The 288,358-nt window shown below is 40.9% G+C and overlaps 3 protein-coding genes and 7 pseudogenes across 21 annotated transcripts; 3 read left to right on the top strand and 7 right to left on the bottom strand.

The window, feature by feature from the left end:
- Positions 1–18,050: 18,050 nt before the first annotated feature.
- LOC109688268 (uncharacterized) lies at positions 18,051–39,446 on the bottom strand. The gene is given in 6 exon segments (XM_020166583.2): positions 18,051–18,219; positions 18,222–20,109; positions 21,753–21,819; positions 22,023–22,149; positions 37,494–37,592; positions 39,317–39,446. Coding segments are annotated over 5 exon segments (2,145 nt in total). The 5' UTR covers positions 37,527–37,592; positions 39,317–39,446; the 3' UTR covers positions 18,051–18,189.
- LOC109688280 (lactosylceramide 1,3-N-acetyl-beta-D-glucosaminyltransferase-like) lies at positions 28,806–35,039 on the top strand (annotated as a pseudogene).
- A 56,227-nt stretch (positions 39,447–95,673) lies between the features above and the next one.
- On the top strand, positions 95,674–219,130 carry LOC109688271 (uncharacterized). Of its 19 annotated transcripts, XR_012441052.1 has the most exons (7): positions 172,257–172,417; positions 175,444–175,529; positions 190,992–191,118; positions 191,331–191,382; positions 202,544–202,639; positions 207,816–207,994; positions 213,841–219,130. XR_012441052.1 is itself a non-coding variant. In XM_074053370.1 (6 exons), the coding sequence occupies exons 4-6, from the start codon at positions 191,085–191,087 to the stop codon at positions 193,131–193,133; spliced, it is 1,617 nt and encodes a 538-aa protein (XP_073909471.1). In that variant the 5' UTR covers positions 172,259–172,417; positions 175,444–175,529; positions 182,342–182,564; positions 190,992–191,084; the 3' UTR covers positions 193,134–199,407. The 19 variants fall into 19 exon arrangements, 8 of the variants coding, with proteins under 8 accessions (XP_020022174.2, XP_073909469.1, XP_073909470.1 ...); XR_012441054.1 differs by lacking the exon at positions 207,816–207,994 and having other exon boundaries at positions 172,259–172,417; XR_012441053.1 differs by lacking the exons at positions 207,816–207,994; positions 213,841–219,130 and adding an exon at positions 202,880–204,551 and having other exon boundaries at positions 172,259–172,417.
- LOC141416485 (small ribosomal subunit protein eS27-like) lies at positions 113,561–113,816 on the bottom strand (annotated as a pseudogene).
- Positions 159,378–159,987, bottom strand: LOC141416484 (MARCKS-related protein-like; annotated as a pseudogene).
- Positions 160,816–162,223, bottom strand: LOC141416483 (small ribosomal subunit protein eS27-like pseudogene; annotated as a pseudogene).
- Positions 178,000–178,771, bottom strand: LOC109688272 (lactosylceramide 1,3-N-acetyl-beta-D-glucosaminyltransferase-like; annotated as a pseudogene).
- On the bottom strand, positions 184,072–184,316 carry LOC141416482 (small ribosomal subunit protein eS27-like; annotated as a pseudogene).
- LOC109688274 (lactosylceramide 1,3-N-acetyl-beta-D-glucosaminyltransferase-like) lies at positions 205,412–206,214 on the bottom strand (annotated as a pseudogene).
- A 4,119-nt stretch (positions 219,131–223,249) lies between the features above and the next one.
- LOC109688276 (uncharacterized) lies at positions 223,250–232,128 on the top strand. The gene is made up of 4 exons (XM_020166595.2): positions 223,250–223,409; positions 227,808–227,934; positions 228,143–228,203; positions 230,070–232,128. The coding sequence occupies exons 1-4, from the start codon at positions 223,407–223,409 to the stop codon at positions 231,991–231,993; spliced, it is 2,115 nt and encodes a 704-aa protein (XP_020022184.2). The 5' UTR covers positions 223,250–223,406; the 3' UTR covers positions 231,994–232,128.
- Positions 232,129–288,358: the final 56,230 nt, after the last annotated feature.

Here is a 288,358-nt window from a genome sequence, read left to right as displayed (position 1 = left end):
AAGCAGAAAAAAATGTGGCCATAATGCAAACAACGCCCTCTTGCTACAGAAAGAATTAGGTGAATTCTATTTCTAGGGACATTGTATAATTTTGCAATTATAAAATATTGACTTCAGCAAAAACAATTGAACTGATTATACAATCACTGCCTCCACAGGCACCAGTTAAAGAAAACTCAGATGTCTCATTTAAAAGATGATATACCAAACATGCAGAACAAAACTAACAAAGATTTCTCAGTGTATATCCCTGTATTAAGACATCTGCAATTTTACTAGGTAGATTTTCTTTTTTTTTTTTAATTGGCAGCAGAACTCATGGCTTCATGCCTCCTAGGCAGGCACTGTTACCACTTCAGCCACTCCACAAGTGCTTTTTGAAAATTTTTTTAAAATATGGTCTCCAAAATATTTGCCAAGGGCTGCCTTCAAACTGCCATCCTCGTGAACCTTGCCTCTTGATTAGCTAGGAGTACAGGCATCAGTTACCAGCACCTGGCTACAGGTAGGTTGTTAATGTTTACAGAAATCTTTTGCTGTTTTTTTCTATTTTGAAATTTGAGGCTTGTTTACATTGTTATTTAGTATATTTAACTATAGAGACTACAGTGTCAAACATTTAAAATGTAGTTACTTTCAGAATAGATTCAGTGTTTTAGATGATTACAGTTTAAATTTTCTGATCACATTTAAAAACTGTAGAGCACAATGGAGTTTTGAAAAAGTGGGTTTAAAATTTATCTTTATTAGTTGATTCTTTAATTCCTCTTTGCCTTTGGGCTATCTATACCTTGTGTATCTGTAGTTGGAACTGTTAAAATTTGCCACTGGTTGAAAACAGCAGTAATACTCTGGGCATCAAAATAATCTTGTTTACAGTTATATTTTTGTGAAAGGTATTTCTTAACAGGGCTCTCTGCAACTGTGTTCATCTTCTCTACTTTTGCTTAGGATAGAATGGAATAGGTTTGAATTTAAAGGGAATATGATGGCACTTCCTGTTTTTTAAGAAGGGAGTTGCCAGATGATTCCTTCATCAGAGTTAAAGAACTGAGAAGAACATTTGTAATTAGAAGAGCCCTAGTCTTTTTTAAAGTAAGGAAAAGCCTTTTGGTGCTATATTTTTTTAAAAAAATGTAAACAAAGGGAAGATAAACAATTAGTCTGGAGGGGCTCTTCAGTAACAGATGGCTGTACACAGTGTTAATGTCAAAAACATTTTCCTTATGGTTGGTTAATTTTATAGGTAAATGTTAAGAATTTTTATTATCTGACTTTGCTCTTACATGAAAAAGTAATTAGTGAACTGTTTTCTAATCTAAGATTTCCAACACAGAGAACTTAAAAATTCACAAAGAAATAAAAAAAGAAAATTCCCAATACAAAATAGTGGTGGTGGAGTGCCTCAAGTGGTAGAGTGCTTGTCTAGAATGTGTAAGGCCCTGAGTTCAAGCCTCAGTACTTAAAAAAAAAACAGAACAAAAGAAAAAGTAACAACTGTCTCCTTGAGGAACTGAACCAATCCTCTGTGAATAAACTGTGGGACAGAAATTGAGTATTTGTACTTGTCTTATTATAAACTTCTAATGAAAAACTAGACAGGACTCATGAATTATAATTCACTATACCCACTGATAAGTACAGCTCTTATTTGGGAATGTCAACAGTTAAACAGAAAGGATTTTGTGTTATATAAATGGTATACCATTACATAACAGTAATGGTATGTGAATTGCAATATTAATCAATACAAATATCAAGAAACCAAGTAATACTGTTCTGAGTGATTAAAACTATAGTGTCCTAATATTCCAGTCTGCAATTTGTTGGTAATAAATCAGGGAACCCAACAGGAGATGTACATCAGAAGCCTGAGTGACAGAAGATGGAACTAAGCTACCTGACTCTGCAGAACCCAAATGGCACATTCCCTTCTCTGCTCCCCCTAGTCCAGGATTCCTCCCTTTGGTTGATCCTGGGCAACCTGGGGTCTAATTGCATTGAGCTTAACTGGCCCACAGTTTCCAGACCAGGCACCTGCTTCTTGCCATGTCTCATGAACAACTCATGCTGTCATTTGAAAGTGGTGCTTTTGTTAAGTTTGTGGTGCTGGAGGACTTATCAAGAGGTAGATTGCCTGCCTAGCAAGCATGAGGTCCTGAGTTCAAACCCCAGTACCAGAAAAACAAAGCTTCTGCTGTTACAAATGAGGTGGGTATTAATGTGGCAATAGGGGAGTGAATATGTTTTTTCCTCCTGCTTGCTAGGGGTGTTTGTGTTATGTTCCTTGGCATATGTATCCAGGAAAAGAAGAACACAATTGCATAGTAGTTCTATTTTTAGTTGTTTTTAAAGAATCACATCATGATTTCCATAGTTGCTGCAATAATTTATATCCCACCCACAGTGTGAAAGGATTCCAATTCCCCACATCCTCGCCAGCATTTGTTGTTTTCTTGATCATCATCATTCTGACTGGAGTGAGATGGAATCTCAATGTCCTTTTGATTTGCATTTCCTTTAGGGGTACGTTTGTTGATCATTTCTTCATGCCTTCATTGGCCATTTATGTCTCTTTATTTGAGGACTCTTTTCAGTTCATTTGCACATTTTTAAATTGGATTATTTGTCCTTTGCTCTTTTGTTTTTTGACAATCATATATACTCTGATATTAATTCCTTTTCAGATGAATACTTGTAAAGAAAGTTGTCCCATTCCTTAGGTTGTTTCTTTCCTCAGAAAAAGCTTTTTAACCAGATGCAATCCCATTTGTCAATTCCTGCTCTTATTACCTGAGCTATTGGAGTCCCATTCAGAAAGTTGTTGCCAGTGCCCATAATTTCAAGGATTTTTTTCTGTGTTTTCCTGTGGTAGTTTCAAAGTTTCCAGTCTCCCATTAAGACCTTGTGGCATTTGTTTTACCATTAAGTAGATTTTACTAAAGACTCTAGTTAACAAGGGAACACACAATGTTATACAAAACAACATGACTAACTCTTGGGTGCTATGCCGCCCTTGTGTGTTTTAAGACAAAAGAGACAGCTTTCTCAGATTTAATTGCATCTGCTTAATCCCACACCTCCTTTTTCCTCCATACCTCTAGGAGAGAGAATCATTTCTCTATGCAACACTTTCCTCACTGTGTTTTGTTTTGAAATTATCTCAGGTGTGGTTCGGTTCTTCTTATGTTGGTGGTGCTGGCATTTGAACTAAAGTCAGGTTTTGTGATACCTACAGCTTTGCTCTCCTTCTTTTTGTGGTCTGATGTTGGAATTTAGGACCTCATGCTTGCTAGGCAGGCACTCGTACTACTTTAGCCAATCCACCAACTTTTTTTTTTTTTCAGAACTGGGGCTTGAATTCCGGTCCGTCCCCTTGAGCTTCTCCACTAGCCCAATTTTTTGTGATAGGGTTTTTCAAGATAGGGTCTCATGAACTATTTGCCTGGGCTGGCTTCAAACTGCGATCCTCCCAATCTCTGCCTACTGAGTAGCTAAGATGATAGGCATGAGCCACCAGTGCCCAGCTCCATCAACCCTATTTTCTGATGGTTTTTTTCAAGATAGGGTCTCACAAAGTGTATGGCGGGCCTGACTTCAAACTACAATGATCCTTATTTGTGTCCTAACTATCTCAGATTACAGGTATGAGCTACCAGTGCCAGCTATGGTACACTTTTAGGGTAGGCTCCCATATACATTTACATATGCAAACTGGGTTAACAGGACCCATTCCTTTCTGACTTGTATCCCATCATTGTTTTCTCTCATCTTTATGCTCTGGCTAGGAATTCAAGCAATGTATTTTTAAATGTTTGATATAGGGAAAAATTTTTCTTTGGAAGAATTCATGACTCATTTTTCCCTATTTTATCTTTTATTATTATTTTTCTGTCACATTATTTTTACTTTCATCAATTTCTTTAGTTTTTAGCCATTCTTAATAGTTTTTCTCTTTGTTTTATGGCTGGGCCTAGTGTTTGAACTTGGGGCTTCACACTTGCAAATGAGGAATTCTACTTCTTGAGCCAAACCTCCAATCCATTTTGCTCTGGCTTCTTTGGAGATGGACTCTCTCAAACTACTGTCAGAGTTGTCATCATCAAACCTCAATCCTACCAAACTCAGCTTCCCAAATGGAATTACAGTGTGAGCCCCAGATAGGTTTCATATGCTTATATAAAACCCCACTTGGTTCTGGTGTATAATTCTTGTTATATGCTGTTAGATGTAAGCTACTATTTAATGGGGATTTTTGTATCTATGTTCATGGGGGCTCTTGGTCTGTGGCATTTGTGATGTGTAAAGCATCTCTTCAGTTTGTTCCTGTGGCAGAGGAGATTCATGGTGTGATATTTTACATGCCCACTATGTTTGTATTTCCTACAAGATACTGTGGAGAATTTGAGTCATTTCTTTTTTAAATCTTAGGCAGATTTTAGCATTGGGACAACCCAGGCTGACTCTCTCTGCCTTGGGCAGCTATCCCTCATTAAGCCAATATATTTAATACCTTCCCTAACTGTATTCTCCCTCCTGGTATAAGTTTTAGTAGATTGCTTCTTCCCATAAATAGATTCCTTTCTCCAGGTCATTAAATTTATGGGTATGGAATTGTTCATGATGTCCTTTCCTGGTCATTTTCAATGCCATGCTATTATTATCAGTGCCTCTCTTTCATGAGCACAATTAATAGTTTGTGTCTTCTGTTTTTTTAAAACTTATCTTGCCTAATCAGATGGTCTTTTCAGTGAAGAATTTTTTGGTTCCATTGACTTTCTGTCTGTGATGATTTTGACATTTTTTACTAATCATTATTTCCATCTACTTGATGTAGCACTGTCTGCTTCTTCTCTCAGTTTCCCCAAAGTACAACATTTTAGGTCTTCATTCTCTGCTAGTATATTGGTTTCTTTCTTTATGTATGTCCCTAACTCTGTGTTCCCCGAATGCTGTGACTTTTGAGAAGATCTGTGCTCATTTTTATGTAGTCTCAGTATGTTGTTCCTCTGGCAAGAGTTGTTTTGCCCTCAGGGCCAGATGCTTCCCAGGCAGGCGAGCTACCACTTCCACCAGCATATAATAAATTACTCAGGGGTTATCTCTTTGACATATGCATTATGTAGAATTTTCCGCTTTAATCTCCAGTTGTTGGGAGGTTTTCTAACTATTCAATTGCAGTTAAATTTTAGTGTTGTCTGAGAGAATATTTTATGTGACTTCTATTCTTTTAGATTTTTCAAGGTCTGTTTTATAGCTGAGAGCGTGTGTGTGTGGGATGTGCCACACGATCTTGAGAGCAACATGTATTCTTTAGTTGTTGAGTATGGTATTCTGCAATACCAAATGACTCCATTTGATGTATCATGCTCTTCCTTTCCACTATATCATTGCTGACTTTCTGTCTTCATCTGTCAATGACTGACATTGTGCATCAAGATCTTCAATACTGTTGTGCAACTGTAACGTTCAGTTCTGGGTGTTTTTGAGTCATGTAATTTGTTTTCTATTTACATGAATACATGTTAGGGATTGTTGTGTTTTCTTGGAGAACTGCCTGCTTTATCATTATTCCCTCCCTGTATTCCTGCTACTTTTCATGAGCTACTTCTTCCTGATTGGGCTGGAATTATACCTTCTCCAAGTTTGAGTCGTTAGAATTCTATCTCTCTGCATAACTTCGTATGTCATCTATACTTGCCATTATTTTTATTTTAAAAATATTTACATGCCTATGAGCACATGATAAAAGCGAGAGCACACAAGGAAGGGGTGAGGATAGGTAAGACACCTAAAAAACTAGCTAGCATTTGTTGCCCTTAATGCAGAGAAACTAAAGCAGATACCTTAAAAGCAACTGAGGCCAACAGGAAAAGGGGAACAGGTACTAGAGAAAAGGTTAGATCAAAAAGAATTAACCTAGAAGGTAACACACACACACAGGAAATCAATGTAAGTCAATGCCCTGTATAGCTATCCTTATCTCAACCAGCAAAAACCCTTGTCCCTTCCTGTTATTGCTTATACTCTCTCCACAACAAAATTAGAAATAAGGGCAAAATAGTTTCTGCTGGGTATTGAGGGGGGGAGAGGGAGGGGGCGGAGTGGGTGGTAAGGGAGGGGGTGGTGGCAGGGGGGAGAAATGACCCAAGCCTTGTATGCACATATGAATAATAAAAGAAAAAGGGAAAAAAAATTTACATGCCAATGAAAATGTAATGAAGCCATAATTTGAGACATGATTTTCATTGCAGTGATGAAATTAGGCTCTTCACCATATAAACTACTTCTCATACCTATAATTTCATTGTGATTAGAAAAGCTACACTATAGCAGGACTTCTGTGGCTCACATATACAATCCTAGCTTCTCACAATGCAGAGATCAGCAGACTTGCAGTTCAACAGCAGCCCAGGCAAATGATTCATGAGATATTATCTCATAAAAAAACCTATCACTAAAAAAGGGCTTGTGGAGGGGCCCAAGGTGTGGGCCCTGAGTTCAAACCCCAGTACCTCAAAAAATGAATATGTACATACAAATCCTTTGGTTATGTTTTGACATATCGGTAGTACATTGTTATTAATTGCAGCCTCTAAACTGTGTAATAGATCTGTTGAACTTGTAATTCTTATGCAAATGAAACAACTTATGTATGTAATCAATGTGTGAAAGTCTTTCCTTTGAGTAATACTCAATAACCGGAATCATTTCACAGTGGAGAGGAGCTTTTGTGTGTAAGCAATGTGGAAAACCTTCCAATTCTTCCAGTTACATGAAAATTCACAAAAGAATTCACAATGGATAGAAACCCTACACGTGTCAGCAATGTGACAAAGCCTTCTTTACTTTAAGCAATGCTTGAGGACATCCACAAACTCACATTGAAAAGAAACCCTACATGAGCCTTGTGGAAATCTCTACTTTCATTGAGTGACTTGAACATTGACTGACAAGAAACCCTATATTTTGGTTTCAGTATGAAATGTCTCCCATAGATTTATGTGTTGAATGCTTGGTCTCCATTTGATGGTGCTAATTTGGGAATTTGTCGAAACTGTATCTATAAAACTGTGATCCAAAATGAAAAATTCTTCTATTTAGGCTAGGCTTAAGGATTACATGTTCAAGGTTTCAAAGTCAGAGGACCACCCAGGATACCAATGTAAACCTTGTACAAAAACAAAACAAAATATTAGATAAATAAATCTTCCATTTAAATTGTGTGTGTCACTCTTGGGGATATACCCAAAAGAATGTGACTCAGGTTACTCCAGAGGCACCTGCACACCCATGTTTATTGCAGCACTATTCACAATAGCCAAGTTATAGAAACAGCCAAGATGCCCCACTACTGACGAATGGATTAAGAATATGTGGTATTTATACACAATGGAATTTTATGCAGCCATGAAGAAGGACAAAATGTTATCATTCACAGGTAAATGGATGGAATTGGAGAACATCATTCTGAGTGAGGTTAGCCTGGCCCAAAAGACCAAAAATCGTATGTTCTCCCTCATATGTGGACATTAGATCAAGGGCAAACACAACAATGGGATTGGACTTTGAGCACAAGATAAAAGCGAGAGCACACAAGGGAGGGGTGAGGATAGGTAAGACACCTAAAAAATTAGCTAGCATTTGTTGCCCTTAACACAGAGAAACTAAAGCAGATACCTTAAAGCAACTGAGGCCAATAGGAAAAGGGGACCAGGAACTAGAGAAAAGGTTAGATCAAAAAGAATTAACATAGAGGTAACACACATGCACAGGAAATCAATGTGAGTCAATGCCCTGTATAGCTATCCTTATCTCAACCAGCAAAACCCCTTGTTCCTTCCTATTATTGCTTATACTCTCTCTACAACAAAATTAGAGATAAGGGCAAAATAGTTTCTGCTGGGTATTGAGGGGGTGGGGGAGAGAGGGAGGGGGCAGAGTGGGTGGTAAGGGAGGGGGTGGGGGCGGGGGGGGGGAGAAATGACCCAAGCCTTGTATGCACATATGAATAATAAAAGAAAACAAAAACAAAAACAAACAAACAAAAAAGAATATGTGGTATTTATACACAATGGAATTTTATGCAGCCATGAAGAAGAACAAAATGTTATCATTCACAGGTAAATGGATGGAATTGGAGAACATCATTCTGAGTGAGCCCTGTGGCTCTACCAGGGCAAAAGGAAATGAATTAGATCTTTTCCAGAGCTGTCAAAACACACAATAAAAACATCTAAATGACAGGCAGAATGACTCAGGATGTAAGAGTGCATACATATCTGCTATTTCCACATAAGACTAGAATTATAGCTCTCTAGGTTTGAGATAGTGTTAGAATTAAAAATATTTATATGCTAATCACAAATGTAAATAATCATAATTTAGAACATGATGCTTGGAAAAATGTATACACTATAGAAGGATGAAATTAGGCTATTAACTGGATACACTGCTTTTCATACTATAATTATTTCATTGTAATTAGAATACCTACATTGTAGTTGGGTAACAGTGGCCGACACCTGCCATACTAGCTTCTCAGGAGGGAGAAATTAGGAGGATCATGGTTCAAAGCCAGCTCAGGCACATATTCTGTATTGCTCATTAATAGCTATAAACACTGTTGGGAGATAGGGATTTTTTTTTTTCAGCACTCGGTTTGAACTCAGGGCCTCAGGATTGCTACACAGGTACTCTTACCACTTGAATTATTCCAGCAGCCCTTGTATTGGGTGTTATTGAGAAAATGTGTTAACCATTTACCTGGACTGGCTTCAGACAGTGATTCCCTGATCTCTGCCTCCTGAGTAGCTAGGATTTACAGGTGAGAGGCACTGGCACCAATCTTGCAAGTGATATTTTCAATACTTTGACTAGTATTTCCACAACTATTCACACCTTTAACTGTAAAATGATTTCTCATGAAACGAAGAGTTGGTTCTTTTTTTCTAATCAAATGCACCACTTTTGTTTAATTGGTGTATTTAAATAATTCACATATTGATATAATTGATAGATTAATAAATAGCACATTGTAGCTGTTTATTTTATTTCAGGTACTGACTTTTGAGCTGAGGCCTTCATGCTTGCTAAGCAGGTGTATACCATTTGAACCATGCTTCCAACCGTTCTAATGTTTTTTATTGAAATAACTGGTGCCTGAAATTTACTGTGAGAAACTGGTAGGGCTTTTGGAGGTGAAACTCTCAAATGTATGATGTCGTCTAAACCTGAATCTCTTCTAGAATTTACCTCTCAAACTACTGGACACTTAACCTTCAGCAGTTCATCAGCTGCAGTTCAAGTTTTCCTTTCCTTTTCTTGTTTACAAATTTGTGTTCCAGGAAGCTATGATTCCCTGGGTTGATCTCTTTATCTTGCCAGTCTGGGGACAGTTGCTTGCCTGATGAACTTAGTTGTTCAGAGCTTTTGTTTAAGTACCCCATGTATTTCTGCATTGTCATTTTATATAATTCAGCATTTTATAGGATTCCCTTGTCTCAACTCCTACATGGTTGAAACTATTCCCAAGTGGTAGCACTGTTCATTTACAACTACTCAAAGTTAAAGTTAAGATGCCACTGTGCTGTATCTGCAGCAGGGCAGACCATAGAATGTTCTGAAGTCTTCTTCTAATCCCCTGCCCTCATTCAAAATCAGTACTGCTTTTGTGCATGGTGTTGTATCCTGAGGAAGTTGTGTTTTGGCCATTTCTCAATGTAGTTCCATTCATATAGCTTACTCTGTAAGATTATACTTTTTGTGTGTGCAGTTTAGATTTAGGGCTTCCAGATTGCATGACATGGTAGAGCCACATCTCCAGTGCATTTTGCTCTGGTTATATTGGAGATGGGGTCTGGCAAACAATTTGCTGGGGCTTGCTTCAAACCTCTGCTCTCTAGAGCTCAGCCTCCCAAGTAGTTAGTAGTACAGGGATGAGCCGCTGGTGCCTGGCTAACTAATACTTTTACATTGCATGTATTGCAGGTATTTTCATTCTCCCTTGTTGATTGCCTTATAGCTCCAGTAATTTTAATACATTTCATTTCTCCATCCACTTCTTATCCTTAATTTTTTCCTACAGAAGAAATTTTTCTTACATCCAAAATTGATTTGAGAGTGTCTTCGCAAAATGTTTTAAATTTTATCTTTCCCATCCCAACTTATAATTTTCTAAGGATCAGGAAACAGATGACAATACAATGCATGTGCCCTTGTAAGAACTACTTCATCCCTGCCTTGTCTGTTTTTGAAATTCATGGGGCTGGTGGCTCATGCATGTAATCTCTAGCAGTAGGTGTGTCTACCTACCAAGCTTGAGGAAGTGAATTCAAACCCAGTGCCATCAGAAAAAATTCCCCACCTCCCAACACATTCTACAAGCTAATAATGAACAATACAGAATATGTGGCTGAGAAGGCAAATCTGCTCATACTAGGGAAGGATGCATCACTGAAAATAGCTTTAAGAATGGAAATTTGTGTTGGCCTGGCTTTCAGGACATCTCAGAAGTTGCACATCAACTTTCCAAAGGCTCCACCTCTCTTTCCAGTGACAGAGAGTTGAGTATGGTGGTGTGAAAGAGAACAAGAGAAAGGACATGATAAACTTGAATCATTAAGCAAGCCTGGACAGTCATGAGTAATTAAGCTAAAATTTTACCTGTGAGAACTTTTTTGGATGGAACTAGGATTTAAACTGAGGACCTCAGGCTTTTTAGGCAGGCACTCTACTCTCTACCACTTGAGCAATTCTGCCAGCCATTTTTGTAATGGAATTTTTGAGATTATGTCACTTGAATTATTTGCCTGGGCTGGCTTGGAACTGCTATTCTCATCACTGCCACTTGAGTAGCTAGGATCCTGGAGTGAGTCACCAGCGCCTGGCATCTGTGAGCATTCTGTGGTTGTCTTTTCCTGTTAAAACTGGGACAGCAAAGTATTTGTTTACATAAAAAAGGTTCTCATCTTGGGTGTGTTCTTACATGTAGACTTTGTAACATCCCTGCTAGTGAGGATTTCTCACTGCAGTATGCGATTTTATGTTCAATTCAACAGGGATAATTAGAGGCTTTCCTGAAATGTACATGGTAACTACTTCCCTTTCCTAACCATTGTCATATCTGCTACAAAGCTCATGTGATAATGGGGACTTCCCACATTCTGTACTTAGGAATCGTCTCCTGTATGGGTCCACCCATGCCATTCCCCTTAAGGGAACCAGAACAAGTTAAGGATCTTCCACATTGTTTGTATCTATATTTTCTCACCAGTCTGCATTCATTCATGTCTTCAAAGGTTATTGAACCAAATAAAGGTTTGCCATATTGCTTGCATACAAAGAGCCTCTCTCCACTGTGACATTGTTTCTGTATTCAAATGTCAATTAAAGAAATGAAGGTTTTCCCACATTGCTTACAGAGATAGGATTTATGAACCTATGTTCGCATTTCAAATTTAAGTGAAAGACAAGTCGGCTTTTCCCCAGTGCTTACATACATGTCTCTCCAGTGTTGATTCTTTCATGTATTTCAGTGTAACTAGAAGTACTAAAGGCTTTCCCACACTGTTTACATTTCTATTGTTTTTCTCTAGCAGTAGTCCTTTTGTGTATTTGATGGGAAGTGTGACACCCTAAGGCATCATCACTATTATCATAGAGTCTGTACAGTGAGAGTCATGGCATGATTTGAAGTCAATTGAGACCTGGAGGATTGCTCACGTTTCTTATGTTCATACAGGTTCTCTGCATATTCTGGACATTCATCTCACTTGTGTCCTGTAAGGTTTCTCTGAAGTACAGTCACTAATGAGTTTATAGGTAACATCCTGGACAGATTACACTCATTGCTCCCCTTACCCAGGCTTCCTCCTCTTGGGTAAAGTTAGCCCCACTTTGGGTATAATTGCATTTAGCTGAATCAGTCCATACTTTCCAGACCAGGCACCTGCTTCTTAGCATGGGTCTTATCATCTTCTGCTGTCCTTTGAAATCACTACTTTTTTGAAGTTTTTGGTTTTGGAGGAATGGTTCAGGTGGTAAAGTCTCTGCCTTGGGAAAAATGAGCTACCATAAATTAACTGGGTGATAATTTCATCGAAAGGAATGAATTACATATTCCTCCTGCTGCTAGCCATGCTTGTATTCCTTGAGTCACACCTCCAGGACCAAGTTGAATTACTCATCCCTTCTTTTTTGTTTATTGTTAACATATATCATCTATACATATTTCCTGGATTTCCACTTGAGTTTTAACATGTGTTTACTAGTGTACATTACTGTACAAGGAGGTTTCACTGTACCATTACCATACAATCCCATAATATACTTTCATCCCCGCCTATTACATTTTCTTCTCCTCCCACTCCTTCCTCCCTGCCTTTTAGATCAATGGGCTTCATTGTGTTGATTGCATGGATGCATATAATGTACCCCTTCATACGCATCCTCTGATGATAATGTCTTTTCTATCCCTTTCCCATGGATTCCACCTCAAAAAGTCCCCCTTGCACATTCTTGTAAAAGTTTTTGATTATGCATAGTATATAAAGCATGTCTTTCTGAGACTTGTTCATTTGCTTAACATGAAGATCTCTAACTCCATCCATTTTCCTGCAAATTACATAATTCCATTTTTCTCTAGGGACATATATAAACTCTGAGACTTAGTAGGGTTGAGCTTTTCCTGGGAAATAGTCACAACTGAGGTTAAGGGATGGGTAACAAAAAAATACAGTTCCAAAGGGAGAAGATGCCCAAGAGAACAGATACATCATCCACCATTCCACTGGATAGCCCTCTGAGTATAATTTAAATGTTTTTTTCTGTTGAGAGTGCACTCTAATTGTGTGTATGCAAATTTGTTTAAAGCACTGGGCAAAATTTAATTTGCTCCTGGAATTCCAGCTCATCTTATACATGCTTAAGTTAACATTTTTGCTTGACATACTTAATTTATAGAACTTTTGGGTATGTAAGCATCTTCAAACTGGTTATTAAACTGCTCTTATAAGGTTAATGTGATATTCAAGGTAACAAAAAACCGGGGTGTTTGAAGATCTCTGTTACAAACTACTTAAGCTTTTTACATTTAAATATGTAAACATCTTGGGGATGGTTCTTATTATAAAGTAAATGTAAAAAAATTAATTACTCTGTTCTACTGCTACTTTTAAGAAAGCAGGTTTTCAAACTTATTTCAATTAGGTCTCACTAGGATGGAGGCATTCAGGGGTTAACACTCTGGCTTAGACCAGGGGAAAAGAATAAAAAGAGGGAGGCTACAGTCTGCAACAGAAATCTTAAAAGTTGGGTAGTTAAAAATGACCTTAACATGTTACATTCTGCCATAAATAAAATCTGGGATTTCATTCTCTCTTATAATACATGGGTCTATTAACAAATGGGCTTTCTATAACTTGCTTTTCTGCAAAAAATAATTTTAAGGTTGTTTTGTTTATGGTTTTTTCCATGCAAATGTAAGGTTCTAATTTAAAAGGTTTTATGAGTTAATTTCAATAACATACATATATATAACATAAAGATATGGTTTTTAAGGATAAAGAATACTTTTAAATAAAAAGAAAAGATAAAGACAAACTCCCTCAGGGGATACAAAATAAGTTGTCATAAAGGTACCTAGTAAGTTGTCATAAAAGGATAGATTATAAATGCTTATGCAAGTGATTGACTTGACTAAAATCCAGTTACATTACAGGTTTTGTAAGGTCAAAACTTAATGTACTGATGTTAAACTAAAACTTAACTCTCTAAGCTCATACATAACAAGACTATCTTAAAAATATTATTCTTAATACCATTTACAAAAACTGTCTTACAAATGGTTTTTGTTTTGTCAAGAGAACTGTCAGGAATTTTTGGTGCTACAGGTTAATCCACAAATTTGTCAAGGGAAAGTTTATTAAAACACAGAGAGGCAAGAGGCAGCTGAGCACAGGGAGTACTGCTGCACTGATATGAAAGTTGAGACAGACTTACTTATGTAAAGCAAAGTAAAAACAAACAAAAAAAATCCAACGTGCACCCTCCAGATAGGATAAAAACTAAAAAGTCAAAAAGGAGCACTACACGAAAAGTCAAGACATCCAGTTTTTGTTGGAGTCAAAAGAGTAGAGATGTTAGTCCCACTCCTTCATCCTGTACTGATGTTTGAGCCGCCTCTCTGCCTCTTCCATACCTCTTATTTTCTAAGTTTATATAAAATTTTCTAGATGACCTCATGGCTAAACAACTGTTGTCTTGGGTGATTCTAATAGTTGGTACTAAATATGTGTCTGTGACTGGTATTTGGGTTTACTAAAACTGTTTTTCCCCCCTAAAACTGATAAAAAGAAAAAATCTATGGTTTTACTTCAAGAACAACTAAACTAATATGTATCTATAACCTCTATAGAACTATGATGCTCTTGCAGGTTCCTTATGCTAAGTACATTTATGTTTTTCAAGTATATCAAGTCTTCTAAAATACAAAATTTAGATAAACATGGTAACAAAAGGTTAGTGGCACTGATATACTATTCTGTTAGTTAGTTCTAAATAGTCCATTAAAATTTTAACCACGGCTCTTTTAAGTTTTTGTCATTACAGTTCTTATCTTTCTGGGCCATTTACAATCAAGTCCATAAAAAATGATTCTAGTAAGTGCTTATGTGTCAACCAGGTTAACTTTTTAGACATCTTTTGTTGGGTTTTGTTTTATATTGTCCTTGTCTAAGAGTCCATTGCCTAAGGGCCACTCATTCTAAGCCTCTTTGTTGCTTAAATTTGGCCAAAAGGATCTAGTTGGCATTGACTCCCACCTGATCTGCTCATTATATCTCCCCCTGCCCCCGCCATGTGGGACCAAAACCAACCAATCAACCAAAATCCAGGAAAGAACAAATCCTCACAATGAAAAAAGAAAATGACCAATCAATAAAGATCTTCAGTCTATGGCCATAGCACCCTGAACATGACCAATCTCATCTGGTCTCAGAAGCTAAGCAGGGTTGGGCCTGATTAGTACTTGGATGGGAGACAAATCTTCAAGAGACTGCTCAGAGACAAACAGTTTGGAGACAAGGGGGGAATGCCATCAAAGTTCAAATGGAGTCACTCATGCCAGATATCTAAAAATAACGAAGGCCAGGAGGATTGAGGAAGTGGTTCTTATACATGTGTGCCTATCTGGCATTAAAGCCAGATACAAACTCATATTTTTTAGACACAGTCTTCTACTTAAATAGAGACAAAATAACTATTTTTACTGGCTCTAACCATGTCCTTTAATACATAAAGATTGTGGTTTTAACTTTTTTTTTAAACAATGCATTTTCTTGTAATATACTGATAATATATTGTTGCCATGGTAATTCTATATAGTTAAAAAAAAAAGAGATACTGTCAGCATAAAAAAATAAAATGTCCAGCCATTAATACCCCATTAGAGGGGCCCTTCTGTTGTTGTCTTGTCTGTTCCCACTGCAGTTAAAGTGGCAGAGATTGCTCCTTGGATCCACCAGTCGAGTCGAGCCAGCTTCTCTCAAATGGAAATGCATCCCTGATCTGGCTTCATGGTGTAAGACCACCCTCCAGAACCTAAGCACCCTCCCTCGGCAGGTCTCCACTTCCTAGGAAACAGTAGGGGACTAAGAACAGTGGGACGATAGCCCTGCTCTAGTCACCCCTGGAAGCTGACTAGTCTACACACAGTTGAAGCTTAGGAGTCAACTCTCCAAAGGGACAAACGGACTGTTTTTACACCAGTTATTTCACTATAATGCATTGTGACTCCTTGTATATGTTGTTGTAGTTCTCACCCTAGTCTTTGCCATAGGTTTGGCAGAAACCGCCCCCGCTGATTGGATTTACTAACTCTCTTCTATCTCTTTTGGACAGGACACATACTGTTTATCGTTACTGATATGGTATCCCTTCATGGTCCCAGATCCCTCATCCTGTGACCTATGTATGCATACTACTTGGGCAGGAAGTGTTGTCACTAGGACTATGCTTTTCCATACTTACTATTCCTGTGCAGGCTCTGTGATCAGGTCATACAGTCACAACCATACCACCTATCTAGTGTGCCCCTAGTCTTTTAATGAAACTACTTTCCCAAAGCACAGGAAAGGCATCTGGCTCCTAAAGACTTCCATCATCAGAATTACACTGCCTAAGATACCCAATGATGGAGAGCTCCTAACCACACAGAACCCCAGCCCCACCCACTGGCCAGCTTCCCTAATTTCAGGAAAGCTTGAGACAATCTTACCACAAACATAGATTGGCAAGCACCCAGGGGGCTACAATGGATCTGTGAGAAGCAAGCTTATACACAGCTACCTAGTAGCTGGTTTGGATCTTGTGTGCTAGGCTCAATCAGACCATCTTTTTTCCTGCTTCCCCTCAGACAAGGTAAAAAACTGGGAGTCCCCATATATAAAGAAAAATTAAATAGGCAAAATGGGGTGCCTTATAAATTGGCAATTGGAAAGATGAATGGCCTCCTGAGCAAATCATCCAATACTATGGCCCTGCCACTTGGGCAAAAGACAGGTCCTGGGGCTATTGCACCTCTATATATACTCAACTACATCATCAGGCTACAGACTGTTGTTAAAATTATAACTAATAAAACTACAAGAGCCCTCAATTTGCTGGCAAAACAGCTACACATGTAATGATGCTATAAAAATACAAACCAGTAAATCAAGATGTTCTTTGACCCTAGTCGGGTCCAAGCATAAAAGGGGGAAATGATATAGCAGAGAAGAAGACCAGAAAAGAAACAGATACTCTGTATTCTGACAAGACAGGGGGAAGGATGACAAAGCAGAGAGATAAAGAATTGAAACATGAAGGTCACATAAAATTGGGGAAATAAAATAGTCAATGAAGTCACATGCAGCCACAAGTGGGTTGAGCTTTGTATTTTGCTTCTGTAACCTGTTTGCAAAGGTATGTAAGGTGAGACCTCTTTGTTCTCAGGCTCAGACTTTGGACACAAGTCTGCTGGGTCTGTGATGGCACAATAAAACGTTGCTTCCTGCTAAACTGGATCGATGTCCCGTATCTTAGCTTGTAATTTCCCACAACACTACCACTTTAGCCACTTCATGTTAGCCCTCAATGTTACTAAGTATTTTCAAGAAGCTTCTCACAGCTATTTAACCCCACTGGCTTCAACCTCTGATCTTGTAGGTCTTTGCTCCCAAACAGGTAGAATTACAGGTGAGCCCAATGGCACCCAGATATCAATTATAGATTTAATAGGTGATTTGCATACAGAACAAACAAGTATTTGCCATTTCTGTTATGATGTCATCTTTGAAATAAAAAATATTACTGGTTTTTTGGGGGGTGGGGCAGCACTCAGGCTTGAACTCAGGGCCTTCACCCTTGTCAGGCTGGTGCTGTTAACACATGATCCACTCTGCCAGCCTTTAGGAATTATATTATACAAGCTCAAAAAGTGAGTTCTAAGCCCAAAAACAGGATGATTAGATGTTCCAGCTCTGGCAAGAAACCAGTGCTAATTCAATCACATGCACAACAAACTTCTGCAACTAAGAGAATAAGCCCAGGGAAGGGATTGACTCTCCTTATTTTCTTTCTACATTACATGATTGTGACTTGGTTCATGTCTTTCAAGACAATCAACTGAAGTAGGCTTAAACACACTTAAACATACATAGGTTTTGCCCCAGACTGAGTTTTTGTATGTCTTCAAAGGTCGCTGGAAGAATAGAAGGGTTTCCTACATTGTGTACATTCGTAAGAATTCACTCCAGTGTGAATTCTTTCATGTGTTTTCAAGTACCTGGATGAAGGAAAGGTTTTTCCACATTGCGTACATGCAAAGGTCTTCTCTCCAGTGTGAGTACCTTCATGTGTTTTGAGGGAACTGGAGGAAATAAAGGCTTTTCCACATTGCTTACATCCATAGGATTCTCATCAGAATGTCTTTGTTCATGTTTCCTAAATGCGCTGGATGAATAGAAGGCTTTCCCACATTGCTTACATACAAAGGGATTCTCTCCAGTGTGACTTCTTTCATGTGTTTTGAGGTAACTGGAAGAACTAAAAGCTTTTCCACACTGCTCACATACATAGGGTTTTTCACCACTGTGAGTTTTTACATGTCTTTGAAGTTTATTGAACCAATAGAAGGCTTTTCCACATTGTTTACATGCATAAGGTTTTGCTCCAGTGTGAATCCTTTCATGTATTTTGAGGGAACCATATGTACAAAGGACTTTTCCACATTGCTTACATGCAAAGGGATTCTCTCCAGTGTGACTTCTTTCATGTGTTTTGAGGTAACTGGAAGAAGTAAAAGCTTTTCCACACTGCTCACATACATAGGGTTTTTCACCACTGTGAGATTTTACATGTCTTTGAAGTTTACTGGGCCAAAAGAAGGCTTTTCCACATTGTTTACATGCATAACGTTTTGCTCCAGTGTGAATTTGTTCATGTTTTTTGAGGCAAAAGGATGAATTAAAGGTTTTTTCACACTGCTTACATGCAAAGGTCTTCCCTTCACTGTGAATTCGCCCATGTTTTTTGAGGTAACTGGAACAAATAAAAGCTTTTCCACATTGCGTACATACAAAGGGTTTCTCACCATAGTGACTTTTTTCATGTATTCTAAAGTCACTGGACCGACAGAAGGCTTTCCCACATTGTTTACATGCATACGGCTTTGCTCCAGTATGAATCCGTTCATGTGTTTTGAGGGAACCAAATGTACTAAAGGCTTTTCCACATTGCTTACATGCAAAGGGCTTCTCTCCAGTGTGACTTCTTTCATGTGTTTTAAGGTAACTGGAACAACTAAAAGCTTTTCCACACTGCTCACATACATAGGGTTTTTCACCACTGTGAGATTTTACATGTCTTTGAAGTTTACTGGACCAACAGAAGGCTTTTCCACATTGTTTACATGCATAACGTTTTGCTCCAGTGTGAATTCGTTCATGTATTTTGAGGCAAATGGATGAATTAAAGGTTTTTCCACACTGCTTACATGCAAAGACCTTCTCTTCACTGTGAATTCGGCCATGTTTTTTGAGGTAACTGGAACAAATAAAAGCTTTTCCGCATTGTGGACATACATAGGGTTTCTCACCATAGTGACTTTTTTCATGTATTCTAAAGTCACTGGACCGACAGAAGGCTTTCCCACATTGTTTACATGCATACGGTTTTGCTCCAGTATGAATCCGTTCGTGTGTTTTGAGGTAACCAGATGTACTAAAGGCTTTTCCACATTGCTTACATGCAAAGGGCTTCTCTCCAGTGTGAGTTCTTTCATGCGTTTTCAGGTAACTGGAAGAACTAAAAGCTTTTCCACACTGCTTACATACATAGGGCTTCTCACCACTGTGAGATTTTACATGTCTTTGAAGTTTACTGGAACAATAGAAGTCTTTTCTACATTGTTTGCATGCATAAGGTTTTGAACCCGTGTGAATTCTTTCATGTATTATGAGAGAACTGGATGAAGTAAAGGTTTTTTGACATTGCTTACATGCAAACAGCTTCTCTCCAGTGTGAGTTCTTTCATGTGTTTTCAGGTAACTGGAAGAACTAAAGGCTTTTCCACATTGCTTGCATACATAGAGTTTCTCTGTAATGGAAGTTCTTTCATGGTTTTCAACAGCACACAAATGTGACATGGGTTTCCCAGATTGCTTACAAACATACGGTTTTTCTCCACCATGAATCAGTTCATGTTTGCAAAGGCCACTAAAATGAAAGGAGGCTTTTCCACACTGCTTACATACAAAGGGTGTCTCTCCAGTGTGACTTCTTTCATGCCATTTAAGAAATCTGGAATCAGGAAAGGTTTTCCCAGAATCCTTCCATTTAAGTGGCTTTTCTCCATATCCCTGATACTCGTGTGGCTCAGGTCCACTCTGAGTCCTGAAGGGCCAACTCAGGGATGGATGCCTGATGAAGACTTCTGTACACACACAGTTTTCATTTGTTCCCACTCTAGCAGGAGTGTTATTGCTCATAATATGATCTGGAGTTTGGATGAAGACTTCTCCACACTCAATATCTTCTTTGTGTTCACAGAATCTCCCTACAACTTGACTTCTAGAAATGAGAAACATATTACTAAGTTATATTTTCAAATACATACCAGGAGAAGTAATGGTTTTATGGCCTTAAAGAATTTTTGAACATGCAAGATGGGTCCAGGAAATATATTATCAAACCAGTGGTACTGTTACAGGTATCTAAAGATTCTGTCCCAGTATTTTGCAAATACTATCTGCTTTACATTTAAGTGCATTTGAGGATTGTACATGGAAAAGGTATGACCAAAATCATTTAGATTTTGAAGTACTTGCATAATCATAACAAGCTGTAATGAAGATTATAGGCACCAATCCAAACACAATATTCATTTTCTGCAAATGCTCCATACATTCATACCATGAAGGAAAGTTCATATAATATTTTTCACAATATATTAAATGAAAGGTTTTGTACATGAAAACTGCAGATTATCACTGGGGCATCATGTTGGTATTACACATTTCTGATATTGGAAAATTTTGGATTGGAATTTCCTAGGTTTATTTTTGTGTGTAGTGCTGGTGTTTGAACTGAAGGCCTCACAGTTGCTAGGCAGGCACTCTGCACCAGTCTGCCAGGTAGTGTTAGGCAGTTTTGAGTTAGTGTTTTAAGAACTCTTTGCTGGAGGATGGTTTCAAATTTTGATCGTCCTGATCTGTCTCCCAAGTACCTATGATTACAGATATGATACACTAGCATGTTGCCTCATGGTGGTGCAACAGCAACAACAACAACAACAACAACAAAAACCACTTGTTTTGGTTTTGGTTAAGGACAAGGTTTGAACCCAAGGCCTGCTGCTTGAAAAGCAGCCCTCACACTGGCTGGATTAGCAGTATACTGGTTCACTTGAGAAAGTCTACCAGCCCACAACATCATTTCCTTTTTGACAAATTTTACTCTAGATTGTCAGAATGGCTCAAGTGGTAGAGCACTTGTGTAGCAGGCTGGAGGCCCAGAGCTTAATCCTGAGCACAAAAGAAAAAAAAATGCAGTATCACCCTGACTCCTTTGACTCATCTTTTTTAATGGACTGGGGTTTGAACTTGGTACTTCACACCTGCTACACATGTACTCTATCAGTTGGGACACACCTATAGTCCTCTTTGATTCTTAAGTGACACTTCTTGTTCCCTCTCTTTTCTTTTTGATATTTGTATTACTATATGGACATGGGCTTTCATTGTGAATTTCCATATATACATATATTATATCCCAGTTTGTTTCATCCCCTCTTTCATTGTTCTTCCTGCCCAGGTTTCATTGTTTTATATAAATGCATGTGCAGAAAGTACATCAAATATGGTGGGGGAGTGGCTAGCTCCTGTAATCCTAGCTACTAGGGAGAATGAGACTTAGAGGATCCAGGTTCAAGGCCCACCAGGGCAAATATTTCTCAAGACCGATGTCCAACAAACTCAGAGCAAAACAAACTGGAGGGATGCTGCAAGTGTTAGAATGCCTGCCTTGCCAGTTCCAAGGACAGATTTCAAACCACAACTCCTTCCCCCAACCCTGCCAAAAAAAGGCAAATCAACCATACCCTCTTGACCCTCTTCATTTACCCTCTCCCCTCTCACTACTGACCTCTCCTTCACATGATCTGTTTCACATTCCTTTCCTTCACTATGTTGCTTTCTGTTGTGAGTGCAAATTACCTTAGATTTCTTCTGGAATTTCTGTAAACGTCTTCATTGGTCTGATCTTCCTCTGTTTTTTTGTTTGCTTTTTTTTATAAAATAGAGACAGAAAAAGAAAACATTTTGAATAACATTACTATAGATAAACAAATAGATTACAAATAGGCTTATGGTATAATATGATATATATTCACTAATTATGGTTTCCACTTTCCAAATTATTCCAAAGCATGGAAGAGCAACAAACACTGGTTCTCTCATTGACTAAGGGAATGAAGTCATCCTTACCAACAGAGGCCAGGTTCCTGAAGGTTTCTACCATCACATCCCAGTACAGCTTCTGTTGTGAAGGATCCAGCAAAGCCCACTCTTCCTGGGTGAACTTGACACACACATCATCAAAGGTCACAGGTGCCTAAAACATGACAAGTGTATTTCAAGGAGGAATGTCAGACTGACAGTACTGTAAGATATAGACTTCAAGTGTTCACATGATGCTGTGTTCTCAAAATATTCATTCCATGTCTTGGGCATTAAACACGTGTTCTTCATGCAACACCACACTCTTTCACATAGCACTTTTAATACTAGCCTGAAAATAATTGTGAAAACAGCAGCAGTAGCAGAATAAACTGAACCACCCCAATTTCTTATTAAAGAGTGGGTCTATAATTCCTGTCATAATGCTGAACTGCAATTCAGCTTGCACAAGACAATTAGCATCACTAGGGCTGGTAAGCATGCCCTGAGTTCAAGCCACACTCCCACAAGGAAAAAAAGAAAAAACAAAACAAACAAAAACCACTTGTCCTGAGACTATGTATTCTTAGGTATGTTTGAACACAACGTTCAACTGTGCTTCGAACTTTGGTGGCATTAACTCATCAGGTAAAATGAAAGAGGAACTTTCATTTTAGGAACTTTCAACATGGAATTTTTTTTTTTTTTTCCTGTACTGGAGTTTTAACATAGACCCTATACCTTGAGCCAATCCACCAGTCATTTTTTTTGTGAAGGGAATTCCATGATAGAGTCCCATGAACTATTTGACAAGCTGGCTTTGAATCATGATCCTCCTAATCTCTGTCTCCTGTTTCTGGTGGTACGGGGGTTTGGATACAGGACTTCTTCCTTGCAAAGTAGCCTCTCTACCACTTGAGCCATTCCTCCAGTCCATTTAGTTCTGCTACTATTGGAGATGGGATCTCTTAAATTATTTGGCCTGGCTGCTTGGAAACAGAAGCTCCCAATATCAAACTCTTATGTAGCCAGGATTAAAGGAATGGGCCATTATTCCCCAGCAGCCGATCATGTCAAGCATTGTAACTCTCCCTTTCTTCAATCCAACTGAGACTTTCTTATGCTGTTCAATTTAAATTATTCATTTGAAACTGTCTTCCAGGAATCACTCATGTTGTGGGTGGCAGATAACATTTTGATTCTCTTTTCCCTATCCTTTCACACACAACGTGTTCAATAACACACACAGAACACTCTAAACTGGTATTTGTAAATACCAGAAGTCTCAGCACAACACTTACAAATCCACACTTCAAAGAGGCTGTGTGGAAATTAAAGCTAATGTCACGGCAAGAGGGAACAACATTATTTAAGTAGTAACAATTCATAAAACTAAAGGTTTTATGAACTATTCAGAAGAATTTCTTTCTAATGACAGAAGTCTTCAAGAAAGCAATAAAGCTAATTGAAGTGAGAGTAAGGACACTTGCTGAGGTAGGGACATTTAAACTGAGTCCCAAAATAGTATATTTATTTACATAGGCAGGGGACAGGATACAGAAGACATGGCAGATTAAAGAATATGTTGAATTTATTCCCCCTAAGAAAAAATTTCACTGCCAACCCCTCTCCCATGGGGGTATTTCAAGACTCAGGAATCTACTGAAGGGTTGTCAATTTTCAGAAAAAGGATTGAATGGTAAATTGTACTAAGTTTTAGTCAGTTTCAACTCAGCATAGTACCAATGACAGAATGCTTCATTTCCTTCGCAAAAACCAATTGCATGACTTTGGAAAGCACTTGGATGCAGAGGGTAGATTTCAGGGTGAACCAAAAAGATTCTGTTTGGCAGATACTGTCCACCTCTCCTTCCATGCAACTCTTGGGGGGGGGGACATTTTTGTTGCATTTTTTCCATTGTATCCTGGTCCCTGTCCTCCATCTGATGTGATTTTCAAGGAACTGAAAATAAAAGACATGACTTTTACATTCATTTTTGTTTCCCCCCCTCTGCTAACCAGACAATGAATACTAGTTCATGTAACCTTAACCAAAGGAATGGGGAAAATGAGAAAGTCACTATACACACCGAGAGAAAGAGTCCCTAAATTTTATTTCCTGCTATTTCACTGCAAAAAAAGATTCCGCAACAATGAACAACAGAAAACACAAGTCTGCAGTTGGGTGTAGGTTGGCTAGTATCTGCAATCCTAGTAAAGCAGCTAATCCTATGGGGAAAGGAAGAAGACAGTGTGACAGGAAGGGGCCAGGGACAGGTATATGTTTTTCAAACCATGCCCCCAGTAGGCACTAATTCCACAGTTTAACCACCTCCCAGTAGACTATTTTAAAGTTGAAGGCTGGCCATCTTCAGAGAAAGGATTGGATGATAAATTGTATGTAAGTTTACTCAATGTCAACTCATAGCACAGACAGTTCTGTACCAATGACAAAATCCTGCACTTCCTTTGCAAAAAGCAATTGCAAAGTGTGCCCCCAAGGAGAAGCTACCTTTCACAGTTCAAACACCTCTCAGTAGACAAGTTTAAAGTTGAATCCATCACTGCATTTTGGCCAGCCAAAATATCTCACCTTCATTTTTTGTGTTTGTGTGTGGTGCTGGAGATTGGATCCAGGGTGTTGTGCTTGCTAAGCAAATACTCTACCATTAAGCCACACATTCCTAGCCTATCAAGTACTTTTGTTGTTGTTCTTTTTAAACATGTTACTGTTCCATTGACAATTTGGTATATCAGCATAAAATATGCAAAAAGTATGTGAATACACCCCATAAAAATCTTCATTCCAGCCACTGAGCTCAGCATATGGGAGGAAAAAGATGGATTGTGAGTTCACTATCATTCTGGGCTACTTAGGGAGACTGTATATTAAAAAAAGAAAAATACAGGAGTTTTTGTTTCATTTTCTGGGTGGGGACAGGAACTATTTCTCCATTTCTTTCACTAGCTAAAACCCTTGTCCATACTTCATCCTGTCATACTAAAATAAAAATAACAACATCAAAAATAAAAAGAAGCTATGCACAGCAGCTCATGCCTAGAATGTATTTAATCTATATGGATTACAGACCTAAATGTAAAACCTGAACTTCATAGTCTCAAAGGATATGAGAAATTATTTTACCTTGGCTACATAAAGGAATTCAGGTATGACAAAAATGCAGGCTCCATCAAAGATTTAGATACTGCAGGTTGCTGACTCTGGTGAACCATGCCTGCTTTCGTACCTCACGGGAACAGAGATCAGGAGGAAATATGTCCAGAGACCCTATCTCAAAAACACCCAACACAGGACTGGTGGAATAGCTCGAGTGGAAAGAGTGGCTGCCTAGCAAGCAGGAGGCCCTCAGCTCAAAACCCAGTGCTCCATCACTATGTCACATATCCCCAGACAGCCACAATGCAGAAGGCACAGCAGAACCTCTCAGCCAGGTATGCCTAGGAAGTGTACCTATTCTAAGGATGGGAGTACAGCATGTGAGAGTGGGACTAGGAGTTTAAGGGTCAGTGGCAATAGGCTGGGATGAAAAATCAGGGCAGGTAAAGTGACACTTGTATGGGGTTCACTCTGTTGCCATTCAATCAACCTAAGAGGTGGTATGATAAAGGATGTCATCAGGTGCTGGACACAGATATGTTCTTTACACATTATTTTCCATACAAAAAGTCTTAGCTCACATGCTGCTTGCTGGAGGTGGCTGTTACCTGGGTGATTGAGACGCATTAGGCTTGCCAAAGGACTAAACATGACTTTGGTTAGAGATTTCTACATCTTTCCTTGCAAAAGGAAAAGAAAAAACATTAAAAAAAAAATCATTAGTTCCAAGTCTAAATTTGTATTTTATGGATGTAAAATGTTCAGGTGGCGACAAGATTACCACAGTTTTCAGCCATGTGCAAACAGTGCTTCCCTGTGTGGGATGTTCAACAGTTCAGTGTCACCTACAGGAGGAGAAGCCAGGATCACAGAAGGTTGCTCTTTTAGAAGAAAGGGATACTACTGACCTATAAAAGTTCCTGAATTTATATTTTCTCACAGAAATCCTCATAATTTAGTGACTCTCCAAGATAATGCAACCATATTTGATTTTCTGAGGCATAAGAAAATGACCTTCTATTTTCTGTAAGTTTTTCAATAAATTTCTGATAATGGAAAACAATCTTGAATACAAAAGATGTGGGGGAAATGCAGACACAATGTTCAAAGGACTCAAAATTTCAATTGGCTCAAGCACACTGGTGTTCATGTGCATAATCCTAGTGACTCAGGAGTCACACATCCAGAGGGTAGCAGTTTCAAACCAGACCTGGACAAATAGTTCATGAGACCTTATCTCAAAAATCCCATCACAGAAAAGGGCTGGGACAGTGTCTCAAGAAGTGAGAGTAAGCATGAAGGACCTGAGTTCAAAACAACTACAAAAAATTCAAACAAAACCAAACAAGAAAACCAGACCAAAAAAAACCAGCCATTTGATTGTACAGGAAAGCAAACATCAGGAAGATCAAGGTTGGAAGGCAATCCAGGGAAACAGTTTGCCCAATAGTATCTCAAAAATCCCTGAAAAAACCACCTGATGTAGTGTCTGAAAGATTAGAATGCCAGCCTAGGAAGCACCAGGCCTTGACTTTCAGCCCCAGTCCCACAGGGAAAAAAAAAAAATTGCTTCTTAGTGAAGTGAGTGCATCCCATGTGACTAAATAGAGAGACAGACATCAGATATTTGTACCTATGTTCTTGTAGACTACTCTGAATGACAAACTAGACAGGAATCAGGAAGGATAATTCAGCATACACATAAATCAAAATTATATCTTTTATTTGGGAATGTCAACAGGTAGAAGAAGGAAAGGGATGTCACATATCCTTAGAAAGAGCTCATTCCACCAATATGTGTGGGCCAAAGAGATACATAAAATTCTACAATTTCAGTCTGGAGTCAGTGACTCATGCCTGTATTCCTAGCTACTCAGGAAGCAGAGATCAGGAGGCTTTTGGCTGGATGACAACCTGGGCAAAGCATTTGCAAACCCCTATCTGGAAAAAGCCATCATTAAAAAAAGGGCTGGCAAAGTGGATCAGGTAATAAGAGATCCTGCTTAGGAAACTTGAGGCCCTGAGTTCAAACTCTAGTACCACCAAAAAAAGCAATTCTATAATTTCCAAATCACAGCTTTAAACAGTCCAAAAAAATCTTAGATCTCCTAGTTATATTAAATTGCTAAAAACACTGAAGAGCTTTGAACTAAGAAAGCTATAGATTGTCTAATATTATGTAAGAGTATCTAAGTTTAGCAAGAAGGAACACAAAACAAATAAGGATTAAAAACATGTGAAAAGGAATGTACATATTTAAAGGGAACAAACAAACTTGTCAGTCGTCAAAAGTGACAACACTGCATAAGAAGACAAACAAACAAACATGGTTAGCTGAGTTGACTGTGAAAAAACAATTAACCCAACTCTTTTTAAGTCTCTCACTTCTACCAGACCTGAGATCTCTGACCCAGCCTTGGCCTGAGCCACCACACCATTTCTCCTGTAGGAGACTTTAAGGACAGACTGACTTCAGGGGACCATGTTCTATGATCCCAGAATTGATTTTGTTCCGTCATGCCCTCCCCCAACACACACTATCTTTGAATTCTGGTTGCTCCTCCCTAGACTGAACAGCCCATTCACCATCACCTCAGAGGAGCTAAGGGACCTACCACCCTGCCTTTCCACATGAGAGAGTCTTAGGCAATGTCAGCTCAGAATAGGCAGCTGCCACTAACTAAAGCTTGCTATGCAGGCTCAGGGGAAGCAGTTTTGACAGACAAAGCCACAACTGGCTGCAAAATCCACAAGAGACAGACAATAAACTGAGAGTGACCTCGAGTCTTTACATCCTTCCTTGCCCTGCTTTGAACCTCTTTGTCACACATTCTGTCACCCAGTTGTGTGAATCTTCTGCCCTGTTGCTTTCGACTCAGTTCTAAAGTCCGTACAAGGTGAGGCTCAGAGCTCATGAGGATGTAATTAAAGATGTGATTTTTGTGTAGGGCTTCCTCACAAATCATTGCGGTGCTTCCACACGGATCTTATAAGGCAGTGTCCTCCCAAGAGTTGGATTGCTTTTAATGATCCTTGCTGGGGACACCCCAGTGTCCCCCTAAGTTCTTTCTTCTTTCACACAAAAAGGTGCCACACCCCCATTAAAATACCGTCCCTTCTCCCCCCATCATTTTTTGCTTCTTAAAAGCTAGTCTAGAAACAGTGAGAATGGTAACTGTGATATCACAGAGAGTCACAGTTTCCCCCCTCCCCCTGCCATCAGACACCCTGTACAAAGACTGCCATTTCCAGGGTGTTGAGTAATGTGGGCAGAACTCAGAAGATGGAGTTCATGGCCAGTGCCTGGGGACAGGTCGTGGGGTTTACACGACCTTCCCAAGATCCTAAAGACTCAGGAAAATTGGCCCCACCATGAGACATGGTGACCCCATCCCACAGCACCCCTGCACAGGAGCCCAGCACGAGGCAGGAGCAGCCATGACCACTCTCACCATGGTGTTGGTGACATGAGGGGTTGAGCTGTCCACAGGCACCTGCTGGCCAAGGAAGCCACTCACATCTCAAAGGGAATGGATGCCCAACCCCACCTTTGGGCCCAGAGAAGGAAGCGCCAAGTGGAGCCTGGGCCTCACCTGCCACCGCTGCTACCAGCAGGTCCCCCACCACTGCTCTGGAACCCTGGCCAAAATCTCACCATTTTCCAGTTTTCTGGAGTCATCCCTAGGCTCCTGCAGTGAGAGGACACAGAACCTATGAGGCTGGAACACCTGGAGCTTCTTAGAACAAAAGTGGACTTTCGATTATGGCCATTACTAAGTGGAGTATCATGTTCTGGGCAGTGCTCTCCATATATCGTGCTCCTCATTGGACAGCTCCTGCCAAAGATCAACGTTCCTGATTTGGTAATATTCAAGGCCCCTCCCTATTCAAGCCTGACTGACAGAGGACACATCAGCAACCTGACTCTGCAAAATCCAAGCGAAAGATTCCAATCACCTTCCCCCAGTCTAGACTTCCTTCCCATGTGCAAACCTGACACAGCCTGGGGTCTAATTGCCTTTGACCAAACCACTCTGAACTTTCCAGACCAGGCACCTGTTTCTTACCACATCTCAGTAACATCTTATGCTGTCATTTGAAATCAGTACTTTTATTATTTGTGGGGCTGTAGGTGTGGATCAAGTAGTAAAGGGCCTGCCTAGAAAAAAATTGTGCTATCAAAAATCAAACAGGGATTAATTCAGCAATAGAGGACAGAATTACATGTCTTTCTACTGAATACACTGTCTTTTCAACTTTAATTAGGATGGAATTTTTATGGGAGGGGCAGTATTGAGGTTTGAACTCAGGGATTCACAATTGCTAGGCAGTCTCTCTACTGCTTGAGTAACACATCCAAGCTTCAACTTGGATTCTTTATGTTTCGGTCATTTTTCAATTCTATTTTGATTCATTCTTATTCTGTATGTATACTACCACTTTTATACAGGATATATTAGAGATACTTTGTTCTATTTCATTTGTCTTTTAGCTCCAGTAATTATTTTTTCTGTACTGGTGATTGAACCCTTTGCCCTAGCTGACTTCAAACTTTGGTTCTCCTGATCTCTACCTCCTGAGACACTAGGATTTACAGAGGTAACCCACCAGAAATCTGTGAATTGTTAACATGATCTCTACTTCTACCCATGCATGTAAATCTACCTACTCAGGAGGCAGATAAGTTGGATGGAGGTTTGAAGCCAGCCCACACAAATAGTTCTCAATAACCTGTCCTGAACAAAGCTATTACAAAAAAAGGATTGGTGGATAGGCTCAAGGTGAGTCCCTGAAGTATAAGCCCTCATACTACACACATACACACCAAAAAAAGACTGGACAAAGCAAACAAAAAGAAGCCAGGCATTTGACCACATTTCCCAAGGGATTCAACAATCAGGTTAAACAAACACTAAACTTATGATGAGACACTGTCTCTTGAACTTTGCATTTGCTGTCCCTTCTACCAGGAAACCATTCATTCTCCTGCCTGCATCACTTGAATAACAACTGCACAAGCCTCTGGTCTCATGTAAGATATCCCCGCTACCTACTCCTTCCTGAAGCCAAGGGCTAGTTCTGCAAGTCTTGGGCTCCTTTATCAAAACTCTGACCAATCCATCATCCTTGGATATGGAATAACTTCCAAAACTGGACCATAAAAGTCTGAGGGCAGCAGAGATTTTGTTCTTTCTCATTGTTGGTTCCCAGCATCTATAGTCATTCTATATCAAAGTAGCATGAAATACACTTTGTTGACTTAATAAGGAAAATGTCACGAATCAGTGTATGTTCATGCAACTGCAGTCATTTTACCCGGAGGACTGTGAAGGACAAAGAGCACAAGGAGGAGATTCCTGGGAAGTTGTGGAGGAAGAGAAGGGTGTACACATTTGGGATGTGGGGTAGGCAGAGATGAAAAGGTTACTGCTACTGGAAATGACGGAGAAGCTGAATCCCCTGATCCCTGAGAATGACAGGAGTGTAGAAGGAAATAGAGATACTGAAGTCAAATTTTTATTCTTTCTCACTTCCTCTCTCTCACTCTCTCTCTCTCTCTCTCTTTCTCTCTCTCTCTCTTGTGCTTATGTGTTGAGATGAAAATTTAATGAAAGAAAAAAATACTGGGTAGGAAACGGTCTGAAAATAACAGTCACAAGAAGGTGGTGGTCCATGTGCAAGAACAGAACCTCAAGAACAAAGGAGAATGTTGGTTTGAGAGCAGCACAGTGGACAGGACAACAGTTATGTTTTCTCCTCAGTCCTGAAGGGCAGAGTGTGCTAAGAGAGAAAAGAAAAATTCTTCTAAAAAAGCAGATTCTTAATACTGAGCTCTTCAGAGGACAACCAGGCCCCAGTTCAGGTGTGAAGTGGACATTTATTGGAAAATATGAGGCTCTAGCTTCTTAAAACTCTAAACATAGATCTGCCATATGATCCAGCAATCCCACTCCAGGGAATATACCCAAAGGAATGCAACTCAGGTTATTCCAGAGGCACCTGCACACCCATGTTTATTGCAGCACTATTCACAATAGCCAAGTTATGGAAACAGCCAAGATGTCCCACTACTGACGCATGGATTAAGAAAATGTGGTATTTACACACAATGGAATTCTACTCAGCCATGAAGAAGAATGAAATCTTATCATTGACAAGTAAATGGATGGAACTGGAGAACATCACCCTGAGCGAGGTTAGCCAGGCTCAGAAGACCAGTAATTGTATGTTTTCCCTCATATATGGACTTTAGATCAAGGGCAAATACAGGTGATTGGATTTTGGTCACATGATAAGGTGAGTGCACACAAGGGAGTTATGAGGATAGGTAAGAAACCAAAAAAACTAGATAGCATTTGACGTCCTCAATGCAAATGAATTACTGCAGAAACTTTAAAGTGACAGAGGCCAATAAGAGAAGGGGATCAGGAACTAGAGAAAAGGTCAGTTTGAGAAGAATCAACTTAAAATGTAACACATATGTACATGGAAGCAATGCGAGGTATCTCTATATAGTTATCCTTATCTCAACTAGCAAAACCCCTTTGCCCTTATTATTGTTTATACTCTCTCTTCAACAAAATTAGAGATAAGGGCAAAACAGTTTCTGCCTGGAAGCGGGGGTGGGGGTGGGGGGATGCGGGGAGAAATGACCCATTGTATGCACATATGAATAAAAGAAAAAAAAGCAGGAAGGAAGGAAAAAGAAAATATGAGGCTCTAATGTTTAGTGCACAATTCAGAACTCAAGATGTGGAAATGAGAGAATGGAAAGCTGAGATAGTGTGGTCAAGCGTGAACACTCATGGAATGGGGGATGAAAAGAAAATATAATAGAGACATCATGGACGTGTTCCCAGGTACAGCCTTTTCTGTAATGAATACTACTGTGCACTGAAAGTGGAGTTTACATGCATTATCTGTTTTTTGTGGATCTAGGATTTGAACTCAGGTCTTCATGCTTGCAAAGCAAGGACTCTACAACTAGAGCCATAAATTCAGCTCATATTTCTCTAGAAATTTGAAGATGGGGTCTCATGAACCATTAAACCATTTGGCATTGAACTGAGATCTTCCTAATATCAGCCATCAAACTATCTATTATTATAAGTGAAAGCCATTGCTGCCTGGCTATATTAGCAATATTCAGATCTAAGGTACATTCTTAGATGCTGGCTACATGAAAACTTTGCAACATGTCACCTACTCAGGATTTCTCACTAGAGTAAGCGTATAATTTATACCAAATTCACCAGGGCTGACTAGAGGCATTCCCACATAATTTACATTAATGCCACCTCCTTCCATATGTGTGTGCATGTGTGTACACAAAAACATATATGTATGTTTCTATGATTGTGTATATACATATATACATACATACAAGAACACATTTTTGATGGATGTGGGGTTTGAACTTGGAACTTAATGCTTGCAAAGTAGGTGCTCTTCCACTCCATTCAGTTTGCTCTGTTTATTTTGGAGATGGGGGTCTTGTGAACTATGCTCAGGCTACCCTGAGCATCATCATCTCCATCATAGACAGTAAATTAGAGAGGATTACAGGCATAAGCCAGTGGCACCTGACACACTATTTAAACTTTGTATGTTAATGTCTTAGCTAGTCATGGCTTAAGTAGCTTTGAAGATCAACACTTCACAATTTCATCCATTGCACAGATGTAAGAACATGTGATTTACTTCCATCAATGAAAATCACCTTAATAATATTTCTTGAACACAATACTTGGTATCCAGCACAGCTAGGCTGGGAGTTTTTCAGATCTTTATCTTCTACTTTCCCTTGGATATGAGAATTTGGCAGGGATGGAAAGGGTATTTCAATGTAGCCCAGGATGACCTCAAACTCTGGAGTCCTGAAATCACAGGTGTGCATCACTGCTCCCAGAAAAACATTAGTCTTTATGAGGTTTCTCTCTTTCTTCCTTTTCCTAGAAGCCAGAAACAGAAGCCATCACACAGACAACACTGCAGCTCAGATTTCTCCTGCCAAATATCCTCCTTCATCACTTGGAAGTTCTCCACTCCATAGTTCTGGGACACAAAAATCATTCAGAAAATTCTTTGTCTCATGGTAATAAGGATGGCAATTCCATCCCAATTTACAAAAGACCTCCTCACTTTTGAGGCCTCCTGGGAGCAGCCTATGCTGTCTGTGTCTCTACCAACATTCTATTCAAAGCCACTTATGTACGAGGACTCAGACTTTCCTGACAGCTGTTCTTCCCAGGCCCTCATCAGAATTGCCCTTCCTGTTTCATTCAGAGAAAAACGCTTCTCCCATAATCATATCAAAACTGCTCCCACATCTCTCCATAACCCAGTTCCAAAGCCACTGCCACGTCACAGTACTTGTTCTAGCAACACCCCACTTTTCTAAAACTCTGATTTTGTTAGTCCATATTGTGTGTATGTAATAGAATATCCAAGTTTGGTAATTTAGGGAAAAAAATTAGCTAGAAGTGAGGATCAAGTAGCAGAACACTTAACTGGCAACCCCAAGACCCAAGTTAAAGTCACAGTACTGAAAAAATAAAAACAAAACAAAATGAAGAAAGTCCTAGAAATTTCTTCTCTAATAGTTTCAGGTTGGGGAAGTCCAGGATCAGGGCATCATCACTTCAAGGGGTCTTCTTGCTCACTCCTCACCTCAGAATGAGGTTGTACATGAGAACTCAGGCTCACTACCACAAGCCCTGTGTACATAAGGGCCAGACCTCAGCACCTAAATACTTCTCAGAAGTTCCCAGCTCTCAACACCGTTTGTAAGCTATTAATGTACAATACAGAGTATGTGTCTGAGAAGCAAAGTCAGGCATTACTAAGGCAAAAATGCATCACTCAAAATGGGTTTCAGATTGGAAACTCATGTCACACTTTCAACCTTCTCACTCTGTGGGATTTATAATTAACTATTCCCTAGTTCTAGCATAATGTATGCTTGCCCATAAGGAGCCATGTAGACTCAGTGCTGAAAAAAGAGCAATGATTCATGGTAGGTTAAAGATGACTCATTCACAAAGAGCTATGAAAAAGGGATGCTTGTACCACATGCTCACGTTCTGACCCTGTGGTTTTTAGAATTACTAAGATTTGTTTCTTTCTCATTCTGTATACAGGCCCAAAAATGAGCAGTGGAGTGAACAATGCTATAGTTCAGCAAGACTTTGTTGATTCTTTCTATAATCTTACTTTTTCTTTTCTTTTTTTTTTTTTTTTTTTGTGGCACTGGGGTTTGAACTCAAGGACCCATGCTTGCTAAGCAGGTGCTCTTAACCACTTGAGCCACTCAACCAGCCCTAATATTACTCTTAAATTACTTCTGCAGTTCAATTGGGCAAATAGCTTTTGTCCACATGCCAAATTCTTGGTGATAGTTGATGATGGCATATTTATGCCCATAACAAATCTTATTGAATACCATCAAGAATGAGAACAAATGGGTGTTCAAGACTTTTGGATAGGTCATGTTCATTGTGGTGCCACTGGCATTATGAATAAAATCAGCAAATACAATCCTTCCTATGAAATGTACCATCCACCAACTTACCCAGACTATGGGGCCAGCACTACCTATGTCATCTCCAGTGACATAGTAGCCAAAGTATATGAGGTGTCACAGATGCAGAATTCTAGTCTTTACATAGATGATGGGTTCATGGGCCCCAATAAAATGGAGGTAGTACCACAGTACCATGTGTTTCTTTTTTCCTTGGGAATGTAAAGATCCTTACCATCCCTGTATCAATGAAAAAATGGTGACATCTTATGGATCTTCAGCACCTTTGGAAGGATGCTACAGATTCTAACGTAAAAAGTATTTCAAAGGAGTGTCTGTTCAAATAAACTGTAGGGTCATTAAGACAGTTCTCCTCTGCAAATTGACCTACAAGAACACATATCCTTACAGGGCTGCATTTGTCTAATGGGACTGGAACTCTGTGATGTTTGTATGACACTGAGCCAAATCTGCATGAAAAACCTCTAAATGTTTGTCTATACACTAAGTAAAAATGAATATGAAAGACAAAGACCTTCTGAAAGCCCAATCTATCAAAATATTTCATTGATCATGGAAGCTATGCAATGTAACATCTAATTCATGGCCGAAATTCATGTGAAGAAATTCATACTTTTAAATTTATGATATTATGAGGGAAATCACAAATAATGCAAAACTCTACCTCTCATTTAATGCCTCGGATATATTTGAGGTGCGGACAAATTATTAAGAAACCCTGGTGTTACAATAATAACTTTTGGAAAACGTAAAGGAAAGACATAGTACAGCATTTCAAAGAAAAAAATGTAACTTTAGTCCAGGTATTCCAGCTTGTTTTTTCTAAAGAGCATTTGGTGGAGGTACTGGGGACGGGAAAGCATTGCCAGAGGACCAAGTACATCAATATGGTAAAGTCTCTCGTCTTAGGAGGGAGAGCAAGAAACTATCTGCACTTTCATTATCAACAGCTGAATCATTAATGGTCACATCCATGTAACTGTTTACCTAGATAGTATTGGCATCACGTAAAATATACATGATTGTGTCTTTTTCTCAAAGTTGAATGTGAAATTTGAAAAAAAGTCATTAGCTCTGCTGTAACAGGAATGTAATATGTTTCTCCTAATAGAAAATGACAGAAAACATGGGCTGTTTGTTGTTCACAGGCTCCTTCTCTAGAGAGAAATTATTGTTCATTCCACTAACAAGCCAACTTTAATTTCATGAGTTTTAAATTGGATTTTAAATATGAAATACTGTTTTGTATTTAAGGTAGTTGCTTGAAAATAATTTGCAGAGAGGAATATGATAATGAAGGAGACATCAAAAGGAAAGATAGGGCTGGGATGTACCTCCGTCTCACAGCAATACAGCACTCACCTAGACAGGCCCAGACACACAGAAAACCAAGAAGTCTCTTTTCTCAGTAATTTATACAATATTATTATTTAAATAATTGTACTCATTACTAAAACTAACCCATCCCTTTCCAACATCATAAACCACAGTGTTTTGTTCCAAGTTTAGAGTTTTAAACTTAAGAGTATTAAATGAAAGTTGCAGTGTCTAAAACAATCTATTCTTGACTCAAATAGCTATCATGACTACAGTGTCAAACATTTAAAATGGAGCTATTTTTACAATAGATTCACGATTTTAGATCATTATAAAATTTGTATCACTTTTTAAAACTGTAGAGAACAAAGGACTTTTGATAAAGCAGGCTTATAAATAATCTTCATTAGTTGATTCTTGAATACCTATTTGCCTTCAGGCTGTCTATACACTGTGTTCTACTCTTGTTAAAATTTGCCACTGGTTGAAAACATCAGTAACTCTTGGGCATCAAAATGATCTTGTTTAAAATAATATTTTTGTGAAGTTATTTCTTAATAGAATTCTCTGGATCTGTGTTCATCTTTTCTATTTTTGCTTAGAATAGAATGAAATAGGTTTGAGTTGGAAGGAAATAAAATGGCACTTCCTGTTTTTGTAAGAAAGGAGTTGCCATATGATTTTTCAGCAGAATTAAAGTACTGAGAAGAGCATTTGTAATTAGAAGTGTCCCAGCCTTTTGAAAAGGAAGGAAAAGCCTTTTGTTGCTCTACTGTAGGGCTACCTTTAAAAAAAAAAAAAAAAAAAAGTCAACAAAGGAAGGAAAAACAGCCTGGAGAGTCACTTGAGTAAAAGATGGCTGTACATAGGGTTGATTAATTTAACAGCAAAATGTTAAGTATTTATATTATTTGACTTTTGCTCTAGTATGCAAAAGTAATTAGTGGGTTTAAATAAAAACTGTATTTCTAACAAACAATTTTAAAATTCATAAGGTAAAAAGAAATACCCACACAAAAAAGTGGTGGTGACTGGCTCAAATGTTCAAGCACCTGTCCAGCAAGTGTAAGGCCCAGACTTCAAGTCCCAGTATCAACAACAAAAAAAAAAAAAAAGAAAGAAAGAAAAAGAAAAAACTTGCTCCTTGTGTAACTGAGCCCATCCTTAGGGAATAACTGAAAGACAAAAATTGGATGTTTGAACTTGTCTTCTTATAAACAATTACTAATGAAAAACTAGAGCAGACTCAGGAATGATCATTCACTATGCCCACCAATAAATATTATAGCTTTACTTGGGAATGTCAACAGATAAAAGAGTAATGTTTTCCAGCATAATAATAATGGTATATGAGTTATAATATTAATCATGCAAATTTCATGAAACCAAGTAATATTGTTCTTAATGATTAAAACTATAGTGAACTAAAATTCCACTCTCTGATTTGTTGGTAATAGATCAGGGAACCCATCAGAAGACATACACAATGATTCCATGTATGTTTATATTCTCATTACTTCTTAGTATGAAACAAATGACTTACTGAAACAATTGACTTTGCTTCTTCAGATCTCATCACTGTACCCACTCAGGTTCCAAACAAGGAAACCACCGTCTTGCACTCAAATCCTGAAGGAAATTTCTAGAATATTTAAGTCAAGTTGTATTTTATATAAATGAGAGTCTACATAGGAAAAAGGAGGCAGCCGCCAAAGGTGGCTGCTTCACTTACTTTACACAGGAGAATCCACATTCACAAGGTTAAAAACATGCTAATTCTTACACACAAGTCTCTTCTGAAGAGGCTGAGACATTATCTCCAAAAGGCTTGTGACAACCAAAGTCACCCCATTCCCAAGATTTCCAGGGAAGTTAGCATTCCCCTGCCTGAAACTGGGACAAAGACCAAATAGTTTATGTACTACACATCCACACAAAGCCTTTTCTCCACATGGAAGAACCCAATAGTGTCCTGTCACACTGCCCTTGGCTTTCTCAATTAGCACAGATTACACTCTGAGGACACTAACCCAGTGTCTGAAAAATAAAGAACTATGTCCATTTCTACACCAATGTTGTTATGCTGGTAAACAGTGGGATTAAAGAAGAGTTCTCCCTCATATGCAGATTATAGTTAAAACAAATGCAGTAATATTACTGGATATGGATCACACACTAAGGAGAGAACACATACAGGACAAATAGGGAAAGGGAAGGAAACCTAAAACTTGAAAGTGTTAGATGTGCCCACTGCACAGGAGTGAACAAAGTAATCTGAAACTGGCAGAGGCCACTATGGGAAGGTGACCTGGAAGTAGTGAAGAGGTCTGGTAAAGATGAACCCAGGCAGGGTGTAATACACATGTGCATGGAAGCAATGCTAGGAATCTCTCTGTATAGCTATCTTTATCTCAAACTAGCAAAAATGCTGTAAGTTTCATATTATCTCTGCTTTCTCTTCAACAAAATTGGAGAATAGGACAGAACAGGTTCTGCCTGGAAGCAAGGGGTACAGGGAGGAGAGGAAAGGGGGGAAGAGGTGGCCCAAACAATGTATATACATATGAACAAATGTATAAACAAACAAAACAACTCTCACTGCAGTCAGGCAATTGTGGCTCATGCCTATAACCCTAGCTTCTTAGGAGGCAGAGATCAGAAGGCTCACAGCCAGCCTGGCCAAATCATTGACCATATGCTATCACCACACTGTTTCTAATGGACCCTGCAGGACAGTGTCCGCCCTAGTTCTGGCTTACATTTAATGATCCTAGATGGTCCCCAGTGTCCTTCTAAGTCTTTCTTCTGTGAGACAAGAACAACTGGCTCCCAGTGTCTGATCTGACCTTGGCTACCACATCCCTGCTGCTGCACCCTGTTCAAAGAGGTCCCTCATATCCAACCCATAGCCTTTCCTTTGTAAAACCCGGTCTAGAAACGGTGGAGCACAGTTAATGTGACGTCATAGAGGGTAGCGGTGTCCCCGCCCCTCCCCCTCTAGCCACTAGGCACAGTGACCGTCCTTCTCAGAGTTTTGGTGATGGGGTGCCCGGCCAGCGTCACAAACATGGCCTGGTGACAGGTCGTGGGGTTCACACGACCCTTCCCAACCTAAAGACTCAGGGAAGCGGGCGCCAGCGAGGAGACACGGGGACCCCAACCCCGCGGAACACCTCCTCCCATGCAGGCGCAGGAGTCGCCATGACCGCCGTCTCCAAACGCCAGTCCCGGCTCCGGCCCAGCCCCACCCTGCGGCCCAGAGGAGCGAGGACGAGCAGAGCCGGGGGAGGACGCACAGCACACAGGGGCCACCGCAGCATCTGGCCGGTCCCCGCCGCGGCTCTGCCATCCCGGCTGAAATCTCACCATTTCCCGAGACACCCGGCGTCGTCCTTAGGCTCCTGCAGTCAGGAGACACAGAGCGGCCAAGGCTGGGAAACCTGGGGCTTCTCCCGGCTTACACGCTGCGATCAAGTATGGCGGTTCCTGAAAGGAAGGCAGTGCTTTGGGCAGCAGGTACGTCCTAAGATCCGCGCTCCTCATTGGACAGTTCTTCCGCACTCCATTCTGATTGGATGATGATCCAGGCCCCGCCCCTTGACGACGGGGTGAGAGGAGGGCGTTTTCTGCCAGGTTCTAGAACACAGAGGACAAATTCCTCCCACCGCTCCCCGCGGTCTAGGCTTCCTCCCCTTGGGCGAACCTGGCCCAGCCTTGGCTCTAAGTGTGTTGAGCAGAACCAGTCCCGACTTTCCAGACCAGACACCTGCTTCTCCCCACGCCTCCTGAACATCTTACGCTGTGCTTGCAGATCGGTACTTTTATCAAGTTTCCTCTCGCTCCCGTGTAGCTGTGGTTTCCACTTGAGTGGAGACTTGTGTTAGTGTCCATTGCTTCTTCAAGGAGGTTTCACTGCGCTATGATCAGAGGAGCACAGAATGTGCTTTCACCTCTCTCACTCCCTCTACTCCTCCTCACCATCCCTCCCTTCTCCCCCATTTTAGAATGAATGTGCTTCATTTTGCTATTTTCATGAATACATATAATGACTTGTTCATATTCCCCTGTCATCAAATTCCCCTTTCTCTGCACCTTTCCCAATGTTTCCTGCCCCCAAACAGGGCCGCTTGTAAAAATTCTAGAAAATAAGCACGATATAAACCTGCACCCAGCCTTGGTGGCTCATGCCTGCACTCCTAGCTACTCAGGAGGCATGAAATTTTCCTCAGTGTTTTGTTTTGTTTTCAAATGATCTCAGGTGTGTTTTTTTTCCTTATGTTGTCATAATGGCATTTGAATTTAGAGCCTTGTGTTTCCTAGGCAAGTTCCCTCACTGCTTCAATGACATAGGCACAAAACAAGGACTTTTTTGTGTGTTTTGGTACTTGGACTTGAACTCAGGGCTGAAACCTTGAGCCACTGCAGCAGCCCTTTTTTTGTGATGGGTTTTTTTTGAGATATGCTCTCCTGAATTACTTGCCTGGGCTGGCTTCAAAACATAATCCTCCTAATGTCTGTCTCCTGACTAGGGAGAGTACAGCCATAAGCCACTTTTGCCAGCTAACAATGATTTTTTTCAAATTAAAATACATCATGATGTGTGACTTGAATCTGCAACATACCAATATTTGCCATGTTTGTTGAGATATGACCTAGAAAACACTCTATTATACAAGCTAAATAATTGAGTTGTAAGGCTGAAAACAAGATGCTAGGCACTCCATGGCTGGCAAGGAATCAGAACTGAATCAATCACATGCATGAAAAATTTATGAAACTAAGGGAAGGGACAGTGCTGACACAAGAGATGGCCTCACCTTGTTTTATTTCTGTATTACATGATTGATCATCTCAAGCTGGCCGATTCTCCTCTCTTTTCTTTTCATGTTTGTGCTTAAGTTTTTGAGCTAGCACATTAACAATATGAGAAGATTTCATTGGGATAATTTCCTACATGCCTACAATGGCTTGAGGTACTTTGAATCAATTTTGGTACTGGGTGATCTAGTTCCAAAATTCTACACATAATCAGTTTTCAAACACCATTTGTTGTAGAGACTGTCTTTGTGCCATCTTCTTTCACACTTTCCGTAAAGTAGATCATTTTAGGTCTTCCTTGTCTGCTAGTATATTGGTTTCTTCCTTTACATGTGTCCCTAGTACTGTGTTCTCTGAACTCTATAAATTTTGGTAAGATGTGTGTTCATTTTTTTGTGTGTTCTCATACCTTTTTTCTAGCAGCAGTAGGGTTAATCTCAGAGCCTCACGCTTCCAAGGTTACCCCTTGAGCTATTCCACCAGCATGTAATGAATTTCTCAGGGGGCATCTCTTTAGCATGAGCATTATGAATAATTTTCTGCTTTAATCTTCACTTGTTTGAAGGTTTTCCTACTGTTCAATTCCAGTTATATTTTAGTATTGTCTGAGATAATACTTCTTGTGATTTTTATTCTTTTAGATTTTTCAAGGTGTGTTTTGCAGCTCAGAGTATGGTCTGTGGGTGAAGTTTGCTCTCATTTATGAGATGGGGTCCCCATCTCCAAGTCTCATACTCAAGACCTGGAAGCATACCTGTAGTCAAATATAATAGTTCTAAGTGGTGGATATGGGTGTTAAAATGGGGAAGGGTCTGTCCTGGCCCATTCAAATCACAAGGACAATAGGTGTGCTTTAGAATTTCTCTTTGATTACTTTCTACCCATCCAAGGATCCTTACAGCTTCTTAACATCTCAAAGAGGACAGCAGAAGCAGGAAGCTCCTGTGTGCCTGTTCCTGTCATGTAGCATCTAAAATGAGATGGGAGGAGGCAAGCTTCTCTCACTCTCCAGCCTTTACTTCCTTGTTCCAGTGGCAGAATCTGGCCCATTAAATATTGATTAAAATACTACAATTTTCCAGTCTCCTCATCTGTCTGTCCTGCATCAATTTCATTTTTCATTTTTTAAGCAACTTCTACAGTGATTTCCATTGTATTCCAGTAATTTCCATTTCCAGCACCATCACCTAATTCAAAATTCAAAATATAGGTGGACACCAGTGGCTCTAACCTGTAATCCTAGCTACTCAGGATGCAGAGATCAGGAGGATCTCAGTTCCATGCCAGCATGGGCAATAGATTTCAAGACCCTATCTTGAAAACAAACCCAGTCAGGTGCTAGTGGCCCATACCTGCAATGATAGCTATTTAGGGGGCAGAGATCAGGGGTATCATGGTTCAAAGCCAGCCTGGTGAAATAGTTCTTTGAGACCCTACCTCAAATAGTTTTTCGATACTGTGTTTTGAAAAACCCTTCACAGAGATGCTAGAGCCATCTTGGCAGAGGTGAAGAACCAGGGAGAGTTGAAACTTTGGCACTGTGAACCCCTAGCCCTGTGGATGACTTCTCCACACCATGATACACTGAGAGAACAGGCGGGCTGCCACCTCCACACCGCCACCAGCTTGGGAGACCTTCAGTGACCAAATAGATGACTGCCTAGCATTATTCAGTATCCCTCAGCCACCCCTGGGATAAACCAGCACAACCCCCCTCAAAAAAAAAACCGAATAAACAATGGAACTGAAAACTATCATACAGTAGAGGGGGCAGGGGTTGCTGAAAGTGCACTGGAAAAGGGGAGAGGAGCAAGGAGATGAACTCACGCAGGAACCATCAGTAAACAAATAGCAGGAGGGCCAATAGCCACTGGTGGTAGGCCATTGACTGACGTAGGGAAGGAGCAAAGGCAGCAGACTACAGGGCCCAGTCCCTGGGCACCCACAGTCAGAAGGCTCTGCAGCATTGAGGAACAAACAGCAAACCATCACTACATGCTGACAGGGGCAGCCAGCTGATGGATCACTGACTTTGTCCTTGCCCCAGGGAAAAGGGGCAAGGCAAAGACACAAGCCACTAGTAAACAAGCACAGAGGTAAGCCAACTCCAAAGCAGGACAACTAGACTGCAGAGCTGCCACACTTCACTGGGGGAGAAGCTGACCAATCAGCAGCTTCTGAAAGACAGAAAAAAAAAACACTACCCATAGGCCAACTACCTGGGTACCAGGACTGGATACATAAACTAAGACTGAAATTCTATTGATCCTGAACCTGGAGTTTTTGTTTGTTTGTTTGTTTCTTGTCTGTTTGCTCATCTCTCCTCATTGATTTCTTTGTTTGTTTGATGTTTTTTGTTTTATCAGTTTGAATTAATTAATACTAAATTACACCCAAACCAGGGACAAAAACATCACACACACAATTAGCTAAAAACCCAATACAGCCACAAATAAAATTTAACTAAGGGAAAGAAAACAGGTGACTGAAACCACCAACTAGCCTATCAAGAACAGTTACACAATACCAACAGGAATGATGGGAAGAAGAAAAATGGATGGAAACCATTCCTCCAAAAACAATAATAATTTAATACAGGATTCAGAGGAAAATGAAGAAAATGGAAACCCAGTTCTGGACTCCAACAAAACAAAGATAAATGATGCCAAGAAACCCAACGATGTCCACAAGAACACCTTTAAAGAAGATATCCTGGAAGAAATCACTGAGAATTTCTTGGAGATAATACTAGACATGGTTAACCAAAGTGTACAAGAGGCACTCAAGAAATTTCAAGACACCAAAAATAAAGAATACAACAAGACACAGGAACAAATAAATGAAATCATAGGAGCCCTAAATAAACACCAAAGTGAAACAGAGAACACTATAAATAGGGAGATAGATGAATTAAGGATGAAAATAGACAATATTAATGAGGAAGTGACCCATGACATGGAAAACCTCAGAAAAAAGAATGACTCAGAAACACAAAACACAATGGAAGGCCACTCCAGCAGACTAGAACAAGTGAAAGACAGAATCTCAGAACTTGAAGATCAAATGGAAATTCAAGGAAAAACTGAAGAGCTATTAATCAAACAACTCAAGACCTGTGAAAGGAATATGCAAGAACTCACCAACTCCTTCAAAAGACCAAACCTGAGAATCATGGGCATTGAAGAAGAAGAAGAGGTGCAGCAAAAGAAATTCATACTATATTCAACAAAATAATAACAGAAAAATTTCCATATCTAGAGAAAACTACACACATTCAGGTACAGGAATCCTCCAGGACACAAAACAGACTTGACCAAATTAGAACTACCCCATGACATATTATCATTAAAATAACAAACACAGAGAATAGAGAAAGAATATTGAAGGCCATAAGAGAGAAAAAACAAATAACTTATAAAGGAAAACCCATCAAAATCACAGCAGATTTCTCAATGGAAACCTTAAAAGCAAGAAAAGCATGGAGTGAGGTATTCTGGGCACTGAATGAAAATAACTTCAACCCTAGGATACTCTACCCAGCAAAACTATCATTCAAAATAAATGAGCAATAAAAGTCTTCCATGATAAGCAGAAATAAACAATATATGACCACCAAGCCACCACACAAAAGATACTTCAAGGAATTCTACACACAGAAAATGAAAGCAAACAAAACCATGAAAGGACAGGCAGTACCAAACAACAGGAGAAGAAAAGGCAAGAAAGTAGAGAGTAACATTGATTCACCTACACACAATCAAACCCTTAAACAACAAAGACAGCTAAATGACAGGAATCACCACAAACCTATAAATACTAACACTGAATGTTAACAGACTTAATTCCCCCATCAAAAGACACTGTTTGGCAAACTGGATAAAAAGGAAGACCCAACAATCTGTTGCTTACAAGAGATCCATCTTATTGACAGAAACAAGCACTGGCTTAGGGTGAAAGGCTGGAAGAAGATTTACCAAGCCAATGGCCCCTGAAAACAGGCAGGAGTAGCAATACTTATCTTGGACAAAGATAAGATTTCAAACTTACATTGATCAAATGAGATAAAGAAGGACCCTCCATACTAACAAAAGGTGAAATACACCAAAAGGAAATAACAGTTATCAACCTATATGCACCTAACATCAATGCACCCAATTTCATCAAACATACTCTGAAGGACCTAAAAACATATATAGACTCCAACACAGTGGTAGTGGGAGACATTAATACCCCCCTATCACCAATACATAGGTCATCCAAACAAAAAATCAATAAAGAAATTCTAGAACTAAATCACACCATAGATCAAATGGACCTAGCTGATGTCTACAGACTATTTCATCAAACTTCTGCACAATATACATTCTTCCCAGCAGCTCATGGAACCTTCTCCAAAATTGATCATATCTTAGGGCACAAAGCAAGCCTCAGCAAATATAAGAAAATAGAAACAATCCCATGCATTCTATCTGATCACAATGCATTAAAACTAGAACTCAACAACAAAAACAACAGTAAAAAACATGCAAACAATTGGAAGCTGAACAACACATTGCTCAATCATCAATTGTCATTGATGAAATAAAAGAGGAAATTAAGAGGTTCCTGGAAGTTAATGAAAATGAAAACAATGTACCAGAACCTATGGGACACAGCAAAGGCAGTCCTAAGAAGAAAGTTTATAGTCATGAGTGCATATATTAAAAGGACAGAAAGATCTCAAATCAATGACTTAATGCTACATCTCAAACTCCTAGAAAACAAGAACAAGCAAATCCCAAAACAAGCAGAAGGAGAGAAATAACAAAAATTGAGGGCCAAAATCAATGAAATAGAATTTAAAAAATATAAAGAATCAATGAAACAAAAAGCTGGTTCTTTGAAAAACTAAATAAGATTGACAGACCCCTGGCAAACTTAATTAAAATGAGGAAAGAAAACACCCAAATCAGTAAAATTAGAAATGCAAAAGGGGAGATAACAACAAACACCATGGAAATCCAGGAAATCATCAGAGACTAATTTGAGAACCTATAATTCTAATAAATTTGAAAATCTTGAAGAAATGGATAGATGTCTAGATTCTTATGACAATCCAAAATTGAACCAAGAGGATATTAACCACCTGAATAGATTAATAACACAAAATGAAATTGAAGCAGCAATCAAGAGTCTCCCCAAAAGAAAAGTCCAGGACCTGATGGATTCTCTGCTGAAATCTATCAGACCTTTAAAAAAGAACTAATGCCAACCCTCCTAAAACTGTTCCATGAAATAGAAAGGGAAGGAAAACTACCTAACTCATTTTATGAAGCCAGTATCACACTTATCCCAAAACCAGACAAAGACACCTCCAAAAAGGAGAACTATAGGCCAATCTCCTTAATGAACATCGATGCAAAAATCCTCAATAAAATAATGGCAAACTGAATCCAACAACATATCAGAGCTATCATTCACCACAACCAATTTGGCTTCATCCCAGGGATGCAGGGGTGGTTCAACATATGCAAATCTATAAATGTAATATAGCACATAAATAGAAGCAAAGACAGAAACCACTTGATCATCTCAATAGATGCAGAAGGAATGTGACAGAAGTAACTCCAAAGGCACCTGCAAACCCATGTTTGTTGCAGCACTATTCACAATAGCCAAGTTATGGAAACAGCCAAGATTCCCCACCACTGACGAATGGATTAAGAAAATGTGGTACTCATACACAATGGAACTCTATTCAGCCATGAAGAAGAACAAAATCTTATCATTCGCAAGTAAATGGATGAAACTGGAGAACATCATTCTGAGCGAGGTTAGCCAGGCTCAGAAGACTAAAAATTATGTTCTCCCTCATATGCAGACTTTAGATCTAGGGCAAATACAGCAATGTTGTAAGACTTGGGTCACATGTCAAGGGGAGAGACCATACAGGAGGTATGGGGATAGGTAGGAAACCCAAAACATGAAAGTTTTTGTTGTCCCCACTGCAGAGGAACTAATATAGAAACCTTAAAGTGACAGAGATCAATATGGGAAGGGGATCAGGAACTAGTGAAAAGGTCAGGTAGAGATGAATCAACTTGGGTTGTGACACATTTGTACATGGAAGAAATGCTAGAAATCTATCTGTATAGCTACCCTTAACTCCACTAGCAAAATCACTGTCTTTCTTATTATTGCTTATGTCTTCTCTTCAACAAAATTAGAGGTAAGGGCAGAACAGGTTCTGCCTGGAAGCAAATGCGGGTGGGGGACAGAGGGAGGGGGCAGGTGGCAGAGGGGAGGAATGGCTCAAATAATGTATGCACATGTGAATAAATGAATAAAAAAATTCAAAAAAGAAAATGAAAGAGAAACCCTTCACTTCAGGTGGAGTGGCTCAAGGTGAATGCCCTGAGTTCAAGCTCCAATACTGCAAAAAAATAAAAAGGAAAAGGAAAGAAAACAAACCAATCACACAAAGAGGGTTAGCAGAATGACTCAAGGTATAGGCCCTGAGCTCATTCTCCAGTACTGAAAAAAAAATCAAAATGTAAAAACAACTAAAAAAAACTCTCCTTAGGGATAAACACAAGGTAAAATGAAAAGGGTTCAACTATTGCATCCTTTGGTCCCCCTAAGTGGAAATGTAGATGACATCAGACAGACACCCCAGAAATGACAAATGGTGTATTTATTCTCCTTTGTTGTGATTTGTTGATGTTTATGTTCTCACTTCATCTTCCTATAAAACAAATCATGTATTTCAATTATTCTCTTTGCTTCTTCAGACCTCAATATTCTATACACTCAGCTTCCAAACAAGAAAGTTACCTTCTTACAGTCAGTAATGAAAGAAATTTTGAAATGCTTAAGCAAACTGATATGTCATAGAAAAATGATTGGACAAAGAAAACAAAGATTAGAAACCAGGAATTCAGCCACATTTCCCAGCAGACTCCACATTCAGAAGGTTAAACTCCTGCTAAACTTAGGATGAGTCACCACCCTTGCTCATGAGGAAAGATTCAGATATTGCCTGATAGGGGTTTATAACAATAACTGCATATGCCCCCTTTACCAGGAAACTCCAGATGGCTAGCTCTCTATGTCTGAAAGTGGGACAAAGAACAAATACTTGATGATATTGCATGCCCATGTCAATGGGCAAATACACAAAGCCTTTTCTCCATTTGGCAAAACCTAAAATTATCTTCACCATCACTTTCTCAATTGGCACAAATCACACTCTGATGACACTAACTCAGTGTTTGCAAAAAAGAGCTGGAGATGTCCACTTTATCCACAGTCTGTAATCCTGGCAAACAGTAGAGCCAGGAATTTCTGCTGAGGAGCAGCAGACAAGTGCAGACAAATGCCCTTTCTACTTTGAATTCAGGGAGTCAAACTTTTTCTTTTTTGACAAAACTACCGTGGGTAGACATAATTTCCTGATTCCCAATTTTTGAATTCTGACAAGAATCAAGAATTAAGAATAAAACTTAGCTTAACTTTCTCCTCCTTTCAGACCTCCTTTAGCTTCAGGCAGTTCACAACCTATCCTTTATGGTGACCTCAGGGTTCAAAGTCCTCTGGTCCAGAATCTGGTGCTCACCACCATCCCCTCTCCTCCCACCTGCTTTCTAATCCTGTTTGCTCCTCTCTGGAAAACACAGCCTTCCTCTGCCTCACCCTAGAAATCTTGGGGACTTAGAAACTGTGCCTCTCCTGCAGCCACACCTCATTCAAATAGGAGCTCTGTCACTTCATCAGATTTTCCTTTCTAAAACCAGGTCTAGAAACAGTGTGGACCAGTGACCTTTACAACCCAGAGGGTCACAATATCCCTTCCTTTCCAACTCCAGTCACTGTGTACTTTCTAGGGCCTTGGGCTACATGGGAGGACCTGAGACTCTGTGTTCATGGCCAGTGTCAGAGTGGGCCCTTGAGATATGTCTTGGAGTTTACACAACCCTTCCATTACCCTGAAGACTCAGGAAAACCTGGTGCCACCAAGGAGGGGACACATGGGATCCACCACACAGAGCCCACTCCCCCAGCTGTACATGAGCAGGAGCCACATGTCATTGACAGCACAGTGCCAACTGCCATCACAGTGCCATTAGGGACACTTGGAGCCATGAAGCTAACTTGCCCACAGGGCTCCAGGAGGCCAAGGTGGTCACACACATCACCAATGGGACAGACGCAGGTCACGGTTTAGACCCAACCTTACACAGCAGCCTAGAGGAACGAGGGTCTACCAGAGTCAGCTGTGGAGGTGGATTGCACACCAAGGCTGTTCAGGAGATAAGTCCACCACTGCTTCTTTCAGTCCCCTGCAGTTGCTCCACAACCCCAGCTGAAATCTCATGATTTCCCAGCTTCCTGGGAGACCCAGCTTCAGTCCCAGGCTCCTGCAGGCAGGGGGACTCAGAGCTTCTTACCTGGTTATAGATACCAGCTGTTGACTGCAACCACACCTGAAATAGGCACAGCTCCAGGGCCCTGGCAGACAGATGGCCAGGTACCTCAGTGTGGTAAATGCCAAGAACAACCACTTCCCCTCCAATGACACTCACGTCACATCCCAGCAAATGACACTGATGTGTTTCCAAGCATACTTGATACAAGTGGAGAGAGGCTGGAGTTTTCCAGGAACTCCTCTCCAGCTTTAGGGTGTGGGGGCAGAATAGGGTGTCTCAGATACTCTTTTCTGTTTTTCAAGACTCCCCAAAAAAGCAATTCCAGGAGGAGGGGGGCTTTATTCCATAAATTCCCAGTTCCCTTACACACCTCCAATAGATAGTGGAAGGAGACATCCATACTTGAACAATCTAGACTTATATCCAAAATTCTCTTCCTTGATGTTTATGTTTTCCTGGAAATCTGTAAAACACTAGCAGAGCTTCCATCACTCTGGTTTAGGAGGTCTTCTTGGTCCAGACTTCAAAGTCCTCATTTTTAATGAGATAAGTCAAGAACTTGTAAACTATTTTTACCTAGGAGTTAGGGATGGGAAAAAGCAAAGGAAGACAGTACCAGTAAATGGAATAAACAGTTTGGTAATGTAAGTCACACAACATAGCTTCTTCTTTTTCTTCCTTCCTTCCTTCCTTTCATTCTTTTCTTCTTTCCTCCTCCTCCTTCTTCTTCTTTTCCTGGGGATAGAACCCAGGTTCTTCTTCTTTCCTGGGGATAGAACTCAGGTCCTTCACCTTGACCACCTCCACCAGCCCCTTTTTGTGATGGTTTTTCTGAGATCAGGTCTCATGTACTATTTGTCTAGGTTGACCTCTGCCTCACAAGTAGCTAGGATTACAAGTGGCAGCCACAGGTGCCTGGCCAGCACAGCTTTACAAAGCTGTGGGATGGAGCATTGGTTCCACATGACATAGTAAAACTCTGATGGAGTGATTATTGGTGCACGGTGCAACAACATGGAAAAGAAAAAACTGGAGAAAGATTTTCATGTGTAAAACATGTATAGTAAAATTTCTTTTTTTAGTCTCAGATTATGTCCTCACTCATATTATCATAAATATTCTTCTAGCAGGTTAATTGGTTTTTGTTATCCTGAATTGGCATAATACAAAAAGTTACTCAATCTGTTACATCCCCAATTTTTTTAACCCTTGAGGCCTTTTACTTCTATGCATGTTTTACATCCTCCCAAAAAAAGAATCCCAGAATTTTTCCTCTGGTGTGTTTTCATCTTCCTTCTGCATTGTGTGCCAACTGAGGTTGTCTGTACAATGCAACCAGACCAACAAAATGGAAGCAGATGATTCTGCCATTTTTCTAGATCTTTGAGCAGCACTTCAAATGTGTGGTGATCATCAGCCTAATCCTCATGTGGGGTTGACAAAATTTTTCCCAGCTCTGTGATCATCAATGATTTGAAATATTATATGTAACCATACTTCATCATCACAGACAACAGACAGTGATGTTAGGGTGTGGCCCAAATAGGACCAGGCTTTTGCCTCTCTTCTCAGAAGGATGATGCTCTTCAGACTGTCATCCAGGACAATCATGCTCACCACGTGATGGCATGAAAACATGGTAGAAAGAGCTACTCACATACTTCTTAAATCTTACTTGTTCTTGCAATCCACATCCTCACCTTTTCCTGTGAATCACCACAGCCTTCTACCCCATCTATCTCAGCATAAGCATGAGAGAGCATATCTTCCTCCATTGCTATGATGACAGTCACTCTGAGTATGACCATTTTTTTTTTGCTTGTGTTTGCAGTACTGGGATTTGAAGTCATGGCCTCATGCTTGCTAGGCAGGATCTCTACCACTTGAGCCACTCTACCAGCCTATTTTGTGTTCAGTATTTTCAAGATAAGGTCTTGCCAACTCTTTTCTCTGGCTGACTTTGGACAGTTATCCTCCTGATCTCTGCCTCCTGATAAGCTAGGACTATAGGCATGAAGACCAGTGCCAGGCTAATGCTCTGTTCTTAAACTACAAGTGGAGGACAAAAAGACCCCAAGTACAGGAGGTCCAGTATCAAGGATTCAATCTCTTTAAACTCAAAGAGTCTTTGCTGGTGGAGTGGCTCAAGAATAGAACACTTGCCTAACAAGCACTAGGCAATGAGTTCAAGGTCCAGTACCTCCTAAAGAAAGAAAGGACTGTCCTATTTATACCTAGCTTTGAGAATTAGTTTTTAAAGATGATGCTGAGGTGATATCTTGCCTATGAAGATAAAATGAGCCCAGTGGCCCTCCAGCGTTTCACATGTTATGCTCTTATGCAAGCCAAAGACCACATTCTCTTCCATGTACACCTGATAAAACTATTATATTTACTTGGGTGTTTGTTATCACATATGCAATGTTATAATACACTATACACTGTGACTGACATTTGTAGAACAAAGTTCTTGGAAGAATCTATTTAATCATTTTACTTTATGAATATCATGTTATGACTGATATTACACAAAACCAACTGAATATCTCAACTGAGTTGTCTTATCTATTATGTTATATCACTCTTAGACACACGTAAGAATGAAAGTTGGAGAAATGGCTCACTATTCACTCTTAAGAATTAAAGAAAGCACTTATGTTTTCATGTCATCATCTGCCTAAAGGAGATCCCTAATGGGCAAAGTGAGACCACAAATCATTCCTTAAGGATGAACTTTGGGAATTCTGAGCTACTGATGATTTATGTGTACACAAGAGAATATTGGCTTGCTGGAATGATTATGGGTTCATTTTCTTTAGTTATTCCTGAGCTTTTAGCCAAGATTGTTTACATCTATCCCCTACGCTGATAGATCATCAAGAGTCTTAAGTTTACATCTCAGTTGGGAGAAGTGAGGCACAAGTCCATGTTTGAATTAGTCCAGGAAAGTATAGGGGCCCTTGTGCTGGCCTGTGGTTACTGGGAGGTCTCTAACAGAAATGTGCATCTAGGGAACTGACAGAAAGTCTGCAGGTGCTAACGTGGTTCTCCCAGTTAGAGATTTTCTGCATTGGGCAACTGTAAAGAAATGGGTTCCTGATGTACTAAAGATGCCACAAGATGCTGTTAGGTGTTTAGTAAAATGCACAATATTAATGTTTGCTATTGGGAGCATGAAAGTGGTGGTCTAGACAAAAGGAATTTTGGTGAAGTGGCAAGAGTACAATTGATTTGAGAACAATGCATGAATTCGGTGACAATGTGGAGAAAGCATTTACAGGCCATCTTTGGCTCTGCACAGGGTTGGGGAAGGGAAAAGGAAGGGCTGCTGAGGCAAGGATGTGTAAAGGTGGGGGAAAAAAAGCTAATTTAGGGAAACACTGATATGGAGAAAGAGTAGAAGGAATCCAGCAAAGGCATTAGAAAATGAGAGGGGCTGACATCTTGATGGAAGGAAACAACAACATGCGAACAAGGAAGAAATATTTCCTTCACTTTAATAATAAGAAAGAATGGGATTGGTATTGTTGCAAATAAGTTGGATCTTTAATTTTGAGGGTGAAGGAAATTTGCTGTCCTTTGATTTCAATGTCCATGACATTGGGTAGTCCAGCTGATATGAGGAGGAAAGGAGAAATTTGAAAAATGTTGCAAAAACATATGGAATGATGGAGTTGTGTTGAGAAACATTTTGCAGTTGCATATTTTGATTCTGTCATCACATAGGTTGCCCTTCATGGAAATGGCAAGAAAAGTCACACCATCAATTAAATTTTACAAAACATATACAGCATGGAGAGAAACAGTGAAAGAACATTGAGTATTTTGAGAAGGAAGAAACTGTAATAATGCATAGGGAAATGTAAGCTAGAAAGGAAGGGAAGTGTTAGGATAAATGAGCTGATGTCTGATGAATAAGAATGAGATCTAAGGACCAGACATCCTGCAATGGGAAGTACCAAAACACTGGGAAGTTGTGGTGGAAGAGAAGGTTATATGCATTTGGGATTTGGAGTTGGTAGAGATGAAAATGTTACTGTGAAAGGAGGTAACTGAGAAACCAAAACCCCTTGACACCTGAGAATTACAAGAGTGCAGAAGGAAATGGAGATATTGAAACCAATTTTCTGTGTGGTGTGTGTGTGTGTGTGTGTGTGTGTGTGTGTGTGTGTGTGTGTGTGTGTGTGTTGAGGCCAAAATTAAATGGAAGAAAAAAAGCGATTAGGAAGTGGTCTGAAAATAATGGTCATGGGAAGTTAATGGTTGAGGTGAAATGACTAAATCTCAAACACACAAGGAAGGAGGAAGGAGGAGAATTTTGGGCTAAAGGAGCACAGGATAGATGACAACTGCTATGTTTTCTTCTCAGCCCTGAAGGGCAGTGTGTGCTAAGAAAACGCTTTCTCCATTGCATGATGTAAGAACCTGTGATTTCCTTCCATCCCTCAAAGTCACTTTAAGAATGTTTCTTGGGCACAATACTTGGTATGATACATAGCTAGGCTTAGAGTTTTCAGACCTTTACTTTCTTCTTCCCCTTGGATATCAGAATTTTGGGGGGTGGGCAGGGCATTTCAGTACAAACCAGGATGAATTTAAAGTGCTGAAGTCACAGGCATGCATTTCCACATATAGCATAACATGCCTTTATGTGGTTTCTCTCTTTCTAACTTTTTCTACAAGCCAGAAAGAGAAGCCATCACCCAACCAACACTGTAGCTTAAATTTCTTCTGCCAAATATCCTCCTTCATCACTCAGAAGTTCTCCACTCCATAAAGTTCTAGGACACAGAAATCATTCAGCCAAATGCTTTGCCACATGGTAACAAGGATGGCCATTTCCATTCCAGTCTCCAACAAGACCTCCTCACTTCTGTGGCCTCATGAAAGTGGCCTGTGCTGTCTGTATCTCTACCAACAATCTATTCAAAGCCACTTGTGTATGAGGACTCAGGCTTTCCTCACAGCTGTTCTGCCCAGGCTCTCATCAGAATTGTCCTTCAAGTTTGATTCAGAGCAACAAAGGCTTCTCCAGCAATCAAATAAATCTGTCCCAGCACCTGTCCATAACTCATTTCCAAAACCACTTCCAACTCAATGTACTTGCTGTAGCAACACCCCACTTCACTTTCAAGCACTGAGATTTTTTTCTTAGTTCATATTGTGTTTATGTAAAAAATATCCTATTTGGGGTAATTTAGAAAAAATAACTTTAGATGGGAGTGAGTCTCAAGTGACGGACTGCTTAACTAGCAGCGGTGAGGACCCAGTTGAAATCACAATACCACAAAACAAATAAACAGACAAAAAACACAAAGAAAATTCTAGAAATTTCTTTCCTAACTTATCTGTCATTGGGTGAGTCCAAGATCAAGGCATCATCACCTGGTAAGGAATTCTTGTTCAATCCTCACCGCAGAATGAGGTTGTGCAAGAGAATTTAAGTTCACTGCCACATGCCCTGTCTAGAGGGGCATTAATTCATGAGGCCCAGACCTCATCACCTGACTATTTCTCAAAAGTTCCCATCTCTCAACCCTGGTTAAGAGGTATTATTGAACAACACAGAATATGAACCTGAGAAGCAGAGTCTGCTGTTACTGAGGCCAACATCAATCATTCAAAACAATTTTAAGCTTGGAAATTTGTGTCTCACATTCAGCCCTCTAAATGTGGGTTTTATAATCACCATTACCTTGTTCTGACATACTGTGTGCTAACCCATAATGAGGTATGTAGGCTAAGTGCTGAATAAACAGAAATGATTCATCATAGGACAAAGAAGACTCATTCACAAAGTTCTGTGAAGAAGGGACACTTGTGCCACATGTTCAGGTTATGATAATGTGGGTTTTAGAATTACTATGACTTGATACTTTGCCATTCTGTACACAGGCATGTAAATGAGCAATGGAGATTAAGAGGTAGAAAAGCACAATCAGTTCTCCCAAGGTGAGAGATGCATCATTTACAAGGTGCTTTCCAAGAATGGATGCTGGAGGCACACTCACCCTTCTGAACAGGGGAATTTAGAATTGCTATCTCATTTCCAGTGATGTACTGGACATAAGGACAGAGCAATAGAGAAGTAGCAGGTGAAAAGAGGAACATGTTCACACTGAAGGAAAGACGCGTCACTCACACGGTGCTTATGCAGAGTAGACTGACACCAGTGAAACCCTGAAGACAAATTCTCCCTCTTTCAGTTGTTTCACTCAGATAACTGGTAACCATGAGAAGAAAAGTAAGTAATACAAAGATATGGTTTAATTAAATCCCACCATTTAACAAGAATTTCTTCTTCATTAACCCTTAAGCATTACTATCTCAAAAATACATAAAAGTTAGCTCTTCTAGCATACCAGAAAAACATCTAGGCTTGCACATGGACCAACATGGCTCAAAATGAAAGACGAAAAAACCTCCATAAAACTATTAACCTATTTTGAATAAAAGGACAGAATTATGTGAACTCAACATTAGAAAACTAATCCACAGATTTACTTTAAGAATGAGACACTAGTGACAGGTGCCAGGGGTTCACAAATGAAATCCTAGCTATGTGGGAGGCTAAGATCAGGGAGGATTGGGGTTCAAGGCCAGGCCAGGCCAATAGTTCCAGAGAACCCAGCTTCAAAATAAGCACACCAAAATGAACTGAAGGTGTGGCTTTAGTGCCTGCTTTTCAAGCTGGAAGCCCTGAATTCAAACCCCACACACAAAACACCAAAAAACGGAGCCACTACAGCTGTGAAAAGGGTAGAGGGCCTGCATAGGAAGTGCAAGGTCCTGAGAAAAACACTAATATTACCCCCAAAAAATCAGCTGGTAATAAAACAATACACAAAGAGCACTTATAACATTTACTTCAAATTGTAGAATTTCTTCAGCAGTCTATGAATTCAAGTTCTCATAAGACTTGTATCTATAGGATCCCACAGCCTAAGAAATTTTTCACTTTTACTAAATTTCTGGACCCTTAATTGAATTTCCATAACCAAGAGTAGGGTTCATCTAAAAGGAAATAAAGCTTTATTAATTTCCCAGACATACTCATTACTATAGCTATTTAGTGACCCAAGGAACTATAGGAGCCTATAGTCATACAGAAATGTCCTGTGGCTCTACCTGGGCAAAAGGAAATGAATTAGATCTTTACCAGAGCTGCCAAAACACTCAATAACATATCTGAAAATGTCAGGCAGTATGGCTCAGGCTGTTAGGTGCCTACTCCTACAGGAGGAAACTCTAGAAAGCTGTTCCCTCAATTTTCAGATTTGGAAAGTCCAGGGACATGGCACCAGGACTTGGTGAGGGTCTTCATGTCGAATCCTTCCATCAGAATGTGATTGGGTAACACAACTGAAGCTCATTACACCAGGCCCTAGAAAGAGGGGCATTCATACTTGAGGCCCAGACCTCATCACTTCACTACTGCTCCAAGGTTCCCCCCTGCCTGGCACTGGTGGCTCATGCATGTAATCCTAGATACTCAGGAGGCAGAGATCAGAAGGAAATTGATGAGAAGCCAGGCCCAGGCAAATAGTTCAAAGACTCTGTCTCAAAAAAAGAAAAGCAGGGCAGAGTGGCTCAAGCAGTAGGTGTGGCTAGCTACCAAGCCAGAGGACTAGAACTCAAACCTACTGCCATCAAAAAAAAGTCCCCACCTCCTAACACATCCTCCAAGCTATTAATGAACAATACAGTGTATGTGCCTGAGAAGCAGAATCTGCTCATACCAGGGAAAGATGCATCACTCAACACGCTTCATGAGTGGAAACTTGGGTTGGCCTTCTGGGTCTTTCCTGGCTTACTGAGATATCACAGAAGCTCTGTGTCTACTTTCCAAAGGCTCCATCTCTCCTTCCAGTGACAGAGATGAGGATCATGGTGGTGTGCAAGAGAACAAAACAGGGCAGGATAAATTTCAATCATTGAGCAAGACTGGGCAGTCATTAGGAATTAAGTTAAAATTGTGCCTCTGAGAATTTTTTTGGGTGGCAGTAGGTTTTAAACTGAGGGCCTCAGGCTTGTTAGGCAGGCACTGTAGCCTGTACCACTTGAGCAACTCTGCCAGCCTTTTTTGTAATGGAATTTTTGAGGTTATGTCACTTGAAATATTTGCCTTGGCTGGCTTGGAACTTCCATCCCCCTGATCTCTGCCTCCTCAGTAGCTAGGATTACAGGAGTAAGTCACAAGTGCTTGGCATCTGAAAGCATTTGGTGGTTGCCTTTTCCTGTTACAACTGGGAGATCAAAGTATTTGTTTTAAATGACAACTTTCTTGTCTTTTTAACATTAAAAAAGTTTTCATCTTGGGTGTGATCTTACATGAAGAATTTGTAACATCCCTTGTAGTGAGGATTTCTCACCACAGTATGCTACTTCATGTTCTTCAAGTCAACAGAGACTGGAGGCTTTCCCAGTTTACGGTAGCTGCTTCCCTTTCCTGACCAGTGCCATATCTGCTAGGAAGTTCATGCGATAATGGGGACTTCCCACATCCTCTATTTAGGAATTGTTTCCTGTGTAAGTCCACCCACACCTCTTAAGGGAACCAGAACAAATGAAAGATTTTTCACATTGTTTGCAATTATATTTTCTCACCAGCGTGTATCATTCATGTCTTCAAATATTATTGTACCAAATGAATGTTAGCCACATTGCTCGCATACAAAGAGCCTCTCTCCACTGTGACATTGTTTACATATTCAAATGTCAATTAAAGAAATGAAGGTTTTCCCACATTGCTATGCCCCTTGTGAGTTTTTTCATGTTTTGAACTTGAGTCAAGGCAAGAAGGATTTTCAACAGTGCTTCCATAAGTAAAGTGTCTCTCCAGTGTTGATCCTTTCATATATTTCAATGTAACTGCAAGAACTAAATGCTTCCCACATTGATTACATTCCTGTGGTTTCTCTCTAACACGAGTCCTTCTGTGTATCTGATGGGAACTGTGATTCCCAAAGACATCATCACTGTTTATTGTCATAGAGTCTGTCTACAGTGATAGCCATGTCATGCTTCTGAAGGCAACTGAGATTCCTGGAGGCTTGCCCACATGTGTTATGTTTTTACAGTTTCTCTGTATATTCTGGACACTCATCTTGTTTGTGTGTGTAAGAGTTCTCTGAGGGACAATCACTAATGAGTTTAGAGATTGCTTCTTGTACAGATTACACTCATTGCTCCTGCTAGCCCAGTGTTCCTTCCCTTGAGCAAAGATGGTCCAGCCTTGGGTATAATTGCATTTAGCTGAACCAGTCCAGATGTTGCAGACCAGGCACCTGCTTCTTTGTATATGTCTTATCATCTTCTGATTCCTTTCACTACTTTTATGAAGTTTGTGGTTTTGGAGGAATGGATCAAGAGGTAAAGTGTCTGATTGGGGAAAAATGTGCTGCCATAAATTAACTGGGTAATAATTTAGCCGAAAGAAATGAATTACATTTTCCTCCTGCTGTTAGCCATGCTTGTATTGCTTGAGTCAAACCTCCAGGACCAAGTTGGATTATCCATGCCTTCTTTTATTTTATTGTTAACATATATCATCTATACATATGTCCTGGATTTCTGCTTGAGTTTTAACATGTGTTTACTAGTATACATTACTGTACAAGGATGTTCACTGTGCTGCTACCATACAATCCCAAAATGTACTTTCATACCTTCAATGCTGCCTACTACTCATTCTTCTCATCCCTCTCCTTCCTCCCTTTTAGATCAATGGATTTCATTGTGCTATTTCCATGGATACATATAATGCACCCCTTCATACTCATCCAATCATGATATTGTTTTTTCTATCCCTTTCAAAGTGCTTTCCACCTTAAAGAGTCCCGCTTGCACATTCATGTAAAAGTTATAGATTATGCATATTATATAAAATATGTGGCATTTGTCTTTCTGAGAGTTGTTCATTTTGCTTAACATGAAGATCTCTACCTCCATCCATTTTCCTTCAAATTACCTAATTCCATTTTTCTTTATGGATGAATAATGTTATTATACTACATATAGTGTAAAATTATTATTACAGTGCAATATATATTATTACAATTGCAGATATATACATATTATATATATATATAATATGTATATATCTGCATATACACACACACAGTACTGCTATCAGTATAGGCATTACATTCCTTCCTGTGTATGCCCGGGAAAGGTAGAGCAGGAGCAAGCACAGAGCATTAGCAGTTCTATTGCTACAGGGATTTTTTGGCAGTACTGGAGTTTGAACTCAGGAGCCCTGGCTTGCTAGAAAGACCTTCTACCACTTGAGTCACTTCATAGGCCCTGAATGGTACTGAGTATTTTCAAGACAGTTTCTCACAGATAATTGCCTGCACTAGCTGATTCAATCTCTCATCTTCCAGATCTCTGCCCCAGCAGCTAGGATTACAAGTGAGCCCAATGGCACCAAGATATAAATCATAAAAATATTTTAATTAGTTATTTGAATATACAATAAACCAATATTTGCTATTTCTCTTATGATATGATATTTGAAATTAATAATATTACTGTACATTTGGGGGATGGGACAGCACTGGGGCTTGAACTCAGTGTCTTCACACTTGTTACTGTTTCCACATGATCCACTCCACCAGCTTTTAGAAATTATATTATAAAAGCTCAAAAAGTGAGTTTTAAGCCCAGAAGCAGAATGATTAGGTGTTTCATGTCTGGCAAGGAATCAGTGCTAAATCAATCACATGCGTGACCAACTCATGTAACTAAATGATGGTGCCCATGCAGGAGATTGACTCTCCTTATTTTCTAGACATTACATGACTAGCCCTCTCACAATGGCTTATTCTCCTCTACTGTGTGTGTCTGTGTGTGATAATTTTATTTTTGAACTTGCAGACACTCACAATACCAGAAGATTTCACTTTGATAATTCCATATATGCAGACAGTGGCTTGAGGTATTTTGAATTCATATTGGTACCAGGTGACAGGTATCTAATTCCAGAATTCTACATATGAACAGACAGTTTTCCAACACCATTTGTTGAAGAGACTGTCTTTCTCCAGTATTTTTGGCACCTTTGTCAAAGAAAAGAAGGGTCTAAGAGTTTGGGTTTATTTCTAAGTTTATTTTTGTCATTCTTACTTATTATATACATATAGGTTAAAAAAATTAATAATATTGAATAGTGTGAAATATGTATACACCACAGCATGGTGAAATTAGGATACCCACCAGATACAGTACTTCTGATCCCTATAATTTCATTGTGATTAGAACACCTAAATTCTAATCCTTTATTGAGCTTCTTGAGAATTGTTATTACATTGTTATTAAGTGTTGTCACCATATTTTATAAAGGCTCAATTCAACTTGTGACTCCTCCACACCTGATATTTTGTCTTTAACTCATATCTTTATATGTACAACGAATTTTCATAAATGGTACATAAAGTTGCTTATTTTCTAATTAACTCTATCACTGTCTTTTAATTGGTACATTTACATATTACACATCTAGAGATAGCTGATACAATTAGAGTAAATTGTACCATATTATAACTTTTTTCCCCTTTTTTCTTTGGCAGTACTGTCTTCACACATTTTAAGCACATGCAAGGAAAAGAAGGGTTTCCCACATGGCTTACATATAAAGGACTTCTTCTGACTGAGTTGGTTCATGTCTCTGAAGGACACTCAACTGAAGCAGGTTTTCCCACACTGCTAACACACATAGGTTTCACTCCAGGCTGAGTTTGTGCATGTCTTTGAAGGTTGCTGGAAGAACACAATGTTTCCTACATTGTTTATATTCATAACTTTTCACTCCAGTGTGAATTCATTCATGTGTTTTGAGGTAACTGGAAGAACCAAAGGCTTTTTCACATTCCTTGCATACACAGGGCTTCTCTGAACTGTAAGTTCTTTCACGTTTTTCAACAGCACAAAAAGGTGAGATTGGTTTCCCACACTGCCCACAAACATGGTTTTCCTCCAATGTGAGTCAGTTCATGATTGCAAAAGACACTCAAACAAAAGGAGGCTTTCCCACACTGCTTACATACAAAGAGTATCTCTCAAGTGTTACTTCTTTCATGACACTTAAGGAATCTGAAGTAGGAATGGCTTTTCCAGAATCCTTCCATTTAAATGGCTTTTCTCCATATTCCTGATACTCACATGTCTTGGGTCCACTCTCATTTCTGAAAGGCAGAGTCAGGGATGGATGCCTGATGGAGACTTCTTTACACACACAGTTTTTGATTGGTCCCACTCCAGTAAGAGAATTATTGTTCATTGTATGATCTGGAGTATGGCTGAAGACTTCTCCACACTGAATATCTTCTTTGTGTTCACAGAATCTCCCTATCACTTCTATAAATAATAAAAAAAAATACTAAGGTTTTTTTTCAAACACTTACCATTAGAAGGAATGGTTTAATGGCCTGAAAAATTTTTTGAACATGCAGAATGATCCCAGGAGAGATATTATCAAACCAGTGGCATTGCTATGGGTATATAAAGAATCCATCCCAGTATTTTTGCAAGCATTATCTACTTTACATTTAAATGCATTTGAGTATTGTACCTGGAAAAAGGTGTGACCAAAATCATTTAGATTTTGAAGTACTTGTGTAATCCTACACTGCTATATTGACAATTGTAGGCACCAATGAAAATACAGAAATCATTTTCTTCAAGTGCAAATTACCTTAGATTTCTTCTGGAATTTATGTAAACCTCTTTAATGATCTGATCTTCCTCTTTTTTGTTTTTTATAAAATAGAGACTGAATAAGAAGACATTTTGAATAGAATTGCTATAGAAAAACTACTAGATTCTAAGTAGGTTTATGGTACAATATGCCAACACCTGGTATATTCAGTGCATTTATGGTTTCCACATTCCAAATAATTCCAAAGCATTGAAGAGCAACAAACATGGGTTTTCTCATTGACTAAGGGAGTGAAGTCATCCTTACTAACAGAAGTCAGGTTCCTGAAGGTTTCTACCATCACATCCCTGTACAGCTTCTGTTGTGAAGGATTCAGCAAAGCTTCTTCCTGGGTGAACTTGACACACACGTCATCAAAGGTCACAGATACCTAAAATATGACAAGTGTATTTCAAGGAGGAAGATCAGACTGAGACTACTGAAGATCTTGACTTCAAGTGTTCACTTGATGCTGTGTTCTCAAAGTGTTCATTCCATATCTTGGTCATTAAACTGGTGATCTTCATGCAAACTCACACCCTCTCACACAGCACTTTTAATGCTAGTCTGAAAATAATTGTGAAAAAACAACAGTAGCATAGCACACTGAATGCTCCTGCATCACCCCAATTTCTTGTTAAAAAGTGGGTCTCTAATTTCTGTTATAATGATGAAGCACAGCTGAGCTTGCATAAGACATTAACATCACTACAGCTGGTGGAGTGATGCCCTGAGTTGAAACAACAGTCTCTCCTACAAGGAAAAGAAAAGAAACAAAAATAACTTGTTCTGATGTGGCAGGAAGGCAGGGAGGGGGAAGGAAGGTAATAAATGATAATGAGAGTTAATAAGTGCTACAGTGAAACAAAGAAAAACAGGAATTGGGGAATGTTACCTAGAAACCAGAGAGGGGGTCACCTTGCTTCAGAAGATAGGGCAGACAATGAAATGTCATGTGATTATGTATGGGACAAGCTGTACCCGCCCCCATTTCTGTAACCTGTTCTAAATGGTATATAAGGAAGTTCCCCTTTGTTCTTGGGGTCAGCCTTTGGATTCAAGTCAGCTGAGTCTCTGCCAGCTTGCTTAATATACTTGCTTCCTAAATTCAAATGGCCAAAAAACACATGAAAAAAATGCTCACCATCTCTAGCAATAAAGGAAATGCAAATTAAAACCACACTAAGATTCCACCTCACCCCTGTTAGAATAGCCATCATCAGCAACACCACCAACAGGTGTTGGCGAGGATGCAGGGAAAAAGGAACCCTCTTACACTGTTGGTGGGAATGTAAACTACTACAACCACTCTGGAAAAAAATTTGGAGGCTACTTAAAAAGCTAGACATTGATCTACCATTTGATCCAGCAATACCACTCTTGGGGATATACCCAAAAGACTGTGACACAGGTTACTCCAGAGGCACCTGCACACCCATGTTTATTGCAGTACCATTCACAATAGCCAAGTTATGGAAACAGCCAAGATGCCCCACCACTGACGAATGGATTAAGAAAATGTGGTATCTATACACAATGGAATTTTATGCAGCCATGAAGAAGAATGAAATGTTATCATTCGCTGGTAAATGGATGGAATTGGAGAACATCATTCTGAGTGAGGTTAGCCTGGCCCAAAAGACCAAAAATCGTATGTGCTCCCTCATATGTGGACATTAGATCAAGGGCAAACACAACAATGGGATTGGACTTTGAGCACATGATAAAAGCAAGAGCACACAAGGGAGGGGTGAGGATAGGTAAGACACCTAAAAAACTAACTAGCATTTGTTGCCCTTAACCCAGAGAAACTAAAGCAGATACCTTAAAGCAACTGAGGCCAATAGGAAAAGGGGACCAGGAACTAGAGAAAAGGTTAAATCAAAAATAATTAACCTAGAAGGTAACACACACGCACAGGAAATCAATGTGAGTCAATGCCCTGTATAGCTATCCTTATCTCAACCAGCAAAACCCTTGTTCCTTCCTATTATAGCTTATACTCTCTCTACAACAAAATTAGAAATAAGGGCAAAATAGTTTCTGCTGGGTATCAAGGGGGTGGGGGGGAGAGGGAGGGGGTAGAGGGGGTGGTAAGGGAGGGGGTGGGGACAGGGGGGAGAAATGACCCAAGCCTTGTATGCACATATGAATAATAAAAGAATATATATATATACATATATACTTGCTTCCTGAAAGCTTTGGTGCCTTCTCTGTCTCTGTCTGAGCCCTCCTGCAACATTTCTCTGGGGGCCCATATGGGATTTGGAGAATGGTGTTTTGACCTCCTGGTTACCAGTTCAGTGTCCCTGGCCCACTGGGAGGGCTGCCCATGTTGATTCAAGGGGATGGAGCCCCTTTCCCAGTGAGCTGAGTAGGCGAGCTCTAGTTGCACAAAGGAATGTGGAAAGGCTCAGGAACCAACCTGGGAGCCCTGCTTATCATACTGGTAAGAACCTGGGTTTGATTTCAAGCCTGCCTCAGGAGGCAGAAGGGGAATCTAACCAACTCTCAGATATACCCTAGTAACTGCCTTTTGGGATTAAACCATGTCTTCCAGGTTCAGGGAGATGGATGGAAGTACTGTGCTGTGTGAGAGTGTGTGAAAGTGCAAGACTGAGAGGTAGCCTGGTTGTGAAGCGAGTATGGATCTGTAGCTCCATGGCAAACTCTAGGTCTAGGTCTAGGATGATCTAGGATGAGCCCTAACAGGGCTTCTGGTCTGAGGCTTATAAGGATTTACTAAGGCCAAGAGATACCTAAATCCTCACAAGAGGAGCAGCCAGAGATGTACAAAGTGAGTGGTGTTATTTCTATTCCCCTGTGTGCTGGAGAAGAGGCCCCTTTACCTCCTCTCCACAGCTCTTATCCCTTACATCTTTGTCTCTATCTGAACATCTGACAAACAGGAGTGGGAGGAGGTCAGAGTAAGAACACCCCTACCTAGAGTGCATGCTCAGGAACTTTAAGAGGAGATTTAATGGAGATTATGGGGTCAAACTGACTCCTAGTAAGCTTAGGACCCTCTGTGAAATACTGTCCTGCTTTGGGTGTAGGATGGCACTTGGAGGGGTCATTAGATAAGGTCATAATCAATAGTTTTTAAAGTGGTTGTAGGGGAATTATTGCTGAGATGAGGCAGTCCTCATTCAGTCCACATAGCAAAAGCTCCACCTAGAGGAGGGTAGGTAACCAGGTAGGGTCACAGTAGCCAGGGTGATAGCAGCGTCCAAGTGCAGGTAAAAATGTAAAAACCGGAAAAACCTATATTAGTGGGGGACCTGAGTCTCTTCCTCTTTATATGCTACTGTACAGATTAGGGAATTTCTAGGAGTTACAGACTCCTTATTCAATGGGGCATTGCAAATTCTGGTCAGTTCCTTCTGGTCTTGAATGTCTGTTCAAATCATCCTGAACTTAGGGCCCAATGTCCACATTGTGCAGCTGTATTTTGTTGTTTTGCTGAGAGATTTGTTATTTCTGTGAAAAACCTGTTGTTCATTAATTTATCAGATCAATACCTCAATTTACCCATTTAACAATGTACCCATTCTCACACTAATCCAAAAATCTCCACAGAAGCTATTAATTTAAGACTAATCAAACTGTACATCAAAGAAAATAACAATGAATACAGCTATTACATAATGATAAATCAGTCAGTTCTTCAACACATAATCTTTAATATTTATTCCCCTAAACAATTTGTGGAGCCACCTGAGGTAAAACATGGAAATGATAAGAAAATCACAGATCCACAAAATGTGTCTGGAGATTTAGAAACACCTCTGTTGTTAACAGATAGACCCAGAATGCTAAAACTTAGTAATGTCACAATTCAAATCAATAGTGTCACACACTAACTGGACTCTCTTGATATCAAAGAATATTTACACAGTAGTACTTAAAAAGCAGACAATCTTTTTTCTCAAGATAATATGAAACTCACCAACACAGATCATGTTCCTAGTTAAAAAGCACACATTAACAAATCTAAAGAAATAAAAACCAGGTAAACCCTGCTCTCACACCATATTGGAATGAAACTGAAAATCAATAGCAGACACATGACTGGGAACCCTCCAAGGAATACAGATGGAACTACAAACTTTTTCACAGCACATGTTGTCAATGGGAAATCTCACAATATATTTGTTCAAAGTACATGAAAATGAATGTACACCTGAACATCATTTCTGCATACAGAAAAAAGTGTATAACAAAAAAAAGCATGAGTGCTTACAATAGAAAAGAAGAAGGATCTCAACTCAGTGGTGTAACATTACACATGAGAAAATCAGGGAAAATCTGGTAATGTATGTCAGAGGAAGAGCACTTGTCTAGTGTACTCAGTGTGAGTTAGATGCAGCATCACCAAAAAACAGGAGGAAGGGAGAGAGGGGGAAGAGAGAGAGAATATCAGGAAAAGAAGTGCCAGGTAATGTTCAAACAAGTAGATGAATATAAAAATTACAGAAGACAATGTATAAATGTATCATTGAAATTGCAACAATCAACATATGAAATGGAGAAATTGAGAAGCAGGCTCTTTGAAAAGATCATTACAAGTGAGAAAACTCAATCAGACAAGGTAACTAAAAGGAAAGACAACATACATATTACTAACACCAGTAACAAAAGTGACATCATTACTAATTACATGGACAGTAACATTAATAACTTGAATGAACCAATTCAAAGAAAAAAACAAGCTGTAAAAGCTCACATAAATTTCTGGAGATGTGGCTGAAGTGTTACAGCACCTGTTAGAAACCCTGAGGCCCTGAGTTCAAGCCCCAGTATAAAAGGAGGGAGGGAAGGAGAGAAAGAAGAGAGGAGAGAGAGAGAGAGAGAGGAGAGAGAGAGAGAAGGAGGAAGGGAGAGAGGAAGGAAGGAGAGAAGGAAGAAAGGAAGATAGGATAGCTTGGGGGGATGGGGGGGAGATTTAGCTTAGTGGGAAAGCGCTACCCTAACATATGCAAGGCACTATATTTAAGCAAATGAAGTACATTTTGAGAAGGAACAAATAAAACAAACGCTAGTTCACAAATATCTGTGTGAAAGATCCCAAAGGACCAAGGGACCAGTAATTTTAAAAGGATCAGAGAAACAGGTACCAGTAGCTCATACCTATAATCCTAGCTATTCAGAAAGCAGAGGTCAGGGGGATCGTAGTTCAAAGCCAGCCCTCCCAATAGTTCATGGGACCCTGTATGTTGAAAAAACCCCATCCCCTCAAAAAAGCGGGCTGATGGAGTGGCTCAAGGTGTAGTCTCTGAGTTCTGATTTTAACCCTATTACCACCAAAAAAAGGACCAAGGAAAGGTTGGAAAGCACCAAGTTAAATTACAAAAGTCATCATTTTGTCATATGTTTTCTATAAAATGCACATGAAAATAGGACCAGGATGTAGATCAGTGGTACAGTGCTTGCCTAGTAAGCATGAGGCCCTGGATTTGATCCACTGCACAAAAGCAGAAAAGACAAAAGAATCCACTCCAAAACAAAAGCAGAGCACTGGTAGACTGGCTCAAATGATAGAGCACCTGTCTGGAAAGTGTATGGCCCTAAGTTCAAACCCAGTTCATCAATAAAATAAAAACAGACCACAATTTATACAGCATAAAGAGACAGAGGGAGAAAGAGATGAAGACAAAGAGAAACAGTTGCCCATAAAATAAAAGACCATGTATGAGGTGGGTGCCAGTGGTTCAAGCCTGCAATCCTAGCTTCATAGCAGGCTGAAATCATGAGGATTGAGGTTTGAAACCAGGCAAGGCAAATAGTTCTGCAGACCCAGTCTCCAAAATAATCAGTGCAAAATTGACTGGAGGTCTGGCTCAAGCAGTTAAACACCTGCTTTGCCATCATGAACTCCTGAGTTCAAATTCCAGTCCCACATAAAAAAGGGCAATGTTTGAAAAATTCAACATAACAGGAAATTATGACAATGCAAGATACAATCACACAGAGAAAACACTTCACCCTAGACAGACAAAACACATTGGTTAATTCCAGGAGTTGTCAAATCACATAATAAAAATACACAAATTCTCCGTTCACAAATTCATATACCATGAAAACTTCCCACTAAACTTGAAGTTATCCATAATGAACAAACAAGGAATTACTTTTGTATTCTATTTTAAAAAATTCTGGCTCTGATAGAGTGGCTCAAGTGGTAGACACCTGCCTAATAAGTCTGAGGCCTTGAGTTCAATCCCCAGTACCACCAAACAAAAAAACACAGAAAATTTCCAGCACAACATTAATGATATATGAATGGAAACATGAATTAATTCAAAATTCAAAAGGAAAATACATGCGAAAATATCCTTAGTGATAAACACATGGTAAAGTGATAAGGAAAGTCCAAATAATCCATCATCCTTTGGTCTCCTCTTGATGCAAAGATAGATGACATCATGGAGATACCCAAGAAGTGACAAATGGTGTATTCATTCACCTGTGTGGCAATTCCTTCATGTTTATATTTTTATTTCATCTATGTATTAAACAAATGACTCATTTCAACAATTCTTTTTGCTTTTCAAACCTCGACATTCCTTCTGCTCAGGTTCCAAACAAGAAAATCACCATCTTATGCTGGCAGAGTGACTCAAGTAGTAAGAACACCTGCCTAGGAAGTGTGAAACCCTGAGTTCAAACTCCAGTATCACACAAACACAAAAAAAAGATTTCAAAAAAAGTAAACTCACAAAAACCTGGAGAAAATTACAGTAGAAAAAAATCCAAAAGAAGAATTTTTGTTTTGTTTTTTGTTTTGGTGAGACTGAGGTTTGAAGTCAAGTCTTCATGCTTGCAATGCAGGCAAGAATGATTATGTAATGATCAATGAATTCCAAGAGAATACAGATAAACAACAAAATGAATTCAGGAAAATAATGCTCTATCTCAATAAGAAGATAGAGATTTTGAGAAAGAACAAACAAATCTTGGAAATGAAAATCTCAGTAAGTCAGAAAAAAATTTAGCTGAATTTTAAACCAACAGAATAGGTCAACAAGAACAAAGAATATCAGAGCTTGAGAGAACTCTGATTTTCCATAACATTAAGACAGTAATAAAGAAAACAAATTTAAAATGAACATAACACATAGGATATCCAAGATATCATTAAAAGAACAAACACACATGGACAAGGAAAAAGAGTAAAGACTGATGTAACAGAACATATTCAATCAAATAACAGAAAAAAAAATCCCCAAATCCTGGGAAACATGCGTATCCAGACACTGGAGGCATTTAGGGTTTTTTTTTTTTTTTGGTAGTACTGGAGTTTGAACTCAGGACCTCATGCTTGCTAAGCAAGCACTCTACCACTTGAGCCACTCACTAGCTCCATATAAGGAACTTTTAAAACCTAACTACAAAAACAACAACCCACAAAGGGGAAAAGACATGAAAACACATTCAGTATCTTTAGTCATCCAGGAAATACAAATCAAAACTGTACTGAAAGTCCACCTCATTCCCAGATAGGATAGCTGTTAACTAAAAAAATAAATAAGTTATCAATTCTGGTTAGGATGTGGGTTCAAAAGGAAGTCTGACACTTCTTGTGGGGAAAGTAAATTAGTACAGCCACTGTGGAAAATAGTATGGAGGTTCATCAAAAAAACTAAAAACAGGCTTGGCAGTGTGGCTTAAGTGGTAGAACACCAGCTTAGCAAGCACAAAGTCCTGAGTTCAAACTTCAGTACCAATAACAAAAAAAAAAGAAAACACCTAAACTAAAAATAGGACTATGAAATGAACAGCTATACCACTCCTGAATACACATACAAAGAAAAGGAAGTCAGCATTCAAAAGAGACACTCTGTGCCCATGTGTATTTCAGTAATATTTACAATAACCAATGCATGGAATCAGAAGAGGTGCCAAACAACAGATGAGTGGACAAAGGAAATAAAATATATGTATATACTCATACATCCATGATACATACATGCATATATATATGTAATATATGCATACATAAATACACAACACACAATGGAGTATTATTTTAGCATATCAGCAAACATGACAGGAGGGGGGCTCGATGGGGATTTGACTAGTTAGCCATGTTTTACAGAAATGTGGATACTCTGGACACTCAATTCCCTTTTTTTCTGGCAGTACTGGAGCTGAAACTCAGAGCCTCACACTAGCTGGACAAACTCTACCACTTAAGCCACTCTATTAGCCCGTTTTGTACTATTTTTGAGCCCAGGTGTGGTTTTAAACCTCGATCTTCCTGATCTCTGCCTCCTGTCTAGCTAGGATTACAGATGTGAGCCCCTGGTGCCTGGCAGATGCTCAATTTTTTTCACTGGCATGCGACCTAATGCTTATCTGGGGGACTGAGCCCTTAAATCTGTGAAGTCAGACACTTCCTGCAGGTAGTGTCAGAGGTCAATGGAATTTTGGGGCATCCAGTGGGTGTCTGGAGAGGCAGAGACCTGGCTGTAGGTATGGAGAACCCACTAATTTACTGTCAGAAGCCTGGTGGATCAAATGACTTCATTTCCTCTCTTCCACTGTGCAATATGGAACACTGTGCGTTCCACCTCTAATATCAGTTCCTAATCCCACATTATCCCCATTCCAGGACCTGAGTGCCACTCAACATATTTCCTGAGTGTCCCCATGTCACATAAATGCTATACATACAGCTCTCCTCACAGTAGCCACAGAGCCACAGTGGCCAGCATCTGGCTATGACACTCATGCAGAAGACTAAATCACTAGTACAAACACTTGTGAAATCTTTGTAGAAGACTTCATGTGAAAGGACAGGAGACACACTTATTACCCAAGGGCAGACCCAAAAGAACTCATAAAATTGGCTGCTGCAGATGGTTTCTAGACTTTCATGGAAAGCCTGCATGGAAAACAATTCTAATATCCCTGAATATGTTCACACCATGGAATGTCACACAGCTTCTTTCTACATGCCTTCAAAACGAGGGTTTCCCACTGCCCTAGTGAACCACTGTTCAAGTGTCCCTTATGCATTTGTATGCTCTTGTCTGCCTTCAAATCATCTCATCAACCTCACTCACCTTCCAGAAAGAAAGACGGAGGCTGAGAAAGGGGCTATAATCAGGCATGGGTCTCAAAGTCAGTCTGCACGGTCCTATTGATCTCGATGGAACCATTCTGACCAACCAGCACATGGTGTCTCTCTTCCTGTCTTTATGATACAGTCAACTTAACTTTCTGCAATTGCCTGAGTCTGGAGACAGCTTGGTGAACTTGGACAACTGACAGTTTGTTGTCCCTCAGGTTGTGCTTTGGAAAACAGTAAGTATACAAGCAAACACTGTCCAGTGCATGCAGGACACATGGGGCCTGGTAGGGTCTTGTTCTGTCAGCTGACTCCCTCCCACTCTCCTCTACTATCCATTCCTCTGCTACTGTCTACAGCAGTCATTTATTAATTCCAAGCACACTCTCTGAGTCAGTCTGTAAGAACAGTTAAGGGGACGTGGATATGAGCCCATTCCTCTTCCTACTTCAAAACTCTCAAAGCAATGTGAAAACTGACATCAACAAAGGCAGCTCTTAACAGGTGCAATCAGACATGTGAACTGATTATGGATATGACTAAAATGAAGCATGAGTGACTCTCTTATCGCAAGGACTGCAAATGAAGCAGAACTGAACTCCGCAGACTCATGGGATATGGAGCTAAGAAAGACCAGGCAGGAGTAGAGGTCAGAGAATGACAGGAAGACTCTTTAGTGAGATTATGACTGTAATCCCAGCTGTTTAGGAGGCTGAGATTAGGAGGATTGAAGTTTGAGACAAGCCCATGCAAATAGTTCAAACACCATTACTACCAAAAAAAAATACTAACTGTTCATAAAACCAACAATCCTTGAGCTAAGTGACTAATAAACCTTAGTAATGTGCTTCCCACCTTAGACAGAGTGAGGTTATCAAGAGACTCAATGGCTCATGCCTATAATCCTAGCTACTCAGATCCAGAGAATGGCAGTTCGAAGCCAGTACAGGCAAATAGTTTGTAGGACCCTATCTCAAGAAACCCATCAAAAAAAAAAAGGGCTAGAGGAGTGACTGAAGAGGGAAGAGTGACTTGCCTAGCAAGTGAGAGATCCTGAGTTCAAATTTCAGTGCTGCCAAAAGAAAACAAACAAACCCACTGCTTCCAGAAAAAAAAAGCAAGCTATGGTAAGATATCCTGAATAGAAAAGATGAACAAAAATCTTTAATTGGCTTATACCTCTTACAAATGCACCAGGGGTAAAACTTTACAAAAGTAAAAAACACAACAAAGGTGTCAGTTAAAACAAGTATTTTCATCTTCCTTTGAAATTCTCTCATGTAGTGGAATCCTAGCAAGACATGTCTTAAGAAGATGCTGGTTCATAACCAGACGTGGGTGGCTCACTCCAGCCTGTAATCCTAGCTACTTGCAAGGCTGGGATCAGGAGGATAGTGGTTCAAGACCAGCCTGGGAAGACAGTTCTCCAAACCCCATTTCCCAAATAAAGACAGCAAAATGGACTGGAAATGTGGCCCAAGTAGTAGAGCACTACTTTGCAAGCATGAAGCCAAAAATTCAAACCCCAGTCCCACCAAAAAAATAAAGAGATTGATACAAATTATTTTGTATAGAAATTCACAGAAATTACACAACCTGAAGAAATTTTCTAAAAGTCATAGTAAGTATATATATTATTTATCATTGGTCATTCAGATGGTAGATTTCTGGACTATGTATTTCTAAATTTCACTCTTAGCTAGCCTTGGTGGCTCATACCTGTAATCCTAGCTACTCAGGAGATAGAGATCTCTAGGATCTCCTTTTGAGGACAGCCTGTGCAAAAAAATTTTTTAAACACTTAGAGAGACCCCATTTCAATCAATAATAATGGGCATGGTGGTATGGGTCTGTCATCCCAGCTATGTGAGATGTGTAAATAGAAGGATTGTGGTCCAAGTCTCCCAAGGCATAAACACAAAACCCCATTAGAAATACAGGGCTAGTGGAGTGGCTCAAGTGATAGAGTACCTGCTAGCAAGTGTGAGGCCCTGAGTCCAAAACCCCAATACTGCAAAAAAAAATTATATATAATATATAATATTTTATATTTTATTATTATAATATATAAGCCCTGAGTTCAGACCCAGGTATGGACCAAGAAAAATATCAGGAATTGTCACAGCAGTTAGCAAGCATATGAACTCAGTGATACAGATCTGGCCAGATGTGGCTTCTGTGTGTGGTTGATCAGAAGCAGAAATTACATAGTGGTGAAATCACTGGCTCTGACACATGCATAATAGCAATTTAAGAGTTTAATGCTAGGCTAGGTGTTACAGTATATGCCTGTAATCCACCTTTGTATAGGTGGATGGGCAAAAGTTAGTGACACCCTATTTCAATATGAAACCTGGAATGGCAATTCATAAATGTAGTCCAAAATATATGAAAGAAGATGAGGTAAGAGGTTTGCAATCCAAGGCTGACTCCAGGCAAAAGACCAGAGACTCTATCACAAAAATAACTGAAGCATTAATGACTGGGCTCCTGGCTCAAATGGTAGAATGCCTCCCTAGCATATACCAGGCCCTGAGTTCAAAACCCAGTACTGAAAAAAAAAGTTCTTTACTAATGAGAAAGTTATATAACCTTGCTGGATCTTGTTTTCTATATCAATAAAATGTGTCTCATCATTCAGCATTGTGTTAAATTTAAAACAGTGAAAAAGAAAGAAATGAAATCATAAGGACTTTTGGGGGGTGGAGGTGTGGTTCAAGCAGTAGAGCACATGCTTAGCATGTGTGAAGCCCTGAGGTCAAACCCCAGGTGCACCTGAACAAATGAACATAAAAGTACTTCTTAATTTATAATGATCAATTACTTCAGGTTAGAAACATCACGGATTCAAAGAATTACCAGAACAAAAATAAAAACTTGAGCCAAATACCTGGCCAGGCCTGGAGGCATGGCTCAAGTGGTAGAATGCCTGCCTAACAATACTGAGGTCCTGAGTTCAAACCCCACTACGAGTAAAAACAAAAATAAAATAAAATGGAAGATGAATACCTAGCCAGAGTTACTGAAATCTTTGGCTATGAGTCAAAAACCAAAGCAACTCAAGATTTAACTAGAAAGTTCTACAGAGTACCCTTCCAAGAGACTCCCTCATGAGAAAAGAAGTAGTTAAAAATACATAAAAATGAACACACATCTTTTTAAAATTCATGCAATTCAGACAGTGCAGGATTGGGAGAATTCTGTAGGGAGAATTAATATACTAGTGAGAAGGAAGATCTAAATGAAATACTCTAACCTTCTACTTTAGAAAAACTGTGATAGAAAAACAAGACAGTCATGCATTATATAGTGGAAAGTAATGATTAACAAAGACACCAATAACATCATGGACAGGAAATCAATAAAACCAAAGGTGGTTGCTTGATAGCAACAACTGATTAGGCAAGATATTAAAAAAGAATATGACAAAAAATAACTAATGTGCTCATGAAGGAAGGCTGACGGTAATAGTAAGAAGGAATGGAAAAGCACCATAAAGTGACATCATGGAGAATTCCATGCTCACAAACTTGATGCCTTGGATGGAATGAAACAATTCATAGAGAATTGATCTGCCACAACTTATGCAAGGAGGAAGAACACTGGTAACAGGGTAGCTATAGAATACATTGGTTCAGTGAGCAAAATGCCCAAGGCAGAGAGCAGTAGGCTTGGGTAATCAGTTGTTTAGTCTGCATAACATTTAAGGAAGAATGGACACAAATTCTTCACAGTGTCTTCTAGGAAATAGAAGCATAGCTGACACTTAAAATTCACACTGTGAATCACCACAGCCACAGGAGCAAAATGGAACAAAGGCCTTACTTGATACAAACACCACAGAACAAGTGCTCTCATAAACATAGAAACAAAAACTCTCATCAAATAGCAGCTTCCATGTAACAGCATATATCAAGACTGATACACCAGACGCAAGTGGGACTTAAAGTAGGAATGTGAGACTAGCCTGACACAGATGACTCACACCTGTAATCCTAGCTACTTGGGAGTCTGAGATTAGGAATATGAAGTTTTGAGGCCAGCCCTGGCCAACAGTTTGAGAGAAACCATGTCCAAAATAAGCACAGCAAAATGGATTAGAGGTGTGGCTCAAGCAGTAGACTGCCTGATTTGCAACTGTGAAGCCCTGAGTTCACACCTTTGTCCCATCCATAAAATGCACAAAGAAACAAACAAAAAAACCACTAAGAATGACTAAAATTTAAGAAATAGATAAAAGTAAAACATAATGCAATATAAAAAGAGTAACAAAAGATAGACTAGACAAAAAATAGTCAAAACTTCTTCTAAAGAAGACAGAAGTGTTCCCCCCTCCTCTCTTGTTCAATATATTTCTTGACTTCCTAGTCAAGAGTAATAAGTCAAGAGAAAACAACTAAAGTGATACAAATCAGAAAGGAACTAGTCATGTAATCCTATTTGCAGGTGTAAATGTAGACGTGATCTTATTCTTAAAGAACTCTAAAGTCTCTAACATAAAACCCTGAGATGTGATGAACATTTTCAGCAAAGTTGCAGGATATAAAATCACCATTCAATAATCAATACCTTCCCTATGTGCCAATAATAAACATGCTCAGAATGAAATCAGGAAAACAATGTCACTTGCAATAGCTGCAAAACATACCTAGGAGTAAACTTCCCTAAGGAGGAGAAAGATGTCTTCAATGAAAGTTATGAAACATTGAAGAAAGAAATTTATAAAGACAGTATAAAATCACAAGTCTCCCAATGATCTTGGATGGGTAAAGTAAATCCTGTGAAAATGGGAATTTTACTGAAAGGGATCTACATTTTCAATGGCACTCCATAGAAATCACAATGACATTCTTCACAGAAATAGGAAATATAATTCTAACGTTCATATGGAAACACATACAAAAAAAACCCAACAGATGAAGAAATCCTGACAAAAAACAACAATGTATGACTTTGAATCATACTACAGAGCTATAGTAATAGAAATAGCAGATATTGGTGAAAAATAAAAAGACATCTATGAAAGTGGAATAGGATAGAAGACCCAGATATAATCCCACAAGTTACAACCATTAAATCTTTGACAAAGATGCCAAAAGCAGACACTGGAGGAAAGACAGTCTGTTCATCAAATGGTGCTGGATATGTAGAATTCTGTAACTAGATCCCTATCATCCTGTACCAAAATAAATTCAAAATGCCTCAAGTCATGTGCTGAATTTTATTTTACAATGAAATCCCCTTGCATTGTGAGTTTACAGTAGTTCAGAATAAAAATTAAAACACTCAAGTACACACACACACACATACCCCAAAAGAAAACAGAGAGAATAGTCCATTATGAGATCATCAATCCTGTAATATATAAATAAAATAATGTGTGGCCATCCCTTGCAGCAGCACTGACCCTACACTTAGTTCCATGAGTTGATTGTGCCTGTGTTTCATTCAGCACTGATTCCTGCCCTGCTGTATGGGTGAACTAGCATTTTTTTTTTTGTGGAATGAGTTTGAACCTGTTATGTGCTAATGTCGAGGGTCCTTGCCTTCACAGGCCAGAGAACTGGCTCATGAGGCAGCTGAATGATGAACCAAAGCCAGTATATAAAGTAGGATTTATAAGAAAGAAAGGAAAGGCTACAGCTACAGCATACAGTGGTGCCCAGAAACTGGTAGCTTGCTGCTTAGGTGAAGGCTGGGGCTTTTATGGACATCTCAGCCCTGAGTTAGGTGGATTTTTCTATTGGCCATGTATTTGCATGTGGGCTGTCTTAGATGAGCTGGTCTGTTTGCCCCTTATTATGGGGGGGAACAACATTGAGAGCATTTTGTTTATCAGAACTGTGGCAGATTTGTGAGACCCTGTATCTCTTCCTCGGGGGCAGAAAGGCAGATTTATAACTCCTTTTCAGGGTGCAGAGCTCATGGTGCTCTCCATGGGGGATGGAATACTTACCCATCTGCCTTAGGTATCCAGACCTAACAAATCTAGGACCTTATACTTGCTATGCAGGTGCTGTAACCCTTGTGCCACCCTGCCAACCCCAGAAAGTAGGTTTAGTACATGACTCTGGACATGTCCTGGGAAGAGACAGAGTAAGAAGTCAGCTCATCTTCAGCCTTCTTTGGCATACAGACATAAGCAACAGGTTAAAGCAGACAAAAGAACTGGGGACAGGGGAAAAAAGGTACACAGAGCTAAGCAGTCAGTCACAGGTGTGTTCTGGTTGGTCATTATCTCACTCTTTCTTCTGGGACAGGGTCAGGAGTTGTTAGTAGGAGTCAGACAAGTGGTCCATCTCAGGAAGGTTTACTGTTGGGGGTAGTTTCAGTCCCCTGTCAGAAAGATGTCATCAGTTCTGTCATTTCTGGAATCCAAGGTGACTCCAAAGTGGCCAAAAAAAAAGTGTTTTACAGCAAAGACAAATAAAAAATGGAGGCAGGGATGCCAAGCTTCTTCTGTTTTTAGTAAATTCATATGCCCAAGTAACTTGAGCACCTCTTACAGGAACAGTGTCCTCTTTTGTCTTAAGACACACAAGATTGGCATGATGCCTGAGAACTATTATTCACATACTTCATATGGCCTTGGATGTTTCTTGTTTTCCCAGAGTCTTTAGTGAAATCTACTTAATATAAAAGAAATGCCTGAAAGATTTAATGTAGACCTGAAACTTTGAAACCACTACAGTAAAACATAGGAAAAACCCTTGAAGATATGGGCTGTTGGCAATAATGGTACCGACAGGTTTCAGTTCTTACTGCACCCTTAAGCTTCTGTTTTCCAGGGTCACAGTCCAGCCTCAAGTCTAGCTTGAACCCTCCTTCTGCCCCAACCTCCAATCAGCATGAACCATAAGATCCTAACCAACCAGATCATGCTGAGTCCCACTGAGGGATATTTAAGCCCCTGCCCCTCCTGCTTCTCTCTCTTGGCTCTCTCTGCTCTCTCCCTCTCCCATCCGGCAATAAAGAATCTCTTGGCCAGATCACTCCTCTCCACGTGGTCATTTTGGGGCCTATATTTCCTTACATTTGGTGCCATGACTCAGGCGGGTTTCCCCACTAATCCTGGTGGGACCCCGATTCCGACTCACCCCACGACCCACCCTGAGGACATGACTGGCCAGGACTCATCCTCCCGATCGCTCTCGCTCGCATCTAACACCGGACATTCTTTGGTGAGTCCACATGCCCTTATTGGGCTCCCTTTGTGGTCTCTCCCTTCAGTGTCTCTGGGTTTTAGAACACTTCCCATGCTTTGGGCTATCTCTGGGCGGCTCAGACGGTAGAGGGATCCCCTTCTCCACAGGGTTTGGATTTTACAGGGTCCAGGACCCTACAAAACCTAGGCCTAGGTAATCCAAGCTGCCGGCCTCTGGCCTGCAAACCACCGGAACTCAGCAATGGCTGGGTTATGTGTGCTTTGCGTTTTCTCGGATATTTGTGCTGTGCAAGGATGCTTCACAGTACATAATATCCTCCTCTCCCATTCTGGGACCTGGTCCCTCATAATGGGTGCCTCTATGTCTTCTCTGCCATCTGACTCCCCATTGAGATGCCTCCTCAATAATTTAGACACCTTGGGTTTGACCCCAGATATAAAACCAAAAATTTAATCCACTTTTACACTCAAATCTGGCCTACTTATCCTTTAGACAACCAAAGTCACTGGCCCCTTTTCGGGTCTTTAAATCCCAACCTTTTATGGGACATATAACTACTGTGAGTGATCAGGATGATGGGGAGAGATTCCATTATGTCCAAGCCTTTTCATACCTCCGTCTAAATCCAGCTCTCTGACTTCAAACCCTCCCTCTGTACTTTCTGTTCCCCTGTGCAGATTCTATCAGCCTGTAAACCAGTTTCTAAATCAGCCAATTCCTCTCCAAACCTCCTCCTTCCCCACGTAAACAGACTTCTTGCACTGCTTACCATAGCTATCTCCTCCTATCTTCCTGAAAATCTTTCCCCATCATGGAGTTAAGCAGGCCACTCCTTGCCAATTCTGACCTCAAGGCTGTTCCAGCTCTGAGAGAGCTCATGCTTTATTCAGTGACTGGAGAGTGGAGGTTTCATTTCCTGAAAGCCTGCCAGTACCAATCAATGGGAGCAACCTGGAGACACAGGTGATGGCTGATCCCCCAGGCGTGTGTCATGCCTCCAGGCTCTGCCTTCCCCTCCCTTACCTAAGATGTCAGGACACCTTTCTGCCTCCTCCATGGTCACACCATGTGTCCTCTGTCTCTGTCTGCCTTCCTCTCCCTGGGCTTACTGGGACCCTGCCTCCCATGAAAAACCTGTAGCATGGAACCTTATGACTTAAGTTATTCCAACTAGTTTACCAGGCCTCTCAGTCTAACGTAACTTTAAATCAGCTGCTTTACAAAAGCGCTTGCAAAAACCTGCAGCTTCCACTCTTACGCTCTAACTCTGCCCCCACAAGGGGAGGAGGGAAAGCAAACAGGTGCACTTGTGCACAGGATGCTGGCTCCTGGACACAGCAAAAACGCCTGCCATAGCTAAGAAAATCCATAGAGGACCCAGAAAATCCTGGCTGCCAGCCACACGTGGCGATGGCTGTGACCCGCCACCACTTCCCCTAGAATAAACACACGCAGAGTACACAGGAAGGGGGGAGGGGTGACAGGCCACAGGATCAGGCCTAGGCAGTCAGGGTCATTTGTCCCAGGTGTGTGTGGAGGGAGTGGCACCTTGCACAAGTCCTGCTCCTAGCCCCCCCTCACACCTCAGGGCATCAGACCCTTGTAAGTCAATGGTTAGCTCAAGGTTATAGTTCCAGAAATAACTAAATAGACATTACTGTGGTCTCTAAACTTCTCATTTAGAATTTTCTTTACCTTTGGCCTCAGCATAAAATTTTCCCTCCAAATATTAACACTAGTTCTCCCGTATGGCGCTGTTATTGGCCTGGGATGCCCTCTGAATGCCCTTCTCTAACTTTACAAATGATTTGTTAAAAAGATAGCATTTTAGTAAAGAGGCTGCCTGCTGTTAGCTAAAAGACAGGATCCTAACGTTTTGTTCTTTCTAGATGGGACCTGCATCTTCCAGTCTTCTGGCTGGTAGCTGTTGGAAGCTTTGTACTGAGGCCTGGCCTCAGTGTGACTTGGGTGACCAAGAGAAGTGGCCTTCACAGGGTTCCTTAAATTCAATACCATCCTCCAATTAGACCTTTTCTATAAAAGTAAAAGAAAAAAAAGGTAAACTGAAGTCCCCTGTACAAATTTCTCTCATTAGAGAAGCAATGGGTTCTGGCCCAGGCCACTCAGGTTGGAAATGATTATATGGCTCAAGCAGTAGAGTGCCGCTTTACAAGCAGAAAGTCCTGAGTTCAAGCCCAGTACAGCCAAAGTAAAAAAAAATAATAATAATATTTGGGGCTGAGGAAGTAGCTCAATGGGAGAATGTCTGCCCAGCATGTGCAAAGCCCTGGGTTTAATTCCCCAACATTACTAAAATAAAAAATGGTAAAGAAGATAAGTGGCATTAATGTCACTTCAGCCATCTCATAGTGGAAAAACATAGTTTAACCTAGACCAGATCCCTCATTCTTCAAGTGAGGAAACTGAGGCCCAGAACAGTTCAGAGACCTGCTCTCCAGAGTGTCAGGTGTCCATGTAAAATAACAACTTTACTTTACAGCAACAACCTATCAGAAAGCATACCACGGTGGACTCAGAGTCACAGGTGAGAGAGGTTCTCCTCAAAGGTAAATTTCTAACAGTCAGCCCCAAATATTTGTTAAAAAACTCAGACTGTGGCTGAATGGAAAAGTCATTGAAGCAAGTAATACAGCTAGCCATGTCTGTATTTATGGCTACGTCTGTATGTCCTGGACCTTACTAACAGGAGAGAAAAAGATAAGAGACACCATGGCCTCATTGCTGCTCTCAGAGAGGGTCCCACCCGACCGGGGCCTGTATCCTGAACTTGCTACCATGGTGGACAGGAGGGGCACTTCTGCAGAGAATACTTAAGGGGGGACAGCTTGGGAGACAGCCCTGCCCCCAACCGTGACCCTGCCCTCTGCAAGGGTAACCACTGGAGGTCTAAGTGCCCCCCATCACCAGATGGAAGACGAGGTGCCACCTTCTATGGATTGATGGGTCCAAGCCTCCTGTCCACACTCCACTTCTTGGCATCAATGTTGAGGAGCCATAATGGCAGAAAAACAAAAGGCCATTTTCCTCCTAGACAGTGGAGGCCATTTCTCTGTTTTACCTTTTTCTCCTGGTCCCTGGTCCAATGACAAAAGTTATCATTTGGGGCAAATCTGGCCAGCCCCTAGAGCGCTAGTTTACCTGGCCTCTGGCCTGCTCTTGGGGAGACCTCCTCTTCTGTTACTCTTTCCCCATAGTACCTGAAACTCTGGTGTCCCTGCTGGGACAGGATTTAGCATCTCAATTAAAGTTCAAATTCTCCTCCCCCCAGGCAGCTATCTCTGCTGCCCCCTCCTTCAGGAACAAATAGATCCCATAGTGTGGACTGATGAGATGAGTGTAGGGGGAGCCAGGACAGCCCTCCCTATTCAAATAAAATTCAAAAATCCCTCACAGTTTCCACACCTAAAACAATATCCCCTCAAGCCTGAGGGATGATGAGGCCTTATGCCAATTCCTTAAAACAACAAGGGCTACTAATTAGTTGCTCCAGCCCCTATAATAAATTTAAAATTCTTATAAAGTTAATTTTAAAATACAAGTTACAAAGTAAACAACTGGAAAGGATATACATAGGTAATAAATGTATTTTTTGAGAAGTTAAAGGAAAAAAAGAATGGGTTTTTGGATGAGAAGGGATTTTGTAAGAAAGGGTTTTTCCTAAAGATTGTTTCAAATAGGAAGGATAAGGACAAACCATCAAAGGGTTTAGTATGTTGTATGAAGGTTTGAGTAAGTTTAAAAGTGTATAATAAAAAACTTCGATGTGTGATAAAGTTGAATATAATCTATGAGTTGCCTAAAAGATTTTTAGGGTCATGTCAAACTAAAACCAAATTCTCTATGTCTATGAAATAACAAGGTTATCTTAATATTGTTCTGCTCTGAGTAACATCTACAAAAAACCATTACAGAGAAAGATTTTATCAAAGAAATTATTCATGTTTTCTGCTGCTCTTGTCAAGCTTTAAGTACTACTAAATCAGAGTTCATTTATGTGTCTTAAATGACCACCCTGTAATAGTGTTATCTAAATATGGTACAAACATTTAAAGGTTAAAAGTGTCAATTTATATAAAATAATGAGCTAAAGCTCTCTTTTATCCAAGAGTGTTACATTTAAATCCTGACAGTCCCTGCCCCCATAGGTCACCTACCTAGGTGTGGCCTTAAAGGGACAGACTCACTCCCTGAGTCACAAATGCATCATACCAATCTTCCGTTTCCCAACCCACATACCATAAAACAGCTTATAGCTTTCCTGGCAGTTAGAGGATTTTGCAGAATTTAGATCCCGAGGTAGGTAGTCCTTGAACAGACACCTTTTAATGTTCCTCTTAATATTCCTATTTGGGTCTTAGATAATGTATGGCCACCCATTTCTCTTAGAAAACTTGCCTCCAACAGACTCTCCTCCTCTGGCTGACTACCTGCCTTCTCAGGGAACTTCTCAGAGAGCATGCAAACCAGATCCTGCCCCACCCTATAACAATTTCTGTTAAACCAGGGCATCTTGTTCTCCAAAAAGAATATTCTACCCTCTCCATTGGGACTTCGATGGACCAGCCCTCATCTGGTCATTCCCATGACACCCACTACTGTCAAGCTCAGTGGGTTCCCCAATGGCAACACCTCTCAAGAAACAATTAGAAAATGGAGAAGGGAATTGGAGGACACTTGAAATTGTCTAGGGAACAACATTTCACAGTGGCTTTCCTGGCCAATGCCCATCCTAATCCCTATGTTCTTGCTCTCCTATTCTTGAGCTTCCTTCCTTGCATCATACTATCAAAAATTTAACCAGTTGTACCTCCAGGGATACCAACCTCTCAAATACGAGAATAGTTGGCTGACACCCACCATGTGGAGGTCGGAGGATTGGCTCGAGACTCTTTATGACCTGTGGCTACAAGGGACCTTCATCAACTTCACGGAAGAGGAAATCTTCATTTTTGGAGCCTGGGTGTACGCCATCATGAGGCTCACACCCCAACATTGTTTGCAAACTAACCCTCCCTTCCCCTATGCTGCCCCTTGCCAGCTCGAAGAAGCCAGAGCGAACACAATGCCCCCCTTCCTTAACAAACAAAAAAGGGAGAAATGTTGGCAATAATGGCGCCAATGGGTTTCAGTTCTTACTGCACCCTTAAGCTTCTGTTTTCCAGGGTCACGGTCCTGCCCCGCAGGGTCACAGTCCAGCCTAAAGTCTAGCTTGAACCCTCCTTCTGCCCCAACCTCCAATCAGCATGAACCATAAGATCGTAACCAACCAGATCATGCTGAGTCCCACTGAGGGGTATTTAAGCCCCTGCCCCTCCTGCTTCTCTCTCTTGGCTCTCTCTGCTCTCTCCCTCTCCCACCTGGCAATAAAGAATCTCTTGGCCAGATCACTCCTCTCCACATGGTCATTTTGGGGCCTATATTTCCTTACATGGGCAGTGGCAACAACTTTCTGAATGGGACTCTAATAGCTCAGAAATAAGAGACAGAATTGACAAAAGGGATTGAGGCAGGCTAGAGGTAGGCAAAGTTTCGGACTCAGAAAAATATTGCACTTCAGATTGACCATGCTCAGCTTTGAACCATGATCCTCCTGATTTCTCCATCCTGAGTAGCTAGGATTACAGGTGTGAGCCACTGGTGCCCACCTACATTTTGAATTTTGGATTAGGTGATGTTGCTGGGAATGGAAATTATTGGAGTACAATGGAAATCACTATAGAGCTTCCTCAAAAAATGAAAAATGCAACTGAGGCAGGATAGACAGATGAGGAGACAGGGAAATTGTAGTATTTTAATCAGTATCTAAAGTGGCAGATTCTGACACTGGAACAGGAAGTAAAGGCTGGAGAACCAGAGCAGCTTTCCCCCTCCCATTTCCTTTTAGATGCTAAGTTATAGGAACAGGGAGACAAACAGGAGCTTCCTGCTTCTGCTGTCATCTTTGAGATGTTAAGAAGCTGCAAGGATCCTTGTATGGGTGGAAAGTAATCAAAGGGAAATTCTAAAGCATACCTATTGTCCCTGTGATTTGGATGGGCCAGGACAGACCCGTCCCCATTTTAACACCCATATCCACCACCCAGACCTATTTATTGAGTATAAGATAAGGAGATAGGACCCACCATTTTGAAACTTTGCACTCATTTTCTGGGCACAGAAAATGGTTCTCTCTTTTTCGCTCCCCCTCCCCTTTTCGATACTTTATCTTGTTATACTAAATAAATCTTTGCTTAAACTTCCACCTTGCAAGACTTCTTGTTATGGGACACCTTGAAAAGCTTTTTAATATTTGTGGATCTCAAGTACCTGAGATAGTTCATTGAACTGGGAAGATGTGGGAGAACCTTGTCTGTCCTCTGGTGACAGAACTACTATATTACTGGGCAATCTTGCTCTACCTCTCCTGGGCATATATGGAAAGGAATGTAGCAAAACAACCATGATTATAGCAGCAGTATTGACAAGAGTCAAGTTATGGAATCAGCGAAGGGATGTAAAAATAAAATGCATTGTATATAAACAATGAAGAGATTGAAATTATATCATTTACAGCAACATGAATGGAAGTAGAGATTATATTAGCCAGGTATCAATTATCTAAAGATGTGAATTGCCTAAACATGCCAATGAAAGAACAGTGATATTGTTAGACAGAAAAAAAGAACCAACTCTGTTCTTTTCTTGAGAAATAATTTTACCCATAATGACATAAGGAGTTGAAGAGATACTAGTCAAAGGATTGAAAATATCACTTGCAAGCTGGGTGCCAGAGCCTCACACCTGTAAATCCTACCTACTTAGGAGGCAGAGATTAGGAGAATCACTGTTTGGAGCCAGTCCAGGTAAATAGTTAGAGACCTTGTCTCAAAAACACCCAACACAAGGGCTGGTAGAGTAACTCACATGGTAAGAGCACCTGCCTAGCAAGCCTGAGGCCCTGAGTTCAAACCCCCTGCTGCCAAAAAAAAGTCCCTATCTCCCAACACTGTTTATATAAGCTATTAATGAGCAATACTGAATATGTGCCCAGGCTGGCTTCTAACCATGGTTCTTCTCATATCTGCCTCCTGAGAAGCTAGTGCTACAGGTGTGAGCTACTCATCCCCAGATAGAATGTAAGTATTCTAATCACAAGGAAATTTTAGGATTGAGAAATAGTGTATCTGGTAAAGAGCCAAATTTCAGCACTCTGTATACATTTTTCAAAACATCATGTTTTAAATTATAGCTTCATTACATTTTGAGTAGCATATAACTACTTTTAAAATAAAAATCATGCCAAGAATGGATGATGTACAAAGATATGCAGAGAGCTAGAATGATAACACTAGCTCAAACCTGGAGAAACTATAATTTCAGTCCAATCAGAAAGTAGCAGTTAAAGATAAACAGAAGGAATACAGGAATGGAAAAATGATAACGCAGGCAGTTCTCCAAGATGACATAAGAATCCCTAGCTATTATCCACATAATTTTGGGTCAAAGTATTGTTAGGGTACCTTCGAGGCTTGCAGCCCACTCAACCAGCCATGACTAACATGACCCAAGCCGCCACTTACTGGCACAAAGGGAGGTGGGATGGTTTCTGGGAACAGGGACTGTTTCTGGTTAATCTTGCTAGAACAGTATGTGAGTCAATGAGTTAAGACACCTGGTGTTTATCAAGTTCCTGATACATAATCTTCAAGTAATCTTGCCCCACCACCAGGATGTGGATGATATCAGAAACATGTGACCCCAGGGGCCATAAAAATTGCTGTGTGACCATGACTAATATCTAAAAAAATATAAAAGCAGCCTGAACTTTGCATTCGGGGTCCTCGTTGAAACCCACTGTGTCGGGCGGATACCCGGACCCCAGCTAGCTGGAAATATAAACCTCGCTTTGTGGCTTACATTATCGTCAGTGTCTTTTGTTCCTCTGAGGGGTGGTCAACCTCGGATCCCAGCATCATATGTCTAAAAAATACCCAGAACTGAGCATTACAGGTGCACAACAGTATTTGCTGACCTCAATGCACATGTATCAGTCATTGACAGATTAAACAGAAAGTCAGTAACGGTGTACTGGAAGTGAACAGCATTACCCATCAAGTGGACTTGTTTTGTGTTGCAGAATACCGTATCCAACAACCAAAGAGTACACATCATTTTCCAGGTCAGGTGCACATTCACCCACACATACTGTTGGGTCTGGAGACCTAAGGGGCAGATGAGTGAGCATCCCATCCCCCCATGGAGAGCACTATAACTCCTGAATCCTGAGAAAGAGTTGTAAATCTGCATTCCTGCATCCTGAGAAGGAATTGTAAATATGCATTCCTGCATCCTGAAGAGGAGATACAGGATCTGATAGATCTGCCACAGGGCTGATGAGCAAAATGCTCTCAAGATTGTTCCTCCCCCCACAAAAAAAGGGGGCAAACAGACCAGCTCATCTAAGAGAGCCTGAGACTCTACAGCCAATGAAAAGAGCCAACCTAATCCTTACCCAAACCCAGAGTTAAAATGTCTATAGAAGCCCCAGCCTTCCCCTGAGCAAAGAGCCACCAGTTTCTGGGCTCCACTGCACTGCTCTAGCTGTAGCCTTTTCTTTCTCTCTAATAAATCTTACTTCATATACTGGCTTTGGCTACAAGTCAATCAGCTGCCTCACGAGCCAGTTCCCTGGCGTATGATGGCAAGGACCCTCAACAATGGGCCACGACACTTCAAACCTGCACATAAAAATAACATGCTCTGAGCTACAAAACATACCTTGAAAAAAATCTAAAGGAATAGAAATCACATAAAGTATTCTTTCAGACAATACTAAAATATAACTGGAATTGAACAGTTGGAAAACCTCCAAACAACTGGAGATTAAAGCAGAAAATTATTCGTAATGCACATGTTAAAGAGATGCCCCCTGAGAGATTCATTATATGCTGGTAGAATAGCTCAAGTAGTAGCCTGGGAAGCATGAGGCTCTGAGGTCAAACTGTAGTGCTCCTGGAAAAAAAAAAGCACTGAGAATACAAAAAAATAGACATGTATCTTGCCAAAATTCATGGAATTCAGAGAACACAGTGCTAAGGACATATGTAAAGGAAGAAACCAATATGCTAGAAGAGAAGGAAGAACTAAAATGATCTATTTTAGGGAAAGTGTGAAAGAAGATGGCAGAAAGACAGTCTCTTCAACAAGTGGTTGAAAACTGATTATAGGTAAAATTTTGGAACTAGATCACCCAGTACCAAAATGGACTCAAAGTACCTCAAGCTACTGTAAGCATGTATGAAATTATCCTAATGAAATCCTCTCACAGTTTTAATGTGCTAATTCAACAAATTAAGCACACATATAAAAAGAAAAGAGAGAATAGTTATATAGAAATAAAACAAGGTGAGGCCATCCTTTGTGTCAGCACTGTCCCTTCCCTTAGTTACAGGAATTGTTCATGCATGTGGTTGATTCAGCTCTGATTCCTTGCCAGCCATGGAATGCCTAATCATCTTGTTTTCTGCCTTACAACTCAAGTATTAAGTTGTATCATAGTGTATTTTCTAGGTCATATCACAACAACCATGGCAAATACTGGTATGTTGCAGATTCAACTCACATATCATGATTAAATTTTTTTTTTGGTGCCATACTGTGAATTGAACCCAGGGCCTTGTACATGCTAGGCAAGTATTCTATTACCTGAGCCACATCTTAGGCTCAAATTTTTTTAATAAAAAAAATCATTGTTAGCTGGCAAAAGTGGCTTATGCCTGTAATCCTAGCTACTCAGGAGGCAAACATTAGGAGGATTTCATTTCTAAGCCAGCTGAGGCAAATAATTCTAGAGAACCTATCTCAAAAACACCCATCATTGGGCTGGAGGCATGGTTCAAGTGCTAGAGTGCCTGCCTAGCAAGCACAAGGTCCTGAGTTCAAACCTCAGCACCACAAAAAAAAAATCATCACAAAAAAGGGCTGGTGCAGTGGCTCAAAGTGTAGGCCCTGAGTTCAAGCCCAAGTACCAAAACACAAAAAAAGTCATTGTTTTGTATCTATGTGGTCAAAGCAGTAAGGGAACTTGCCTAGAAAACACAAGGCTCTGAATTCAAATGAAAGCATGACAACATAAGAAAAAAACACACCTGAGATTATTTAAAAACAAAACACAGTGAGGAAAGTGTTGTTCCCCAGAGATGTGGAAGGAAAAGGTGGTTTGATAAAGCAGACAGAATTAAACATGGGGAAAGTGTGTGTCTCTTTTGTCTTAAAATACACAAGGAAGACATAGCACTCAAGAGCTACTATTCATGTTGTTTTATATGATATTGTGTGTCTCCTTGTTATCCTAGAGTCCTTAGTAAAATCTGCTGAATAGTAAAAGAAATGCCTCAAGGAATTAATGGAAACCTGGAAACTTTGAATGTACCACAGGAAAACATAGGAAAAACCCTTGAAATTATGGGCACAGGCAAAACTTTCTGAATAGGATTCCAATAGTTATGGTAATAAGAGCAAGAATTGACAAATGGGATTGAAAAGCTTCTTCAGAGGAAAGAAACAACATAAGGAATGGATCAAAATTGTTTCCAGGTATTCATTTGACAAGGAATTAATATCCAGAATATATATGGAAGTCAAAAATTAAACAGCAAAGGACAAATAATCCAATTTAAAAATGTGTAAATGAACTGAAAAGAGTCCTCAAATGAAGAGACATAAATGGCCAATGATGGCATGAAGAAATGATCAACAAACTTACCCCAAAAGGAAATGCAAATCAAAAGGACATTGAGATTCCATGTCACTCCAGTCAGAATGGCCGTGATCAAGGAAACAACAAATGCTGGCGAGGATGTGTGGAAATGGAATCCTTTCACACTGTGGGTGGGATACAAATTAGTGCAGCCACTGTGGAAATCATGATGAGGCTCTTCAGAAAACTAAAATTAGAACTTCTATGCTACTATGAGATCCTGCTCTAGTTTTCCTGGGCATATATGCCAAGCAATGTAACATGAATACCCCTAGCAAGCTGGAGGGAAATGCCTTATTGCCAAATTAGTACCCAGCTGGTTTATAGTCACAGAAGCTTTGGTTTTCCAGTACTGAGGTTTGAACCCTGGCTATGTACTTGTTAGGCAGGCGACCTACCACTTGACCATTCCACCAGCACCACAAACGTAACAAAAGTGCTAATTTGAAGTGACAGCATAAATTGTTCATAAGACATGGAAAGAAGGAGGTGACTGGTCTGGAATGTCTACAGTGGTTCCGCTCAATGCAATTAGACCCAAGGCTGGGCCAGATTCGCTCCAGGGGAGAAAACCTGGACAGCAGGGAGCAGTGAGTGGAATCTGTCCTTTGGTTACTGCAGAGCCAGGTAGCTTGGTTCCATCTTCTGTCACTCAGGCTTCACGAGGGGAGGGACTTGGAACAGTAGCCAATCAGGAGCGCTAGTTCATGGTGGAATGAGGACCCGGATGGAAGAGACTCCCGGGGCCACAACTGCAACTTCCTTTCAGGCTCCACTGTATTTTGTTCGGTTTCCATTGACCAAAGCAGCCCAAGAGGCCCAGCTTCTTTGGCTCTGTGCCTTGTGACTACAGAAGCCTGGGGATGACTCCGGGAAGCCAGGAAATGGTGAGATATTGGCTGGGGTCATGGAGCAGTGGGTAAATAGCCAGAAACAAGGGTGGCAGACGAAGTCTACCATGTGGGTCTGCTTCTGCCACAGGCTCCGTTTGGCCATTGGTGCTTTGGTCTCCACGGTGGGGCTGCACTAGAGCCGGACCACAATTGTCCCATTTATGATGTGAGTGGGCACCTCTGCAGCTTTGAGCCCTGTAGACAGCTCAGCCCCAGGTGTCCCCAATGGCCCAGTGATAACGGTCATGGGCACCTCCTGCACCTGTGTTGGTGGGGGGGCTTTTGGGGTCACAGTGTTGTAGTTTGCAATCAAAGTCCTCAGAGCCATGACCTCCTTTGATCTCTGAAGCCCTACTTCTTAACATTTCTAAACCTTCCAAATAGAGACACCAACTAGAGACTGAGCATTTGACTTGAGCCTGTGAGAGGCATTTCATAGTCAAATCAAAACATAGGGTTTCTGCTCAGTAATTGTTCCTATCTTTGCAAGTCACTCATAGAAGAGTTTTCTCTTCACTGTGAGTTCATGCATGTCGTGCAGCATTGATTTAAGCATAGAAGCCTTTGCTGCACCGCTGGCACATAAGGTTTTCCTCAAGTGTGAGTTCCTCTATGAATTCTGATGTAACTGGAACAATTGAAGGCTTTACCACATTGCTTATATGCAAAGGGTTTCTCTCCACTGTGAGTTCATAAATGTCTTTGAATGTCACCCAACAGAAGGAAGGCTTGTCCACGTTGCTTGTGTTTGTAAGGCTTCTCTCCTTAGTGAGTTATTTTGTGTTTATGAAGGGAATTGGAATCACTGAAGGCTCTCCCACATTTCTTACATCAAAGGGATTCTCTCCACTATGCATTCATTCACGTTTTTGAAGATAACTTAAAAATAAAGATTTTTCCACATTGCTTACATACAAAGGGTTTCTCCACAGTGTGAGTTTTTTGGGGGTTTGTTTGGTTGGTTGGTTGGGGGTTTTTTTTGGATATTCTATGGTTTGTACTCAGGGCTTCATGCTTCCTAGACAGGTGATCTACCACTTGAGCCACTTGGCCAGCCACACTGAGTTATTTTGTTTCTGCAGGGAACTAGAAAACAGGAAGGTTCTCTTGCATTCTCTAGATGGAAAGGGTTTATTTCCGCTGGGAATTCATCTATGTTTTCAAACATTACTCAAAGAAAAAAAGGCTTTCTGACATTGCTTACATGTCAGTCTTCTTCCAGTGTGAATCCTTTCATGTATTGTAAGGTAACCAGAAGAACTTAAAGACTTTCCCGCATTGCTTCCAAACAAAGGATTTCTCTTCAATGTGAGAGCTTTCACGGATTTGAGGGGAAAGGGAATAATTGAAGGCTATCCCACATTGCTTACATTCATGGCTTCTCTCTCTACTATTAGTCCTATCATTTTTCTGAAAACGTGGAAAACTGGAGGCTTTTCCACATTCCTTACATTTATATGGCTTTTCTCCCTATTCCTCACACTCACATGATTGTGGCCAGTGTGAGTTTTGAAGGGCACATTTAGGGATGAAGGGCTGATGACTTTCACATGGTTCTTCTCCAGTAGGAGTTTTGTCATTCATGGTGTGCTCTAAAGTATGGCTGAAGATGTCTTGACATTGAACATCTTCTTTATGTTCACAGAGTCTCCCTGTAGCTGTGTAGCTTGACTTCTGGAAATAAGGAAAAGGACATTACCAAGCCTTTGCTGATTAATGACTTACCAGGAGAAAGATTGGTTTATGCTCTGTTAGGACTTTACCACATAGACCAACTGTATGCTCTACAAGATGGCAAAAGCACTGATGTCATTAAAGCAGTGGTGGTGTTATGGGGAATCTTAAATTATGGTTCCCAGCATTTTATTAATACTAACTAGCTATTTCACATGCAAGTGTAGATGAGGTTCTCTATGAAGACAGGTGGGATCAAATGCATATGTATGTTGAAATACGTTCAGGTACATATGGGATATCTTGATAATAGATCCAAATCTGAACACAAAATTCATTTTTTACCTATTCCTTAATCACAAAGTCTGAACACAATTCAATACATTTTAAATAATCTGTGTATGGAATAAAGTTCCTTCTTTAAGCCATCAGCAATTGTTGCTTGTGGTGTGATGTTGGTGTTCCAGATGTTTCAAAATTGGAACATTTAGGATTTTTTGACTTTCTGATTATAGTCGATCTACCTGAATGCATTTTTGGAGAAAAGTTTCTGAGCTCAAATAGATAGGAACCTTGGCTTATTAGCAAGTTTTTCTTGTTTTTATTATTATTTTTTATTTTTTTGATCCTCATGAGACATTTGTCTTGTGAGTGCAAATTATCTTAGATTTCTTCTGGGGTTTTGTATTCATCTTTAGTTGTCTGGCCTTTGATTAACTTTTTCAAATGGAAACCCATAAACTCATAAAATGGAAATGGCTTTACAGAGAAATTCTTAGATTCTTTTTAGGTTCATAGTATAATACGAGCATACCTGGTATTTTCACTCAAATATTACCATTTCATATAATGGAGCAGCATAGAGGAGACTGACTGACTAGTAAGAAAATGAAGTCATGCTTACAAGCAGAAGCCAGGTTCCTGTAGATTTCTGTTTGGCTATTTTTTTTTTGGCAGTACTGGGGTTTGAACTCAGGGCCTCACCCTTGCAAGGCAGGTGCTCTACCACTTGTGCCACTCCCAGCTGATCCTGATGTTTTCTGCCATCACATCTCTGTACAACTTCTGTTGTAAGGAATCCAGCAAAGCCCACTCCTCCAGGGGAAATTAACACATCAGCATCAAAGATCACAGATGCCTAAAACATCACAAGTGTATTTCAAGGAGGAATTGCTACAGTATTGAAGATCTAGACTTATAAATTTTCACATGACACTATGCTTTCATAGTGTTCATTCCATATCTTGGTCATCACACTCTTACTCTCCATTCATACTTCTCACATGGCATTTTGATGCTAGTGTGAAAACAATAGTTAATACAATAACACAAGTAGAACAACATTATCCTTCAGGTCACACTCCAGCACAACAAATGTGAGGCCCTATGTTCAAACCCCAGAACTAAAAAAAGAAAAGAAAACAAATTCCCAATGCAAAATTTCCTTATATTAGAAATTGGAGTACCAACATAATGAGTCAAGTGATAATTTCTGATGTTTTAATGTACTCTTGAGCCACACCTCCAGTCCAACTACTTTAATAGGTAAAGTAGATAGTGTTTGCAAAATACTGGGAGGGATTATTAAGATATCCATAACTATATCACTGGTTTTATAATAGCTGTCCTGGAACCATCCTACAAGTTAAAAAATTCTTACTGCCCGTAAAACTGCTACTTCTTTGATAAGTCATTAAAAAAATAAAAACTTAGTAATGTGCTACTCATTATTTATAGAAGTCAAGTGGTAGGGAGATTCTTTGAATGTAAAGAAGATATTCAGTGTGGTAAGTCTTTAGCCATACCCCAGATCATATTACAAACCACAATATTCATACTGGAGTGGAACCAAGTGAAAGCTGTGTGTGTAAAGAAGCCCTCATCAGGCATTCTTCCCTGGATCTGCCTTTCAGGACTCATAGTGGACACCAGCTACAAGAAGATCAGGAATATTGAGAAATGCTATATAAATATAAACAATCTTGGAAAGTCTTTACTGCAGATTCATTAAAAGACATGAAAGAACTCACACTGGAGAGATACACTTTGTATGTAAGCACTGTAGAAAAGCCTTCTTTTGTGTGAGTAGCCTTCACAATCATAAATTCAGAGTGGAGAAAAACCCTATGTTTGTAAACAATGTGGGAAAGTCTTCTTATATTTCAGTGATGACCAAAGATGACAGAATTCGCAGTGCAGAGAAACCCTATGTATGCAAGCAACGTGGGAAAGTCTTTAGTTCTTCCAGCTACCTCAAAAATACATGAAAGGATTCATACAGTAAAGAATCCCTTTGCTTGTAAGCAATGTGGAAAAGCTTTTATTTTGTCCACTTCCCTTGAAATATATGAAAGAAATTACACTGGAGAAACATCCTGTGTATGTAAACATTGTGGAAAAGTCTTCTATTCTCCCACTGATATTCAAAGACATGAATGAACTCACAGAGGAGAGAAATCCTATGCAAAATTTTTTAGTTCTTCCAGTGACCTCAAAACCCATGAAGAAATTCACATTGCAGAGAAGCTCTTTGCATGTAAGCATTGTAGAAAATCCTTAAGTTTATGCAGCTACCCCAAAACAAATGAAAGAAATCACACTGAAGAGAAAGGTCATGTATGTAAATACTGTGACAAAGCCTTGGTTTATTTGAGTGACCTTCAAACACATGAATGACCTCACATTGATAAGAAAGAAAGCCATCTACCAAAGCTTATACAGGAGACAGAATACACATAGAAGGGTTTGTATTAAATACAGTGACTCACGGTTGGCAGAGTGTCTCAAGTGTTTAGAACACCTCCCAAGAAATCATGAGGACCTGAGTACAAGGCCCACTATTGGCAAAAGAAGAAATGAAAAAATACAGAGTAAAATGATAAAATCCTACCGCATGTTCATGGATGGGTAAAATTTGTGCTGTGAAAATGGCTACATTACTGGATGGGATCTACAGTTTCCATGCAACTCTATCAAAATCCCAATGACATTCCATACACAAAAATAGAAAAAAGAATCCTAAGATTCCTATGGAAGCACAAAAAACCCCAAACAGACTATCCAATTCTGAACAAAGAGCAATGCTGTTTTAAAAAAATTGCAGGTTTCACAATACCTGACTTTGAATTTATGATATAGAGTCACAGTAAGAAAAATAGCAGGTAAAAGAAAGCAAAATATAAATAAATAAATACAAGTAGACCAAAGGAATAGAAAGCCCAGAATATTATATATATATATATATATATATATATATATATACACACACACATACACTATTACTCATCCATAAGGAAGAATGCAATTATGTAATTTTCAGGAAAAATGGATGGAGCTAAAGTTTATCATGTTAAGCTAAGTAAACCAGACTCAGAGACAAGTAAATATCACACTTTTTTTTTTTTTTTAGTACTGGGGTTTCAACTCAGGGCCTACACCTTGACAATTGTGTGATTCGGTTTTTGGAGATAGGGTCTGGTGAACTATTTGCCCATGTCAGTTTGCAAGCGCTATCCCCCTGCTCTGAGTATCTAGGCTTGTATCTACCTCCTGAGTATCTAGGCTTACAGACCTGAGCCACCAAGACTGGATGCAGGTTTACATCACGCTTATTTTCTTGAATTTTTACAAGACGGCCAGGTTGGGGTGGAAAATATTGGGAAAGGTGCAGAGAAAGGGGAATTTGATGACAGGGGAATATGAACAAGTCATTATATGCATTCATGAAAATACCGCAATGAAAAACATTCATTCTAAAATGGGGGAAGGGGAGGGATGGTGAGGAGGAGTAGAGGGAGTGAGAGAGGTGAAAGCACATTCTGTGCTCCTCTGATCATAGCGCAGTGAAACCTCCATGAAGAAGCAATGGACACTAACACAAGTCTCCACTCAAGTGGAAACCACAGCTACACGGGAGCGAGAGGAAACTTGATAAAAGTACCGATTTGCAAGCACAGCGTAAGATGTTCAGGAGGCGTGGGGAGAAGCAGGTGTCTGGTCTGGAAAGTCGGGACTGGTTCTGCTCAACACACTTAGAGCCAAGGCTGGGCCAGGTTCGCCCAAGGGGAGGAAGCCTAGACCGCGGGGAGCGGTGGGAGGAATTTGTCCTCTGTGTTCTAGAACCTGGCAGAAAACGCCCTCCTCTCACCCCGTCGTCAAGGGGCGGGGCCTGGATCATTATCCAATCAGAATGGAGTGCGGAAGGAACTGACCAATGAGGAGCGCGGATCTTAGGACGTACCTGCTGCCCAAAGCACTGCCTTCCTTTCAGGAACCGCCATACTTGATCTCCGCGTCTAAGCCGGGAGAAGCCCCAGGTTTCCCAGCCTTGGCCTCTCTGTGTCCCCTGACTGCAGGAGCCTAAGGACGACGCCGGGTGTCTCGGGAAATGGTGAGATTTCAGCCGGGGTGGCAGAGCCGCGGCGGGGACGGGCCAGATGCTGCGGTGGCCCCTGTGTGCTGTGCGTCCTCCCCCGGCTCTGCTCGTCCTCGCTCCTCTGGGCCGCAGGTGGGGCTGGGCCGGAGCCGGGACTGGCGTTTGTCCCCTTTGTCATGTAAACAGCCTCCTTGGCCTCCCACAGCCCTGTGGGTGGCTTGGCCCCGCGTGTCCCCAACAGTGACGGCGGTCATGGCGACTCCTGCCCCTTCGTGGGAGGGGTGTTCTGCGGGGTTGGGGTCCCCGTGTCTCCTCGCTGGCGCCCCGCTGAGTCTTTAGGGTTGGGAAGGGTCGTGAGAACCCCACGACCTGTCCCCAGGCCATGTTTTTGACGCTGGCCACGCACCCCATCACCAAAACTCTGAGAAGGACGGTCCCTGTGCCTAGTGGCTAGAGGGGGAGGGGCGGGGACACCGCTACCCTCTATGACGTCACATTAACTGTGCTTCACTGTTTCTAGACCGGGTTTTACAAAGGAAAGGCTATGGGTTGGATATGAGGGGACCCTCTTTGAACAGGGTGCAGCAGCAGGGACGTGGTAGCCAAGGTCAGATCAGACACTGGGAGCCAGTTGTTTTTGTCTCACAGAAGAAAGACTTAGGAGGACACTGGGGACCATCGAGGATCATTAAATGCAAGCCAAAAGTTGTGTGGACCTTGTCTTGCAGGGTCCATTGGAAACAATGTGTCGATTTGTGAGGCGGTTCCTACATAAACCCACAATGTTAATTACATCTTAATGAGGTCTGGACCTCATCTTTATATGGACTGTTTGAGACTTTTTGCAGAATTTATGTAGAACTCGGCCAAAAAGCTGCAGGGCAGGAGATTCACAAAAGTGGGTGACTTAACGTGTCACAGAGAGGTTAACCCTGGGTCAGGATAGTGTTTATTGTCTGTCTCTTGTGGAGTTTTTGGCTGCCTGTGGTTCTGCCTGGCATGCTGCTTCTGCTAAGCCTGCTTCTCCCTGATGTTTGTGTGGTGGGAGCCACTTCTACCTAGCTGACACCTAAGACCCTCTCCTGTGGTCTTAGGCGAGGAGGATAAGGGCTGTTCTTTTTAGGGAGGACACAGGAGTAAAAGAAGGTGGGGGGGGGCTAGGAAGAACTTTGGAGGGAGCAACATCAATCCTGCACCAGAGAAGACTGTCAGCCTGTCCTTTGGGCCACAGTTCAGGTGAAATGGTTTGCAGTCTCAGGCCAAGGGTAGGTCAGAGATCCCAGGCCTGGAAGAAGGAGAGAAAGTTAAGTAAAGTTCATTTTTACAATTAGCACAATAAACCATGTTTCTCTTTTTTTGGCGGTGCTGGGGGTTAAACCTAGGGCCTGATTCTTGCTAGGCAGGTGCTCTACAACTTGAACCATCCTGCTGCCTACTGTGTTTGTGTTGGGTGTTTTGGAGACCTAGTCTTGGGAAGTATTGGCCCATTCTGGCCTCCATCCTGACAGTCTCAGCCCCCCTAATAGCAAGGGTTACAGACTTTTTCTGTTTTGTTTCTTATAATCAGTTAACCAACACAAATACTGGAATTTGAAAAGTGTGTACGTAATGTTGTATGTTAAAAGAAAAATTAAAGTGGGAGTGTTGTGGAAGTATGGTCAGACAAGAAACCAAGTGACACTTGGAGGAGTGGAGAACTCAGATTTTATTTTTTACACCAGCGGGCTCAGACGTGTACCTGTGTCTGAGCACTGAACAGAGGATTCACAAGATATTTAAAAGGTAGTTCAGGGCATCAGTTACAAAAATATGCTCAGGTTATGGTGTCCTAACCAGTGAGATTGTTTAGGTTAATTAGGCTGGTCAAGAGCTAGGGACCTAAAGTTGTTTAGATAAGAACAGCAGGGGAGGCCTGCTTTGGAAAGTTTATTTACAAGTAGAGACAAAGAAAGGCAGGAATGGGTGCTTATCTCTGCATGGTGCCTTTTATCTGAACTTTTGCATGGCTGTAATGGGTAATTCCTCACAGTACTGTCCAGGGTTACAGCTTTTAATTGACAGTTTACCATGTTTTATGGCCCTATTTCAAGGCTATCTTCCTCTTCAGGAGGACTGTGCAAGTGTAGCAGGATGGGGTTTGCTTGTACTCAGCTCCTTTTTTCTTAGGATAAAGTTCTGGTCCTTGGGACTTTTTTTTGATGATGCTTGCATTTGAACTCAGGACCTGGGAGACAAGTGCTCTATCACTGGAGGCACTCCACCAGCCCTGTTTTGTGTTGGGCATTTTCGAGATAGCATAGGATCAATGATTTGACCAGGCTGGCTGTGATCCTTCTGATCTCTGCCTCCTAAGAAGCTAGGCTTGAGTCACAATTGCCTGGCTGCAGTAAGACTTCTTGTTTTTGTTTGTTTATACATTTATTCATATGTATATGCATTGTTTGGGCCACTTCTCCCCCTCCCCCTCCTCCCCATCCCTCTCGCTTCCAGGCATTCTGCCTTCTCCAATTTTGTTGAAATGAAAACATAAGAGTTAATGTGAAGACATAGCATTTTTGCTAGTTTGAGATAAAGATAGCTATGCAGAGAGATTCCTAGCATTGCTTCCATGCACATGTGTATTACAACCTGCATGGGTTCATCTCAACTAGACTTCTTCACTACTTCCAGGTCACTTTCCCATAGTGGCCTCTGCCAGTTTAAGCTTACTTTTTTCACTTCTCTACAGTGGGCCCATCAACCACTTTCAAATTTTAGGTTTCCTTCCCTTTCCCTGTTCCTCCTGTACGTGTTCTCCCCTTAGTGTGTGACCCATGTCCAATAATATTACTGCATTTGTTTTAGGTCTGTAATCGCATATGAGGGAGAACTCTTCTTTAATCACCACTGTTTACCAGGATTACAACCTTTGGGGTAGTAGTAGACATAGTCAGTTACTTGTTTTGCAACACTGAGTTAGTATCCTCAGAGTGTAATTTGTGCTAATTGAGAAAGCCTAAGGCAGTGTGAAATAAGTACACCATTGGGTTCTTCCATGTGGAGAAAAGGCTTTGTGTGGATGTGTAGTACATAAACTATTTGGTCTTTGTCCCAGTTTCAGGCACGGGGATGCTAACTTCCCTGGAAATCTTGGGGAATGGGGTGACTTTGGTTGTTTGTCACAAGCCTTTTGGAGATAATGTCTCAGTCTCTTCAGAAGAGACTTGTGTGTAAGATTAGGATGTTTTTAACCTTGTGAATGTGGATTTTCCTGTGTAAAGTAAGTAAGCAGCCATCTTTCCCTGACTGCTGCCTCTTTTTTCCTGTGTAGATGCTCATTCCTATAAAATACAACTTGACTGAAGTATTCCAGGAATTCCTTTCAGGATTTGAGTGCAAGACGGTGGTTTCCTTGTTTGGAACCTGAGTGGGTACAGTGATGAGATCTGAAGAAGCAAAGTCAATTCCTTTAGTAAGTCATTTGTTTCATACTAAGAAGTAATGAGAATATAAACATACATGGAATCATCATGTATGTCTTCTGATGGGTTCCCTGATTTATTACCAACAAATCATAGAGTGGAATTTTAGTTCGCTTTAGTTTTAGTCACTAAGCACAATATTACTTGGTTTCATAAAATTTGTATGATTAATATTGCAATTCATATACCATTACTATTATGCTAGAAGACATTTCTGTTTTATCTGTTGACATTCCCAAGTAAAGCTATAATATTTATTGGTGGGCATAGTGAATGATCATTCATGAGTCCGCTCTAGTTTTTTAGTAGGAATAGTTTATAAGAAGACAAGTTCAAACATCCAATTTTTGTCTTTCAGTTATTCCCTGAGGATGGGCTCAGTTCCCCAAGGAGTAAGTTGTTTCTCTCTCTCTCTCTCTCTTTTGGTGATACTGGGAAAAAGTTAGGGCCTTACTCTTGCTAGACAGGTGCTTGACCATTTGAGCCACTCACCACCACTTTTTGTGTTGGATATTTTCTCTTTTTTTTAACCTTACCAATTTTTAAGTTGTTTGCTGGAAATAGAGTTTTTTTTTAAATCCACTAATTACTTTTCCATGTAAAAGAAAAGGTCAAATAATATCAATACTTAACATTTTGCTGTAAAATTAATTAACCAGGATGTAAAGGGTTTTTGACAATGACCCTATGTACAGCCATCTTTTACTCAAGTGACCCTCCAAGCTAATTGTTTGTCCTCCTTTTCTTGACTTTTTTTTTAAAGCTAGTCCTACAGTAGAGCACCAAAAGCTTTTTTATTCCTTTTCAAAAGGCGGGGACACTTCAAATTACAAATACTCTTCTCAGTACTTTATTCTGATGAAGCATCATATGGCAACTCCTTTCTTAAAAACAGGAAGTGCCATTTTATTTCCTTAAATTCAAACCTGTTCCATTCTATTCTAAGCAAAAATAGAAAAGACGAACACAGATCCAGAGAGCACTATTAAGAAATAACTTTCTCAAAAATATTGCAGTAAACAAGATCATTTAAATGCCCAGAGTGTTAACTGATGTTTTCATCAAGTAGTAAGTTTTAACAGTTCCAAGAATAGATCCACAGTGTATAGCTAGCCTGAAGGCAAATAGGTATTCAAGAATCAACTAATAATGATTAATTATAAACCTGCTTTGTCAAAAGTCCTTTGTTCTCAACAGTTTTTAAAGCTGATAGAAAATTTATAATAATCTAAAATCCTGAATCTATTGTAAAAGTAACTACATTTTAAATGTTTGACACTATAATCTCAATAGCTATTTGAGTCAAGAATACATTTTTAGGCACTACAGCTTTGATTTAATACTCTAAATTTAAAACTCTGAACTGAACTTGGAAAAAATACTGTGGTTTATGATGTTGGAAATGGATAGGTTAATTGTAGGAATTAGTACAATTATTTAAATACTAATATTGTATAAATTATAGAGAAAAGAGACTTCATGGTTTTGTGTGTGTGTGTGTGTGTGTGTGTGTGTGTGTGTGTGTGTGTGTGTGTGTGTCTGGGCCTTTCTAGGCAAGAGCGCTATTGCTCTGGGTGTGAGCTACTCCCCCAGCCCTGTCTTTGCTTTTGAAATCTCCTCATTAACATATTCCTCTCGGCAAGCAATTTTCAAACAACTACCTTAAGTATAAACCAGTATTAATAATATTTAAAATCCAATTTAAAGCTCATCAAATTAAAATCAGCTTGTTATTGCAATGAACAATAATTTCTCTGTAGAGAAGGACCCTATGGACAACAAACTGCCCATGTTTTCTGTCATTTTGCAATATTGGGGAAAACACATTATGTCCCAGTTGCAGCAGAGCTAATTAATTTTTTTCAAACTTCACGTTCAACTTTGAGAAAAAGACACAAATAAATTTTAAATGATGCCAATACGATCTAGGTAAATACTTACATAGATGTGACCATTAATGACTCAGCTGTTTATAATGAAAATGCAGATAGTTTCTTGCTCTCCCTCCTAAGACAAGAGACTTTTATAAGATTCATGTACTTTGTCCTCTGGCAATGCACACCCCCACTACTTCACCAAGTGCTCTTTAGAAAAAACTATCTGGAATACCTGGACTAAAGTTACATTTCTTTATTTGAAACGCTGTACTATGCATTTCCTTCACATTTTCCAAAAACATTTATTCTAACACCAGGGTTTCTTAATAATTTGTCCACACCTCAAACATATCCGAAGCATTAATTGAGTGCTAGAGTTTTGTATTATTTGTGTTTTCACTCACAGTGTCATAAATTTTAAAGTATGAATCCTTTACATGATTTTAGGCCATGAATTAGATGTTACATTGCATAGCTTCCATGATTAATGAAATATTTTGATAGATTGGGCTTTCAGAAGGTCTTTGTCTTTCATATTTATTTTTACTTAGTGTATAGACAAACATTTAAAAGTTTTTCATCCAGATTTGGCTCAGTGTCATGAAAACATCACAGAGTTCAAGATCCATTAGACAAATGCAGCCTTGTAAGGGCATACATTCTTGTAGGTCAATTTGCAAAGGAGAACTATCTTAATGACCCTGTAGCTTATTTGAAAAAACACTCCTTTGAAATACTTTTTACATTTGTATCTGTAGCATCCTTCCAAAGATGCTGAAGATCCATATGATGTCACCATTTTTTTCACTGATACAGGGATAATAAGGATCTTTACATTCCCCAGGAAAAAATAAACACATGGTACTGTGGTACTACCTCCATTTTATTGGGGCCCATGATCCCATCTATGTAAAGACTAGAATTCTGCATCTGTGACACCTCATAGATTTTGGCTACTATGTCACTGGAGATGACATACGCAGTGCTGGTCCCATAGTCTGGGTAAGTTGGTGGCTGGTACATTTCATAGGAAAAATTATATTTGCTGCTTTTATTCATAATGGCAGCAGCACCACGATGAACATGATATATCAAAAAGTCTTGAACACCCATTTGTTCTAATTCTTGATGGTATTCAATGAGATTTGGCATGTGCATAAAAATGTCATCATCAACTATCATCAAAATCTTGCTGAATTGTAGCATTGTTCACTCCACTGCTCAGTTTTGGGCCTGTATACAGAATGACAAAGAAACAAGTCATAGTAATTCTGAAAACCACAGGGTCAGAACCTGAGTATGGGGCACAAGCGTTCTTTCTTCATAGCTCTTTGTGAATGAGTCATCTTTAACCTACCATGAATCATTGCCCTATTTTCAGCACTGGGTCTAATGGCTCATTCTAGGCAAGCATACATTTTTTTTTTCTTTCTGTTGTTTTATTTTTATGTTTTCACTACTGTGACTTTAACTTGGGCCTTAGGGTTGCTAGTTAAGTGCACTGCTAATTGATCCTCACTTCTAGCTAACTTTTTCTCTAAATTACCAAACTTGGATATTCTATTACGTGGACACAGTATGGATTAACAAAATCTGAGTATTAGAAAGAGAAGTGGGGTGTTGCTAGAACAAGAACTCCGACATGGCAGTGGCTTTAGAACTTGGTTATGGACAGATGGGAGAAGGCTTTATATCTGAATGAAACAGGAAGGGCAATTCTGATAAGGGCCTGGGGAGAACAGCTGTCAGGAAAGCCTGAGTTCTCGTACATAAGTGGCTTTGAATAGAATGTTGGTAGAGACACAGACAGCATAGGCCACTCCCAGGAGACCTCAAAAGTGAGGAGGTCTTTTGTAAATTGGGATGGAATTGCCATCCTTATTACCATGAGGCAAAGAATTTGCCTGAATGATATTTGTGTCCCAGAACTTTATGGAGTGGAGAACTTCCAAGTGATGGAGGAGGATATTTGGCAGAAGAAATCTGAGCTGCAGTGTTGGCTGGTTGACAGCTTCTGTTTCTGGCTTCTAGGAAAAAGTAGAAAGAGAAAAACCTCATAAAGAATAATGTTTTTCTGGGAGCAGTGATGCACACCTGTGATTTCAGCACTCCAGAATTTGAGTTCATCCTAGGCTACATTGAAATACCCTTTCCATCCTCCCAAATTCTCAAATCCAAGGGAAAGTAGAAGGTAAAGATCTGAAAAACTCTCAGCCTAGCTGTGTCGGATACCAAGTTATTCTGTCCAAGAAGCATTATTAAGGTGATTTTCATGGATGGAATTAAATCACATGTTCTTATATCTGTGCAATGGAGGAAATTGTGAAGTGTTGATCTTCAAAGCAGCTTAGCCCATGACTAGCTAAGACATAAGCATACAAAGTTTAAACAGTGTGTTAGGTGCCATTGGCTTATGCCTGTGATCCTCTCTACAGTCTTTGATGGTGATGATCTCCGTTCAGGGTAACCTGAGCATAGTTCACAAGACCCCATCTCCAATATAAACAGAGCAAACTGGAATGGCGGTGTGGCTCAAGTGGGAGAGCACCTGTTTTGCAAGCATGACATCCCAAGTTCAAACCCCACATCCATCAAAAAAATTTGTGTATGTGTATATGTATGTTTGTATACACACAATCATACAAACATAAATATATGTTTGTGTTTACACACATGCACACACATATAGAAGGAGATGGCATCCATGTAAATAATGTGGGAAAGCCTCTAGTCAGCCCTGGTGAATTTGATATAAATTAGCATGCTTACTCTAGTGAGAAATCCTGAGTAGATGACATGTTGCAAAGTGTTCACTTAGCCAATATCTAAGAATGCACTTAAGATCTTAATGTTTCCAATATAGCCAGGCAGAGTGGCTCTCACTTACATTTCTAGGTAGTTTGGAGGCTGATATTTGGAAGATTCCATCAATGCTAAATGGGCTAGTGGTTCATGAGACCCTATCTTCAAAATCTCTAGAGAAATATGGGCTGGAGTTATGGCTCTAGTTGTAGACTCCTTGCTTTGCAAGCACAAAGACCTGAGTTCAAATCCTACATCCACAAAAAACAGGTAAAATATGTAAAATGCTTACCTTGTACACTTTTGATATTCAGTAGTATTCATGATTGCCTATGTTTACAGAAAAGGCTGTGCCTAGGAATGCTTCTATCATGTCTCTATTATATTTTCTTGCTATCCCCCATTCCATGAGTGTTCACCCTTGACCACAATGCCTTAGTTTTCCATTCCCTCATTTTCACATATGACTTCTGACTTGTAAACATTACAGCTACATATTTTCTTTTTTTTTTTTTAATCTTTAGAGTCTAATTTTATGTTGTTTTTTAAAAATTTTTATTTTATTCATATGTGCATACAATATTTGGGTCATTTCTCCCCCCTTCCCCCCCACCCCTGCTCCCTCCCTTACCCCCCCTTACCCCTCAGTACATGGCAGAAACTATTTTGCCCTTATCTCTAATTTTGTTGAAGAGAGAGTATAAGCAATAATAGGAAGGACCAAGGGTTTTTGCTAGTTGAGATAAGGATAGCTATACAGGGAGTTGACTCGGATTGATTTCCTGTGCATGTGTGTTACCTTCTAAGTTAATTCTTCTCGAACTAACCTTTTCTCTAGTTCTTGGTCCCCTTCTCCTATTGGCCTCAATTGCTTTAAAGTATCTAGAGCTGAGTATTTTCCAATAAACGTTCATTTCACACCTGAACTGGGACCAGGTTGTCCACTGAAGATCTCAGTACTAAATATCTACTTTTTTAGAACAATTTTCTTTTTTTTTTCTTAGCACACTCTGCCCTTCAGGACTGTGGAGAAAACATAACTGTTGTCCTATCCACTGTGCTCCTCTCAAACCAAAATTTTCCTCCTTCGTTGTGTTCTTGAGATTCTGTCCTTGCACATAGACCACTACCTTCTTGTGACCATTATTTTCAGATATTTTTCTAGCCAGTTTTTTGTTTTTCATTAAGCTTTGGTCTCAACACACAAACACACCAAAATACATACATGTACACACACACACACACACACACACAGAGAAAGAATAAAAATTTGATCAAAGTGTCTCCACATTTCTGTTAGAGACCTTCCAGGAACCTCAAGCCAGCACATGGGCCTCTGCTATTCTGTGACCTCCTTATTCAAACATGGACTTGTGCATTGCTTCTCCTAATTCAGATTTAAACTTAAGACTCTTGAAGATTATCAATAGATGGGAGAAGTGTAAACAAACTTAGGTAAAAGCTCGGAATAATGAAAGAAAATGAACCTATAATGACTCCAGAAAGCTAATAGTCTGATGTGTAGATTTGATGCATCAGCAGTTGGAGGTTCCCTAAGTTGATTCTTAAGGAATGGTTTTTGTCCCTCCTTACTTAGTAAGGATCACCTTTGGGAAATATCTGACACCAAAACATAAGTGCTTCTTTAAGTCTTATAGATGAATAGTGAACCATTTCTCAAACTTTCATTTCTCCATGTGATTAAGAGTGATGTACAAGTAATAGATAACCCAGTTTTGTTGCATGTTCATCCGGTATTGTGTAATATCAATCATAAGTTGGTATGCATAAAGTAAAATGATTAAATGAGTTCTTTCCAAGGGCTTTATTCTACAAATCAGTAACAAGATTTGGTGACACTTACACAATAATAACATATAACCAACCAAATAAAATAGCATTTTCAGGTGTATATGGAAGAGAATGGACTCTTTGGCTTGCCTAATAGGGTGTCATGGAAATTAGAGAGCCCCTGATCTCATTTTCTGTATATAGGCAGGACATTCAGCATCATCTCTAGAAACTAACTCTCTAAGCTAGGTATGAAGTGGACATTCCTTTTTTTTTTTTCTTCTTTAGGAGGTACTGGGCTTTGAACTCACTGCCTAGTGCTTTGTCAGGCAGGCTCTTTACTACTTGCACCACTCTGCCTGTATAAAGACAGTCCTTGAATAAAAATTTGAAATTGACACTTTGATAGTGGACCCCCTGTACTGGGTGTCTTTTTGTCCTGTGCTTGTAGTGCAAAAACTGAGCATGTAGCCAGGTGCTGATAACTCATGCCTGTAGTCCTAGGTAGCCAGAAGGCAGAGATCAAGAGGATCATTGTTTGAAGCCAGGCCAGGAAAATAATTGGGAAGACTGTATCTTGAAAAACTGAACACAGAAAAGGGCTGGTGGAGTAGCCAAAGTGGTAAAGAGCTTGCCTAGCAAGCATGAGGCCCTGAGTTCAAATCCCAGTGCCACAAAAAAAAACCCACCAAAAACTTAAGGATGTGCTCATGCTAGAGTGACTGTTTCCAGAGCAATTGAGAAAGGTACCACTCTCAGGCTCATTCTGAGGCACATGGGGTGCGAGGCTGTCATGATTCACAGACCTTGGTATTATAGGAATAAGTGAGACTTAAGAAATATGTAACTAGCTCTTTCTGTAATCTTTCTGGGCCATTATATGGTGTGCATGATTTTCCTGACTGGTGGTCTGAAGAGTACCAACCATGCTGAGAAGAGAGGCAAAAGCCTGGTCCTGGTGGGCCACCCTAATGGTGTCTGGTTTGTAACTGATGATGACACAGGATTGCAGAATTTAAATCATTGATGATCACAGAACTGGGAAAATTGTTAACCTCACAGGAGGATTAAGCTCATTTGAAGTTCAGCTCAAAGATGTAGAAAAATGTCAAAATCATCTGCTCCCATCTTGTCAGTCTCATTGCATTGTACTGATAAGCAGCTAGTACACTAGCCACCAGGAAGGAAGATGGAAATACACAAGAGTGAAAATCCTAGGATTCTTTTTCTTGGAATGTAAAACATTCATAGAAATAAAATGCCTTGTGTCAAAAAAAAAAAGTGGGGTGTACACAGATTGACTACCTTTTTCTATTTTACCAAATCAGGATAAGAAAAAACAAAACCTATTGCTAGAAGGATATTTGTGATGATAAGAGAGAGCACATAATACGAGAATACACAAGGAAAATTTACTATATATGTTTTACATGTGAAAATATTTCTCCACTTTATTCTTTTCCATGTTATTGCACTGTGCACCAATAATCACTCCATCAGGTTTTGCTGTGTCACATGGAACCAGTACTCCATCAGACAGCTTTGTAAAGCTGTGTTGTCCAGACACCAGTGGTTCACTCCTGTAATCCTAACTACACAGGAGGCAAAGATCATCCTGGGCAAATAGTTCACAAGTCCTGATCTTAAAAAAAAAAACACCTATCAGAAAAAAGGGCTGGTGGTGTGGCCGATGGTGAAGGTCGTGAGTTCTGCCAAAAAAAAAAAAAAAAAAAAAGCTGTGTGACTTCCATTACCAAACTGTAAATTCCTTTTACTTGCTACTGCCTTCCTTCACTCTTTTCCCATCTCTGAATCCTAGGAAAGATAGTTTACAAGTGAGTTTCACTCATCTCATTAAAAAGGAGGACCCTGTCTGGGCCAGGAAGCCCTCTGGAACCAGTAATGGAAGATATGCTAGTGTTTTAGAGATATCCAAGAAGACAGAAATGTTAAGGAAGAGAATTTAGGGTAAGAGTCCAGATAATTCAAGTACAGATGTCTCATTGCCATGTCCATTGGAGGTGCATAAGGGAGTAGAAGGTTATGCAATAGACTTCCCCTCCTCCTGAAATAGCTTTTTTGAATCCTTCAAAACTAAAGAGTATCCTGGACACCCTAGTCTGTCCACACACCCTAAAAGCTGGAGAGGTTCCTGGAAAACTCCAGCCTCTCCCCATTTCCATTGAGGGTGCATGGAAAGACATCAGTGTTGTTAGCTGGGATGTAATGTGGGCCAGCTTTGATGGGGAGCAGGTTCTCCTTGCCATTGACCACACTGGGCTTCCTGCTCATCTTTCCCAGGGCCCTGGAGCTGTGTCTGTCTCAGGTGTGGATGCAGTGAATAGCTGATAGTTATCCACCAGGTGAGAAGCTATCAGAAGTCTTGGCTCACAGATGAGCCAGTTAGGGAAAGTGGGTTTATTGGAGAGTGATGGGGTAAGGAAGTAAGGCAATAGGCAAGCAGTGACTTAGTGAAGGGTGGAAGCTAATGAGATGAATGACAGCCCCTCATTGGGTTGTTGTCAAGTTGTGAGTGTTTGTAGTGTTGGGAGATCAGCTCCTTTCCTAGACCACTAGTGGTTTAGCTAAAGGTGTGGTGTGGTGATTACTCAGGACCTTCAGCCTGTTTTGTTCACCACATTTGCAACATCACTAAGATGTCTGTAAAGGAGATGTGTACCTGACACTTTATAGAGAAGCTCACTGTGGGTATATTAAGATGAGGTTCTGGAGCTCAGCATTATTTTGTTGACAGACTGTTCTCTGTCAGTTCTATTCCACATTCTCACTGAGTGAAGGAGACATCCTGTCACTGACCATCTATGACCCAAGGTCTGTTTCCCCCATACATCCACATGCAGTGAGGAATAGACCTTTGTGGAACTATGGGAATGGAATGGCGCGGTCCACTCATTCCAACTGGATTGAGCTTCATCTTGTCAGATGCCCCACCATTTTCCCTGACTCCTTCTGACCTGACAGTGATCATTCTCTGGAGGTCTTCAGCCCTTTTAAATTCTAGGCACAGTCTGTAATTCCAGGCTTCCCTCTCTCCATCCTCCATACATGTTCATGTCTTTGCTCACACCATTCCCCCTGCCAAGAACGCTGTTCCCACATTGCCTGGGAAGCTCCTCCTTGTCCTCTTTGTCCTTCACAGTCCTCCAGGTAAAGTGACAGCAGTTGCATGAACATACACTAATTCATCCAACATCTTCCTAGAGTCAACAAAATGTATTTCATGCTGCTTTGATATAGAAAAATTATAGATTATGGTAATCAACAATGAGTAAGAACAAAAACTCTGCTGCCTTCAGCCTTTTATGGTCCAGTTTTTGAAGTTAACCCATATCCAGGGATTGGTCAGAGTTTTGATAAAGGAGCCCAAGACTTACAGAACTAGTCTGTGTCTTCAGGAAGGAGTAGGCAGTGGTGATATCTTACTTGAGAGCAGAGGCTTGTGCAGTTGAAATATTCAAATGTTGCAGGCAAGTGAATGAATGGTTTCCTGGTAGAAGGGACAGCTAATGCAAAGGTTCAAGAGACAGTGGCATGGGGTATTGAAGGAAATGAGTCCAGGTCTCTGCCTCCTGAGTAGCTAGGATTACAAGTGTGAGCCACTGGCACCTGGTTGTAGTTGTTCTTAATACACTCCTGTCAAGTACTTATCTGAATCTTTACTGATGAGCAAGGATGGTGTCTCACCCTAAGTTTAGCATGTGTTTAGCCTTCTGATTGTGCAGTCTCCTGGGAAAGGTGGTCAAATGCCTGGATTCTTCTCTCTGTTTTCTTTGTCCAATCTTTTTTTTTGGGGGGGGGGGGTGTTTGTGTGTGTAATATGAGGACTTAAACTCAGGGACTACACCTTGAGCCTATCCACCATTCCTTTTTTTGTAATGGCTTTGTTCGAGGTAGGATCTTGAGGATTATTTGCATGGGCTGGCTTCAAACCTCCATGTGCCTGATCTCTTTCTCCTGAGTAGGTAGGTTTACAGGCATGGATGGAAGTAGAGATCATGTAGCCATTCACAGATCTCTGGTGGGTTACCTCTGTAATGCTAGTTGCTCAGGAGGTAGAGATCAGGAGAATCAAAGTTGGAAGCCAACCTGCACAGAGTTCAAAACAGTACATTTTTAAAAAAATTACTTGAGCTAAAAGAACAAGTAGAACAGAAATGTCTCTAATATGTCCTATATAAAAGCAGTAGTATAGAGAATAAGAATGAATCAAAATAGAATTGAAAAATGTTCAAAACATAAAGAACTCAAGTTGGAACTTCGATGTGTTACTCAAGCAGTACAGAGTCTACCTAGTAATTGCGAATCCCTGAGTTCAAACCTCAATACCACCACAAAAAAAAAAAAATCCTAACTTAAGTGGGAAATAGTGTACTCAGTAGATAGACAAGTAATTCATTCCTCTATTGCAAAGTTAATACCCGGTTAATTTAGGATAGCACAATTTTTTTTCAGGCAGGCACTGTACTACTTTTTCCACACCTAGAGCCCCACAAAATAATAAAAGTACTGATTTCAAAGAACAGCATAAGATGTTACTGAGACGTGGTAAGAAGCAGGTGCCTGTTCTGGGACGTCTGGAATGGTTTGGATAAATGCAATTAGACCCAAGGCTGGGTGAGGTTCGCCCAAGGAGAAGAAGTGTGGACTAGGGAATGATGATTTGAATCTTTTACTTGGATTTTGCAGGACATATCTTCTGCCACCCAGGCTTGAATAGGGAGGGGCCTCGATCCTTAGCCAATCAGCAACGCTGATCTTTGGCAGGAGTTATACAATGATTAGCACGGATGTATGGATATATCTCCACTGCCCCCGAGCATAATACTACACTTATGAGCCGCCATATTTGAAAGTTCGCTTTTGTTCTGAGGAGCTCCAGGTGTCCCAGCCTTGGAAGTTCTGTGTCCTCTCACTGCAGGAGCCTAGGGATGACATCAGGAAATTGTGATATTTTGGCCAGGATAGCAGAGCTGTGGCGGGGGACTACCTGGAAGGAGCAGTGGCAGACTCAGCCCCAGCTCCACTTGGCCCTGGCTTCTCTAAGCCTAAGGATGGGGTTGGGCTGGAGTTGGAACCTGTGTCTCTCCCCTTTGTGATGTGAGTGACTTCCTCAGCCATCCGGTGCCCTGTGAACAGCTCGATCCTGTGTGTCACCTACACCACTGTGATGGCGGTCATGTCTTCTCCTGCGGGGGTACTTTAGGGTACCCATATGTCCTCTGTGGCCCCAGTTTTCCTGTTTTCAGGATAAGAGAAGGTCGTGTGAACTCCACAACCTGTCCCCAGCCACTGGCCATGAACCCTGACTTACATGTTCTCCCCACATCACTCAACACCCTGGAAATGGCGATCCTTGTACAGGGTGGCTGGTGGAGGGGAGGGGAGACTGCAACCCTCTGTGATATCATGGTTACCATTTTCACTGTTTCTAGACCTGGTTTTAAGAAGCAAAATATGATAGGGGAGAAGGGACAGTATTTTAATGGGGTGTGGCAGCTTTTTTGTGACAGAAGAAAGGACTTAAGGGGACCCTGGGATTTTCCCATCAAGGATCATTAAAAGCAAGCCAAATGTCGGGAGGATACTGCCTTACAAGATGCCTTTGGAAGCACCGCAACGATTTGTGAGGAAGCCCTACATAAAAATCCCAACTTTAATTACATCCTCATGAGGTCCGGGCCTCACCTTTGTACAGACTTCAGAACTGAGCCAAAAAGCAATAGGGCAGGAGATTCACAAAACTGGGTGACAGAATGTGTCACAGAGAGGTTCAAAGCAGCGCAAGGAAGGATGTAAAGACTCGAGGTCTCTCTCAGTTTATTGTCTGTCTCTTGTGGATTTTGCAGCCAGTTGTGGCTTTATCTGTCAAAAACTTGAGCCTGCGTGTCAAGGTTGTGTTCATGGCAGCTGTGGCAGCTGCCTCTTCTGGCCGGCATTGCCTAAGACTCTCTCAAGTGGAAAGGCAGGGTGGTTGGTCCCTTAGCTCCTCTGAGGTGAGGGAGAAAGGGCTTTTCAGTCTAGGGAGGAGCAAACAGGACTCAAAGATAGTGTTTGTATAGGGAGGACATGAACAAAATCAATCAAAGATAGATTTTAAATAGTGCAAAACACCTTATAGGGAGGAGGGAACAAAATCAACTCTGGGATCATAGAACATGGTCCCCTGAAAGTAGTCTGTCCTGAAGGTGATGGTACAGGAGAAATGATGTGTGGGCTCAGGCCAAGGGTGGGTCAGAGATCCCATGTCTGACAGAAGCAAGAAACTTTTTTTTCTTTTATTTGTATGTGCATACAATGTTTGGGTCATTTCTCCCCCCTTCCCCTGCCCCCTCCCTTCCCCCCTCCCTCTCCTTCCCCCCACCCCTCCCTACCCCCTGGCTGCCAGGCAGAAACTATTTTGCCCTTATCTCTAATTTTGTTGAAGAGAGAGTATAAGCAATAAAAGGAAGGACCAAGGGTTTTTGCTAGTTGAGATAAGGATAGCTATACAGGGAGTTGACTTGCATTGCTTTCCTGTGCATGTGTGTTACTGTCTAAATTCTTCTCGAACTAACCTTTTCTCTAGTTCCTGGTTCCCTTCTCCTGTTGGTCTCTGTCGCTTTAAAGTATCTGCATTAATTTCTCTGCACTGAGGGCAACAAATGCTATCTAGTTTTTTTGGTGTCTTACCTATCCTCATACCTCTCAAGCGTGCTCTCGCTTTATCATGGGATCAAAGTCCAATCCCCTTGTTGTGTTTGCCCTTGATCTAATGTCCGCATATGAGGGAGAACATATGATTTTTGGTCTTTTGGGCCAGGCTAACCTCACTCAGAATGATGTTCTCCAGTTCCATCCATTTACTTGCGAATGATAACATTTCATTCTTCTTCATGGCTGCATAAAATTCCATTGTGTATAAATACCACGTTTTCTTAATTCATTCGTCAGTGGTGGGGCATCTTGGCTGTTTCCATAACTTGGCTAGTGTGAATAGTGTAGAAGCAAGAAACTTAAAAAAAAGTTGTGTTAATTGTTTTTTTAACAATCAGCTCAGCTAAGCATGTTTGTTTGCCTTCTTATGCAGTGTTGTCTCTTTTGACCATTGACATGTTTGTTTGTTCCTTTTAAATAAGTACATTCATTTTCACATGTTTTTAAACCTTTGTGTTTTGTGTTGCTTCTGGGTAAACCTAGGACATTTTTATATAATGTTAGACAATCTATAGCTTTCTTAGTCCAAAGCTTTTCAGTGTTTTCAGGAATTTCATATAACTAGGACATTTAAGGTGTTTTGCACTATTTAAAGCTGTGATTTGGAAATTACAGATTTTTTTTTTTATATAAGGATTTGAACTCAGGGCCTCAAGTTCTCTAGGCAGGATCTCTTACTACCTGATCCACTTTGCCAGCCCTTTTTTTCATGATGGCGTTTTTCCAGATAGTGGTTTGCAAATGCTTTGCATAGGGTGGCTTCCTGCCCAAAGCCTCCTGATCTCTGCTTCCTGAGTAGCTAGGAATACAGGTATGAGTCACTGACTCCAGACTGAAATTGTAGAATTTTATATTACACACATGAGCCACCAGCATGCTGGACCCAATTGAAGTTTTGAGTCCTTTGAACATTATGTCTGCATTTCCCCCAAGTCTTTGTACTCAACATTCTTTTTCCAGACTCAATAAGTTTTTGAAAACTAACAGAAAATAGGAGGTCATTTTTTTATGCTTCTCAAAAACAAATATATTTGCATCATCTCTGAGAGTCACTGAAGTTGTAAGGCCTTCTGTGAGAACATATAAATTCTGGAATTTTTAAAAATCAGTAGTATTGCTTTCTTCCAGAAGAGCAACCTTCCATGAGTCTTGCTTCTCCTCCTGTAGGCTGACACCGCACTGTTTAACATTGTTCACAAAGAAGCACTGTTTGCACATGGCTGAAAACTGGGAGAATCTTGTAGCCACCTGGACATTTTACATCCATAAAATACAAATTTAGTCTTGGAACTAATGATTTTTTTTAAGTTTTTTCTTTTCCTCTTGTGAGGAAAGATGTAGAAATCTCTAACCAAAGGCATGTTTAGTCCTTTGGCAAGCGTAATGTGTCTCAATCACTCAGGTAACAGCCACCTCCAGCAAGCAGCATGTGAGCTAAGACTTTTTTTTTAAATAGAAAACAATGTGTAGAAAATATATCTGTGTACAGCAGCTAATAGCATCCTTTTGTATACCATCTCTTATTGCTTGAATGGAAAAAAAGTAAACCCCATACAAGTGTCACTGTACCTGCCCTGACTTTTCATCGCAGCCTGTTTCCACTGATCCTTAAACTCCTGGTCCCACTCTCACATACTGCACTCCCATCCTTAGAATAGGTACACTTCCTAGGCATACCAGACTGAGAGGTTCTGCTGTGCCTTCTGCATTGAGACTATCTGGGGTTATGTGACATAGCGATTGAGCACTGGGTTTTGAATTCAGTGCCTCCTGCTTGCTAGTTAGCCACTCTTTCTGCTTGAGCAATTCCACCAGTACTGTGTTGGGTGTTTTTGAGATAGGGTCTCTCAACATATTCCTCCTGATCTCTGTTCCTGTGAGGTAGGAAAGCAGGCATAGTTCACCAGAGCCAGCAACCTGCAGCATCTAAGTCTTTGATGGATCCTGCATTTTTGTCATACCTGAATTCCTTTATGCAACCAAGGTAAAATAATTTCCCATATCCTTTGAAACTATGAAGTTTAGGTTTTCCATTTAGGTCTGTGATCCAAATAGACCAAATACATTCTCGGCATGAGCTGCTGTGCATGACTTCATTTTGTCATTGTTGTTGTTATTTATTTTAGTACTACAGGATGAAGTATTGACAAAGGTTTCAGCTAGCAAAAGAAAGAGAGAAATATTTCCTGTCCCCACCCAGGAAATGAAGCAAAGACTCCTGTTTTGTTTTGTTTTTTTCCTTGATATTGAGTCTCCCTAAGTAGGCCAGGATGACAGTGAACTCACAATCCTTCTTTTGCCTCCCATGTGCTGGGAAGAGTAGCTGGAACCAAGTTCTTTATGGCTGCATTCACATACTCTTTTGTGTATTTTATGTTAATATACCAAATGGTCAGTGGAACCGTAACATGGTTAAAAGAAAAACAAGAAAACAACAAAAGCACTTGTCAGGCTAAGAATGTGTGACTTAATGATAGAGTATTTGCTTAACAACTCCCTGGATCCAATCTCCAGCACCACACACAAACATTAAAAAAAAAAGGTGAAAAATTTTGGCTGGCCAAAATCCATTGATGGATTGATTCAAAACACAACAGTCTACTGGGAGGTACTTGAATTGTGTAAGGTAGTGCTTACTTGGGGGGCATACTTTGAAAAAGATACAATTTGTCCCTGGCTCCTTTCTGTCACTCTCTATCTACTTCCTTTCACCATGGGATTAGCTGCTTTACTAGGATTACAGGTGTTAGTCACCTGTACCCAGCTAGTGGCTTACTTTTTATGTTGTTCATTGTTGTGACATATTTGTGTGGAGTGAAATGGCAGGAAATGAGACTTCAGGACCCTTTCTCTGGGTGTGTGTAGTGACTTTCTCCTTTTTCCCATTCATTTGATTATGGTTACATGAATTAGTATTCATTGTCTGCTTATCAGAAGGGGAAAAAGGAAAATGAATGTAATAGTCATTGCTGAAATCTTCAGTCCCTTGAAAATCGTAACAGATGGAGGACAGGGACCAGGGAACAATGGAGGGAGTGCAACAACAATGGCCCTCAAGAGTCACATTGAAGGAGAGCTGCACAGTATTTCCCAAGTAGAGTCTTTTTGGCTGAAATCTGCCCTCTCCATCCAAGTAGTTTTTCAAACTCATGAAATGGTTTTTGCAATGGAAGTAAGGTGTTGTGTAATTGGTACTGTGCTGAGTTGAAACTAACTAAAATTATTTACAGTTTGCCATCCAGTACTTTTTATGAAAATGAGAACCCTTCAGCAGACTACTGAGACTTGAAGTACCCACATGGGGGAGGTGTTGGCAGTGAAATTTTTTCTAAGGGGAGTAAATTATTCATACTTCTTATTCTACCATGTTCTCTAAATCCTATCCCCTGCCTATGTAAATTAATACATTCTTTTGGGACGCAGCTTAAATGTCCTTCCTCAACAAGTGTCCTTACTCCCACTTCAATTAGCTTTATTGTTTCTTGTAGATTTCAGTCATAAGAATGAAATTGTTCTGAATAGTGTCACCTGTAGTTTTATCAATTCTTACTCCTTAAATAATAATATTCTCTCTTGCACTGAGATTAACTTTTAATTTCTACACAGCCTCTTTGAACTGTGGATTTATAAGGGTTGTGTGGAGACTCCTGATATTTACAAAGGTGGCAGTCAGTTTAGAATGTTCCATATGTGTTCTCAATGAACACGTAGTGTGACAGGTTAGGGAAAAGAGAATGAAAATGTTACCCCTTACCCACAACATAAGTGAATTCTGGAAGATATTTTCAAATGAATAATTTAAATTGAACATGATAAGAGAGTCTCAGTTGGATTGAAGAAAGGGAGAGTTACAGTGCTTGACAAGATAGGCTGCTGGGAAACAATGGCCCATCCCTTTAATCCTAACTACATAGGAGTTTGATACTGGAATACTTCTGCTTCCAAGTAGCTGGGCATAATAGTTTAAGAGACCCCCAACTCCAGTATTTCCAGAGCTAAATAGACTTGATGTATGGCTCAAAGGTAGAGAAGCTACTTTACAAGGAAAAAGCCTTGAATCAGACCCCAGTACCACCAAAGAAACATGAAAGATCTTGATTCAATGCCAGCTTATCAAATAGTTCATGAGACCCTGTCATGAAAAGCCATTGACAAAAAATGACTGGTGGAGTGGCTCAGAGTATAGGTTCTGAGTTCAAATTCCAGTACTGAAAAAAAAATTCCATGTTGAAAATGGAAATTGTTTGGAAACACTGAGCTCCTCTTTCAGTCTAGCTAATGAAGTAAATGCCACTGAAGTTCCAGGCATGGTTGAACTTTGTTTTCAAACATTTCTAAGGATATAAGAACAAGTGATTTATATTTGTCTTCTTTTTTCTTTTTTTTTTTTCCTTGTGGGAATGTGCTTTGAACTCAGGACATCACTTCACCAGCCCTAGGGATGTTAATTGTCTTGTGCAACCTGAATTGCAGTTCATTATTATGACAAAAATTGTAGACCACTCTCTAAAAAGAAATTGGTGTGATTCAGGAGTACTAGTTTGTTCTGCTACTGCTGTTGCTTTCACAATTACTTTCAAGCTACTATTAAAAGTGCTATGTAAGAGAGTGGGTTTGCATGAAGAGCACGTGTTTAATGCCCAAGACATGGAATGAACACTTTGAGGTCACAGCATCATGTGAACACTTAAAGTCTGTATCTTCAGTACTGTCAGTCTGACCTTCCTCCTTGAAATACACTTGTCATATTTTAGGCATCTGTGACCTTTGATGATGTGTGTGTCAAGTTCACCCAGGAAGAGTGGGCTTTGCTGGATCCTTCACAACAGAAGCTGTACTGGGATGTGATGGTAGAAACCTTCAGGAACCTGGCCTCTGTTGGTAAGGATGACTTCATTCCCTTAGTCAATGAGAGAACCAGTGTTTGTTGCTCTTCAATGCTTTGGAATAATTTGGATTGTGGAAACTGTAAGTTCAGTAAATATAGCTGGTGTTGGCACATGATGCCATAAACCTACTTAAAATCTAGTAGTTATTCTATAGTAATATTATTCAAAATTTTTTCTTTTTCTGTCTCTATTTTATAAAAAAACAAAAACAAAAAAATAAACAGAGGAAGATCAGACCATTGAAGAGGTTTACAGAAATTCCAGAAGAAATCTAAGGTAATTTTCACTCACAAGAGAAACAAATGTAAACACTGAAGGAAAGGAATATGAAACAGGTCATGTGAAGGGGAGGTCAGTAGTGAGAGGAGAGAGGTAAATGAAGAGGGTAAAGCAGGGTGTGCTTGAGTTACCTTTATTGGCAGGAGTGAGGGGGTAATGGTTTGAAATCTGCCCATGACACTGGCAAGGCAAGCATTCTGACACTTGTGGCATCCCTTCAGTGTGTTTTGCTCTGGGTTTGTTGGACATAGGATCATGAGAACTATTTCCCCTGGTGGACCTTGACCCTGGATTCTGTCCGTCTCCCCCTCTCTAGTAGCTACAATTGCAGGAGTCACCCACTGTCCCTATCATGTTTGATGTACTTTCTGTGCATGTCTTTAAATGGAACATTGGAACCTATTGAAGTTTTAAGGCGGGGAATGGGGTAGGAGGAAGAATAATGGAATTCCATGCATAAACAACATGTAGCAATAAAAATGTTAAAAAGGAAAAGAGAGAGAAGAAGAAGTGTCATTTAAGAATCAAAGAGGACTATAGGTGTGTCCCAAGTGATAGAGCACATGCGTTCTAGGTGTGTAAGTGCTGAGTTCAAACCCCAGTCCACAAAAAGAAGAATGAAAAGAGTCAGGATGAAATTGTATTTTTTTCTGCTGTGCTCAGGATTAAACCCTGGGCCTCCAGCTTGCTACACAGGCGCTCTACCACTTGATCCATTCCAACAACCCAGAGTAAAATTTTCAAAAAGGAAATGATGTTGTGGGCTGGTAGACTTTCTCAGGTGAAGCAGTATACTGCTAACCCAGCCAGTGTGAGGGCTGCTTTTCAAGCAGCAGGCCTTGCATTAAACTTAATCCTTAACCAATAAATAAGTAAAATAAGCCAGGTGCTGGTGGCTCACACCTATAATCATAGGTATTTGGGTGGCACAGATCAGGAAGATCAAAATTTGAAACCATCCTCAGTCAAATAATTCTTGAAACCCTAACTCAAAAATCCCTAACATGTTGAAGGGCGGGCAGCCTGATGCAGGTGGTACAGCACCTGCCTACCTGCTGTGAGGCCTTCAGTTCAAACACCAGTACTGCATAAAAAACCCAAATGAAATGCCAACCTCAAATTTTCCATTAATAGAAATATGTAATACCAACATGATGCCCCAGGAGGTAATCTGTTCTTTTAATGTACAAAACCTCTCAGGCAATAAATTGTGAAAAATATTATATGAACTTTCCTTCAAGGAGTGAATATATGGTGCATTTGCATAAAATGAATTCTGTATTTGGATTCATGTCTATAATCTTTGATATAGCTTCTTAGGATTATGCAAATACTTCAAAATCTAAATAATTTTGCTCACATCTCTTCCATGTACAATCCTAAAATGCATTTAAATGTAGTCCATAGTCAGTGTTTGCAAAATACTGGGATGGATTCTTAAGTTACCTGTAACAATACCACTGGTTTGTTACAGGTATCTTTCCTGGAACCATCCTGCATGTTCAAAATATTTTCAGGCCATAAAACCATTACTTCTCCTGGTAATTATTTTTAAAAATGGCTCAGTAATGTGTTTCTCATTATTTCTAGAAGTCAAGTGGTAGGGGGATTCCGTGAACACAAAGAAGATATTCAGTGTGAAGTCTTCAGCCATACTCCAGAACATATTATGAGCAATAATACTCCTACTGAAGTGGGAACAAATGAAAACTGTGTGTGTACAGAAGACTTCATCAGGCATCCATCCCTGAGTCTGCCCTTCAGGACTCAGAGTGGACCTGAGCCACATGAGTATCAGGAATATGGAAAAAAGCCACTTAAATGGAAGTATTCTGGGAAATCCTTTCCTGACTCCAGATTTCTTAAAAGGCATGAAAGAAGTCACCCTGGAGAGACACTCTTTGTATGTAAGCAGTGTGGAAATGCCTCCTTTCATTTTTGTGTCCTTTGCAAACTTGAACTCACTGTAAGTGGAGAAAAACCCTGTGTTTGGAAGCAATTTGGGAAACCCATCTCAAATTTGTGTGCTCTTGAAAATCATGAAAGAACTTCCAGTATAGAGAAACCCTATGTATGCAAGCAATGTGGAAAAGCCTTTAGTTCTTCCAGTTACATCAAAAAACATGAACAAATTCACACTGGAGCAAAACATGCATGTAAAGAGTGTGGGAAAGCCTTCTGTTGGTCCACTAGCCTTCAAAGACATCTAAAAACTCACAGTGTTGAGAAGCCCTATGTATGTGAACAGTGTGGCAAAGCTTTTAATTTTTCCAGTTACCTTAAAACACATGAACGAATTCATACTGGAGAGAAGCCGTTTGCATGTAAGCAATGTGGAAAAGCCTTTCGTTCATCCAATTACCTATTAAAACATGAACAAACTCACACTGTAGAGAAGACCTTTGCATGTAATCAGTGTGGAAAAACTTTTATTTCATCCAATTACCTCAAAAAACATGAACAAATTCACACTGGAGAGAAGTCCTTTGCATGTAAGCAGTGTGTAAAAACCTTTAGTTCATCCAATTGCCTCAGAAAACATGAACGAATTCACACTGGAGCAAAATGTTATGCATGTAAACAATGTGGGAAGGCCTTCTATTGGTCCAGTAACCTTCAAAGACATATAAAAACTCACAGTGGTGAGAAACCCTATGTATGTGAGCAGTGTGGAAAAGCTTTTAGTTCTTCTGGTTACATAAAAACACATGAAAGAAGTCACACTGGAGAGAAGCCATTTGCATGTAAGCAATGTGGAAAAGCTTTCTATTCATCCAGTGCCTTTAGGAAACATGAACAAAGTCATGGTGGAGAGAAAACCTTTGCATGTAAGCAATGTGGAAAAGCTTTTAGTTCTTCCAATTACCTCAAAACACATGAAGGTATTCACACTGGAGAGAAGACCTTTGCATGTAAGCAGTGTGGAAAAACTTTTAGTTCATCCAATTACCTCAAAAAACATGAACGAATTCATACTGGAGAAAAACGTTATGCATGTAAACAATGTGGGAAAGCCTTCTATTGGTTCAGTAAACTTCAAAAACATGTAAAAACTCACAGTGCTGGGAAATCCTATGTATGTGAGCAGTGTGGAAAAGCTTTTACTTCTTCCAGTTACCTCAAAACACATGAAAGAACTCACAGTGGAGAGAAGCCCTTTACATGTAAGCAATGTGGGGAAGCCTTCTATTGCTCCACTGCCTTTAGGAAACATGAAGAAAGTCACAATGGTGAGAAAACTTATTTATGTAAGCAATGTGGGAAAGCTTTTAGTTCTTCCAGTTACCTCAAAACACATGAAGGAATTCACACTGGAGAGAAGACTTTTGCATATAAGCACTGTATAAAGCCTTTAATTCATCCTCAAATGAGGATACCTCAAAACACATGAATGAATTAACAGCGTAGTGGAACCTTATGAGTGCAAACACAGTAGGAAAGACTTCCGTTCTTCCAGCAAACTTTGAAGACATGCACAAAGTAACCCTGGAGCAAACCTACATATGTTAGCAGTGTGGGAAATCCTCCTTCCGTTGAGTGTCCTTCAAAGACACGAACCAACCTACAGTTAACAGAATTCCTTTTTATGTTAGCAATGTGGGATAGCCTTGTTTTGCTTACATGTTGTTAAGAACACAGTAACACCAAAAGAAAAAGGGAAAAAATGGTTACAAGATGGTACAATTTACTGTAACTGTATCAGCTATCTCTAGCTGTGTACCAATTAAAAACTGACAGTTAATTATAAAATAAGCAACTTTGTGTACCATTTGTGAAAAATCATTGTATATATAAAGATATGAGTTAAAGTTATGATAAAAATGTCAGGTATGAAAGAGGCACAAGTTGAATTGAACTTTTACAAAATACGATGACAACACATAATTACAATGTACTAACACTTATCAAGAAAATCAGAAGAGGATTAGACTTTAGGTGTTCTAATCACAATGAAATTATAAGGGTCCAAAGCACTCTATCTGGTGGGTTTCCTAATTTAATCACTCTGTAATAAATGTATACATTTCAAAACATTTTACATTATTAATTTTTTCATCCTATATGTAAAAGTGACAAAAATAGACCCACAAATCAACCCAAACTCTTAGACCCTTTTTACCTTTGACAAAGGTGCCAAAAACATTGAAGAAAGTCTCTTCAACAAATGGTTTGGGAAACTGGATACATGTATGTAGAGGTCTGCAACCAGATACCTGTCACCTGGTACCAGTATGAATTCAAAATACCTCAAGCTACTGTCTGCATATTTATAATTATAACAGTGAAATCTTGTATTGTGAGTGTAAACTACAAAAATAAAATTAACACATACACACATATATGCTAGAGGAGAACAGGCCATTCTGAGAGTACTAGTCATGAAATGTAGAAAGAAAATAAGGGGAGTCAATCCCTTGCATGGGCACAGTCACTTCCACAAGTTGGTAATGCATGTGATTGATTTAGCAGATTCCTTGCCATACATGGAACACCTAATCATCTGGGCTTAGAATTCACTTTTTGAGCTTGTATAATATAATTTCTAAAGGCTGGCAGAGTGGATCATATGGATGGAAACAAGACCAGCCTAAGAAGTGTGAAGACCCTGAGTTCCAGCCCTAGTTCTGCCCCATCCCCCCAAAGAACACAGTAATACTAATTTCAAAGTTTAAATCAGAACAGAAATGGCAAATACTGGCTTGTTGTATATTCAAATCACTAATTAAAATATTTTTATACTTGACATCTGGGTGCCATTGGACTCACCCATAATCCTAGTTGTTTGGTAACAGAGACCAGGAAAATCAGAGGTTGGAGCTAGTGGGATCCAATAGCTGTAAGAAACTATCTTGAAAATAGTCAATACCATACAGGGCCTATGAAGTTAATTTGGTATTCAAATATACTCTTTAAAAAATTGTTTTTTGCCAGGCAATGGTAATCTACACTTTCAGCAGGATCATAGTTGGAGGCCACCAAATAGTTCTCAAGATCCTTTCTCCAAAATAACTTGAGGAAAGCTGTGTGCAGGTGGCTCATGTCTGTAATCCTAGCTACCTGAGAGGCAGAGATCATTAGGATCTTGGTTCAAAGCCAGCCAGGGCAAATAGTTTTTGAGACTTTATCTTGAAAATATCCAACACAAAACAGGTCTGGCAGCATGGCCTTGCAAGCATGAGGCCCTGAGTTCAAACCCCAGCTAAAAACACAAAACTAAAAATAGCAATTTACTAAACATGCAATAATTCTCTGTCATGACTTGAATTTAGGATGGTGATTTTCTTGCTTGGAACCTAAGTGGATAGAATAATGAGATGTGATGAAGCAAAGAGAATTCTTGAAATAAGTGATTTGTTTCATACTAACTTTATATAAGATACCAACATTCATGAGATCTCCACTCTGGTGAATACATAGGTCCAGTTCATTGCTGATGTGTCTCCCTGATTTTGTCCAGCTGTGTCTCTATAGTGGACCCCAGGATAGTTTTCTCTAGAGTTTTACATGGTTTTCCTCTTTTGAGTTTTGAATGCATTAATGATGACTTTATTTACCATTAGAATTATACTGAAGTGTGTGTGTGTTTTGGGCTGTAGTGGAGTTTGAACTCAGGACCTCATGCTTGTTACACAGACACTCTACCATTGAGCCACTCAGCCAGCTGCTATGTGTGTTTGTTTCCTTGCCTATATATGTTGCACATATGGTGGTAGGTAAACCCACAGTTATGACACTTCACACATACCTCTGCATATGAACACTGGGCAGCAATGGAATTTGAACTCAGGGCCTTGTGCTTATGAAGCAAGTGCTCTTCCACTTGAGCCAGACTTCCAGCCCTTTTCGGTTTAGTTAATTTGAAGATGCGGGCATTGCTTTTTGGACCTTGCTTTTGTATTTTGTCATCATTTTGTGATGACACATTGCAACCCATGTCCAACTTTTTTCAGTTGAGCTGGAGTTTTTTCCCCCCATGGGCTGACCTGGAGCTGAAGCCCCCTAATTTCAGCCTCCCACATAGCTTGGATGACAGATATGCACTCCTGCAATCAGCTATGTTTTGAGATGACGTCTCATGAAGTTTTCTTCCCAACTGGCCTTAAACCACAATCCTGATATCACGTTCTAAAGTAGGGTGAAATATAAGTGAACATACGAATTCTCTTACCCCTGGGCTGGTGGAGTGGCTCAAGTGGTTACAGAAACTGCCTAGCAATTATGAGGCTCTGAGTTTGAACCCCAGTGCTGCCAAAAAGAAATAAAACAATTTTTTGTTCTCCTTAGGATACTTTCATGGGGCTGGGGTCTGGTGGAATGGGGATTTGACTCAGAGCTTCATGCTTGCAAAGCAGGAGGTTTATCGCTTGTGCCACATCTCCAGTTCATTGTTCTTTGGTTATTTTGGAGATGGGGTCTCAAACTATTTGCCCAGGCTGGCCTCCAACTCCTGATATCAGCCTCCCAAGTATTTAAGATTTCAGTTGGGAGCCACTGGTGTAGAGCTCAGTATTCATAAAATGCTTCTCTTCAAATCTTCTCTATGAGACTGAGTATGGTAGCACACACCTGCAATCCCAGACCTTGGGAGGCCAAGGCAGGAGAATTGTGACTTCCCTGAAGCCTGGGCTACAGAGTGAGAACCTATTTCAAAATAAAAAAGGGCTGAAGTCTAGGTCAAGTGGTACAGGACTTGCCTAGTAAGCACCAGGCCCTCGCTCAATTGTGCAGCTGTATTTTGTTATTTTGCTGAGAGACTTGTTATTTCTGTGAGAACCCTGTTGTTTCCCATACCCCTTTAGATAATCAGCTTTGAAAGTGTCTCCCTCATCCAATATGGAGTCTCCTCTGTCATTGCTCCCTTTCCAGTCCCACTCTGTTTCATGTTCTGGTAACTCCATCCTTAGTATAGATGAACTTCCTCAGCATACCAGGCTGTACCTTCTGAATCAAGGCTGTCTGGGGATATGTGACATAGGGATGGCCTGGAGTAAGACATATACAGAATGAGTGGTAAAGTGACCCCCACAGATTCTACTTCATTGTGGACATAGTTGTTCTGGGGATACCTTGTGACATTTGCAAAAGTTTATAATATGTCTTAGTTGGATTCAGCCCCTCCATCTTTCTTCTTTATCTTACCTCTCCCCTTCTTAGAATCATTTCAACAGGCCTCATTTTGTGATTTTCATACATGAGTACCTAATATTTCCACCTTATTTGTCCTCCTGAACCTTTTCCTTTTGTGTTCCCTCCTCTCTCTGTTGGCTCTTTTTAAGATAGGGTCTTTTGCCCTATTTCCCCAGTGTTAGCTTTGAAGTTCTGATCTCTGCTTCGTGAAAATGTAGGATTACAGGCACGTGTCACTAGCACAGGTACTTGGTAGTATCTAAATTGTTGATGGAGCCTGCATTTTTTGGCTGTACTGGGGTTTGAACTAAAGACCTTACACTTGCTAGGCAGGCAGTCTAACACTTGAGCCACTCCACCAGCTGGATCCTGTATTTTTGTCATACCTGAATTTTTTCACTCAACTAAGGTAAAATAATTTCCCATAGTCATAGAGACCTTGTAGTTTATGTTTTCCATTTAGGCCTAATTCACACTGGAGTAACACCTATGTTTGTAAGCAGTGTGGGAAAACCTTCTTGAGGTTGAGTGTTATTCATGAACCAACTCACAATCTACAGAAGTCCTTTATATGTAAGCCATGTGGGAAAGCCTTCTTTGCATACTGTTTAAATGTATGAACAAACCCATGGCAGGGAGAAACTACGTATGTAAGCAGTGCTTCCTCCTCCACGTCTCAGTTGGTGACATGAACAAACTCATAGTAGAATGAAACCATTTATATGTAAGCCTTGTGGAAGTCTTACATATGAGAGATGTTCAAAGACATGCTGTTAAAATGCACGAACATACCAACAGCAAAGATTACACCATATTTTACTAAGGGTTTTTGTACCCAGAGTGATAGTTTGTCTTTTTGTCCATGAAAATAAATATAGAGATGGCATAATTCTCTGTTTTGTGTAATCTGCAGTGTATGAATTTTATGGGTAACATTTTCATCAAGGCAGGTAGTAAGATTTTCTCCTTTAATTTAGATACATAGATAAGTCGAAATGTATTTGATTCCAGTAGGCCAGAAGGCTTACCTCTTATGTTAATTTCAAAGGAATTGTTAAAGGACCATTGGTAAACGAGATTTGGTTGTTGTTTGGATTTTCAGACAGGTATTTAGTAATATGTGTTTATCAATCAGTTAGGTAACAAATGTCATTTTCCCAGATTTTATACTTTTCACTTTTTTTGAATACAGGGCCTCACATTGCTAGACAGAGACCTTCTACCACTTGAGTTATTTTACCAGTCCTTTTTGTGTGTGTGTGTGTCCAGTAGTTTGGAGATAGGGTCTTGTGAATTATTTGCTGCTATTGGCTTCGAACTATGATCCTCCTGATTTCTGCCTCCTGAGTAGCAAGGATTAGAGGTGTGAACCACTGGTGACTGACTCTCCTATGTGTTCAATAGACTGACTTCTGGAATGCAGGTCCTTACAGCATTTCTCAGAAATAATTTGTCCATAGGTGTGTGGGTTTGCTTCTTAGCTATTTTGTTCACTGGTCCAGGTGTCAATTTTTCTGTCATTGTTATGCTGTTGTTTTGTTACAGGTTGGAAGTATATTTTGAAGTCAGAAAGTGTAATGCTTCCTGATTTGGGGAGTGGGGGCTGGTGTGCTGTTTGAATAGAGGCCTTCACACTTGCAAAGTAGGTTGTATACTGTTTGAGCCAAACCTCCAGTCTATTTTGCTCTGATCATTTTGGGATGGGGTGTTGCAATCTATTAGCCCAGGTTGGCCTGAAGCCACAATCCTGATTGATCTAGCTATGATTATAGGCATAAGCCTCCGACAACCCATCCTGCTTGGTTCTTTTTGCTCAAATGACTTTGGCCATTCAGGCCTTTTGTGGTTATTTATAAATTTCATAATTGTTTTTTCTATTTTTCTCAAGAGTGCCTTTTTTTTTATCATACTAGTGCTTGAATTCAGGGCCTCATGCTTGATAAGTAGGCATTCTACTGCTTGAGCCACTCCACCAATGAAGATTATCATTTTGATGGGGATTGCAGTAAATCTATTAATCTCATTGTGTATTATGGATATTTTAACTATGCTCATTCTTTCAATGCATGAGCACAAGATGCCTTTACAAATTTGTGTCTTCCTCAGTTTCTTTCATAAAACGTTTATAATAGTCATTGTAAAACTCATTTACCACTTGGGTTAAATTTATTCCTAACCATTTTCTTTTCTACTATAAGTGGTAAAAGCTTTGGTGATTTCTCTTTCTTGATTTCTGTTTCAAGTGCTACCCTACTGGCATATAGCAGTTGTGTGTGTGTGCGTGTGTGTGACTGGGATTTGAACCCAGGGCTTTATGCTTGCAAAGCTCTCTACCACTTGAGCCACACCGCCAGTCCATTTGGTTTGGTTATTTTGGAGATATGGTCTGGTGAACTACACTCCACTATCACTCCATTTATGTCTACTAATGCTTTCTATACATATTTCGTGGTCTGATAGGAGATACATATATGATTATAATTATTTCTTCTTGCAGAATTTCCTCCTGTGCCTTAGTAGTCTGCTTTTACTGCTTTTGGCTTAAAGTCTTTTTCTTCTTACCTTGGCATGGCTACTCTTTTTTTTTTTCACTCAGTGTATTGGACATTGTTCTTCATCAATATGCTTCTCAGCTTCTGATCCTGCTGCCTTCTGATAAACCCATACATGGCAAATGCATTTAAGGCAACCGAGTGAACATCAAAGCCCAGCCTTGTCTACTTACTATATACACATTGCGCTACTGTTGAGTAAAATCATCTAATACAGTGTTTCATTTCACCAAATACAGTACACTGCAGAGCATAGCATCAAAAGCACCACACTGCCCATCACTACCAGCATGAGGTCACATAGACAATGGAAGGCCTTTTCTCTCAAGCATATTCATTTCCCACTATTGTAACATCAAAAAAAAAAAATCATGAGCCAGAGCGTAAATCATTGTCCCTCCTTATCTCAAATATATATAAATTCATGTACTCCTTAGGAAGCTGTATAAATACTTCTCTTCAAATCTTTCTCAGTCCAAGTAGAACAATGTGTTTAGGTAAGTTGTCCAGCTACAAACTTATGAAGGAAGTACACATCACTATTCCCCTCAAACTTTTACTCCTTAGAGAATATGTTTTTGGCTTCAGTCTTTGTTTTGAGACAAGGTCTTACAAAACTCAGATGAATCTTGAACTTAACAACCATATTTCCTCAGGCTCTCACGGGGTGGGATTACAGATCTGCACTGTCATGACTACATCCCTGACAATTTTTTTAAATCCTCATGAGCCTCCTTTATAAGCTGTAGAGATTTATTTGACAAGTAATCATCACACCTTTTATTCTTGTCAAAGAGGAATGATTAAACCAGTGCTTCCTGTGCCAGTGCTTCTATTTTTGTCAGAAAAGTTACGGGTCAAACAGCAAAAGATCCATTTAAGAGTTAAAAATAAGGTGTATAAAGAAGAGAGATCATGGCATGGGGCATAGCATAGACACTGGTGTGGGTATTTATCTTCTCTTTTGAAGGTCAAGTGTGAGTCTGGATGTCTTCATTATAGCTATTGACAGTGGGAACAACTGCATAGAGTTCTGACTTCATGGATCTGACCATTCTGATTCTGTAAAGAGCAACAATATAGTACATCCTTTTTTGTACTTTTACACTTAGTTGCCTATTGCATGTGGTCTGAAGATTGATGTTTTAGATGTAATAAAAATTTCCTCATAAGCAAAGAAATAAGAATAAGAATTGGATGGGGGAAATTTAAATCTTATAAGTAATGGAGGTAAAAGACAACAAAGTACAACAAAAAATATCTTCAACACATACCATATAAAACTATTAGCTCAGCCAGGCACTGATGGCTCACACCTGTAATCCTAGCTACTCAGGAGGTAGAGATCACTAGGATTTTAGATCAAAGCTAGCCCAGGCTAACAGCTCACAAGACCCTATCTGGAAAATTCCCAATTAAAAAAAGGACTGGCAGAGTGGCTCAAGTGGTAGAGCACCTGCCTACCGAGTGTGAGACCCTGCATCCAAAACTCCAGTATCTCCAAAAATTTAAAAGAAAGTATTATCTTGGCCAGGTGATAGTGGATTACACCTGTAATCCTAGTTACTTGGGATCTTGAGATTAGGAGGTTTGAGGCTAGGCCAGGCAGACAGTTTTAGACCCCTGTCTCCAAAATAAAGCAGAACAAAATAGACTGGAAGTATTCTCAAGGGTTAGAGCACCTGCTTTGGATGCTCAATTCCCTTAGTTCAAACACCAGTCCCAACCCCCCAAAATTATTACCTTAGAGAATAAGGCAAATGAATAAAAATACAATGAAAATGCCACAAAAATAATAAACTCAAGATACAACACTAAACACAAACCAATGTGGTGGGAAGGAGTTGGGAAGATTCTATGGTCTCTGTCCCGCCGCTGACACAACACAGTGCTATTTTCACCTGGAAGTAGAGTAGTTGTAAATGACCACTATAGGAGAGAGGTATACTGGATATCCTAATGGAGCAGAGAAAAGGGAATAATTTTATTAGAAAAGTCCAAGTGTATAAGATGTGAATACAGAAAAACATGGGGACCTTAAACAAACATCAAGGACAACTACGGTCACAAGACAAGGAACTGTTCCCCAACTGGTGAGGTAAAGAGATCACCCAGGGAATCATAACTTACCAGATCAGATATTCACAAGGATAAGAAGGAAAGGAAAAGAACTGTGCTTGATGAACTGCTGATGTCTAAAGGGAGGTAAAAACTAGAAGAGATCTAGTTTCAGAGGACATAATTTCAAAGTTTCACCTTCAGAAACCCAAACAGGGTCTCACAGTAAATAACAGACAGCAATTGTCTCAATAAACAATAGAAGTGCTGGGTGCCTAGCTCAAAAGATAGTTGTCTGCTCAGCAACCATGAAGACCTCAGCGCAAACCACAGTGTCTAAAAGGCAGAAAAAAGCTGGCCATGGTGGCCACAACTTGTAATCCTAGCTAGTCAGGAGGCAGACAGTAGGAGGATCAAGATTCGAGGCCAGTCCCAGGCAAATAGTCTGGGAATCACTCTCTTGAAAATAGCCAACACAAAAAGCACTGGCAGAGTGGTTGAAGTGGTAGAGTTCCTGCCTAAGCAAGCATGGAGTCCTGAGTTCAAAATTCATGGTGTTCAGAGTCAAAATACATTGTAATTGGGTCAAAATTCCTAGTATTCAGAGAACACAGTGTATGGAGAAATCTAAACCAAGAAATGAATATAGTAGAAGAGAAGAAAGAACTAAGTGTAATAATGTAAACTTCTACTTTAAGAGAAACTGTAAAAGAAGATGGAGACAATGGTAAATCAAGTTCTCTGAAATAATGATTAGCAAAGATATCAATAACTTTGCAGACATGAAATCAATAAAACCAAAAGCTGATTTTCTAGAAATACCAACTGCTTAGCCAAGATAAGTAAAAAAGAACAGAACACACAAATTATCAATAGTGCTCATGAAAGGAAGGTGCTTGTAATAATAGCATGGGCTTGAAAAGGACCATAATGTGACATCATAAACAATTCCATACACATAAATTTGATAACCTGGATGAAATGAACAAATTCAAGGGAAGAAGCCATCTACCAAAACTACCAGGAGAGAGAATACAAATAGAAGGTTTTGTAGTAAATACATACATTGACTAAGGATTTGTGGAGTGGCTCAAGTATTTAGAGCTCCTGCCAAGAAAATCATGAGGCCCTGAGTTCAAGCCCTGCAAAAGAAGACATTAAAGAATACAGAATAAAATAATAAGATTATGTACTCTATGTTCATGGAGGGGTAAAATTTGTGCAGTGAAAATGGCTATCTTACTAAAAGGGATCTACAGTTTCCATGCAACTCCATTGAAATCCCAATGACATTCCTCACAGGCATAGAAAAAATAATACTAAGATTCCTATGGAAGCACAAAAAACCCAAACAGATAATCCGGCACTGAACAAAGAGCAATGCTGCTATAGAAAAATACTGCAGGTATCACAATACCTGGCTTTGAGTTTATAATACAGAGCCTCAGTAACAAAAATAGCAGGCAATAGCAAACAAACAAACATACAAGGAGGCCAAAGGAAAATATTATATAATATAATTCATCTATAAGGAAGAATGCAATTATGTAATTTTCAGGAAAAATGAATGGAGCTGAGTTCATCATGTTAAATGGAATGAACCAGACTTAGAGATAAATGTTGCACTTTTTTTTTAGTTACTTATATTTGAATTCAGAGCCTACATCTTGAGTCACTCCACAAGCCTTTTAGGATGGGTTTTTCTGAGATTTACCCAGGCTGGTTTCCAACCACAATCCTACTGATCTCTTCCTCCTGAGTAGCTGGGATTACAGACAGGAGCCACCAGTTTTGGGCTTACATTTTGTATCATACATATTATCCAGAACTTTTATTTTAATTACAAAGTGGCTTGTTTGGGGTGGAAATCACTGGGACAGGGGCAGAGAAAGGGGAATTTGGTGAGAGGGTAAATATGAACTATGCATTATAAGCATCCATGAAAATAGCACAATAAAACACATTAATTTTAAAATGTGGAGGAAGGGGAGGGATAATAAGGAGGAGTACTAGAGTGGGTGAAAGTGATGAAAGTACATTATGTGTTCTATGATCATAGCACAATGAAACATACATGAAGAAGTGATGTACACTAATACATGCCTAAACTCACGTGGAAAACCATGGATGGATGGATAGATAGACAGATAGATAGATAAATTAAACAGAGAAGGAATAAGGAAAACACCTTGGGAGCAAGAGATAAGAGTGGTCATATAAGCCTGACTAGCAGCAGGAGGAAAACAAGTAATGAATTCCTCTATTGCTAAATTAATACCCAGTTTATTTATGATACCACAAACTTTATTTTTTCCCAAGGCAGGGACTTTACCACTTCAGCAATTTCTCCAGCACAGGAAACTTGATAAAACTTGATAGTGATTTCAAAGCAAAGCATAAGATGTTTGGGAAATGTGGTAGGAAGCAGGTGTCTGGTCTGAAAAGTCACTAGTTGCCTCAATACAATTAGACTCGAGGCTGAGCCAGGTTCTCCCAAGGGGAAGAAGCCTACAGTGGGGGGAGAGCTAAAAGAAATCTGTCTTTTGGGTACTGCAGAACCTGATAGCAAATGTGTGTCCTGTCACTCAAGCTTCAAGGGGCGGGCCCTGAGCCATTAGCCAATCACGAATGGATTTTGTGGTGGGAGAAAGTGTCCAATAAGGAGCGGGGACCTTAGGAGACCTCCGCTGACCACAACTCAATGTTCCTTTCAGGTGTGATGTATTTGAGCACTTGAGCTGGGAGAGGCCCCGTTTCCGAGCCTGGCTGAAGAACCTAGGGAGGATGCCGAGAAGTCCAGGAAGCTGGGAAATGGCAATATTTCACCTGGGGTCGTGGAGCAGCAGTGGGGTACACGGCCTCCTGCCACCATGGTGTGTGGCTCCACTCAGCCCCCACTCCTCTGGGCCAGGGGGTGGGGCAGGGTCAGCAGTATGACAGCATCCATCCCCTTTGTGATGTGAGCAGCCAACTCAGCCTCCCAGAGCCCTGTGGGCAGCTCGACCCCATGTGTCCCAAACCGTGGTGACAGTGGTCATGGGTGGCTCCTGCCCTAGTGTGGGGCTATTGCTGTGGGGGAGGAGGAACTTTTGGGGTGTTGTCCCCATGTTGTCTCGGTGGCACCTGGTTTTCCCGAGTCTTCAGGGATAGGGAAGGGTGGTGGAAACTCCACCACCTGACCCCAGGCCATCTTCTGAGCACTGGCCATGAACAAGGGATTCTCAAGTCCTCCCCACTTCATCCTGGAAAAGGCGGTCCCTGTGTATGGTGGACGCAGTTGGAGGAGAGGGCACACCACGACCCTCTGTGACAATATGGTTACCATGCTCCACGGTTTCTAGACCTGGTTTTACCAAGGTAAAGCTGATGGAAGGAAGAAGGAACATTTGAATGGGGTGTCGCAGCCCAAGTCAGATCAGACATGGGAGTCAGTGGTTGTTGTGTGACAGAAAAAAGGACTTATGGGGACCCTGGATTTCTCCAGCGAGGATTATTAAAAGCAAGCCAATGCTAAGGAGAACACTGTTTTATAAGGTCCATTCGAAAACATGGTGATTTGTGAGGCATTTCCTCTGGAAAATTGATAAGGAAACTGGGGAAATTGAGAAAGATCAGAGGAGGGGAAAAGAACAAAGAGGAATAAAGCACTTCCTCCTTGCCAGCACCCCTGCATCCAGCTATCTCGATAGAAACTGTGGACAGACTTCTTGCACAGGTGTGCTGACATGTTACATTGTAACTTTGAAAAGCTAACTGCTATGTCTGCTTCTGTACTCCCTGCTTGCTTGCTGCTGTTTTTATGGATAGAAAAACCCCAATCACCCTGAGCTAAGGGCTGGTGCCATTTTGGAGATATCAAGGTGCTGGCCCACTAGCATAAGTCTTCCTTTCCTCCATCTACCTGGGTTTGAGTCTTGTTCTCGCTGAGCTAGTGATTTTCCCACAACATTTTGGAGGCCCCAGCGAGATCATGGTGATTTTCCTACAACAGTTTTAGGCCTCAGCGAGATCAGACCAGGGAGCCCCATTGGGCAGCGGGTCCCTGCTCCCTGGCCCTATAGCCCACGGAGATTGCTGGAACTGGGAATTGCACACCCCCAGTGTGATTCCGGGGTCTCCTTCCAGACAACTGAAGGAGGCTGTGAAGCCAAGGACCAGGCCTTCAGACTGGTAGAGTGAAACAGAGACCTGCACCAGATGTCTGGACCAGGTAGGAGCCCTGGGGTAGTCAGTGTAAGGAGCCAGTGCAGACTGATCCTCCACAGGGGACCAGCTGAGCCCTGATATGATTCCAGGGTGATGCATCCCCTTCTTCTTGGACTGATGTGATTCTGGTCACCTGGGTTTAGAGCAAGCTGGGATTTTAGGGGAAATAAATAGGGACTGATTGTTTTAAACTCTGAGTGAATTGTGTGTGACGGAGCAGCTTGACTCACTTGTGTTTCAAGCTTGAATCTGGTTCCATGGCTGGGCACCCGTAATGTCCCCTGAAGACTATGGGGAGTCCAAGTGGGCTCATCCTGCTATTTCAGTGATTGACATATGGTCTATGATGGGATTGGGCTGGCGCCTGATGGTAAGACCCTGTCAGGCTGATCCAACTACGGCTAAGTCACACCTGACCTCATTCTTTGGGGTTACGACCAGGCGAGCGTCTGTGTGGCCTCACTGAGAGGCACCCCCCTCCTTTGTCTGTCTTGTGACATTGGCAATTATCAGGCACATATAAAATGGGCATCCTGGGGGAGGACAGGGGCTCAGTACTAACTGAGCTCTTACAAAAGTTAACACATGATGGATGGACTTGCACTGGTGCATGGAATCTGGTCTGACTCGGGGGAAGGGGAGTGTTGCAGAAGGGTTGTGAATGTAGAGAAAGGGTGGAAAGAAAGGGAGCAACTTTGACTGTTACTGGTGAAGAAGCTGTTCCAAGGGGTTGCAGTGGTCTTGGTCTGTTATTGAGACAGACATGGGATTCTTGTGTTTCCCTTGCTGGTGGCTGGTTATAGTGTGCATCCATCTGGTGGTGTACTCGCAGTGTTTGTGTTTGTGTGTAGACATCTTCAAGATGGTTCTTGAAATGCTGCTGTAGGGTTAATGTGATGCTCAAGGTAACAAGAAGAGCAGGGTGTTTATTTTAGGGATCTCTGTTATAAACTACTTGGGCTTTTTACACATGAATATATGAACATCTTGGGAACGGTTCTTATAATGGAGTCAATGCAGAAGTTATTGCTCTGCTCTGCTGCTACCTTTTAAGAAAACAAGTTTTCAAATATATTTCAGTCAGGTCTCACTGGAATGCAGGCATTCGGGGGTTGGCATTCCAACTCAGACCAGAGGAAAAAAAAGAAAAGGGGGGCCAGAGCCTGCAGCAGGAATGTTGAAATTTGGGTGATTAAAGAAATGACCTTTGTGTGTTTCATTCTGCCATAAATACAATCTGGAATTAAATTCTTTCTTATAATACAGGGGTCTATTAACAAATGGGCTCCTCTGGGTCAAAGCATCCAGACTATGCTTGCTAACTTTAGGGAAGGCTTTTCAAGTGACTGTGGGGTTAAGATGAAACCAGCTAAGTTTCGGAGATTCTGTGACTTGGAAAGGCCCACCTATGATGCAGGATGGCCAGAAGAGGGCGCTCTAGACTTGGCTATTATCGCCCGCATCAGGAACCTAATCATGGGGGATCCAGTCATCCTGACCAGTTCCCCTACATAGACATATGCAGACATTGACAGCTCATCCTCCTTGACTTAAACAATGCTTTAAAGACAGTTACAAGATTCTGCTGGCAAGAGCAGAATCTTTTAAGAGACTCTTAAAAGGAAAAGGCTCCTCTGCCAGTGCTCCAGACGCTCCTCAGCATGGAGAAACAGAGACAAGTTGCCCAAACAGCCCTACATTGGTTTGAAGCGCATGCCTCCTCCCCCAGTGGGACAAAGAATGTATAAGCCTATGCCCAGACAGCTTTTCCAGAAGCTAAACCTGCACAGGACCCAAATAGAACAGAAAGCCAAGACAAACAAAAGATATAAAACATGGATCTCCTGACAACAATATTAAATGGATATGGAGGGCATAATTCCAGTCGGGACAGAAGTCAAAAAAAAAAAAAAAGAGAGAGAGAGAGACTACATTCAGTAGATACTGCCTTAAAGGGGCCAGAGATGCCCTGTAAGTTTCCGGGAGTATGGGCTAAAGACAGTCCTCCAGGCCTGGCCATCACCATTCCTCCAGTGGTAATAGAGATAAAGCCAAGAGTCGCCCCAATAAAAATGAAACAATACCCAGTCCCAATGAGGACACAAAAAGAGATATCTTATCACCTCCAGAGGCTTTAAACTATGGAATCTTGAGACCTTGTCAATCATCCTGGAACACTCCCTTGCTGCCAGTTCAGAAGCCAGGCACCAATAATTACGACCCAGTGCAGGATCTCCAGGCAGACAATCAAGCAGCAGTGACTCTGCACTCAGTAGTTCCTAATCCATATACCTTGCTGGCCCTGATACCAGCAGAGACAACCAGATTCTTGTGCTTGGACTCAAAAGATGCATTATTCTGCATCCAGTTGGCACCTGTGAGCTAACCCATCTTTGCTTTCCAATGGGAGGACCCCCAGTCAGGGAGACAACAACAGTTAACCTGGACCCATCTCCCGCAGGGTTTTAAGAACTCTCCATCTTTGAAACTGCTCTAGCATCAGATTTATAAGCACACCCAGCAGAGGAAGCTGGCTGCACACTCTTACAATATGTGGACGACCTCCTCCTTACAACAGCTAACCACCAAGACTGTCTTAAAGGGACAGAGTTCCTACTCTGTCTCTTATGGGGAGCTGATTACAAGGTATTTCAAAAAAGGTCTCAGATCTGTCAAAACCAAATCAAATATTTGGGGTTTCACATCTCCCAAGGGCAGCGGAAACTTGGCACAAAAGAAAACAAGCTGTTCAATCCCGACCCCAACTTCAAGAAGACAAATACGTGAGTTCTTGAGAGAGGCTGGGTTCTGCCAAATTTGGATACCTAATTTCTCATTGCTAGCAAAGCCTTTGTATGAAGTCACAAAGTGGGACAAAAGGGAGCCCCTAATCTGAAAATCTGAACAACAGGCTTTTCATGCCATCAAGGAGGCATTAATTTTGTGCCCCTGCTCTTGGACTCCTAGATGTGAGAAAGCCTTTCTTCCTCTATGTACATGAGAGAAACGACATGACGATTGGAGTCCTGACCCAATTCCTAGGCTCATGACATCAGCCAATGGCTTATCTCTCCAAAGAGTTGGATTCAGTGGCAAAGGAATGGTCTCCCTGCTTGCGAGCTCTCGCAGCCACAGCCTTCCTGGTGTCAGAGGCAGTGAAGTTAACACTGGGAAGGAAAGTAACTCTTAGGATCCCACATTCTGTAATGACTCTAATGAAATACAAAAGACAGTATTGGCTGACAAATGCCAGGATGGTCAGATAACAGAGTATGCTCTGTAAAAATCCACAACTGAAGCTAAAAGTTGTCTGAACAGCAACCCTCCTCCTGTCAGCTGCAGGGCCTCCAGACCATGACTGTGTTGAGGTGATTAATGAGTTCTTCTCAAGCCACCGTGATCTCGGTAACCAGATGCCTCACCAGTCTAGACAACAAAATTTGTAAACAATGTAAAACGTGCCAAAAATAACCCCAAACAGGGGCTCCTCCCTAATCCAGGAGTCCAGCATATGGGTAGTTCCCCTTTTAAAGACTTAAAAGTAAACTTCATTAAAGTGCCTTAAACTAGAGGCTACAAATATCTTCTGGTGATTGTGTACACATTCTCTGGGTGGGTAAACAGAAGGGGTTCTCACCCTATGAGATTCTCTACAAAAGCCCACCCCCACTAATAAAGGACATTAAGGGAGAACTAAAAGAGATTTTTAAAAAATCTAACTTTGCTCCAACAGGTTCGAGGTTTAGGAAAAATGCTCAATGACCTACACTGCCATGTTCGAGAAAGACTCCCTATTAGCCTAACCACTGATGTACATTTCTTTAAGCCAGGTGACCAAGGTTAAATAAAGGAGTGGTATCTTCAGCCTCTCCAGCCTCTGTGGAGAGGGCCCTATTCAGTGATCCTAACCATTCCCACAGCAATCAAGGTGACAGAGATCACCCCGTGAATCCATCACAACCGAGTAAAGGAGGCAACTCCTAAGTGGAAGTGTCAACTGGACTCCAGCATCCGATCAAACTGACCCTGAGGGAGGGACCTTAGCCTTGCCCTACTCACAAGCTGGAAGCTGACTAGTCTCTGCATGGCAGAAGCTTCAGGAGTCAACTGGACAGACAGGTAGTGGACTGCTGTTTCTCCTGGGCGGTGTTCTGAGATGTCTGAGTTCTGCCATCCCTTGCCTGTCTCTCTTTTGGTAGTGTAACCTTGTTTTGGTCAGTGACAATAGCAGTAACTGCCCCAGCAGGACAGAGCCTAAATCGAGAGGCTCTTCCTGCCAGTCTTTTCTCCCACTAACAGGATGTGGTATTGGTTTTGGTTGTTTCTATCCTGAGTTCCCTTTTCCAATGGTTATGCCTCATGCCAGCTTTCCCAAGGCAACCTGGGTGATAGTATTTGCAGAAGAGGAGGGGAAACTCCAGTCCTGCGAGGAGATTCTAGACAAAGTGTCTTACAGGATAAAAACTGGGCCCCATGGGCAGCCCCCCTGGCGGGCCCACTCACTGTGTTACTCGTACCACTGCTCCTAGAGCCTTGTGTGATAAATCTGCTCACCAGGGTCATTCTAACTGGATGGACGCTGTTAAATTACAGTTAGTGAGACAGTATCAAAGACTGTCCCTAAGTAACTTCCCAGAAACAGTCATAGGGATTATGATGGAGAAGAGGAGGGAATGATAAGGAAACCTGGAGAGATTCAAAGCCAGGGAAAAGGATCAAAGATGAGTAAAGCCCTTCCCCTTACCCAGAGCCCCTGCATCCAGCTATCTGGTTAGAAACTGTGGATGGCCTTCATTCACTGCTGTGTTAACATGATATACTGGAACCTTGAACAGCTAACCACCAAGTCTGCTTCTGCACTCCCTGCTTGCTTGCTGCAGCTTTTCTCAGTATAAAAACCTCAGCCACCCTGAGCTCGGGGCCTGCGCCATTTTGGAGATATTCAGGAGCTGGTCTGCTAGCATAATAAACCTTCCTTTCCTCCAACTGCCTGGGCTTGAGCCTTATTCTTGCTGGTCTGGTGAGAACAAAATCACAACTTTAATTACACACTAACAAGGTCTGTGCCTCACCTTTGTACAGGCTTTTTGCAGAATTTATGCAGAACTTGGCTAAAATCCCAAAAAGCAGGGCATGCACAAATCTGAGTGACAGAATATGTCCCAGAGAGATTAAAAGCAGGGTAAGAATGGTGTAAAGTCTCCAGGCCCACAGGTAGTTTGTCTCAGAATTTTTCATTGTTTTGCTTGTCACAGCTCCTGCTGAGCCTGCTTGTCACTGATGGGTTTGTGGATGGCAGCTGCTTCTACTGAGCGATCTTGCATAAAATCCTGCCATATGGAAAGCTGGAGTGTTAGGTTCCTTAGCTCCTCTATAGTGAGGATGAAAGGGCTGCTCTTTCTAAAGAGGAGGAAACAGGAGTAAAGGAAGGTTTTGGGGGCGTGTGGGGAGAGCATCATCAATTCCTGGACCAGAGAACTTGGTCCCCTGAAGTCAGCTTGTCCATAGGCCCATGGTGTTAACAGCAATGATGTAGTCTCTTCCAGATAAAGGAAAGGCTTTGTGTGAGCAGGTGGTACATAAAACACTTGGTCTTTGTCCCAATTTGAGGTAGATGGATGCTAACCTCCTTGGAAACCTTGGGGAATAAGGGTGTCTTTGGTTGTTTTTCACAAGCCTTTATCAGGCTGGTCTCATCTCTTCAGAAGAGACTGGCGTCTAAGCTTAGCATGTGTTTAATCTTGTGAGTGTGAATTCTACTGTGTAATGTGGATGAAGGAGGCAGGTTTCCCTGGCCACTGTCTCTTTTTTCCCCAGGCAGAATCTCATTTCTACACAACACCAGGTGACTGAAGCATTTCAGGATTTTTTTAAACTGGTTGAGTGTAAGATGGTGATTTTCTTGCTTGGAATCTGAGGTAGAATGATGAGGTCAGAAGCAAAGTCATTCGCAGTAAGTCATTTGTTTCATAGTAAGAAGTAATGAGAATATAAACATACATGGAATCATCGTGTATGTCTTCTGATGGGTTCCCTGATTCATCACCAAGAGACATCAGAGTGAATTGTGAGCCATGCTAGCTTTAATCACTAAAAACATTATTTGGCTTCACCTTGAATTTCGTACTGTGTAATATTGCCTTTCATATACCATTACTATTATATGGAAAACCTTTTTGTGGTTCCTTTCCTTAATCCATTAAACATATGGTGAAAGGTAAAATGTGTGCCTTTACTCTGCTTATTCATTCCTCTGCACGTGGATTTCAGATGCTTACTGAGAGTCTTACTCTTGACTTTGGCATCCAGTGCTAATGCACCAAGATTTTTTCTTTTCTTTTTGTGGTACAGGGACTTGAACTCAGGGCCTCATGCTTGCTAGGCAGGTGCTCTTACTGCTGAGCCACTTTGCCAGCTTTTTTTTTAAGACTGGAAAAATAATTGTTCCTGTGTAGAGTACATTCTGGGTAAATTTGATGATACTGCATGCATTTATCATCTGACATTTTATGGGTGTTGATTGAGCGAGTTGGCAACACTGTAATGATCTAAATCATTTCCTTTTGTCCATGTGGAGTTATAGGACATTTCTATATGACCATATCCTGTATTACACTAATTACTTCAGGCAGTAAGCATTTTTCCTACTTGGCTTTTATGGGTGCTGAAAGTACTTTCTCTCTATGTCTCTTTCTCCTTTGCTCCCTCCTTCCTTCTGTTTCTCCATGCTATACAAATGTTTATTTGAAGGTTAGGGGCTGTTGGAGTGGCTCAAGTGGTAGAGCACCTTCCTAGCAATTGGGAGGCCCAGAGTTCAAACTCCGGTGATGCCAAAAAAAATTATGTCAAGATTAGTTGTTTATAGTAGATAATAAAAAAAAACATGAATTTGTTGTTGTTGTTGTGTTGATAATGGTGTTTGAACTCACACTTACTAGGCAGGCCATATAGTCTCTGAGGTACTCCACCAGTCCTGTTTTTTGTATTTGATATTTTTCCAGATAGGATCTCTTGAAGTATTTGCCTGGACTGGCTTCAAACATCCATTCTCTTGATCTCTGTCTCTGGAGTAGCTATGATTACAGGCCTAAGCTAATGGTGCCTGACTAAAACCATGGATTTTTTTAAATCAAGTTCAAAACAGTAGAACTGTTTTGTGGGTCCTTTGGTATTTTCTTTTTGTCCACAATTATGTGACTTTTGACCACTGACATTTTTTTTGTTCCTTCTGAATACATATGTTCATGTATTGTGAAACCTTATTTGTTTTATGTTCCTGGGAACTGAACCTAGGGTAGTCTTTTATTGATTATTACAATAGCTAGCACTTTCTTATTTTCAGTATTAATTAAGCATTTATGATACCTAGTAAGTTTGATAAAGTTTTTTGTTTTGTTGGTTGGTTTTTTGTTTTTTATTTTTTGAACTGTTGAAAGGTATGTTACAGAATTTCATATACCTGTGTAGATGACAAATCTTGGTGACAGTGAGCTGTTTCTAAGGACATGTGCCATTCCTCCACTTGTTTTATTTGTTGACATTTCCAAATAAAAGCTATAATTTTTATTTATGGGCATAGTGAATTATTCTTCAGGAGTCCTGTGTAGTTTTTCATTAAGAGTAGTTTATAAGGAGGCACATACAAATGTCCAATTTCTATTTCTCAGTTTAGCCCCAGAGGATATGCTCAGTTCCATAAGGAGCAAGTTGTTTCCTTTTTAGTTGTTTTGTTGTTTCGGGTGGTACTGGCTCTTGAACTCAGGACCTCATGCTTTCTAGAAAGATACTGTACAAGTTTAGCCACTCCACCTGCACTTTTTTGTGTTTATTATTTTTGAGATAGGGTCTTCCAAACTATTTACCTGGGATGGTTTCACACTTTGATCCTACTGATCTCTGCCAGCTGAGTAGCTAGGATTAAAGGTGTGAGCCCCTAGGGCCAGAATTTAACAAGCAAAGTTGTGAGGAAGTATTAAATAATATCTGTTAAACCAGCATGGTATTTCATCATGCAGGGGTTATTTGGGTTCTGATCAGTAGACTGCATCTAATGAGCATGTGAGAACACTGCAAACATTCAGAGGGAGAACAGGTGTCAAACAAACAGCATATTCTTTACTCATCTCTTGGAGAAAATCAATCCACCTTTATAGGTAAGCCAGTGAGTTATCCATCCGAACAAGATTTCCCAGACATCAGGAACAATAAAACTTTTCTCTTCAGCACATGGAAGAATGTGCAGCCTCAGGACAGTTGGTGTTCCCTCTGTTGTACACTGTAAATGATAGGAAGTTATTATAGAAAAAATAGAGTCCCAGGATGCAAAGAGAAATTAGGGTGACCCATGAGCACAGAGGACTTCCCTGTTTTGATGTTGCTTTGCCAAATCATCCAAATCTAGTATCAGGATTGCTGCATGAGAGGATGTGAGAATGGATGGAGTGTAAGAGCGTGGTGACTGTAGTGGAGTGAACATTTGGGAAACAGCATAGTGTGAACTGGTTATGATCCAAGTCTAGAGCTGCAGTACTTGTGACTCTTGGAAATGTATGTGGGTGTTTTAGGAGTTGGTAACCTTTGAGGATGTGAGTGTGAACTTCACCATGGTAGAGTGGGCTCTGTTGGATACTTTCCAAAAGAAGCTCTATAAGGACGTGATGCTGGAAACCTTCAGGAGCCTGGCTCTGTAGGTAAGGACATTATCATTCCTTTACTTAGTCATCAGAGAGCAAGTGTTTCTGGGTTATCAATGCTGCTGCATGATTTGAAATACAGAAAAGGAACATTTTGGTGAATATCCAGCAGGCAAGATGGGTTTATGCCAGGCATATAGCAGGAATTTAGGAATGATGAATAATTCATCATAGGTTTTCTGGGTCTAAATTTTAGGAAAAGTCCAGGAAGAGAGAAATGCTGAACATGAGTACAAAACCTTCAGGACAAATCTAAGGTAAATTGCACTCACAACAGACAGCAATGTTTCCTCATAATTTTGTTGCTATAGGACATTTTGAAACAAGAAAATAATATAAAAATATCTAGCGTCAAATTGATGTCATCTCAGAAACTTTAACTGCCAAATATCCCTGTGGGAGACAGTATTACAGTACCAAACATGGTCATCACGTGCAGTGTTAGAGAAAGTCTTTGAATGTAATGAAAGTAGTCATTGTGTTGAATTTGTCAACCAGACACCACTGCATTTTGTGAAACAGAAAATTCATCCAGGAGTAACACCATGTGAAAACTGCCTGTGTGAAAAAGTCCTCATTTCTCATTCATCAGTAAATACTCCCCACAGATGTCTTATGGGACACAAACCAGATGAGTATCAGGAATATGGAGAGAAGCTAAGATGTGTGGGCAAGCCTCCACATCTCCCAAGTTCCTCCAGAAGTGTGACATGGCCCTCCCTGTAGAGAAACCCTATGACAATAAACTGTGTGATGACACTTTTAGATGACTCAGTTCCAGTCATATACAGGACAGGACTCACACTAGGGGAAAACCACAGGAATGTACTCAGTGTGGGAAAGTGTTCATTTCTTCCAATTCCTTCCAAAGACATCAACAAGATCTCAACAAAGGAAACCCTGTGTATGTAAGGAATGCGGGAACACCTTTATTCATTCCAATTCCCTTCAGACACCTGAAAGAATTCACATGGGAGTGAAACCCTTTGCCTGTAAACATTGTGGAAAAACCTTTACTCATTCCAGATCCTTTCTAATACATGACAAAATCCACATGGGAGAGAAGCCATGTGTTGTAAGTCTTGTGGGAAGGCTTTCACTGATTCCAGTTCCCTCCAATGTCATGCAGTGATGCACAGTGGAGAGAAACCCTACAGTTGTAAGCAATATGGAAAAGCCTTCATTTGTTCCAGTTCTCTACGAAAGCATGAGATAACTCTCAGTGAAGAGAAATCCTATATGTGTATACAATGTGGAAGTTTTCAGTTGTGTCAATTACTTTAAAAAGCATAAAATTATTGACACTGGAGAGAAACATTGGCTATGTAAGCAGTGTGGTAAAGCACTCCCTTATTGCAGTTCTCTTCACTCCCATGCAGTTACTCACAGTGGTGACAAACCCTATGTATGTAAGCACTGTGGAAAAGCCTTTCCTTCCTCTTGTTTCATTGAAATACATGAACAACTAAACACTGGAGAGAAACCCTGGGTATGTACAGAATGTGGGAATGACTTCTTGTTTTGACTCAAGTTCAAAAACATGAAAAAATTCACAGTGGAGAGAAACCCTATGTTTGTAAGCAATGTGGGAAAGCCTTCATTTCTTTAAGCAGCTTTTGAGCACATGAACGACATCACAGTGGAGAGATGTCCTATGTATGTGAGAAGTGTGGCAAAGCTTTCATTTGGCAGAGTAATCTGTGAAGACGTGAACAAATGCACACTGGTGAAAACCCCTATGAATGCAAGCAATGTGGAAAATCCTTCATTTGTTCTGGTTCCCTTAAGGAACATGTGAGGACCCATGCAGGAGACAATTCCTAAACACAGAATGTGGAAATGCCTCATTATGACGTGATCTTTCTAGCAAACATGGCACTGCGTAGGCAATGGAAGTGGCTATCATGTAAACTGTGGGAAAGCCTCCAGTCAGCGCTGTTGAATTCAAGTACATAAAATAACATAGTGTGTTGAGAAATCCTCAGTAGAAGGGATGTTGCAAAATCTTCATTTAGCAAATTGCAAGAATGCACTCAGATCAAAACTTTTTAATAAAAAATATGCAAAGTTATCATTTAAAACAAATACTTTGGTGTTACAGTTGTAAAGGGAAAAGATTCCCATGAATGTTCAGGATGCCAGGCACTGGTGTGTCACTTCTATAATTCTCGTTACTCTGGAGTATGAGATCAAGAGGATGGAGGTTCCAAGCCAACCCAGTCAAATAATTCAAGAGACCCTATCTTGAAAATACCCAGTACAAAAAGGGGCTGGCAGAGTGGCTCAGGTAGTAGAGCCCCTGCCTAACAAGCTTCAGGCCCTGAGTTTCACCCCTAGTAACTCAAAAAAAAAATGCTGCCATGTATAATTTTAGCTTAGTTCTTAATTATTAGCCAGCATTACTCAATGAATCAAGTTTACTATATCCTTTTTTTGTTCTCTTCTTCTGCATCACCATGCTCCTCATTTCTCTGACACCTGAAAAGATTGAGCCTTTGTGAACTAGACATGTAGCTTCTGAGGAAGTGCCAGTGATCCAGGAAAGACTTGGAAGCCTGAGTTCCTGGGCTTTCACTTAAAAACCTGAATTCCCTTTGGTACACTCCTATACTTCCTGGGTTCACTGCACCACTATTGTCATGAATGTACCTGGCAAATTAATAAAACTTTATTTCCTTTTCTCCATAAACCCTACTCTTGGTATCTAGGCAGGGTATAGAAATTCAGTAACACTAAAAATCCCCTCATTGTTTAGAATCTCATAAATATGTCTTAGAGCTAGTATTACTTAGAATGCTCTAGAAGTTGTACAACCAAAAGGAAATGTTATAAAAGCTCTATCTGTATTTCTTTATTTCTGGTATATATTTTTGGTACTACTGGGGTTTTACTTGGGTCCTCACACTTGCTGTTTATTGCACTGTACCTCTTCAGCCATGTTTATGGCCTAGTGGCTCTATCTTTCTTTCTTTCTTTTTGCAGCACTGGGATTTGAACTCAGGGCCCTGCACTTGGCTAGGCAGGCACTCTCCCACTTGAGCCACTCCCACCAGCAGTGGCTCTTTATTTTTCTTGTTGTTTCAGGGATTTGAATTCAGGGCTTCAGCTTGCAAACCAGGAACTTGAGACACTCCTCCAGTCCATTTTGGTCTGGTTATTTTGGAGATGGATTCCCTCAAACTACTTTCCTGTAGTAGGAAACCTCAATCCTCCTGGATCTATGTCTCCCAAGTAACTAGGATTACATGTTTGACTGCCTGTAGCCTGTCGCTAGGGGCTCATTCTTAAAGCAAATCTCTGGACTAATTATTTCTTCCTTTCTCCCTTGAAAAGAAATGTTAAGGTAACATAATTCTGTCCTTTTGTTCAAAATAGGTAATAGTTTTATGGGTCTTATCTCTTTTCATTTTGAACGATGCTGATCCACTTGTAAACCTAGATTTTTTTCAGGTATAGTGAAACGGCTAATTTTTATCTACCTTTGGGGAATTGTTGGTGACACTTGGATTTGAATTCAGGACTTCACACTTGCTAATGTATTTTTGAAATAACTATGTTTAAGTCACTGAAGAAGGAATTTTTATTAGTTGTTGGAAATTTAATTAAATCATATCTTTGTATTACTCATGTATTTTGTTATTAGAATCAGTTATCTGATTGAAATAACTGAAAAAAGGGGAATTTATTCATCCTTGGCATTTCACAGGTGTCAGTCCACACTTCAGAAGCACTGTGTGAGTGATGCATATTTTCAACTGCTCCTTCTCTATTGCTCTCCATACCTATTTCCAGTACATCAGTGGACATGAAATAGCAATTCTAGATTCCCCTGTTCAGAAGGGTGAGTGTGCCCTGAGCATCCATTATTGGACAGTACCTTGTAAATGAGGCACCTCTCACCTTGAGAGAACAGGTTGTGCTTTTCTACCACTTAATCTCCATTGCTCATTTATGAGCCTGGGTACAGAATGGCAAAGAAACAAGTCATAGTAATTCTCAAACACACAGAATCAGAACCTGAGCATGTGACACAAGCATCCCTTCTTCACAACACTTTGTGAGTGAGTCAGCTTTGTCCTAAATGAATCATTTCTGTTTTTCCAGCACTTAATCCATATGGCTCATTATGGGCCAGCATACTGTATGTCAGAACTAGGAAATACTCATTATAAAACCCACAGAGTCACCACATGGAAAGTGAGACACAAGTTTCTGTTTGGCAAGCCCTTTCGAATGATGCATCACTGCCCTAGTAAGAGCAGACACTGCTTCTCAAGCACATATTCTATATTGTTCATTTACAGCTTATAAACAGTGTTGAAAGGTGGCAGCATTGGGGTTTGAAGTTAGGGTCTCATGCTTGCTAGGTAGGCTCTCTTACAACTTGAGCCACTCTGCTAGCCCTTTTTTGCAATGGGTTTTTTCAAGATAGGGTCCCATGAGCTTTTAGCCAGAGCTACCATTGAATCATGATCCTCCTGATCTCTGTCTCCTGAGTAATTAGGATTACAGGCATGTCCTCTGATGTATCAACATCCTTGCCATTGGGCTGATGAAGTGTCTCAAGTGGTAGAGTGCCTTACCTAGCAAGCATGAGGTGCTGAGTTCAAACCCCAGTACCTAAAAAAAAAAAATCCTTGTCATTAACTCACTAGATAACAATAAACCTACTCCACAGATCATGAAACATTTCTACAGGTATGTACATGTATCACAGTGTGTCATGAGGGGCAGAATCACTACAGGTTGAGGACCACTGTGATAGAAGCTGCAGTGGGCACCTGACTTGTGTACAGGACCAGGTACTTTGAATAAGCACACAGAAGATTCCAGACAGCCTTCCAAACTGGAGGATGATTTCCCTGTTCCCTAGAGTTGCACTCCAACACCAGGCTATGTATCTCTGTGTGTCATGCATCACTGCTACAATTTTGCTCCTGTTCCCCTTCTACTTGAGCCAAGTCTTCCATGAAGTGACCAAAAATGGCAGAAGAATCTCTGTTTGATGATCTCATTCTCTGACCGGTGGAGGGGTGAGCCAAAGAGACACCTTGAACTCAAACTGTCCTGTATGCTGTACCCCTCTTTTCAGGCTATGATGATGGCCTCTCCAGGAAGTCAACCTTCAAGAGCTGTTCCTCCCCTCCCCTTCCCAGAACCAGAGAAATTGAGAGCTGCGAGAATAGGGGAGAATTTTTTTGGGAACTGTATGTGCCCAATTCAATAACCCTGCCTGTATCCTTGGTTAACTTCTTCTCTTTCTTCATTGTGCTGCTAATGCAAAGCAGACACTAGCACCAGTGGCACGTCTGCTTGTGATGTATCCTTGATATGTGGAGGTCCATTCCAAGACCACCCCCATGGACACCTTAAACTGCTGGTGTTTCTGAGCCCCTTACACACCATGGATTTTTTTTAATTCCTGAACCTATAAGCCTGGGATAAAGTTTAATACTATAAAAGCTATGTGAAAGTACTCTTTCCCTCAAAATACTCTATTTTACTGTACTCACCCTTATGAGGTGATGCAGTGGCTGCCTCATGAGATAAAGTGAGGTGAATTAGAGTTATCATTGTTATAATAATTTTACACTCATACATTTTCTTTCTGGAATTTTCAATTTAATTCTTTTAAACTGTGGTTGAAATTGCATAACTGAAACCATGGAAAAGGAAACTGAGGATAAGGGGAAATTAGCCTATCTTTGACACCATGCCTCACCTGGACCCCAAGGTTTGAGTGCATAACCAAAGGCTTGGGAAGCCCCATGATTACAGCATTGCTAACTGTAACCAGTGTTTCAGCTCCCACACACTGAAGTCTCTGACCTGCACCTCTCCCAGGCTTGTGCTTTATGCAGTGAATCTTATGTTCTGTGGCCTCAGCAGTGTCCCCTTACACAAGGCTTCTGTAGCCATTGCCCCTAGGAGAATTGTAAGTGGTGAGTCCATCCCCACAGGTCTGATGGACATTGCCACATTGGGAACTCAGAGATGCCTTCATCTCTCTGGAAAGCTTGAGCTGGGCTATGAGACTGAGATATCTTTTGTCATCTAGGTGCAGGAAGCCATGACTGTACAGGTCTACTGTCCTGCGCATAGAGGATTAGCACCACATGGACAAATACTAATCCTTTGCACCTCCACAAGCAGCCCAGCAAGTCATGCTTTAGTCACTGTGAGTCACACTGGGGTGACTGTGCATCAGAGCAGAGGGAACAGATTGTGGGTGGGCCTGTGCAGGGATGCTCAATAGCCCATATGTGCCCTGGAATCATTAAATCATTCTACATGGAAGGCCCTAGAACTGTGACCTATGCTGGGAGGGGCAGCACTGAAGATATCCAAAACATCTTCAGAATCTTATATCGTGATGAATCCTACATGATTTCTTTCTATCTATACTAATGTTTTTGTCAAAGGGTCCATCAATGTGTTAACTTTCCATTCCTTTGACAAAATACCTAAGATAAAGAACTGACCAGATGTCAGTGGTTTATGCCTGTAACCCTGGCTACTTGTGAGGAAGACAGCTGAAGGGTCGCAGTTGCAGGCCAGTCTGGGTAATCACTTTGCCAGACCCCATCTCCAAAATAAACAAAAGTATGGACTGGAGTCATGACTCTATTAAAAAAATTGCCTGTGTTGCAAGCATGAGGCCCTGAGTTCAAATTTCAGTCACATCCAAAAATACCTAAGAGAGGAAGGGGATGAAAAGAATTTTTTTGTGGTACTGGTATTTAAACTCAGGGTCTATACCTTGAGCCACTCCACTAGTCCACTAGTCCGAGAGAGAGAGAGAGAGAGAGAGAGAGAGAGAGAGGAGATTCAATATAAAATCCCAAAAGCTCTGTAGAGATTAAATCGAGACTGGTCAAACTGTACCTCAAAGAAAATAGCAAAGCATAAAGAAAGGGATTAAATAATGAGAAAACAGTTCTCCAAGAAGACATTACAATCCTCTATATGTATTCTGCTAAGCACAGCATGAAATCACATGAGGCACAGTCATAAAACTAAAAGGGAAACCACAGATCCACAACTGTATCTGGAGACTTCAACACACCTCTAACCACAACTGGCAGATTAAGAAGGCAGAAAATTAGGAACAACATGGTTGAAATCAACAGCTTCACCCATCTTTCAGACCCATTTGACATTGCAGTATACTTAATCCAACTGCAGAATTCATGTTATTTTCAACACAAACAGGACATTCAGGAACACAGACCATGTTCTGAGCTACAACACACACCTTAAGCAATCTAAAGGGATAGAAATCAGGTAAGGCATGCTCTCAGACTATATCAAAATGAAACTGGAATTTGTAGAAACATAGCTGGAAAACCTCTAATAACTGCAGATGAATTCCCAATTTGTTACATAGCACATTTACCAAAGGAAAGTCTCAAAATAAATTTAAGTGTTCCAAAACACAGGAAAATGATTATGCATCTTAACATCATTTCTGGGATGGAGAAAAAGCAGCATATAGGGAGAAACATAAAGCAATGAATGCACACACTAGAAACAGAAAAATCTTAACTTGGTGGTGTAACGTAACACTTCAGAAAATCAGAGAGCAGAAAAATAATCTTCAATGAAGCCAAGAAAAATAAGAATTACAGAAGACATCAATAAAATTATAAGCAGAAAGTCAATCCATTAAATTGGGAAAATGAAAAGGTAGGTTCTTTGAAAAGCATCATCACAATTGATAAACCTTACTTAGCAAAGCTAATTAGATGACACAAAAATTCACATCAAAAATGGAAGGAATGCCTTTCTTACCAATCACAGGAATGTGAAACAGACCATTCATTATGAATAATTCCATGCCCATAAATTTAATTACTTGAATGGAATAAGTGAATTCCTGGAAAGAACAATCTACAAAAGCACAGCTAATGAAAGATAGCCAATATAAAGAGGATTATCTGGAAAATATGTTGAAATAATAACTCTTCAAACAGAAAGGCTTATTCTGCCTAACATTTAATGAAAATATGATCTTTTCCAAGAAAAAAAAAGACATAACACTAATTCACGTTACAAGGCACATATTGTCATGGTGCCAAAACCAGAGAAATACAACATGAACAACACAAACCAAAAGCAAATATCTCATGAATAAAGTTTAAAAACGCCTCAATAACACCAAATTCTGTCACTCAATGTATAAATAGAATTATACACAATAACCCAGTAGGAGTCATTAAAAGTAAGTTACACAGATAGATTTAACAACTTGATATAATCCATCACCTCAACAGGCTAAAGCATAAAAGTTCTAAGATCAAACCAACAGATGCAGAGGAAACATAAGGTAACAAAGAAATATAAAAAGCATTCTGATTGAGAAGGAGAAATAAAACCATTCTTCATAGATGACACCTTTAACTGCATCGTGTTGCCTTCTCCCAGCATGAAAAGACAATCAATTCTGACCAGTGACCACTCTCTCAGACTCAGATGAAATTTTGGAACTGTACTGTCCTGTCTTTTTTTTTTTTTGCTATACTGGGATTTTGAACTCAGGGCCTCACACTTGCTGGCAGGCACTCTATCACTTGAGCCACTACACCAGCCCTGAATTTCAAATGGGGTTTTGTTGTGTTTATGCCTTGGCAGACGTGAACCACAACCCTTCTATTTATACTTCCCGCATAGCTGGGATGATAGACACATGCCACCATGCCCCAGGTTTTATTGATTGAGATAGGGTCTCATTGACTGGTTTTTTTGCACAGGCTGGCCTCAAAAGGAGATCCTACTGATCTCTATCTCCCGAGTAACTAGGATTACAGGTATGAGCCACCATAGCCAGCTAAGAGTGAAATTGAGAAATACATAGTATAGAAATCTACCATCAGAATGACCTATGATATATATATATATATACACATATATATATATATATGACCTATGATATGTATATATATATATATATGACTTTTTGAATTTAGGGCTTCATGCTTTCAAAGCAGGTACTCTATCACTTGAGCCACACTTCCAGTCCATTTTTCTCTTGTTATTTTGGAAATAGGGTCTTCAAAACTATCTGCCCAGGCTGGCCTTGAACCACTATTCTCCTGATCTCAGCATCGCAACTAGCTAGGATTACAGGCTGGAGTGAGCCACCCACGTCTGGTTATGAGCCAGCCTCTTCATAAGACATGTCTTGCTAGGATTCCACTACATGAGAGAATTTCAAAGGAAGATAAAAATACTTGTTTTAACTGACACCTTTGTTGTGTTTTTTACTTTTATAAGGTTTTAACCCTCGGTGTACTCTTAAGAGGTGTGATTAAAGATTTTTGTTCACCCTTTCTATTTGGGATATCTTACCACAACTTCTTTTTTTTTTTTTATTGGCAACACAAAGTTTGTTTGCTTTCTTTTGGTGGCACTGGAGTTTGGACTCAGGGCCTCACATTTGCTAGGCAAAGCACTCTTACTTCTTCAGCCACTCCACAAAGCCCTCTTTTTGTGATGGGTTTTTTAAGATAGGGTCTCATGAACTATTTACCCAGGCTGGCTTTGAATTGCCATTGTCCTGATCTGAGTATGAAAGATTACAGGCATGAGCCATTGAGTCTCTTGACAACCTCACTCTGCCTAAAATGGGAATCACATTACTAAGGTTTTATTTATTGATCATTTAGCTGGAAAATTGTTGGTTTTATGCATTGTTAGCATTTTTGGTAGGACTGGTGTTAGAACTATTTGCCTGGGCTGTCCTTAAACTTCAGTCCTCCTGATCTCAGCCTCCTAAGCAGCTGGGATTACAGGCATGAGACACAAGTGCCTGACAGTGAGTACTTATTTACAGTTAGATAGGAGTAAATAATTCTGGTGGTCTTTTGCATAATAGTGTGACTATAAAGAATGTTAATGTGTTATATATTTCAAAAAATCTAGAAGAAATTATTTTGAATGTTCCCCTAGCTACTGATGAGGCAGAGATCAGGAAGATCATGGCTCCAAGCCAGCCCAGGGCAAATAGTTCATAAAACACTATCTCAAAAATACCCATCACAAAAAAGGCCTGGTGGTAGAGTGCCTGCCTAGAAAGAATGAGGCCCTGAGTTCAAACCCTGGCATTGACAAGAAGAAAAGAATAACCCACAAAAAGCCCAGAAGCAAACAAATAAGCTTTGAACTTGTGAGCATTTGGTGATACTTTTTGTATCCAAACCATAGCATGCTCCAAATCAATTATCCATGCCTTATCATTTTTAAACATCCAGGATATCATGTGTATACTTCTTTGTCAAAAATCAAAGTATCCTAAGAAAAAAGATGAGCCCAAATCATCTATGTGGCTCTTGTGCCTGTTGCAGACCTGATTCTCAGTTTGTGTGTTGATGACAAGAAATATTCCTCTAGCATGGATGTCAGTGTTCTAAGTGTGTGCTCAATGCCCTGTCATCACACTTCATAACTCTTCGATGAGTGCTACCAGTGCACAGGCCTTTGTCTGCACATCAGAGTCTTGAATCACACAAGGGCTTCATGACGTGTAGTTATCCTTGAGCTCCAGGTTCCAGCTGAAGCAACTGAGGCTACATAACATTCATAATGTGCCAAGTTCACAACAGCTGGAGCTGGGACAAAATGCAGATGTTTACCTCCATTTAGGCACTTGATCCTTATACTGGGCTACCTCTGTCTCCTGGGAAATTTAAGTTTTCTTAATTTATCACATCTCTCCAAGAGTGTCTGTGCTGTAGAAGACCTTCTGCTCTCCAGTTCCCTCTGCCAGGGTGGCGACTTTCTTAGACATCTGTTTTTGGGATTCTGGGGTTTGAACTGAAGGCCTCACACTTTCTAGGCAAGTGCTCTCCCACTTGAGCCACTCCACCAGCCCTTAGACATCTTTCATGGGAACGATGGTTTCTTATGTCAACCAAGAATATGAGTGTCTTAGTCCATTTTTTGTTTCTATGGCAGAATACCTCACACTGGGTACTTAACCAACAATGTAATTTATTTCTTATGCAGATTTTTTTTGGCAATACTGGGGTTTGAACTGATGCCTGGTAGGCAGGCATGCTACCACTTCAGCCACTCCACCAGCCACTTCTTTTTAGGGTTCTTGAGGTTAGGAAGTCTAAGAGCATGACACCAAAATCTGATAGGGTCTTTTGTGCTGCATGATACATGGCAGAAAGGCAAGGAAGTATGGGTGAGATGGTAGGGGCAAGAGAAAACACTTATGATGATTCTAGTCTAGCAATAACTCACCAACTGCCATGTTAATAACATTCCATTAATGAGGGGAAGATCCTCATGACTTATTCACCTCTCAAAGTCTCACTTTCTTAACCCCACAGTTTGAATAGTGTTTCCTCAACATTGTGTGATGACTCTGAGGGCCAGACCCCCTTTTTCACAGACATATAGCTGGAAAGTGTCTTGAGTGGGTAGGCTTAAGGCCGGGGCTGAGCCAAGAGACTGTTTGAGCTTAATGGTGGGACTGTTTGTCCCACTCAAAGAGGGATTGACAGCGTTGAGCCTCTTGCTGAAAGCTATACGGGGGTGAGCAATCTCAGCATAGCTGGGAATCCAGATTTGGCAGAATCCAGTGACTCACAGAAAAGCCCTTAGCCCTTAGGTTGAAGGCCTTTAGGGAAAGGATAGTTTACAATTAGGTTAAGTCACTCTGGGCCTAGGGACCTAGTTTGTTTTTCAAGAACCAACCCAAGATATTTGACTTTACAGCTACATAACTGAGCTGGAAACCTTAAAGCCCTGATCAGCCAGGGAGTTTCATAGGGACCCTATGATCCTGGAAATAGTGGGGAAATAGTGGATCACAAAGAAGATCATCTATGTATTGGAGTAAAGTAACCCCCTTGTTAAATCTCGTGCCAGTGTCTAGCCAAAAATGTGAGGACTATCCAAAAACCCCTGGGGCAGGACTGTTCAAGTTAGTTGTCCTGCTGGTTTGGTGGGATCCTCAAAAGCAAAAGGCAGTTGGCTGTCAGGGTGGAGAGGTATGCAGAAGAAGGCATCCTTTAAATCCACAACACAGTAGTATTGGGCTTCAGGGGGAAACTGAGCCACGAGAGAATAAGGATTAGGGACCACAGGGTGCAGGGTCACTACAGCCTCATTGATGAGTCAGAAGTCCTCTACCAACCTCCATTTATTGAGACCATTTTGTACTGCCAGAATAGGGGAATTGTAGGGACTGGAGCACTCGACCAGGAGGCCCTGGACACTAAGTTGTGATGTCTTTTGTCTTTTTCTATCTTTTTAGTAAGGTCCCAATTACAGTATACAAAAATAGCTGTCTGTACCAGCTGGTCTAACATTTTGTGGCCCTTGGCCACCAGCTTTGAAGTTTTCTATGAATGCCTTAGACCAATTGTGTTAGGAATTTGTTTGTCTCTTAAGAGGACCTCCACGACTTGCGACTCAGGATCCACTGTGGTGTCTTTTTTTCTTTATTCATTTATTCATATGTGCATACATTGTTTGGGTCACTTCTCCCCTCTGCCCCCTGCCCCGTCCCTCTCCCCCCCACCCCCTTGCTTCCAGGCAGAATCCGTTCTTCCCTTTTCTCCAATTTTGTTGAAGACATAAGCAATAATAAGAAAGACTGAGATAAGGACAGCTATACAGAGACATTCCTAGCATTGGATCCATGCACAAGTGTATTACAACCCAAATTGATTCACCTCTACCAGACTGCTTCAGTACTTGGTCAGTGTGGTCACCTTCCCATATGGACCTCTATCATTTTAAGGTTACCGTATTAGCTCCTCTGCAGTGGGGACATCAAACACTTTCAAGTTTTGGGTTCCCTACCTTTCCCTATTCCTCCTGTATGTGCTCTGCCTTTAGTGTGTGACCCAAGTCCAACAGCATTACTGCCTTTGCCCTAGATCTAAAGTCTGCATATGAGGGAGAATATGTTTTTGGTCTTCTGAGTCTGGCTAACCTCGCTTAGGACGATGTTGTCCAGTTCCATCCATTTACTTGCAAATGATAATATTTCATTCTTCTTCATGGCTGAGTAAAATTCCATTGTGTATAAATATGTGATGTGTTTTGTAATGGCCTCTTTAAGATGCTATAAGAAGGCCATTGGAGATTCATCAGGTCCTCGTTCGACAGCAATAACCTGGGAGTGAAGCCCTCCACTTTCAGGAGAAACATCCCAATTGATAGAGGGAAGAAGGAAAGGGGCAGCCAGAACGTTCTGCCTTTGGCTACTCCACAGCAGGGTGACTCTCCAGTAGACAGAGTCTATGGGAGTGCTGGATGATCATGGTCACTTCCCAGGCAGACTGTCTCTGGTTAGTCACAACTGATACCAACCTTTCACCCAGGAGAGAAGAGGGTCCCTTCATGGGTTGCCAAGATGTCACGGGTGTGAGACATCACTGGGTAATAATCCATGGACTCACTAAAGGGTTCTTGCTCTCAGAGTACCCTCAAGAATGAGAGGCTGGAGCACTGGAGTTACAGGCAGGAAAGAAACCTTATTGATAGAGAAAGACTGAACAGAGACACACAGCACAGTCTGGAAACCGGGTGCCCCCTGAGTGCTGGAGTGGGGGTTTTATATATACAAGGCTTCCACCCTAACCTAAACAACAGCTTCCAGTGGAATCATATAGGTCCATTCTTGGCACACGTGGGCTTCCATTATCTCCTGGTCATCTGGCTGAGTAGTTCCTTCTCTGCTCTAAGGTCACAGCAGCTTCTACATTCCTAAGATGTCATGGAGCTGATTTGTTATGGGACTGCTACAAAACCAGACTCAGAAAGAGAATGTCGGACATTTCTTCTCATATGCATTATCTTCATCTTTCACATGAATGTACAAGGGGGCCTGTTTGGGGTGGAAAATATGAGGAAAGAGGCAAAGAAAGAGGAATTTGATGAGAGGGTGAATATGGAGGAGTGCATTATATGCATCCTTAAAAAGCACAATGAAACCCATTAATAATTTTAAAATGTGGGAAATAAGGGAGGGACGATAAGAAGGAGTAATAGACAGGATAAAAGTACATTATGTGCTTGTAGAGTAAAAGTGTAGCGAAACCTCCTTGAACAATAAATACATGTTAAAACTTAAGCTGAAAATCACATAATATGTACAGATTATATATGTTAACACAAAACAAAAGAGAGAAATAAAGAATCCAAGTTTGAACCTGAAGGTATTACTCAAGCAGTAGAGAGTGTGCCTAGCAAAGTGTGGATCCCTGAGTTGAAATCTTGATACCACCAAGAAAATTTAAGTACATAAATAAAAACCCATCCTAACTTAAGTAGAAAAGACAATGTATTGATCAGGACAACATGTAATTCGTTCCTCTATTGCTAAATTAATACCTGGTTAAATTATAATAGCACAAACTTTTTTTTCCAGGTAGGTACTTTACTACTTGATCCATGCCTACAGCCCCACAAACTTGGTAAAAATAGTGATTTCAGATGACAGCATAAGAGGTTACTGAGATGTGGTAAGAAGCAGTGTCTGTTCTGGAACGTCTGGACTGGTTCGGCTAAATGCAATTAGACCCAAGGCTTGGCCAGGTCGGATTAAGGGGAGGAAGCCTGGACTGGGCAGATCAGTGAGTGGAACCTGTCATTTGTGTTCCGCAGTCAGGGAGCCGACAGGTCTTCTGTCACTCAGGCTTGAATAGGGAGGGGCCTGGACCATCAGCCAATCAGGAACGCTGATCTGTGAGGCGCTGTCCAATGAGGAGCGCGGATATATGGAGACATCGCGGCGCAGAGCGGGACAGTCTTTACTCCGAGCCACCATGGTTGAGTCCGGCTTTCGTGGTGGCAGTTCCCAGGTGTCCCAGCTTCTTTGGTTCTGCGTTATTTGAGCACAGGAGCCTGGGGACGATGCTGTGAAGATGGGACATGGTGAGATTTAGGTCGGCGTCGTGCGGCAGCACCGCGGGAAGGCAGCAGAGGTGGCGGATGCGGCCTTCTGTGCAGCCCCGGGCTGAAGTCCACATCCGCCGCTGGATCCGCTTGGCCCTCGCTCCTGTGGGCCGCAGGGTGGGGCTGGGCCAGAACCGCGGCTGGCGTTGTCCCCTTTGGGATGCGAGCGGCCACCTCAGCCGCCCAGAGCCCTGTGCACAGCTCGGCCCTGCGTGTCCCCAGGGGCGCAGCGAGGGTGGTCACGGTGGCTCCCGCCTCGTGCGGGTCTCTGCTGGGGAGTTGGGAGCGTGTCCCCGGGTCTCTTCCTTATTGGTGCCCGGTTTTCTTGAATCTGCAGGGTTGGGGAAGCATGTGAATTCCAAGACCAGTCCCCAGGCCATGCTTGTGCCCACGGGCTTGAACCCCGATTCCCAAGTCTTCACCACATCCTCCACTGGCCAGGAAATGGTGGTCCCTGTACACCATGGCTGATGGACCCTCTGTGACAAGTTCTCACTGTTTCTAGATGCGATTTTAAAAAGGAAAAGCTGATGGCGGGAGAAGGGACAGTATTGGATGGGATGTGGCAACAGGGGTGCAGCAGCCCGTGTTGGGTCAGACACTGGTAGAAAGGATTTAGGGTGGCGATGGGGTTCCCCCATCAAGGATTATTAAAAGCAAGCCAAAGCTAGGGAGGACACCAGCTAGATGCATTTTGAACCAAGCCAGTGATTTCTGAGGCGGTTCCTACCTAAAATCACACCATTAATTACAGCATGAGGTCTGGGCCTCACGTTTGTGCAGGCTTTAGAACTGGCCCAAAAAGCCAAGGACAGTAGATTCACAAACTGGGTGACCGAATATGTCACGGAGAGGTTAAAACCAGGGCAGGGAAGGTTGTAAAACCTCGAGGTCACTGTCAGTTTACTGTCTGTCTCTAGAGAAGTTTTCAGCCAGTTTTGGTTTTGTTGGCCACAGCTGTTTCTGCTGATCCTACTTGTCACTGATAATTGTGTGGGTGGCAACTGCCTCTTCTTAGGGTCTTTGTCTAAGACCCTCTCATGTGGGAAGCCCTGGTTGTTAGGTCCCTCAGTTCTCCTAAGTTGAGGGTGAAGTGGCTGTTCTATCTAGGGAAGAGGAAACAGGATTCAAAGATAGTGTGTGTGGAGGGGGGCATGAGGGAGGAATCAATGTCAACTCCAGGATCAAGAAGGTTACTCCCTGAAGTCAGCCTGTCTTTAAGGGAAATGGTGTGCTGGCTCAGGCTTATGGTGGGCCACAGATTCCAGGTCTGGAGAAAGCAAGAAACTTAAGGAAAGTTGGCTTAATTGTTTGCATTTTTTAAATCAGTTTAGCCAACCATGTTTGCTTGTTTGTCTTTTTAGACAGTGCTGTCACTTTTGACCATTGACATGTTTGTTTGTTCCTTCTGAAATGCATATCATTTTCACAAATTTTTAAATCTTATTTGTGTTTTGTTCTGGATGTTGAATCTAGGGTAGTCTTTTTTTCCCAAGGGACAGCATTTATTCCTTTTTCAAATGTTATAGATAGAAGAGAATGGTTTTAGCAATTATTTTTTTTAAGTACATATCTAGTATTTGGCCATTAAGTTAGTTACAACAATGGGAGAAGAAAAGACAACAAGAAGTTGTTCACATTACAGATCTCCCTCCCCACCACAAAGCCTGTTGCTTGCTTACCAAGTCAGAAAAGAAACATAGTTGATTCACAAACTGGAGGTTTGAACTTGAGTAAGACACTTATAAAAACCTAGACAGGGACAGTGTCCTCCTCAGCCCATGTGTGACTAGGCACAGCACAAGAGACTGAAAAAACTCAACAGGGGAAGACTGGACACTCAGGGATTGGGAGTATAAGCACCCCACTTATGGCTCAGGGATTTGGGGAGAAGGATAAATAATACCTACTTGGAAAAGAATTGGAGAAGAAAACCAGCAATGGCAGTGTTGGGGACAAGGAAAGAGGCAGGGCCAGGAACAGGAGCATTTCTCATCACTAACCTAACCTGGGAAACTATAAGGGACCCTCTTCTACTGGCCTTAAGAGGAAGCCCAAGATGGCTGGTGGGAGAATCCACAGAGGGAAGAGAAGAGAGGGATGGTGGCTAGGAGGGGACAAGAAGCCCCTTCCTTTCTAGGAACAAAAAGGCAGTCTGGACACTAGGTCCAGGCAGTGACCTCACAAGGACATCACCATTTTTACAGCTTAGAGATCACCCACCTGCCCCCACCCCACTCACTGCTGACTGATGCAGAACCTCTCTCCAGCCCTGTGGGAGTGGATGGCTCTGCACCCTGGGGTCTGCCTCTTCTTCTGTGTCTCCTCCTTTGGAGGCAGCACTAGCCTCTGCTCCCTGCACCTGGGGTTCCTTCCTCTCAGAAGTATCCACAGCCTTCCCTTCCTGGGCAGTGTTCTTGTCGCTGCAGATGCTGATATCCCCCGGCTCCTTCTCTTCCTCTGTGGGGAGGAGACAGAAGAATCACCCCCGCCCTCCTTCCTATTTCTCTTGAAGGACAGGCTGCTCAATTTGAAAGGCTTCTTGAAGGAGAATTTCTTTTTCTTCTTAGAAATGTTCTTAGGGGGGACCTCCCCATTGGCCTCAGCACCTTAGCTTGGGGTTACAGGCTCAATGACATCACCAGTGTCCTCAGCTGCCCCATATGTTCCATTGAGTGGAGGTGACTCCCCTTTGCCCTTGGGAATAAGTGTCCATTGTTCTTCACCAGGCCATTGGCCTTTGCAGGGAAGTGCCTGCTTCCTCATCAGCAGTCTTGTGCCCTGGGAAGCACTGGAGCTCAGGCTGCTCATGATGGAGTTCTGGTGTGGGGGGGTGGACAACACCCAGTGCTATTCTGGTCTGGATACACAGGGGATATTTCAGAGGGTGTGTGTGGGGGTTGTCAGTACCTGATGGGGAGTGTGTTGGGAGGATACCAAAATGCACCTGGGCTCTGATGTATCCTGCTATTTGTCCAGACTGGCTTTGAATTCCAATCCTCCTGATCTCTGCCTCCCAAGTAGCTAGGATTACAGTCGAGAGTCACAAGCACCTTGTAATACCTATTATTTTTTGTTGTGATACCAGGTGAAGTTAATTTTCCAGGGTACAATGAAAGGTTCTCAACCATATTCAGTTTTATATAACTCACATTTCCTATTCAATTAAAGTTTTTTGTGGGGGTAGTTTAGTTTTATTTTATTTAGATTATTTTGTTGTTGTTGAACTCAGGTCCTCACACTTGCTAGGTAGGTACTCTCACCTATTGAACCACTATCCCAGTCCTTTTATGTGATGGGTTTTTCAAAATAGGGTTTCAGAAACTGTTTCCTCTGGTGTGGCTTCAAACTGCTATCCTCCTGGTGTCTGCCTCCTGAGTAGCTGGAATGACACATATAGCCATGGGCATGCTGGCCCAATTGAAGTTTAGATTCCTTTGAACATTGTGTCTGCATTTCTCACAAGTCTTTGTACTCAAGAGTGTTTTCTTCCCACCCACCCCAGAATCCAAACTAACCAAAACTAGACCACCTTTATGTACCATATAAAAATCAAACCTCGTTACGCTGTCTGGGAGAGTCACTAACTTTATAAGGCTTTCTGTGAGCAAACATAAATTCAGGAAGTTTTCTAGATCTTTAGTGTTGCTTCCTTCTACATGAACAGCATTCTGTGAGCCTGACCTTCTCCTTCTGTAAGCTGACAGCACACTGTGGAACAACCGGAACAAAAATGCACTGTTTGAACATGGCTGAAAACCTTGGCAAACTTTGTAGCAACCTGGACATTTTACATTGTTCCAAGATAGGAATTTGGGCTTTGAACTGATATTTTCTTTTTATGTTTTTGCTTTTCTACTTCCAAGGACAGATGAAATAAATCTCTAACCAAATGTATGGCAGTCCTTTTCAAGCCTAGCCAATCTGGATCACTCAAGTGACAGCCATCTCAAGCAAGCAGCACAGGTGCTTGCAGGTACTGGGGCTTGAACTCAGGGCACACATTAGTGAAAGCTTTCCCACAAGCCTGAGACACACAGAGTTTCTCTCCTGTGTGGAGTCTTCCATGTTTTTGAAGGGAATTGGAATAAGCAGAGGTTTTTCTACAATGCTTACATGCATAGGGTTTCTCTCAAGTGTGAATTCTTTCATGCATAAGAAGGGAACCAGAATGAGTAAAGGCTTTCCACATTGCTTGCATACATAGAGTTTCTCTCCATTGTGAAGTTGTTCATGTCTTTGGAAGGAACTGGAAGAAATGAAAACTGCTTATATTCCTGTAGTTTCTCTCTAGTATGCATCTTGTCCTGTATCTGACTGGAGCAGAGACATATAAAGGTGTCATCACAGTGTTTATTGTCACAGACTTTCTCTCCACCGAGAGTCTTGTCATGCATCTGAAGGCACTCAGAAGACCTGGAGACCTGCCCAGGTCATACAACTTCTTTCCACATTACTGACAATCATTTGATTTGTGTCACATGACAGGTCTGTGGGGGACCTGTGTGAATTTACTGAAAACAAATATGTGAATATTTGAAGCAAAAATTAATTCATACAAAGACGGGTACCAATCTATAATGCATTATCTATCTATAAAGTATTCCATTATAGATATGGAAGTACTTCAGACTCCAACATGCTTCCTGTGGTGTCTAGCATTGTGACTCAGAAACTGGCAACTTGTGTAAATGTGACATAGATATTCAGTGTTTGCAAGATACCCATGTGGGAGTCAGTATTACACTACCATACATAAATACCGCTGTTTAGAACATAGCTGTCCATGTGCAATGTTGCAGGGAAACCAGTTGGATCAAAACTTTTTGAGAAATACTGTGTGCGTGTGTGTAGTAGTTGTCAGGGTTTGAACTTATGACCTGTGGCTTTCCACACAGGCATCCTACAATGCCATCTGCCTATGTTCAAAAATTGTTACAGAGGACAAAACCATCACATCTTTAGATGAATCATTAACAAACAAAATCTTTTTTTAATCAATTCTTTTTTATTGGGATATATTCATTGTACCTGGGGGATTCACCATGACTATTACAAATGAATGTAAAAGTCACTGGACACTTCAGTCCTTTGAAAATCACATCAGCTGGAGGACAGGGACCAGATAACAATGGATGGAGTGCAACAACAATGGCCCCCACGAGTCACATTGAAGGACAGCACAAATGTTCAGTATTTGCCAAACAGGATTTGTTTGGCTCACTTGGACACCTACTTTCTGCAACCAAGTGGCTTCTCAAACTAATGCAATTGGTTTTGCAATGCAGTGCATCTTTCTGTCATTGTTACTGTGATGAGTAGAAACTGACTAAAATTAAGTACAATTTACCATCCAGTCCTTTTTCTGAAAATGACAACCTTTTAGTAGACTCCTGAGACCCAAAATACCCACATGGGAGAGGTGTTGGCAATAAAATTTTTTTCTGAGGGAAAATAAAATCATCATACTTTTATTCTGCCATGTTTTCTGAATCCTTTTCCCTGCCTGTGTATATTAATATAATATTTGGGGACTCATCTTAAATGTCCCTTTCTCAACAAGTGTCCTTATTCCTACTTCAGTTAGCTTTATTGCTTTCTTGAGGACTTCATTCATATGAAAGAAATTGTTCTAAATAGTGTCACCTTTAGTTTTATCAATTGTTACTCCTTAAATAATGATACTTCCTTTTGCACTGAGATTAGCTTTAATTTCCATGCAGCCTATTTGAGGTGTGGATTTATAAGGTTGTGCTGAGACTCCTGGTATTTACAAAGGTGACAGTCAGTTTAGAATGTTCCGTGTGTGCTCTCAATGAACATGTAGTGTGACAGGTTAGGGAAAAGAGAATCAAAACAATGTCCTCACCCATGACATGAGTGAATTCTGGAAGACGATTCAAATGAATAATTTAAATTGAACAACATAAGAGAATCTCAGTTGGATTGAAGAAAGGGAGAGTTACAATGCTTGACAGGATAGCTGCTGGGAAACAATGGCCCATCCCTTTAATCCTGGCTACACAGGAGACTGATATTGGGAGGCTTCTCCTTCCAAGCAGCTAGGCCGAATAGTTTAAGAGACCCCCCCCCAAGAATAGAACAGAATATTGCTGGCGCTAGTGGCTCATTCCTGTAATCCCAGCTACTCAGGAGACAGACATTAGGAAGATTGCTATTTGAAGCTGGCTTGGCAAAATAGTTCATGAGACCATGTCATGAAAAACCCTTCACAAAAAAAGCTGGTGGAGTGACTCAAGGTATAGGGCCTAAGTTCTAACTCCAGTACTGAAAACAAAAAATCACATATTGCTCATGGAAACTGTTTGGAAACACTGAGCTCCTCTTTCAGTCTAGCTGATGAGGTGCATGCCACCGAAGTTGCAGGCACCATTGTACTTTGTGTTCAAACACTTCTAAGAATACATAGTCTCAGTGTTGCAGGAGGGCTCGGACAGAGACAGGGCACCAAAGCTTTCAGAAAGCAAGTTTATTAAGCAAATTGGCAGAGACTCAGTAGACTCGAGTCCAAAGGCTAAGCCCCAAGAACAAAGGGGGCCTGCCTTATATACCACTTAGGGCAGGTTACAGAAATGGGGGTACAGCTTGTCCCATGCAGAATCACATCTCATTTCATTGGCTGCTCTAACCTCTGGGGCAGGTGACCCTTCTCTGGTCTCCATGTAAGTTTCCCCAACTCTTGTTTTTCTTTGTTTCACTGTAGCACTCATTAACTGTCATTGTCATTTATTATCTCCCTTCCCCCTCCCTGCCTTCCTGCCACATCAGGACAAGTGAGTTTTGTTTCTTTTTTTTTTTTTCCTTGTGGGAGTGTGGTTTCAACCCAGGGCGTTGCTCCACCAGCCCTAGTAATGTTAATTCTCTTGTGCAAGCTAGGTTGCAGTTCATCGTTATGACAGAAATTATAGACCCACATTTTAAAAGGAAATTGGGGTGATTCAGGAGCATTCAGTTTGTTCTGCTACTGTTGTTGTTTTCACAATTATTTTCAGACTAGCATTAAACATGCTGTATGACAGGGTGTGAGTTTACATGAGGAGCAAGAGTTTAATGCCCAAGACATGGAATGAACACTTTGAGAGCACAGCATCATGTGAACACTTGAAGTCTAGATTTTCAGTACTGTCAGTCTGACCTTCCTCTTTGAAATACACTTGTCATGTTTTAGGCATCTGTGACTTTTGAAGATATGTGTGTGTCAAGTTCACCAAGGCAGAGTGGGCTTTGCTGGATCCTTCACAACAGAAACTGTACAGGGATGTGATGGTAGAAACCTTCAGGAACCTGGCCTCTGTTGGTAAGGATGACTTCATTTCCTTAGTCAATGAGAGAACCAGTGTTTGCTGTCATCAGTGCTTTGGAATAATTTGGAATGTGGAAACCATAAATTCAGTGAATATACCAAGTGTTGGCTCATTATACCATAAGCCTACTTAGAATCTAGTATTTTTTCCATAGTAATATTATTCAGAATGTTTTATTTTTTTGTCTATTTTATTTAAAAAATAAACAGATGAAGATCAGACAATTGAAGAGGTGTACAAAAATTCCAGAAGAAAGCTAAGGTAATTTGTACTCACAAGAGAAAGCAAGTTAAACACTAAAGGAAAGGAATATGAAACATATTATGTGAAAGGGAGGTCTGTAGTAAGAAGGCAGAGGGTACATGAAGAGGGTAAAGCAGGGTATGGTTGATTTACGTTTTTTGGTGGGGGGGGTTGTTTTTTAACTCTGCCCTTAGCACTGGCAAGGCAAGCATTCTAACACTTGCAGCATCCCTCCAGTGTGTTTTGCTGTGGGTTTGTTGGAAATGGGATCTTGAGAAATATTTGCCCTGATGGACCTTGAACCTGGATCCTCTCAGTCTCACTCTCCCTAGTAGCTAGGATTACAGGAGTCAGCCACTGTCCCCACCATGTTTGATGTACTTTCTGTACATGCATTTATATGGAACATTGAAACTTGTTGAAGTTATTTTAAGGTGGGAATAGGGTAGGAGGAATAATGATGGAGGGGGTGAAACAAGCTGGGATATAATATATGTACATATGTAAATGTCACAATGAAATCTTGTGTATAAATAATATATAGCAATAAAAATGTTAAAAAGGAAAAAAGAATAAGAAATATCACTTAAGAATTAAAGAGGACTATAGGTGTGTCCCAAGTGATAGAGTTCTTGTGCTGCAGGGTGTGAAGTGCTGAGGTCCATCCCTAGTCCACAAAAAAGAAGAATAAAAAAGACTAAGGGTAAAATTGCATTTTTTCTCTGTGCTCAAGATTAAACTGTGGGCCTCCAGTTTGCTACACGGGTGCTCTACCAGTTGAGCCATTCCAAAAACACAGAGAAAAATTTTCCTAAAGAAAATGATGTAGTGGTCTGGTAGACTGGCTAAAGTGAAGTAATATACTGCTAACCCAGCCAGTGTGAGGGTTGCTTTTCAAGCAGCAGGCCTTGGGTTCAAACCTTATCCTCAACCAAAAATAAAACAGGAGGCAGGTACTGGTTTATAGGCTCACACCTATAATCATAGGTACTTGGGAGACATAAATCAGGAAGATCAAATTTGAAACCATCTTAGGGAAAATAATTCTTAAAACCCTAACTCAAAAACCTCTAACACAGTAAAGGGCTGGCAGACTGGTGGAGGTGGTGAAGTGCTGTCTAGCCACTGTGAGGCCTTCAGTTCAAACACCAGTACTACAAAAACAAACAAACAACAACAACAACAAAAACCCAAAGGAAATTCCAATTCAAAATTTTCCAATATCGGAAATGTGGAGTACCAACATGATGTCCCAAGTGATAATTTAGGTTGTTTTATTGTACAAAAACTTTATTTCATGCTAATTGTGAAAAATATTATATGAACTTTCCTTCAGGGTGTGACTATATGGTGCATTTGCAGAAAATGAATTCTGTCTTTGGATTGGTGCCTATAATCTTCAATATAGCTTCTTAGGATTGTGCAAATACTTCAAAACCTATATGATTTTGGTCACAGTTTTTCCATGTACAATAATCAAATGCATTTAAATGTAAATTAGATAGTCAATGTTTGCAAAATACTGGGATAGAATCTTTAGATATCCCATAACAATACACTGGTTTGATAATATCTTTCCTGGAACCATCCTGCATGTTCAAAAATTCTTTCAGGCCATAAAATCTTTACTTCTCCTGGTATGTATTTGAAAAAATAGCTTAGTAATGTGTTTTTCATTATTTCTAGACGTCAAGTGGTGGGGAGATTCTGTGAACAAAAAGAAGATATTCAGTGTGGAGAAGTCTTCAGCCATACTCCAGATCATATTATGAGCAATAATACTCCTACTAGAGTGGGACCAAATTAAAACTCTGTAAAAGGAAGTCTTTATCAACCATCCATCCCTGAGTCTGCCCTTCAGAACTCTAGAGTGGACCCAGGCCACATGAGTATCAGGAATATGGAGAAAAGCCATTTAAATGGAAGGATTCTGAGATAGCCTTTCCTACTTCCAGACTCCTTAAATGGCATGAAAGAAGTCACACTGGAGAGGCACCCTTTGTATGTAAGCAGTGCAGACATACACTTTTTTGTGGGAGTGGCATTTGCAAACATGAACTGACTCATGTTAGAGAAAAACTGTATGTTTGTATGCCATGTGGGAAATCCATCTCACATTTGTGCGCTGTTGAAAAACATGAAAGATCTTCCAGTACATAGAAACCCTATGTATGCAAGCAATGTGGAATAGCTTTTAGTTCTTCCACTTACCTGAAAAAACATGAAAGAACTCACATGGGAGTGAAGCCCATTACATGTAAGCAATGTGGAAAAGCCTTTAGTTCATGCAATTACCTCAAAAAACATGAACAAATTCATACTGAAGCAAAACATAACGCATGTAAACAATGCGGGAAAGACTTCTACTGGTCCCGTGGCCATCAAAGACATGTAAAAATTACAGTATCGAGAAGCCCTATGTATGTAAGCCATGTGGAAGAACTTCTAGTTCTTCCAGGTACCTCAAAACACATGAATTAATTCACACTGGAGTAAAACCTTATGAATGTAAGCAATGTAGGAAATACTTCTATTCTTCCAGTGATCTTAGAAGACAGACACAAACTCACCCTGGGGTAAAACCTATGTATGTTATCACTGTGGGAAAGCCTCCTTCAGTTGAGTGTCCATAAAGACATGAACCAAGTCATAGTCAACAGAAGTCCTTTATATGTAAGCCATGGGGGAAAGCTTTCTTTTCCTTACATGTTGTTAAAATGTGTGAACACAGTACTTCCAAAAGAAAAAAGGGGAAAAATGTTACAACATGGTATAATTTACACTACTTGTATCAGCTATCTCTGAATGTGTAATATTTAAATGTACCAATTAAAAGACAGTGATCGAGTTAATTATGCACCATTTATGAAAAATCATTTCACATATAAAGACATGTTAAAGACAAAATATCAGGTGTGGAGAAGGCACAAGTTGAATTGAACATTTATAAAATATGGTGACAACACTTAATAACAATGATTGAGAAAACCACTAAAGGATTAGAATTTAGGTGTTGTAATCACAATAAAATTATAGGGATTAGAAGTACTATATCTGGTGGGTACCCTAATTTCACTATGCTTTAATGTATATATATATATATATATATATATATATATATATATATATATATATATATGTCAAAACATTTTACATTATTAATTTTTTAGCCTATATGTATATAAAAAGTAAAAATGACAAAAGCAGACTCAGAAATAAATCCATATTCTTACACCCTTCTTACCTTTTACAAAGGTGTCAAAAACATTGGAGAAAGACAGTCTCTTCAACAAATGGGCTTGGAAAACTGGATATTTATATGTAGAATTCTGCAACTAGATACCTGTCACCTGGTACCAACCTGAATTCAAAATACCTCAAACCACTGTCTGCATATATGGAATTATCACAGTGAAACTCCTTGTATTAGGAGTGTGTACTAGTTCAAGATAAAATTAACACACACACACACACACAAGAGGAGAATAGGCCATACTGAGAGGACTAGTCATGTAATGAGGGGGAGAAAATAAGGAGAGGCGATCCCCTTGCATGGGCACACTTACTTGCCCAAGTTGGTCATGCATGTGATTAATTTAGCATTGATTCCTTGCCTGACATGGAATGCCTAATTATCCTGTTTCTGGGCTTAAAACTCACCTTTTGAGCTTGTACAATATAATCTCTAAAGGCTGGCAGAGTAGATCACATAACAAACCAGCCTAATAAGTGTGAAGGCCCTGAGTTCAAGCCCTAGTGCTGCTCTACACCCCCCCATAAAACACAGTAATATTAATTTCAAAGAAGAGATCAGAGCAGAAATGGCAAATACTGGTTTGTTGTATAGTCAAATCACTAATTAAAATATTTTTATAATTGATGTCTAGGCACCATTGGGCTCACCTGTAATCCTAGCTGTTTGGGAGCAGAGACCAGGAAGATCACAGTTTGAAACTAGTGGAGGAAAATAGTTGTGAGAAACTATCTTGAAAATACTCAATACCCTTCAGGGCCTATGTAGTGGCTCAAGTGGTAGAAGGTCTTTCTAGTAAGTCAGGGGTCCTGAGTTCAAACTCCAGTAATGCCAAAAAATCACCAGTAACTATAGAACTGCTATGTGCTTGCTCCTGTTCTACCTTTCCTGTGCACACCCATGAAAGTATGTAATGCCCATGTTTATAGCAGTACTGTTGTCAATAGGCAAGCTATGGAGTTTGCCTCCATGCCGAACAACCAATGTACCAATAAGAAAACATAGTGTAATATACATCCATACAGAAAAAATGGAATTATGTAATTTGCAGGAAAATGGATGGAGCTAGAGATCTTCATGTTAAGTAAAGTGAGCAAGTCTCAGAAAAATAAATACCACATGCTTTATATAATATGCATAATCTAGATCTTTTACATGAATGTGCAAGGGGGAATTTTTGAAGTGGAAACCACTGGGAAAGAAAAAGAAAAGACAATATCATGAGAGGATGAGGATGGAGGGGTGCATTATATGTATCCATGGAAACAGCACAATGAAACCCATTGATCTAAAAGGCAGGGAGGGAGGAGAAGGATGAGAAGAAAGAGTAATAGGCAGGATTAAAGTTATGAAAGTACATTACGGGATTGTATGGTAATAGCACAGTGAATCCTCCTTGTACAGTGATGTACAATAGTAAACACATCTTAAAACTCAAGCAGAAATCCAGAAAATATGTATAGATGATTCCTTTGCTCTTTTCCCATCTCCGACTCAAAGTAAAAAATAGTTTACAAGTTATCGAGTCATGTCATTAAAAAAGAAGACTTTGAAGGCAGGACCAAGAAGACCTCCTAAACCAGAGTGATGGAAGCTATGCTAGTGTTTTACAGATTTCCAGGAAAACATAAATATGAAGGAAGAGAATTTTGGATATGTCTAGATTGTTCAAGTATGGATGTCTCCTTCCACTATCTATTGGAGGTGTGTAAGGGAACTGAGAGTTTATGGAATAGAGCTCCCCCTCCTCCTGGAATCTGTTTTTTGGGGAGCCTTGAAAAACAGAAAAGAGTATCTGAGACACCCTATTCTGCCCCCACACCCTAAAGCTGGAGAGGAGTTCCTGGAAAACTCCAGCCTCTCTCCACTTGTATCAAGTATGCATGGAAACACATCAGTGTCATTTGCTGGGATGTGACGTGAGTGTCATTGGAGGGGAAGTGGTTGTTCTTGGCATTTACCACACTGAGGTGCCTGGCCATCTTTCTGCCAGGGCCCTGGAGCTTGCCTATTTCAGGTGTGGTTGCAGTCAACAGCTGGTACCTATAACCAGGTAAGAAGCTCTGTGTCCCCCTGCCTGCAGGAGCCTAGGGATGAAGCTGGATTGCCCAGGAATCTGGGAAAAGGTCAGATTTTGGCTGGGGTTGTGGAGCAGCTGCAGGGGACTGAAAGAAGCAGTGGTGGACTCGCCTCCTGCATGGCTTTGGTTCAGAGAGGAGCAAACAGGAGTGGAAAGCAGGTGGGAGGACGGGGGATGGAGGGGAACATCAGATTCTGGACCAGAGGACTTTGATCCCTGAGGTCAGCATACAGGACAGGTTGTGAACTGCCTGAAGCTAAAGTAGGACTGGAGGAAGAAGAAAGTTAGGCTAAGTTTGATTCTTGTCAGCATTCAAAACTTGGGAATCAGAAAATTATGTCTGCCAATGTGGTAGTTTTGTCAAAGAAGAAAAAGTTTGAGTCCCTGAATTCAAAGTAGAAAGGGCATTTGTCTGCACTTGCCTGCTGCTCCTCAGCAGAAAGTCCTGGCAGTGAAACTTCTTTAATCACTACTGTTTGCCAGGATTACAAAGTGGATAAAGTGGACATCTCCAGCTCTTTGCTTTGCAAAGATTGAGTTGATGTCATCAAAGTGTGATCTGTGCCAATTGAGAAAGTGAGAGAGAAGATACTTTTGGGTTCTACCAAATGAAGAAAAGGCTTCGTGTATTTGCCCATTGATGTGGTCATGCAGTGTCATCAAGTATTGGTCCTTTGTCCCACTTTCAGACAGAAAGAGCTAGCTATCTGGAGTTTCCTGGTAAAGGGGACATCTGTATGTGTTGTTAATAAACCCCTATCAGGAAGTATCTGAATCTTTCCTCATGAGTAAGGGGGGTATCTCACCCTACGTTTAGCAGGAGTTTAACCTTCTGAATGTGGAGTTCCCTGGGAAATGTGGCCAAATGCCTGGCTTCTTTTTTTTTCTTTGGCCAATCTTTTTGCTATGATCTATCATCTTACGTAAGCATTTCAGAATTTCTTTCATTACTGGCTGTAAGAAGGTGACTTTCTTGTTTGGAACCTGAGTGTATAGAATATTGAAGTCTGAAGAAGCAAAGAGAATTATTGAAATATACGATTTGTTTTATAGGAAAATGAAGTGAGAACATAAACATCAACAAATCACAACTAAGAATAAATACACCATTTGTCAATTCTGGGGTATCTCTCTGATGTCATCTACATTTCCACTAAGGGAAAACCAAAGGATACAATATTTGAACTTTCTTTATCCTTTTACCTTGTATTTATCACTAAGGAAAGTTTTTTTAGTTGTTTTTACATTTTGATTTTTTTTTTCCAGTACTGGGGCATGAACTCAGGGCCTAGACCTTGTGTCACTCTGCTAGCCTTTTTTGTGTGACAGGTTTGTTTGTTTGTTTCTTTTTTGTAGTATTGGATCTTAAACTCAGTGCTTTCACCTTGAACCACTTCACCAGTCCTATTTTTGTGAAGGATTTTTCCAGGTAATGTTCGTGAACTATTTCCCCAGGCTGGCTTTGAACTATGAGTCTCCTGATCTCAGCATCCTGAGTAGCTAGGATTGCAGGTTTGAGCCACCAAGGCTGGGTGCAGTTTTTATATCATGATTATTTTCTAGAATTTTTACAAGAGGCCCTGTTTGGGGTGGAAAAACATTAGGAAAGGAGCAGAGAAAGGGGAATTTGATGAGGGTGAATATGAACAAGTCATTATATGCATTCATGAAAATAGCAAAATGAAACACATTAAAAGTAAAATGCAGTGAGGAAGGGGAGGGATGGTGAGGAGGAGTAGAGGGAGTGAGAGAGGTGAAAGCACATTCTGTGCTCCTCTGATCATAGCGCAGTGAAATCTCCATGAAGAAGTGATGGACACTAACACAAGTCTCCACTCAAGTGGAAACCACAGCTACACGGGAGCGAGAGGAAACTTGATAAAAGTACCGATTTGCAAGCACAGCGTAAGATGTTCAGGAGGCGTGGGGAGAAGCAGGTGTCTGGTCTGGAAAGTCGGGACTGGTTCTGCTCAACACACTTAGAGCCAAGGCTGGGCCAGGTTCGTCCAAGGGGAGGAAGCCTAGACCGCGGGGAGCGGTGGGAGGAATTTGTCCTCTGTGTTCTAGAACCTGGCAGAAAACGCTCTGCTCTCACCCCGTCGTCAAGGGGCGGGGCCTGGATCATTATCCAATCAGAATGGAGTGCGTAAGAACTGACCAATGAGGAGCGCGGATCTTAGGACGTACCCGCTGCCCAAAGCACTGCCTTCCGCTCAGGAACCGCCATACTTGATCTCCGCGTCTAAGCCCGGGGGAGAAGCCCTAGGTTTCCCAGCCTTGGCCGCTCTGTGTCCCCTGACTGCAGGAGCCTAAGGACGACGCCGGGTGTCTCGGGAGATGGTGAGATTTCAGCCGGGGTGGCAGAGCCGCGGCGGGGACCGGCCAGATGCTGCGGTGGCCCCTGTGTGCTGTGCGTCCTCCCCCGGCTCTGCTCGTCCTCGCTCCTCTGGGCCGCAGGGTGGAGCTGGGCTGAAACCTGAAGTGGCGGTTGTCCCCTTTGTCACGTGAGCGGCCACATTGGCCTCCCAGAGCCCTATGAGCGGCTTGGCCCCCGCAGTGACGGCGGTCATGGCGACTCCTGCCCCTGCATGGGAGGGCGTGTTCCGCGGGGTTGGGGTCCCCGTGTCTCCTCGCTGGCGCCCCGCTGAGTCTTTAGGGTTGGGAAGGGTCGTGTGAACCCCACGACCTGTCACCAGGCCATGTTTGTGACGCTGGCCACGCACCCCATGACCAAAACTCTGAGAAGGACGGTCCCTGTGCCTAGTGGCTAGAGGGGGAGGGGAGGGGACACCGCTACCCTCTATGACGTCACATTAACTGTGCTCCACTGTTTCTAGACCGGGTTTTACAAAGGAAAGGCTATGGGTTGGATATGAGGGGACCTCTTTGAACAGGGTGCAGCAGCAGGGACGTGGTAGCCAAGGTCAGATCAGACACTGGGAGCCAGTTGTTTTTGTCTCACAGAAGAAAGACTTAGGAGGACACTGGGGACCATCAAGGATCATTAAATGCAAGCCAAAAGTAGTGTGGACCTTGTCTTGTAGGGTCCATTGGAAACAATGTGGTGATTTGTTACCTGGTTCTGCCTAAACCCACAATGTTTATTACATCTTAATGAGGTCTGGACCTCATCTTTATATGGACTGTTTGAGACTTTTTGCAGAATTTATGTAGAACTCGGCCAAAAAGCTGCAGGGCAGGAGATTCACAAAACTGGATGACTTAATCTGTCACAGAGAGGTTAACCCTAGGGCAGGATGGGAGTAAAGTGCACTGGCAGTTTACTGTCTGTATCTTGTGGATTTTTTGGCTGCTTGTGGTTGTGCCTGGCACTGCTGCTTCTGCTTACCCTGCTTCTCCCTGATCCTTGTGTGGGTGAGAGGTGCTTCTACCTAGCTTATCCATAGCTAAGAACCTCTCCTGTGGAAAGCCCAAGTGTTAGGTCCCTAAACTCATCTATGGTGAGGCTGATAAGGGCTGTTCTTTCTAGGGAGGACACAGGGGTAAAAGAAGGTGGGGACGGGGGTGCGGGTGTCGGGGAGAACTTTGGAGGGTGTAACATCAATCCTGGACCAGAGAACAAGGTCAGCCTGTCCTTTGCATGATGGTTCAGGTAAAATGATTTGCAATCTCAAGCCAAGGGTAGGTCAGAGATCCCAGACCTGGAAGAAGGAGAGAAAGTTAAGTAAAGTTCATTTTTACAATCAGCACAGAAAACCGTGTTTCTCTTTTTTTTAGTGGTGCTGGGGATTAAACCCAGGGCCTGACACTTGCGAGGCAGGTGCTCTACAATTGAGGCATCCTGCTGCCCTGCTTTTGTGTTGGATGTTTTGGAGATCTAGTCTTGGGAACTATTGGCCCATACTGGCCTCCATCCTGCCAATCTCAGCCTCCCAGCAAGTGTTACAGGTTTTTTTTCTGTTTTGTTTCTTATAATCAGTTCAGTTAACCAAAGCAAAACATGGGAATTTGAAAAGTGTGTTATGTAATGTTGTATCTTAAAAAAAAGAAAAGTGGGAGGACTGTGGCAAGTGTAACAGGATGGCATTTGTTTACACTTTGCTCCTTTTTTCTTAGGATGTAGTTCTGGCCCTTGGAATTTTTTTTTTTTTTCCTGATACTTGCATTTGAATTCAGGGCTTGGAGACAAGTGCTCTGTCACTGGAGGCACTCCACCAGCCCTGTTTTGTGGTGGGTATTTTGGAGATAGCATATGGTCAATGATTTGACCAGGCTGGCTGTGATTCTTCTAATCTCTGTCCCAGGGGGAAGTTAGGATTATAGGCTTTAGCCACAATTGCCTGGCTGCAGTGAGACTTCTTTTTGTTTGCTTATACATTTATTCATATGTGTATACATCATTTAGGCTACTTCTCCCCCCCCCCCTCCACTTCCCCCTCACTTTCAGGCAGAACCTGTTCTGCCATCTTCTCCAATTTTGAGAAAACAAAAGAGATAATATGAAAGACATAGCATTTTTGGTAATTTCACATAAAGTCCTATGCAGAGAGATTCCCAGCATTGCTTCCATGCACATGTGTATTACAACCTGCATGGGTTCATCTTTACTGGACCTCTTCACTACTTCCAGGTCACCTTCCCATAGTGGCCTCTGCCAGTTTCAGATTACTTTGTTCACTCCTCTACAGTGGGCACATCAACCACTTTCAAATTTTAGGTTTCCTTCTCTTTCCCTATTCCTCCCTATTCTTGCCTTAGTGTGTGACCCATGTCCAATAATAGTACTGCATTTGTTTTAGGTCTATAATCCACATAGGAGGGAGATCTCTTCTTTAATCACCACTGTTTACCAGGATTACAACATTTGTGATAGAAGTGGACATTGGGAGGGGGTGGGGGGAGGGGGGAGAAATGACCCAAATATTGTATGCACATATGAATAAAAGAAAAAATAAACACATATGAATAAAAGAAAAAATAAATAAATTTTAAAAAAGAAGTGGACATAGTTCTTTGTTTTTCAAACACTGAGTTAGTGTCCTCAGAGTGTATTCTATGCTAACTGAGAAAGCCAAAGGCAGTGTGAAAGAAGGACATCCTTGGGTTCTTCCATGTGGAGAAAAGGCTTGTGTAGTACATAAAATATTTGGTCTTTGTCCCAGTTTCAGACACAGCAATGCTAACTCCCCTGGAAATCTTGGGGAGAATTGACTTTGGTTGTTTGTCACAAGCCTTTTGGAGATAATGTCTCAGTCTCTTCAGAAGAGATTTGTGCATAAATAAGCATGTTTTTAATCTCATTTGGATTCTCCTGTGTAAAGTAGGTGAAGCAGGCAAAATTTTTTGCTGTGTAGATGCTCATTTCTATAAAATACAAGTTTAAGTATTCCAGGAATTTCTTTCAGAATTTGAGTGCAAGACGGTGGTTTCTTTGTTTGGAACCTGAGTGGGCACAGTGATGAGAGCTGAAGAAGCAAAGTCAATTGTTTCAGTAAGTCATTTGTTTCATACTAAGAAGTAATGAGAATATAAACATACATGGAATCATCATGTATGTCTTCTGATGGGTTCCCTGATTTATTACCCATAGATCATAGAGTGAAATTTTAGTTCAGTGTAGTTTTAATCACTAAGAACAATATTACTTGGTTTCATGAAACTTGTATGACTACTATTGCAACTCATATACCATTATTATTATGCTGGAAAACATTTCTGTTTTATCTGTTGACATTCCCAAGTAAAAGCTATAATATTTATTGGTGGGCATAGTGAGTAATAGTTTATAAGAAGACAAATACAAATATCCAGTTTCTGTCTTTCACTTATTCCCCACCCAAGGATGGTCTCAGTTCCCCAAGGAGCAAGTTGTTTCTTTCTCTTTCTTTCTTTCTTTCTTTTTTTTTTTTTTTTTGATGATACTGGGACTTGAATGTAGCGCCTTACACTTACTAGACATGTGTTTCACCAGTTCAGTCACTGAGCACCATGTTTTGTGTTCAGTATTTTCTTTTTTTTTACCTTATCAATTTTTAAGTTGTTTGTTGGAAATGATAGTTTTTTTTAAACCCACCAATTACTTTTTCATACTAGAGCAAAAGTCAAATAATATAAATACTGAATATATTGCTATAAAATTAATCAACCAAGATGTAAAAGGTTTTTGACAACAACACTATGTACAGCCGTCTTTAACTTACAGGACTCTCCAGGCTAATTGTTCATCTTCCCTTTGTTGACATTTTATTTTTTTAGGAAAAAAAAAAAAAGGTATCCCTACAGTGGAGCACGAAAAGGTGTTCCTTCTCAAAAGGCTATGACACTAATTACAAACCTTGTTCTTAGTACTTTAATTCTGATGAAGGAATTATTTGGCAAGTCCCTTATAAAAACAAGAAGTGCCTTCATATTCACTTTAAATTCAAACCTCTTCCATTGTAGCCTAAGCAAAAATAGAAAAGATGAACATATACCCAGAGAACTCTATTAAGAAGTAACTTTCCCAAAAATATTACTGTAAACAAGATTGTTTCAATGCCCAAGAGTTACTGATATTTTCAACCAGTGGCAAATTTTAACTGTTCCAAGAATAGATACACAGCATATAGATAGCCCGATGGCAAACAGATATTCAAGAATCAATGAATAATGATTAATTATAAACCTGCTTTGTCAAAAATCCTGTGTTCTCTACAGTTTTTAAAAGTGATAGAAATTTTATAATGATCTAAAATCCTCAATCTATTGTAAAAGTAACTACATTTTAAATGTTCGACACTGTAGTCATGATAGCTATTTGAGTCAAGAATAGATTGTTTTAGATACTACAGCTTTGATTTAATACTCTAAATTTAAAACTGTGAACTTGGAGCAAAATACTGTGGTTTATGATGTCAGAAAGGGAAGGGTTAATTTTAGGAATGAGCACAGTTATTTAAATACTGTATAGTGCATAAATTATAGACAAAAGAGTTTTCATGGTTTTTTTTGTGTGTGTCTGGGCCTTTCCCGGCGAGTGCTGTATTGCTCTGGGACTGAGCTACACCCCCAGCCCTATCTTTCCTTTTGAAGTCTCCTCCATTATCATATTCCTCTCTGCAAACAATTTTCAAGCAACTACCTTAAATGCAAACTAGTATTTAACATTTAAAATCCAATTTAAAACTCATCAAATTAAAGTTGACTTGTTACTGGAGTGAACAATAATTTCTCTCTAGAGAAGGACCCCGTGGACAACAAACTGCCCATGTTTCAGACATTTTGTAATATGGGGGGAAAACAATATGTTCTGGTTAGAAGAGGCATAATGACTTTTTTCAAATTGCACATTCATCTTTGAGAGAAAGACACAAATTATTTTAAATGATGGCAATACGATCTAGGTAAACAGTTACATGGGTGTGACCATTAATGACTCAGCTGTTTATAATGAAAGTGCAGACAGTTTCTTGCTCTCCCTCCTAAGACAAGAAACTTTACCAGCTTCATGTACTTTGTCCTCTGGCAATGCTTCCCCATCCCCACTATCTCCATCAAATGCTCTTTAGAAAAAACAAGCTGAAATGCCTGGACTAAAGTTACATTTCTTTCTTTGAAATGCTATACTATGCGTTTACTTGATATTTTCCAAAAGCAAGTATTCTGACACCAAGGTTTCTTACTAATTTCTCCCCACCTCAGATACATCCGTGCTATTAAATGAGAGCTAGAGTTTTGCATTAGTTGTGCTTTTACTCATATCGTACATTTTAAACTATGAGTTCCTTGACATGAATTTAGGCCATGAATTTGATGTTATATTGCATAGCTTCTATGATTAAAGAAATATTTTGATATAGATTGGGCTTTCAGAATATCTTTGTCTTTCGTATTAATTTTACTTAGTATAAAGACAAACATTTAAAGGTTTTTCATCTAGATTTGCCTCAGTGTCATGAAGACATTACAGTGTTCCTGTCCCATTAGACAAATGCAGCCCCATAAGGATATGTGTTCTTGTAGGTCAATTTACAAAGGGGAACTATCTTAATGACCCTACAGTGTATTTGAACAAACACCCCTTTGAAATACTTTTTACTTTAGCATCTGTAGCATCCTTCCAAAGGTGCTGAAGATCCATAAGATGTCACTATTTTTTCATTGATACAGGGATGATAAGGATCTTTACATTCCCCAGGAAAAAAGAAACACATGGTACTGTGGTACTACCTCCATTTTATTGGGGCCCATGAACCCATCTATGTAAAGACTAGAATTCTGCATCTGTGACACCTCTTAGACTTTGGCTACTATGTCACTGGAGATGACATAGGCAGTGCTGGCCCCATAGCCTGGGTAAGTTGGTGGCTGGTACATTTCATAGGAAAGACTGTATTTGCTGCTTTTATTCATAATGGCAGTGGTACCATGATGAACATGACCTATCCAAAAGTCTTGAATACCCATTTGTTCTAATTCTTGATGGTATTCCATGAGATCTGGCATATGCATAAATATTTCATCATTAACTATCATCAAGAATTTGGTATGTGGATCAGAGCTGTTTGCCCAATTGAACTGCAGAAACAATTTAAGAGTAACATTGTAGAAAGAATCATCAAAGTCTTGCTGAATTATAGGATTGTTCAGTCCACTGCTCATTTTCAGGCCTGTGTACAGAATGACAAAGAAGCAAGTCATAGTAATTCTAAAAACCACAGGGTTAGAACGTGAGCATGTGGCACAAGCATCCCTTTTTTGTAGCTGTTTGTGAATGAGTCATCTTTAACCTACCATGAATCATTGCTTTTTTTTCAGCACTGAGTCTACGTGGCTCCTTATGGGCAAGCATACATTATGCTTGAACTAGGGAATAGTTAATTATAAAACCCACAGAGTGAGAAGGCTGACAGTGAGACTATTTTTTCTGAATAGCTGAAAGATTGACTATCTTTTTCTATTTTACCAAGTCAGGATAACAAAAAACAAAATCTGTTCCTAGAAGTATATTTGTGAAAATAAGAGTGAGGACATAATCTGAGAATAAAAGAGGAAAATTTACTGTGTATGTTTTACATGTGAACATCTCCACTTTATTCTTTTATGTTGTTGCACTGTGCACCAATAATAACTCCATCAGAGTTTTGCTATGTCACATGGGACCAGTGCTCCATCAGACAGCTTTGTAAATCTGTGCTGGGCACTTGTGGTGCACACTTATAATCCTAGCTACTCAGGAGGCAGAGATCATCCTGTACAAATAATTCATAAGTCCTGATCTGAAAAAAACTATCACAAAAAAGGTCTGGTAGAGTGGCTCAAGGTGAAGGCCCTGAGAACAGTTCCCAGTACCTCAAGAAAAAAAAGCTGTGCTGTGTGACTTATATTACCAAACTGTAAATTCCTTTTACTTGCTACTGTCTTCCTTCCCTCTTTTCCCATCTCTGAATCCTAGGAGAAGATAGTTTACAAGTTCTTGACTCAGCTCATTAAAAAGGAGGACCCTGTCTGGTCCAGGAAGCCCTGTGGAACCACAGTGATGGAAGCTATGCAGCAATGCTAATGTTTTAGAAATTTCCAGGAAAACAGAAATGTTAAGGAAGAGAGATTAGGATAAAAATATAATGGAGTTCCCCTTCCTCATGAAATTACTTTTTTGGGAGCCTTAAAAAATGAAAAAGAGTATCCTGGACATCCTAGTCTGGCCCCACACCCAAAAAGCTGGACAGGAAAACTCCGACCTCTCCCCATTTCCATCAAGGGTTCATGGAAAGACATCATTTTGTTTGTTTCTTTGTTTTTGATGGTACTGGAGCTTGAACTGCGGGTCTCAAGCTTCCTAGGCAGGCATTTTCCATAACAGGTAAATTTTGCTTATCCTCATCACATGTACCTAACTGCTTCCACCCAAGGGGAGGAAGCCTGGAACAGGAGAACGTGATTGTATTCTTTCACTTGGGCTCCACAGAGCCAGGTAGCTGACAGATCATTTGTCACTCAGGTTTGAATAGGGAGGGGCCTGGATCATTAGCCAATCAAGAAAGCTGATCTGTGGCAGGAGCTGTCCAATGAGGAGCAAGGATATATAAAGCTCTCCTCTGCCCAAAGTGCCAGACTCCTTTTTGATGTCGCGATATTTGAAGCCAGCTTTTTTTGTGAGAAGCTCCAGATGTCTCAGCTCCTTCGGCTCTGTGTCATCTGACTGCAGGATTCTAGGGACAATGCCAGAAAGCCCGGAAATAGTGAGATTTCGACCAGAGTTGCAGAGCAGCTGAGGGGGACCTACAGTACCAACGATGGACAAAGCCTCCACTGCAGCCCCAGTGTGTGGCCCATGTCTGCTGCCAGCTCCGCTCAGCCCTCGCTCCTCTGGGCCACAGGGTGGGGCTGAGCTGCAGCCGGTACTAGCGTCCATCCCCTTTGTGATGTGAGCAGCCACTCGGAGCCCTATGAGGTGGGGTTTCCGTGGCACCGATTTTTCCAAGTCTTCATGGTCAGGAGAAGGGTGTGAACTCCACAACCTGCCCCAGGCCATGTTTGTGCACACTGGTCATAAACCCTGTCAACCAAGTCCTTCCCATGTCGCCCAAAGCATTGGAAAGGGCCGTCCCTGTACAGCATGACTGATGGAGGGGAGGGGACACCACGGCCATCTGTGACATCACAGTTACCATCTTCACTGTTTCTATCCCTGGTTTTAGGAAGCAGAAAAATAATGGGAGAGGAGACAGTATATGAGTGGAGTGTGACAGTTTCTTGTCTGACAGAAGAAAGAACTTAGGGGGACACTGGGGTTTCCCCAGTGAGGATCATTAAAAGCAAGCCAAAGCTTGGGAGGACACTCCTACATAAAAATCAACAGTAATTACATCCTCATGAGGTCTGGGCCTCACCTTTGTTCAGGATTTAGAACTGAGCCAAAAAGCACAGGAGGAGATTCACACAACCGGGTGACAATATGTCACAGAGAGGTTAATAGCAGGGCAAGGGAAAGTTTAAAGACAGCCCCTCCTGCCTCATTCCCCCAACAGTTTTCAGAGCCCACTGGTCCCCTGTAAATGCTACTTCCACATTGTCACTAAATTCATCAGTGCTCTCAAATGTATTATATTCTTGCCACTGTACTAAAACTGCTTTTGTCAAGACCTCCAACTTCATGGTCCCAATTTCAAAGATGAATTTCATACTCTACTGAACACCTAACAGCATCTCATGGCATCTTTAGTCAGCTGGATCCCCCATCTATGCAGTTGCCCAATGCAGAAAATCTCTAAATGAGAGAACCATGTTGTACCTCCAGAGTTTCTGTTAGCTCCCGGATGCATGTTTCTGTTAAGAGTCCTTTCAGGAACCACAGACCAGTACATGGGCCTCTGCTCTTCTCTGACCTGATTCAAACACAGCCTTGTGCTTCACTTCTCCTAATTTGGATATAAACTTAAGATTCTTGAAGATCTATCAGTCTAGGGGATACGTGTAAAGAAACTTAGCTAAAAGCTCAGAAATAACTAAAGAAAATGAACCCATAATAACTCTAGCAAGGTACTGTTCTGGTGTGTAGACATAACTCCTTAGAACCTGGAGTTTCCCAATGTTGATTCTTAAAGAATGGTTTGTGGTGCCACTTTACTTAGTAGGGATCTCCTTTGGGAAGAAACTGACACCAAAGCATAAGTGCTTTCTTTAATTCTTATGGCTGAATAGCAAGCCATTTCTCAAACTTTCATTTTTCCATTTGACTAAGACTAATAGATAACCCTGCTTGGTTGGGTTATTCATTTGGTATTGTGTAATATCAGCTGTAACTTGGTATTCATAAAGTGAAATGATTAAATATATTCTGCCAAAGGTCTTTATTCTACAAATATTAGGCACAACATTTGGTGGCATTGTAACACAGCATATGATAATAACCAACAACCAAATAAATACAACTTACTACCAGGTGTATATGGAGGAGAATGGTGTCCTTGCCTTGCCTAAGAGGATAGTGTGTGAAACACTAGAGGGCCCCTGGTCTCATTTTATCTTCATGGGCAGGACATCACCTCAGCATTATCTGTAGAAACTAATTCTCAACATTAAGTATCAAGAGGACAGTCTTTTTATTTCTTTAGGAGGTACTGGGCTTTGAACTCATTGCCTGGTGCTTCTTAGGCAGACCCTCTACCACTTGAGTCACTCTGCCAGTAAAAAAACAGTCATTGAATAACTGTTTGAAACTGATTCCTTGATTCCTTGATTCTGGGGTCTTGTTGTCCTGTGCTTATACTTTAAGAACTGAGCATGTAGCCGGGTGCTGACGCCTCATGCTTGTGGTCCTAGCTAATGAGGAGACCAAGGCCAGGAGGATCACTGTTCAAAACCAGCCTGGGAAATCGGTTGGTGAGACCCTATCTTCAGATTAACATACATAAAAAATGGCAGCAGAGTGGCTCAAGTGGTGGATTGCCTGCCTTGCAAGCCTGAAGCCCTTATTCGAACCCCAGTGCTACAAAAACAAGACCTGAGGTTGTGCTCAGAGTGACCTTCACAGCAACATTGGAAGGTATGCACTCTCATACTGAGGTAGATGGGGTATGAAGCTGTGATGATTCATAGATTTTTATTGCTGGAGCAAGTAAGTATTATGATGTAAGTGAGTAGTTCTTTCTACCATCTTTCCATGTCTTCATGTGGTGTACGTGATTGTCGTGGCTGATGGTCTGAAGAGCATCAACCATACTGATAAGAAAGGCAAAAGTCTGGTCCTGATTGGACCACACCCTAATGTCTGTGTCTGGTTTCTAACCATGATGATGAAGCGTAACTTACTTTAATTTAAAATCATTTATGATCACAGAACTGGGAAATTTGTTGTCAGTCTCACAGGAAGATTGAGAATGTGTCATGCCAGATGCCAGTGACCTATGCCTGTAATACTAGGTTTACATGAGGATCAGGCAGATCATGGTTCAAAGCCAGCCTAGACAAACAGATTATGACACCCTCCCTCAAAAAAACTCATTACAGAAAAAGGATTGTGTTGTGGTTCAAAGTGTAGACAATGAGATCAAATCCCAGTACCACAAAAAAGCGCCTATTGAGTAATCACCCAAAATTTGAAGTGCAGCTGAAAGATCCAGAAAAATAGCAGAATCATCTGCCCCCCATCAGCCTGGTTGCAATGTACTGACAATGTCAGCTGGCATCATGGTCCACAAAGAGGAAAGATGAAAGAAGGCAAAAAAGGAAGACAAAAACACACAAGAGGAAAAATCCTGGGATTCTTTGTCTTGGGATGGAAAACATGCCTATAAACAAAATGACCCAAGGGTCAAGAAAAGTGCAGGTGTAACACACATTGACTACCTTTTTCTATTTTACCAAGTCAGGATATCAGAAAGCAACTAAAACCTGCTGGTAGAATATTTTTGATAAGAGTGAGGCCATAATCTGAGAATAAAAAAGTAAAATTTGCAATATATGTTTTACATGTGAAAATCTTTCTCCATGTCTCCTCAGTGGCGCCAATTTTCCTGAGTCTTCGGGATCGCGGAAGGTCATATAAACTCCACGACCTTGAGCCACTACATCATGTGATTTTTGTGGGGATTCTTTTGCTTTTGGGTTTTCTTGTGTTTGAAATTTTTTGTTGTTTTGAACTCAGGTCCTCACACTTCCTAGGCAGGTGCTCTCACCTCTTCAGACCTTGTCCCAGTCCTTCTGTGATGGGATTTTTGAGATAAGGTCTCAAAAACTATTTGTCCAGGTCTGGCCTCAAACTGCTCCACTCCTGATGTGTGACTCATGAGTCACTAGGATTACACACATGAGCCACCAGTGTGCCTGGCCCAATTGAAGATTTAATTCCTTTGAACAGTATCTCTCCATTTCTCCCACTCTTTGTATTCAAGATCGTTTTTTTTTCCCCGAATCAAAACATTATTGAAAAACTAACAAAATAGTACATCATTGTTTTATGCCTTACAAAATCAAATATAGTTACATTATCTTTGAGAGTCACTGAGCTCATAAGGCTTTCTGTGGGAAAACCTAAATTCAGGACTTACCAATCAGTAGTGTTGCTTTCTTCCAAAAGAACAACCTTCCATCACCCTGGCTTTTCCTGCAGTAGGCTGACATGCACTGTTGAACGTTTTGCACAAAGAAGCACTGTTTGTACTTGGCTGAAATCTGTGGTAATCTTGTAGCCAACTGGACATTTTACATCCATAAAATACAAATTTGGACTTGGAACTAATGTTTTTTTTTTTTTCCTCTTGCAAAGACAGATGTAGAAATCTCTAACCAAAGGCATGGTGGCCCTTTGGCAAGCCTAATGTGTCTTGATCGTTTAGGTAACAGCCACCTCCAGCAAGCATATGAGCCAAGAGTTCTGTTTTGTTTTGTTTTTTTGATGTAGAAAATGTATCTATCTCCAACAACTAATGACATCCTTTACCACACCATCTCTTCACTTCCTTGAATGGCAAGAAAGTGAACCCCATACAAGTGTCGCTTTACCTGCCCTGACTTTTCATCCCAGCCTGTTTCTGCTGAACCTTAAACTCCTGGTCCAATTCTCACATGCTGGTACTCCCATCCTTATAATAGATACACTTCCTAGGCATACCAGGCTGAGAGTTTCTGCGTGCCTTCTGCTATGAGGCTGTCTGGGGATATGTGACATAGTGATGGAGCAGTGGGTTTTGAACTCAGGGCCTCCTGCTTGCTAGGCAGCCACTCTTTCCCCTTGAGCTATTCCACCAGTCCTGTGTTGGGTGTTTTTCAGATAGGGTCTCTGGACATATTTCCTCCTGATCTCTGTTCCTGTAAGGTAGGAAAGCAGTCATGGTTCACCTGAGCCAGCAACCTGCAGTATCTAAATCTTTGATGGATCCTGCATTTTTGTCATACCTGAATTCCTTTATGCAACCAAGGTAAAATAATTTCCCATATCCTTTGAGACTATGAAGTTTAGGTTTTTCATTTAGATCTATGATCCAAATAGACCAAATACATTCTAGGCATGAGCCACTGTGCATGGCTTTGTTTTGTTATTGTTGTTTTTATTTATTTTAGTATGACAGGATGAAGTATGGACAAGGGTTTTAGCTAGTGAAAGAAAGAAATATTTCCTGTCCCCACCCAAGAAATGAAGCAAAGACTCCTGTTTTTTGGTTTTTGGGGTTTTTTTGTTTGTTTGTTTTTTTAATATAGAGTCTCCCTAAGTAGCACAAGATGACAGTGAACTCACAATCCTTCTTTTGCCTCCCATATGCTGGGATGAGTGACTGGAGTGAAGTTTTTATGGGCTGCATTCACATCCTTTACTAGGATTACAGATATTAGGCACCTGCACCCAGCTAGTGCCTTGCTTTTTATGTTGTTCATTGTTGTGGAATAATTTTGTGCTGTGAAACAGCAGGAAATGAAACTTAGAGACCCATTCTCTGGGTGTATATGGTGACATTCTCATTTCCCCCAGTCATTTGGTTAAGGTTATATTGTCTGCTTAGTTGAAGGGGGAAAGAACAAATGGATATAAATCATGACTGGAAATTTTTGTCCCTTGAAAATCACATCAGGTGGAGGACAGGGACCATGTAATAATGGAGGGAGTGCAAGAACAATGGCCCCAGTCATTGAAGAAGAGCACAGGTGCTCAGTATTTGCAAAACAGGGTCTGTTTGGCTCACCCTGACACCTGCCTTCTACATCCAAGTGGTTTGTCAAACTCCTGCAATTGGTTTTTGCAAAGGAGGTGCAGCATTCCGTCACTGGTACTGTGCTGAGTTGAAACTGACTAAAATTAAGTACAATTTACCATCCAATCCGTTCTCTGAAAATGATAACCCTTCAGCACACTTCTGAGACTCAAAATACCCATATGGGAGAGGTGTTGGCAGTGAAATTTTTTTCTCTGGGGGAATAAATTCCTCATACTTCTTATTCTGCCATGTTCTCTGAATCCTATCCACTGCCTATGTAAATATGTTATTTTGGGACTCATCTAAATGTCCATTCCTCAGCAAATGTCCTTACTCCTACTTCAGTTAGCTTTATTACTTTCTTGAAGATTTCAGTCATAAGAAATAAATTGTTCTGAATAGTGTCACCTGTAGTTTTATCAATTATTACTCCTTAAATAATGATATTCCCTCTTACACTGAGATTAGCTTTAATTTCCACACAGACTCTCTGAAGTGTGGATTGTTGAGGGTTGTGCTGAGACCCCTGGTATTTGCAGAGGTGCTAGTTCATTTAGAATGTTCCATTTTGCTCTTGATGAGCATGTAGTGTGACAGGTTATGAATAGAGAATTGAAATGTTGTCCTCACTCAAGACATGAGTGAATTCTGGAAGACAGTTTCAAGTGAATAATTTAAATTGAACAACATAGGTGAGTCTCATTTGGATTGAAATAAAGGACAGTTACACACCTAACCGCATAGCAGGCTGATATTGGGAGTTTCCACTTCCAAGCAGCCAGGACAAATAGTTTAAGAGACCCTCATCTCCAATGTTAGCAGAGCTAAATGGACTGGAGGTATGGCTCAAGTGGCAGAGAGGCTGCTTTACAAGAAAGAAGCCCTGAATTCAAACTCCAGTACCACCACAAAAAGAAAGGAAGAAAAAAAGAAAAAACTATTTTAGAGTTTATAATTTACCCTTCCCCCAAACAAGTCCATGCTTTACTGATAGCAGGTTTGATAAAGTGTTTCAAATGGGTAAATGGGACTTGTAAATGCAAATCTGCCCACCAGGTGTGGTTAATGAGCTTGAGCTCAGTGCTGATGAAGCTTTGGCTAGCTAGCCATTGCTCCCAAGGGTAATAGATGGGGTTAAAACAGATAATGCTGACCATCATGAAAGCACACTGCATAGGTGGTATGGTTGTGGGTGCATGACCCAGCAATGGTGTCTGCACAGGAATAATAAGTATGGAAAATCAGAGTTTTGGTAACGGCACTCCCCACTCAGGTAGTGTGCATACATGAGTCCCAGTCCAAAGCCTGGGGATTTCCAAGTAGAGAGCTCACCAAGATTAGCAAGAAGAATATATGGAATGGACTCTTCCTCAAAGGTGAGACGGGTGACTCTGCTGTGCGTAGACTAGTCAGCTTCCAGAATGACTAGAGCAAGGCTGACACCTCACTGTCTGTGGTCTCCTGTTGTCTCCTGGGAAGCAGGGTCCTGTCGGGGAAGGGCACAGATATTGTATGGTGACACTGGGTCAGGGATGCACTTCCATTTGAGGGAAGCTGGCTTCACTTGGCTGTGGTGGAGCCAGGAAGGAGCTCTGTTACTCTAACTTCAGTGGAGGGTGGACAAAACAACAACAGAAAGGACCCCTCTAGTTGGGCTTTAGGAGTTGAACTTTTCCATTCCTTTACACAAACAGAATCCCCTGGTTTATAAGGGTGGATGGGAGTTGACAGGATAATGGGGAATCTCTTATCCAGTCATCAAATTTTGAGAGAGTCAACCCAAGGGCCTGTATCTACTGTCTCAGGGTGAGGTCACCTGTTTGGTTTATGTTCACTCACAGGCCCTTAACTAAAGGGGAAGGGTGCCCCAAAAGAATTTCAATAGGGGAGAGACCTGTTCATTTGGTGGGACTGAACTAATCTTGAGCAAGACTATGGACAGTGAACAATCCCATTGTAGGTGGGTCTCCTAGCATAGTTTTCCCACTTGTAATTTTAGAGTACTGTTTATATGTTTTATTTTAAGTTATTCCTAATCCCTTAGCCAACAACTGTACCACTTCAGCCATAAAGACCGGCCCATTGTTTGACCCAGTACACACAGGTATTTTGAATCGAGGGATGATTTTCTTTAACAGGAACCTGGCCACTTCTTGGGCTTTCTCAGCTGACTGGGGAAGGCTTCAGTCTATACTAAGAAGGTTCAGACAAACACCAGCAAATATTTACATCTTGGCCCATGCCAGGGATTGTTCTGGCACACGGACTGCTCATTTTACATACAGTCTTACTTGTGTTGGAGAACTTGAGGACGTAAAAATGGTGGTCACAGGTGGTCTCAAGAGCTGTCCACCCTGAGTGAGCTTCTTCATGGAACTCTTTGACAACTGTGGGAGCCTGTGACTCAGATATGACAATGAGGCCATCAGTAAACTTTCACCATCCATCTGGTAGAAAATTTCCTCCTTCAGTCTAATATTCACTGTTTTTGTGAAGTATATCATGGATCCCATTCAGATAAGGGACATGAGAACAAGGCAGCTGTCAGTGAGGCTGAGGTTTGTCCTCCTGTTAGGGTTGCTCATTTGGCTTTCCTATTAGCCTTTTAATTTCCCTGAACAGCTGTTGTCTCCCCCTTCATGTGCCCTTGGCAATGCATGACTACTATTCACTTAGGGGACCATAAAGCTTCTAGTAATTTCTGAATTTTTTTGTCCATGTTTAATGCTTTTTTTTTTCTCCTGAGTTAATGAGCCCTCTTTCTTTATATAGGGCTCCAGGGACATGAATGGTAGTAAAGGCATATTTAGATTCTTCAAATCCAGAAACATGTGTGCCATACCAGACAAAGCTTCTGCCATTCATAAAATATTCACCATCTGGATGACTAATGGGCCGGTTGGTCATCTCTGGCTAGCTAGAGAACACCTCATCCATAATCTGGTGGACCTGAATCAACCCATAATAGGATGGCTGGGTTTAGAGTCTTACCAGCCAGAAACGCGCTTTTTCACATAACATGCTTTGATATTTGAACATGCAGGGGTTTGTTAGCCAATAATTTCCTTTATATTCCATGAGAATCAAAACTGGGTTCAGAACTCAGATTGTGTGTTCATGTCTCAAATAGATTTGTCTGCTTCAGGCTGCCAGCCTCAGGAAACCGAATCAAGTTACTTTGATAAACAGGCCACTGGGAGGTGCCAGGAACCTAGCATCTGGGTCAAGACTCCTATAGGTGTCTCTAGGCTTTCATGTACAAATAGGAAGAAGGGCTTCATCACATCTGGCAAGCCCAGAGCAGGGGCATTTATGAGTGCCCTCTTGATTTCTTTAAAGGCCTTTTCTTGCTCTTCTCCCCATACAATGGTTTCCCATCCCCCCCCCCACTTTTGTCTTCATAAAGGAGATCTGTGAAGAAAGAGTAATTGGGGATCCAGACCCGCCAGCAACCTGTAGCTCCTAGAAATTCTCTAATCTGCACAATGGCACATAAGGGGGCAGGGACTCCTTGGGGTCCCCCACTATTATGGGTTTTTCTGGCTTTTTACATTTTTCCCTGCACTTGGAAGCTGCTGTCACCCTGGCTACCATGACCCTACCTTCTTCCTCTAGGTGGAACTTTAGCTACTTGGGCCAAATGTGGACTGCATCCTGTCAGTAAATAATTCCCCTACAACCACTTTAAAAACTATTGATTATAACCTTATCTAATGACCCCTCCGAGGGCCATCCTACACCAAAAGCAGACCAGACTATTCCATAGAAGATCCTAAGCTTGCCAGGAGTCAGCTTGATCCCAGAATCTCCTTTAAACCCCCTCTTAAAGTTCTTAAGCGTGCACTCTAGGGGAATGTTCTTACTCTGACCTCTGATTCCTCCCATTTGTCAGACATTTAGACAGAGACAAAGAAAAAGGGAGAGGGCTGTAGAGAGGAGGTAAGGGGTCCTCCTCTCTGGCACACAGGGGAAAACAACAGCACTCACTTTGTCCTTCTCTGGCTGCTCCCCTCATGGGGATTTAGGCATCTCTTGGCTGTGGTGAGTCAGTATAATCCCCACAGTGGATGCCCTGATAGGCTCACCTTAGATCGTATGAGTTCACCATGGATGTGTAGATCAGGACTCCACACTAGCTTCCTAACCAGAACTTTCACACACTGTCACATAGCACAGTACTTCCACCCCATTCCCTGAATCTGAAAGACACAGTTTCACCCCAAAAGTAAGTGACTAGTATCTTTGAGAGTTGATCAGGCTCCCCTTCTGCCTCCTGACAGAGGCTTCAATTTTAACCCGGGTTCTTACCTGTCTGATGAGTGGGGCTCCCAGGTCAGTTCCCAAAACTTTCCAGGTTCCTTTGTGCAACCAGAGCTCACCTCCTTGGCTCACCATGAGAGAGGCTCCCTCTCCTAGGATCAACACAGTCTGTGGCACCTGGGTAGGGGCAGCACTCCCAGCAGGCCAGGGACACTGAGCCATCCATCTATAAGGAAGTGAAAACACCACCCTCCAGATTCCACATGAGCCCCCAGAGAAATGTTACAGAAAGGCTCAGACAGACAGAGAAGGCACTAAAGCTTTCAGGAAGCAAGTTTATTAAGCAAACTGGCAGTGACTCAGCAGACTTGAGTCCAAAGGCTGAGCACCAAGAATAAAGGGGACCTTCCTTATCAACTATTTAGAGAAGGTTACAGAAATGGGGAGTACAGCTTGTCCCATACATAATCACATGCCATTTCATTGACTGCTGTAAGCTTTGGGGAAAGGTGACCCTTCTCTGGTCTCCAGGTAACATGCCCCAAATCTTGTTTTTCTTTGTTTCACTGTAGCACATATTAACTACTTATCATTTATTATCTCCCTTCCCCCTCCCTGCCTTCCTGCCACATCAGGACAAGTGATTTTTGTTTTTTGGTTTTTTTTTTTCCTTGTGGGACTGTGGTTTTAACTGAGGGCATCAATCCACCAACCCTAGTGAGGTTAATTGTTTTGTGCAAGCTCAGTTGCAGTTCATGTTTATGATCTACGTTTTAACAAATGATTGGGGTGATTCAGGAGCATTCCGTTTGTTCTGCTCCTGCTGTGTTTTCAGTTATGTTCAGACTAGCATTAAAAGTGCAGTGTGAGAAGGTGTAAGTTTGCATGAAGAGCAGGAAATTTAATGAACAAGACATGGATTGAATACTTTGAGACCACAGCATCATGTGAACACTTGAAGTTTAGATCTTCAGTCCTGTCAGTCTGATCTTCCTCCTTGAAATACACTTGTCATGTTTTAGGCATCTGTGACCTTTGATGACGTGTGTGTCAACTTCACCCAGGAAGAGTGGGCTTTGCTGGATCCTTCAGAACAGAAGCTGTACAGGGATGTGATGGTGGAAACCTTCAGGAACCTGGCCTCTGTTGGTAAGGATGACTTCATTCTCTTAGTCAATGAGAGAACCAGTGTTTGTTGGTCTTCAATGCTTTGGAATAGTTTGGAATGTGGAAACCATAAATACAGTGAATATAACAGGTGTTGGCACATTATACTGTAAGCCTACTTAGAATCTAGTCGTTTTACTATGGTAATATTATTCAAATGTTTTCTTTTTGGTCTCTATTTTATAAACAAACAGAGGAAGACAACACCATTGAAGAGGTGTACAAATATTCCAGAGGAAATCTAAGGTAATTTGCACTCACAAGAGAAAGCAACTTAGAAACTGAAGGAAAGGAATGTGAAACAGGTCATGTGAAGGGGAGGTTAGTAGTGGGGGGGAAGATGAAAAGAGTCAAAAGGGTATGGTTGATTTGCCTTTATTGGTGTCACTTAAGAATCAAAGAGGAATATGCGTGGGTCCCAAATGATAGAGTGAAAGCAATGTGGAATAGCTTTTACTTCTTCTAGGTACCTCAAAAAACATGAACGAATTCACACTGGAGCAAAATGTTATGCATGTAAACAATGTGGGAAAGCCTTCTATTGTTCCAGTAACCTTCAAAGACATGTAAAAACTCACAGTGATGAAAATTCCTATGTATGTGAGCAATGTGGAACAGCTTTTAGTTCTTCCAGTTACCTCAAAACACATGAAGGAATTCACACTGGAGAGAAGCCCTTTGCATGTGAACAGTGTGGAAAAGCCTTTAGATCATCCAATTACCTAAAAAACCATGAACGAATTCACAGTGGAGCAAAACGTTATGTGTGTAAACAATGTGGGAAAGCCTTCTATTGGTACAGTGGCCTTCAAAGACATGTAAAAACTCACAGTGGTGAGAAACCCTACGTATGTAAGCAATGTGGAACAGCTTTTACTTCTTCCAGTTACCTCAAAACACATGAAAGAATTCACACTGGAGAGAAGTCATTTGCATGTAAGCAGTGTGGAAAAGCCTTTAGATCATCCAATTACTTAAAAAAACATGAACAAATTCACACAGGAGCAAAACGTTATGCGTGTAAACAATGTGGGAAAGCCTTCTATTGGTACAGTGGCCTTCAAAGACATGTAAAAACTCACAGTGGTGAGAAACCCTATGTATGTAAGCAATGTGGAACAGCTTTTAGTTCTTCCAGTTACCTCAAAACACATGAAGGAATTCACACTGGAGAGAAGACTTTTGCATGTGAGCACTGTGGAAAATCCTTTAGTTCATCCAGGAACCTCAAAACACATAAAGAAATTCACACTGGCGAGAAGTCATTTGCATGTAAGCAATGTGGAAAAGCCTTTAGATCATCCAATTACCTAAAAAAACATGAACGAATTCATACAGGAGCAAAACGTTATGCGTGTAAACAATGTGGGAAAGCCTTCTATTGGTACAGTGGCCTTCGAAGACATGTAAAAACTCACAGTGGTGAGAAACCCTATGTATGTAAGCAATGTGGAACAGCTTTTAGTTCTTCCAGTTACCTCAAAACACATGAAGGAATTCACACTGGAGAGAAGATCTTTGCATGTGAGCACTGTGGAAAATCATTTGGTTCATCCAGGTACCTCAAAACACATAAAGAAATTCACACTGGAGAGAAATCATTTACATGTAAGCAATGTGCAAAAGCCTTTAGATCATCCAATTACCTAAAAAAACATGAACGAATTCACACAGGAGCAAAATGTTATGCGTGTAAACAATGTGGGAAAGCCTTCTATTGGTACAGTGGCCTTCGAAGACATGTAAAAACTCACAGTGGTGAGAAGCCCTGTGTGTGTGAGCAGTGTGGAACAGCTTTTACTTCTTCCAGTTACCTCAAAACACATGAAAAAAGACACATTGAGGGAAGCCCTTTGCATGTAAACAATGTGGAAAACCCTTTAGTATATATAATTCCCTTAAAACACAAGAACAAGTTCACACTGGAGCAAAACCGTGTGCATGTAAACATTGCGGGAAAGCCTTCTATTGGTCCAGTGGCCTTCAAAGACATGTAAAAATTCACAGTGGTGAAAAACCCTATGTATGTAAGCAACGTGGAAAAGCTTTTACATCTTCCAGTTACCTCAGAACACATGAAGGAATTCACATTGAAGCGAAACTTTATGCATGTAAATAATGTAGGAAAGCCTTCTATTGGTATAGTGGCTTTAGAAATCATGAACAAACTCATTGTGATGAGAAACCCTATATATGTAAGCAATATGGAAAAACCTTCAGTTTTTCCAGGTACCTCAAAGTACATGAACAAATTCACACTGGAGTGAAACCTTATGAATATAAAGAATGTAGGAAACACTTCTATTCTTCCAGCGATCTTCGAAGACAAACAAAATCACCCTGGAGCAAAACCTACGTATGTAAGCAGTGTGGGAAAGCCTCCTTTAGTTGAGTGTACTTCAAAGACACGAACCAAGTCACAGTCAACAGGAGTCCTTTATATTTGAGCCATGTGGGAAAGCCGTCTTTTCCTTACATGTTGTGAAAATGTATGGACAGTACTGCCAAAAGACAAAAAGGGGGAAAAAAGGTTACTCCAACTGTATCAGCTATCTCTAGATGTGTAACATGTAAGTGTACCAATTAAAAGACAGTGATAGAGTTAATTAGAAAATAAGCAACTTTCTGTACCATTTATGAATAATCATTGTACGTATGAAGACATTAGTTAAAGACAAAATGTCAGGTGTGTAGGAAGCACAAGGTGAATTGAACTTTTATAAAATATGGTAACAACACATAATAACAATGTAATAACATTGATCAAGAAAATCACTAAAGGATTAGATTTTAGGTGTTCTAATCACAAAGAAAATATAGGGATCAGAAGTACTGTGTCTGGTGGGTAGCCTGATTTCACCATGGTGTAATGTACATATATTTCAAAATATTTTATATTATTAATTTTTATCCTTATGTAAATAAAAACTGAAAATGAACAAAATAGACTCAGAAATACACAAACTCCTAGACCCTTCTTGACAGAAGTGCTAAAAACATTGGCAAAATCCAGTGTCTTCAACAAATGGTGTTGAAAAACTCAGTATTATATGTAGAATTCTCCAACTAGATACCTGTCACCTGGTACCAATATGAATTCAAAATGCCTCAAGCCACCATCTGAATATATGGAATCATCACAGTGAAATCTCCTTGTATTGTGAGTGTATTCTAGTTCAAAAATAAAATTAAGACACACACACACACACACACACACACACACACACACACACAGTAGAGGAGAATAAGTCATTCTGAGAGGAGTAGTCACGAAATGTAGAAAGAAAATAAGGAGAGGCAATCCCTTGCATGGGCACCGTCACTTAGCTGCACAAGTTTGTCATGCATGTGATTGAATTAACAGTGGCTCCTTGCCAGGCATGGAACACCTAATCATCCTGTTTGTGGGCTTAAAACTCGCTTTTTGAGTATAGTGTAATTTCTAAATGCTGGTGGAGTGGATCATGTAACAGTACCAGCCTAACAAGAATGAAGGCCTGAATTCAAGCCCCACTGCTGCCCCACACCCCAAAAAACACAGTAATATTATTAATTTCAAAATTACATCTGTACACAAATGGCAAATATTTGTTGTATGGTCAAATCATGAATTAAAATATTTTTATAATTTATATCTGGGCACCATTGGTCTCACCTGTAATCCTAGGTGTGTGGAATCAGAGACCAGGAAGATCAGAATTTGAAGCCAGTGGGTACAAATAGCTGTGAGAAACTGTCTTGAAAATAATACCATTCAGGGCCTATGAAGAGGCTGAAATATTAAAAGATCTTTCTAGCAAGCCAGGGGTCCTTAGTTCAAACTCCATACTGCCAAAAACTCCCAGTAACAATAGAACTGCACCGTGCTTGCTCCTGCTCTACCTTTCGTGGGCATACATGGGAAGGAATGTAATGCCTATGTTTATTGCAGTGCTGTTGACAATAGGCAAGCTATGCAATCAGCTTCCATGCCTAACAACTAACGTACCATTAAGAATATGCAATGTATATGTATACATATACATATATTATAGTATTCATATGTGAAGAAAAATGGAAACATATAATTTGCAGGATAATGGATGGAGCTAGAGATCTTCATGTTAAGCAAAATGAACAAGTCTCAGAAAGACAAATACCACATGTTTTATATAATATGCATAATCTAGGACTTGTACATGAATGTGTAAGGGGCACTTTTTGGGGTGGAAACCACTGGGAAAGATAGACAAGGCAATACCATGAGAGGGTGAGGATGAAGGGGTGCATTATACGCATCCATGGAAACAGCACAATGAAACCCATTGATCTAAAAGGCAGGGAGGGAGGAGTAAGTTGAGAAGAAAGTGTCATAGGTGGGATGAAAGTACATTATGGGATTGTGGGGTAATATCACAGTGAAACCTCCTTGTACAGTAATGTACACTGGAAAACATGTTAAAACTCAAGCGGAAAATTAGAAAATATGTATAAATGATTTATGTTAAACACAAACAAAAAAGAAGGAATGAAGAATCCAACTGGGTCCTGGAGGTGTGACTCAAGCAATGCAAGCATGACTAGCAGCAGGAGGAAAATGTCATTCATTCCTTTTAGCTAAATTATTACCCAGTTAATTTATGGTAGCACATTTTTTTCAGCTACATGCAATTATACCCAAGGATGGACCAGATTCGCGCAAGGGGAGGAAGCCTGGGTTAGGGAGAGCAGTCAGTGTAATCTGTCCAAGAAGCAACCTATAAACCCATAAGTGACTGTCCCTAAGAGAACTCTTATAGTACACAAATGAGATAAATGTCCAGAATATGCAGAAAACCTGTATGAACATAAGAAATGTGGGCAAGCCTCCAGGTCTCTTGGTTAACTTCAGATGCATGACATGGTTCTCACTATATACAGCCTATGACAATAAACAGTAATGACCTTTGGGTGTCACAGTTCTAGTCAGATACACAAAATTACTCCTGCTAGAGAGAAACCACAGAAATGTAAACAGTGTATGATAGCCTTTAGTACTTCTAGTTACACTGAAATACATAAAAGAAAAAACATTGGAGAGACACCTTATGTATGTAAGCACTGGGGAAAAGCCTTCTTGTATTTGACTCAGGTTTGCAATGTAAACATATTTACAGAGGGCAAAAACCCCATCTATGTAAGCAGTGTGGGAAAACTTTCATTTCTCCTTAATTGACATTTTAGCACATTAACATTGTCACAGTGCAGAGAGGCTCTTTGTATTCGAGCAATATAGCAAACCTTTATTTGGCAGAATAACCCAGTGAGTACAAACTGGTGAGAAAATATAAGTGCAAACAATGTGGAAAATTCTTCACTTGTTCTGGTTCCCTTAAGAGCATGGTTGGACTTATACTGGAGGCAATTCCTAAATACAGGATGTGGGAAGGCCCCATTATCACATGAACTTTCTAGCAGATACTACAATGGTTAGGAAAGGGAATTAACCACCATGTAAACTTTGGGAAAGTCTCTAGTCATCCCTGTTCAGTTGAATAACATAAAATCGCATACTGTGGTGAGAAATCCTCACTAGAAGGGATGTTACAAAGTCTTCATGTAAGAACGCACCCAAGATTAAAACCTTTTTTAATGTTAAAAAGACAGCAGAGTTGTTATTGAAAACAAATACTTTCATCTTCCACTTTTAACAGAAAAAGACAACCACCAAATGTTCTTGGGTGCCAGGTAATAGTGACACGCTCCTGTAATCCTAGCTACTCAGAAGGCAGAGATCAGGAGAATAGCAGTTCCAAGCCAGCCCAGGCAACCAATTCAAGTGACATAATCTCAAAAATTCCATTACAAAAAATGGCTGGCAGAGTTGCTTAAGTGGTAGAGAGTAGAGCGCCTGCCTAACAAGCCCGAGGCCCTCAATTTAATTCCTAGTACCACCCAAAAAATTCTTGCAGATATAATTTGACTTAATTCTCATGACTGCCCATCCTTGCTCAGTGATTCAAGTTTATCCTGTCCTTTTTTTGTTCTCTTCCACACCACCGTGCTCTTCATTTCTCTGTCACTGGAAGGAGAGATGGAGCCTTTGGGAAGTAGGCATGCAGCTTATGAGATGTCCCAGTAAGACAGGAAGGACCTGGAAGGCAATGCAAGTTTCCATTTTAAAGCCATGTTGAGTGATGCTTCTTTCCCTAGTATGAGCAGATTCTGCTTCTCAGGCACATATTTTGTATTGCTCATTAATAGTTTGTAGAATGTGTTGGGAGATGGGGTCTTTTTTTGATGGTCTTGAGTTTGAGTTCACATTCTCAGGCTTGGTAGGTAGCCACACCTACTGCTTGAGCCACTCTGCCAGCCTTTTTTTGTGTTGTTTTTTGTTTGGTTGGTTGGTTGGTTGTTTTGTTTTGCTTGAGATAGGGTCTCCTGAACTATTTGCCTGGACCTGGCTTCTCACCAATTTCCTCCTGACCTCTGCCTCTTGAATAGCTAGGAGTGTATGTATGAGCCAGCAGGAGGGGATGTTTGATCAGTATTGAAATGATGAGGTCTGGGCCTCAACCATGAGTGCCCCTCTATGTAGGTCCTAGGAAAATGAGCTTGAGTTTTGTTACTCAAACACATCCTGATGTGAGAATTCGACATGAAGACCCTCACAAGTTCTGGTGCCATGTCCTTGGACTTCCAAATGTGAAAATTGAGGGAACGCATTTCCAGAGTTCCCTTTGGTTTTAAGGCATTACTGCGATTTTTCCTTGGTAAGGCCTTGGGGTTGCTGGTTGAGTGCTCTGCTACTTAAGCCTCTCCCCTCGCTGAAATCACACTGAGGCCCTACCTCTGCAAGTTTCTACAAATTTCCAAAGTAGCACAACCAAATGGGAACAAAGAATTCAATACGTGAGTCCAGGGAGTCATTTCATAGTCAAACCAAAGCATAGGTTCATGTCTTTGTAAGTCACTCAAAGAAAGAAAGACTGTTCCACAATGCTTACATATGGTCTCTCTTTAATGAGAGTTTTGTATGTCCCCAAGTTTTGTTTAAATTAAAGAAAGGTTTGCCATGTTGCTTACACACATAGGGTTTCTATCCAGTATGAGTTCTTTCCTATATTTTCATGTGTCTGGAACAACTGAAGGCTTTTCCACATAGCTTAACACACAAAAGCTTTTCTCCACTATGGATTGGTTCATGTTATTAAACATCATTCAAAGGCAAGAAGACATTCCCACATTGATTGCATATATAAGGCTATTCTACAGTTTGAATACTCTCATGTGTCTCATGTTAACTGGGAGAATCAAAGACTTTGCCACACTGCTGACATACAGTGGTTATCTCTTCAGTGTGAGATCTTTCAGGCTTATGATGTGAAACAGAATAATTGAACACTTTCCCACATTATGAAATGGCTCCTCTGTCCACTGTTAGTCCTATCATTTCTCTGACAACAGTGTGGGAAACTGAAGATTTTTCCACATTCCTTATATTTACGTAAGGAATTTATAGCTTCTCTCCATATCTGTGACACAAGGATTGTGGCCTTTGTGTGTTCTGAAAGTCACATTGGTTTTTCTCCAGTAGTTTTGTTGTTTATAAAGTATGGCTGAGGATGTATCCAGGTTGAACATCTTCCTTAGGTTCAAAGAGTCTCCCTTCAACTTGATTTCCTGAAATAAGGAAAAGGACATTACTAAGCCTTTTTTTTTTTTAACAACTTAGTAGAAGTATTGGTTTATGCCCTGTTGTGATCAGAGCAGTGGTGTTGTTAGGGGGAATCTTAAATTATGCTTTCCAGCATTTTCTAAACATGGACTGGCTATTTCACATGTAATTGTTGTTATAAATCTCTATGGAGACAGCTTCCCTAATAGACATAAAATACTTTGAAAGTGTGGTGTTCAGGACACTACAGTACTAACTCAGATATTCTCAAATATATAATGGAGATGGTAAATAGTCCTTATTGTGCTGACAAGTTTACAATTCACTATAGAGAATGAATTGTACAAGAGTGGAAGAAATCACAATTTTTCTTTGGCAGCACTTGGGTTTGAACTCAATTTCTTACCCTTACTATGCATGTGCTCTATCACTTGTGCCACTCTGCCAGCCCCACAAATTTCAAGAACAGACGAGGCAGGGATGAACTTGTTCTTACATGGGAATGTGCATTGTATTCTCATCTATCTCCAGGACCTTAGAGACATTGTAAGTTGAAATGGGAAAGATAAAATTTAAAATATTTTTGATGTCACTGTGAATTCAATTTTGGATGTAATAAAAGTTTCTTCACTGGAGGTGTGGCTCTAGCCTGCTTAGCCTGAAAGACCTGAGTTTAAACTCCACAGGGAATATATATTAGCATACAGAGTAAGCTAACTGAATGGAAGTATAATGAAATGGCCAAAAGACATCTACTCAAAAGACATCACTATGCACAAACCAGTCCTGATTGTGAATGGGGGTGTCAGAGGAGGAGTTGAGAACATCCTATAGTCTCTGCCCCACTACTGATACAGATCTGTGATAAGATACCACCCTGAATTTAGAGTAGTTGTAAATGAACACTGCTACCACTAGGGAATAATTCAACCATTTAGGAATTGACACAAGGGAATCTGTTAAAATGCTCAATTATATAAAATGAGAATACAAAAATTGTGGGGTACTTAAACAAAAACCCTGAGCAACTAAGTTCACTAGGCAAGCAACTGTTCCCAAACTGGCAAGATAAAGGATCAACCCAGGGACTCATAGCTTCCTGGAGCAGAAATTCATAAGCAGAACAAGGAAAGGAAAACTTGAACTGCAGCTGATGAACTGCTGAAGTCTAAGTGTCCAGTAGTTTGAGAGGTAAATTCTAAATGAGATTCAGGTGTAGAGGACATCATATGTTTGAGAGTTTCACCTAAAAAAAAAAACCTACTAGGTTCTCACAGTAAATTTCAGCCACCAATTATAACAATAAAAAGCATTAGAAGGGCTGGAAGCATGGTTCAAATTGTAGACACATGCTCAGCTAGCATGAAGCCCTCAGCTCAAACCCCAGTACCTCAAATAAAATAAACAGCTACAATATACTACTTATTAATCTATCAATTATCTCAAGATGTGAATTATCTATATACACCAATTGAACAACCATGATACAGTTGATTAGAAAAAAAATGAAGCATTTCTGTTCTTTTCTTGAGAAATCATTTTACACAAAAAGACATGAGTAGCCAGTAATGGTGGTACACACCCATAATCATCAAGGCGAAGAGGGTGAGGCAGGAGGATCATGAGTTCGAGGTCATCCTGGGCTGCACTTAAAAAATAAGATAAAATAAAGACATGAGTAGTTGAAGAGATACTAGTCAAAGAATTGATAATATTACTTGCAATCTAAGACTAGCTCAAACCTGGAAAAGCTATACTTTCTGTCCTATCAGAAAGTAGCAACTCAAGATAAATAGAATACAGGGATGGAACAATGATAAAGCAGGCAGTTTTCCAACAAGACACAACAATTCCTTATATATAGTCACATAAACAGGGATCAAATTACATGTCTGAAAAACACACAGAACTGAACGTTCCAGTTGCACAACAGTATTTGGGGATGTCAATGCACATCTGTCAGTCATTGCCAGATGAAGACAGAAAGTCAATAGTGATATAGTGGAAATGAACAGTCATCCATCAACTGGAGTCATTTGGTATTGCAGAATACCGTGTCCAACAATGGAAGAGCACACATTGTTCTCAAATTCATGTGCACATTCACCCACACAGACCACAGTCTGAGCTACAAAACACACCTTGAAAAATCTAACGGAATAGAAATCACATAAAGCATTCTCTGAGATGATACTAAAATATAACTGGAATCAAACAGTTGGAAAACCTCCAAACAACTGGAGATTAAAGCAGAAAGTTATTCATAATGCACATGTTAAAGAGATGCCCCCTCAGAAATTTATTATATGCTGGTGGAATGGCTCAAGTTGTAGATTGCATGCCTGGAAGCGTGGGGCCCTGGGGTCAAAACCTACTGCCACTAGAGGAAAAAACACTGAGAATCCATAAAAATGAAGCACATCTTTCCAAAATTCATAGAATTGAGAGAACACAGTGCTGGGGACATATGTAAAGGAATCGGTCATGTTATCCCAGTTTACAGTGTAAATGTATATGTAGTCCTATCCTGGAAGGACTCTAAAAAATGTACCAGAGCTGGGCATTAGTGGCTCACACCTGTAATCCTAGCTACTCAAGAGACAGATCAGGAGCATCGCCATTTGAAATCAGGCCCAGCAAATACTTGGTGAGACACTATCTTTAAAATCCCATCAAAAAATGGGCTGATGGACTGGCTAAAGTGGTAAGAGCACCTACCTAGCAAGCATGAGGCCCTGAGTTCCAACCCCAGAAGACCAAAAAAAAAAAAGGGCAATGCTGTAGGTATCACAATGCCTGACTTTGAATTATACTAGTGCTCACAGTAAAAGAAACAGCAGGCATTGGTAAAAAAGAAAAACAAAAAAACGAGATTCAGAAATTATCACAATGAAATCCCCTCATATTGTTAATGTATGCTAGTTCAAAAAATGAAGCACACACACACAAAAAGAAAACAGGAGACTAGGCCAGTGTGTGATGATCAATCATGTAAGAAAGAATTAAAACAAGGTGAAGCCATACCTTGCATCAACACTGTCTCTTCCGTTAGTTATACGAGTTGGTCATGCATGGGATTGATTCAGCTCTGATTCCTTGCCAGCCATGGAATGCCTAATCACCTTGTTTTCTGCCTTACAACTCAAGTATTTAGCTTGTATAGTAGTGTGTTTTCTAGGTCATATCACAACATGGCAAATACTGGTATGTTGCAGATTCAAGTCACATCATGATTATTTTAATTTTTAAAAAAATCCTTGTTTACAGGTAAAAGTGGCTTATGCCTGTAATCCTAGCTACTCAGGAGGCGGACATTAAGAGGATCATGTTTCGAAGCCAGCCCAGGCAAATAATTCATGAGACCCTATCTCAAAAAAAATCACAAAAAATGGCTGGTGGAGTGGCTCAAGGTGTAGACCCTCAGTTGAAGCCCAAGTACCAAAAAACAAAAAAAGTCATTGTTTTGTCTCTATGTGGTCAAAGTAGTGAGTGAACTTGCCCAGGAAACACAAGGCTCTGAGTTCAAATGCCAGCCAGACAACATAAGAAAAAAAAACTGAGATAATTTAAAAACAAAATATTGAGGAAAGTGTTGCATAGAGAAATTATACTGTCTCCCAGAGGTGTGGAGGGAAAAGGAGGTTTGATAAAGCAGCTGGAATTAAATGTAAGAAAGTTGTCTCTTTTGTCAAAAAATACACAAGGGTGGTGTAGCACCCAAGAGCTGTTATTCATGTTTATATAAGATTGTATGTTTCCTTGTTATCCTAGAGTCTTAGTAAAATCTACTTAATGGTAAAAGAAACGCCTCAAGGAAGTAATGGAAGACTGGAAACTTTGAAAGTACCACAGGAAAAACCCTTGAAGGTATGGGCACAGGCAACAACTTTTGAAAAGGACTCCAATAGCTCCAGTAATAAGAGCAAGAATTGACAAATGGTGTTGAACCTGATTAGAATAGACTTGTAAGATTAGCATGTTTTTAACCTTGTGAATGTGGATTCTCCTGTGTAAAGTAAGTGAAGCAGCCATCTTTCCTTGGCTTTTTCCTCTTTTCCTGTGTAGACTCTCATTTCTATAAAATACAACGTGTCTTAATTATTCCAGAAATTTCCTTCAGGATTTGAGTGCAAGAAGATGGTTTCCTTGTTTGGAACCTGAGTGGGTACAATGATGATATGAAGAATCAAAGTCAATTGTTTTAGTAAGTCATTTGTTTCACACTAAGAAGTATGATGATGGGATCATGATGTATGTCTCCTGATGGGTTCCCTGATTTATTACCAACAAATCATAGAGTGGAATTGTAGGAAATTACAGTTTAGATCAGTAAGAAAAATATTTCTTGGTTTCATGAAATTTGTATTTATTAATATTGTAACTCATATACTATTATTATTATGCTTGAAAACATTTCTGTTTTACCTGTTGACATTCCCAAGCTATAATATTTATTGGGAGGCATAGTGAATGACTGTTCATGAGTCCTGTCTAGTTTTTCATGAGTAATAGTTTATAAGAGGACAAGTACAAACATTCAATTTCTGTCTTTCAGTTATTCCCTGAGGATGGGCTCAGTTCCCCAAGGAGCAAATTGTTTCTTTTTCTTTCTTCCTTTCTCTCTTTCTTCCTTTCTTCCTTTCTTTCTTTCTTTCTTTCTCTTTTGAATAGTACTGGGACTTCAACTCAGGGACTTACACTTGCTAGACTTGTGTTCTACCACTTGGGCCACTCACTACCACTTTTTTGTGTTGGGTATTTTTACTTTATCAATTTTTAAGTTTCTTGGAAATGATACTTTTAAAACCCACTAATTACTTTTCCATACTAAAGCAAAAGTCAGTTAATATAAATACTGAACATATTGCTATAAAATTAATCAACCAGCAAAAGTCAATTAATATAAATACTGAACATATTGCTATAAAATTAATCAACCAAGATGTAAAAGGTTTTTGACAACAATACTGTGTACAGCCATCTTTTACTCAAACCATCCCCCAGGATAATTGTTTATCTTTTGTTGACATTTTTTTCATTTTTAAAAAATGATAGCCCTTCACTGGAGCACCAAAATGTTTTTCCTTCCTTTTCAAAAGGCTAGGACACTTCTAATGACAAATGTTCTTCTCAGTGCTCTAATTCTCTTAAAGGAATCATCTGGCAACTCCCTTCTTATAAAAACAGGAAGTGCCATCATATTCACTTTAAATTCAAACCTCTTCCATTCTAGTCTAAGCAAAAAAAGGAAAGGTGAACACAGTTCCAGAGAGCTCTACTAAGAAGTAACTTTCACAAAGATATTACTATAAACAAGATCATTTTGATGCTCAAAAGTTGGTAATGTTTTCAACCAGTGGCAGATTTTAACAGTTCCAAGAATAGGTACACTGGGTATAGATAGCCCAAAGGCAAACAGGTATTCAAGAATCAACTAACAATGATTAATTATAAACCTGCTTTGTCAGAAGTCCTTTGTTCTCTACGGTTTTTAAAAGTGATAGAAATTTATAATGATGTAAAATCCCGAATCTATTGCAAAATTAGCTCCATTTTAAATGTTTGACACTGTAGTCTTGTTAACTATTTGAGTTAAGAATAGATTGTATTAGATACTACAGCTTTGATTTCATACTCTAAATTTAAAACTGTGAACTTAGAACAAAATACTGTGGTTTATGATGTTGGAAAGGGATGGGTTAATTTTAGGAATGAGTACAATAATTTAAATACAAATATTGTTTAAATTATTGAGAAAATAAAGTCAATGTTTTTTTTCTCTGGTTGTCTGGGCCTTGCTAGGCAAGAGCTTTTGCTGTGTGACTGAGCTACACCCCAGCCCTATCTTTCCTTTTGAAGTCTCCTCCATTATCATCTTCCTCTGCGTAAACAGTTTTTAAACAACTACCTTAAACACAAACCAGTATTTAACATGTAAAATCAAATTTAAAACTCATCAAATTAAAATTGGCTTGTTAGTGGAATGAACAATAATTTCTCTCTAGAGAAGGACCCCGTGGACAACAAACAACCCATGTTTTCTGTCATTTTGTAATACTGGGGGAAAACACATAATGTTCCAGTTAGAAGAGACGTAATGAGTTTTTTTCAAGTTTCACATTCAATTTTTAGAGAAAGACACAAATAATAGTTTAAATGATGCAATACTATCTAGGTAAATAGTTACATGGATGTGACCATTAATTATTCAGTTGTTTATAATGAAATTACAGGCAGTTTCCTGCTCTCACTCCTAAGACGAGACTTTTCCAGATTCATGTACTTTGTTGTCTGGCAATGCTTCCACACCCACACTACCTCCACAAAGTGCTCTTTAGAAAAAACAAGTTGGAATACCTGGACTAAAGTTACATTTCTTTCTTTGAAATGCTGTTTCATGCATTTACTTGATATATTCTGAAAGCGGTATTCTAACACCAAGGTTTCTTACTAATTTCTCCACACCTCAAACATACCCATAGCATTAAATAAGAGCAAGATTTTGCATTAGTTATGTTTTCTCTCATAATATCATAAATTTTAAAAGTGTGAATTCGTTGACATAAACTTAGGCTATGAATTAGATGTTTCATTGCATATCTTCCATTGCCAAAGAAATATTTTGATAGATTGGGCTTTCACAATGTCTTTGTCTTTCATATTCACTTTAGTTAGTATATAGACAAACATTTAAAGGTTTTTCATCTAGATTTGGTTCAGTAACATGAGAACATCACAGAGTTCCAGTCCCATTAAACAAATGTAGCCCTGTAAGGATATATGTTCTTATAGGTCAATTTGCAAAGGAGAACTATCTTAATGACCCTACAGTGTATTTGAACAAACACCCCTTTGAAATACTTTTTACTTTAGCATCTGTAGCATCCTTCCAAAGGTGCTGAAGATCCATAAGATGTCACTATTTTTTCATTGATACAGGGGTGATAAGGATCTTTACATTCCCCAGGAAAAAAGAAATACATAACCCTGTGATACTACCCCATTTTATTGACACAGAGGCCCATGAACCCATCATCTATGTAAAGACTAGTATTCTGCATCTGTGACACCTCATGGACTTTGGCTACTATGTCACTGGAGATGACAGGCAGTACTGGCCCCATAGTCTGGGTAAGTTGGTAGCTGACACATTTCATAGTAAAGATTGCATTTGCTGCTTTTATTCATAATGGCAGTGGCACCATGATGAACATGACCTATCCAAAAGTCTTGAACACCCATTGGTTCTAATTCTTGATAGTATTCAATAAGATTTGGCATGTGCATAAATGTGTCATCATCGACTATCATCCAAGAATTTAGTATGTGGACCAAAGCTATTTGCCCAATTGAACTGCAGAAACGATTTAAGAGTAACATTCATTGTAGAAAGAATCATCAAAGTCTTGCTGAGTTATAGCATTTTTCACTCCACTGCTCATTTTTGGGCCTATGTACAGAATGAGAAAGAAACAAGTCATAGTAATTCTACAAACCACAGGGTCAGAACGTGAGCATGTGGCACCAGCATCCCTTTTTTGTAGCTGTTTGTGAATGAGTCATCTCTAACCTACCATGAATCATTTCTCTTTTTTCAGCACTGAGTCTACATGGCTCATTACGGGCAAGCATAACCTTATGCTAGAACTAGGTAATAGTTAATTATAAAACCCAAAGAGTGAGAAGGTTGAAAGTGAGATATGAGTTTCCAATCTGAAACCCATTTTGAGTGACGCATTTTTGCCTTAGTAATACCTGACTTTGCTTCTCAGACATATATTCTGTATTGTTCATTAAAAGCTTACAAACAGTGTTGAGAGGTGGGAACTTCTGAGAAGTATTTTAGGTGCTGAGGTCTGGCCCTTATGTATTAATATCCCTGTACATAGGGCTTGTGGTAGTGAGCCTGAGTTCTCGTGTACAACCTCATTCTGAGGTGAGGACTGAACAAGAAGACCCCCTGAAGTGATGATGCCCTGATCCTGGACTTCCCCAACCTGAAGCTATTAGGGAAGAAATTTCTAGGGCTTTCTTTGTTTTGGGTTTTTTTTTTTTCAGTACTGTGATTTTAACTTGGGCCTCAGGATTGCTCATTCAGTGTTCTACCAATTGTTCCTCACTTCTATCTAAAATTTGGGTACTTTTATATGCACACAATATGGACTAACAAAATCTGAGTGTTAGAAACAAAAGTGTTTTGTTGCTAAAACAAGTACTCTGACATGGCAGTGGCTTTGGAACTGGGATATGGAGAGATTGGGAGCAGTTTTGATATGACTATGGAAGAAGCCTTTGTATCTGGATGAAACAGGAAGGACAATTCTGATGAGGGCCTGGGGAGAACAGCTGTCAGGAAAACCTGAGTCCTCATACATAAGTGGCTTTGAATAGAATGTTGGTAGAAGCACAGACAGCATAGGCCACTCCCAGGAGGCCTCAAAAGTGAGGAGGTCTTTTGTCAATTGGGATGGAAATGGCCATCCTTGTTACCATGTGGCAAAGAATTTGGCTGAATGATTTTTATGTTCCAGAACTTTATGGCATGGAAAACTTTCAAGTGATGGAGGAGGATATTTGGCAGAAGAAATCTGAGCTGCAGTGTTGGCTGGGTGATGGCTTCTCATTCTGGCTTCTAGGAAAAGATAGAAAGAGAGAAACCTCATAAAGATTGATGTTATTCGGGGTGCAGTGATGCACTCCTGTGATTTCAGCACTCCAGAATTTGAGGTCACCCTGGGCTACATTGAAATACTGTTCCCACCCCCCAAAAATTCCCATGTCCAAAGGAAGGTAGAAGATAAAAATATGAAAAACTCTCAGCCTAACCTTGTAGGATACCAAGTATTGTGTCCAATTAACATTATTAAGGTGATTTTCATGGATGGAAGTAAATCACATGTTCTTATATCTGTGCAATGGAGGAAATTTTGAAGTGTTGATCTTCAAAGCTGCTTAGCCCATTACTGGCTAAGACATAAGCATACAAAGGTTAAATAGTATATCAGGTGCCACTGGCTTATACCTGTAATCCTCTACTTTACAGTCTATGATGGAGACATTCTCAGTTCAGGGTAACCTGAGCATAGTTCACAAGACCCCATCTCCAAAATAAACAGAGCAAACTGGAATGGAGATATGGCTCAAGTGGAAGAGCACCTGCTTTGCAAGCATGAAGTCCCAAGTTCAAACTCCACATCCATTAAAAAATGTGTATGTGTTTAGGTATGTATATGTGTATTTATATATACACACATTCATACAAATATATGTACATGTTTGTGTACACACATGCACATATATAGGGAAAGGAGGGGGCATTGATGTAATTTATGTGGGAAAGCCTCTAGTCAGCCCTGGTGAATTTGATATAAATCAGCATGCCTACTCTAGTGAGAAATCCTGAGTAGATGACATGTTGCAAAGTGTTCACTTAGCCAACATCTAAGAATGCACCTAAGATCCTAATCTTGCTATTGTATCCAGGCACCTATGGACTTCACATGTAATTCTAACTACTTTGGAGGCCCAAATGGGCAAATGGGTAATTTTGAAGATAAGACCCCCATCTTCAAAATTTCTAGAGAACAAAGGACTGGAGTTACGGCTCTAGTGGTAGACTCCTGGTTTTGCAAGGGCAAAGCCTGAGTTCAAATCCTAGACCCACCAAAAACAGATAATGGATGTAACGTTCTGACCTGTACACTTTCAATACTCAGTGGTATTCTTGATTGCCTGTGTTTACAGAAAAGGCTGTGCCTAGGAACACTTCCATCATGTCTCTATTACATTTTCTTCTCATCCTCCATTCCATGAGTGTTCACCCTGGACCACACGGGTTTGTGTTCCCATTCCTTCATTTTCACATCTTGACTTGTGACTTGTGCACTAAAATTAGAGCCTCATATTTTCAGTAAATGTCCACTTCACACCTGAACTTGGACCTGGTTGTCCTCTGAAGATCTCAGTACTATCTTCTTGTTAGAATTTTCCTTTTATTTCTTAGCATGCTGTGCCCTTCAGGACTGAGGAGAAAACATACCTGTTGTTCTCTACCCTGTGCCATTCTCAGACCAAAATTCTCCTCATTCCTTGCATCTTTGAGGTTCAATCCTATTACATGGACCATCACCTTCCTGTAACCATTATTGTCAGAACTTTTCCTTGCCACTCTTTTTTTCCTTCATTAAATTTGGATCTCAATGTACAGAGAGAGAGAGAGAGAGAGAAAATCATTCAAGTACAGATGCCTCCTTGTCCTGTCCGTTGGAGGTACATAAGGGAGCTGGAAGTTTATGTAATAGAGTTCCCCCTCCTCCTGAAATTGCTTTTTGGGAGACTTGAAAAACAAAAAAGAACATCCTGGACACCCTGTTCTATCCCCACACCCAAAAAGCTGGAGAGGAAAACTCCAGCCTCTCCCCATTTCCATCAAGGGTACATGGAAAGACATTAGCATAATTAGCTAGGATGTGATGTGGGCTACAATGGAGGGAGAGCAGGTTCCTCTTGGCATTGGCCACACTAGGTTGCCTGGTCATCTTTCCCCCAGGGCCCTGTTGCTGTGTCTGTCTCAGGTGTGCATGCAGTCAACAGCTGGTACCTATGAACCAGATGAGGATCTGGCAGAAGTCTTAGCTCACACATGGGCCATTTGGGGAAAGTGGGTGTACTGGAGTGTGGTGAGGTAAAGACAGAAGGCCACAGGCAAGCAGTGACTCAGTGAACGGCAGAAGCCAAAAAGATGAACTACAGCCCCTCATTGAGAGTATGTTGGGCAGCTCTGAGATCTTGTGTCAGTGTGAGAGATTTTAGTGTTGGGAGATCAGATCCTTTCCTAAAACCCTGGTGCTTTAGGTAAAATGTGAGAAACAGTTATTACTGAGGGCCTTCAGTTATGTTTACCACATTTGCAATGTCACTCAGAAGGAATTGTGACGTCTATAAAAGAGATCTGCACAAAACTCTTTCCCGACAAGCTCACTGTGGATGTGTTAAGAAGACTTTCTGGAGCTCAGTGTTATTTTGTTGACAGACTGTCCCACATTACAATTGAGTGGAGGAGACATCCTATCAATAACCATCTATGAGCCAAGATCTGTTTCCTCCATGCACCCACATGCAGTGAAGAATAGACCTTTGTGGAACTATGGAAATGGAATGGCGCAGTCCACTCATTCCAACTGGATTGGGCTTCATCTTGTCAGATGCCCCACCATTTTCCCTGACTCTTGTTGGCCTCACAGTGATCATTCTCTGGAGGTCTTCAGCCCCTTTAAATTCTATACCCTGCCTGTAATTCCAGTCTTCCCCCTCTCCATTCTGCATACACATTTATGTCATTGCTCACACCATTCCCCCTGCCATGATTGCTGCTCCCACATTGCCTGGGAAGCTCCTCCTTGTCCTCTTTGTCCTTCACAGTCCTCCAGGTAAAGGGACAGCAGTTTCATGAACATACACTGATTCACACGATATTTTCCTTATTGAGTCAACAAAGTCTGTTTTATGCTTCTTTGATATCGAAAGATTAGAGATGATGGGAATTAACAATGAGTAAGAACAAAAGCTCTGCTCCCCTCAGCCTTTTATGGTCCAGTTTTGGAAGGAAGCTACCCCATATCCAGGGATGATGGACTGGTCAAAGTTTTGATAAAGGAAGCCCACGATTGCAGAACTAGTTCTTGTCTTCATGAAGGACTAGGCAGTGGGGATATCTTACATGAGACCTGAGGCTTGTGCAGTTGTTATTCAGGTGAGGCAGGCAGGTGAATGAATGGTTTCCAGGTACAAGGGACACCAAGTGGAAAGATTCAAGAGACAGTGGTGTGGAGTGTTGAGGAACAGTGTCATATCCACTGAGTCCTGGCCAGATGGAAGTGGCCAATGGAGTTCTGGGACATCAAGCAAGACTAATGGGAGGGTCAGTGCATACAAGTCCATGAAGGCCACTTCAGAAGTGCATTTCTAGAGCAATGGGAAACCCTTACAGGGTTTTAAATGCATGAAGAAAGAAACTATGATATTTTATTGTGTGGACACCTCATGGATATTTGTTTCTCATTTGGGACATCCAAGAATGTCCAGTACACACTTATCACATAAACTGTATGGATTCTCTTAGGTCTGCATGTATGAGTGTAACCTGCACAGATGGTACCAGATTTCAAAAGTGTTTATACCAGTGGGTTGATTTTAGGCATGAGTGATAAGGCCAGATTCAGGGTTACTAAATGTTCTCCCTCGTGTGAAGAACACACCATTGAGCACAAGATTTGACTTGGAGTATATTAGGAAAAGATTGGAGTAGTGAGTGTGGGCATCCTGGAATGTGGTGAGTGGTCTGCATTTAGGACTCCAGAGGTGGAGTAGATAGTGTTGCACATTGCATTGAGGGAGAGCAGGAGAGAGCTTTCCATACACCATACTTCCCCATCATGTATGTGGGCACTTTTCTACACATCTCTGCATCTTTATACAAGTGTGTGACTAACAATTCATTGAATTCAGACACTACTTGGATTAGTCCCTGACTTACAGGGTTAAGGTCTTCATCTACCAAGACAGGACTCAATTCAGATGCTAGTCAAAAGACTTAGGCTCAAGATTTGGGTCTCCAAAATCTTTTAGTCAAGCCCAACTTGACTAAAATTTCAAGATCCTATAACCTTCCCCTGCTGTCATGTTGGATAATTTAATTTAGGAATACACTTTACTTTTTTTCCTTTTGCAGTACTGGTGTTTAAACTCAGGGTCCAACGGTGGCTAGGCAGCTCCTCTACCACTTGAACCACTCGGCCAATCCTTTTTTGTGCTTGGTATCTTCAATATAGGTTCTCACTAGTTCCTCAGACTGGCTTCAAATGGTGATCCTCCTAACCTCTGCCTCCTGAGTAGCTAGGATTTCAGGTGTAAAACCCCAGTTTGGGCTACTCTTTACTTATTTTTAATACATTATCATAAAAGATACAATCCAGGAACATCCCCTGAAAGAGGTTCATTGGGCAAGATATGAAGGAAGGGCATGTGTGGGGCTTCCATGGCCTCTGTGTGTTCACCAAACCTGAAGTTCTCCACACACTATCGCTTGGCTGTTCAAATAGGATTCTGGTACGTTCATGTGATTGATCATCTTGGGAAAGTTTGCATTTCTGAAAAAATAATTAGGGAGCAAATAGTGAAATTTCCATTGACTTAGAAATAATGTTTACAATGGAAAGACAGAGCACATGACATACTGTGTAAGCTGGGGTGGGTGTCTATCTTCTCTATGGAAAGTCACAGCGTCAGTGAGTTTAGATGTCTTCATTGATAGGTTTCCACATCCAAAATATATATTACATGTCAAAGAGACCCATAACAAGAAATGTACTAGTTCAAAATACATAAAAATGAACAAATATGTTGTCAAAATTCATCCAATTCCGAGAATACAGTGCTAGGGAGAATTCTAAAGCAAGAAATGAAGAGAAGGAAGACCTAGATGTAATAATCTAACCTATTTTAGAGAAACTTTGAAAGAACAACAACACAATGCTCCATTAAAAAAAGGGAAATTTTGATTAGCAAAGACACCAGTATCAGAGACAGGAAATCAATAAAATCAAAAGTCAGTGCCTGAAAATTCCAACTGATTAGGCAAGATTCTCAAAAAGGGACAGGACAGAAAAATGACGATGGGCTCAATGAAGGAAGGCTGCTGGCAATAATAGCACAGGCTTGAAATGGACCATAAAGGACCATCATGAACCATTCCATGCTCATAAATTTAATGACCTCGACAAAATTAAGCAATTTATGGGGAAAAGCCATCTATGAAAACTTATGCCAGGAGAGAGAATACAGTTAGCAGGGCTTGTATTAAATACATTGATTCAGTAAACAATAACTGCCCCAAGAAGAGAACCATAGGCCTGGGTTGTCTCCAGGGTTTAGTCTGCATAACATTTAAAGAAGAAATGACACAAATTCTCCACACTATTTGCCAAGAAATAGAAGCATAGTTGACACTTAAAATTCACACTGTGCATCACCATGCTGCAAGAGCAAAACTGAACTCTCTTGAACATAGATACAAAAATCCTCACCAAATAGTAGCTTCCATATAACAGCATGTAACAGAAATGATACACCAGAACCAAGTGAGATTTAATGTAGGAATGTGAAACTAAACTGGCACAGATGACTCACACCTCTAATCCTAGCTGAGGTAGGCTAGAATTAGGGAAAGTTCAGGACTCATAAAAGTATATGACTTAATATTGCATTTCAGATTGACCATACTGTGTCTCAGAGACCACCCTCACTGGCCTGGGAACTGCCCGTGCTACTCCCCACTCGTTGATTATTGGATGGGACTCACTGAAGGGCAGACTGCAGGAGGTCCTAAAAGGTGACAGTTCACCAGGGAGATACTTCTCCTTCCCAAGAAACGTCGGTTCATGCCAGAGAGTCACCTCTGCCCTCTGGCAATAAAAAAAAAACAATAAAACCCTATTCCCATCCTGACTCAGCAGACCACCAGTTTCAGGGTCCCACTGTATGACACCATACAGCCTTTCCTTTCTCTTCTCTACAAATAAAGCTTCTCTTGCCTTTGCTACTCTAGTCCACCTTTGATTTCTGTCCAAGAGCAGACCAAGGACCCTCACCACCTGAGCTCCCCTGCGTATCATCTTGGTGACCATGAAGCAACACTTCTTTTTCACCTGCAGTTGGTACAGGTTGCGCCAAACTGGAGGGGACTGCCTAGGAAATGGCCTTGATTGTCTGGCACTCCAATGGAGTCTGTTCTCCAGGAGACCCACACACACACACACACATAGCTTAGCTACAGTGGAACTCTCAGACTGACTTTTCTCTCTCATTAAGGAGGGTTTCTCCCTCAGGAATGTGGAAAAATCTTCGAGCCCACTACAGCTGTTAAGGTAGGCAACCTGAGAGATCAGGGCCAGCCATGGGCTCATACTGGACTGCCAATTCTATTCGTGCAGAGCTGAAGCCTCAGTGCACCGAGGCTTTTTTCCTGTCAACTCTGAGCTCCCTCCCTCCTTAAACTCTCTCTCTTTCAGGTCTGACCCACTAAGGAGGAGGTCCGAAAACAGCTGTTGGGAAGGAAAGTCTCTCTTCAAAATACAAGGGTGTTCTGGCCAGGGCAACTCCCTGGTGGGACCTGAAGGTTGAAGATGCTACTTACTGACCTGCCCTGAGGTTCTGAAGGTGGCTTAGTATCAGAAGCCCTCTGGCTATGCCCATGGCATGCAGACAATCAGATCTCTACACTTGCTTCACTCTTCTCATGGCCTGAGAGTGGCGGTCACCCCTCGCTTCCAATGCTCCAGTACTGCTTCTGGTGGGATCAACATGGACAGCAGTGATGACTAATAATCCCTCATGCATTGAGCCTGGGAACTTTCTTTCCACCAATCCGCAGCTTCTCCTACCTCTTTCCCAAGTAGATCAGAATGAGTGGCCTCCATCTTTGTACTAAACAGCAGTGGGCTTCCTTCTTTAGCTGGGACAGATCTCTACATCCCCTGTTCAAAACTTAATCCTTAGACTATGTCCTCAGGAGCTTCCATGTCCCTTTGCAACTCCCATTTCAATTGAGTACACCAAAAAGAACTACTCTCTAACCTTGGGCTTAACTGTTTTTGTGAGGCATCTGGTTGATCTGGTTAAGCAGGTTCTAGTAGTCTGCCCTCAGGGGAGAAAAGAGTGCTTTACCTGAGAGCTACCTAAGGAGATAGAGACCTCAATGGTCTTCTCTGTTTTTGTCACTTACCACAGGAAAAAAAAATACCTTCAGATGCTCCCTCTCTTTTCATAGAATATATATGTCTCACAGGATATGTGGTGAGACAAAAGTCGACCTCATCAAAAGTCCCCATCCATACCTCCACAAGAGTGCTCCCTCACCATGCAAGCCCTCTTGGTTGCTTCAGAATCCCTCACTGGTAAAGTTATTTTTAAATTACAAACCTTCAGCTGGTAGAGGAGAACCAGGTACTTGGGTCTTGAGGCAAACAGGCAAAATAAGATGAACAGGCAAAAAATTGATCAGGGTCACTCTGGCTGGGTGGCTGCAGTAGGATGTACCTAAATGTCTTCCCCCATGACTTTAGCCACAGGTGGCAGTATTAGGAGAAAGAGATACCCTCTCCCACATAGAGGATCTCCTCTATGTGCCTGGGTAAAAGGAGAAAACTGCTCTTAAGGTGATCAATTTTCCCTTGCTTCCCTTTTTAGATGGGGAATCAAGCTTCCAGGATCCCAGAAGGATCCCCCCTTGCCTGCTTTCTAAAACATTGAAAAGACCTTGATCCAGAAAGTCTTCAATAAAGCAATTCAAGTTTTACTGCACCCAGCCCTGGCCACAATATCCTCTGGGAGATGGGGAAAACTGGCCAAAAAGAGGGAACATTAATTATAATACCATTCTTCAATTAGATATGTTCTGTAGAAAAGAGCAAAAAGGAACTAAATTCTCATACGTTCAACTTTTCTTTTTCCTAAGAGACCACCCAGAATGCGTAACAAATGCTGGCTAGATATCCAGACCATGGTGACCATTTACAAAAACCACCCCCAGACTCCCTTGAAGACCAAAACCCAAAAATCCATCTCATGCCCAAGGGCTCCCAGCAATGTCAAAGGGAGCCTCCCCTGTGACAGAAATCAAATCTCCAGGGGAACCGCAGGGGATATATCCCACCCTGAGGAAACTGGCTAATGCTCCATCAGCTCCCCCTCTACCCCCTCTCCCAGGTACCTTGCACCCCCCAACATCATCCCATAGGACTCTCTCTCCTACAGTTAATTCCTGGAGAGGATAGGGACCACATTTCTTTTAGATTAAGTGAACTTAAAGAAATAAAAAATTTAGGAAGTTACGCAGAAAACCCAGATCAGTACATCCAGGCATTCAAAGAAGTCAGCCAAAATTTTGAACCAAGCTGGAAGGATGTAATGATACTGTTATCTCAGACTCTTGCTTCTTGGAGGAACAGCAAGTTTCAGGCAGCTGCAGCTGGGGATGATTATCATTTAGATAAATGTGACCCAGCCTGCCTATCTCAGACTGGGCCCTTGGAGAGGGGGAGAGGGAAGAAAGACAAAGACACTGGATACCTAGAGGTGAATCCTGATTCCCAATTCCTACAGGAGATCAGGCAGTGCCTAGATATAATCCTAAATGGGACCCTGAGAATGACAAGGATGAATGAACCCATAACCACTTCATCTACTGCATTCTTGAGGGTCTAAGGAGAGCCAAGATAATTACTCTCAAGTCACAGCTGTATAGCAAAGGCTCTTTGAAACCCCAGTAGCTTTCCTACAGAGACTTAAGGATGCTTTACAAAAGCATACCAACATTGTACCAGAGTCACAGCAGGAGGAGATCATCCTAAAAGATAAATTTCTAACACAGACAGCACCAGATATTTGTAGAAAGCTTCAAAACTGATGCTGAAGAGAGCAAAGATCTAATCCAATTGGTCCATGTAGCCACTATACTATACTATACTATAAGGACTTAAAAAAAAAAAAAGAAAAGAAGGACCTGGAGAGGGAAAAGAGAAAGGATAAATAGCAGGAGGCTCTGATTGCAGCACTCCAAGAGGTTCTCACGGGGCACAGTTCAAACCTGACCAAAATTGTCCCAGGTATGTTTTCAGTGTGGATGGGCAGGCCATTTTAGGAGGGAGTGCCCCCAGAGGAAGCCACTTCCAGGACCCTGCTCCATTTGCCAGGGAAATCATTGGAAGGCATGCTGTCCTCAGTTGCCAAGGGAATCAAGGCCAGAGCCTCCCACCCAATGACTGATCCTGGGGCCTCCCATCCAAGCTCCTGTGACTGCCATAAAATCAGAGCACCCCTGGGCAATATTTACCATTAAAAAGCACAAAGCCAGCCTCTTTATCAATACTGGAGCCAGCATTTCAGCTATTCTTTCTCTCCCAGACCCAGGTCCTCCAAGAAAATATCTGTTTGGGGTATATCAAGCCAGCCCCTAGAGCATTATTTCACTCAGCTTCTAGCCTGCTCCTGGGGAGATTTCCAATTCTGTCACTCCTTTTTAATTTTCCCAGAAACCCCTACTCCTCTGCCAGTGTGAGACCTTCTATCTAAATTTGGGGTGCGGCTCCTTTTGTCAACAGAAGAGTACTTTGCTTGCCCCTAATAAAGGAACAAGTAGACCCCATGGTGTGGATGCATGGACATACCATAGGATAGGCATGAACAGTGGTCTCAGTCCTAATTTATCTCAAGGACCCCTCTTGGTTTCCCTTCAGCAATATCCTTTAAAACCAGAAGTTAAAGAGGGGCTAATTCCCATAATCAAAGACTTAGACATAGGGACTGCTAAGAAAATGCTGCAGCCCATATAATACTCCTATCCTCTGTGTCAGGAAGGGACCTAACAAATGGAGGCTAGTCCAAGATCTCCACCTGATTTTGTAGTGACTCTCCATCCAGTAGTTCCAAATCCCCATATGCTTTTAGCCCAAATACCCCCAGGTATTGCTTACAACTTTGTCCTGGACTTAAAGGATGCCTTCTTTTGCATTCTTTTACAGCCTAAAAGTCAGCCTATCTTCACCTTTGAGGACCCCACAAGAAAGTCTGGACAGGCCGTCTGGACTGTCCTCCCCCAGGGATTCAGAGACAGCCCCCATCTCTTTGGGTTAGCTCTAACCCAAGACTTGGCAGACTGGCAATATCCACAAGCTACTCTGCTACAATATGTAGATGACCTCCTGCTCTGTGGACCAACTGAGCCTGTCATTTCACGAGCCACTGAGTCCTTACTAAACTTCTTAGCAGATAGAGGTTATAAGATCTCTAAAGAAAAAGCCCAATTGTGTCAGTCTAGGGTTCCATATGTAGGTCTTATCTTGGAAAAAGAAATGAGGGCTCTAGGAGATGATAGAATCCCCCTGATCATGATGTTTCTGCTACCTAAGACTCTAAAACACTTGAAGGCCTTTTGGGGGGATGACAGGATAGTGTAGAATTTGTATCCCAGGATATGCAGACCTAGGACAGGCCCTTATATCAGATTGCTAGGGAAGTGCAAAGGATCCCCAGCCTTTTATTAAATGGAATGACAAGTCAAAAAGTACATTCTACCAGTTAAAAAAGGCCCTTATGACAGCTCCATCTCTAGGTCTCTGGTACAGGACAAGTTTCAATTATAGGTCAATGAAAAGGAAGGACTGCCCTTGGGTGTAGTGACTCAGCTCCAGGGCATCACTCCCTAGTCAGTAGGCTACTTAAGCAAAGAATTAGATCAGGTAGCCAACAGATGACCAGGATGTCTTTGAGTAGTTGCTGCAGTTAGCCTTTTAGTGCCTGAAGCTCAAAAACTTGTCCTAAACTGGCCCCTTACAGTTTACACCCCACACAACCTGAGGGAAATTTCAACTCAAAAGACAGGTTACTCTAATAGTTGATTATAGCCCAGCTGGAATAAGCTATGGGGTAATTGCCAATCGCATAACTACAAAAAACCTAAGCAAAGTAGTAAATGGCACTTCACACCAGGTAGCCTTGCCATTAAGGACTTGCAAAACTCCTTGTCGCCCCTTGCCTGTATGGTCATGGACCACCGTCTAGCCCTAGATTTTCTTTTGGCTAAACAAGGAGGGGTATGTGCCATCTCCAATACTTCCTGTTGCACATATATAAACACTTCAGGCATTGTAGAGGAACGTGCAGATTACATTCTCCAACAGGCTAAGTGGCTCAGAGAACAATCCCTCAAAACTTAGATAACCACACAGGTATGGAATCAAATTAAATCTTGGCTCCCCACCAGGACATGGTTCGTACCCTCTCTGGGGCCTATAGTTGCCATTATTCTCTTACTTGTGTTTGGGCCTTGCATTTTAAACTTACTTGTCAATTTTGTTTCCTCTTGCCTAGAATCCATCAAACTACAGATGCCCCTGATGGAGAAGTAAATGACATACTATGGCAGTCCCCTTGATAACCACTCTTGTGGTCAACCCTGATGCTGCAGGCCCCTTCATCGCCCCCTGTCAGCAGGAAGCAGTCACTGAATAAACTTTATTTTCCCTATTCCTAACAGCAGTTAGGGCAATCACTGAGAGGGGGGACTTGAAGGGCAGACGGCAGGAGGTCCCGAAAGGTGACAATTATCCAGAGAGACTTTTCTCCCTCCCAAGAAACAACTGTTCATGCCAGAGAGACACCTCCACACTTGGGCAATAAAAAAAAGCTATAAAACCTGATTTCCAACCTGACCCAGCAGACCACTCGTTTCAGGATCCCACTGCATGACACCATGCAGCCTTTCTTTTCTCTTCTCTATGAATAAAACTTCTCTGACCTTTGCTTCTTGAGTCCGTCTTTGATTTCTATCTAAGAGCAGACCAAGGACGCTCACCACCCGAGCTCCCCTCCTTATCATCACCTGGTTCTTCCCTTCCTGTAGGTTTTAAAAGCACTGGAGAAGGAAAGCATGGTCTCAGTCTCCATATTCCACCTGGAGCCTACGAGGCTCCCCTTCGTATTTCCCTTCCCCAATTTTTAATATACTCCATTGACACCCTCATGCCCTGCCATGGATTCCTCCTGGTGGGACACAAAAAAAATTGGAAGACTTCTGGTCACAGACTCCACCAGTCACCAAAAAGACCTGAGCAAACTGCACTGGCAGTGTTGCTCAAGCAGTAGCATTTGGTTTCTGTGAAGCTCTGAGACCAAACCCTAGTCCCATCCATAAAACAAAGAAACAAATCACCAAGTATGACTAAAAACTAAATAAATAGATAAAAGTAAAAATGAGGCAAAATAAAAATAGTAATAAGAGATAAAAATGGAGAAAAATGATCCAAGAATTCTTCCAAAGAAGAGAAAAATGTTCCTGCTTTCCACTCTTGCTCACTATATTGCTTGAATTCCTATGTAGGCCAGAGCAATGCTTACACCTGTGACCAGTTTTTTGTTGTTGCTGTTGTTGTTTGTTTGTTATTTGTAAGACCCAAAACATGAAACTATTATAGGAAAAATGCATGAAGATATGGGCAGAGGCAAGAACTTTCTGAATAGGACTCTAATAACTCAGGAAATTGGAGCAACAATTGACAAAAGCGATTGCATCTGATTAAAAAGTGTTCCATCAAAGGAAGCAATTATCAGATTAGGAAAAAGCACACAGAATGGGACAAATTTTTTCCAGCTGTTCATATGTAAGGGATTAATATTCAGAAGATATACAGAACACAAAGAACTAAACAGCAAAGGACAAATAACCCAATCAATAAATGTGCACATGAACTGAAGAAACAGTTGTGAAAAGAAGAAACACAAACAGCCAGTAAAGACCTGAGGAAATGATCGACATCCTCAGCCATAAAGGAAATGCAAATCAAAAGGACATTGAGATTCCCCTCATTGCACCAGGAGTGGCCATGGTCAAGGAAACAACAACTGCTGGTGAGAATGTGGGGGAAATGGATTCCTTTCACACTGTGGGTGGGAATGGAAATTAATGAAGTACTATGGAAATCACTATGGAGGCCTCTCAAAAAGTGAAAAATGTGACTGAGGCAGGAAAGATGGATGAGGAAACAGGGAATTGATATCATTTTAATCAATATTTAAAGGGCCAGGTGCTAGCATTGGAACAAGTAAGTAAAGGCTGAAAAGAGAAAGCAGCTTGACTCCTCCCATCTCCTTTTAGATGCTAAGTTACAGGAACAGGGAGACAAACCAGAGCTTCCTGCTTCTGCTGTCCTCTTTGAGATGTTAAGAAGCTGCAAGTCTCCTTGGATGTGTGTAGAATAACCAAAGCGAAATTCGAAATCACACCTATTGTCTCTGATCTGGGTGGGCCAGGATGGACCCCTCCCTGTTTTAACAGCCATCTCCACCATCCACATCCGTTATCTTTGACTATGTGTATTCCTCCAGGTCTTGAGTATAAGATTAGGAGATGGGGACCACCATTTTGAACGTTTGCTCTCATTTCATAGGTGAGGAACAGGAAATGTTTTCTTTTTCTCTCCTGCTCCCCTTGTCCATACTTTATCCTGTCATGGTAAAACAAATTCTTGCTAAAACTTCCACCCTTGAGAGTCCTTGTCATGAGACACCTTGAAATGCTTTTCAAAGTGTGAGAATCAACTAAAGTTAGGTCCTTTCTGTCAAAGGATTTCATGTATATATGCCACCTAACCTGCCTGAATTGAGGCCTACATGCTTTGTGAAATGTCGCTTGACCCTGCAAGGTTCTTATGGTCAGACAAAGAGCAGTTTAATGCCAGATGCCCTAACTTCAAACTGCTTGGTGAGTAAAGTGCCAGCCCCTGTCCCCTATCTTCAAGGGAACTTGAAAAATCACTTTCTCACTGCACTGTAAAAATGTCACTGCCTCTGAAAACCTTGTTCTTACCTCAAACAGTAGCTAACCAATTGGGAACATTGGGAACCCAGAGAGATAAAAACTGAGTGGACACACACACACACACACACACACACACACACACAGAGTGTGTTCTTCCTATCGGACTGTGGTCTGTGACTGCACCCTTCCGCAGAAATAAAACTTTTTTTCTTGCTGAGTGACTCCCCTGTGTGTCTTTGATCACTGTTTGGGAAAGGCAATTCTAACAAATGCTTATGGATCTCACGAACCTCACATTGTTAGGTGCTGGTATGAAATACTGTGGGCTGGTATTGGGGTTCTTGCCTTCACAGGCCAGAGAACTGGCTCATGAGGAAGGTGTTTGACTTGTGAGGCAAGGCCCACACACAAAGTAGGATTTATTAGAGAGAAAGAAAAGGCTACAGCTAGAGCAGTGCAGCGGAGCCCAGAAACTGGTGGCTCCCTGCTCAAGTGAAAGCTGGGGCTTTTATGGACACTTTAACTCTGGATTAGAGTTAAATGTTTTGTTTTGTTGGCTGTGGATTTGCTCACAGGGGCTCTCCTAGATGAGCTGCTCTGTTTGCCCCTTATTGGGGGGGAAACAACCTCAAGAGCATTTTGTTTATCAGCCCCATGGCAGATTTGTGAGACCCTGTATCTCCTCCTCAGGGTGCAGGAATGCAGATTTACAATTCCTTCTCAGGGTGCAGTGCTCTTAGTGCTCTCCATAGGGGATGGGCTACTCACTCATCTGCCCTTTAGGTCCCCAGACCCAATAACATTTTGTGTGGAACTGGGAAGCTGAGGGACTCCCCTCATCTGTCTTCTGGTGACACAGCTACTACATTACTGTGTTATCCTGCTTTACCTTCCCTGGGTATATATGCAAAGAAATGCAACATGAACACTGATGTTCATAGCAGCTCTATTGGAAATAGTCAAATTATGGAATCAGCCTACATACCCTTCATCTAAGGAATGGATAAAGAAAATGCAGTGTATTTATAGAATCATGAAGAGATTTAAGTAATGTCATTTGCAGCAACATGGATGGAAGTAGAGATCATCATGATAAGCAAAGGAAACCAGACTCAGAGAGACAAATGTCACATGTTTCTTCTCATATGCATCATCTACAGCTTTCACGTGAATGTCCAAGGGGCCTGAATGGGGTGGAAATCATGGGGAAAGAGGCACAGAAAGGGGAATTTGATGAGAGCATGAACATGAAGGAATGCATTACATACACCCCTGAAAACAGCAAGATGAAATGCACTAATAATTCTACAATGAGGGGAGGGAAGGGGGTGGTAAGAAGGAGCAAAAGATGGGGTGAAAGTAATGAAAGTACATTATTTGGTTATATAAGAAGAGCGCAATGAAACCTCCTTCTACAATTAATATACACTAATAAACACATTAACACTCAAGGGGAAAATCACATAATGTGTATAGACTATATATGTTAATATAAATCAAAAACAGAAATAAAGAATCCAAGTTGTGGCCTGGAGGTGTTACTCAAGACATAGAGAGTATGCCTAGCAAGTGTTGACTCCCTGAGTTCAAACCTCAATACCGCCAAAAAAAAAACCAAAAAACAAAAAACATCCTAACATAAATGGAAAACACAGTGTATTCAGGAAAAGGCATGTAATTTATTTCTTTTTGCTAAATCAATACCCGATTAATTTAGGATAGAACAAACACGTTTTTACAAACAGGCACTTTACTGCGTGACCCATGCCTCCAGCACCACAATCGTCATAGAAGTGCTGATTTCAAATGACAGCATGAGTGGTAAGTAGCAAGTGCCTGATCTGAAAAATTCGGACAGGTTTGGCTCAACGCAGGGTCAGGTTTAGCGTTTGGCTAAAGGCTGGGTCAGGTTCGCCCAAGGGGAGGAAGCCCGGACTGCAGAGAGAATTGTGAGAGGAATCTGATTTGGATTCTGCCGATCTGGGTAGCTGACAGGTCTTCTGTCACTCAGGCTTGAGTTGGGAGGGGCCTCGATGATTAGCCAATCAGAAACGTTGTTCTATGTCAACAAGAGCTGTCCAATGAGGAGCGTGGATATAGGCAGACATCCGCTATCCTAAGCTTGTTTGTCCTTTCGGCCACCGCCATTTTTGAACAGTGTATGTGAGGTGAGACGCTCCAGGTGTCCCAGCTTCTTCAGCTCTGTGTCCCTCTGACTAAAGGAACCTAGGGACGACGCTGGGACGCCCGGAAAGCCGGGAAATGGTGAGGTTTCGGCCGGGGTCGCGGAGCAGCGGCGGGGGCCGGCGGGAAGCGGTGGTGGCGGATGCGGCCCCGGTGTGCGGTCCGCGTCCCCGCCGGCTGCGCTCGGCCCTCGCTCCTCTGGGCGCAGGGTGGGGCTGGGTCGGCACCGGGACAGCGTCCGTCCCCTTTGCGATGCGAGCGGCCACCTCGGCCGCCCGGAGCCCTGTGCGCGGCTCGGCCCCGCGTGTCCCCACGGCGCGGTGACGGCGGCCATGGCGGCTCCTGCCTCGTGCGGGGTCGTGCGCGGGGCGCGCTGTGGGTCCCCGCGTCCCCTCGGTGGCGCCGGGTCTCCTGCGTCTTCAGGGTCGGGGGAAAGGCCGTCCTGTGCAGCTTGGCGGAGGGAGGGGAGGGGACTCCGCGCCCCCTGTGACGTCACGGTCACCTCTGTGACGTCACCGGGTCTTAAGGAAAAGCTGATGGGGAGGGACAGTATTTGAGGGGGGCGTGGCAGCAGGGGCGTCGCAGCCCATGTCAGGTGAGACACCTGGAGCCGGTGGCTCTTGAGTGAGAGGAGAGAGGACTTAGGGGACACTGGGGCTGTCCCAGCGGGGGCGGACACTGCCTCACAAGGTCCATGCGGAACGGAAGCACGGCAGCGATTTGCGAGGCGGATCCCACATAAAATCGCAGCGTTCCTTACATCGTCATGAGGCCTGGGCCAAAAGCCATAGGGCAGGAGTTTCACAAAATGTGGTGACAGAATATTGTCACATAGAGGCTAAAAGCAGGTCAGTAAGGGTGTAATGTCTCGAGGTCACTGACTTTATTGTCTCTCGTGGATTTTTCAGCCATTTGTCCTTTTGTCTGTCACAGCTGCTTCTGCTGCTCCTGCTTCTCACTGACAGTTGTGTGGGTGGCAGCTGCCTGTACTGAGGCGACCTTGGCTAAGGCCCTCTCTTGTGGAATGCCTTGGATGTTAGGTGCCTTAGCTCCTCTAAGGCGAGGGTGAATGGGCTGTTCACTATAGGGAGGAGCAACCAGGACTCAAAGATAGTGAGGGTCACTCTGTCCCCTGAGGTCACTCTGTCCTTCAGGTGACAGAACAAGAGAAATGTGTCCCGGCCCAGGCCAAGGATGGGTCAGACATCCCACGTCTGATGGAAGCAAGAAACTTAAGGAGAGTTGGTATTATTTTGATTTTTGCAATCAGTTCAGCCACCCATGCTTGTTTGTTCATCTTCTTAGACAGTGTTATCACTTTGGACCATGGACGTGTGTATTTGTTCCTTCTGAATATGTACGCTTACTTTCACATACTTTTAAACCTTATTTATTTTGTGTTCCTGGCTGCTGAACTTAGGGTAGTCTTATTTAATATTAGATAATCTGTAGCTTTCTTAGTCCAAAGTACTTCAGCATTGTTAGGCATTTATTATACCTAGTATATTAAAGGATTTTTTTTTTTTGGTATGTTTTGTTTTGTTTTTTGGATTGTTTAAAAGAATGATTTAAAATTATAGAATTTTTTTTTTTTTTTTGGTGGTACTAGAGTTTGAATTCAGAGCCTCAGACTTGGCAGGCAGGAGCTCTTACTGGTTGAGCTATTCCACCAGCTCTTTGTATGTGATGGATTTTTTTCATGATAGGGTTTTTTGAACTGTTTGGGTTGACTTCCAACCTCAGTCCTCTGGGTCTGTCTCCTGAGTAGCTAGGATTATATGCTTGAGTCCCTGGCTCCCAGCTGAAATTATAGAATTTCATATATCTGTTTAGCTGACAAATCTTGGTGACAGTGAGCTGTTTCTTAGGGCATTTGCCATCCCTTCCCTTGTTTTACCTGTTGATATTCTGGCATAAAGGTATAATTTTTATTTGTGGACATACTGAATTATCCTTTCTGAGTCCTGTGTACTTTTTCATTCAGAGTAATCTGCGTGAACACAAGTACAAACATCCAATTTCTGTCTCTCAGTTTAGTCACAGAGGCTGTATTCCCTTCCCTGAGAAGCAACTTGGTTTTTTGTTGTTGTTTTGTTTTTCTTTTTGTTTTTGTTTTTGGAGGGACTAGGGCTTAAACTCAGTGCCTGATATTTCCTAGGCAGGTTCTCTATCTCTTGAGTCACTAGGCCCAGTGCTTTTTGTTGGAGATTTTTGAGATACTGTCTAGCAAACTATTTGCCTGGCTTTGCAAGGATGGATGTAGAAATCTCTCAGGAAAGGCATGGTGGTCCTTTGGCAGGCCTAACTTGCCTCATTCACTCAGGCAAGTCCAGGAAGCAGCATGTGAACTAAGACTTTTTTTTTTTTGTAGAGACAACAATGTGTAGAAAATGTATGTTTCCAGCAAGTAATGACATCTTTTACCCTGCTATCTCTCAGTTTGTTTGAATGGCAAGAAAGTGAACCCCACCCCAATGTTACTTTACCTGCCCTGATTTTTCATCCCAGCCTGTTCTGGTAGCTCTCTGTTTCACATCCTGGTATTTCCATCCTTAATCTAGATAGACTTCGTAGGCATGGGAGGCTGAGAGGTTTTGTGTGTTCTGCATTGAGGCTCTCTGGGCATACGTGATGTAGTCATGACCTGGAGTAAGATATATTCAGAATGAGCAGAAAAGTGTCCCCAAAGTTTATACTTCAGTATGAGCATATGAATTGTACTGGGGGTACATTGTGGCATTTACAAAAGTGTTTACAATATATCTTCAATAGATTCATCCCCTCCATCTTTCTCCCTTATCCTCCCTCTGCCCTTCAGTGTACTTTTGGAAAATCCTATCAAGATCACTGATAATACTGGTTTCTTAACAATTTATGAAGACTTCAGTTATAAGAAAGAAATTGCTGTGGGTAGTGTCACCTGTACTTGTATCATTTGTTAATCCTTAAATAATAAAAAAAAATCCTCCAAAACAGTTCTGCAGTCCATTTTACTGAGACAAAATATTTCCTCTTTCTATGAGATTGGCTTTAATTGCAGCATGTCCTCTTTGAGGTATGAATTTCTCAGGATTGTGCTGAGACTACTGGTATTTACAAAGGTGACAGTTTAGAATATTCTGTGTGTGTGTCCTCAATGGTCAAATACTGTAACAAAAGACAAAAGGATTCGGTCCTCACTGAAGACATGAGTGAATCCTGGATGACCCTTTCAAATGAATAATTTAACTTGAGTGACAAGAGAGTCTCAGAATGAAGAAAGGGGCAGCCGCAGTGCTTAAAAAGACAGGCTGCTGGGCAATGGTAGCCCATCTCTTTAATCCTAGGTACATGGGAGGTTTGCAGTCCCAAGCAGCCCTGGTACATAGTTCGAGAGACCCCCATCTCCACACTTACCAGAGCAAAATAGACCAGAGGTATGGTTCAAGTGGTGGAGAACCTGTTTTGCAGGTGTGAAGCCCTGAGTTCAAACCCAAGTACCACCAAAAAATAAAAAAGAAAGGGCTATTTATATAGAGTGTATAATTTACCGCTCCCAAACAAGTTCATGCTTCAGTGATGGTAGGATCAAAAACAGTGTTTCACATGGGTAGGTGGGAATTGTAAATGCAAATCTGCCTAGGAATCATGAGGCCTTGAGTTACTCAAACCCCAGTAAAGTCTATATTAAAAGAATAATAAACCAAAAAGAAACCAGTTAGGAGCTTTCAGATGTTGTCTTGTACTCCAGTCACAGTGGATGCACTGGATTTCCTACATAACTGGTGCAGACAATAGATTTGACTTTCTGTCTGTCAGATTAGCTCATTAGAGTTTGATCTTCCAGCATGTCCTTTAGGGACTGACAGGTAGCCTCCCTCTCATGATCATGTCAGAATAGAAGCACTCAGAGGGAGAGGCAAAAGAAACTACAGAAATAGAATATTGATCATGCAAACTATTTCGAAACATTGAGTCCTTCTTTGTCTGGCTGATGAGGGCCATGCCACCGAAGTTACCATGTCTCAGACAGGGTTGAACTTTGTGCTCAAACATTTCTTAGAATACATAGTCTCACCATAAGTGATATTTGTTTGATTTCTTTTTTCTATTTCTTTTTTCTGTGTGTGTGGCACTTTGATTTGCTAGGCAGGTACTATACCACTTGAGCTGACACTAGTGTGTCAGCACTAGTGTTGCTAATTGTCTTGTACAAATAAAGTTATAGTTCACTGTTATGGGAGGAATTACAGACCCACTCTTCAATGAGAAATTAGGGTGATTTAGGAGCATTCAGTTAATTTTCCTACTGATGGTGTTTTTACAACTGTTTTCTGACTACCATTAAAAGTGCTGTGTGAGTTTGGATAGAGAGTAAGAGTTTGATAACTCTTGGAATGAACATTTTTGAGAACACAGCATCATGTGAACACTTGAAGCATAGATCTTCAGTCCTGTCAGTCTGATCTTCCTCCTTGAAATACACTTGTCATGTTTTAGGTGTCTGTGACCTTTGATGATGTGCGTGTCAAGTTTACCCTGGAAGAGTGGGCTTTGCTGGATCCTTCACAACGGAAGCTGTACAGGGATGTGATGGTAGAAACCTTCAGGAACCTGGCCTCTGTTGGTAAGAATGACTTCACTCCCTTAGTCAATGAGGGAACTAGTGTTTGTCGTCATCAATGCTGCTCCATGATTTGGAATGTGGAAACCATAAATTCAGAGAATATACCAGTTGTTGGCACATTACACCTATATATAAGCCTACTTAGAACCTAAGAGTTTTCCTATAGTAATATAGTTCATAATGTTCTCTTTTCCTGTCTCCATTTTAGAAAAATCAGAGGAAGATCAGACCATTGATGGCATGTATAAAAATCCCAGAAGAAACCTAAGGTAATTTCCACTCCCGAGAGAAACCAGCTGAAACACTAAGGGAAAGGAATGTGAAGGGGAGGTCACTAGTGAGAGGGAGAGGGCAAATGAAGGTGGTAAAGGAGGGCGAGTGTGGTTGATATGTGGGGTTTTTTTATTTGTTTGTTTTGGTCAGACCATGGTTTGGGGCTTTGCGCTTGTTGGCAGGCACTCTTAACACTTGAGGTACACCTCCTCCATTTTCCTCTGATTAATTTGAAGATGGAGGTCTTAAGAAATACTTGCCCTAGCTGACCTGGAACTTGGATCCTCTCAGTCTCAACCTACAAATTAAATAGGATTGCAGGAGTCACTATTGGTGCCCAGCATGGTTGATTACTTTCTATACATGCACTTAAATGGGATGTTGAAATCTGTTCATGTTATTTTAAGATGGGGAATAGGGTAAGAGGAAGAATAATGGAGGGAATGAACCAAACTGGGATATAATGTATGTACATATGGAAATGTCACATCAAGACCCAGGTGTAACTATCTTATAGCAATAAAAAATGTTAAAAAGAGAAAGAGACAGCAAAAGCATAATATCTTAAGAGTCAAAGAGACTATAGGTGTTGCTGAAGCCCTGAGTTCAAACCCTAGTACACAAATATGAATCAAAAGAGTCAGGGGAAAATTGTATTTTTAGGGTGAGTGGGAGAAGGTCTCTACTGGGTATTGAACCAACACTTCCAGCTTGCTACACAGGCGCTCCACCACTTGAGTCATTCTGACAGCTACAGTAAAATTTCCCAACAAGAAAGCCACGTTATGGTTGGTGGAGTGACTCAAGCAAAGTGTTAGACTGCTGGCCCAGCAAGTGTGAAGCCCTGTGCCAATAAAAAAAAGAAAACCATATTAAGATGCCCATGTCCAAATTTATTTAAGTTAAAAATTATCTTCAAAAATGCATGTAGGTTGTGCATCCATAATCAGAAAATTACCAATTCATGTTGGGGACCAGGGACACACACCTGTAATCCTAGCTTTTGGGAGGTTAAGATCAGGAGGATCGTGGTTCAAGGCCAGCCCAGGGAAATAGTCACTGAGACCCTGTATCCAAATGGAGTGGAGGCATGCCTCAAGTGGTAGAGTATCTGTTTTTTAAGCAGCATGCCTTGAGTTTAAACCAGAGTCTTACCAAAAAAAAAAGGAGCAGGTGTCAGTAGCTCACACATAATAATAGCTACTTGAGAGGTACAGATTTGGAGGATTATACTTCAAAGCCATCCTTAAGCAAATAGTTCTCCAGACCCTAACTTAAAAATACCCCACACTTAATAGGGCAGACAGAGTGGCTCAAGTGATAGAGTGCCTGCTTTGAAAGCATGAGGTCTGAGTTTAATCCCCAGTACCAAAAAAAAAAAAATCCAAATCCAAAATTTTCCAGTATTGGAAACAAGTAACAACATGATTCCCCAAGTAATAATTTCTGTTATTTTAATATACAGAAACTTATTTCATGCAATTAATTGTAAAAAAAAATATTGCATGAAATTACTTTTAGTGTGTGGATATATGGTGATTGTGAAGAAAATGAAGTTTGTATAGATTGGGGCCTATAACCTTCAAGACACCTTATTACTATTATGTACGTATTTCAAAATCTAAATGATTTTATTACCACATTATTCCATACACAGTACTCAAATGCATTTAAATGTAAAGTAGATAGAGTTTGCAAAATATTGGGAAGGATTCTTTCGTACCTATAACAATACTACTTGTTTGATAATATCTGTCCTGGAATCATCCTGCATGTTCAAAAACTTTATAAGCCGTAAAACTATTGTCTGACAAGTCATTAAAAAAATACAAAGTTAGTAATGTGCTTCTCGTTATTTCTAGAAGACAAGTGGTAGGGAGACTCTGTGATAATGAAGGTATTCCATGTGGAGACATCTGCAGCCATACCTCAGATCACATTGTGAACCATAATACTCCTACAGGAGTGGAACCAAGTGAAGGCTGTGTGTGTAAAGAAGTCTTCATCAGACATTCATCTCTGAGTCTGCCCTTCAGGACTTACAGTGGACAGAAGCCAGATGAGGATCAAGAACATGGAGAAAAGCCATTTCAATGTAAGGATTGCGGGAAAGCCTTTATTGCTTCCAGATTCCTTAGATGGCATGAAAGAAATCACACTGGAGAGACACCCTTTGTATGTAAGAAGCCTGGCAAAGCCTTGGTTTGTTTGAGTGACCTTCACAAACATGAGCTAACTAACAGTGGAGAAAAACCCAATGTTTGTAAGCAATGTGGGAAGGCCTTATCTTTGAGTGCTGTTGAAAAACAGGAAAGCACACACAGTGGAGAGAAACCCTGTGTATGCAAGCAATGTGGAAAAGCCACTTCCCTTAAAATACAAAAAAGAAATCACACTGCAGAGAACCATTATGCATGTAAACAGTGTGACAAAGTCTTCTTTTATTTAAGTCACGTTCAAGAACATGAAAGAACTCACACTGGAAAGGATCCCTATGTATGGAAACGATGTGGGAAAGCATTCTTCTATATTTGTGACCTTCAACACCATGAAGAAAGTCACACCGGAAAGAAACCCTGTGTATGTAGACAGTGTGGGAAAGTGTTCTATTCATCCGGTGTCCTTCAAAGGCATGAACAAACTCACAGCAGAGAGAAACCATATGTATGTAAACACTGTGGGAAAACATTCTTCTATCTTTTTTACCTTCGAAATCATGAACGAACTCACATTGGAGAGAAACCCTACATATGTAAACAATGTGGGAAAACATACTGTTCCTCCAGTGACCTTCGAAAACATGAAAGAACTCACACCTGTGAAAAACCCTATGTATGCAAGCAATGTGGAAAAGCCTTTAGTTCTTCCAGTTGCCTCAAAATACATGAAGTAATTCACACTGGAGAGAAGCCCTTTGCATGTAAGCAATGTGGAAAAGCCTTCTTTTATTTGAATAACCTTCGAAAACATGAACGCACTCACAGTGGTGAGAAACCCTATGTGTGTAAACAATGTGACAAAGCCTTCTATTATTTGAGTCACCTTCGAAAGCATGAACGAACTCACAGTGGAGAAAAACCATACATATGTAAACAGTGTGGGAAAGCTTTCTGTGATCTTTCTCATCTTCGGCATCATGAACAAACTCACACTGGACAGAGACCCTATGTATGTACTCAATGTGGAAAAGCCTTTAGTTCCTCCAGTTACCTCAAAACGCATGAAAGAATTCACACTGGAGAGAAGCCCTTCGCATGTAAGCACTGTGGAAAAGCTTTTAGTCTTTCCATGTCCCTTAAAAGACATGAACGAAATCACACTGGAGGGAAACCTTATGCATGTAAACAATGTGGGAAAGCCTTCTATTCTTCCAGTGACCTTCAAAGACATGAACGAATTCATAGGGGTGAGAAACCCTATTTGTGTAAGCAGTGTGGAAAAGCCTTAAGTTCATCCAGTTACCTCAAAATACATGAAAGAAATCACACTGGAGTGAAACCTTACGCATGCAAGCAATGTGACAAAGCCTACATTTATTTGAGTAACCTTCGAAATCATGAACAAACTCACAATGGTGAGAAACTTTATATATGTAAGCAGTGTGGAAAAGCTTTTAGTTGTTCCAGTTACCTCAAAATACATGAAGGAATTCACACTGGAGGGAAGACCTTTACATGTGAGCACTGTGGAAAAACCTTTAGTTCATCCAGGTACTTCAAAACACATGAAAAAATTCACACTGGAAAGAAACCTATGTATGTAAGCAGTGTGGGAAAGCCACTCTGAGTTTGAATGTCCTTCAAAGACATGAACTAAGTCACAATAGAAATTATTCCTTCATTTGTAAGCCATGTGAGGAAGCCTGCTGTCCTTTGCATGCTGTTAAAATGCATGAGCAAATGCCCAGCAGAGAGAAACCATATGTACATAAGCATTGTTTTCTGTTGTCCAGAACTCTTGTGAGTACTTTTATTTTTTTAGTAATGCTGGATTTGAACTCAGGGCCTCACCCTTGCTAGGCAGGCCCTCTATTGCTTGAACCATTCCATCAGCCCTCTTACATTTTTGTTTTTTCTTTTTAGGGGGGTGTGGTGACTGGAGTTTGATCTCAGGGCTCCTCCCACAGCCTGGCTAGAAAGACTTTCTTAACTATTTCAAACACCTTCTAGATTAACAAGTATCTTTTTCCTTTTCTTAAAATATGTTGAGAATATACATTGATGAAAAAAATTTTAACATATATTGGGGAAATATAGTGATGAAAATCGTGTGTGTTTTTCTTTCAAGTATAGATCTAGTGAAAAATGAAATTTACAGGAAAATAACAATTCATGTAATCGGGAGTTCAAAGAGTTTCCCTATCAAATTACTTAATTCATCTGTTAAAAAAATCATTCTTATTCAAGGGTCATGATATAGCCTTTGATGAGCTATCATGAAGCATGGTGAAGAAGCTGGCATGGCTATTTATATCCTCTATGGAAAATCACAGCATGTGTTTGGATGTCCTCATTGGTATGTTTCCACATCCATTATTCCATCTTCCCTGTCTTGGCACCTGCTCACCTGTGGCTATCAACAGTGGGAACCACTGCATAGAGTCTTCCATTTATGGATCTAATAATCCTGACTATGTAAAGAGAAAGAACATAATGTACCTTTTTTTTGTACTTGTACACTTCATTACCACAAAGTGCTCACAGATGCCAGGCACTGGTAATTCACTCGTGTAATCCTAGCTAGTCAGGAGGCAGAAATCAGGAGAATGGTGGTTGTAAGCCAACCCAGGCAAATCCTTCAATAGATCCTATCTGGAAAATACATGTTTCCAAAATCGGCTTGCAGAATTTCTCAAGTGGTAGAGGGTAGAAAGCCTGCCTAACAAGCCTGACACTCTGATTTTAAACCCCTATAGCACAAAAAAAAAAAAAGTCACATGTACTAATTATAACCCAGCCTTGTTAATGATTCAAGTTTATCCTGTCCTATTTTGTTCTGTTCCTTCTGCATCACCATGCTCATGTCCTGTCATCCAAAGGAGAGATGGAGCCTTGGGGAAGTAAACATTCAGCTTCTGAGAAGTAATCATAAGCCAGGAAAGACCCAGATGCCCAAAACCCATGAACTTCACTTAAAAGCCCAGCTTCCACTTAGTACACTCCAATACTTCCTTGACTCCTTGCATAGCTGTATTCATGAGTGTGCCTGGGAGATTAATAAAGCTTTATTCCTTTTCTCCATAAACCCTACTCTTTGTATCTAGGCCAGGGTGTAGAATTTCAGTAACATTAAAAATCCCTCATGGTTTGGAATCTTATAATTACATGTCTTAGAGCTACAATTACTTAGAATGCTCTAGAAATTGCACAAGCTGAAGGAAATACTACAAAAGCTCTATCTGTATTGTTTAATTACCTGCTGAATTTTTTCATTTTTGATAGTACTGGGGTTTTATATAGGACCTCAGACTTGCTGTACAGGCATTCTACCACTTGAACATATTCACAACCCTAGTGACTCAAATTTTGTTGTCGTATCAGGTGTTTGAATTCAGGGCTTCAGCTTGCAAACCAGGAACTTGAGTCATTCCTCCAGTCCATTTTGATCTGGTTATCTTGGAGATGGGTTCCCTCAAGCTATTCTGTTGGCCTGGCCTTGAACCTTGATCTTCCTGGATCTATGTCTCCCAAGTAACTAGGATTACAGGTGTGAGCGCCTGGCACCTGTCACTTGGCTTATTCTTAAAGGGAATCTCTGCTATTTATTTCTTACTATCTCCTTTGAAAAGAAATGTTGAGGTGACACAATTCTGTCTTTTTATTCAAAATAGGTCATGGTTAAATGGGTCTTTTTCTCCCCCTTTCGTTTTGAACCATGTTGATCCATGTGTAAGCATAGATATTTTTCTTTTATGCTGAGAGGCTCGATTTTTAGATAGTTTTGAAATATTTATGTATAAAGGTTGTTAAGGAAGGAATTTTTGTCAGTTGTTGGGATTTAATTAAACCATATCTTTGCATTACTTACTTTTCTTGTTCTTGTAAACCAGTAACCTGAGTGAAACAACTGAGAGGGGGATTTATTCATACTGGGGTTTCAAACATGTAGCTGTACTGTGCAGTTGCACCATGGTAGGTAAGCAAGCACCTTTCCCTCACTGTGAACCTTTTCCTTTTTCCGTCTGCCTCTCTGGTCCTCTCCTCCTCTATGTCCAGTACATCAGTAGACATGAAATGCCAATTCTAAATTCCCCCGTTCAGAAGGGTGAGTGTGCCCCAAGCATCCATTCTTGGAAAGCACCTTGTAAATGATGCACCTCTCACCTTGGGAGAACTGATTGTGTTTTTCTACCCCTTAATCTCCAGTGTTCATTTATGAGCCTGTGTACAGAATGGCAAAGAAACATGTCATAGTAATTCTTAAACACACAGAATCAGAACCTGAGCATGTGGCACAAGTGTCCCTTCATTTTGGACACTTTGTGAATGAGTCATCTTTGTCCTAATATGAATCATTTCTGTTTTCCAGCATTAGTGTTCATTGCTCATTATGGGCCAGCACACAGTATGTCAGAACAAGATGACAGTGATTATAGAACAGACAGAAGGTTGAAAGTGAGACACAATACGGTCTTAGGCTTTTTAGGCAGGTACTCTTGCCACTTGAGCCACTCTGCCAGCCATTTTTTTGTGTTGGATTTTCTTAAAATGGGGCTTCTCACTGAGATCCTCCTGTTCTCTGTCTCCTGAGTAGCTAGGATTACATGCGTGAGCCACCAGTAGCAGGCAAGTGGGGACTTTTAAGCAGTATTTATGGGATGAGGTCTGGGCCTCATTTATTAATGACCCTATATACAGGGCATGTGGTAATGAGCTGGAGTTGTGTCACCCAATCACATCTGACAGGATCTCACATGAAGACCCTCATCAAGCATTGGTATTATGTCCTTGGACTTTCCAAACCCCAAACCTGAGGAAACACACTTTTAGAGTTTTGTTTTGTGACATTACTGAGATTTGCCCTAGGGCCTTGGGGTTGCTAGTTCATTCTGCCACTTGGGCCTCTTATCTTAGCTAAAATTCTTTTTTTAATAAAATACCCAAACTGGGGTATTTTGTACACACACAAAATAGACAACACTAAATTTAAGTGGCTTTGAGTAGAATGTTGTTAGAGACACAGCACAGGCCACTCTCATGAGCCTCAGAAATGAGGTCTTGTTGGATACTTAGATGGAAATTGCCATCCTTATTACCAAGTGACATCCTTATTATCAGCTAGCTAAGACAAAAGTAAGCAAAATTTAAATAGTGTGCTGACCACAAGTGGCCCACGCCTGAAATCCTAGCTACTTGGGAGACAGATGAGGATCGTGATTTGGGGTAGTGTAGGCATAGGTTGCAACAGGTCATCATTAAAATATCCAGAGAAATGACTGTAGGTATGGCTCAAGCAGTAGAGCACCTGCTTTGCAAGCTCGAAGACCTCAGTTCAAACCCCAAGTCCCACTACAAAAAAACCTTGTGAATGTAAAAATCATTGCAGATTTGTCATTTAATGCCAGTACTTTTAACTCCCTGAAGTAGCAGGAAAAGACACCCACAAAATACCCACAGCTATAATTTTAGTCTAATACTAAATCATCTTACAAGACCTACTCAATGAAGTTTATTTTACCCTTTTGCTCTCTTTATTCCTCCTGCTGGGGAATGCACAGCACTCCTTCAGCCACCTGCTGGACCACGATGCTCCTCATTTCCCTTCCTGGAAGGACAGAAGGAGCCTTTGAGGACAAAACATGCATTTCTAGGACTGGTGCCAGTAAGGCAGGAAAGACCCATAAGCCCATAACTCCTGGGTTTGCATTTCCCTGATTTGTCATCAAGAGGAGACCACGGAGAGGAGTTTTTGGACACTTTAATCACTAAGAGCAGAGTTACCTGGTTTTATACCTCTTAAATTTTGCCTCTTTACTATGGCTGCGCATATATCACTACTATTATGCTGGAAATTTTTGGTTCCTTTGCCTTAATCCCTTGCACATATGGTGAAAGGTAAAGGCTGTACCTTTACCTTTACCTTGCTTCCTCAGTGATTGCTCTGCCTGTGGGGTTGTAGGGTTCAGATTGTTTCAAGTTTGTCTTCTGATGTTGACAATCTTGTACTTTTTTGTGTATATGGCAATAGAGTTAGAACTTAGGGTCTCATGCTTGCTAGGCAGGTGCTCTTACAGCTTGATTCACTCTGCCTGACATTTTTGGATGTATTTATTGTGTTTTTTTGGCAGCTCTGGCAATGATCTAATTCATTTCCTCTTACCCAGGTGAGCTACAGCACATTTCTGTATGACTATATCCTGTGTTTTACTGATTACCTCTGCAATTGAGCATTTTTCCTATGTGGGCTTTTATGGACTGTGTAAATTGTTTCTTTGTCTCTCCTCCCTCCTCCTTTCTCTTTAAGCTATATAAAGTTTTTTTTCATTTCAATTCCAGTTTTTATAGTATATAATAACAAAACCATGATTTTTTTTTCAAGCGTCGGGCAACTAATCATTCAAATGTTCATGGGTCACAGCACGGCACAGACACAGACTTAGAACTTGTCACAGCAGCCACACCTGCAAGGTCTCTAAGGGCAGGATATGAGGAATTTGATGTATAGTGAAGTTTAACGTCTCTTTATGGGTCTCTTCTTTCCTCCCTCCCTCTTCCTGTCTTGGATTTGTTTGATTGTTTTTGGTGGTATTGGGTTTGAACTTTCTACACAGGTGCTTTACCGCTTGTGCCACCCCATCAGCCTCTTCCTATATCTTCACACCACATAAATGTGTTCTGTATTTATTTGAAGTCCAGTTGTTTATAGAAGATATAACAAAATCACAGAGTTTTGTAAATTAAGCTCATGTTGTACCACCTTTCTGCAATCCTTTATTAATTCCACAGCTGCTTCCTGGGTCCTTTAGGATTGTCTCTGTAGACAATGATGTCACTTGTGACCATTGTCAGGTTTGTTTGTTACTTTTGAATATGTTCCTTCATTTTCACATCTTTTGAAAACTTTGGTGTTTTCTCTTGTTAGGTGCAGAACCTAGCCAATATAAGGATATGAACTCTCACTTTTCATTCTCACTTTGCAAGAAAGTCACGTGACAACGAAGTTTCCACATTCTTTTTCAGGATTAGTCACCTATGTGAGTTCTTTTGAAGGATGTTGGTAGCTCATGCCTGTAATCCTGGCTACTTGGCAGACTGAGATTGGAAGGATCACAGTTTGAGGCCAGCCTGGGGAAATAGTTCTTGTGACCCCACCCCCCTCAAAAATAACCAGAGCAACATGGGCTGGAGGTGTGGCTCAAGCAGTAGAACACCCTGCTTTGCAAGCATGAAGTCCTGAATTCAAATCCCATTCCCACCCCCCATCCCCCAATAAAAGCAGGAATTGAATGGTTTGACTGCATGCCTTCTCACTTTATGTACACAGTGGAAGTGTATTTATTGCTTTTTTCAGATGCTGTGACAAATGTCTGACATAAACAATTTAAATGATTTTTTCATTTATTTATTAATTTGTTTTGTTTTTGGACAAAGTCTTGTTTGTACCCTTAGCTGTCCTCTGACTTCCCAACCCTGAACTTATAATGCTTCAGCCTCAGTGGGGAAACCTAAAGGCGTCTCCATATTCCTTACATGTATGTAAGGTATTGATAGCTTCTCTCCATACTGTTGATACACGGTTTTTGGCCTGAGTTTAAAGGCATATTTAGGAATGAAGGGCTGATGACTTTCACTTGGTTCTTCTCTAGTAGAAATTTTCTTGTTTATAATGTGCTTGAAAGTATGGCTGAAGGTGACTCCACATTGAACATCTCCTTTATGTTCACAGAGTCTCTCTCCAACTTGGCTTCTGGAAATAAAGAAAAGGACATTACTAAGTCTTTATTTTTTTAATAACTTACCAGGAGAAGTACTGGTTTATGTCTGATTAGAAATTTTTAACATAAACTAACCTGATGCTCTTCAAGATGGCAGAAGCACTGATGTGATGAGAGTAATGGTGTTGCAGAGAATCTTAAATTATGGTTCCTGGCATTTTGTAAACACTGACTAGCTATTTCCACCTGTTAGTATAATCCAGATTCTTTGTGGAGACAGTTGGGATCAAAAGAATTTTTGAAATATGTTGAAATATTTGCTGGTATGTAATGTGATATCTTGATAACAGATCCAAATCTGAATGCAACTTAATTTTTACATACACCTTATATACAAAGTCTGAACACAATTCCATACATTTTAAGTAATCTGTCCATAGAATAAAGTTCCTTAACTTAAATCATCAGCAATTATTGCTTGTGGTGAGATGTTGGTGTTTCAGATGTTTCCAATATTCGAATGTTTGGGATTTTTTATTTCCGCTTATGGTTGCTCCACCTCAGTGAATTTTTGGAGAAAGTTCTCAGAGAAGAAATCCATTTGGATTTTGGGTTTTTAGTATAGATTTCTTGTCCTTAATTTTTTTTTTCCAATCTTTTTATTCTGTAGGGACATTTCATTCTCATGTGAGTGCAAGTGACCTTAGACTTCTCCTGGGGGTTTTGTACACTTCTTCAATGGCCTGGAACTAGAAAGTGAGAGCTGCCCTGATGGACATGAGTTGAAAGTGTGGTGTTCAGGACACTACAGCACCAACTCAGATATTGTCAAATATATAATGGAGAGGGTAAATATTCTTCAATGTGCTGACATGTTTACAAGACCCTGGTTCACAATAGAGAAGGCTTTGTACAATACTGGAAGAAATCACAATGTTTTTGGTAGCACTGGGGTTTAAACTCAGGGTTTTACCCTTACTTGGCAGGTACTCCATCACTTGAGCCACTCTGCCAGCCCCAAAAATCTCAAGAGCAGACAAGGCAGGGGTGGAAATGTTCTTACATGGGCACATGCATTGCATGCCCATCTGTCTTCTGGACAACAGTCAAGTTATGAATTGGTATTAAATTTTATAAAATTTAAAACACTTTCAAAAAGGCACTGTCAAATCAATTTTGGATGTAATAGGAATTTCCTCCTAAGGAAAAAAAAGTGATAATAAGTGAATGGAGAAATGGAAATTATTAAAATTACTGGAGGCAAAAGGCAAACAACAAAGAATAAAAATATCTGCAGTACATAAAATGTAAAAGTATTAGCTTAGCCAGGTGCCAGTGTCTCACATGTGTAATTCTAGCTACTTGAGAAGCTGAGATCTGGAGAATGGAGTTTTGAGGCCAGCCAAGGTAAATAGTTTCCCCAAACCAATCTCCATTATAACCAGAGCAAAATTCACTGGAGGCGTGGCTCTAGCTGTAGGGTGCCTGTCTTCCAACTTCAAAGCCCTGACTTCAGACTCCATTCACACCAAAAAAAGTATTAGTTTGCAGAGTAAGCTAAATGAATGTAATTTAATGAAAAATGGCAGAAACATAATTAAGATACACCATCATACACAAAACCAGTACTGATTGTGAACAGGGTGAGAAGCAAGAGTTGGGAACATTCAATGATCTCTACCCTGCCCTGATGCACATAGTGTTATTTTAATCTGGATTTAGAGTAGTTGTAAATGAACACTGCTAACACTGGGGAGTCTACAAACATTCAGGAACTGAGGAAAGGGAATCCTATATAATGCTCAATTATATAAAATGACAGTGCAGAAATACATGGGGAACTTAAACAAAAACCCCAAACGACTAAGTTTACCAGGCAAGCAGCTGTCCAAACTGGCAAGGTAAAGAAATCAACCCAGGGAATCATAGCTTCCAGGAACAGAAACTCATAAGCAGAGCAGGGAAAGGAAAACTGGAACTGTACCTGGTGAACTGCTGAAATCCAAGTCTCCAGTAGTTTGAGAGGTAAAATCTAGAGATTCAGGTGTACAGGACATCATATATTTGAGAATTTCACCTCCAAAAACCCTACCAGGTTCTCACAATAAATTTCAGCCATCAACTGACTCAGTAAAAAGCATTAGAAGAGCTGGAAGCATGGTTCACATGGTAGTCACCTGTTCAGTAAGCATGAAGCCCTGAGGTCAAACCCCAGTACCTCAAAATTAAATAAAATGCTACAGTATGCAATGTATGTACTAATCTATCAATTATTTCAAGATGTGAACTATCAAAATACACCAATTAAATAACAGTAATAGAGTTGATTAGAAAAAAAAGCCAATTCTGATGTTTTCATGAGGAATCATTTTACACATAAAGACATAAGGAGTTGAAATGATACTAGTCAAAAGATTCAAAAATATCACTTGCAAGCCTGGCAACAGTGCCTCATGCCTGTAATCCTAGCTACTTAGGAGGCAGAGATGGAGGATCACTGTTTGAAACCAGCCTGGGCAAATAATGAGAGACCCTGTCTCAAAAATGCCCAACACAAAACAGGGGTGACAGTGACTCAAATAGTAGAGCACCTGCTTACCAGACAAGAAACCCTGCGTTCAAACCTCAGTACACCAAAAAAAAAAAAGACAAAATATCATTTGCATAGGAGTTACAAGTTCAGCAGATCTATTACACAGTATAGTGACTATAATTAATGACAGTGTAATAACAATACTTCAGAACATCACTAAAGAATTAGAATATAAGGGTTTTTTGTTTGTTTGTTTTGATGTCTGGAGTTTGAAGTCAGGGCCTACACCTTGAGTCACTTCACCAGCCCTTTTTTGTGATGGGTTTTTATGACATAGCGTCTTGTGAAGCTTTTGCCTGGGCTGGCATTAAACCACAAGTCTCCTGATCTCTACCTCCTGAGAAGTTGGGATTATTTGAGTGAGCCAGTGATGTCCTGATACAATGTAGGTACTCTAATCACAATGAAATTATACATATGAGAAGTACTGTATCTGGTGATGAGCCTAATTTCATCACTCTGTGATGTATATATATTTCATAACATCATGTTTTAAATTATGGCCTTATTACATTTTGATTAGGATATAAATATTTTAAAATAAAAATAATGTCAAGAATTGATGATATAAAGTTATGCAGAGAGATAGAATTCTAACACTAACTCAAACTTGGACAAGCTATAATTACAACCCAATCAGCAAGTAGAAGCTCATGACAATAGAAGGAATACAGGGATGGAATAATGATAAAGCAGGCAGTTCTCCAAGAAGACATAACAACCCCTAACTGTTACCCACATAATTTTAGATCAAAGTATATGACTGAAAAACACACAGAACTGAACATTACAGTTGCACAACAGTATTTGCTGATCTCAATGCACATGTGTCAGTCATTGACAGATGAAACAAAGTCAGTAATGGTGTACTGGAAGTGAACAGCATTACCCATCAACTGGAGCCATTTGATATTGCAGAATACCACATCCAACAACTAAAGAGTACACATTGTTCTCAAGGTCATGCGCACATTCGCCCACACAGACCACACTCTGAGCTACAAAACACACCTTGAAAACTAAAGGAATAGAAATCACATGAAGTATTCTCTCAGACAATACTAAAACATAACTGGAATTGAACAGTTGGAAAACCTCCAAACAACTGGAGATTAAAGCAGAAAATTATTCAGAATACATATGTTAAAGAGTGCTGCAACAGCCCAAGTGGTAGATTGTATGCCTGGGAAGCATGGTGCCCTGAGGTCAAAATCTACTGCTGCTAGAAAAAAAAAAGCACAGAGAATACATAAAAATGAACACACATCTTGCCAAAATTCATAGAATTCAGAGAACACAGTGCTAGGAACATATGTAAAGGAAGAAACTAATATACTAGACGACAAGGAAGACCTAAAATGATCTACTTCAGGGAAAGTGTGAAAGAAGATGGAGACAATGCTACATCAAGTAGAGGGTAATAATGATTCGTAAAGATGTCAATAAGACCACAGAGGAAGTCAGTAGACCAAAAGATTCTTTACTGAAAAGACCATCTGTTTAGGGAAGATAAGTAAAGAAAAAGAAGACACAAACTACTAATTGTGCTCATGAAAAAGAGGCACTGATAACAATAGCATGGACTTGAAAATGGCCATAAAAGGACATCATGAACAATTTCATGCCCATAAATTTAATGACCTGGAGAAAAGGAACCAATTCATGGGAAGAAGCAATCTACCAAAACTTATACCAGGAGAGAGAAAATAGGAATCAGAGTAGGTATTAAATATATTGGCTCAGTGAGCAATAACTGCCCAAGGCAGAGAGGAATAGGTCTGGTTTGTCCCAGTAGTTTAGTCTGCATAACATTTAAAGAAGAAATGACATGAATACTCTGCAGTGTCTTGTAGGAAATAGAAGCATAGTTGACACTTAATATTCCACACTATGAATCACCACTGCCACAGGAGCAAACTAAACAGACACTTTACATGACACAAACACCACAAACCAGGAGTGCTCATGAACATAGATACAAAAATCCTCATCAAATAGTAGCTTCCATCTAACAGCATGTAACAAGAATTATTAACAGAACCAAGTGAGCCCATCTTCAAAGTAGCCAGAGCAAAATGGATTAGGAGGTGTGGCTTGAGTGGTAAGTTCCCGATTTGCAAGTGTGAAGCCCAAGTTCAAACCCATCCATAAAACAAAGAAACAAACACATCAAGAATGACTAAAACTAAAGAAATAGATAAAAGTAAAAATAATGCAATGTAAAAATAGTAATAAAAGATAGAATAAGAAAAAAAAATCATGAATTCCTCCAAAGAAGAAAAAGCATTCCCTGTAGCCACTATTTTTAAACATAGCTTGAATTCCTAGCCAGAGCGTTAAGGTAAGAGGAAACAATGAAGGGGATACAAAAGAGAAAGGAATCAGTCATGTTAACCCAATTTGCAAGTGTAAGTATAATATGTGAGCCTATCCTTAAAGTACTCTAAACAGTGTACCATAGCCGGGCACTGGTGGCTCATACCTACAATCCTAGATACTCAGGAGACAGATCAGGAGCATTGTGGTTTGAAGTCAGGCCTGGCATATACTTTGTGAGACCCTATCTCAAAAAAGCCCATCACAAAAAGGGCTCATGGACTGGCTAAAGTGGTAAGAGTGCCTACCTATCAAGCATGAGCCCCTGAATTCAAACCCCAGACCACCAAACAAAAGGAAAGCAATGCTGTAGGTATCACAACACCTGACTTTGAATCATACTAAGGACCCACAGTAATAGAAACAGCAAGCATTGGCAAAAAACAACAGCAACAACAAGAAAAAAAACCACATTTACACCAGTGGAATAGAATAGAAGACCTAGAAATAAACATCACAGTTACATCCACCTTATCTTTTACAAAAAGCCAAATCATACATTGGAGGAAAGACAGACTCTTCAACAAATGGTGTTGGAAAACGGAATATTTACATGTAGAATATTGGAACTAGATTCCAATCACCCAGTGCCAAAATGGATTCAAAATACCTCAAGCCACCATAGGCATGTTATTAATGTATAGTTTTTCAAAAATTAAGCACACACATATATACACAGAGGAAAGAAAACAGGAGAATAGGCCAGTGTGAGATGAGCAATCATGTAATATAGAAATGAAATAAAGTGAGGTCATCACTTGCATCAGCACTCCCCTTTTTCCTTAAAGGACCGGTCATGCATGTGATTGATTCAACTCTGATTCCTTGCCAGACATGGAATGCCTAATCATCTTGTTTTCTGCCTTACAACTCAAGTATTTTAGCTCCTATTATAGTGTATTTTCTAGGTCATATCACAACACAAATGGCAAATATTGGTATGTTGCAGATTCAAGTCATACATCATGATGTATTTTAATTTAAAAAAAATCATTATGTGTATGTGGTCAAAGCAGTGAGTGAACTCACCTAGAAACACAAGGCTCTGAGTTCAAATGCCAGCACTGCAACATAAGAAAAAAACACACCTGAGATCATTTAAAAACAAACAAAAGAAAACGAAGCACAGTGAGGAAAGTGTTGCATAGAGAAATGATCCTGTCTCCTAGAAATGTGGAGGAAAAAGAAGGTGTAGGATAAAGCAGATGGAATTAAATGTGGGGATGGTGTTCTCTCGTGTCTTAAAATTCTCAAGGGAGGCATAGCACTCAAGAGCTATTACTCATGTTGTTTTATATGATATTGTGTGTCTCCTTGTTATCCCAGTGTCTTTAGTAATACCTACTCAATGAGAACAGAAATGCCTCAAGGAATTAATGGATGCCCGGAAACTTTGAAAGTACCACAGGAAAACACAGGAAATCCCTTGAAGGTATGGGCACAGGCTACAACTTTTGAAAAGGACTCCAATAGCTCAGGTAATAAGAGCAAGAATTGACAAATGGGATTGCATCTGATTAAAAAGGGAAAAAAAGCTTGTGGCATTTCTTGGTTGACTGTGATTCAGCTGTAAAAATGATTGCACACAAAATATGTAATTTCCCTCACCACAGAGATCCTGGTGACAACCATTAATTGGAGAGGAGAGAGGAAAACAGAGATAGTTCACATTGATTTACTCCTGTTGCATGGCATGTGTTCACATGAAGTGAACAGTGTGCTGGAATCGTCCCAATCTGAAGGATTGCTTATGTGGCAGTTTAAAATCCATATAAAGTGTCTTGGGATCTTCCTTATCTACATTATAAGTCAATGTGCAATGGAAGCGGGAACTCTCATGGTGTCTAATTCAAAGATTTGGATTCAGCATCATTGTCTCATTTACCTCCTCAATGTTGGAGTGACACTACTCAGTAACCAAGAGGGAGCAGAGTGTGGAGGTGAGTGACTCCAAGCTGAGGGCTTTCTTGAGCCTTGGTGCTTCCTGAACATCTTCCCTCCTCTGCATGTGGACTCCTGATGTACAAAACAACTACACAGTGGTGACTGAGACACTGCAGAGGAGGAGGAGGAAAGTAGGAGGGCCAGGTGAGGATGTGATTGGGGTGCTGTCCATTTTCAGGTGGTGTCTGTTGTGATGTTTTCTGAGTGGTGTATCTGTTTCTGTATGAATAGAGTTTCTGGTGTCAACATGTAAGTTGTACATATGAGGAAAATCTGTGGCAGTCACACAAAGATGCATTTAGACAATCTCCTTGAGAAACGGTTTCTGTATTACAGTTTATTCTCACCTAAAAAGTGACCCAGGTGAGAAAGTCCCTTAAGGTGTGCAAACAGTTTTGACATTGGGATTAGGGACAGCAGGGGATGGTGGACTCCCACAGTGAAACCCTTAGGTGTTCCTTCCTAATCACCAGAAAGTGATTTACTCGTGGGCTGTCAGCAGTCTGTGTGGCTTTGCAGCTTGGGAATGTGTTTGGCCTGTGCTTGCAATTGTGTTCTGACCTTTGTTTAAACAGCCTGCTGTCTCAAAGTTTTGCTTTCTGTTTCCTCTTTATTACTTGTAGAATATTGCTGCCAAATTACTCTATTTTTGCATGCTTCACAGAGTTGTATTTCCTAATTACTATGCTTTTATTTTCTTGGTTGAAAATGGATAGATTAACAGAGAAGGTTTAAGAAATCATTGGTCATGTGCCTCATTCCATATTCCTGATGTGTGACATCAGGTCCTCTTCCTGTTCCAGTGGGCCTATCCTGTCCTAGGCACTCACCTTCTCTGTAATTCTGGAATGTCTCCTGGGACACTGTGTGTGGAATGTCATAAGGATATTGTGATCCCATTTTGAGAAGGAGGAGAAGCACTGAGGATGGTAAGAAGCAGGTGCCTACTCTGGAGATCCAGGACAAGTTCTGCTAAATGAATTCATCGTGCAGCTGGCCCATGTCCCCAGTGTCGGAAGACCGAGCTGGGAAGGACTGTGAGCAAAATTTGAGATTTTGGTTCCCCTCAGCCAAGTAGGGGATGCTTATCCCATGCTCAGGCTTTACGTTCATGTCCTGGAACTTTGTCAAATCATGATCATTGTTCTTTGGTAAGAAAATGTCCAATCAGGAGTGAGCATTTTTGTGGTTATTGGCTGAGAATCACATGACATCCTTGTGTCTGTGGTGAGTCGCCTCAGGTGTCCTAGCCTTGGCAGCTCTGTGTTCCCGAGTGCAAGAGCTTAGACACAACGCCACGCTCCTGGGAAGCCAGGAAATGGAGAGATTTCAGCTGGTGTCCTGGAGCACCAGTGGCATATGCAGCCTCCCATATGGCCCCAGTGCATGGTCCAGGTCTGCTAGGTCCTCCTTCCTCTGGGCCACAGGGTGGAGTTTGTCTAGAGCCAGGACAGGTGTCCATCCACTTTGTGATATGAGCAGCTTCCTTGGCTGCCTGGAGCCCTATGGGAAGCTTGACTCTGAATATCCCCAAAGGCATGGCACCTGTAGTCACAGGTGGCTCCTGCCTTATGCGGAACTTGTGCACAGAGGGAGGATAGGCACTAGGGGTTGGGATCCCTGAGAATATCATGCTCAGTGCTACACACACACACCAATTTTCCTGAGTCTTCAGCATCAGGCAGGGGCCATTTAAACTTCATGACCTGTCCCCAGGCCATGTTTCTGATCTGGCCATACACCTGGAGTCCCAGGTCTTCCCCATGAAGCCCAATGCCCAGGAAAGAGCAGTCCCTGTGCTCAGTGGCTGGAAATGGAGGTGAGAGAATTTCAACATCACAGTTCCCCACTGTTTCTACATCTGATTTTACAAAGGAGAAACTGATGAAGTGATAGGAACTCCTATTTGAATAGAGTGTGGCAGAAGGAAAGGCCACACTTGAGGACAGATGCTATGTCCTCAAGTCCTCTAGGGTGAGGAAGAGGAGTTCTTTGCTTTCCAGGGAGTAGCAAACAGGAATAGAAAGAAGGTGGGAGGAGGAGGGCATCAGATTCTGGACCAGAGGACTTTGAACCCCAAGGTCAGCATAAAGGACAAGTTGTGAAATGCCTGAACCTAAAGTAGGACTGGAGGAAGGAGAAAATTTGGCTGTTTGATTCTCAAGTCTTGATTCTTGTCAGGATTCAAAACTTGGGAATTAGGAAAGTATGTATGTTGTTGTGTTAAAAAAAAAAAAAAAGGTTTGGCTCCCAGAAATCAAGGCGAGAAGTGCATTTGAACTTCTTTAATCACATGTAATCAGGTATAATTTGTGACAATTGGGACAGTGAGAGAGAAGATGCTTTTGGATCCTTAACAATGCAAATGGAGAAAAGGCTTTGTGTATTTGACCATTGATGTGTGCGTGCAGTATCATCAACATGTGTTCTTTGTCCCACTTTCAGGCACAGAGATCTAGTCATCTGGAGTTTCTTGGTAAGAGGGGCATCTATAGTTATTTTTTTTCCAGTACTAGAGATTGAACTCAGGGCCTACATCTTGAGCCACTCCACCAGCCATCTTTTTGTGATGGATCTTGTGAACTATTTTCCCACGATGGCTTCAAGCCATGATTGTCCAGATCTCTGCCTCCTGAGTAGCTAGGATTACAGGCATGAGCCACTGGAGCCTGGCTGTAGTCATTCTTAGTAAATTCCTATCAGACCGTATCTGAATCTTTACTGATGAGCAAGAGTGATGTCTCACCCTCGGTTTACCATGCGCTTAACCTTCTGAATGTGCAGTCCTCTGGGAAATGTGACCAAATGTATGGCTTCTTCTCTTTGTTTTCTTTGTCCACGTTTTTTGTGGTACTGGGGCTTGAACTCAGGGATTACACCTTGAGCCTATCCACCAGGACTTTTTTGTGATGGGTTTTTTTGAGATAGGATCTTGAGAACTATTTGCCCAGGCTGGCTTCAAACCTTAATCCTCCTAATCTCTGCTTCCTGAGTAGCTGGGATTACAGGCATGGATGGAAGTAGAGATGATGTTAACTGGTCACAAATCTCTGGTGTGTCACCTCTGCAATCCTAGCTGCTCAGGAGGCAGAGATCAGGAGAATCACAGTTTGAAGCCAGACTGGGCAAAGAGTTCGGGAGTCCCTATCTCAAAAAACCAATTATGAAACAAGGCTGGTGGAGTCGCTCAAGGTGTAGGCCCTGCATTCAAATCCCAGTACCAAAAAAGTTACTGGAGTTAGACAAATAAAGTAGAACACAAATATCTGTAGTATGTCCTATATAAAAGTAGTATACAGAGTAAGAATAAATCAAAATAGAATTGAAAAATGGGCAAGACAAATAATCCAAGTTGGAGCCTGGAGGTGTTACTCAAGCAGTAGATAGCCTGCCTAGCAATTGCGAATCTGAGTTTAAACCTCAATACCACCAAAAAAAAAATCCATCCTAACTTAAGAGGGAAAGACAGTGTATTGAGTAGGAAGACATGTATAATTAATATCTGGTTAATTTATGATAGCAAATTTTTTCTCCAGGCAGGCACTTTACTACTTGATCCACACCTACAGCCCCACAAACTTAATAAAAGTACTGAATTCAAATGACAATATGTTACTGAGACGTGGTAAGAAGTAGGTGCCTGGTCTGGAACGTCTGGAATGGTTTGGGTAAATGCAATTAGACCCAAGGCTGGGTCAGGTTCATCCAAGGGGAGGAAGCCTGGACCAGCGGGCAGGTGTCTGGAATCTTTCACTTGGGCTCTGCAGAACCAGGGAGCTGACAGCTCTTCTGTCACTCAAGTTTGAATAGGGAGGGGCCTGGATCATTAGCCAATCAGGACCGCTGATCTGTGGCAGGAGCTTGTCCAACGAGAAACACGGATATATGGAGACCTCCACTGCCCAAAATGTGATAGTCTATTTTGTAGCCGCCGTATACGAAGTGCTCTTTTGTTGTGAGAAACTCCACGTATCCCAGCCTCCGCGGTTCTTTGTCCTCTGACTTCAGAAACCTAGGGATGACGCTGGGAGATGGGGAAATGGTGAGATATCAGACTGGATCTTGGAGCAGCGGCGGGGGACCGGCAGGAAGCAGAGGTGGCAGACATGGCTTTCTGCATGGCTCCAGTGTGCAGTCCATGTCTGTCACCGGCTCCACTCATCCCTGGCTTTTCTGGGCTGCAGGGTGGGGCTGGGCTGGAGCCGGGACCGGCTTCTGTCCTCTTTGTGATGTGAGCAGCCACCTCAGCACCCAGAGCCCTGTGGGCAGCTCGCCCCCGTGTCCCCAGTGTTGTGTGACAGCTTAGGGAAGAGAGAGTGAAAATGATGTTCTAAGATATGAGTGAATTCTTTAATTCAGTTTTGTAAGACAAATGATCTTTTCTATCAACGTTTTTGGTTACACTCTTAGATTACATAAAAATTCCTCAGGTCACCATCTTAGGTGACTTGCATGTTTAAAGGGTCTTTGCTCCCTGTGCAACTCCCTAGCCTGCCATTCTGCATGCCCTAACCCATCCCCCAAGCCTGTGAGCCAATCAGGAAAGACTGTGAACCGTTGATCTGGACAAGTCCCAGGTGAGGGGCAGGTACAACTGCGTCAGGGATGTAAGGAGCCACTGTCAGCCATTGTGCTTGCATGCTGCTTAGCAGGAGTGAGCACATGCTTGCACCCTCTTGCTCAAGAGATAATTGCCTTGTCAAGATTTTCTGTCTCTTGTGTGTCGGTTTTTGGCACCAGAGGGTTATCAATTCCAACAACTTGGGGACTCATCTGGGATTTTACATTCCATCCAGGAAGGGGGTCCCAGCCCTTCCCCGGGGAGACACTTCCTGCTGTCTGATTGTGGCAGCGCCGAGGTTTGGCTGAGGACAACTTTCCAGATCTGTGAATGAACTTGGCCTGCAGAATTTCTTGACAATGCAGGTAAAACAGCTCTGAAGACAGGGACCGTGGCGACCACATAAGTTTTGTGCTCAAACCAAGACAAGAAACGTCAGGGGGGTGACCAAGTAATGTCTTGGTGGTAAGGATACTGGAAGCTGTGTGATGTGTGAATGAGAAGTGTAGGATGACATGAAGGGAAAGCAAAGTCCTGATCTGCTGTTCTGAGGTGACTTCATACTCTTTAAGGTGGAATTAGATTCTTGAATCTAATCCAGGTCAGCATCTTATACTGACCCACTGGCTACCAAGAGGTGCCTCAAGCTCCCAAGAAGGACATGGGTGGAGATGGACAAAGCAGAAAAGAATCAGAGTACAAGAAACCTCCAAGGCAAAGTTGGGGGGGATGGATTGAGCTCCTGATAGAGCACAGTCAACCAGAAGGGAGAAATGGGGAATAAAGGCAAGAAAGAGGGGTGCCAGAAAACAGAGACCCAGGATAAAATACCCTCTGGGAAACCCTTAGGGAACATGTTAAAATTTGGGGGTGATAGCCCCTGTACTAAAGGAAAAAAAAACAAGGAATGGTTAAATACTATTATTTTACCTGGACCCAAGAACTGACCTTAAAGCCTTTGGGGTTTTTTTGGGCCAAAATTTGGGTCTGATGGGACTGGGTCTGTTAACTATTAATTGAGCACCAACAAAAGCTCGGTCACTCAAGAGATAGAATATGCCCTCTGTTGGAGACAGAGTCCTGTAGTCCTGTTTCCACTTAAAAAACAAACAAAAAAACCCAAAACCCCTTTCTAACTGGGATTTAATCTCCTCCCTTCCCTCCATCTTTTGCCTGCTCTTCCTTCTAGTTCAGGTGCCAAAGCTGGCCCCAGCCCTGCCATCCAGGCTTCCACCCCTTCAACTCCAACCCATTCACCTCCCAGCCCCTCAGGCTTCTGCTTAAAGTTACAAAAACTAGAAAACTGGAAAAATAGATCCATAGAGGAATTATTAGGAGAGGCACAAAAGATATATGTAAGGAGAAAGGGAGAAAAACAAAAACAAAAATCAAAGATTATGTTATCGATGATCCAGCAGGTTAATAGGGAAAAGCCAAACCATATTCTATTGGACCTCAACCGGCCCAGCCTCCCTCATGGGGTCTAAGACCAGAAAGTCAGAAGATGAAACAAAGAAGAGGAGAAAATAAGTGCTTTATATGTGGGGAGACTGGACACTTTAAGAGAGAATGTCCAGAATGGGAAAGAGTGTGTACAAAACTGTTACCTTAATGACCTTTGATGAAGAATAGGGGGCCAGGGGCTCTTTTATCTTGAAGGGTTCCACTCAAACCCCTTGATAAATCTAGAAGTGGGACCACAATATGAAGTTGTCACCTTCCTGATTGACTCAGGTGCTTCCAGATCCTCCCTCTGTCTTCTGCCCAGAGACTTAATCTAGTCCCCAGAGAGGATAGTAAATTCTGGGATAAAGGGAAAAAGCTTTTCAGTTAAAATATTACAAGAAACAGATGTTTAGTTCCAAGACAGGATAACTAAGATATAATTTCTCCTAGTCCTTGAGGCACATACCAACCTATTTGGAAGAGAAGTTTACATGTGAAAAGGAAAAAATACAAGCAAGTCCTTATCACAGCTCCTTTGCTAGTCTTGCCCTCTTGAACAGCCTTTTCATCTCTTTGTGAATGTAAATAAGGGAATTGCCATTGGGGTGCTAACCCAAAAACATGGGGGTCAACGTGTGACCATCTTATCTAAATTCCTTGATCCTGTCACCCAAGGTTGGCCTGAGCATATTCAGGTAGTAGCAGCTACAGCCCTTCCAACCAAAGAAAGTAGAAAAATCACCTTTGGGGAAAAACAAATTAATAGCAGTCCCCATCAAGTTAGGCCAATCTAAAATCAGAAGGTGGGTAGATGGCTGATGGATTCCAGTATCCTAAATTATGAGGCTATCTTGCTAGAAAAGGATGACCTGACTCTAACTACTGATGCAGCCACTTTCTTGTCAGGAATGCAGAAGGGATGAGCCCCTGAACATAAATGTTTAGATATTGAATATCAAACAAAAGTGAGGCCAGATCTTGGGGTTCCATCTCTTTGTAGATGGATCCTCTCAGGTAATCAAGGGAAAAAGGCATAATGGATATTCTATACTAGACAGGGCGGCCATGACTATAATAGAATCAGGCTGACTCCCTAACAATTGGTTGGCACAGAATTGCAAATTGTTTGCTCTAAATCAGGCCTTAAAACACTTAAAGGACAAAGAAGGGGCCATATACACTGATTCAAAATATATATTTGGTGTGGTCCACACCTTTGGAAAAATCTGTATGGAACGGGCCTTAATCAATAGCAGGGGCCAAGACTTGGTACATGGAGAATTAATTCAAAAAATATTGGAGAGCCTAAGACTACCTGAAGAAATAGCCATAGTCAATGTGCCAGGTCACCAAAAGGGGGCAAACGTTGAGACTCAGAGAAATTCTTTTGCAGATGAGACAGCAAAAGAGGCTGCTTTCACCTCTGAGGCCCCAGTCATTTGTCTCATTCCACATCTCCCTGCTTCTCACGTCACCCCATCTTTACCCCCTTTGAAGAAGAACAACTAAAAAAAAATCTTGGGGCAATCAGGACTGAACAGGGAAAATGGGTTCTCCCTGATGGGAGGGAAATGATCTCAAAGCCCCTAATGAGAGAATTCCTTACCTATCTCCATCGAGGAAACCACTGGGGACACCAAGCCATGTGTGATGCAGTTTTATGAGCTTGTGGGTACAGGGATCTATATACTAGTCAAACAAGTATCTTAGGAAGGATGTCTTAGGTTATTACTAGAAATCATAATCCCAAGGTTTGGGGTTATAGAAAATATAGATTCAGTTAATGGGAGTCATTTCACTGTCAATGACCTTATGAAGGCTTTAGATATCAAACAGGAATATCATACTCCCTGGCATCCACCTTCCTCAGGGAGAGTTGAAGGAATGAATCAGACTCTTAAACAACAACTCACTAAATTAGTCTTAGAGACCAGATTACTGTGGACTAAATGTCCCCATAGCGCTAGTCAGTATTAGGATGGCCCCCTGGAAGGACATTGGCCTTTCCCCCTATGAAATGCTTTATGGGCTTAGCTCCGTTACTGATGTACCTTCCTTTGAAACCAAAGACTATTTCCTCAAAAATTATATACTTGGATTGTCCTCTACTTTACTTTGTCTTAGGAAAAAAGGATTGTTAACACAGGCTCCTCCACTTATGTGCTAAGATAATGTGCTAAGCACACCTGGAAAGAAAATAAGCTTGAGCCAGCTTGAAAAGGAACCTTCCTTGTCCTGCTGACCACAGAGGCAGCTGTCCAGACCAAACTGTAGGGCAGGGATGGACTCAACACACATGAGTAAAGAAGGTGCCCCCACCAGACCAGAAGGAACAATGGGCTATGCTTTCAAATCCAGGCAACATCAAAGTGACTTTAAAAAGACTATAGTGAAAATATTCTTTTTCTTTCATTTTGGAAATGGTATGCTTATTATTAATGTAACTCAGAGTACTTTTCCCTTAATTGTCAAATTCTATGCATGCCAGGTCCTTCCTTGTGGAGGCCTTATGTCTCAACTCCAGCTCTAAGGATATTCCTTTTATATGTGCCCCATCCCAGAACCCACAGGGAAGCTGGTATCTGTCCAGAGTGGACAAATGTGGAGTGAAACACTGGGTATAAAGGATACACTTCTCCCTTTTATGACAATCTTAAGGGCAGGACCAGACCCCTTGGCACTGGAAAGACTCCAATTTCCACCATCCAGAAAAACTGATGGTCTTTTAACAGACTACAGTCAAAATTACAGCTGTTTCAGACACACTCCTCTCCTACTTGTAAAGATAAACAATGTAACCAACTCAGAAAGCCCTTAGAGTATGACACAAGAACCATTTATGTTTTGTAGATATGGGTTGGGATAGATGTCTCAGGGACAGACCTGTTAGGTGCCTTTGAGCTCCAGCTAGCTCCCAACCCCTCCTAGGTGACACCCATTTCTACCTCCACTCCAACGTCACCTCCACATTTGTACAACAATCAATTCAAGTAACTGTAGTAGAAGTCAAGGACGTAAGACAAACTGTGGCTATTGAAATTGGGTACAGGGATACAAATGCTTGGATGAATGGATAAAATGCTGTCCACACATTAAATAAGAGTGATTGCTATGTTTGTACTACTGGGGGACCAGAGTCTCAGGTGGTCCCATTTTCATTAGAATGGTCCTCAGATCCAGATGGGATGTATTGCATGTTGACTGTGTTTCAGGATGCTAAAGCTTGGGGCAATGAATCCTGCCAAACACTATCACTACTGTTCCCAGAGGTCAGAGGTCCTACAGATGAGCTCCCTGAGGACTATTAGGCCACCCACCATAGATGTCAATTATACCACCCCCCCTCCCCAGTCTCACCAGATGGGAGGGACAATTGGCAAATGTGGGAAACCTGATGGGATGCAGTGAAGTCCAATCCTTCAACAGCCTCACAAACCAGTCCACACTCTCGGTGGGCAGAGCAGATGTCTGTGGTACTGTGGAGGACCTTTACTTGAGACTCTCCCAGGTGACTAGGCAGGCACCTGTGCTTTGCTGCAGTTGGTAGTCCCTTTCCTCCTAGCATTGGGAACACCAGCCCGTGCTACATCTCAAAAAAGGATAGACATTGACATAGACACTGCAGCCAACCACAGAGGCTCCCTTGATCCCCATGCTTACATTCATGCATTGGGGTTCCTAGAGGGTGCCAAAGGAATTTAAAGCCAGATTTCAGATTGAAGCAGGATTTAAAGCAGTACTCTTCTGGTGGTCCACCATAAATGAAAATATCAATTGGATTAAATTATATTTATTATAACCAACAAAGGTTTGTTAACTATACCAGGGATACTATCAGAGGAATAGCAGAGCAATTGGGACCAACTAACCAGATGGCTTGAGAGAACAGGCTAGTATTAGACATGATGTTGCCCAAAAAGGGAGGAGTTTGCATGATTGGAGTTTCGTAGTGCATGTATATACCAAATAATACAACCCCCTATGGAACTATTACTAAGGCCTTACAGGGATTAACTTCCCTATCTAACGAGCTAGCTGAAAACTCAGGTATAAATGATCCCTTCACTGACTTAATGGAAAGTTGGCTTGGGAGATGGAAGGGCTGGATGACCTCAATCTTAACCTCCTGGATCGTAGTGGCTGGAGTTTTAATTTCAGTAGGATGCTGCATAATTCCTTGTGTCCGAGAACTAATACAGCAGCTAATTGAGACAGCCCTCACCAAACAGTCACCCCTGCCCTACCAAAATAACTTGTTTCTATTAGAAACACAGGAACATGAGAGCCAATGGCTCCTAAATGAGTTTGAAGAAAAGAATTTAAATTAAAAGAGGGGGAAATTGTAAGAAAAATTATCTTTTCTATCAAAGTATTTGTTACTCTCTTAGATTATTTAAAAATTCCTCAGGTTGCCATCTTAGGTGACTTGCATGTTTAAAGGGTGCTTCTTCTGGATTTCTGTACCACCCCATTGCCTGCCAAACTGCATGCCCTAACTCATCCCTCAAGCCTTTTAGCCAATCAAGGGAGATTGTGAACCTTTGACCTGGACAAATTCCATGTGAGGGGCAGGTACAACTGCATCAGGGATGTAAGGAGGAGCCACGGTCAGCCATTTTTTGCTTGTGTGTTTGCTTAGCAGGAATGAGCACATGCTTGCACCCTCTTGATCAAGAGAAAATTGCCTTGTCAAGATTTTCTGTCTCTTGTGTGTCTTTTTTTGGCACCAGAAGGTTATCAATTCCCACAGTTACAAATAAATAATTTAAACTGAACAACATAAGACAGTCTCCGTTGGATTGAAGAAAGGGACAGTTATAATGCTTGAAAAGCTAGGCTGCTGGGAAACAGTGGCCCATCCCTTTAATCCTGGCTTCGTAGGAGGATGTTACTGGGAGGCTTCTGCTTGCAAGTTGCCTGGCCAAATAGTTTAAGAGACCCCCATCCCCAATATTACCAGAGCTAAATGGACTGGAGGTATGGCTCAAGTGCTAGAGAGGCTGCTTTGCAAGCAAGAAGCCCTGAATTCAATACCCAGTACTAACAGAGAAAGAAAGAGAGAGAGAGTGAAAGAAAGAATGAAAGAAGGAAGGAAGGAAGGAAATTTATAGAGTTTATAATTTCCCCCTCCCCCAAATAAGTTCATGCATTACTGATAATAGTTTTGAAAACTGTTTCAACTAGGTAAGTGAAATTTGTAAATGCAAATCTGCCCACTGCTGCACAGTGCACCTGGTTACATCCACCCATGAACTATGAAGGTCAGGTGGTCATTGAAACAGAGGAACAAGGGGAAGAGCTCATGGTTCATTACTTGTCTCTTTGAGCTTTTTTGGGAGGGGGTTGTTAATTCTGGATTTGAACTCTGGCCCACACACTTGCTAGGCAGGTGTCCAGATGTTTTGTCAGTCTGAGGTGCTGATTCTGTTTGCCATGGCCTGTTTTCAAGAGATAGTTTTGGTTTGGCATTCCCAGCATTCTTGCAGTCAATCTGTAACTTGTATCCATGAAGAAAATCTCTGAAGATCAGGTTTAAAGAAAGCCTCATCAGGTGGTATCCTGGAGAAAGAGACTAAGGACAGGAGAGATTCTTCAGGTTACAACCTTAAATTGACCTCAGGAGAGTTTCCCTCTGGCCAATAATAAGCAAAGCAGGGAGAGACTCCAAAGTGATAGGAGGGGAAGACAGGGACTGGTGAGTCCCCAGAGTTAATTATTCCATGTCCCTGCCTGAGCACCAGGAACTGATCCTGTGTGACTCTTCATTTTGTGGTCAAAGTCTGACTGTCAGCTTTACTAATGTGGGTTTTTGTTTTTGTTTTGTTTGTTTGTGGCACTGGGGGTTTACCTCAGCACCTCACACTTGCTAGGCAGATGCTGTTACTGCTTGAACCACTTCTGCAGCCCATTTTTCTGATGGCTCCTTTTGAGATCAGGACTCCCAAACTATTTGCTAAGGACTGGCTTTGAACTGTAATCCTACTTATCTCTGCCTCTTGAGTAAATAGGATTACAGGCACCCAGTCTCCAATGATTTTGTAAATAAAATTAAATCTCCATGTATTAGGGCTTATTGTTTCCTCATGAAGACAATCTCATTAGGCTCAAAGTGCATTGCCTTCTTAAAATATTTATGTTGGATATGTCCCATTTCAATTTACTATTGGATTACTGCCAGTTATAGATGGGAATACATTGCCTGTTCTCTGTAGGTACTAGTTTGTTGGTACATCCTGTACTAAAGAAATTTCAGTTTCTACTGTTATGTGTCAGCATGAAATGTTGCGGCCCAGTATCGAGGGTTCTTGCCTTCACAGGCCAGAGAACTGGCTCATGAGACAGCTGTTTGACTTGTGAGGCAAGGCCCATACACAAAGTAGGATTTATTAGAGAGAAAGAAAAGGCTACAGCTAGAACAGTGCAGCAGAGCCTGGAAACCAGTGGCTCCATGCTCAGGTGACTGGGGCTTTTTATGGACACTTTAACTCTGGTTTTGGATAAGGGTTAGGTGGGCTCTTTCCATTGGCCATGGATTCACAGGTTCTCTTAGATGAGCTGGTCTGTTTGCCCCTTATTGTGTGTTGGGGGGGAGGGGAACAACCTTGACAGCATTTTGTTTATCAGCCATGTGGCAGATTTGTGAGACCCTGTATCTCCTCCTCAGGGTGCAGGAATGCAGGTTTACAATTCCTTCTCAGGATGCAGGAACCTTAGTGCTCTCCATGGGGGATGGGAGACTCACTCATCTGCCCTTTAGGTCCCCAGACCCAAGAAGTCCTCCCTCTGAGACAAGTCCCCATCTGCTGTTGGGGAGAGGGGTGATGAGTCATCTGTTTCATGCTGGCAATGGCCGATGGGGTAGGGAGGTGGTACTTGTCTCAGGGGTTGACCCATGTAGTCTCCAGAGGACCCTAATAGAACTGGATGAAGGGCTCATGCATAGGCAGAGGTGAGTATTCCTTGACTAAGAGCTGGAGTTTGATCCATTGAACCTGTTGAGATATGAATCTGGAGAGAGCATTCATTATGCAAAGCCTAAAATGGAATATTAGAAGGAGCATAGAAAGGGGGCCAGCCAGAGGCAGTGCCCAAGGAGCCCAGCTCCATATGTTGTTCCAGAGGGACCATGAACTGGTTGGCTCTTGTCTCCTTTTTGTAACGCATTCTCTTAGCTGTCGGGCCATGTCTCTGACCACCCCAGATTTGTGAGTATGAAAGCAACATTCCTTGTTTAGGAAAAGGCATGTTCCACCCTTTTCAGCAGTTAATAGGTCAAGGGCACGTCTATTTTGGAGCACTACTGACATGAGTGAATCTACCTCATCTTGTAAAGCCTCTATGGACTGTGTGACCCATTCTACATCATAAGTAAATTCTGTTGACAGCTTTTGATAGATGTAGACTGACGAGGAGATGCCCCCAGTGCAGTACCTATTCCAGCCGTAATCCCCATAGCTATCAATAGGGGAGTGACTTGGATAGCTCTCTTTGATTGAGTATAGGCCTCTAGAGGAATAGGAAGGGACTGGTTACCAGGGATGACATCAATCTGTGGGGCTAGGAGAGCCTTAGTACAGGTTCCCTTCCTGTCAGGAGGTAGACAAGTGTTAGCGGCACTTCCACAAACAAAATAAATTCCAAGAGGAAACTAACACTGAGTGTCATTTGTTGACTGTGTGATATTGATGCAAAGGTTTTTGGAAGTTTCCCCCAGTGGAATTGACCCCTGTAAAGTTTGGAGGCACTGGGAAGTGGGATGGGTTGGTTCTATATTGGTAATATTGGGTTTTGTTAAGGGAGGGTTTAATTTACTTCCTGGCGAGACCTGAAGTGAGTCTATGGGGGTTGCCAACACCTGTGGAAGGTGTGGAGCGAGAAACAGCCAGCAATCCTCAGCTAAAGTGGGGTTTGTAGAGTTTAGAAGTTGATGGGCAGAGTTGAGTAACCTGCACAGCTGGGAATTTAGATCCATGGGTGGCTGAGGCTGGGGGGGGGGTAATTATTTTCTGAGGGGGGGTGGGAAGTGGGAGTCTCTGCTATACATAGTTTACGTGATCCTCCTGTGACATGTCAGCCAGTATTTTGTTTTTTTATTTTCTCCTTTTTGTCCCCTCCTGTGGCCAACAGACCCACTGGCCTGCTCTTCCAAGGATTGGGTAGGACCATACATGCTGACAAAGCCTGTGCCTTAGGTTTTTCCATATAGTTGTCCATTGTTTAAACAGCAAAGGCTGTTGTAGGAAAAATCAGGTGCCTCGTTGTAGTAACTGCAATCATGAGGGCAGGGAGGGGGACCCGAAGCCAAGGTGCATACTATAAGAGGAAGGAGAGCACAAAGAACAGGGTACACAGGACGAGATACCCACCACTCAAGTCTCCCACTGGGGCCATACCCACTTAGGGGAAGAAGTTGCTCACAAACCGATACTCAGAAGACAGGTGACAAGAATAAAAACAGCCCACAAGAAGGAAGGAAGTGAAGGCATAAGTTATGTGTTTGAGGTGTTCCTTTTGAAAAGATACTTGAGGTCTTCCACCCGCTCATGGGAGTAGGCTGGTGGAGCAGGGTGTGGCTCTGGGGTGGGTCTGTCAGGCTCTGGTGTCCAGTGTTTGGCTCAGAAGATGTGAGTTCAGGAGCCTAGCCCAGCAACCTTAATTCCTGCAGGGGTAGATAACAAGACCAGGAATGGCCCTTCCCAAGGAGGTTCAGAGAGACCCTGGGAGTTATGGGGGAGTTTGATAAGGACTAGATCTCCAGGACAAAAGGCAGCCAGGGAGAGGACTGGCTGAAGTAGCCAGGGGCTCCTTCTTCCCTACTTCAGAGAGGACCTGATGAAACCTGACTAGTTGTGTGATATGAGAGAACAGGTTAGTTACTTTGGGGTCCAAAATTAAATCTTTTTGGAGAAAGGGTCTCCCATACAAGGCCTCAAAGGGAGTAAGGCCCATTTTATTTGGGGTGTTTCTGAGTTGGATTAAGACTAGACGTAGTAATTTTTACCAGGGAAGGTGAGTTTCTTGAGCCAACTTAGACAGGTGTCGCTTGAGTAGTCCATTGGCCCACTCAACCTTGCCTGAGGATTGGGGTCTCCAGGCACAATGGAGATGATATTTGATTCCCAAAGACTTAGAGACTCCCTGAGTGACTTTGGCTCAAAAGTCCCACCTATTGTCACTTTGGAGAGTCTGAGGGAGTCCGGATCTAGGGATAATTTTGTTAATTAACACCTTAATTACTTCCTGGGCCTTTTCAGAGGAGCAGGGAAACACTTCAACTCACCCAGTAAAGGTATCCACCAGAACCAAGAGCAATCTAGAGGTTGGGCCCCCCGGCAGGTGGATGAAGTCAAGCTGCCAGTCCTCCCCCGGATATGTCCCCCAACTCTGAGTTCCAGGGGCAGGCAGGGCAGTGTTGCAGGGGTTGTTACACTGACAGATTTCACATCCTCTAATAATATCCTGCAGAGTATCTCCAAGTTTTAACCCTTCAAATAATTGCCCAGAGCTCCTGCCTACCAAGTATAAGGCCTTGGGTTTAATCCCCAGCACCACCAAAAATGGGGAACATGGTTTACTGTGCTGATTGTAAAAATGAACTTTACTTAACTTTCTCTCCTTCTTCCAGGCATGGGATCTCTGACCTACCCTTGGCCTGAGCCTCCAAATATTTCACCCAAACCATGACAGAGAACAGGCAGTCCTTGTTCTCTGGTCCAGGATTGATGTTGCTCCCTCCAAAGTTCTCCCAACCCCCCACCTTCTTTTACTCCTGTGTCCTCCCTAAAAAGAACAGCCCTTATCCACCTCACCTAAATGAGTTTAGGGACCTAACACTTGGGCTTTCCACAGGATAGAGTCTTAGCTAAGGATAAGCTAGGTAGAAGCAGCAGCCACCCACACAAGCATCAGGGACAAGCAGGCTTAGCAGAAGCAGCCATGCCAGGCAGAACCACAAGCAGCCAAAAAATCCACAAGAGACAGACAATAAGCTGCCAGTGCACTTTACACCATCCTGACCCAGGGTTAACCTCTCTGTGACATATTATGTCACACACTTTCATGAATCTCATGCCCTGCAGCTTTTTTGGCCCAGTTCTGCATAAATTCTGCAAAAAGTCTCAAACAATCCATATAAAGGCAAGGTCCAGACCTCATGAAGATGTAATTAACGTTATGGATTTATGTAGGAAACCCTCACAAATTGCCACATTGTTTCTGAACAAACCATTCAAGGCAATGTCTGCACTAGATTTGTCCTGCTTTGAATGATTCTTGATGGTCCCCAGTGTCCCTCCTAACTCTTCTGTGAGACTATAGCAGAGAGGAGGGTCAGAAGAAAACAGGCCTGAGTTCTGATAAAGTAGCAGGGGGGAAGGAATGGCATAGCAGAGAGAGAAAACCTAAAGAATTCAAAGGTGAAGAAGGTCACATAGCACTAGGGATATAAGGGCACCAAAACACTAGTGTGAAGTAGCCTACAGAGTTGCATGTAACCATATATGTGTTAAACCTTGTTTTTAAAATTTTATTGCCTCTGCAACCTGCTTGTAAGGGTTCATAAGGTGAGACCCCTCTGTTCTCAGGGATCAGCCTTTGGGTGTGAGTCCACTGTGTCTGTACTGGCACAATAAAACATTGCTTCCTGTAAACTGCCTCAATGTCCCATATCTCAGCTAGAAACTTCCCATAACATTTCTTGGGGGATCATCCAGGACTGCGGAGACATGGTGAGTTGTCACCTCCCTTGTCACTGGGGTATGTCCCCCTAGACCACCGGGAGGAGATCCCACCAGGCGCCAATGGACAGCTTGATCTGGAGGGGGGTTTGTCCTCCTGGCGAGTTGGGGTGAGGACCTCGGATTCACAACAGAATCCAGTGAGGTGCAGGAACCAGCAAGGAGATGGGAGTACCGCTCATCAGACTAATAAGAACTCGGGATCAAATTCAGGCCTGCTTCAGGAGGCAGAGGGGAGACTACTTACCTCCCAGAGACACCTAAAACCCTATTTGGGGTGAAACCAGGTCTCTCAGGTTAAGGGAGTGGGGTGAAAGTGTGTAAGACACCTCTGAGCATTGGTGGGGGGTTTGACCTTTTCCTGGGAAATGGCCACAACCGAGGTTAAGGAATGGATAACAAAAAATTCAGTTCCAAAGAAGGAAACTAACAAGAGAACAGAAGCATCATCCACCTTTCCACTGGATAGCCCCTGAGTACAATGTAAAAGTCTTTTCTTGTTTTGAAAGTGCAATCTAATTGCGTGTGTGTGTGTCAATTTGTTTAAAGACTGAGCAAAATTTAATTTACTCCTGGAATTCCAGCTCATCTTATGTATGCTTAAGTTGACATTTTTTTCTGGCATACTTAATTTATAAAACTTATTTTTTGTGTGTGTATGTGTAATCATCTTCAAAATGGTTCTTAAACTGCTGCTATAACATTAATATGACACTCAAGGTAATTTTTTAAAAACCGGGGTATCTGTTTTAAAGATCTCTGTTATAAACTGCTTAGGCTTTTTACACATAAATATGCAAACATCTTGAAAAAGGTTCTTATTATAGAGTCAATGTAAAAATTATTACTCTGTTCTACTGCTACTTTTAAGAAAACAGGTTTTCAAACTTATTTCAATCAGGTCTCACTATGATGCAGACATTCAGGGGTTAACACTCTGGCTCAGACCAGAAGAAAAACAAGGAAAGAAAAGGGCAGCGGGGAGGGGCACAGCTTGCAGCAGGAATCTTAAAATTTGGGTAATTAAAAATGACCTTAGCCTGTTTCATTCTGTTGTAAATAAAATCTGTGGTTTAATTTTCTCTTATAATACATGGGTCTCTTAGCAAATGGGCTTTCTATAAATTGTTTTTATACAAAAAATAATTTCAAAGTTGCTTTCTTTCTTTTTTTTCATATAAATATAAGTTTCTAAGTTAAGAGTTTATGAGTTATTTTCAACAAGTAACATATATATATTATATATATAGTATTAAGGATATGATTTTTTTAAAAAATAAAAGGTAAAAAAATACTTTTAAGTAATAATAATAAAAAAAAAACAAAGCCAAAGTGTACCCTCCCAATAGGATAAAGAAAAAAAAAACTCAAAAAGGAGCACTACACTGGAAGTCAAGACCTCTGCTTTTGTTGGATTCAACTGAGTGGAGATGTTAATCCTCCTCCTTCCACATGGCAGGTGGAAGGAATTTTTGACCTGGGATGTCCAGACTGTGCCTGTGCCTCTTATTTTAGGGGGGCTCCATTGACTACAGGTTGGTGGGCTCCTCCTCTATATCATGAGCCATGTGTTAATGTCAACAATCTGGGATGTGATCTCTTACCAACATCTGAGCCATGATTCTTGGCCAGTGTGTTCCCTACCTCCACACTTAGTCCCCATAAACATTTACCTGTGTTCTCTGGTGATTTTTGTCAGGGTTTTGACCACTAAGGTAACTGGGTCATGTTTATTTAGGTCTAGGTCAAACTCTAGATCATTGTCTTGGACTAGTCCTAAGTCCAGTGGCCACAGATAGAATAAACTCTGATACTTTCTAGGCATGTAGCACCCCTTTACTCATAGTTTGGTATACTTAAATTATCAGGAATGCAGTGTTGCAATGATGCATGAAAACACTTGTTAGCTTTCCCTGTACCAGGCAATGGTTATACTAAAACAATATGCTATTGAGAAGCCACTCTTAAGAGTCCAGTTTGCTGCTATGGACAGCTACAAATTTATGGTGTCTCTGCATATTTTTGTAAAGATTCTCATTTTTTGTGCTTGAATTATCTGGCAAAAAGATGTTGATGGACCATAATTTGCAATATTGTCTTATTAAAGATAAAATTTCATATTTGGTAGAACTGTGAGCCTAGAAATGTAGCTTGTTAATAAGATGGAATGATACAAAAGTGAGGTTGTAGCCCCATTACCACACTTACTTCTCAGACACACGTAGATTCAGGGTGGACCTTTATGCCTTGTCCAGATATCTAGGCCCACGGTAACAGTTTATTTATGATGTAGTGTGGACCAGTTCTTTTCCCACTGTCTTGGGGAATGATGCCAGCTGGGTTAGGTAGCATTTTGAGGAAGAGTTTTTTACTGAAATGTGGAGACTTCACTACTTTTTTCTGTTCTAAGATTTGGAATATAAAAACATCAGGAAAACTCCCCTTAAAACTTGAACATGTCAATGATGACAAATAATTTTAAGGGGAAAAGAACATTCTTACATAGAGTTATTCTAAAATTTAAGGAGAATTTTTGACCAGTGTTCATTAGTTTTCTTGTTGTTAGAGCATTGGCAAGTTGTTTCAAAATAGGTTTTGTTTGTGTTTGTGTATAGTGTGAAAAATGAATTTTGATGCTTACAGCACTTGGCATGTGCATCTGTATCAAAATTTGCCTGCCTCTTTCTGAGGGGGGCTGGCTCTTCACACCTCCGTTTATTTAATGTGAGGCAAATTGAAAGACAACATTCGTCCTTGATGATTCTGTGGTGCCATGAAATTTAAAAATTTTGGATAAAGGATTGGATTTAAGCAAGAGCCACATCTCTTAGTTTTTTATTATTAATGTGGTACCATAGTACTTGACGAAAAATGAGGAGGAAAATACCCTTAACTATGATTTCTAGTATTTCTCAGAGCGTTCAGGAGTTAATAAAAAGTGACCTGAAATGTCAGTCTCATTTCAGAATAAAAAGACAACATCTTTAAAAATCTCAGACTGCTTGGAGATATGAGTAAGAAATACTATGGGGAAATGATTCCTTTTAGAGGATTACTTTTTTAAATTTTGGTTTTAGAAGTCTAGGCCTTACCTGTAAAGAAAAAGGATGGTTTTTGACACTGTTTGTGGAATGTGTTTAAAGGATCGATTCTAGAACCTTTGTATATTTGATAGTGTTTCTAACTTTCATTTCTTTACTATTTGCAGTTAACATTCATGTTCGGCTATGCAATCATTTGTATGCATGTTTCTTTAAATTTTTTTGGATTTTCCTGGATCTATAGTTTAAACAAGAAAGTCTATTTAAACCTGTAGCAGTATTTTGCCATTCTAGCAAAGAGGAAAGTTGTGGGGTTAAACTTTGTATTTTCTTTCTTATAGAAGCTTCTAAAAAGGTATTTTTATATGTTCTTTTTAACAAATATTGTGTACGACCTTTAAGACATCAATATATGGATCAAAACAAGACCCAGCTTATTTTCTTCTTGCTGTAAATTAAGCAAACATGCTATAATAAAAACAAAATGAAGGAAATAATGGCTTAACTGGAAAAAAAGTTGGTTCATGTAAAATTTTCTAGATGACCTCAGGGTTAAACTATTGTTGTCTTGGGTGATTCTAATGCAGTTGGTATCCTACCTGTGTCTGTGACTGATGAAAAAAACTTAAGGTTTTACTTCAAGAGCAACAATTAACTAATATGTATATATAACCTCTATAGAGGTGTGATGCTGTTGCTGGTTCCTGTATATTAAATATAGTCATGTTTTTCAAGTAGATCAAGCCTTCTAAAATACAAAATTTACATAAACACGGTAACAAAAAGTTAGTGGTACTGATTCTGGTAGTTGCTAAATTGTCTATCAGAATTTTAACTATGACTCTTAAGTTTTTGTCATTACAGTTCTGATCCTTCTGGGACATTTACAATCAAGTCCATAAAAAATGACTCTAATAAGTACTTATGTGTCAACCAGGTTAGCTCTTTAGACATCAACTTTTGTTAGATTTTGTTTTGTATTGTCCTTGTCTAGAAGCCCGCTGCCTAAGAGCCACTTCTTCTAAGCCTCTTTGTTGCTTAAATTTGGCCAAAGGGGTGTAATTGGCACTGACTTCCACCTGATCTGCTCATTATCCCCCCTCAACGTGGGACAAAACCAACCAAACAAACATAATACAGGAAAGAGCAAATCCTCATGATGAAGAAAAAAAAGACCAATCAAGAAAGATCTTCAGTCTACGGCCATACCACCCTGAACACACCCAATCTCATCTGGTCTCAGAAGCTAAGCAGGGTCAGGCCTGGTTAGTAAATTGGATGGAAGACAGATCTTCAGAAGAGACTGCTCAGAGACAAGCAGTTTGGAGACAAAGTGGGGAATGCCATCAAAGTTCAAATGGAGTCACTGGTGCCAGACCTCTCAAAAATAACCAAGGCTGAGAGGATTAAAGAAATGGTTCTTATGCACATGTGACTATCTGGCATTAAAGCCCTTCCAGACACAAACTCATATTTTTAGACAGGGTCTTCTACTTAAATAGAGACAAAGTGACTATTTTTACTGGCTGTAAACATGTCCTTTGATACTTAAAGATGGTAGTTTTAACTTTTTTTTTAAAAAACACGTTGACATATAAACTGATAATATATTGTTTCCATGGTAATTCTACTCAGTTAAAAAAAAAAGACATTCTCTAGATAAAATATATATATAAAACGTCCACCCATTAAAACCCCATTGGAGGGGCCCTTTTGTTATCTTTTCTAATACTCCCACCGCAGTTAAAGTAGCAGAGATTGCTCCTTGGATCCACCACAGTTGAGTCAAGCCAGCTTCTCTCAAATGGGAATGCATCCCTGATTGGCTTCACCTTGTAGGATCACCCTCAGGAACCTGAGCGCCCTCCCTCGACAGGACTCTGCTTCCCAGGAAACAACAGAGGACCAAGAATGGTGGGACAACAGCCCTGCCCTAGTCACACCTTGGAAGCTGACTAGTCTATGTATGGCGGAAGCTTGAGGAGTCAACTCTCCAACAGGACAAATGGGCTGTTTTTACACCAGGTATCTCACTGTGATGCACTGTCACCTGTTGTCTGTATCTGCTGCTGTAGTTCTCACTCTAGTCTTTGCCATAGGCTTGGCAGAAACCGCTGTCACTGTTTGGATTCACAGTGAAAGGTTTTTATTTGCTCTCTTCTATCTCTTTTGGGCAGGATGCATAATTACTGTTTATTGTTACTGATCTAGTTTCACTTCCTGGACCCAGAGCCCTCCTCCTGTGACCCATGTATGCACACTACTCAGGCAGGAAGTGTTACTAAGACTTTACTTTTCCACACTTATATTCCTGTGCAGGCTCTGTCATCAGATCATGCACTCACAACCGCACCACCTATCTAGTGTGCTCCCATGGTAATCAGCATATCTGCTTCTACCTCTAAATCAAGATGATGCTCTTTGACCCTGGGTGGGTCCGAGCATCAAAGAGGGGAATAATGTAGCAGGGAGGAGGATCAGAAGAAAACAGACAGGCCTGAGTTCTGAGAAAGTAGCAGGGGGAAGGGATGGCATAGCAGAGAGAGAAAATCTAAAGAATTCAAAGGTGAAGAAGGTCGCATAGCTCTAGGGGTAGAAGGGCACTAAAACACTGGCCGTGAGGTAGCCTATAGAGTTGCATGTACTATGTATGGGTTAAACCTTGTCTTTAATTTTATTGCCTCTGTAACCTGCTTGCAAGGGTACATAAGGTGAGACCCCTTTGTTCTTGTTCTCAGGGCTCTGCCTTTGGACATGAGTTCACTGGGTCTATGCTGGCACAATAAAATGTTGCTTCCTGCTAAACTGCCTCAGTGTCCCGTATCTCAGCTAGCAACTTCCTGCAACAAGACAAGAACCACTGGCTCCCAGTGTCTGACCTGACATGGATTGTCACCCCCTGCTGGTGCACCCCATTCAAACAGGGCCCTATTGTCACCAACCGTTAGCCTTTCCTCTGTAAAACCAGGTCCAGAAATAGTGGAGCAGGGTAACCGTGACTTCACAGAGGGTACCAGTGTCCCCTCCCATCCACCCCCAGTCACTGTGGAAAGGGAGTGCCCTTCTCAGAGCTTTGGCAGTGGGGTGCATGGCCAGCGCTCAGAAGCATGGTGTGGGGACAGGTCGTGGGTTTACATGACACTTCCCTGATCTCAAAGACTCAGGAAAGCCGGTGCCAGGGAGGAGACACGGGGACCCCACCCCACAGCGCCTCCCACGCAGGAACCCTGCACGAACCAGGAGCCACCCGTGACTGCCATCACCATGCAGTTAGGGACACGCGGGGCCAAGATGGCCAAATGGTTCTGGACGGCCAAAGTGGTCACATCACAAAGGTGTGGATGCCAGTCCCGGCTGTGGCCCGGCCCCACACTGTGGCCCAGTGGAGCGAGGGCCAAGAAGAGCCAGCGGTGGTGGCGGACAGCACATCTGGGCCACAGGAGGTCACGTCAGCCATCGCCTCTTGCAGCAGGTCCCCCACCACTGCTCTGCAACCCTGGCCCAAAATCTCACCTTTTCCCAGCTTCAGGGCATCGTCCCCAAGCTCCTGTCATCACAGGACACAGAGCACAAAAGGCCACGTGGCCGCTCTGGTCAATGGAAATGGAAACAAAAGACAGCAGGGCCTGAAATGAAGTTGCTGCTATGGCCAGGGGAGTCTTTTACATCCGGGTCGCTCATTCTGCCACAAACTTATTGTGCAATTTGAAATTAGTACTTTTGTTAAGTTCGTGGTGCTGGTGGAATGATCAAGTGATAGATCACTTTCCTAGCAAGCTCTAGGCCCAGAGTTCAAAACTCAGTATCAGAAAAACAAAGCTTCTGTGATTATAAACCTGCTGGGTACTAACTTGGCAATAGGGGAGTGAATACGTTTTCCTCCAGCTTGCTAGGGTGTTCGTGTTACATTGCTTGGCACATATGCCCGGGAAAGCTAGAGCAATATCTATAGCGTAGAAGTTCTACTTTTAGTTTCTTGAAGAGCCTCATCATGATTTCCACAGTGGCTGCACTAATTGATATCCCACCCACAGTGTGAAAGGATTCCAATTCCCCAACATCCTCGCCAGCATTTGTTGTTTCCTTGATCACGGCCATTCTGACTGGAGTGACATGGAATCTCAATGTCCTTTTGATTTGCATTTCCTTTAGGGGTAAGTTTGTTCATGCCTTCATTGGCCATTCATGTCTCTTCATTTGAGGACGGTTTTCAGTTCATTTGCACATTTTTAATTGAATTATTTGTCTTTTGCTGTTTAATTTTTGACTACCATATATATTCTGGATATTAATTCCATGTGAGATAAATACCAGAAAATAATTTTGTTTCTTTCCCCTGAAGAAGTTATTTAATGAGATGCAATCCCATTTGTCAATTCTTGCTCTTATTACCTGAACTATTGGAGTCCTTTTCAAAAGTTGTTGGCTGTGCCCATACCTTCAAGGATTTTTCCTATGTTTTCTGTGATACATTCAAAGTTTCCAGGCATCCATTAATTCCTTGAGGCACTTCTTTTACCATTCAGTAGATTTTACTAAAGACTCTGGGATAACAAGGAAACACACAATATCATATAAAACAACATGAATAACAGTTCTTGGGTGCTATGTCACCCTTGTGTATTTTAAGATAAAAGAGACACCTTTCTCACATTTATTCCAGCTGCTTTATCAAACCTCCTTTTTCCTCCACACCTCTGGGAGACAGCATCATTTCTCTATGCAACACTTTCCTCACTGTGTTTTGTTTTTAAATGATCTTAGGTGTGTTTTTTTCTTATGTTGTGGTGCTGGCATTTGAACTCAGAGCCTTGTGTTTCCTAGTCGAGTTCACTCACTGCTTTTACCACATAGACACAAAACAATGGACTAGTTTTTGTCTGGTTTTGGGTACTTAGGCTTGAACTCAGGGCCTACACCTTGAACCACTCCACCAGCCATTATTCGTGATGGGTTGTTAGATATGGGGGTCTCATGAATTATTTGCCTGGGCTGGAGTTGCTAGGATTACAGGCATAAGCCACTTTTGCTGTCTAACAATGATTTTTTTAACTTAAAATACATCATGATGTGTGACTTGAATCTGCAACATACCAATATTTGCCATGGTTGTTGTGATATGACTTAGGAAATACACTATTATACAAGCTAAAATACTTGAGTTGTAAGGCAGAAAACAAGGTGATTAGGCATTCCATGGCTGGCAAGGAGTCAGAGCTGAATCAATCACATGTATGAACAATTTGTGCAACTAAGGGAAGGGACAGTGCTGACACAAGGGATGGCCTCACCTTGCTTCATTTCTATATGACATGAATGATCATTGCACACTGGCCTATTCTCCTCTGTTTTCTTTTCATGTGTGTTGGCTTCATTTTGGGAACTAACATACCTTAATAATATGAGAGGATTTCATTGGGATAATTTCATACATGCCTACAGTGGCTTGAGGTATTTTGAATTCATTTTGGTACAAGGTGATCTAGTTCCAAAATTCTATATATAATCAGTTTTCAAACACCATTCATTGAAAAGTTTGTCTTCCTGCCAATGTAAGATTTTGTCCATTTTGTCAAAGATAAGATGGGTGTAACAGTGTAGGTTTATTTCTGAGTATTCTGTTTTTGTTGTTTTTTGCCAATGCCTGCTCTTTCTTTTACTGTGAGTCACTAGTATAATTCAGTCAGGTGTTGTGATACCTACAGCATTGCCCTCTTTTTTTTTTTTTTTTTTTTTTTTTTTTGGTGCTCTGGGGTTGGAACTCGGGGCTTCATGCTTGCTAGGCAGGTGCTCTTACCACTTTAACCAATCCATCAGCCCATTTTTGTGATGAGATTTTTTGAGATAAGGTCTCGTAAAGTATTGGTTGGGCCTGACTTCAAATTGTGATGCTCCTGATCTGTCTCCTGAGAAGTGAGGATTACAGGTGTGAGCTACCAGTGCCTGGCTATGGTACATCTTTAGAGTCCTTTCAGGATAGGACCAAATATACATTCACACCTGAAAATTGGGATAACATGAGCAAGTCTTGTCTGATTTGTATCCCTTTCATTGTTTTCTCTCACTTTAATGCTCTGGCTAGGATCTCAAGCAATATATTGAACAAGAATGGCTAGAGGGAGTACTTTTTCTTCTCTGGAAAGTTCTTCACTCATTTTTTGCCTATTCTATCTTTATTACTACTCTTATGTTGCATTATTTTTACTTGTATCTATTTCTTTAGTTTTTAATCATTATGGATTTTTTGGTTTGTTTTATGGATGGATTTGAACTCTGGGCTTCCCTCTTGAAAATTGGGAATGCTATTTGAGCCACACCTCCAAATCCATTTTGCTCTGGCTATTTTGGAGATGGGCTCTCTCAAACTGTTGCCAGATTTGGCTTCAAACCTGGATCCTATCAATCTCAGCTTCCCAAATGGAATTGCACCATGATCCACAGGTACCAGTTTGGTGTCATATGCTCTTATTCCCACTTGGTTCTATTATATCATTCTTTTTATATCCTGTCATATGGAAGCTACTATTTGATGAGGATTTTTGTATCTATGTTCATGATAGCCTGTGGTTTGTGGTCTTTGTGTGGAGTAAGGCCTTTGTTCAGTTTTGTTCCTGTGGCAGTGGTGACACATGGTGTGAATTTTAAGTGTCAGCTCTACTTCTGTTTCCCAGAAGATACAGCAAGGAATTTGTGCATTTCTTCTTTAAATGTTATGCAGACTAAAGCATTGAGACAGCCCAGGCTGACTCCTCTCTGCCTTGGGCCACTATTGTTCATTGAGCCAATGTATTTAATACGTACCCTACTTCCTGTGTTCTCACTCCTCATATAAGTTTTAGATGATGGGTTCTTCCTATGAATTGGTTCAATTCATCCAGGTCATCAGATTTATGGGCATGGAATTTTTCATGATGTCCACTGTGGTCATTTTCTTTTTTTTTTTTTTTTTTTTTTTCCAGGAGATTCTTTTTTTTTTTTTTTCATTTTTCTTTTATTATTCATATGTGCATACAAGGCTTGGTTCATTTCTCCCCCCTGCCCCCACCCCCTCCCTTACCACCCACTCCACCCCCTCCCGCTCCCCCCCTCAATACCCAGCAGAAACTATTTTGCCCTTATCTCTAATTTTGTTGTAGAGAGAGTATAAGCAATAATAGGAAGGAACAAGGGGTTTTGCTGGTTGAGATAAGGATAGCTATACAGGGCATTGACTCACATTGATTTCCTGTGTGTGGGTGTTACCTTCTAGGTTAATTCTTTTTGATCTAACCTTTTCTCTAGTTCCTGGTCCCCTTTTCCTATTGGCCTCAGTTGCTTTAAGGTATCTGCTTTAGTTTCTCTGCGTTAAGGGCAACAAATGCCAGCTAGTTTTTTAGGTGTCTTACCTATCCTCACCCCTCCCTTGTGTGCTCTCGCTTTTATCATGTGCTCATAGTCCAATCCCCTTGTTGTGTTTGCCCTTGATCTAATGTCCACATATGAGGGAGAACATACGATTTTTGGTCTTTTGAGCCAGGCTAACCTCACTCAGAATGATGTTCTCCAATTCCATCCATTTACCAGCGAATGATAACATTTCGTTCTTCTTCATGGCTGCATAACACTGTGGTCATTTTCAAGTCCATGCTATTATTACCACCAGCCTCCCATTCATGAGCACAATTAGTAGCGTGTTCTTTTTTAATTATCTTGCCTATAAAGGAACTTTTGATTTTAGTGATTTCCTGTATTTGATATTATTGACACCTTTGCTAATCATTTTTTTCCTCCACTTCATGAAGCTTTGTCTCCATCTTCTTTCACACTTTCCCTAAAGTAGATCATTTTAGGTCTTCCTTCTCTTCTAGTATATTCATTTCTTCCTGTACATATGTCCCCAGCACTGTGTTCTCTGAATTCTATGAATTTTTGCAAGATGTGCTTCATTTTTATGGATTCTCAGTGTTTTTTCCTCTGGTGGCAGTAGGTTTTGACCCCAGAGCCCCAGGCTTCCCAGGCATGCGATCTACCACTTGAGCTATTCCACCAACATGTAATGAATTTCTTAGGGGGCATCTCTTTAACATGTGCATTATGAAGAATTTTCTGTTTCTACATTATGAACAATTTTCCAGTTGTTTGGAGGTTTTCCAGCTGTTCAATTCAAGTTATATTTTAGTATTGTCTGAGAGAATACTTCATGTGATTTCTATTCCTTTAGCGTTTAAGGTGTGCTTTGTAGCTCAGAGAGTGGTCTGTGTGGGTAAATGTGCCACATGAATTTGAGAATGATCTGTACTCTTCAGTGGTTGGACACAGTATTCTGTAATATCAAATGACTCCAGTTGATGGATGACTGTTCATTTCCACTATGTCATTACTGACTTTTTGTCTTCATCTGTCAATGCCTGATAGATGTACATTAACATCCCCAAATACTGTTGTGCAACTGTAATGTGTGTGTTTTTCAGTCATGTAATTTGATTCCCATTTAGTGAATACATATAAGGGATTGTTGTGTCTTGTTGGAGAACTTCCTACTTTGTCATTATTGCACCCTCATATTCTTTCTATTTATCTTCAGTTGCTACTTTCTGATTGGACTGAAATCATAGCTTTTCCAGGTTTGAGCTAGCGTTAGAATTCTATCATCTCTCTGCATAACTTTATACATCATCTATTCTTGACATTATTTTTATTTTAAAAATATTTATATGCTACTCAAAATATAATGAACCTATAATTTCAAACATGATATTTTGAAAAATGTACACAGAGTGTTGAAATTAGGCTATTCACCAGATACACTTTTTCTCAAACCTATAATTTCATTGTGATTGGAATACCTACATGCAAACCTTGTGTTCTGCATATGGAGAGAAGCTATAAGTTCCTTATATAAATTTAAGGAATGTAGAAAAGCCTTCCACATTCCTGGACAGAGGAGCCATGAAGGTGCACAATGTGGGAAAGGCTTCAATTATTCTGTTTTCCGTCATACGTCTGAAAGATCTCACATGGAAAAGGTAACCATTGTACATCAGCAGTGTGGCAAAGCCTTTGATTCTACCAGTTACCTTTAAACACATGAAAGGATTCAAACTGCAGAATAGCCTTATGTGTGTAATCAAGGAGGGAAGTCATATTTCCTTTGAGTGATGTTCTATAACATGAAGAAATTCATACTGGAGAGAAGCTTTGGTATGTAAGTAATGTGGAGAAGCCTTCAGTTGTTCCAGTTACATGAAAATACAAGAAATAACTCACACTGGAGAGAATCCCTATGTGTGCAAAAAATGTGGCAAAGCCTTCTTTACTTTAAGCAGAATTTGGGGACATACAAAACTAATACTAAAGAGAAACCCTATGTAAGCATTGTGGAAAAGTCATCCTTTCTTTGAGTGACTTGCAAGGACACGAACAATTACTGAGCAGATACCCAGTGTTTTGGTATGAAGTCTCTCCCATAGACTCATGCATTGAATGCTTGGTCTACATTTGGTGGTGCTGTTTTGGGAATTTGTACAAACTTTGAGGTAGGGCCTCAGTGTGATTTTACCTGGGAGATAAGCTCAAACAGCACAGTGCTCAACCAGCAACCCCAAGGCCCTACTGAGAAAAAAAATGTCAGTAATGACTGAAAAACCAAAGAAATCTCTAGAAATAGGATTTCTCAGTTTTCAGACTTAGAAATTCCAAGACAAGGCACCAGCACTTAGTGAGGGTCTTCATGTTGAATCCTCATATCAGAATGCGATTGTGAAATACAAATTCAGCTCATTACCACATGCCCTATCTAGAGGGGCATTAATACATGAGGCCCAGACCTCATTACCTCAAAAGTCCCCATGTGCTTGTCACTGGTGGCTCATGTGTGTCATCCTAGCTACTCAGGAGGCAGAGATCAGATGCATCCCATGAGAAGCCAGAGCCAGGCAAATAGTTCAAGAGACCCTATCTCAAAAAAAGAACCCAACACCAAAAAGCATTGTCAGAGTGGCTCATGTGATAGGTATACCTACCCAGCAAGCCTGAGGGCCTGAACTCAAACCCAAAGCCACCCCCAAAATGTCCCCACTTCCCAACACTTTCTCCAAGCTATCAATGAACAACATATAATATGTGCCTGAGAAGCAGACTCTGCTTATACTAGAGAAAGATGCATCACTCAAAATGTCTTTAAGAATGGAAACTTGAGTTGGCCTTCAGGGTCCTTCCTGGCTTACTGGGACATCTAAGAAGTGGGGAAGGAGGATAAAGAAGAAAGATGGAGGCAGTGAATCTAGGATATATTTTAAAAACTTTTGCAAGTGTCACAATGTACACCCAATACTTCTACTGAAGTAGAACCTTTGGGATCACTTTTCCACTAATTATGTATATGTTTTACTCCAGGACTTCCCTATGTCACACATCCCCAGACACTCTTGGTGCACAAGGCACAGCAGAACCTCTCAGCCTGGTATGCCTAGGAATTTCATCTATTCTAAGGATGGAGTTACCAGGACATGACACAACAGACAGTGGGACTGGAATGGGAGCAATGACAGAGGTGACTCCATATTGGATGAGGGAGACCTTTGGAAGTTGATTATCTTAAATGTGTATGAGAAACAACAGGTTTCTCAGAGAAATAACAAGCCTCTCAGCAAAATAGAGCTGCAAAGAGACCTGGGAATAGCCTATTGAATAAGGAGAGGGTTGGTGGCCAAGTTCAGAGAGAAGCTGACTTGGTGCCAATCAATCAAAAATATCATTTCAAGGTAGAATAGTTGGACCTAAGTCAGGCAGCACCCTATTTCACCCCTAGACTTCAGCTATACTATGGTTTAGCTGTTTTACCTAAGTCCCTCCCATCCACATGGGAGCTTTGCTATCCTTTCAACAAACTTTGTACTTTCTGTACTCTTAACTCCTGGTCTGGCATCTTTCATCATCAACTTGCCAGGATACATACTGGGGATCAACAATCCAGGTTAAAGAACAGAAGTTTAAGGGTCAGTGGGAACAGGCTGGGATGGAAAATCAGAGCAGGTAAAGTAACACTTGTATAGGGTTCGCTTTCTTGTCATTCAAGCAAGCTAAGGGATGGCAGGGTAAATAATGTCATCAGTTGCTGGAGACACATATGTTTTCTACGTACTGTTTTCTCTACAAGGAAACCATCTGAACTCCTGTGCTGCTTGCTTCAGTTGGCTGTCACCTGAGTGATCCAGTTAGGTTATGCCTCCCAAAGGACTGCCATGCCTTTGGTTAGACATTTACTACATCTGTGCTAGGAAGAAGAGAAGAAAAAACATAAAACAAAAAGATCAGTACAAAGTCCAAATGTCCATGGTGCTACAAGATTACCACAGTTTTCAACCATGTTCAAACAGTGTGTTTTTGTGCAGGGTGTTCAACAGTGCTGTGTCACCTACAAGAGGAAAAGCGAGACTCACATCATTTAGAAGAAATCAACACTAATAATCTACAAAACTTCCTGAATTTATGTTTGCTCACAGAAAGTCTTATAAATTTAGTAACGCTCCAAGACAATGTAACTATGTTTGCTTTTGTAAGGTAAACAACAGTCATCTCCTATTTTTGGTTAGATTTTCAAAAAGCTTTGATTTTGGGTGGAAAAGAAGATAACAATCTTGAATACAAAGACTTGGGAGAAATGCAGACATAATGTTCAAAAGAATCAAAACTTCAATTGGGCTGGCATGCCCATCACTTAGGTTCATAATTCTAGTTCCACAGGAGGCAGACATCAGGAGGATCATGGTTCAAAGCCAGCCCCAGGAAAATAGTTGTTGAGACCCTATCTAAAAAAAAATCTATCACAATAAAAGACTGGCAGTGACTCAATGGTGAAAGTGCCTGCTAGTAAGTGTGAGGCTAAGTTCAAGCCCCAGTGCCAATGACAGAAGAAACAAACAAACAAAAAACCAACAAAAAATACAAATAACAAAAAAGAAAATATTCAATTGGACAAGATACACGAGTTCATGAGATGTGTTATACAATACACTGAATAAATTTAAGAATCTTTTATTGTATCCAGGAAAATTAATAGGGATAGGAATTTGCCTGTTTTCATCACAAAAATAATAGGTGTTTTCAGGTACCTATGACCCTCACCTGTATCCCTTGCTACTTGGGAGGCACAGATCAGGAGAATTCAGGTTCAAAGCCAGCCTGGGCAAATAGTTTGGGAAATCCCATCTCAAAAATATCTCACACAAAATAGGTCTGGCAGAGTGGCTCAAGTGGTAGAGCACTTGCCTAGCAGAAAGTGGTGATCCCTTCATGTTTATATTCTCATTTCATCTATGTATTAAATAAATGACTCATTTCAAGATTTCTTTTCCCATTTCAGACCTCAACATTCCTTCCACTCTGGTTTTAATCAAGAAAATCACCATCTTATGTTGGTGGAATGGCTCATGTGGTAAGAACACCTGCCTAGCAAGTGTGAGACCCTGAGTTCAAACCTCAGTACCACACACACACACACACACAAAGAATTCAAAAGAAGTAAACTAGAACTCAGGTCTTCATGTTTTCCTTGCAGGCAAGAATGATTATTTAATTATCAGTAAGTTCCAAGAGAATGCAGGTAAGCAACTGTATTAGATAGAGCATTATCTATCTCAATAAAAAGGCAGAGATTTTACCTAACAAAAGATGTGAAAGACCTCTACAAGGAAAACTATACACTTCTGAAGAAAGAGATTGAGGAAGACTATAAAAAGTGGAGAGATCTCCCATGCTCATGGATTGGTAGAATCAACATAGTAAAAATGTCAATACTCCCAAAAGTAATCTACATGTTTAATGCAATTCCCATCAAAATTCCAATGACATTCATTAAAGAGATTGAAAAATCTACTGTTAAATTTATATGGAAACACAAGAGGCCACGAATAGCCAAGGCAATACTCAGTCAAAAGAACAATGCAGGAGGTATCACAATACCTGACTTCAAACTATATTACAAAGCAATAACAATAAAAACAGCATGGTACTGGCACAAAAACAGACATGAAGACCAGTGGAACAGAATAGAGGATCCAGATATGAAGCCACACAACTATGAGCAACTTATCTTTGACAAAGGAGCTAAAAATATACAATGGAGAAATAGCAGCCTCTTCAACAAAAACTGCTGGGAAAACTGGTTAGCAGTCTGCAAAAAACTGAAACTAGATCCATGTATATCACCCTATACCAAGATTAACTCAAAATGGATCAAGGATCTTAATATCAGACCCCAAACTCTTAAGTTGATACAAGAAAGAGTAGGAAATACTCTGGAGTTAGTAGGTATAGGTAAAAACTTTCTCAATGAAACCCCAGCAGCACAGCAACTAAGAGATAGCATAGATAAATGGGACCTCATAAAACTAAAAAGCTTCTGTTCATCAAAAGAAATGGTCTCTAAACTGAAGAGAACACCCACAGAGTGGGAGAAAATATTTGCCAATTATACATCAGACAAAGGACTGATAACCAGAATATACAGGGAACTTAAAAAACTAAATTCTCCCAAAACTAATGAACCAATAAAGAAATGGGCATGTGAACTAAACAGAACTTTCTCAAAAGAAGAAATTCAAATGGCCAGAAAACACATGAAAAAATGCTCACCATCTCTAGCAATAAAGGAAATGCAAATTAAAACCACACTAAGATTCCACCTCACCCCTGTTAGAATAGCCATCATCAGCAACACCACCAACAACAGGTGTTGGCGAGGATGCGGGGAAAAAGGAACCCTCTTACACTGTTGGTGGGAATGTAGAATGGTACAACCACTCTGGAAAAAAATTTGGAGGCTACTTAAAAAGATGGACATCGATCTACCATTTGATCCAGCAATACCACTCTTGGGGATATACCCAAAAGACTGTTACTCCAGAGGCACCTGCACATCCATGTTTATTGTGGCACTATTCACAATAGCCAAGTTATGGAAACAGCCAAGATGTCCCAGCACTGACGAATGGATTAAGAAAATGTGGTATCTATACACAATGGAATTCTATGCAGCCATGAAGAAGAACGAAATGTTATCATTCGCTGGTAAATGGATGGAATTGGAGAACATCATTCTGAGTGAGGTTAGCCTGGCTCAAAAGACCAAAAATCGTATGTTCTCCCTCATATGTGGACATTAGATCAAGGGCAAACACAACAAGGGGATTGGACTATGAGCACATGATAAAAGCGAGAGCACACAAGGGAGGGGTGAGGATAGGTAAGACACCTAAAAAACTAGCTGGCATTTGTTGCCCTTAATGCAGAGAAACTAAAGCAGATACTTTAAAGCAACTGAGGCCAATAGGAAAAGGGGAACAGGTACTAGAGAAAAGGTTAGTTCAAAAAGAATTAACCTAGAAGGTAACACCCACGCACAGGAAATCAATGTGAGTCAATGCCCTGTATAGCTATCCTTATCTCAACCAGCAAAACCCCTTGTTCCTTCCTATTATTGCTTATACTCTATCTACAACAAAATTAGAGATAAGGGCAAAATAGTTTCTGCTGGGTATTGAGGGGGGGAGCGGGAGGGGGTGGAGTGGGTGGTAAGGGAGGGGTGGGGGCAGGGGGGAGAAATGACCCAAGCCTTGTATGCACATATGAATAATAAAAGAAAAATGAAAAAAAAAATAAATAAAATTCCATTCAAAGTAAAAAAACACTCTTACATTGCTGGTGGGAAAGTAAACTAGTACAACCGCTCTGGAAAACAATATGGAGGCTTCTTAAAAATCTAAACATTGATCTACCATGTGATCCAGCAATACCACTCTTGGGGATATACCCAAAAGACTGTGACACAGGTTACTCCAGAGGCACCTGCACACCCATGTTTATTGCAGCACTATTCACAATAGCCAAGTTATGGAAAGAGCCAAGATGCCCCACTACTGACGAATGGATCAAGAAAATGTGATATTTATACACAATGCAATTTTACTCAGCCATAAAGAAGAACAAAATCTCGTCATTTGTAAGTAAATAGATGGAACTGGAGAACATCATCTTAAGCGAAGTTAGCCAGGCTCAGAAGACCAAAAATCATATGCTTTCCCTCACATGCGGACTTTAGATCTAGGGCAAATGTAGCAATGTTGTTGGACTTGGGTCACACACTAAGGGGACAGCACACACGGGAGGAATGGGAAAATGTAAGAAACCCAAAAGTTAAAATTGTTTGATGTGCCCACTGTAGAGAAGCTAATACAGAAACCTTAAAATGACAGAGGTCACTATTCAAGGTGACCAGGAAGTAGTGAAGAGGTCATGTAGAGATGAATCAATTCAGGTTGTAATACACATGTGCATGGAAGCAATGCTGGGAATCTCTCTGTATAGCTATCCTGATCTCAAACTAGCAAAAATGCTTTGTCTTTCTTGTTATTGCTTATGTCTTTTCTTCAACAAAATTGGAGAAGAGGGCAGAACAGGTTCTGCCTGGAAGAGAGGGGTGGGAGGAGAGGGTGAGGGTGGGGGCAGGGGGAGAAATGGCCCAAACAATGATGCACATATGAAGAAATGAATAAATTTTTTTAAAGTTTAAAAAAAGAAGGATTGTGGTCCAAGTCTGCCAAGGCTTAAACACAAAACCCCAATTGAAATACAGGGCTGGCAGAATGGCTCAACTGGTAGAGTGCCTGCCTAGCAAGTGTGAGGCCCTGAGTTCAAAACCCCAGTATATAGATATATATAGTCAGAAAAAAGACAGCATAGACCCAAGTTTTCGCCTGAGTCTGAGAGAGTGGTCACTGGTCAGAATTGATTGTCTTTTCATGCTGGGAGAAGGCAACACGATGCAGTTAAAGGTGTCATCTATGAAGAATGCTTTTATTTTTCATTCTCAATCAGAATGCTTTTTATATTTTTTTCTTACCTTATGTTTCCTCTGCATTTATTGATTTGATCTTAGAATGTTTATTCTTTATCTTGTTGAGGTGATGGATTATATCAAGTTGTTAAATCTAATCTGTGTGACTTACTTTTAACGACTCCTATTGCGTTGTTGTGTATGATTCTATTTATACATTGAGTGATAGAATTTGCTATTATTGAGATGTTTTTTCAACTTTATTCGTGAGATGTTTGCTTTTGGTTTGTGTTGTCTCTTTGGTTTTGGTAGCATGACAATATACACCTTGTAACATGAACTTGTGTTACTTCTACTTTTTTCGTGGAAAAGATCACATTTTCATTAAATGTTAGGCAGAATAAGCCAGTGAGATCATGTATGATTGTCCTTCCTGCTTTGAACAGTTATTATTTCAACATCTTTTACAGATAGTCCTCTTTATATTGTTTATCTTTTGTTAATTGTGCTTTGTAGATTGTTTCTTTCCAAGAATTCACTTATTCCTTTCAAATAATTAAATTTATGGGCATGGAATTATTCATAATGAGTGGTCCTTTTCACGTTCCTGTGATTGGTAGGAAAGACATCCCTTCCATTTTTGATATGAATTTTTGTATTGTCTAATTAGCTTGGCTAAGTAAGGTTTATCAATTGTGATGATGCTTTTCAAAGAACCTGATTTTCATTTTCCCAATTTCATCTATTGACTTTCAGCTTGTAATTTTATTGATGTCTTCTGTAATTCTTATTTTCTTTTTGCTTCATTTAAGATTGTTTTGCTCTTCTCTGCTTTTCTGAAGTGTTGTGTTACACCACCGAGTTGAGATTTTTCTCCGTTTCTAGTGTGTGCATTCACTGATTTAGGTTTCTCCCTATATGCTGCTGCTTCTCCATCCCAGAAATGATGTTAAGGTGCATATTCATTTTCATGTGTTCTGAAACACTTAAATTTATTTTGAAACTTTTCTTTGGTAAATGTGTCATGTAACAATTTTGGATTTCATGTGCAACCCTTAGAGGTTTTCCAGCTGTTTCTACAAATTTCAGGTTCATTCTGATATGGTTTGAAAGCATGCCTTACCTGATTTCTATCCCTTTAGATTGCTTAAGGTGTGTGTTGGAGCTCGGAACATGGTCTGTGTTCCTGAATGTCCCATGTGGTCTTGAAAATAACATGCATTCTACAGTTGATTAAGTATACTGCAATGTCAAATGGATCTGACTGACAGGGGAAGCTGTTGATTTCAACCATGTCATTCCTAATTTTCTGCCTTCTTACACTGTCAGTTGTGATTAGAGGTGTGGTGAAGTCTCCAGATACAATTGTGGATCTGTGGTTTCCCTTTCAGTTCTGTGATTTTGCCTCATGTGATTTCATGCTGTGCTTAGCAGAATACATATAAAGGATTCTTAGAGAACTGTTTTCTTGTTACTTAATCACTTTACTTTTGTCTTGCTATTCTCTGAGGTACAGTTTGACCAGTCTCAATTTTATCTCTACAGAGCTTTCTGGATTTTATATTTAATCTCTCTCTCTCTCTCTCTCTCTCTCTCTCTCTCTCTCTCTCTCTCTCTCTCTCAGTAGTGGACTAGTGGAGTGGCTCAAGGTATAGACCCTGAGTTCAAACACCAGTACTACAAAAAATGTTTTTTTCATCCCCTTCAGTTTTAAAGTATATTTTGGTGGAACTGAAACTTGAACTCAGGGCCCCATGCTTGCAATGCAGGCACTTTTGTAATACAGTCATGACTCCACTCCATATTGCTGTTTATTTTGGAGATGAGGTCTGGCAAACTATTTACCTAGGCTGGCCTGGGACCATGGTCCTCCAGATGTTGGCCTCACAAGTATCCAGGGTTATAGGCATAAACCCTGACATCTGGTTCAGTTCTTTAGCTTAGGTATTTTGTCAAGGGAATGGAAAGCTAACACATCAGTGGACCCTTTGATAAGAACATTACTATGGATAGAAGAAATCATGTAGGATTCATTACAATATAAGATTCTGAATATGTTTTGAGTATCTTCAGTGCTGCTCCTCCCATCACAGGCCCACAGTTCTAGGGACTTGAGTGTAGAATGATTTAATGGAAGGGTTCCAGGGCAGGTATGGGATATTGAGCATCTCTGCACAGGCCCACCCATGATCTGTTCCTCCACTCTGATGCAACTGCATAGTCACCCCAGTTGTGACTCACACGACTAAGGTATGACTTGCTTGGCTGCTTGTGGAGGTGCAAAGGATAAGTATTTGTCCACGTGGTGCTAATCCTCTATGCATGCAAAACACTAGATCTGTTGACATGGCTTCCTGCACCTAGATGACAAAAGATAGCTCAGTCTCAGCCCAGCTCAAGCTTTCCACAGGGTGGAGGCATCTCTGAGCTCCCAATATGGCAATGTCCATCAGACCTGTGGGGATGGACTCACCACTTACAGTTCTCCTAAGGGCAATGGCTACGGAAGCCTTGTGTAAGGGGACACTGCTGAGGCCACAGAACATAAGATTCACTTGCATGCAGCACCAGCCTGGGAGAGGTGTAGGTGGGAGATTTCAGTGTGTGAGAGCTGAGACACTGGTTGCACTTAGCAATGCTGTGCAGTGGGGCTTTGCAAGCCTTTGGGTATGCACTCAATCCCTGGGGTCCAGGTGAGGCATGGCATCAAAGAACAAGCTAATTTCCCCTTATCCACAGTTTCATTTTCCATGGTTTCAGTTACCCAATTTCAACCACAGGCAAAAAGTATTAAATTGCAAATTGCAGAAAGAAAATGTATGAGTTTAAAATGAGATTGTAATGAGAGGACTATGATGCAATGGTGCAATCCCACACTGTCTGTTCTACTCTAATTCACCTCACTTTGTCTCATCCAGCAGTCACTGTATGACCTCAGAAGAAGGGCAAGCACAGTAAAATAGGGTATTTTGAGGGAACAGCACTTTCACATAACTTTTATAATACTAAACTTCATCCCAGGTCTATAGGCTCAGAAATTTAAAAAATCCATAGTATGTAAGAGGCTCAGTAACACCAGCAGTTTCAGGTGTCCATGGGGGTGGTCTTGGAATGGACCCACAAAGATCAAGGATACAACACAAACAGGCGTGCCACTGGTGCTAGTGTCTGCTTTGCATCAGCAGCACAATGGAGAAAGAGAAGAAGTTAACCAAGGCAAGAGGCAGGGTTACTCAACTGGATCAGAAGACACTGGGCACACACGGTGCCCAAGATAATTCTCTCCTGTTCTCATAGCTCTAAATTTCTCCAATTCTAGGAAGAGGGGGGAACAGATCTTCAAGGCTGACTTCCTGGAGAGGCCATCAGCATAGCCTGAAAGGAGAGGCACAGCATACAGGTCAGCTTGAGTTCAAGGTGTCCCTTTGGCTCACCCCTCCAACAGTTTGAGGATGAGATTACTAGACAGACAGTCTTCTGTCCTCTGTGGTCACTTCATGGAAGACTCAGCTGAAGTAGAAGGGGAACATGAGCAAAACTATACCAGTGATGCATGGCAGGTAGACGCAAATAGCCTGGGGTTGGGGTGCAACACTAGAGAACAAGGAAGTAGTCCTCCAGTTTGGAAGGCTTTCTGGAGTCTTCTGTCTGCTTATTCAAGGCACCTGGTCCTGTACCCAAGTCAGGTGCCCCCTGCAGTTTCTATCACAGTGGTCCTCAACCTGTAGTGATTCTGCCCCTCATGACACACCATGATACATGTACATGCCTGTAGAAATGTTTCATGATCTGTGGAGTAGGTTCACTGTTACCTAGTGTGTTAATGACAAGGATTTTTTTTCAGCACGGGGGTTTGAACTCAGCACCTCACACTTGCTAGGAAAGGCACTCTACCACTGGAGCCACTTCACCAGCACAGGGCCAAGGATGTTGAGAAATCAGAGGACATGCCTGTAATCCTAATTGCTCAGCAGGCAGAGATCAGGAGGATCATGGTTCGATGTTAGCTCCAGGCTAATAGTTCAGGCAACCCTATATTGAAAAAACCCATCACAGAACAGGGCTAGCAGAGTGGCTCAAGTTGTAAGAGAGCCTACCAAGCAAGCATAAGGCCCTGCCTTCAAACTAGAAAGCTGCCAAAAAAAGTTTCCACTTTTTAACACTGTTTATAAGCTATTAATGAACAATACAGAATATGTGCTTGAGATGCAGTAATTCCTGTTACCAGAGCAAAGATGTGTCATTCAAAAGGGCTTGCCAAACAGAAACTTGTGTCTCACTTTCAGTCTTCTAACTCTGTGGGTTTTATAATCAGTATTAGCTAGTTCTGACATACAGTGTGCTGGCCCATGAGTCATGTAGATTAAGTGCTGGAAAAACAAAAATGATTCATCTTAGGACAAAGATGACTCACTGATGAAGGGTTGTGAAGAAGGGATGCTTGTGTCACATGCTCAGGTTCTGACTCTGTGGGTTTGAGAATTACTATGACTTGTTTCTTTGCCATTCTGTACCCAGGTATGTAAATGAGCAATGGAGATGAATGGGTAGAAAAGCACAATCAGTTCTCCTAAAGTGAGTGATGCATCATTTACAAGGTGCTGCCCAAGAATGGATGCTTGGGGCACACTCACCCTTCTGAACAGGGGAATTTAGAATTGCTATTTCATGTCCACTGATGTACTGATCATAGATGCAGAGAGCAATAGAGAAGGAGCTGTTGAAAATATGCATCTGCAATGCTTCTGTAGAGGGGACAGACACTTGTGAAATATGAAGCAAGAATAAATTACACTTTTTGGTCAGATAACTAGTCACAGTAACAAAAAAGTAAGTAATAAAAACCCATGATTTAGTTAAATTTCAAACAATTAATAAAAACTCCTTCTTCAGTGACTTTTTATTTCAAAAATATACTAGCAAGTGAGAGGCCCTGATTTCAAATCCAAGTATTGCCAAAAATCCCTGAATACTACATAAAAATGAACATTTTCACTATACCTGAAAACAATCTAGGTTTACAAATGGATCAGCATAGTTCAAAATGAAAAGAGAAAACACCCACCCAGAAAACTATTACCTATTTTGAATAACAGAACAGAATTATGTCAACTCAACATTTGTTTTCAAGGGAGAAAATAAGAAATATTTAGTTCAGAGATTGACTTTAACAATGAGCCACTAGTGACAGGCGACAGGCGGTCACACCTGTAATACTAGTTACTTGGCAGACATAGATCCAGAAGGGCTGAGATTCAAGGTCAGGCCAATAAAATAGTTTGAAGGAATCCATCTCCAAACTAACCAGATCAAAATGGACTGGAGGACTGGCTCAAGTTCCTGGTTTTCAAGCTGAAGCCTTGAATTCAAACTTCTGAAACAACAACAACAAAAATAAAGAGCCATTGATGGTGGGAGAAGCTCAGAGGGAGAGTACCTGCCTAGCAAGTGCAGGCCCTTAGTTCAAACCCCAGTGCTGAAATAAATAAAGAAAGATCCACTGGGCTGTAAACATGGCTGAAGAGGTGGACTGCATAAACAGCAAGCGTGAGGCCCCATGTAAAACCACAGTAGTACCAAAAATTATATATCAGCAATAAATCAATACAGATAGAGCCTTTATAACATTTCCTTTTGTTTATACAATTTCTAGAGCATTCTAAATAACTCTAGCTCTAAGACTTTCATTTATAAGACTCTAAATGATGAGGGATTTTTAGTATTACTGAATTTCTATACCCTGGCCTAGATATCAAGAGCAGGGTTTACAGAGAAAAGGAAGTAAAGCTTTATTAATTTGCCAGGTGCACTCATTGACAACACTGGTGCAGTGAACCAAGGAAGTATAGGAGTGAACCAAAGGGAATTCCAGTTTTTAAGGGAAAGGCCAAGAGCTTTGGCTTCTTAGTCTTTCCTGGATTACTGGCACTTCTCAGAAGCTGCATGTCTAGTTGCCAAAGGCTCAATCTCTCCTGGCAATAGAGATGAGGAGCATGGTGATGCAGAAGAAGAGAACAAAACACAATATAATCCTGATTCATTGAGTAACACTGGCTAATAATTGGAATTAAGAAAAAATTATACCTGGCAGCATTGTTTTTTGGAGTAACTGGAGAGGAAAGTCAGGGTCTCAGGCTTGTTAAGCAAGCATTCTACCACTTGAGCCACTCTGCCAGCCCTTTTTTGTATTGGGTATTTTCAAGATAGGGTCTCTCCAATTATTTGCATGGATCGGCTTGGATCCTCCATTCTCTTGATCTCATACTCCTGAGCAGGTAGAATTTCAGGACTGACTCACCAGTTCCTGGCATATTTGAACTTTGCCATACTTTTTACATGAAAAAGGTTTTGGTCTGGGTACATTCTTACAATTTGCTAAGTGAAGATTTTGCAACATCGCTTCTACTGAGGATTTCTCAACACACTATGCTATTTTATGTGCTTGAATTCAACAGTGCTGACTGGAGGCTTTCCCACAGTTTACATGATAGCCACTTCCATTCTCTATGCAGTGCCATGTTTGCTAAAAAGATCACATCGTAATGAAGCCTTCTCACATTCTGTCTTTAGGAATTGTCTCCTGCATGGGTCCTCACATGTTTCTTAAGGGAACCAGAACAAATAAAGGATTTTCCACATTGCTTGCATTCATAGGGTTTTTCACCAGTGTGGATTTGCTCATGTCTTCACAGATTAATCTGCCAAATGAAAGCTTTGCCACATTTCTCACATACATAGGGCATCTCCCAACTGTCATTCATGTGCTCAAAAGTTGCTTAAAGAAATGAAGGCTTTCCCACGTTGCTTACAAACATAGGGTTTCTCCCCACTGTGAATTTTTTCATGTTTTCGAACTTGAGTCAAAGACAAGAAGGCTTTCCCACATTCCTTACTTACATAGGGTTTCTCTCCAGTGTTTAGTGTTTCATGCATCTCAATGTAATTAGAGGAAGTAAAAGCTTTTCCACAGTGCATACATACATAGGGTTTGTCCCCACTGCGAGTCATTGCATGTGAGTTAAGGGAAATGCAATAAAGGAATGCTTTACCACACTGCTTACATAGCCAAGGTTTCTCTCCAGTGTGAATAATTTTATGCTTTTCTAAGTAACAGGCACAACTGAAAACCTTTCCACATTGCATACACATAACTCACTCACTGTGAGTTATGTCACGCTTTTGTAGAGAACTGGAACAAAGGCTTCTTCACAATGCTTACAACTGTAGAGTTTCTCTCACTGTGCATCACGGCATGAAATCAGAGGAACTGGAATCAGTGAAAGCATTCCCACAAGACTTACACATAGTGCTTCTATCCCATATGGATTCTTCATGTGTTGGCAGGGACCTTGGATGAGTAAACATTTTCCCACAATGTTTACAGGCAAAGGGTTTCACTCCTGTGTGAATTCTTTCATGTGTCTGAAGGGAATCAGAATGAATAAAGGCTTTCCCACATTCTTTACATACATACATTTTCCTTTCTTGTGAATATGTTGATGGCTTTGGAAGGAACTGGAAGAAACTGTTTATTGTCATAGGGTTTCTCTACAGTGAGAGCCATGTCATGCTTCTGGAGGAACTTGGGAGATGTGGAGGCTTGTCCACATATCTTATGTTCACACAGCTTCTCCTCATATTCCTGACACTCATCTGGTTTGTGTCCAGTAAAAGTTCTGTGGGGGGACAGTCACTGCTGAAGGAGAAATGAGGTCTTTTTCACACAGTCAGTTTTCCCATGGTGTTACTCCTGGATGAGTTTTCTC

This window comes from Castor canadensis, chromosome 14 (genome assembly GCF_047511655.1).
Source record: "Castor canadensis chromosome 14, mCasCan1.hap1v2, whole genome shotgun sequence".
Lineage (NCBI taxonomy): Eukaryota > Metazoa > Chordata > Mammalia > Rodentia > Castoridae > Castor > Castor canadensis.
This window is presented reverse-complemented; position numbering and strand designations above follow the sequence as displayed.

Excerpts from the sequence above, each read along its gene's own strand:
- LOC109688271 (XM_020166585.2), top strand. The coding sequence starts at position 99,229 with ATGAGATCTGAAGAAGCAAAGTCAATTCCTTTA. Across the intron at positions 99,262-117,209 it reads AAGCAAAGTCAATTCCTTTA|GCATCTGTGACCTTTGATGA; the intron begins GTAAGTCATTTG and ends GTCATATTTTAG. Across the intron at positions 117,337-117,568 it reads CAGGAACCTGGCCTCTGTTG|AGGAAGATCAGACCATTGAA; the intron begins GTAAGGATGACT and ends AAAAATAAACAG.
- LOC109688276 (XM_020166595.2), top strand. Across the intron at positions 227,935-228,142 it reads CAGGAACCTGGCCTCTGTTG|AAAAATCAGAGGAAGATCAG; the intron begins GTAAGAATGACT and ends TCTCCATTTTAG. Across the intron at positions 228,204-230,069 it reads AATCCCAGAAGAAACCTAAG|AAGACAAGTGGTAGGGAGAC; the intron begins GTAATTTCCACT and ends CGTTATTTCTAG.